Source organism: Geotrypetes seraphini, chromosome 15 (genome assembly GCF_902459505.1).
Source record: "Geotrypetes seraphini chromosome 15, aGeoSer1.1, whole genome shotgun sequence".
In the NCBI taxonomy this organism is placed as follows: domain Eukaryota; kingdom Metazoa; phylum Chordata; class Amphibia; order Gymnophiona; family Dermophiidae; genus Geotrypetes; species Geotrypetes seraphini.
In genome coordinates this window covers 24,973,918-25,198,506 of record NC_047098.1, presented here as the reverse complement: position 1 = coordinate 25,198,506, position 224,589 = coordinate 24,973,918, and the positions used below count along the sequence as shown (strand labels likewise).

The 224,589-nt window shown below is 43.1% G+C and overlaps 5 protein-coding genes across 11 annotated transcripts in view; all 5 read right to left on the bottom strand.

The window, feature by feature from the left end:
* Window positions 1–857, bottom strand: part of LOC117349224 (forkhead box protein L2-like) — a 1,510-nt gene extending 653 nt beyond the window's left edge. Inside the window, exon 1 of the mRNA XM_033922419.1 lies at window positions 1–857. This exon is cut by the window's left edge and continues 653 nt beyond it. Within this exon, the coding sequence (XP_033778310.1) occupies window positions 18–599 (582 nt within the window). The 5' untranslated portion in view covers window positions 600–857 and the 3' untranslated portion in view covers window positions 1–17.
* Window positions 858–6,823: 5,966 nt separating this feature from the next.
* Window positions 6,824–40,949, bottom strand: TMEM201 (transmembrane protein 201). 2 transcript variants are annotated; one of them, XM_033922450.1, is made up of 12 exons: window positions 40,788–40,949; window positions 39,159–39,276; window positions 38,519–38,713; window positions 29,007–29,183; window positions 27,717–28,075; window positions 20,745–20,948; window positions 12,298–12,515; window positions 12,015–12,086; window positions 11,267–11,338; window positions 10,163–10,432; window positions 9,221–9,358; window positions 6,824–8,777 (listed from the first exon to the last, which is right to left on the bottom strand). In XM_033922450.1, the coding sequence occupies exons 1-12, from the start codon at window positions 40,871–40,873 to the stop codon at window positions 8,671–8,673; spliced, it is 2,016 nt and encodes a 671-aa protein (XP_033778341.1). In that variant the 5' UTR covers window positions 40,874–40,949; the 3' UTR covers window positions 6,824–8,670. The 2 variants fall into 2 exon arrangements, with proteins under 2 accessions (XP_033778341.1, XP_033778342.1); XM_033922451.1 differs by lacking the exon at window positions 12,015–12,086 and having other exon boundaries at window positions 40,788–40,944.
* Window positions 40,950–51,276: 10,327 nt separating this feature from the next.
* SLC25A33 (solute carrier family 25 member 33) lies at window positions 51,277–114,131 on the bottom strand. Its single transcript, XM_033922533.1, has 7 exons — window positions 113,752–114,131; window positions 79,598–79,780; window positions 74,220–74,297; window positions 72,355–72,455; window positions 67,889–67,955; window positions 60,606–60,889; window positions 51,277–54,005 (listed from the first exon to the last, which is right to left on the bottom strand). Exons 1-7 carry the CDS (start codon window positions 113,793–113,795, stop codon window positions 53,803–53,805), a joined length of 960 nt encoding a protein of 319 aa, XP_033778424.1. The 5' UTR covers window positions 113,796–114,131; the 3' UTR covers window positions 51,277–53,802.
* Window positions 114,132–130,714: 16,583 nt separating this feature from the next.
* On the bottom strand, window positions 130,715–143,945 carry SPSB1 (splA/ryanodine receptor domain and SOCS box containing 1). 3 transcript variants are annotated; one of them, XM_033922861.1, is made up of 3 exons: window positions 143,801–143,945; window positions 134,631–135,448; window positions 130,715–132,521 (listed from the first exon to the last, which is right to left on the bottom strand). In XM_033922861.1, exons 2-3 carry the CDS (start codon window positions 135,322–135,324, stop codon window positions 132,391–132,393), a joined length of 825 nt encoding a protein of 274 aa, XP_033778752.1. In that variant the 5' UTR covers window positions 135,325–135,448; window positions 143,801–143,945; the 3' UTR covers window positions 130,715–132,390. The 3 variants fall into 3 exon arrangements, with proteins under 3 accessions (XP_033778752.1, XP_033778755.1, XP_033778754.1); XM_033922864.1 differs by lacking the exon at window positions 143,801–143,945 and adding an exon at window positions 143,741–143,784; XM_033922863.1 differs by lacking the exon at window positions 143,801–143,945 and adding an exon at window positions 143,593–143,724.
* Window positions 143,946–152,271: 8,326 nt separating this feature from the next.
* H6PD (hexose-6-phosphate dehydrogenase/glucose 1-dehydrogenase) lies at window positions 152,272–177,075 on the bottom strand. Of its 4 annotated transcripts, none has more exons than XM_033922139.1 (5): window positions 176,534–177,075; window positions 171,488–172,135; window positions 164,989–165,106; window positions 161,164–161,433; window positions 152,272–155,837 (listed from the first exon to the last, which is right to left on the bottom strand). In XM_033922139.1, exons 2-5 carry the CDS (start codon window positions 172,112–172,114, stop codon window positions 154,477–154,479), a joined length of 2,376 nt encoding a protein of 791 aa, XP_033778030.1. In that variant the 5' UTR covers window positions 172,115–172,135; window positions 176,534–177,075; the 3' UTR covers window positions 152,272–154,476. The 4 variants fall into 4 exon arrangements, with proteins under 4 accessions (XP_033778030.1, XP_033778032.1, XP_033778031.1 ...); XM_033922141.1 differs by lacking the exon at window positions 176,534–177,075 and adding an exon at window positions 175,184–175,573; XM_033922140.1 differs by lacking the exon at window positions 176,534–177,075 and adding an exon at window positions 172,288–172,493.
* Between the last annotated feature and the right edge of the window lie 47,514 nt (window positions 177,076–224,589).

Here is a 224,589-nt window from a genome sequence, read left to right as displayed (position 1 = left end):
CCGCTTCCTCTCCGCTCCTAGTAATACAGCAGGGACGGCTCCATCTGGTAACCGCTGACCGGGCTCAGCTGCTGCGGCTGGGGCCAGGCTCCGTAGGGCGAGCCAAGGTAGTGCGGCTGCCCCAGGCCGGCCGGGTAGCCACATGGCGAGCAGGGGCAGCCCGGGGGCCAGGCGTAGGCCGGCAGGCGGTGATAGGTGCAGCCGCATTCGGGGGTCTGGGGAGGGGCCGGGCAGCAGGGCCGCTTGATCCGCCGCCTGCGCCGGTAGTTGCCCTGCTCGAACATGTCGTGGGAGGCGGGGTCGAGCGCCCAGAAGTTGCCCTTCCTGCCATCCCCCGCCACCTTGACGAAGCACTGGTTGAGGCTGAGGTTGTGGCGGATGCTGTTCTGCCAGCTCTTGTGGCGACCCCGGTAGTAGGGGAAGCGGCGGGAGATGGACTCGTAGATGCCGCTGAGAGGCAGCCGCTGCTCCGGGCTCTCCTGGATGGCCATGGCGATCAGCGCCACGTACGAGTAAGGCGGCTTCTGCTCAGCCTCCGCGGGGGCGGGGGTGGTGCCTGTCCCGCGCTCCAGCGGTTCTACGCTGCAAGGGGCCGCCATCCTGCCTCCGCGGTACCTTCAGCCAATTCTGCTTCGCTGCAGCGCACACGTACCACCGGCCCCAACGCCTTCCAGGCCCCGCCCACCCCCCCAAGGCACAACCACGCCTACTCCATGCTTGCTGCCAATAGTCATTTTCCTTTCCCCTGCGAGGTAACGCCTCAGCCAAAAAAAGCCCCGCCCAACTATATTATACCTTGGCTCGTTCCCAACTTCACGTTCTTCCTCACAGTCTGGGGGGGGGGGGGGGGAACGACCCTAAAGTAACTTACTAAAAAACAGGTGCACCTCTGTGACCCTTTCCTCACCCCTCATTTGCACGTGCCAAACCCTCGCTTAATCTTCCTTAAGAAGTACGACACCTACTGGCTAGCTCATATTGCAGCCCTGCTTCTCTGTGCTGCCACAGCGATATTTTAGTCCCCTGGGATAGGAGAGGCTAGAGTCTAGACAGAGCAGCTTAGATTCATACCAAGGACCACAACAACTATTACATACATATTAACAAATTAATAAAATCATAGATTCTTGAATGCTGATAACGTTCGCAACGAAAACAATCAGCAAATTGTGGGATTATAAAGACCTCAGAACATGTTTCCCACAATTTTTATATGGTTTTCATGTGAAACTTTTTTCACCACACAATTTATTTATTCTTTTTTTCCCCCCCAAATACAGCAAGTAGTACACATTTTTTTAAATTTTTCAGTTATTGCTTCCCTTTGTAATTTTTTTTAATCTCTACCAAGGCCCCCCATTTACTCCCCACCAATAGAGTAATATTCATTCTGTCCCGAGATAACTTGAGGGGGGGGGGGGGTTTCAAAGTTCTGAGTGTGGCAGTAATAGCAGCTTGTGAATGAGCTTGGGGGTTATGCAAGCATAGTTAACATCTCTTTCCGAGACGCACAGGAAAAAGAGTGGAAGTAATATTAGGCCAGTTTTCAAAGGAATTTGCCCAAGTAAGCAGGGCTGGAGCAAGCTATGTGTGGGCAGTGCAGCCGCAAAGGGCCCAAGGGAGATGGGGACTCAAAATTATGTTCTATCCATCGCCTTCCCTGCTTGGTTGTGAAACTGAGCACAATAGGCGCTCTAGGAGTTGTGTCACACAGGGCACTTTTCTGGCTCAGAACTAAAGATCTGATTAATTTCTTGGATGGGTGGAAACTTCCCTCCACATCGTATGGCTACAGCTACAACAGTGAACCGCTTCAGGCCATAGTTTAAAAAGAGAATAGGTAGGCAAGCATTGTATTTTACCACTTTGTATTGCTTCCTTGCATTGGATACCTCTGTAGTGGTTCAGTGATGGATTGTTGCATGTTGTTCATGGTATGCTTTTTTGCTGTTGCCTAATAAAAAGATTATTTTTAAAAAAGAAGAGGGAAATGGGATTTGATATACTATACTGCTTTTCTGTGGTTACAATCAAAGTGGTTTACATATTATATCCAGACAGTGGTATAGTGTGTGTGTGGGGGGGGAGGGATGTCTACCCCAGGCACCTGTCCTCCTCTCCACCCACCTCTTCCCTTCCCTCAACGTTGGTGGCACAAGCAGCAACACTAACCTGCTGCTCACACCAGCATCGGCTCTTCCTCTGACATCACTTCCTGGACCTGCACCTAGGAAGAGCCAATGCTGGCCCAAGCAGCAGGTTGGGTTGCTGTTTATGCTGGAAACATTAAAGAGGTACAGGGGAAAAGGGTGCAGGTGCATGGCATGAGGGGGCGGGGAAGGCATGGATAGGGTGGGGGGTGGAGGAGAGGGGAGGGGCACCACCACCACAGACACCTCTTATCCTTGCTATGCCACTCTATAGAGATAATCCTTCTCCCCTGGTACAATATAAGTAAGTGACTAGAGTTACAGGGTGCTGCAGTGGAATTTGAAGCCATGTCCCCTGGTTCTCAGGCCATTAGGCTACTCCTCAAAAACTATTTATGGCATTGGCCCCTCCACCAAAAGAAACACACACCATACAAACCTTTCATATCCGGGAAACCTGCTACAATCACATATAGCTGTTGTCTGATCACAAATTTTAATCACAATTAAGCACCTGATAAAATTGTAATAAACTGCAATCGACATTTTTAAATGGCAGCATAGTACGATACCAGACACGGCAAGACCTAGAAACCTGTTACAATTATGAAGCCAGCCGCAGAAGCCTAAGAGAACAACAACTATACTTTTCTACCTTTCCACCCACAGGGGTCTTTGCAGTATAGGTGTCTGGCTTTGCTTATCTCTCTTTCTAGATTTATCCCCATTTTTAATTTGACTTTTCTCATCAAATAAGTTTCATCCAGGCAGGGGCAGGAAGGACCCATGCCAAAGAAAAGGTAATTTTAGGCACAGGAGAATCCCCAGGCTTATATTGTAATAGCAGGGGTGTTATCAAACTCGAGGGGGAGACTGGAGCAGCTCTCCCTAACTTAAGCAGCTGCTCTGTCCTACCATGAACAGCTTCTAATTAAACCACCCACCTCTAAACCTGCTTATTACTACAACCTTTAAAGACCACTGCTTGGAACATATCATTTATTGCACAGAAATCTCTTTCAAAAGTATTTAGGCTTGCTTCTGGTTTCTTTGAAGACACAGCAGTAAGGATTAAGAAAACCTCTGGGGGGAGGCATGCTCAGATATATATACTGTATATATAAATACAGTATAAGAAATAGCTAGTCATGCTGTAGGCCTCCCTCCCTTCTTGTGAATGAATAGTAACATGTGCAGAACTTATTTTGAATCCCATGCTTGTTTATTGGGCAGCAGACATGGTGCAGATAGGACAGCTGGTATGATTCGTGGCTTATCCAGCATTGAAAGACAAGGCCAAGGGCTCCACAAGTCAGCAATATGGGCAGTAATGCAGGTGGTGAATCAAATGATTGGGTCCCCGAGGCTCGAGTGTAGCTGATTGGCAGTGGATGACCTAGGTGGAGAGAAGACCAGTGGAACCAAGCTGATCTAGACTAATACAGACCAGCTAGGACTATTCAAGATGCAAAGGTGAATTTAACAAATTGAAATTCAAAAGGGAGGGAAGGAGTGACATATGAAGGGCCTAGGAGCTAAGGGAACAAAAAGAAAGGATCAGGGTTTCCAAGTGCAAAGTGTGAGAAATATTGTTTGTTTATGGTAGAAGCCAATGAGTGCACCCCATCTTCCTACTTTGAGCCTTGTTGTATGGGCATTTGGCACACAAGTGTAATTCAGGATTGATAGGGTGCTGATGGGCCAGAGGCTGGAATTGGCACTTGTCCGAATGTTAGTAGGCTACATCAGCAGCTAGATTCCTATGCCCTCACTGGACACCCATCACAACCTCTGCAGTTTAACTATGGGGTGGCCATGAAAGGAGGTCACAGCTACTGCCATAATGCCCAAGGCTAGAGTCTCAAACCACCTTTTAGAAAACCTTATCCACTCTGCAGGCCTGTGGATCCTTTAATAGTACGCCTCCCTCACTTGGCAAGGAAGTGCATGTAGTCACCTGGGCCACCAGTGAGTCCACTTTGGACAGTACAAACATTTGGATAGAATTCTTGATCCATAGGATATAACTTAAATCATGATTTTGGCCCCTTTCAGGGAGCCTGCCCAGGAGGGGGCGGGGTGTAGTCTCCCAAGGCTCTGTAACCAGGATCTTCGTGTCACAGAAATAAAAGGGTAGGCTTAGCCCATACTTCACTCAGAAGGGAACAATAAGAGGGCAGGGTCAGATTACTTGGATTTAATTCTCAAAAGGACTCAATGATTGCCAGTAATGCCGAGTACTTGTCAACACAGTGAGGGATCCTTTCCCTAGTCTAGGACTGACCCTGGTTCCTGCCCTCCAACTGAAACCACTCACTTTGGGACACTAGGGCAGTAATTGACCCCCCCCCCCCTCATCCTCCAGGTCTGTTTGATATAGCATTGGACTCCAAAAAAAATGATGGCTCAGACCTGCTTGTACACTGGCCCACTCTGCAGCAGTCCTCTTGTGTGTAAGCCTGCCACAAGAGATTAAGTTCTAGAGTAAAAAGGTTGAGAAGGAAACTTTCCCCTTGGGACACACAAGCCACGTTGTTTGGGTTGGGGAATTTCTATGCCCTTACCATGCAGAAGCATTGTCCCAGGGATCTGGAGGACATATTTTCTCCCCTAAACAGGATTCCTGATCTATCTCCATCACATGCCACAAAGGTGCTCTTCAGCTACCCATCCACCACATATAAAGGCATGATAGAAGGGTTTTAGGGTCTAAAGACAACATCCTTGTCACCTTTGAGGCATGAGACATTTTGAAAAGGTTTGAGCACTTTTTTTTTTTTTTTTTGGGGGGGGGCATAATCAGGAAATAAAAGAGCCACTGTGAGAGCATTTTGGGGCAAGAAAACAGCCCCAAACTACTTCAGGGACACTGAAAAGACAAACACATTTTGAGGTAAGGGACCATGACTCTAAACAAAAGAAACAATGGAAAGAGTGGTAGATGTGTGGAATAGTTGCCTGGTAAAGGTAGTAGACACAAAGACTACTTGCATTCAAGCAAGAATGGGACAGGAACATGCAGTCTATTGCGGAGAAAGCAGATGAAGCAGAGTAGATGGGCCTTTATCTGCTGCCACATTTGTTTTCTAAGAGGTGAATTATTTGCACACAACATAATATAGTTTACAGAGAATGCACAAGCATGATAGTCCTCATGATAAGCATATGCATTAGTCTTGCCCTGTTCCTTAGCTTAAAAGCTAAAATTACACCTAGTCTACTGCTAGTTAGCTCCAGCCCTTAGCCTCCCTCCCAGTATGAGCAGAGCTTATTGTACCAATTGGATCAACACTTGTCTGTGTCTAGCCCCAGATGGGTACACTGAATGCAAAAGCCATGCCATGGAGGGAGAGTTAAGAACCAGCCTCATCGGAGTAGGTGTATATACATATTATTCAGTGTTACTCGTAATGCCCTATGATGTAGAAGTATGAGTGGTAAAGCCACCACTTTCTCTTAGCAATATAGCAATGCTATCTCCTGCTCAAATCTCTGCTACAGTACATTAAGCTCCCTAATTTACCACTCTTACTCCACCCCTTCTTGAAAAGACATTGACTCCTGTTTTCTTTCACATAGAATTCAAGCTTCTTGTACTTACCTGAATGCATTTATGTTGCAGCTCTTCACTCCAAAACAAAATACATCTCGACACCTCCTGAGTTAATGTTCATTAGGCAAGCCCTTGCAAACAGCCGAGAGACCATGTTCATCAGCTTGCTACATCATATACTTGTAAATACTGAGTTAATACATACTATTTTGGCTTTATACAAATGTCATCTAGAATCCCCAAAATGGCTGCTTTTACTAAAAACCTACGTACATTAAAAACACATTTCTAGACCGTCATACCTTCTAGAGCAATACGGTTTACATCAAGAGACTGTACATCACAGTGAAATAGAAGAAAATTATTATCTTCCTTTCCTAAGAATTTTACAAAAAAGAGATGTCTAATAGATTTCAGAAATGCATATATGAAAATCAAAGCAGCAAGCAAAATACAGTTCCGAATCCCAACTAGCAGCCTGCTAAGCAATTGTTCGATGCAAAAATTTCTTGCAAACACATCCTCATACTAGAGGGAACACAAACAATAAAGTTACCCTTAGTGGTTGAACCACCTTAAATGTAAATTGTTCTAGTAAATAACCAGATGCCTGACCATTACCTACTCATCCGTAGGTAATTTTAGCCTAAAAAGTTATACAAATATGGCCAATATGAGGAGCTGCTGGAAAGATCTCAGCCCAGCCAAAGTTGAAGGGCAGCTTCCATTGAAACCTACACAATTAGTCCAGCGATTTTCCACTATTTTCATTCTGTATTTTTCCAATGGAATGAAAAAAAAGGGGGGGGGGGGAATTCGCTAGACTAAGTGTGTAGCCCTCGATGGAGACTGCCCCAACTTTGGTGGTTGGGGTGAGAAAACTTTTCAGTAGCCCCTCGTAGTGTGTAGGACAAATTAAATTCACTAACATTATGAAATCCTTTACTATGCAAAATGTAATCGACTTGAATTTTTACTCAATTCAGTAATTAACCAAGGAAAAATGTTCATGAGCCATCTACTCAAAATATGAACTAGCAAAGATCAGATCTTCAGCACAGCTTCCTTTTATATATTTAAAAGAAAAGCGAGTTTAAGCATCAAAATGTAAAGGTACATCTTATGTTGAATCTGTTTTATTAGTGTTCAACAAACATTCAAATACAGTATCTCCATGGTTTTTATAGTTTTCTAAACAGCTTCAACTCTCAATTTATCCTTTCCCTACCCAACCTTATCACCCCATGACCTTTTAATTCAAAACAATTGGCGATGACCTTACATGCAATGCCATAGAGTTCAACTTATGCTGCAAAAAAGTGTGTTCACTAAATGCTCAAGAATAACCAAAGATCACCTTTACAAGAAGTCATTCCATCCCACCCCTTCACAACCACCCACCCACCCTTCCACAGTGAAAGTACATCTTAAGTCTGCTTGCTTTGCACGTGGAGCAGCAAATACTCCATCCCAGAGCACCAGAAAGCAATTGCACTAGGTTCCAAATACGAGATAAAAATAATCAAGATTCTAATAAAAAAATTTGCATTTGTTGCTTAAACGTTCTCCAGTTCAAATATTCCATTTTATATAGTTTTACTGTAAACCTACTCATTGACAGTCACCATAAAAAAGTTCCTTTCTAGTGCTCCGTCAGTTCAGATGAAAAATCCACTTGCTTGAGCAGTTAATCATGGAATAGAGGCAACAGTGTAATAAGTACACAATTTGTTCTTTCCTAAATTAAAGTAAAAAATTTATGAAATAAAGGGGCATGCAAAAATTCAAGATAATTTTTTAAAAAGGGTAAGTGGTAAAGGGGATGGGACTATATACCACTTTGTGTGGTTACATATTTTAGAAAGGTACTTATTTTGTTCCTGGAGCAATGAAGTATTAAGTGACTTTACTAAAAAGTCACAAGGAGCTGAAGTGGGAATTGAACTCAATCTCAGGGTACTGAGGCAGCTTCTCCAAGCACTAGGCCACTCATGTTTGTGCAGTAAAGGATTTCATAGGATACTTTTATATTTAATAAAAAATAAACTTGTTAGAACATTTGTTTTTGAATAACTCCATTTTCTGGGGACAGCCTCAAAATTTTTGCTAGTACTTTATACAGTAGGGATCTCAAAGTCCCTCCTTGAGGGCCGCAATCCAGTCGGGTTTTCAGGATTTCCCCAATGAATGAATATGCATTGAAAGCAGTGCATGCACATAGATCTCATGCATATTCATTGGGGAAATCCTGAAAACCCGACTGGATTGCGGCCCTCAAGGAGGGACCTGAGACCCCTGGTATACAGGGTTAAGCCTGACCTGCATTTTTGGGGTTCTCAAGATACCCACAACGAATATGATTGATAAAATTAGTGTGAACTGCCTGCATTCTATGCAAATCTACCTCGTGCCTATTCATTGTGAATATCTTGAAGCGCCCAGACTAGCTTGGTGTGTCCTGAGGATTGGGTTAAGAACACCTGCTATATACTATAATTTACAAAGCAGACCCACATCTCTACAGCTCACAGCAAGAATATTACTGGCACATAGGAAGGACCCTACACAGAATCACCCATGTTCAGATATGATCCTTAGCCACATGCAACAGGCTCTCCTGGGCCACATGAGACAGTTAATCACACCCACCCAGCTCTGGGGAAGGTTTATTTTATATTTGTCCTTATTTTCCAGACAGAGGCCTGGAGTTCAACAAGAATGCATATTAGAGGGTAGAGTCAAAAGGAGACATCCCCACAGCACCAGTCAATTCAGAAGTTAATTCTTTAGTCCAACAAAGGGAGTGGGGGGGACCCTCCTTATCTGCCCCCACCCTCTCTTGTTCAAGCAGCTATAGAGTTCAGTTCCACATCTGGAAATGAGTCTAGAATAGTCCTAAAGCACCAAATGTTTGTATAGTACAGAGTTGGTATGGAGGTTGTCCAAATATTTTACTGAAGTCATGGGTCAGTGCAGAGTCTGATAGAGGTAGGCAGATGTGAACAGAACATTCACAGCAAAGCTGACTGCCAGAAGACACCACAGGAACTTGTGTCCACAATAGCCTTTGAAAACTAAAAAATAAAAATAAAGTTATAGAAATTAAAAGTACCATATCAGGTCAACTCCAAAAACCTTACAATACAAAGGAGGCAGAGGGACTGAAGTGACAAGTACAAGGGTATAAAATTTCCTCCACAGAATCTACATAGGAAGGACAGATTCTTTATGGATAAGAAAGGGCACCCATGCAGATGAGGTTAACATGTTAGATGCTCATGCGATACCTTGCGGAGAAAAACAACTTGCCTCAGTACCCGTCCCCAGAGTACTCTTAAGTCAAGCACAAGACTCTTGCTGCAGAGGTCCCAGCTCAAACTTGTGCCTATATGTCATTAGCATCCCAACCCTCAATTACAATTTTCCCCTTCCTTTTATTATATAAAAAACAAAATAAAGGCCAAATGCCCCATCCATCCGCATATTGTCACACACCAATCACAGTGTAGGTACTTACCATGCCAGCCTGCAGAATCCAGATAACCTTCTGTGGTGGTATCCACTTGACATGTTGAGGAGTGGGAGGAATTTTTCTCTTTATGGATGGAAGCTTCACTGTAAAAGCTCTCTTCACTGGTGTGAGACCTAATTTTTGCTAGGGGGGAAAAAAAAGGGGGTGCTAAGAACCTAGCATTGCCAAAGTTCAACTGCTTTATACAACTGGGGCATTGCAGCCTGCTGTGAAAGGGATGGAGAATGACAAAGTAAGAAGAACAGGAGTGGCTAGGTGGACAGTCAATAAGCTACAAGGAAAAACAAGGAATAAGCTCCTTGCCAAAATAGCTATTGGCCTACAGTGAAAATCTGAAGCCCGAGACACTGAAGGAGGATGTGTTCACCTCCTGATTAATCTCAAACCAGTCAGGCCAGCCAATCATTAGGCAGCTACTTCCATTTAAAAAGCTTTTCAATGAGTTGGACTAAAGCATGGCAAGATGCGTTTCAGCCTCACTAGTTTGGGGGCTGTTTAGACTACTACAAAGATTAATAAGAAATGCTGACCACTGGATTAGACATGAGAATTATAAAGGTACCAAAATATTATAATATTTGGAATTGTCTAGAAGTAGGTGTGGTAGAATTCAGTTGGTGCTGGCCACCAACATGCTTTGGGGCACACAGAAGGTAGTTGTCTAGTCTAAGCAGATTCACATAGTTAAAAATGGCAGAAAACAGAAAATCTGTTGGGTGGATTAGATGCGCCAATTGTCCATCTGCTTTCCTCTACAATGCTAGTAAGTTTGCAGCATCTACATTTGGGAGCGGTTTCATCTTAATTCTGATGTTTCAGTGCAGCAAAGTCCAGAAGAGATGTGCTATTTCTAGATTCTGACCTCATAGTTGATAGCAGAACAGCTGCCTGGTATACTATACAGCCACAGGGTTTTGGCCCACTCACCACGGTTCTTCACTGGGAATGGTGGGAGTTCTATTGAACACACGCTGTGTGGAGGACAGGTTTCCTCGGAGCTGCTGGGGGTAGGTAGCACGTCACTCTGGGATGGGAAGAGCTGCAGCTTCTGTCCCTGCAGGTTCAGGCGAGCAGGGCAGATAAGAGGACGGCGATAGCGAAGGGAGCCTGAGCTGGAAGTGACTGATCCCGTCACAGAAGGAGCTGGAGAAGGGATAGGAGAAGAGGCACAGCTACCTGACAGGAGTGAAAAATAATCTGAGGAGGAAGATGGAAGGATTAGATGTCTGATAAACTTGCAGGATGAAGTCTCAAAAAAATCCCATACCTAGATATCAAGAGGGGTATTGGAACAGAAAATGGTTTTAAGTCTAGCACTTACCAATACTTTTAACTAACTTTTATATATATATATTTTTTTTATTTTTATTTTTTTTTTTTGGGGGGGGGGGAAATACAGCCAAGACAAATGGGAATTGTTTAAATTCCATGCAAAAATATAACAGCCAGGGGTAAATTTGCACTTGGTAACAGTCTCTCAAAATCACCGAGTCTTAAAAGGCTAAAGGAGACAAGAACAGTCTCAAAAAATTTGCTATTCAGCCACTACAATCACCAAAAATGTTTTCTGGCACTTAACATTTTAGCATAGATAACAGGAATCCCAAATGCCGTGGAGTTTGAGTGTATATCCTCTGTGCTGGGGAAATGCCTCCAGAGCAGCAATGACTGCAGAAGATCAAAGAACCTTGTCATTAACCGTCTGACCCCATGACACTAGTTAAGGGAGCAGGTGCACAGCATTACCTTGTTTCTATGTCTGTCAAATTAGTAACAGATTATTAAACTGCACATCCCACATGGCAGGCAACAGAATGTTAAGACGGGTTCCAAGTCCTTTATACTTGTTTGAGTCGGATTAAGGGTGTTTAGAAAGCATTAATACAGCACAGCATGAACCTGGGAAAGATCTCAAACTTACAACTGACATATGTGGTTTTTCAATAAAATTCTTTGCTTGCTAAGACTTAGGGAGTATGCGTAAAACATGACAGTGTTTTGTCCCTCTACCCCCACCCCATGGTAACTTACCAGAAGCTTGTGAGCTTTTGTACTGCGAGGCCCGAGATGCTGGGCGACTTCCACTGAACAGATAACCAGAATCTAAAAGCAAAAAAACCCAACAGCATTCAATGCATACCCAGAAAGGAACAAGAGGATGAGGGCATTAAGATAGGCCAGACCTTCATTACCAGGAGTCGGAACTAGAGCATCAAGGCAGCTGCAACGTGACAAGATAATTCCTGCATTAAAGTATTACAAACAGGCATGTAGTGCATAAAGCTCTCATTTTGGGGCTGCACTAGTTATTCAGGCTCAGGATATCTGCAATGAGTATACATGAACAGATTTCCACACACTACCTCTATTTCCCATACAATGTGTTTCATGCATATTCACTGGCCGGCATTCAAGATAGATTTGGAACCCACTGCTCCAAAGATTCACAAGATGAGAAAGGTCCTTAAAGGGGAGGAAACCTAAGAGTTCCTGCTATATACCACAACCCTTCGTGCAGTTCTGCTTGAACCAGGTCCACTTGAGACCCCATCTCCCCCCCCCTCCCCCCGGATAGGGCCCTTCTGATAAATTGCATCAATTGTGCACCGTTATGTAGCTTAGGTGAGCACAAGTCTTAGCACAGAGCCACATTTTCACACATTGTTCTAGTCCACACAGAACTAGCTTAAACGGGGGCCTGGCTGGGACACATTGAGGAGGGCAGGATGATATTTTTCACGCAGACAAAAACAAAATATATATATATATATATACATACACACACTTGAAAAGTTATGCATAGCAGATATTTTCAGGGATGGCAATGTAGAGATTTTCCTTTGTATACCCACTGTTGAAGTAAGATGGCATGGTTAGTCTCCGAAGCAAAAGTGACTAGCATCGGGTGGATGGAATATTCCTAAATATTTTCACACAAGGTTAACCAGTACATGGAAGTACAAATGAGTGACTCCTATTTGAGAAGATTATGCTTCTTCCACTCATTCCCATTCTGAAACACACTTGTGGGTCACGTTTTGACACTGAAGTTGGCTTCTTACCTGCCCTGACCAGAGAAGGGCTAGTGCCAAGTGACAGTGCCCTACTCAGACGTCCTGGGAGAGATGATGGCGATACCCGGCGTGGGGTGCGGTAAAATTGCAGATTCGTCAGCTGCAGAATGTTGGGAGGTGTTGGAACAAAGGTCTGTGGTAATGTGGACAATGCAATGCCATTACCAGTAGCATTCTGAAACAGGGACAAGTCTCCAGAAAGATACCTGAGGGAAAAAAGAAATATTCAACAGCAGCCCCAGCTCTGCATGAAGCCAAGTGTTCATTACTTCAGAGCTGTGGTGGAAACGGTCAGCGATCTCAATTTTTTCCACTCAGATTTGCTCACTACTACTGGTTTGCCAGACCAAGTGCTAGAAAAGGAGATAGACCCGAGATTTTCCTTTTCCAATTCACATTCAACTTTAATTTCCCCTCCTCACATACTATAAAGCAGAGGTGTCAAAGTTGGTCCATGAGGGCTGCAATCCAGTCGGATTTTCAGGATTTCCCCAATGAATATGCATGAGATCTATTAGCATACAATGAAAGCAGTGCATGCCAATAGATCTCATGCATATTCATTGGGGAAATCCTGAAAACCCAACTGGATTGTGGCCTTTGACACCCCTGCTATAGAGGAACATTCTAGAAATAGCTGCATATACTGAATTTTTTTAAAAACATTTATTTATTTATCAATTTTCAAAAACATATCAAGTATATACTGAATTTTATATGTAAATGTGGGCAAAATTTGGGAGACTGATCTTCGTGTGAACTATGTCTTTATTCTTGGGGACTCTGGGATAGGAGGGAGAATAAGTTAGGATGAAAGATTGGTGTGATGACATGGATGAAAGGTAAAATAGGCAAGACCCACTAGATTAAAAAAAAAAAAAAGTCCATCAACAGGTTGCAGGACAGCAGCAAACATGTGCTATAATAAGGTTATATACATCGTTATATTTTATTTTTATTTTTTAGTGGATTTATAATGTAATCAGATCTATTTGCTGGCTAGATTACAAGTGGTTGTGTTATGATCAGGTTTATTTTAGATTCTGTATTATGTCTCCCACCTTGACAAAAAAGTTAAAAAAATTTTTAAAAAAGCTGCAGGTTGACAGTTGATTGTGCCAAGACAGCATTCTTTCTTATACAGGATAGTGTGCTCAGCATCCTTTATCTTTGTATGTTTAGTACTTTCGATTATAACTAAGCAGTAGTGACCTGAGCTGACAGAAGAAAAAATTTTTTTTTTTTAAAAAAGGGCCTCGCTTGCTAATTTTCTTTCCTCGAGTCCAACCAGACCAGTTCAGAACAGATGAGTTATCTTCCACAGGCAGCAGATGGAGCTCCCAGTTCAGTCTATCCTATAAAAGCTCTATTCAGCTCCCTTAGCATTATATCCCTTAACCCGTAGCATTATATTCCTGACCATCCCCAGACACCTAAAAAAGGTAGCAGGTGGTGGCATCCATGTCCCACAGGAACAAGCCACCTCCAGAAAAAGCCAAAAGGACCTCCATGATATTCTCCACATATCCTGTCATACTTAATATCAATAGGGAAAGTTTAGATCTGCATCAGACAAGCTGCTTCCTTTGGATCACAACCACCCAAAGCAGCGTCCTTTTTGGTGTCAATACAAGCATGCTGTCGGTCACATGGCTCTCCTTTCAACTGCGATGGTTGTCCTCTTAGTAGCTGCAAGTCAACCACATCCACTTCAGGGAATAAAAGCTTCTCCCTCCAGAACAAGTATGTATAACCTACTCATGGCTTTGCCCACACTGACTGGCCTCGGCCATCTTCTATTCTGGCACAATCATAGCTTGATCACCAGGTGGACTGGAAAGGCCTTAGGTTTGCATATGCTCTCCAAAAATCTAATCTTACAGGCCCGGCTCCTTTGCCTGGGACTCTGATGTAGAGCTTGGGATACCATGCCAGCTAACACTTCCTTCCAGAACAGCATGGCTATCAAGTCTTGCTCTTCACCTACAGAAGATCTCCCTCTTCTGGGGCCTCTTCTAAAGATGAATCCTTCTACTACTACTTTCCATAGTACTGCCAGATGCATGCTGTGCATTATCATCCCTGCTTTTGACAGAGCTTACAACCTAATCAGACAAAAACAGGACAATTGGGGTAGGGAATTAGGAGTGACAAATAGACATGGGTATTTTACAGGTAGATACTAAAATAATTAACCCCCGTACTAATCAAAATTACAAAAGTACACAAAATGTATGCGTAAGCTCCGATTCTGAGGCCTATGTAATGTGTTACACTTCTCCGGTGGAATAATGTGGTATACATTTTGTGTATTTTACAGGTAAGACAGAGTTAGGAGTTAAAAACAGCTTTGAAAAGTAGGATTTAAGCCGTTTTGGGGGGGAGCTAGCAAATTCTTTCTGAGGCCAGCAACTACATTCCTCAATCTTCCCAATAGGACTGCTCAGACTGAAAGGGCCCCTCAGACCTGCAAAAGTTAAGGACCACGTGTTCTACACTGCTTTGCATTTGTCTACAAAAAAAAAAAAAAAGTGCCTTATGCAGAAGTAAAATTCTAGGGAAAACCCTCCAATTTATATCCTGTGCCCTGTTCAAAAGGCACTGGAACCAGTCTGCCTAGAACTTTGCCCCACTAATTCCCCTGTTGGAGTTAGCAAGGAGGGGGAGGAAAAGGCATGTCATTCTCCAAATCTAGGGAAAACATGGAGGCATCTCCTACTCCCCCTTCCCCTATGTCTCACGTAGCTTCAAGCTGCAGAAGCATTCCTAGCCCCTTAGAGTTCCAACTCTAGCCTGCTTTGACAATTTGTCTGTCTGACCTGACAAGCAAATTTAAGTGCTGCGTTGCTTCTCACAGCAGCCCTGCTTTACTTGCTCAGGAAGTATGGAAGAGGAAATTTCATGATCAATGCCTCATTCTGGGCTGATTATGGGGAGCAGTGCAAAGACTTGCCTCTAGGTCCTATTACCACAAGGACATGCGAGAAGCAGGCCTAGCACAGATCCCTGGACTTTCCTGCTAGGCTGCTCCCAGTGCACCTGCACTTTAGGCCAAAGGAAAAAAAAAAAAATTGCTCACTCCTGCCATTGCCATAAAACCTTGTGTTTTGCTCCCAGTGCCCTTACTAAGAATGCATCCATGCTTCCAAGGACCTCGGAGGAGGGGTCCAGGCAGAGTTAGGAGCTCCCTCCTGTCATCTAGTCACTGACCTGAGAGAAGGAGCTGGCATACGCTCACTTTTATATCTATGTAACGAGACAGACGTGGAGATAGAGACCGACACCAAAACCTTCTCAGCTGATATGGGAGAAAGGGAAGAGAAAGTCAAATGTTCCTTGTGCAGATTCCACCAGGCAGATCTGGACCCCCACCCCTTTGTGAAACTGGGTGACCAGTTTTCCCAACCAGGCCTAGACACCACCTCACTGTCTACTAGAGATGAAAAGAATTTGAGTCAAGGGAGCCACATGGTGCCTTAAATGGGCAGAGCTCACAGCTCAGTCTCCATCTGCTGGCTGGGTAAAATAACCCATCAAGTTCTGGGCTGGTTTGTTGGATGTAAAAAGCATTGAAATTACTTCATATCATGATAAACACCAAGCTTCTAGGGAAAGTATCAATTGCGTCTCTCTCAGGATTGCAGTACAAGTTAAAAATTAGAGTCACTTACCTGCTGAAACAGACCTAGAGAACAGGTGTACCTCTGCCTTAAGAGTACCTAGGTACAGTGGCTAAAGGGGCAAAACTTGGAAATGCCAGAGCCTGCTGTCAAGACTTCTGCATCTGAGGCAGACGAATTGTTATAGTCATTTTGAGTGTTCAGCTAGTCTTGGAAATGGCAGTACAATACTAATGTGCAAGAAATGAAGACTAGCTGAACACTCAAAATGACTATAACAATTTGTCTGCCTCAGATGCAGAAGTCTTGACAGCAGGCTCTGGTGTGATCAAGGGGAATGCCAAGGAGGCTAGCCAGCAGTAATTCTATTACAGGACAGAGCTACCAATGCCTTTGATTCCCCAAAAGTCACTCATTGTGATCTTGTGTAAAATCTGCTCCCTATGTTCACAGCTACTTCTAGTAGACAGGACACTAGCCAGATATTCATGATGTTATATGGAAGGAATAACCTGAATGTAAGAATCCTATCTTCTTATTCCTGTCCAATCCTCTACAAGTTTCTTATACTCCGTTTCTGTGCAAGCTGATTTCAGCAAACCAGGGGAAACGGCAGCTTTTCTAACCACTGCCCTTGGCAGGATGACAGATGAGCAAAGAGGTACTTCTACCCCCACCCCCCCTCCAAGGCACCAAGTCATCCATGCTGAGAGCCAAAGCACCTCTTCTCTTGTGCTTGAAGCAGCTCAGGTCTATAAACGTCATTGGGATGGAGTTCAGTTAAGTTGTATTCAATGTTTAAACACTAAAGTGGCCAGGGAAGATGGTCTCCCATACTTCGGGTACCATTTTCATCTGAAAGTGTCTTTGCCTCCCCAACTTAATACATATATTAAGGATAGACTTATAACACTAGGATTGTTCTCACTTGAGAAAAGGAGACTGCGTGGGGATATGATCGAGACCTTCAAAATACTGAAAGGAATCGACAAAATAGAGCAGAGAAGATTATTTACATTGTCCAATTTGACACGGACTAGAGGACATGTAATGAAGCTAAGGGGGGACAGGTTCAGGACTAATGCCAGGAAGTTCTGCTTCACTCAGAGAGTGGTTGACACCTGGAATGCCCTCCCAGAGGAGATTATTGCGGAATCGACCATCCTAGGCTTCAAGAGCAAACTAGATGCATGTCTCCTTAAGAGAGGCATAAAAAGATATGGTGGACTATAAATTATGCCAGGTGTACACCTGGCAGGGCCTCCGCGTGTGCGGATCGCCGGACCGAAGGTCTGATCCGGAGATGGCAGTTCTTATATGAAAGCATACAAATAAGGAGCTATGCAAAATAAATTTCAGCTCACTTATTGTGAAATGATCAACAGTGCAGAAAAAAAATCAGACAAGCTGCTAAAGAGCACAAGCACGAAGAGTACAAAAATGATTTGTCATAAGATCTGTAAATAGAAAAATACCCCAGACATACCACATGTCAACAACGCCCCTCCTTGTGAGCATGTTTCTTCCTGGACAAGTCACTTAATCCTCCAATGCCCCAAGTACAAAAGTACCTGTATATATGCAGCCCGCTTGAAATATGTAACCACAAAATGGCAGTATTAAGTCCCATCCTCCTTTCCCTATTCTGACTTCCACCTTTATGAGCAGTTTATTGGTGACATTTTCTTCAGTTACTTTATAGCAGAGATCTCAAAGTCCCTCCTTGAGGGCCGCAATCCAGTCAGGTTTTCAGGATTTCCCCAATGAATATGCATTGAAAGCAGTGCATGCACTTAGATCTCATGCATATTCATTGGGGAAATCCTGAAAACCCGACTGGATTGCGGCCCTCAAGGAGGGACTTTGAGACCCCTGCTTTATAGCAAGATTAATTCAAATATATACCTTGACTAACAGTGGGAACTATCCTACTGCATGCAAAGAAAATTATGAATGTTGTGACTGAATGTACACAGAGCAGGCAGATGGGTGTCCTAAACCAGCCAAGTGGGGCCACACAGGGAACCCACCACCCTGCTTCTGTTTCAGACTAGAGAATGACATGAGGGACAAAATTTTCCCCATCCCCATGAGGTCTGTTCCTGTCCCATTCCTGCAAGCTCTGTCCTCATAAGCGTTCGAGGCTTGTGCGGTTAAGGCAGAGCTTATAGGAATAGGGACAGGACAGGGAATTGAGTTCCTGTGGTGATGGGGACAAATTTGTCTCTATTTCAGACTAATTTTCTTGTAAGGCATAAGCAGAAAATGAGCAGCAACTACAGTGAAGCACTGGACTAGAGACACATTCGAGACCTGGTGCCATTTATTTAAATAAGTTTGCTGCTGCCAGGAAGAGCAGTTACAAAGCATAAAATCCAATCCTAGCATGCAAACAGAAAAAAAAAAGTTAAAATTTAATGATCAGGACAGATGTACACAAGGGAGGCACTGCAAAAGATACATACAACCTCCGAGAGGCAACTTGCTTGAATTAGACTTATGGACAAGGATATGGGTGGGTCATTCAGATTTTAAGATCATTTAAGACACTGGTTCTTATTAGTGCGAGATACCCAGTTCTTCTGATCTGCAAAATATCTACAATGACCATCATATTTGTTTTCAGAATGAAAAGTGTGAACTGCATGTGCTGTCTCTCAAATTAAAAGACTTAAGCATCCTAAAGACAGGGCTGACCATTTACTATGAATGGCCAAATGGGCTGCTGGCTAAGGGTGCCATGGTAGGAAAGGGTCTAAGTTAACAAAAAAAACAAAAAAAACCACAACCCACTTATGATCTTCTACTAAACTATAAAACAAGGAGGCTCCCTCTTACTGGACCCCTGCAGAAGAAACACAAGTCTTGTACCAAGATTAAAAGAAGAGGGATTGGGTAAGGACACCCCATGCAATGAAACCAAAGTTCAACACTTGAAGAACTTGCCAGGTCAGCCATGTAATTTACATCCACTCGCCTCCATTTTAAAGAATCTGAATAGAGGCTCGCATTACAGTGCATCCCAGGTCCTCTACCTTTTAAGGTATAAGAGGGGTGGGGGGTGATTTATTAAAACATGTTGGCAGATACTAAGAGTAGCACACAAAAAAAAGTGACCCTATGCTACCAACAGCATCTGTAAGGGTCCTCAATTACTTCTCCATATAAAGGAACCATTACTGTATAAATAATTCTGCTACATACAAGGTAAAAACACATCAAAACTAGTCTAGGCAAGAGTAAAAAAGGTTAAATTTATCAAGCGAAGGAACACCAATGTTTTAAATAAAGTGTTATCACGTTTTTCTTGCCCCTGTGGAAGGGTGTTCTTCAGGACCTGCAGAGCACATAGTAAAGGAACTTTTTCTACATACCACCTAAAAAGCCCTCTGGAAAGTCTGCCCAAAAGAATTCAGCCCAGCAGAAGCGAGAACCAACAAGTCTGAGCAGAGCTCAAAATGCTAAGAAAAGGATAGTTACATTAGTAGAGAGCTTCCTGTACCCAATATAAGTAAGAGACTTGGGATACTGGCTTGGGCATCTTTAAGCCCCCCCATCCCCTGCCTCCACAGGATGTGGGCTCTTAATTTATACACTTCTCACTTGGTATTCGCAGGAGTTAGGAGCAGAGCCGGACCTCGAAGTGTGAAAAATCACAAATAACTTTGTCGGCTCTGACCCACCCCCAGACCTTATCTGGTGGTCATTGCCTCTGATCGCCTCCTTCCATGCATGTTGCGTGTTTGCAGGGGCCAGGACGGGTGCTTCGGTCTCCTCTTTCCCCGCTTCGTTGCTGGGCTGGGCAGAGTGAAGATCGTTCCTCTCTGGGCTGGGCAGCCTGTGCCGGCCTTACCTGGTAGTCTAGCGGGCTTTCGGGGCAGGAGCGATCTTCCTACGCTCCTGCCCCGTGCACATCGCCATGAAGAAATGGCTGCCGTGAGCTCCTGTAGTCTCTCGAGACTACGATGGGAGCTCATGACAGCCATTTCCTAATGGCGATCTGCACCGGGCAGGAGCGTAGGAAGATCGCTCCTGCCCCGAAAGCCTGCTAGACCACCAGGTAAGGCCGGGATGCCGGGGGGAAGGTCCAACTCCTTCTCCCCCCCCCCCCAAAAAAAAAATAAAATCACAAACCACCGAATCCGGATGCTGAAGTTCTGGTGGCGTAGAATAACCCCCTCCCCCCCAATGGTGGTGCTCATCACCAGTGCTTGTTATTGACAGCTCCCTCTTATGGAGGTCCCATCTCTTTACCCCATGACTAATCCTGCAGTTGCAACTTCACTAGCCAAACAAGAGGGTCAGGATAAGAATCTAATGCTCCTGGCTCACTCATCTTGAGTAGCACCAAATTTGGTAAAAAGCAATATTACAAAAGGTTAGAGACCGGTAAAAGGCTTCAATCCCTCTGAGAATAAAATGTGGGGGGGGGGGGGGGGGGGGGGAGACTACATCCAAGATATAATCTGACCTCTCTACCACATAACTGTACTTATTAAATCCAAACCTCTTTCCTTCCTCGATTCATTCTCTGAAATGTAACTAGTTTTGTTTTACACTTGCCCTGGTAGCTGCAGCACTGCAGAGCAGGAAGCATTGAATGAACAGGACAGATTTAGCATGTACCACAGAGATCACATGCCTGCAGACCAGCTGACAGTGTGAAAAGTGAACACTTTTTGAACATGGAGCAAGAAATTAAATGCAGAAAACAGCACTCAAGGACAGAAGCAGCGGCAGCAGCAGCTAAGTACAAGAGTTCAAGCACCATTTGCATTGATTTTTCTGGCCCAGGATCACTGCTTGGGCTCTGACCTTCGGGGCCGGTACCTCTGCTGGCCCAATGATTTCCGAGTGGCAATAGCGGCTGTGAAGCCCACCAAGCAGCAGAGTGATGTGGCACTAAATTTCACGGTGTCCATCCAGGCAGGGACATCTGTCCTCAGGTACCGCTCAGTCAGGTGCAAGCCCATAACTAGCATCCAGAGCCCAGAGGCAAAAGCATCAATTCTGCGCAACCTGGAGGGGGAGGGGAGGAAAAGAAAAAAAAAAAAAAAGTTGAAAGATGCAGTTTAAAGTACTTCATAAGTGAGCAACAACTTCGTCCAATGTGTAATTGGGTCCACTACACTGTTGCAGAAGGTGCTACTACTGAACTGGCTGCCCTTCCACCATTTGTGATGTGCTGCCTATCTCTGGACCCTCAAATTAAAGAACCCCCCCCCCCCCCCATGTAGAGTTAAGTCCTTCTCTAAGCCATAGCCTGACTGTCTGACTGTAGCCCTTCCAAAGCAAGCACTCAGGTGACCTCACTAGCCTTGCTATCTATTTAATCTGAACCCTCTTGGGGCTGTGCAACACATGTGACGAAGGAGCGTGAACAAGGAGCACATGCTCCTTAGTGAAACCTCCCTATTCTTACTACCTCTTCCCTTTCTCTGTTCCTCTCCTTACGGCTCCAATTTTGTTTTCTGCTTCTCATATTTTCCCCAATCTTATTCCCTTTCCCTCTCCACACCACATCCTCACTATCCTTTTCCTATCTCCTCACCAGCTATCTTGTCATCTAACCTTATTCACTGAAACCAAGCATCCTCTTCCATTCATCCATCTGCTTTCTCTTTGAGCCCCACCCATCTTAGTCATTGCCATCATTACTCCCCTTTGCTTCGGCACACTCTTACTCCTTCTGCTCACTGCCAGGGATGTCACCTGTGTAACTGCCCTAAACCTTATACCTATTCCTCTCCTTCAGTCCTCCTCTCTCATGTGCCCTGTAGAATGCTCATTCTGCCGCCAACAAACTACCCTACATTGATGACGTGCATCTCCCAGTCCCTCAACCTGCTTGTGCTAACTGAAACATGTATTTTCCCCGAGGACTCCACTGCAGCTGCTGCCTTCCCATAGTGGCTACCACTTCTCCCTTGCACCTCATCCTACTGGTCAAGGTGAAGGTGTTGGGCTTCTCTCCCCTTCGTGCAGATTCCAACCTCTTCTCCCTCCTCAATCCCACAGCCTTTCCTCATTTGAAGTCTACTCTGTCCGCCTATTCACTGTGCGGATAGAGGTCATTAATCATCCCCCTCCCCCCCAAGTCCTCTTCCTCCTCTCACTGAATTTGACTCCTGGCTTGATTAATCTTCTCCCTCATTCTTGGGGATTTTAACTTTCACCCTGATAATACCACCGACACGTATGCTTCTAAGTTTCTTGCCTTTTCTCCAACTTGCTCTCTCTCAACTTCTCTACCTCATCTCTGATCTAACCTTCACAATTACTCACCCTGCCCTTCAGTCACACCCAGTCACCTCCAACAGGTTTTAAAATCTTTAAGTCCTAGATCATTACACGCTCTCAACCACTGTTTCACCTCTCCTTGCCTCCACTATGTTATCCAAATCTGTCCATGAGACCGTCTCATTGTACAACTCTATTCTCTCCTCTGGACATCCTTGCTCCCCGTTCCCCGCTCATCAGGTGTACCAAACCTCAACCTTGGCACACTCCCAGAATCACTTACTTATATTCCTGTACCTGCTGTGCTGAGCACCTTTGGCTCAAATCTCACACATGCTGACATACTTTAATTCTGTGCTTACACAGGTCAAGCAATACTACTACATCCAACTAACTCCCTTTCTTCCAACCTGGTGTCTCTGCCACGCTGAACTTCCTCCCCAAAGAGCACCCACCTCTTGCCCCCCAAACTATGGCTGATTACTTCCATGACAAGGTCCACAAGATCGTCACATCCTTCTCCCCTACCCACCATCTCTTCTCCTGAACTTTAAACTCATACCACCTCTTTATCCTTCACACAAACTCAGGAAGTTCCACTTGCCTGGTCCTACCCTCTGCCAACTACTGCTGACTTTTCTTCCTTCTCTGAAGTCAGAGGAAGAAACTGCACAACTTCTGTCTTCCGCCAAGCTTACTACATGCCCGGACCCTATTCCCACCCCTCTACTTGCCCCCATATCACACACTGTTATTCCTCCCATCTGCCATATTCTCAACCTAGCCATTTTCACTGCAATTGTCCCTGCTGCCTTCAAACATGCGTGGTTAAGCTGCTTCTCAAAAAGCCCTCACTGGACCTTCCATCTATCACTGTCTCCCTTCTTTTGTTGCTATCTAAGCTACCAGAGCATGCTGTTCCATCGCTGCCTGGACTTCCTTTCAACTTGACAGATTCTTGATCCTCTACAACCTGGCTTTCGCCCACAACACTCCAGAGGCTGCCCTCACCAAAGTCTGCAGCGACTTGTTAATGGCCAGCTCTAAGGGCCTTTACTCGATCCTTATCCTTCTTGACCTGTCTGCTGCCTTGATGCACTGTCCTTGCTTGGATTTCATGAATCTGTCCTCTTCTGGTTTGCCTCCTACTTTTCCCATTGCACCTTTTAGTGTACGTGTTGGTGTATCCTCTTCTGCTGCTACCCTGCTAGCGGTTGGGGTACCCAGGGTTCTGTCTTAGGACATCCTCTCTACACCTTTTCACTCGGTACCCTGATCTTCTATGGCTTCCAGTATCACCTATATGCTGATGACTCTCAGATCTACCTCGACACCTGAAATTTCCCCCTAAAGTCCAAGAAAAAGTCTCTTGCGTAAGGTCGTGCTTGTCATCTGAAACTAAAACATGTTCAAGACTGAGCTGCTCCTCTTTCATCCTAAACCCTCTGCTCCTCCCTCTCAGTAAATACTATCATTCCAGTCTCTTCTGTTCACAACCTTGGAGTCATCGTCAATTCAGACCTCATTTTTTACACACATCCAAACTGCTAAGATCTGTCGCTTCTCTCTTTACTTCACCAAAATTCACCCTTCCTCTAAGCACACTACCCGGACCTCATGCTTAGATTACTGCAATCTACTTCTAACTGGTCTCCTGCAGTGCCGCCTCTCCCCCCTGCAATCTATGCAAAAAAACTCTGCTGCACAACTCATCTTCTACCAACCTTGCTACACTCATGTCGCCCCCCTTCTCCTTAAAATCACTTCACTGGATCCCTATCCACCTTCACACACTGTTCAAGCTCCTATTGCTGACCTACAAGTGTGTTCATTCTGCTTCCCCTCAGTTTTTCTCCTTATACATCTCCCAGCAAACTCATTTTCTTAGATAAGCCACTCTTAGCTATACCCTTCATTGCCAATTCCAGACTTTGTTCTTTTCATCTAGCTGCCCCCTATGCTTGGAATAAGTTACCCAAGAATGTCTGCCAAGCCCCTTCCTTGTTTAAAAGACTGAAAACCCACCTTTTTGATATAGCCTTCATTCCATAACACTACTCCCCACCAATCCAGCCTGCAGATTAACAATTCCCCTTAACTGTATCCAGACATCCTGTTTTGTCTATTTTGTAAGCAGGGACTGTCTTTGCGCCTCTGTACAGCGCTGTGTACATATGGTAGCACTATACAAGTAGTAGCATTTGCACCACCATCAGGTTCCACCACGTTATTCAGAATCCATCCTTCCAGTTCAGGAACTTACTACCAAAGTGAGCAATAAATTCACCTACATCTGGGTACAGTGACCCCCAGTTTTGAATACAAGAGCTACTAATTTAAGAGCACAATCATTTATACCACAACCCAGAATCACTGAAATAGGAGTTAGTTTGCATAACATATGCACAAGGGTCCCTAGATGGCCATTGCAGAAGTGTTTAAACACTGAATCTTGGTAAAAAGAACATGATAATTCTATAGTTTTTTGGGTTACAAGAAAAATTGTCCTAGTACACAAACCAAAATATTAAAACTAAGAAACTTTTCCTAGTCTCCTAATTCCCATAGATCAGTACAGTATCAGCTCAACCTCAAAAACCTCTAAATAGACTCAAGTTAACTTGGAGGTGTGAAATTCAATTATATCTACTTCAGTTCAAACGGATGCAGATGGAGTACCAAATTTGTAATTCTACAAATATTGGATAGGCCATATGATTTTCATCTGCCATCATTTTCTACGTTTGTGTGCTGAGGACAGAAAGCCTCAGTTTTAAAATCCCTTCTCTACCATAAGGGCTAGGAAATAGCAACCCTTCCCCACCATCTTTCTTCTTGAAGCTCTATGTACAGTGATGCACAAAGGAAACCAAGTCTACATCTTTGTGACTTAGATAGCTATCAATATTAAAATATGGTCGTTACCCGAAACATACCTCTTCGGTCAAAGTGATTTTTAGTAGCCCACTACTATCAACATCTTTTATGTAACTCAAATACCCTCATAAAGGAAATACAGTGATTAGAGAGACTATACCCCTTGTAAGGATGCACTAAGACTAATGCATCTCCTTTTAAAGCAAGAAAAGCTTTTCTTTGTTTCTGTGTAGTTTTAGCGACAGTTAGATAAATCCATATTCTGGCCGTAGAATAAAGTTTGAGGATTACAAAAATAATTTCATAACAGCATTCAAGTCTTGTTTGAATACAAACGAACAAAGTTTTCTTATAGCTGACTCGGTTATGGATTCCTCCAGTACTGCAGATAAATTCCCAAGATCAATTTATTCTTGTATTTGTCCCAAATTATCTAAGCCCTGCAATATTTTTAGAAACAGCTGAAATATACTTTGTTAAAGGGGGAACAACTTCAGGGGGAAACTTCAAAGTTTCTACCGAATATTTCTTAAATGTTTCTGAGGTAGATATCGCTGTGGATCTGGGAAAATTCAAATCCTAAAAATTTAAACGTCAGAGTTCTCAATCTGCTCAATTCTCCTCTGGAGAGAATCTAACTAAAGTATTTCTAAAGTCCTGGAGATTCTTAATGTCACCTTCCAAGCATTGGATCTGGCAGGAGATATCAGTTTTAATCGTGTCTATAGCCTTCGACAGTATCAAAATGTCAAACAAAGCAGCTACCTCCATCGATTTCTTGACTATAGCTTTCCAAATTGATACTAATGAAACCGCCACGGCAACTGATTTGAAAAGTTTAAAAACTTATTTTTTTTTACTTGCCTTTTCAAATTTGGTTGTTTTGCAATCTTGTAATTGCTTGGCTTATTTTAAGGCAGGTGTAAGTTGTTTATTGTATGCTGTTATTTTAATAATCTGCTATGTTCTGCTTTATAATGCATGTAATGTTTTGTTTTAATTATGTATGTATTGTTGGTTATCCGCATAGATGGTAGATATGCAGGCTACAAGTGTTTTAAATAAAGTTTTCATCTGTTCCAAGAGTCAATTCCACAAGGATTGCCTTCTGGCTCAAAGCCCACGCCTAGAACATATTCTTAACTGGAGCTAGTCTGGCTCAAGGCCCACGCCTAGAACATATTCTTAACTGGAGCTAGTCTGGCTCAAGGCCCACGCCTAGAACATATTCTTAACTGGAGCTAGCCGGGCAAGGCAGCAGATTGTAATCGGGGGGGGGGGGGGGGGGAAGGAGATGACATCATACCCCAAAGCAGCATGCTCACGCATGCGCCCAACGAAAATTCAGTCGCTGAACTTGGTAGTGTGTAGTCCTTGCTCTCCACTCGATAAGACAGTTGTGCAATTATTGTTCACCGAGACTTGAATGCTATTTAAATATATTTTCTTGAGGAATGTTTGACTTATCTGTTATGTGTGCTCATATTTCCAGCATCCTTTTCCTCTTGAGAAACCTGGTTGAAACACACAATCTGTGTATAGGAAACAGTTTGGATTTACTATATACCTTTACTGACTTGGATTTTACATTGTGTTTTTTTTGCCACCTGGTTGAGGACTTCACTGCTTGTTACAACTTCCGTGCTCCCTGACTAGAGGGCTGTAAGAGTCTTCAAGAATTGAGATAAGTGATCTTTTACCTAAATGTTTTAGACCTCTTTAGACATATTATATCAGAGATATCTTTAATAATGGAGGCAGGTAGGGCATGTGCAATGATGTTACGAGTTGAACTTTCTCCAGCCTCCCTGTGGCTATCCGATTTGTTCACGTCACTGAGCACATTTATATATTTTTATCTATTGTATCTTTATGAAATTCTCTGGTATTGAATTATATATTCCTTGTGAGAATTTTGTTCAATATTATATTCTCTGATTGATTTTTTGAATGACTGGGATATTGTCACACATTTTGACTGGTCTTGGCCATAGAAATCTGACAGATCTTTTCAAAGTTGCCATTGGCCCTACCTCCCAGATCAGTCTCCTTCTTACTTAAGTATTCAGTTTGGAAGGATGACCTGTTCTAACCAAATTCTTGGTAGCACAATCCACCTTCCACTTAATTGCCCTGACCATGTTCCAAGAGGTATTACAAGTCTTCTGCAATTTTTTTTTTAATACCCATCCTCTAAATTTGTACCTTTTCAAAGTCCTCCCCAACTCCTTGGTGCTCATGGTTTGGTCTTTGCTTTGAAATATTACTACCTAGAAGAAGGGACCAGGTTGGACAAAAAAGTGCTTTGGCACCATCTCTTCTCTTCCCTCACCTCCATATTTCATGTGTTAAAAGTACCCAAGATTGCTGTGGAAGTAACCATGTGCCTTAAAAAGTACAATGTTATCTACTTCATTTGGTTGAGGGTGGAAGGGAATAGGATGTAGATACATAACTGTTTTAATGTATTTTATTTTTAGGCTATGCAAAAGGTAATATTTTGGAAGGCAGAGGGTACAAAGTAGCTACGTAATTACATATTTATTTATACAAGTGTCAGAATTACTACTCTTCCACAGTTTAAGCCTAGAAGATTACTAGAACTATACAGCCTTCAAGGAAGACTTAACCCCCCCCCCCATAAAGACTGAAATTGCTTTTCACACCTACCTGACTCGTCCAGCCAGCAACATCGCCAACAAGCAGGCCAGTAGCCCCAGGCACATCACCCCCATCTGGTGGTTCTGTCCATAGGTCCAGGCAATTCTCAAGTTGTTCACTACTTCTTCTGGTAAGAGGTGCAACAAGTTCTGCCAGCAAGACAGAGCGCTACCATCAGTGTTCAGTGTCTTTGTTTCCGAGTTATTAACAGATGGAGTGGGTGAGAGTGGCAAAAGGATCACAAAAGCGGATAATGGGTTTTCTGATCCAGACAGCATTGTAGCAACTAGGATTGCACAACTGAGAAAAGCCAGAATTCGCAGCAGTATTACCCGAGCAGGAGTGGTCAGGGTGGGTGAACAGAAACTCTGCAACAAAAAGCAGAACATGAAAGGCCCAAATCCCCAGCAAGAATTCTACAGTAGTATCTCTTTGATATACCTGCAAGTTCTCTGATTCCCATTTGGAAGTCATACCCTGTGTGCAAGTACTAAGTTGCAAGTGACTACTGAGAAACTCAAACAAATGGCAGCAGACTGCTGGGCAGGGTGGTCGAGACTGCCTTCGCTAGTCATCTTTACCCTCCTGGCTAAATCCAGGTCCTCATTTACTAATCAGTGAATGGATACATTAGCTGGCCAAACGCCAGCTACCCAACAGAAAACCCATTGATCTGAACTCAGGTCATGGGCACAGTAGATGAGTGACCTTACCATCTGTACCAAGAAGCCTCATTTAAAGCACTAAAGTGAATTAACACTTAGCTAGCCACTTCTAGGATGCCAAATCACAAATTAACTATACAACACTTCTGTAAATTAGGTTGTCAGTTGACTATGAAGTGTTGATATAGTTCTAATGATAACTTATTTTCAAAGGAAGTCGCTTGATACACTAACCATTGTATTAACATTTACAAAATGTTGTGAGTTCCTCTTGCACTGTAATTTTCTAAGCGCCATCATGAGACACTATAGAAAGTGGGTAAGTATTCAGAGTTCTTATTCAAAAGTTCTTACAGCCCAAGACAAATGAAAAGATCTGCCCAAGAATACAAGTCCAATCTTTCGGTTTATATACCAGATCATCCTCCACACAACAGAGGCTCGACTCGGTTTACACAATAAGAGGTTGTAATAGTTTCTTCAAATAGAATTACTTATGCAACAATTTTTTTGAAAAAAAAAAAAAAAAAGTCTTCAGATATTTTCTAAAGAGAAAAAGTAGATCTGATCTCAACTGAATCCTTGCTCTTAACTACTAGGCTTTACAGTACCCACTTATTGCTCTGAAGTGTACCTGGCTGTAACTCTTGTCTGTCTCACGGCGTTTGAGCTGATGGCTAAGCAGCAGGGCTCGCAACTGCCGGTTTTGGTGTTTGATATAATACTCCACAGCAGCTTGGCATGGACGGCACAATTTGTACGTCTGTTCTAGATGATGTTTATAAAGCTCAATCTCTTCCTCATAGTGAGTCTGTAAAGAAAACAAGACCTTCAACAGTTTCCACAAGTAATGAACTAAGCAACCATGCCTACCTCCAATCCTTGAAAGCATGAAAAGGCAGATAAGCAGCAAAAAGCTTTGTTTCCAGAAAACTCGAGTAAGAAGCCTTTTGAAGTGTATCGTCAGCTGGCAGGGTACGAGGGTGCTTCCAACTGATCTCTTATGCATGCACATATATGTGAAATGACTTGTTTCAGGCTGCTAGCTATTGGAAAGATCTCTAGGATATTTCAGTCCTCTCATTCATACTTATCTTTCAGGAATATTGAAACTCTGCTCTTCCAATTTATATTACAAAATGGTTGAGTTTTCATTCTAATTTTAGCTCTTTTCTCCCAGAGGTTTGCTCTTGTAACCTGCTTTGAACTTCAACGTATTAACAGGCTATATGAACAGATGTTCTGTTAAATTGAATGCATATAATGCATGGGTTACAGGGGTTGCCTACATGGCTTGTCTATTCCAGGGCACCGGGAATATACAGTTGTACACTGGATGTTAGTACTCTGGTATATGAAAATATATATTTATCTATGAGAGCATATCAAAAAAGTAAACAGCAAATTGTCAGTATTTCATGAAACTAACACCCCTGGCATATCAAGCTCCTGCACAGGGAAGATACATTTAGAGCAGCGGTCTCAAACATGTGGCCCCCCCAGGGACTATTTTGCAGCCCGCGATCTGTCCTCTCCAATTCACAAGTTTTCCAATTGTGGAGAGGACAATCGCGTACAGACCGTGACTGCGGCTCGCCTAAAGCAGGGGTCCCCAATCTGCTTCCCTTCCCTTCTCACTGCCCTCCCTCAAGCCACCGCACTCAGGAAACAGGCCAGTGCCAAGGTCTTAGCTCTCCCTGCTTATCTTCCCCAGCTCGGAGCTGACCAATTCTCGCCACCTGATGTCAATTGGGGAGGAAGTTCCGGGCCAGCCAATCATTGTCTGGCTGGCCCGGAACTTCCTCCTCGATGGTAGAATTGATGTTGAGTGGTGAGAATTGGTCAGCCCCGCACTGGGGAAGATAAGCAGGGAGAGCTAAGACCTCAGCGCTGGCCTGTTCCCCGATTGCGGCGGTGGTGGCCTGTTCCCCAGTGCTGGTGGCTTGGTGGAGGGCAGGAAGAAATAAAGAGAGGGGGGAGGACAGGGAGACAGAAAGAACGAAGGGACACAGACAGAAAGGGGGCACGGAGAGAGAGAAAGACAGACATATAGAAAGAAGGGGGCAAGGTGAAAGAAATAAAAAGTTGGGGGAGGGAAGGAGACAGATGCCAGACCAGGGGAAAGGAAGGAGGGAGAGAAAGGAAAGAAAGATGTCAGACCACGGAAATAGGGATGGAAGAAGAGAGAGATAGAAGGGAAGGTAAGATATGGAAACGTAGATTTTGAAAAGAAAGCAGAAAAATTTAATATTAAGTTAATGCCAAAGATGGATGCAAGGCAGAAAGTGAAGACAGAGAGAAAAACAGTCAAAAGACGTCCTGCGTGCTTGTACGTGGTGAGTGTGTTGTCGGGGCAGCGTCTGACTTAGGAGAGGAGAGAGGTGAAGTCGCGCATGCTCATTCAGGATGGCGGCCGGTTTAGATGGGAGCCGGGAGAGCGCTGACGGACGGCAGAGGCATCGCCGAAGTAGGAGGGCAGCCGCATGGGGACCCCGAGGTAAGGAAGGCACCACTTTCGAATCACTGTGAAGCATCCACAGGCAGGTACTCACCCCTGGGCCACCATTGCTGAGTGCTCGTTTATCAGGGCAGTGCTCGGTTTACGAGACAAAAGTTTGCTGAGTGTTTTGCTCGTCTTGCAAAACATTCTCAAACCGGTGCACTCGTAAACCGAGGTACCACTGTATTTCTGTTTCAATTATGAGCCCCATAGTTTTAGAACAATAAGGTTAGTATTAGTAGAGCAAAGGATATGTGCAGGTGTATAGGGATGGAAAAATAATGCAGATAGAGCAGTTCATATACTATACATATGGCGTATTCACTTCATGGATCCTCAGAGATCCAGTATTTACCTTATATCCATAATGTCCAAATTCTTTTACATAACAATCAAAATTCTAGGGGTTACCATAGACAACTACCTTAAATTTTTCATCTCTACAGTCATTCAGAATTCATTCTATGTATTTGTCAAATACCTACTGCAAGTTCTCTTCTTGATCATTTCATGTTTTAGTTATCTCAAGGCTCAATTGTCATTCCATATCAACTGCATGGATTATAAGCTATTTAAAGTACTACAGTTGAATTTATACAAAACCCAAGGAACATGAAGATGTCTGACCTGATTAAAGAGCACTGGCTTAATTTAATCACATTCTGGCTGATATTCAATGCTATTTGGCTGGCCAGGAATGGCTCCTTGCAAGCCAAAAAGCATATAGCCGGCTGCCTCCTGCTGAATATCCTGTTTGGCAAGTTGGCCAGTGAGTGGCTATGTTGCAAGACATAGCCAGTCATGGCTAATGTTCAGTGGTTGGCCGGCTAAGGCTAGCTGCAGCACAGTGAGGGGAAGGGAAGCCAGTCATCCCCCCACTGCACCCAGACAACATCTTTGCTTGAGATGATTTTCTTCAGCAGGAAGCCTTGCCCCCTTCTTCCCAGGAGCAAAGCCTCTTCATTCAGCCCTTTAAAAAGGACTGCTGAGCAGGTGGGCATCTCCCGCCTGTGGGCCACACCAAAAGGCCCTTTGTGTCGACCAAGTCATAAAATTCCACAACGGCAAACACACCACAATAATTCCCACGAAAAAATAAAACCCATACACCACTAAAATCACTAGAGAAATCTCTAAGGTACACAACGCACTCTAAACCCACCGCGCGCACACACCACCCAGCCCATGCCTCCTACTATGCACAAGGAAGCCAACAAAACAAACAAATGCTCATTGTCCTATTGCTCCTCTTGATCCTAACAAACTGGAAAGCAACAGGAAACATCTCCCCAATCCCAGTTATTATAACAGCCAACAGAAATCACCCCCCATATGGGAGAAATCATAAAGACAGAAAGCTGGTCAACTACTCGGCTTACATGCAAGCATAGCATTTCATTGACATGGGGAAGAAGATCAGCACACACCCCACGAAACACCCCCAGGATCAATCCCATTCCCCAAGCTCCCTCATCTACCCCAAAATGACTCATAACACTAAAACAGAATTTACCTCAATAAAATGTGCATACATGAACATCAGATCCCTAGGCCCAAAAACTGATAAGTTAGGATGCCTCTCACTGAAACATGGCTAACCTCGGACACAGACCCACGGATAACTGAAGTCTGTCCGCAGAGCTACAAAATACAAAAAAACCCTTTGCAGACACAAAAAAAGTGGAGGAGGTCTAGCCATCATAGCAAAACACACTAAATATAAAAACATATTGGACAAAACCTCCACCCCCCACATGGACTTGCTTGCCTGTATTATCAAGCTCCACACTAAAGGGATCCATGGCCCGTCTCCTAAGCTACATAACCCCAGGGAAATGGAACACAGCAAATCCGGAATTTGAAGAATTTATCTTCAGAAACTCTCTCACATAAGCATACACCTAATCTTGGGAGATTTAAACCTTCACCTTGAAGAAAAATCTTCCAATCAAACTGAGCCTTCTATCTTTCCTTAAAGTCCTATCCACCAAGATTCTAGACCCCCAAACTACACGTGAGAGACCACCAACTTGACATAGCGGTCTCTATGTCCCAATAAACCACCCCACCAGAAATTTACACCACGAATGGAGCCTGGTCACGATCCCTCTGGTCAGAGCATTACATATACACCTTCAAAATAAACTGGCCATGGGGCAAACCTAAACAAAATAACCAAAGCTTAGCCTACGAATCACGTCACAAGATCGACCCACCCAAATTTGGGAACAAAGACACCATGTTCCAAGATGGTAACCTCAAAGACTTCATCATCCACTGCTGCACACTAAGTAAAACCCTCCGAGGATATGACCCAACTACAAACAAAACACAATATGCAGACGCTCAGACAAATGGTTTGACAACGAACTACAGGTACTCCAATTCAAATGGCAATGCAGACTAGAAAGAGAATGGAGAAAAACTGGAGAACACTAAATACAAAAAAAACATTTTTTTAAGAAAAAAAAGAAATACTACACCAACCAGATGGATCCAAGAAACCAAGAGACTTCAATTGACTAAGGGAACTCAGAGTAGACACCAAATCCTACTTGGCCACAAAAGACTACTTCCCCCGCCATCTTTACCCCTCCCCACTATCTCTACATAGCCACACTCTGTACTTGCTTGGACAAACTAGGCATAACCCCATACAGTTATGCAGACATCACCATCCTCCTTCCTTTCAACCACATACCTCCAACACAACAAACATACTACACAACACTAGAAAACAGTGACAAAATGGATGAAAGACCACAAACTAAAGCTGAACTAAATTCCTACTCCAAAAAAAATAACACAAAAACAAACAACCCCCCCCCCCAAAAAAAAAAAAAAACCACACACCCACAACAAGCCTTGAAATAAACTCCATCACATACCCCTTGCAACCCAATCTAAAACTGCTCGGAATAGTGATAGACTGCACCATGCAACTCCAAATCAACAAAACAATCCAGAAAGCCTTCACAGTCATGCACAACTTAAGACTAATCCGAAAATACTGCGACAAAACAATTCAGGCTCCTGGTTCAGTCCCTAGTTCCAGGACTCCTAGAGAACATCCTAATACTTGTCATGCCCTGCCAGCATGATAAAACAATTATAAACTACAAAATACAGCCCTCAGACTAATATACTCATTGCAAAACACACAATCACATTACCACTGCCTTCCAAGACTCACACTGGCTCCCTACACAAGCATGCATACTCTACAAATTCTACTGCACGCTATTCAAAGCTCTGAATGGCAATGGACCAACCTAATAATCGCCTAACCATGAACAGATTCAGATCAAGGAGAACAGGCACCCTTCACTCACCCCCTCCCCCAAATCATACAACATAAGAAAATGCATGATGGCCTACTAGCCACCCAAGCAGTGAAACTAGACCACCACATTTCCAACCTGCTGATCACAACGTCCAACTACAAAACCTTCAGGAGAAAAGTAAAAACCAAGTTATTCAGAAAATTTGTCAAGTCAAATTAACCTTCTCAATATATCCCTGGATTCTAATGCTTTTTCTAATTATCTTGTAAATCTCACTGGGTATGCCCAGACCAATTCTTTTGCAATCTGCCTAGAACCAAAAGGTACTGGCGGAATAGAAGACACTAATGTAATAGACAGGTCTATCTTTGGCCGTTATTTTTAGCTGACTGACCAGCTAAGGCCTAACTGCTTGGCTGGCTAAATCTACAATGGCGAACCTTGACCTGGATATTCCATGCCTTTGGCCAACATCTGGGGATCGCTGCACTGTGGGAGGTAGCTGGGCTGCTTCCTATGGATCGCTGCATTATGGGAGGTACAGCTGGGTTGCTTCCTGTGGTTTCAACCTCAGGTCCATTATGTTTAAAATTGTAATTCTTACCTACTAAATACTCTATTCTGGAACTCTTGTCTTTCCTGTCTAGGTTTCTATTACCACATAAACCATCAAGGAATTTATGCTCCATTTCTCAGGGCTGACGTCTGACTCATCTTCAAAGTCACACATTTAGCCAGAGCTACTTTGTTTTAGCATCACTTTTACATTATGGAACTCTAACACTGGACCTTTAGGAGCACTCTTAAAAATGTATTGTTTCAAACAAGCTAGCATTTCCTGCCATTAAATGTTAGCTAAATGATTATAAATTATTAGCCACCTTTGGTGTGGTCCTGATGAGAGTTCAATTTCACCATGTCCGATATCTTTATTGCACTCTCCCAGCCTAAATGTATCTTAGTTAAGTTAAGTTTACTCTCAAACTAAACACCTACCCTTATAAATTATAACCTGAGCTACCTTGTGTTCCACAAAATGTAGGAGTTTTGATGTTTTGCAGAGCACACACAAAAATCCATATCAAGCATGCCCATTTTCAAAACTGCAAAAGCATATATTTTTTTAATAGCCACTTTACAGATGTGTAACCAGAAAAGCAAAAATTTCTCTGCACAGTCTATCCACAGAAGCAAAACAGCGGAGAAGACGGTCCACCAATGGCACAAAGACAAGAGGAACCAACCATTGAATGAATACAAATCTTTAATTATTGGTGGACCGTCTTCTCTTCTGTTTTGCTTCCACATATCTTTTTAAACTATTTTTTGGGAAGAACCTCCCCCCCCCCAATAAACCACATCCAAAAGAAACACAAAACAAGCCATTGGGATGTTGGAGAGGCCAGCATTTTTAGCAGACTGGCCAGACACCCCAGCAAAGCAGTAGAGCACCTTAGAGGGCACTGCAGTGAATTTCACATAAAAAGGCCTAGGTACACAATTCACCATAGCTCCCTTATAGTGTATGGGGAGCCCTCCAAAACCTACTGAAACCAACTAACCACCACACTAATAGCTCACTTATATGTAGGTACTGTGTGATTTGGATGGGTTTTGGAAGGCTCAGATTCTACCATAAGCGTAGTAGTTAGAATGGGATACAGGGCCGAGTCCCCATCTCTATTGTTGGCTACACCCACCAGTCTACTCAAGAGACATGCTTGCTGCCTACTAGGATTGGCCAAAATATCTGAAGCCATCATACAGGCACATATATACTGTTTAAGTCACATCTTTGGGGGCTGGGAGGGTCAGTGACCACTGAGAGAATGTGGGGGGGGGGGAGTCATGCTTACACCTCTCCAGTGGTCATCGGGTCAGTTTAAGCATTACTAGCCCCAAATGCTCAAATTGAGAGCTGGACATACTCTTAAAATGTTTAATTATAGCAGAAAAACATCCAAGTCATAAGCCTGCCCTAGTCCTGTCCACACCACACCACCAACACCCTCCCCCTTAAGATTACATGCACTGTGGACAAGCACCATAGAAATCTGTTTAGAAAATAGAACTGCTGAAAGTACTGAAAGGAGGATTTTTTTAGGTTATTGATTTCTATGATATTGGAGATGGTTGAGACCAGTAGAGTCCTTAATCCAAGTACTATCATCTCATACCTTGTCTTCAAATTATCACCTAAACATGGTGAGCATTAGGCAAACATGAATGTCTTCTGAGATCTAATACTGTACTCAGAGCCAAGCTATATGTTATACAATAGCAGCAGCTGCATCTTAAGATACTGGTTCATCTGCATTGTAGGAGGATCTTAAAAAGATGTACAACCATCTTTATATGTACAATTGCTCAAAACAGGGAAGGCAATTATGTATGATGGACCACAACCTTCATATTTTGTGCTCTGGTTGCCAATAGAAGCGAGAGTCATCTTCAAATTCGCCTGCCTCTGCTTCAAGACCTTAACTGGCTTGGCCTCGATATATCTGTCTCACCACTTTGCGTTCCCAGGCACCAATCGCACGCACAATGCCTATCTGTTTACCTACCCATTCCCAAAGGGATGCACCTACAAAAGATTCCTTAATAGAACTCTCTCATTCCAAGCTGGCAGATGGACAGATTGCCTGACCACTCTCATCTCATCTGCCCCATCTTACTCATCCTTCAGGAAATCTCTCAAATCTTATCTCTATGATAAATTTCTCTAACCCCTTTCCTCCAATTAACCAAACTCTACCACCTCTCCCCCCCCCCGATCTCTCCTTTCCTCCCCCTCAATCCAATACTCCCATCCTCCTTACTTACCCCATCTCTCTCGGCACCCTCCCGTAATTGATACTGGTTGCATTTTCTTGTCATTTACCACTCTGTATCCTCGCTACATATGTACAACTATCTTTGCATAGTAAACCGCTTCAACCGCATTATATAGTCTCTTGCATTGTATCTTGCTCCAAAGTCTCTCGCACTGTATTTTCACTGTATAAATATCTTTGCTGTATATATACAGTCTCTTGCATTGTAAATTTGCATTGTATTTTCGCTGTATAAACACCTTTGCTGAATATGTACAGTCCCCTCCATTGTAAACTGCATAGTACATTCCCTTACATTGTATCTTCGCTGTATATGTACAGTCTCTTGCATTGTAAGCCGCTCTGAACTGTTTGTGGTACTGCGGTATACAAAAATTAAGTTATTATAATTATTAATACAATAATTTCCTCTAAATGCTGTATTTGACTTTTTTTCTTTGCTTATGGAGACCTCTTGGTACAATTAAAAACAAACTGATCATCATGTTAAAATCCCATATAAACAATTCACATGTGTCTAAGGACTTTTCCTTGCAGTCAAGGCCGTATTTAGAACCTAGTTTTTCTGACATTTTAGAGATAATACCGACTAAATAAAACACACAAATTCCTGACAAAATGGAGTGAAATCTAACCAACTGATTTCTTTCAAATCTGAGCACTACAAGAGAGATGTCCCAACTAGCTCCATCCTGCATGGTTATAGTTATGGAAACAATTAAAAACAAAAACACACACAACAGTTCAAATGGAGAAAAACTGTGGACACACTGCCACCTTTATGTATGTAAGTATATTGGGAAACTTGCATTTCACCAAATGGAAGAGGTCATTAAAATTATAAGATCTTAAGACTTTTTTTTTAGCCCCCACACACATATAGAGGTTGATACGCGGCACTATTTAGCTGACCAGCTAAACAGCACAGAAGACTAACAATTATCTCCTGAACTGGATTGGCTGGTGACCAGCTATGTTGTGTACGATATAGTTATCACTGCCAATATTCTGCAGCTTGCTGACTAAGTTTGCAGGCCAGAGAGCCACTAAAAGAGTGGTCTATCTTTGGCCATTAGGATTTAGCTGGCTAGTCACTGAATACTGGCCTAGCCAGCTATGTCTCAGCCAGCTGAAAGAAAAAAAGGGACCAGAAATTCAATGCTGATCGCTGATATGACACCAACATTGAATTTCCAGGTTTGCTGGCACATCTCCTGTTGTCTGAATATTTAAGGGGAGGGGGGCGGGAAGGAGAGAGACTAGGTATAGTAAAGTAACTGGAGCTTGTTTTTCCTAGCTGGCTAGTCACTGAATATTGACCTAGCCAGCTGAAAAAAAAGGACTGAAAATTCAATGCTGACAAGCATTGAATTTTCAGGTTTGCTGGCACATCTCCTGTGGTCTGAATATTTAAGTGGGGGGGAGGGAGGGTCTAGGTATAGTAAAATAACTGAGGCTTGTTTTTCCTTCTTCAATTTTATTTACTTAACTTTGTCAGCCTTTAATGCAACACAGCTGTACTTACCTCTTCTCGGGGCAGAAAGGATGCCAACTGCTTCACTTTGGTGCTCTGATTGTTGTTACATTTCTTACAAAGCAGAATCTGACTGTTAACCCATTGCTGGGGTTTAGTGATATTACAGAAGCTTGTACCCCCCGATACCACATGATTCAGATGTTCCATGTATTGGGCTGGAATTGGCTTGTTATAGTCACCATTCTGCAACATGCATTAAACATACAGTTAGCACAGCTATTCTTGCCAGTCATATACCCATCCCCTCTAGCAATATTTGACCCACCACTCTTAAATCCCTTACACCTCCGTAGGCCCTAGTGGCATAGTAAGGGTGATGGGAGCCTGAGTCAGTGGCACCCCCTCTGCCATGGGAGCACCCCTTTGCCTTTCCCTTACCTTTTTGGTGCACTCTAATGTATTTCCTAGGCGCAGGTCCCAGAAGTGACGTCAAAGAGTACCAAAAAGGTACGAGGAAGGCAAGGGGCATGTGCAGCAAGGAGAGGAGCAGGTGAGTGTGGGTAGAGAGAAGGAGGGGTGCTGCTGTACCCTTAGGAAAGCTGCACCTGGGGTAGACTGCACCCCCTTACTATGCCACTGGTAATCCCTACCAGTAAGGGTGATAATTGCTCCACTAGCCACCTCTCACCTCTTGGAAGCCATTGTACTGCTCACAGTTGGGGCAGTCCCAGCAGTTGCGGTTGCCATAAGGCACTACTGTATCTTGGTTACAGAACCAGCAGTTCACCCGTAGATAGGTTGGTTTCCTATAAAGCAAAAAGTTAAAGAATACACCAATTTTCTAAACAAAGGATGAACGAGGCACAAAACTATTTTAATGCAAGGCTTTTGCATCACCAAAACAAATATAAATTCATATTCTTGCCAGATATGATTGTTTGAATACAGAAGCTTTTCTCCTGCATACTGCCTAAAGGTGTGGAATCCAGCTATCTGAGGATATGATCAAGGTAGTTAACATAACAGTTCAAAAGAGGTTTGTACAAGTTCCTAGAATAAAGTCCATAAACAACTATCCTAGTTGACTTGGACAGACATTGCTCATCCCTGGAGCTCCAAGAATAAAGCTATTTCTTGGTACCTGCCAAGTACTTGTGACCAAAGCTGATAACTATCAGAGAGACAGGATGATGGGTTACCTGCTTGACTCAGCATAGCATAGCATAAGCTCAAATTAGCTAATCATAATTGTTTGTTACTACTTTTTATAGGGTCTGACTCACCTTGATTGAAGATGCATTGTGAATTTAAATCCTAATGTTTTGTCAGTCTCTTTGTATTGTTTTAAGCAATATGTATTTTTGATTTTATAGGATTAGACAGTATAGAATTTTTTAAAAAGTATATCTAAATCTATCTCTATCTATAGTCCAGGCCATAAAATAAGTGATGCTAAAAATCCTCCACCTTGGAGAGCTCCAGGCACCACCCCAAAAGTACTTCTTTTTTTTTAATGCTTCCCAAAGGAACCAGACTTAAAAGTGGAATAGAACAGGGATTCATCCAAACAAAAACAAGTGTCTGAAAATTTACCAGAAAGAGTTTAATTAGACTATAAAGGCATCCCACAGCAAGCCACTTCCAACAGGTTTTAGTTTCCAATGGGACTGTTTGAAACTCCCTTTTGAAAGTAACATTTCCATTTTGTTAAAAAAAACAAACACAAACCAAACAATTTATACAGAAGAGCCACGCAGGGCTCTTACGTCTTAAGTCACAGCTGACACCGAGCACAAGGAGCAGCTGTAACGCTCCAAGAACAAAGCCAAGAAGAATGAGAGAAGAACCAATGGAGAGGAAGAGCGAGACACGGAACGACCAATCAGCGCGCTAGATCAGCAGATACTGATACAGCCAGGGTCTGCCGCGCTACTCCCCCGACAATGAACAGACTAGAGCCGCTGCATCTGACAGGCGGCCACAGCTGACCCGATTCGAGCAAGGAGCAATAATTAAACAGTTTATTCACTTAAGACCCAACAGCAACGAGCCACAAAGAAAAGGGAGTCATCGTCGCTCCTGCCCGATAGCGCTCCGGGGCACGTGCGCTCTACAGCCACCCTGGAAACACAGGCTTTTAGCCTTAAGGTTTCTCTGCGCGCCGGGAGCCAGCGGCCTGGAAACAGGAAATCGCCCGCTGAAGCGCAGCCTTCCAATCACCGCGTCCCGGGCTCGGGAAAGGAGTCAGCCTGAAGGAAACGAGAGGAAGGCCAATCCTCCACGTGGGGAGCGCTCGCCTTCCGCCACCGGGACTCACCTCCACGCCAATCTATACAGCAGGAGACAGCCAGCGGTAGCGGTCAGGCCGGCAGCTGTGGGCAGAAGCACTCTCACGCCCTCCATGCTGCAGCCCGCCGTCTTCAGTCGGCGCTGCTCTCGCGCTAGCCAATCTCCGTCGCGCTTTGTAACTTCCACGCGCCAGCCGCACAGCCAATCACGGGCCGAGGTGCGCGCGCGCAGAGACGGGGGGTGGAGGAAGAGGGCGGCTGGGACTGGCGCGTGAAAGGTCGATGTCGTGAGGGGAGTTGGGTCGAGCTGAGTCAGAGTGTGGGGGCGTGTGACACTGCGGGAGCACGGAATGACCCTCACACCCCCTTCTTCGTGTCCTCTGCTCACGCGCTCGCCGGCGTCTGCATCCTATCTTATATAGAGGATTTCCTTCCTAACGTACCCACTAGTGCGTCCACCCAGCCCGAGAAGCACCGAATCCTCCTCAGTTCATACGGGCGATATATCGTATCCGTGACTGGTGATCCTGATGTCTGAGCAAACATCCCCCCCCCCAAGAATCTCTCTCCAATCTCCCTTGCCTAAGAATACAGAATCCGGAGGGGTAAAACGAGGATCGCGCGGTAAAGCCAACCGTGGCTGCATAACATAAACGCCTTTTAAACCTGCCCTCACAAAGATGGCCGCCTTGGCATTACCCCACTTTGAAATCATTGGGGGGGAGGGGTGTACAACGGAAATTAGCCCCTCCATTTGCTGAATATTGGGTGTGTTTGAAGCACGCACAGCACCGGCTTCTATGCAATCTCAAAATCCCGCATCCAGTACCTTTCATTGATCTGAGCTGTGCAAGCAAGCCCGTTCTTCGAGCCTTCCTAACATACATCTTTGGCCATGGGATCCGCAGGCTCCCCAATCTTTCCAGAGGCTAATGAGTGATAAATAGCATTACTAGTACCGGTAGATGCTAGTAGTGTATTGAGCAAGCTCATATCCATGGGGGTTACATTCCAAAAATGAGTTTATAAGGATTTTATTACATTGAGTTTGTAGCTCCGATTACATGACGCCTAGAATATTTTCTCTCTCAAATTCATGTAGTGGCTGACGTTCTGGAAGTGGTGGTGCAGAGATCTGCAATTCCCGGAACAAGACTGAAGCTATCAGAAGATGACCAAATAGTAGTGGATAATAGCGGTAGCCAAGGTCATCCTCAGTGGCGTACCTAGCTTAAGTGATCCCCCCCCCATCTATATGAAAAATATGATTTTTAGTAACCATCCACATATCGCACAAGAGTGTACCTAGGAAAAGGCAGCATTTTAAACACTGCAGTGAGCACTAGAATACCAACACATACATTGTAAAACTAAACAAGCCAGATCCTGCACAGATAATTGATCCTGTACAGTCGATGCTATCAGAAAGCCATGTCCCTTTCATACACAGACAGATACACCATCTCCCAATATGGAATAATCACAAACTAAAAATAGAAATATGTAGACAAAAGTTAAACTGAACTGCCAAGAAACTAGATTCTGCATAATATGCAACACCACAAAAACAGTAATACAGGGACAGTAGATGTAAATTTGAAAAAACTGATACATAACAATCACCACTTTACAAATTAACAAATAATGAGAAATAAGAAAATACCATTTTATTGGACTAATCTCCGTAAATTCGGTCCCCACCCCCACAAACCACCTGATTCCATCCACACAAGCCTTGAAACAATATTCTGTGAAATTCTCAATTTATAAATCAGCGTCTTCTCCCCACTCTCTCTTCCCCATTTCCCTTCAGGGTCCTTAGCCCACTCTCTCTCCACTTTCCTTCAGCGCACGCACATAAAAACAAGCAAGTAATTTTATATCATTTACATTCTATTCATTCATAGAAATTAAAGTCTAAATAATGCCAGTCACATAACAAAACATGATTTTACAAAAATAATTTCCTGTACAGTCAAGCCTGCAAGGATTACTAGATGTCTTTCAGCAGCTCCCCTCCCTCCCCTTTACCTTCGTGGCCAAGTCAAAATGATCTACCAACAATAAAATTTTAAAAATACAAACCACACTGTACACAGAGAAAATGTTAATTATCATTTATATTCCACAGGTTTTCAAAGAGGTCAAGGCAGATGACTTTATGCAATATCACCTCAGTAACAACTATACAAAAATAGACAAATATAACCCCCTCCCTTTTTACTAAATTGCGATAGCGTTTTTTAGCGTAGGGAGCTGCGGAATGCCCCACGCTGCTCTCGACGCTCATAGGTTCCCTGTGCTAAAAACCGCTATTGCGGTTTAATAAAAGGGGGCCATAGTGCAAAATATAGACAGCATATATAAATTCTCAAAACAGACACATTTTGATCACTAAATTGAAAATAAAATCATTTTTCCTACCTTTGTTTGGTAATTTCATCAGTCTATGGTTGCACTTTATTCTTCTGACTGTGCATCCAATATTTCTTCCCTTTCAGCCTCCTGTATGCTTCCTCTCCTCCAGACCTCATTCCCTCCCCCAACTCTTTCTTTGTTTCATCCTGTCCCCTTCTTTCTTTCTCTGTTTGTCCGTGCCCCATTTCTTTCTTTCACCCTGCCCCCTTTCTTTCTGTCTGTCTTTCTCTCTCCATGCCCCATTTCTTTCTTTCTTTCATCCTACCCCCTTCTTTCTCTCTCCCCATGCCCCCTTTCTTTCTCTGTTTGTCTTTCTCTCTCTCCGTGCCCCATTTTTCTTTCTTTCACCCTGCCCCTTTTCTTTCTCTGTCTGTCTCCATGCCCCATTTCTTTCTTTCTCCTGCCCCCTTCTTTCTCTCTCCCCATGCCCCCTTTCTTTCTGTTTGTCTTTCTCTCTCTCTCCGTGCCCCATTTCTTTCTTTCTTTCACTCTGCCCCCTTTCTTTCTCTCTCCGTGCCCCATTTCTTTTTTTCTTTCACCCTGCCCCTTTCTTTTTTTCTCTCTCCCCATGCCCCATTTTTTTTTTCTTTGTTTCACCCTGCCCCCTTTCTTTCTTTCTGGCCCCCTGTCCCTCCCCTTTCTTTCTTTCTTTCTGGCTCCCTGTCTCCCCCCCTTTCTTTCTTTTTTCCTGCCCTCCCCCATGCCACCGCCGCCAAGGAAAGGCTGCCACTGGGAACATTGGGAACAGGCCAATGCCAAGTTCGCCCTGCTTCTCTTCCCCACTGGGCCGCCCAACTTTTGCCGCCCAATGTCAATTCTAATATTGGAAAGGACGTTCCAGGCCAGCAACACAGTGATTGGCTGGCACAGAACGTCCTCTCCGCCAGAATTGACGTAGGGCGGCAAGAGTTGGTCGGCTCATGGGGAAGAGAAGCAGGGATGGAGAACTCGGCGCCGGCCTATTCCCAATGGCAGCAGTGGAAGTCTTTCCCTGGCGGCAGCCTATTCCCCGGTGGGTGGCCAGCTGTGCACCCCCCTTGGTATGCCACTGGTTATCCTTGCATTCTTTTCAGTACAGTAACATTCCTTAAGAGGCATAAAAAAAAAACCCAGCTCTGAAAGCAGGGGCTTTGTCTGGACTCGGAGTCACTAAGCTAATTTCATTGTCATCCTGGCGGTAATATGCATGATGTGTGTTGTTAGCTAGAGAGATGCTTCCCATAAGGTAACTGGTTCAAATCATTCATAAAAGTAGATTACCACAGGTGCCTTTTAATTGCCATTTTTCTATCATTTTATTATTGTGGGCCTCACAAGACTAGGACATAAGCAGACCCTGCTACCATGCTGCAATCTACAAGAATATCTTTTTTTTCCCCCTCCATTTTAGCAATTAGATTAATTCCTTTTTGCAATCAAGGCAGACATCCATTAGGCACAATGTTTTAGAAACAAAAATGTTTTAATTTTTTGAATCAGAAAGAATAATTATGAAGTAGAAGTTATTTATTTTGATGCCATTCCTTTCAGTTTGAAAATATACACAATAAATAGAATACAAATACATACAATATATATTGTATAAAGTACAAGTTTAAAAAATTCAGACTCTTGGGGAAATGTTAAAAACAGGAAAATTAACAAAACAAAACAAATTTTTACAGTAGAATACTTATGTTTTCTACAACTCTTCTAATATGGTCTAATTAAATGGACATGATACTGTATTTAAGATTTTTGGATGTTTCCGTTAAATACACCAGGTCTGATATTCAGAACCATTTAAGTGGGCCAGAGAGGTCAAGCAGCCATTTTGAAAAGGTGCCACAAGGGGGCTGCACTCCTACCACAAAGACCCCTGCTGGGCCACTAGGTATATGAGTAGGCTCAGGGGGACCTACTTACAAATTGGGAGGGGGTAATCAGGTGGGGGAGAGAGAGGAGACATTCGCGAGGGGAGGATTTTTGTTTTAAAAAGCAAAGAAAAATACTTAGATGGGCCCTGGCCCAGCGCAGGATTCAGCCATGGCATGCATAAGCTGTAGGTGGCCAGGCCGCCCAGAATTATTCCCCAATATTCAGTGTCCTTACCTGGACATGACCTGGCACTGAATACTGGAGCATAATTTAGCTAGTGACACTAAGCATTTTAAAAAACACCACCTGCCGCCTGCTGAATATCAGGGGCTGGAGACACATTTTGATAAATGAAGCAGTCTATATTTGTTAGCCCTGTATCTCTTTTAAAAGAATAAGGAAGTTAGTGTAAGCATTTGAGCACCATCCATCAGCCCTGCTTGTCTAATTCTGTACTGAAATATTCAGATTCCTACAACTAGTTAAAAGTTACATACGGTTCAGCAATTGAAACCATTTTTAGATTAAACAAATGTGGTGAAGGTAATGCATGCCCTTATTTCCAGTAAATTGGATTATTGTTACTTCATTATTCCAGGGCATAACTCGAACTGGTATAAAGCATCTACAGTTAATTCAGAATACTGCCGCACTACTCAAGAATATAAGAAGAGCCATGATGGATCAGACCAATGGGCCATCAAGCCCAGTATCCTGTTTCCACAGTGGCTAATCCAGGTCATAAGTACTTGGCAAAAACTCAAACAACAGCAACAGTCCATGATACCGATCCCAGGGTAAGCAGTTGCTTCCCCCATGTCTATCTCGATAGCAGACTTTGGACTTTTCCTCCAGGAACTTGTCCAAACCATTTTAAAACCAGCTAGGTTAACCAGTTACCACATCCTCTGGCAATACATTTCAGAGCTTAACTATTCTGAGTGAAAAAATATTTCCTCCTATTGGTTTTAAAAGTATTTCACTGTAACTTCATCGTGTCCCCCTAGCCTTTGCAATTTTTGATGGCGTAACAAATCAATTCACTTGTTCCTGTTCTGCACCACTCAGGATTGTGTAGACTTCAATCATATGTCCCCTCAGTTGTCTCTTTTCCAAGCTGAAGAGCTCTAACCGCTTTAGCCTTTCCTCATATGAGAGGCGTTCCATCCCTTTTAACATCTTGGTTGCTCTTCTTTGAACCTTTTCTAATTCATTTCTGGAAAAAATGAAGACTGACCACATTTTATCTATACAATCTGAATTGTATTGGTTATCCACTTCTGTAAGAATTACTTTTAATATTTTATGCCTTGTGTTCAAGGCTTTAAGAGTGGGCTTTCCAAAATATCCCCCGTCGCCCTCCTCTCCCCCCTACTTCTCTCCTTGCTGTTTGCAACTCCATGATATAATTGATATGTAACCACTTGTACCTACTCTCTCCTTGCTGTTTGCAACTCTATGATCAATTTGATATGTAACCACTTGTAATCTCTGTCTAACTAATGTGAACCGCCTAGAACTCTTCGGGGTATGGCGGTATACAAAAATAAAGTTATTATTATTATTAAAGTATGTGTCCCAACATCTTTTATGATCCTCTCCGCAATTTTTTTTACAACTTCTTTCATTAGAGCTGGTCAAATTGATGTCAAATTGAAAATGGGTATTTGTTATGCTGGACCTTCTATATGAAACACTCTTCTCAAAGAAATAACTGAAATAAACTAATTGAGGCCCTCTTTTACTAAGCCGTGGTAGAGGTTTCTACCATAGGAATTCTAGGAGCATTGGAGCATTTAGCACTCCAGGCTGCGGTATAAAATCTGTGCCGTGGCTTCGTAATTGGGGGGCAGGGGGGTACGTTTTCATAAGGCTGTAAAACCTGGTTATTCATGGAATCCTTTAATACATTGTGATCTTTTGGACTGAGTCGTATGACCATCAGTGAGATCTTTTTGATTTAGGCAATTTTTTTTTTTTTTGCAATATTATCTTTTTTTAATATTGTCATTTAGAGTGTATGGTTTAATTTTTATTGTAAACTGTTTTTATTCTACATTGCTTTATTATTTTTTTGTAAACTGCTTTAATACATTTTTGTGCTAAGTGGTATATCAAAATCAATTAATCCCTAAGTGTTCTCCAAGATATGGGACATAGATCTGAAAAAGCTTTGGCATTTGTAACAGTGCCTGAACTGGGTCTGATGTGGGTGTTCTGCTTTTGCCTTTCTAGTAATTATTTGTATACATTCATTTTCTGGATCTCAGCCATTGTGAGTATTCTGACCCTCACTGTCATAAAGGACAGGAGGAATAGCCTATTGTTTTAGCATTAGGTTGAGAACCTGCAGAGCCAGAGTTCAAATTTCACTGTGGCTCTGTTTGATCCTGGGTACGTCACTTAGGGCTTCTTTAACAAAGCCAGCATTAACCATCTGTTACCTCAGGTATAAAAAGCTTAGGACCTCCTTAATGAAGCTGCGCTAGCGAGTATCATGCAGGAAAAGTCCCAACGCTCTTTAAATCCCTTTGGGTTTTGGGTAGTTACCACAGCGACCTCATGTACCTGAAAGTAACATACTTTGAGAACCAGTACTGAAAAGGTATAAACTAAACTATATAAACCTCCCCCTCCCTTCAAAATCTCTGATAGCAAAACAAGGAATTCCATTGTAAGGCCTTCCTTACCTTATTTCCTAATACAGTAAAATCTTGTATTGCAAGTAACTTGGTTTGCAAGTGTTTTGCAAGACAAGCAAAACATTTGATTAAATTTTAACTTAATATACAAGCGATGTCTTGCAATACAAGTACTTACAGTATACACACATCACAACTGAGCCGATGGTTCTCTCTCTGACGCTGCAAGAGTGTAGTGACTGTTCTAAACAAGCAAAGTCTTGCGATATGAGCACATACAGTATACACGTGTCACATCATCACAACTGAGCCGATGGTTCTTCTCTCTCTGATGCTGCGGGAGTGTGGTGACTGTTCTAAACGAGCGAGGTCTTGCAATACAAGTACGTATAGTATTTTGTATTAAAGGTTTTGGGTTGTGGAACGAATCGTCTGAGTTTCCATTATTTCCTATGGGGAAATTTGCTTTGATATACGAGTGCTTTGGATTACAAACATGCTTCTGGAACAAATTATGCTCGCAAACCAAGGTTTTACTGTAATTCCTAGCATTGTTTGCTTTTGTGGCCACCAGCAGAAAATTTCAGCATAACATGTAGATCTTTTTCTTGGGTGGTGACTCCTAATGTGGAACCTATAATAAATTAACTACTGTATTTGAATTATTTATCCCCAAAGTACATCACTTTGCTTTTTTCCACATTAAAATTTCATCTCTGATTTGGATGCTGAGTCTTCCTGCAATTTTTCACAGTCCACATGCGTTTTGACAACTTTGAAAATAGCTTTGTGTTATCTGCAAATTTAATCACATCGCTCATCATTCCCATTTCCAGCTCATTTATAAATATGTTGGAAAGGCAGATAGCATGAAGCAGAAGCAGCCCACAAGGAGTATTGCTGCCGAGAAGGAGATTCTCCAGCAACCCTGTTGTATTGTATTACATGCAGAACCTTGTTTCTTGGGGTTTCCAGTTCAGTTTTGATCTGCACATTTATGTTTCTAATATGTGGCCATGTGCTCTGTATTTGCTTGTACCAAATAGTGACGCGGCTCTAATACTGCAGCCAGAGAACCTTTCCCCAGCCTCTGGTGCATATGCATCACCTGACCCGCAAAGTAAGCTACATTCTGTAGTACCTGAAGAATGGAGGGTAGCCAACATAATACCGATTTTTAAATAGGGTTCCAGGGTGATCTGGGAAATTACAGATTGGTAGGCCTGACTTCAGCTCCGGGTAAGATAGTGGAGACTATTATAAAGAATAAAGTTACAGAACATGTAAACAAATATGGTTTATGTTACATTACATTAGTGATTTTTATTCCGCCATTACCTAGCGGTTCAAAGCGGATTACAGAAGAGGATTTCTGGACATGTCCAGAGGTGTTACAGAGTAGAGCAGGTTGCTTCAGAGGGAGAAGGGGGTAAAACACGGACCTCGCGGATCTAAACCCGTTCGACCTTAAAAATCTGAGGTCCGTGTCGGTCCTGTCCCTGCCGCTTGTAGTTTCTGTCGCTGACAGACCTTGATGAGATTTTAGCACTGACGGATCCGTCTCAGCATAGGGAGTGAAAAGTGTTAGGATCCGTCAGCGCTAAAAATCTCTTCGAGGTCTGTCAGAGACTAGTGCTGGAGTTCGGAGATTTCTTTTCCATAACGCACGTCCAAAACCTATGTCCCCGCTCTCTTGGCTTCTGCTCTGCCGCTCCAGCACTAGTCTCTAGCTCTGACAGACCTCGAAGAGATTTTTAGCGCTGACGGATCCTAACACTTTTCTCTCCCTATGCTGAGACGGACCCGTCAGCGCTCAAATCTCAATCAAGGTCTGTCAGCGACAGAAACTACAAGCGGCAGGGACACGGACCTCAGATTTTTAAGGCCGTACGCGTTTAGATCCGCGAGGTCCGTCAGGTCCGCGTTTTACCCCTTCCCCTTCAGAGGATTGAAATGTTTCATACGGTGTTAGTTTAATGGGTCAGAGTCAGCAAGAGTTCAGCCAAAGGAAGTCTTGCCTCACCAACTTGCTTCATTTCTTTGAAGGTGTGAACGAACATGTGGATAAAAGTGAGCCATTTGACATAGTATATCTAAATTGACATAGTATATCAAGATTTTCAGAAAACTTTTGATAAGTTTCCATGCCTCACTTCTCTGTTGGACTTATGGTGTTTACAGACTGGCTCAAAAGACAGCTTACCAAGCAGATGGCCTGCTTGCCTACACCTTGCAACAGTCCTAAGTAGCTTTTCCAAAAGAAGCCACCATAGTCTTGCAATACCTGACAGAACCAAATCCTTCTACAGCAGGTCCCTGTGGGTGGAGGAAAGAGGCTGGCTGTACCAAGGGGATGATAAAGACTCCTAACAAATGAAAAAGCAGCTTGGCAAGGTTCGCTAAAAGGCAGACGAGCACATATTGATGTAACCTCTCAGGTCATTTACATCAGTGCTACACAGCTACATTCAGATACAATATTTAACAATTTTCACACTTTAAAACAGGATAATGACAAATGAATTTCAATTAACAAGGCTAACATTTGACTTGACCACGGTAGTGCTTTTCAGATATACCACATCTTAATCTTCTAAATTTCAGTATGAATGGTGTTTCACTTTCATTTAAAACTACTACTAAAATTCTGGGAGTAACATTAGATAATACCTTATCTTTTCATCTCATATTTCTAAAGTTGTTTCATCATCATTTTTGCTCTATGACAAATTTGTTCTGTTTGTTCATTTCTTCAAAGTTCCCTTCCTATATTGATTCATTCTCTACTTTTATCTAAACTTGATTACTGTAACTCAATTTTGATTGGCCTGCCAAATTATCAGTTACATTGTTTATAGTTGGTACAAAACACTCCGGTTAGGTTATTATATGGATATTAAAAATTTGACCATGTGACTCCACTTCTTAAAGCAGAACATATTCTTCATATAGTCTACCAAATCCCCTACAAATATAATATCACTTTTTTAGTTATGTCCTCTGGATTCCCTTCTTTCTTACACAGTTTTTTTGGTTCCTTATACTGCATAGAGATCTCTTCGTTCATCAATCCAACATTTTTTGTGTGTTCCTTCTTTTAGGCAGTTATTTCTTGATGTACACAGAAATTGTTCATTCTAGGTTATGGCATCTACTCTTTGGAACTCTCTTCCCATTTATCTCTGTGAAGAAAAATTGTTCCCTACAGTCAAAGCTCAATTAAAGGCATTCTACTTCTCTCAAGCATTTTGCTCATAGTTTGTTTTTTTTCATACACTCAATTCTTTTACTTTTTATTTTTTAAGTAGGTTATATTATGGTTTCCCCTTTCCCTCACAAATTTTATTGTAATCTAACCTTATTGGTTTTTTCTTTAATGGAGTTTGTTTTTGTATTGTTTTACCTCCCCAATTTATATTCATTGTAAACTGCTTAGATTTTAACTTTGGTTTTTTATTTGCGGTATATTAAATATATTGAACTTGAACTTTAGCCAGTATTTCCCAAGCTAAGATTCCTGTTCCCAGCAGGAAGGTTCAGCAGCCTTAGCTTGAGCGTAATTTAAGGAATATATTTATCAATATCAAGTAGATGCAGTCAGCATAGTAGAAACTTGTTTATTAGTCCTTTCCTTCACAAAACATTTGAACATCACTAGTGCTTAAAAGAGAAACAAAAAATCCCAAAGTGGCACTGTGTCTAGATGAAAGAGAATGAAACATCCACAATATGACAAGCTTTGATTACTCAATACCTGCCTGATGATTTTGAAGACAAGCTATATAAGTATTGGCAGTTAAGAGGCTATATGTTTTCCTTTTCTAGCATTTCAATCTGAATGTCTACATATAGCATTGCTCCCTTTTATGCATTGGAAACAGGAATAAATAAATTGCATAGAAATCCATTTTTCATATGTATGCATTGCTCAACAAATTAGATTTTCCAGGAAGAAAACATTTTTTATGCTTTCAGCGTGAATGTACGCCTCATTCTTGACATTTTGAATGTAAAATGCTTACAATATTTAAGGACTTCTATAATACTTTTCATGAGACAATAACTGTCAAGAGACAAATGCTTTACATTGCCAAATCTACCTTGTGTTGAACACTGTACACTGGACTCTTCTGCTGACTAGATAGGAGCAGTCATTTACTCAGATTATCAAAAATATGTATAAGACCCAGGCACAGGTGGTTCTAGTGCAGAGTACTCAAACACAAAAAAAGATGAATATTGACAGTAGAGGTTCTGTCAAATAACCTGTCAGAAGGGGACATGCATTACCATATTGGTGGAGGCAAGTAGGTAGGTCCTCCCTCCCCTCACACACACATACATACACACACACACAAGAAATGCCCCAGTACCAGTAAATGAGGGGTTAGTTGACCACCTTTTTAGTCAAGTGCAAAATAATTAATTTTAGCAGATAAGCTCTAATAGTCTCTTACTTTGTTCCATGAAGAAGAGACATGCTTGGTACCTCTTAGGCCCCCTAATCAACACGAAAGGAATGAGACGGAAAGGACAATAAGAGCAAATACTGGCAATGCTATTATTAGTGGCTAAAGGGGCAGCAGCTGCATTGTCTGCTGAGTGTTTGTTTCACTCTTCCAATATTTCTACATATCGATGGTAACTCTAAAGATAAGGATCTCTATAGTGTAACAGCTTAGATAAAGCTAGAGAGGAAGATTTGGTACTTACCTCAGTAATTTTCTTTCTAGTAAATAAGCACATCATTCTTGAACACTTGGGTAGTCAATCCCTTCTCACAAGATCCCCAGAACTGAAGAAAATACAATTTTAAAGATTCCCCCCTCTGCCCGATTTGGGTTGTCAGGCTGTCAGTCTATTAACTCACTGTGCCATGCTGTGTGCTGGGAGCTGCACACAACTTACAGGGAGAACCTCTGCCTCAACAAGCCTGGAATCCGGACTGCTTCTCAAGCTCAATGAACCAGCTGGAGGCCTCAACCCCTAGTGGATCAATTGTACGCTAAACGGGGATAAGAATGCAGTCAACCCCAATCCTTGAAAAACTGCCAGTCTGTACTCAAGCCCACTGCGGATGAACCTGGGGTGAACCTTGTTCCCAAAGGATCGGTTTCTGAGCTCCCGAACTGTTAGTGCAGGTTATCCAAGTGGGTACACTGTAAAGAAGTTTGTCCCTTGGAAGCAGACTCTCGACCTCAGAGTCTGCATTCTCCAGCAGCCAAAGCTGTCCCACAAGATTTGTATATAATAGAGGTGACAGACATGCAAATCTGCCTCCTGCATATTCATTAGGGATATCTTGAAAACCCGACTGGCTGTGGGTCCCCTAGGACAGGTTTAAGAACCACTGTTCTAGATGCATTTAGAGAGAATTCATATGGTAATTAAGTATCCTGTTCCCAGGAATAGTGAGAGAACGAGTGAGGTCCCTATGAGGAGAAAGATCAAAGTATATAGATATCTCCAGGGATATGCTGTTGGCAGAATTGGTTTGTGCCTGTAACTTTCATTTTGTATGAGGGCGATGTCTGTTTGCTTGCAGAAGTCTACATTATACAGCTTTGGGATCACAGATATAAAACTGGGGCAAATGCCTGCAGAATCAATCGACAACTTGTAAACATATCAATTTCTCTTCTTAATCCACCACTAAGAAGAAAAAAATAAAACCAAAATAGTATCACCAACTGACAGGAAGTTAAATTAGAGGAGGGGAAACAATCTCAGACAATACAGAAGCAGTTCAAGGTGGGCCCCATCCTTCCCTGAGCAGACTACAACATAGGGGCTGCTTGGATAGAATTTACACCATAAGCCCCTCAGAAAACCCCCCCATAACTGTTAGACATCACCAATTCGAAGGTATGGGTGGAATTAAGACTGAACACACATACAACCCAACAGATACAAACATTAAACAGCATGATTTAATTTACTAGCAGCTTAATAAACAGGTGTCAGTAACTTTGAAAATAAAACCCCAAAACATTACTAACGTTGAAGATAGACCTTTGAGAAAGATGCCAACCAGAAGGCATTGTCCAGCAGGTCAAAAGCCCCCTCCTAGCCAGGAGCTGCCAGAGTCTCTAGTCTCTCAGTAGTTGGGCAATATGTACTGCCTCTGTCATTTTGCATGGTCATCCAACAAATATACTATGAGCTCATAGGTAGATAACACAATAGCAGTGTTTGGTATCTGTCTGAAAAGCTGGGCTAAGAGTCCTCTATAGAAGGCAGTGTATCCTTCCTCACAGGCTACCAGCCGTGCTGTCTGACAGAATTTCTTGTACTTGGTACCTTCCTCACGCAGTCTTGTTCGGATCACTTCTGCAAGAAAAAAAGAACAGTTTCAGTTTCTATGACTAGTACAGGGTACTGGGCAGAAGTCCAAAGATTTTAAAGGCTTACAACACTGTAGCATGCAAACCACACAAGGACACCTTCCACATAGTGAACCTTCAGCAAAATGAGAGCTTATATTGAAACTCTGAGTTTATTCTAATGATTAGTTGTAAACCAGACCTGGATTACTTTTTAAAAAATATATATATATCTACACTGAATATAAGAATAGCCATACTGGGTCAGACCAACGGTCCATCTAACTTTTCAATATTCACCGGCCTATTAGCAATTTTGATCCAGAGCTTCAATGTTAAATTTTTATCTATGATGATGATATTTTGCTGGTTTATCCATGTTCTCCTTTCTAACCAGATTTACTTCTGTCTATATGCTATTTTATCATGGCTTTCCGATAATTGGTTTGTCCTAAATCCAAACCAGACAGTGGCTTGCTGGGTTACGGAGCTTTTACTTGCACCTTCCATTACTCTGATCCTATTTAAATGACCAATATAGCCAGTTTCCTCATTCCGTTATTTAGGAGCCATTTTTGATTCTCAGTTATTTCAAGAGGAAATCACTGCTACCATTCGTTCAAGTTTCTACTCTTTATGCCAGTTGTTATCAGTAAGATCCTTTCTTGACTTTAAATCCCTCCACACCCTTATCCATGCTCTTGTTATATCAAAAACTGATTACTGCAACAAATATGAATCTTAGTTCTGTTTTACTATAAACAAGTGTATTTGCTTATGCGTAAAGTTTCAAATGATATAAATAAATAAATAGATTACTGCAATTCTATAGTATTTATGCTGGCATAACTTCGGCCCAATTTAAATATTTACAAACACTGCAAAATACAGCGCTCCGCATTCCTGCACTCAGGTCAACCATAGTATCTTTGCTGTTTAGTTATTCGATATATTCCTTCTTGCCTTTTGAGATCTATTGATGCAAATCGACTAGTTCTTCCAGCTCCACGGCAAGCTCATTTTGAGTCTACAAGAAAATCTGCATTTTTCTTTCTAGTATTTAAATCTTGGAATGACCTTTCCTTTTCAATCCAACTGGAGTCTAGCTTTCCTAAGTTTAGGTCTCTATTGAAGACATTTTTTTACGAGCAAGCTTTCAACCTTAATTCATCTTAAATAATATTCAGGGCCATTCTTCCTTTTTTTACTTTCCATTTTGACTTCTGATTCTAATTTTCAGCCTTGGGAGATCAGAAGTTTCATAAGTTCTACGCCTATTATAATTATAATTTGTCGGGGAGTCGCCCGTTGGACCCTGCGGTGTGGAGTGACGCTGAACCGGAAGTCCCAGGGCTGGATACTATGCTGAGCCCCGACCAGAGGAATCCACCTCCCCCACCGCTGAGTGCGAGCTCCCCACGCGAATGGAGTGGGCCAGAAGCAGCAGAACTCCCTGACCGAGAGGCTGTAACACCAGGGAGCCAGCAAGGAGAAGTCTCTATGGCTTTTTTAAGCCCAGAGATAGTTCCAGTGGATAGACCAGAGGGAGGAGAAAACCCGGACCAGCAGACAGAAGGCAGTCAAGGTGAGCCTTTCTTAACTTTACATGAGACTTCCTTTAAACATGAAAAACCAGCTGAAGTGACTCTTGACTCAATTTGGGATTTGGTTTCCAAACTGGGAGACTCACTAACTAAACAAATTAAAGAAGGAGAAAAGAACATAAAAATTCAAAAACAAACAATAGAGGAAAATAAACAGGAAATTTCCAACATTAAAGAAAAAGTAGGAGAAATTGAAAATGAAGTAACAATGATTAAACAAGTTCAATCTACAATAATAAAAGATAATCAAATTATTAGAAGAAAATTGGAAACTATGGAAAATAATTGTCGGACTAATAACCTGCGATTACTGAACTTTCCAAAAATCTCATCTATAAACCCGAGGGAGATGATAAAAAGGTACTTTATTGAGATACTTAATATTCCTGAGGAATCATTGCCTCCTCTCACTCGAGTATATTATTTGCCTATTAAAGTAAGGGATCAGCAATCGGAGGATAAGAAACAGGAAACACAAGACCTTCAACAAGATTTGACAGCAATTCTGGAAACATCAGATAAAGATTTAGCTAAACCAGCAACTCTTTTACTATCTGTGGTGTTGTTGCCAGATAAGGATTGGATATTAAAAATGTTTTTTAAGAACAAGAATAAAGAATTTCTGGGTTTGAAAATTCAAATGTTTCCAGATGTCAGTAGAGAAACTCAGAATCGTAGGCGTCAATTTCTTCTGATGAAAGCAGGAGTTACACAGCTGGGTGGTATTTTCTTTTTACGTTTTCCATGTAAATGTATAATAAGGTATCGAGATAATAAATATGTGTTTTTTGAACCGGCTCAACTTACAGCTTTCTTGACGCTGAAACGTTTGGAAAAAGAAGGAACAACATAATAGTAACAACAAATGGACTTGATTAATAGAATAAGCTCCTTAATCCAGTCATTAGATACCTTTTTCTTGTATAGAATTTATTAATTGATTTCCTTAACGTTCACTCATAATATTTCTTGGATCATTTCATTAAGGACTTGAGATTGTAAGATTAGAGATTTTCAGCATTATGGAAATTATTTCTTATTATTTGTGTATGATCTGACAATCTTTCTGTACAAAATGTTTGATTTTGTTAAAAATCTTAAAATGATAAATAAAGAATTAAAAAAAAAAATAATTATAATTTAATATGACCTCTCTTAGTGTGACTGTGTGCTTTGCTGGGTTTTTTTTATTGGAGTTCTTTTCTTGGATATTTCCTTCTTTTTTTATTTATGTAAACCGCTTTGACCCATGCATTAGATTAGGGGCAGAATATCAAGGAGCAATTTCTACAGTGGCCAATCCAGGTCACACGTACCTTCCAGAAACCCAAATAACAGCAACACTCCATGCTAACACAGGGCAAGCAGTGGTAGGTGGTAGAGTGCCCATCTATTACTGCTGAGAATGTATACATGCAATACCATTATAAGATAAATGGCCATTTTCATATTGACTTACAGAATACTTTACAGCATGCCCTTTTCAAAATCCTAATCTTCTATGCTGTGGTTGCTGTATTTATTATACATTGATATTGCCATCTAAAGCTGTTATGTTGTACAATTTGGGGCAAGGGTAGCATTGCAGTTACCTTGTGTTAGAGCCATGCACTAAAGCTCAGTGCACAGTTGCCTAACATAAAGCGGAACAAAAAAACCTTTGCTCTCAAATGCAGTACACAAAAAGCATGCAAAATATTGCTGCATTAAAAAGCCTGCATTGTCAGAAAAAAATGCACAAATCACTGTAGTAAAATGCAGCCTTTTGCTCTGTTGCTGACTGTGAATTCATGCACTGACAAGAAGGCAGATATTAAAAGAAGCTGAAATCCTTAGACACCCCCCAGCAAAATTTCTCTAAAGGCCCAATGTCTTCTGGTTTCCATTCCCCTCCCTCCTAGATACTGGGTGGTTTGAGGGTCCCTTTCTTCCTCCACTAAAATTACCCTGTGAGCCCAAGTGGAATCCATCCCAATATCTCTCCTGCCACCCCATAAGTGCACCTTTTCAGTCAAAAGGCTAAAGCAATATCCAATCACTCGTGCCTCCGAGCCACCATCCTGAAAAACAGCAGCATCCGACTTGTGTGGTGCACAGAGGCAGAGCTATGCGGGCAGCAGAGGGAGAAGTTGCTCTTCCAAACAGATTTTTCAAAGAAAATGGCACCCCATAATATTTTCTCCTGCTGCCACCATGCCACACTCTTTTAAGAACATAAGAATAGCCTTACTGGGTCATACAAATGGTCCATCAAGCCCAGTAGCACGTTCTCATGGTGGCCAATCCAGATCACTGATACCTGGCCAAAACCCAAGGAGTAGCAACATTTCATGCTACCGATACAGGACAAGCAGTGGCTTCCCCCATGTCTTTCTCAATAACAGACTATGGACTTTTCCTCCAGGAACTTGTCCAAATCTTTCTTAAAACCAGCTACGCTATCCGCTCTTACCACATCCTCTGGCAACGCTTTCCAGAGCTTATATTCTGAGTGGAAAAAAATTTCCTCCTATTGGTTTTAAAAGTATTTTCCTGTAACTTCATTGAGTGTCCTCTAGTCTATGTAACTTTTGACGGAGTGAAAAATCGATCCACTTGTACCTTCTACTCTACTCAGGATTTTGTAGACTTCAATCATATCTCCCCTCAGCCGTCTCTTTTCCAAGCTGAAGAGCCCTAACCAATTTAGTCTTTCCTCATACGAGAGGAGTTCCATCCCCTTTATCATCTTGGTTGCTCTTCTTTGAGCTTCTGAACTTGCAGGCCACCTGTGTTTGTGTAAGAATCCTTAACAACCTACTTTGTTCCAGTTTCCCAATAGTTCACATTTCAAGTTTATTAAAGGATTTGATATACTGCTCAGGCCTGAATCTGTCAGAGTGGTTGGTATATTGGTGCTCTAGTGCAGTGTTTCTCAACTTCTTCAAGCCAAGTACCCACTAAGTCTAACAAATATCAACCGAGTACTCCCACCCAAGCTCCACCCCAGACCCCACCCCAATAATAATAGTACTAATAGTAATGCAATTTTTTCCATTAATTTATCATATACACACAATATAATCTTATTAACAATACATAATGGTAACCACAAAATTAAACTACACAAAGCATGCTCTACACAGAGAAAATGTTTATTATCATTTATATTCTGTTTTTTTACAAAGAGGTCAAGGCAGATGACTTTAAAATATGCTATGTCACTTCAGTAACTGCTACAGAAAAATAAACAAATTCTCAAAACTGACACATTTCGATCATTAAATTGAAAATAAAATCATTTTCCCTAACTTTCTTGTCTGGTGATTTTATTTTTCTAATCATCCTTTCCCAGTCTCTGGTTGCACTTTCTTCTTACTGTGCTCTTATCTGTGTTTCCAAGGCCTTCTTATCCATTGACTGTTTTTCTCTCCTTCATTTCTGCCCTGCATCCATTTTTGGTATTAACATTCAACATTTTTCTGTTTTCTTCTCAAAATCTACTTTTCCATATCTTCCCTTCCTATTTTTCTCCTCTTCCATGTTCTGGCATCTCTCTCCCCTTCCCTCCCCTTTTCCATGGTCTGACATCTTTCTCCTTCCATCCCTCCTTCCCCCAGTCTGGCATCTCTCTCCCCTCCTTCCATTCCCTGGTCTGGCTTCTCTCTCTCCTTCCCTCCCCTTCCACTGGTCTAAAATCTCTCTTCCCCCCAACCCCTCGCAGGTCTCTGCACCTCTCATCCCTCCCTGTTTATGTTGTTGAAGTTTCTATGGGGACAGTGAGGGTGACAATGTAAGAATGCAACTGTTTCTGAGAATGGTCAATGTTTATTTTGAAAACTTGCATAAATAAAATAAAAAAGAACATATGTTTACTAGAGATACCAGGATAAAATGAGAGATATTATAGATTCTGCAATATTGCAACCGGAAGAGAAAATGGGCCCTAGAATCATCTGAAGAAACAAAGCAGCCAAAAACAGGAGGCCATCCCCACAAATGTAAAGTAAAATCAGAAAGAATAAGGATAGACCTGTAGCATCTAACCTTTGTTCAAAAGAGAACTAGAGAGTCTTTATTGGCATGTATCAATTAGACCCGACATGGTCTGTGTTTCGGCTCACACAAGTCTACATCAGGGGACATTAAATCAATTTCTACAAAACATATGCATAAAAACAATTAATGAGTGCACACATGCTGGGACTGTCTGCCAAGTCTCTTCCCTGAAGAAGCCCTTTCTGGAAACGTCAATCGCTCCTCCTAAACTTACTTGCTCCACTTCATCACTGACGCTGAAACCGTGGATTGAAGACAAAGTTTTATTTTATTTTTCTTTCCAGCTTATGATTTATCTTTAACCTTATCTATTGTTTTGCCTTTTGTCTTTGTTTTGTTCTATTTCTATCATTTAAATTTCTCCAGAATTCTACTGTTCAACGGCTCCCCCTTCTGCTTCTATTCCTTTCTCTCCTCTCTTCTACCTTCCAAAGTATTTAGATCAATGCTGTCTTGTTAAAATGTTTATTTTATTTTTATTTTTCCTCTAACTCTACTTTTCACTTCTCTATTACCCTCCAGGTACTTTAGTTAGATTGTGAGCCTTCGGGACAGTAAGGGAATTTTTCAAGTACCTTTCTTATTTCTAATCTTAATGTATATTTTCTGTAAACCGCTTAGAACCTAACGGATGTAGCGGTATATAAGAAATAAATTACATTACATTACAAATGTATACATAAAGGAAACAAGATTATAAACATAAACAGTAGATATATGCCAATAAAGACACTTGAAGAATTCATCCTTCTATTTCGTCCTCTTTTGAACAAACCCTCGGTTGGATGCTACAGACCTATCCCAACCCTTACAAGTCATCTGCCACCACCCCACTCTCCATTTGAGTTATTTGCTCATGGACGATTGATCTTTTATAAACATTCACCTAGTAATACAGGCATTAGCTGGAAGTATGACACAGGCCTTGCTCTTCTTCAAAAGGATGAAATAATGACAGCACTTACCATGTGGGTAAGCAATGCAGGAGGCGCAGCCTTTCGAGAATGCTGCTGCAAACATCAGCCCCAAAATGTTTGTGGGACCTTTCTCACAGCCAGCTGAAGGCGAGGAAGGCAACTGTCCATCTTTCAGGTATTTTTTTAAAGCCTCGTAAATGACAAAGCAAATAATAGTCTCTGAAATGCCAGCGTAGGATGCAGTTAAGCCCCTGTAAAATCCACGCATTCCTTCTGTTCGATACACATATCTAGCACACTGCAGGGCATTCTTCTGCTTGGAATCTTTCACTCTACAAAACAAGAGAGGTATATATTACTGAGAATCGCAGAATCCACTGTAAAGTGCTACAGTCAGGCACTCTGCTTTGTAACGCCTTGTCCTGTTAGTCAGAACAGCACATACATACATGGTGAACTGCAAACTACAGCCTGTTCTTTCCATATCTTAAAGGTGGTCATTTTATAATACCAGCTATGTACATGTTACAACAAAACAGGTGCTCACTTTCCATTTTAAAATTATCATATGGGAAATACACACACATACAAACTTACACCTACCTATATGTGCCTAAATGTAAACCCATTTCCAAGAATGACTCCAACTAGTTTGGACAAACTATGCATACACAGATTGTATATTCTTAAGTTTAGGCTATTTTTAAAAGGCTATTTCTACCTGTAAAGTGTTTTCTTTTTAAAGAAGCCTTTAACTAAAAGTTTATTTTTCGGTTCATTCCTAATTTTATCGTTTTGTATTAAACTCTGAGTATATACCCCTTTTTTTTTTTTTTTTCCCTCTTTGATTTTCAAGATTGTAAATCCTTTTCTCTTAGATTTCAAGATTGTAAATCCTTTTCTCACATTATCCTTATGTTCTAACCCAACCTGATTAACTCATCTTGTTTTTTTTATTTTTTTATTGTATTTTTTCTTTTCCCTCCTTTCCTACTGTTCCATGTGTTTGTTACCCCAGTTCGTTTTTTAATTTTTTAAGTAACAATTTTTATTTACGATGTATTTGTAATTTTAATATATCCAATTTTATTTCTTTGTAAAACGCTTTGTATCCTGAAAAGCGTTCAATCAAATATTTTAATAAACTTGAAACTTGAAACTTGATGTCTTCTAAAATTACTCCTGAATAGGCAAATTAATAAGCTTGGTGGTCGTTATCTGCCATCTTTTCCTGTTTCAAATAATACAATATTCCTTGCCCAATAAATTATTTTACTGGGTGACCAGAGCATTAGATTGAGGAAGTACACTAGATATAATTTACTTAGATTTCAGCAAACTTGATTGACTGAAGTTAAGACCAAAAGTGGTGAACAGGATTAGAAACTGGTTGATGGACAGATGTCAGAAGGTGGTGGTTAATGGAATTTGCTCGGAGAAAGGAATGGTAAGTAGTGGAGTGCCTCAAGGATCGGTGATGTTATTGAGAAAAAGACATGGGGGAAGCCACTGCTTGCACTGGATTGGCAGCATGGAATGTTGCTACTGCTTGGGTTTTGACCAGGTACTAGGGACCTGGATTGGCCACCGTGAGAACGGGCTGCTGGGCTTGATGGACCATTGGTCTGACCCAGTAAGGCTATTCTTATATTCTTATGTTTGTGAGTGATATTGCCAAAGGGTTAGAAGAAAAGTTTTGCCTTTTTGCAGAGAATACCAAGATTGGTACAGAGTGGACAGCTCGGAGAGTGTGGAAATCATGAAAAAGGATCTACAAAAATTGGAAGAATGGTCTAATGTCTAGCAAGTAAAATTCAATGCAAAGAAGTGCAGAGTGATGCATTTGAGGAGTAGAAACCTGAGGGGGATGTATGTGCTGGGAGACCAGAGGCTGATATACACAGAGAGGGACCTTGGGGTGATAGTATCTGAATGTGACAAAGCAGTGTACTAGGCTGTATAGAGAGAGGCGTAACTACCAGAAGAAAGGAGGTACTGGTCATTGGTGAGGCTCATTTTGGAGTACTATGTTCAGTTTTGGAGACCGTATCTGGCCAAGGATATAAGAAGATTTGAAGCAGTCCAGAAGAAAGTGACAAAAATGGTAGAGAGTTTGTGCCAAAGGAAGTACAAGAAAAGACTAGAAGACCTCAACATGTATACTCTGGAGGAGAGGAGGGATAGGGGTGATATGATACAGCCATTTCAATATTTGAACGGTACTAATATAGGACCAAATCTTTTCCAGATTAGAGAAATTGGTAAAACTAGAGGACATAAATTGAGGTTGAGGGGTGGTAGATTTAAGAATAAAATTAGGAAATTCTTTTTCCCGGAAAGAGTGGTGGATGTCTGGAATGCCCTCCCGAGGGAGGTGATAGAGAGGAAAATGGTGATGGAATTCAAAAAAGCATGAGATGAACACAGAGGCTCTCTAATTAGAATATGAATAAGCAAGCTTTCACGGTCTGAATCCCACAAAGTAGATGATTTTGACAGGCTGGAGTAAGTTTCATCGGCAACTCCAGCAGTTGGAACCTAAGAACAGTACTGGGTGGCCTTCTAAGGTCTATGGCCCAGAAATGACAAAGAAAAAAGACATTTAATTTAATCATGAAACTGTAATGCATGCAATTACATGACAGACTGGATGGACTGTTCAGGTCTTTTATCTGCTGTTATTTACTGTTACAGTAGAATCCCGATTAACCGGCACTCTTGCCCAACCAGCAAAAAAAAATTGCTGGGAAAAAAAATTGTCCTCCCTCCAGCCCCTGAAGCAGCAGCGGCACTGATCTGCCATCCCATCTTCTCTCCAGCCCCGAAGTAGCAACGGCAGCAGTTCTGACCCGCTAACTCCCCCCCCCCCCAGTCCTTCTCTCCAGCCCCAAAGCAGAATTGGCAGAGGTCTTAACCTGCCAAACCCCCCCCTCACTTAACAAAAGCAGCAACGGCTGCCAGTCAGCAGAGACAGTGCTGTAAACAGGCTGCTTGCAGCCAGCCTTGGAAGGGCCTTTCCTCTGCCACGTCATTTCTGAAGCAGCAGAGGAAATGCCCTGCCAGGGCTGGCTTTGAGCAGCCTGTTTACAGCACTGCCTCTGCTGATTGGCTGCTGCTTCAGGTAAGTGAGGGGGGGGTTCAGGAGGCCACATCTGTGTGGAGGGAAGGAAGGCAGACCGGGGGGATAGGGAGGTGGACCAGAAGTGCCCTTCAACTGCAAACCGCAAAGTGACGGTCCTACTCCCACTTCATACTGAGTCACTGGAATCGACTGCCCCTGCAGATCAGATCACTTGAAGGACTCCTCAGATTTAGAAAAGAAAAGCATACCTCTTCACCTAAACCCCTACCCTTGACCGATAGACTACAAAAAGATGTATATTGGTACCAGAACCAGTACATGCACATAAGGATAACTTTCTGTGTGTCAAATTAGATATAACTTGTACTGGAAAGCTTGCATTGTAAGAACAACCATAGCAATTTATAACCAGTAAACTGTATATTAACATTAGCCCCTAGCATGAATCAAGTTAGGATAAAAACTTGTATCATAAACTATGTATGTTAAACCTGTAACCCATTTGGAGCTCTTTGGGGACAAAGGGCTAGAAAACAAATTAAATAAATAAGTAAAGTGTGTGTGGGAGGAGGGTCCAGCTGGGTGAAAGGAGGGGAGATGGATGGATGCTGGACCCATAAGTAGAGGGGGCGGGGAGATAAAGTGACCCGGATCAGAAAGGAGGGTGAGAAGGGAGGAATAGATGCTGGGCCTACAAGTGGGGATGGGGGATTATAGAGACAGAGAGTGAGGTGGGGAGAGAAAACTATTTTTAGAATAACTCTCAAGTAATTAGAAACTACAGTTATCCAGCATCTACCAATCCCCATGGGTGCCGGATAACTGAAAGTCTACTGTACTATGTTACAATAACATGAATGGAAGAAAGAAACCATCACCAGAAGGAAATAAAAACTATACTTATGCATGAATTTTCTAATGATTTTGATTTCCTAGCACATTGGCAGTAGGTATATAGGGATGGGTTGGGATTTGTATACTTTTTTGGAAATAGAAATTGGGAAAAAGGGGAGGGATTTAACATATGATATGATGTATTGATTGTAGTTACAAATGTCATGTAATTATTAATTATATTATGTTTGATTCAATTGCTGTAAGAATGAAAAATTAATAAATAAAATTAAAAAAAAAAAAGATTTTGAACTTTGATCATATTGTTGGACTAAGGTCATTTCAGTGCCAGGCCCTTATTTCACATTTCTCTTGTTTGGATCCAATCACTGAATTTTCACAGAAGTGATCCCATCTTTGGAAAGAACCATCCATTAAGTCAGAGTTCAACACATCCTGGGCGCCAGATCAGTATGGTACCTAGAAATGTAGCCATGGTAACCTATATTTGTCAAGTCCCAGAGCAACATACACTGTAACTGATGCTTGCTTTCTTCAGCCTAGCTTTGTACAACTCAGTGAGTTGAACAGCATGGTATCCAAACGCCTATGGTACTCTCAAAGGCTAAAGAAAACAGCTGTTTTGGCAGCAGCAGCCAGAAGGTGAGGTATAATTAGCCAGTCTAGGGAGGTCTCTGGCTGAAACAGGGGGTGAGTAACTGACTGCAGCTGACTAGTTGGGAATGGGAGTGGGGACTGGCCTGCTTTGGGACGCTCAGAATGGCAGTCCTCTGTCTAAAGATCAGATTGTTGTTTGGCAGCCTCTGGAGGTGGCAGTCAAAGCTCAGTCAAGTCCAGTATTTATTGTTAGACCGTGACCCAATTGGCTGTTCCTTTAAGCATTGTGGGAGAGGGGGGTGAAGAAAGACATAGCACAGCAATGTTTCCAGTTGCCTGTACTTCTCTCTCCCCTCAGCTACAATCAGCTAGCTACTCCTGCAAATAGCTGATCTTACTTTTATTTTGTTTAATCATACTGCCACAGACTCAAATTCCAGATTCATGGCAATAAAAGTAAGATCAGCTGTTCACAGCTATGAGGAAGGAGGCACACTGTCCAAATACATGGAGTTTGGTGGGGGGGAAGAAGAGTCAAAAGAAAGATGCTTTTATCACATTCTCTGCAACAAATTCCAGAGTTCAACACATTGAGTGAAGCAATATTTTCTTCAATTTGTTTAAAATTTACTACTTAGTAGTTGCATGCTCCCTATCTGTTCCACTCCACTCAGTATTTTATAGACCTCTATCATATCTCCAAGCTGAAGAACCCTAGTCGCTTTAGCCTTTCCTCATAGGGAATCATCCCATCCCCTTTATCATTTTCATCACTCATCTCTATGTAACTTTTTCTAATTCCACTATATCTTTTTTGAGATGCGGTGACCAGAATGGCACACAGTATTTGAGGTGCAGTTGTACCATGGAGCAATACAAAGGCATTATAAATATTCTCATTTTTGTTTTCCATTGCTTTTCTAATAATTCCTATTACCGTATATACTCAAATATAAACCAAGGTATCCCTTTACCCCTCCAAAAAGGGAGAAAAGAGGTTGACTCAAAAATAAACTGAGATTAGAAATTTGGGTTTTCATGGTGAGCCAATCTATAAAGACTGTTCACTCTCCCTCCCCATCAGCTATCTCGTAAGTCAGTAAACATAATACAAATATCTGTGATACATTTATCACAAGGCCCCTACATAGGAAAACAAAACTACAAAAGCAACCACAAACTTAAATAAATGTAATCAAAAATCATAATTAAACCTCACGTTTGGTAAGATATGCATTCAACACCAGAAAAACAGCACTCTACACTTTGGAATATAAAAAGAAAGCAGTGCAAATTTACAGTAAAACTGCATTTTCTGTTCATGAAATTAAAAATAAAATTATTTTTTTCTACCTTTGTTGTTTGGCCATTTTTGTCATGTTTATCCCAGTTACTGCTTTCTTCTGTCTTTTCTTAATTTTCTTTCCAGGTTCTGCAGTCTATCTGCCTCTTCTCTCATTCCTGTCTTCACTTCCTCTCCTACATTCAGCTCTGACTTTAACCTTTTCCTTTCAGTTTTCCTCCATTTAGTTTTCTGCATCTCTATCTGCTGCTGTTTACAGCTTTCCATCTCCCTCATCCTATTAATATCCAGGTTTTTTGCTAACTCTTCCCTCTCTCCCCCCTTCCATCATCTTCTCTCTCTTTCTCCCTTTATTTTCACTCTTCTAACCAGTATTTACTGTCTGGCCCCTTCCATCCAGCATATCCTCTCCCCTCCAACAACTCATCTCTCTCTCCCTCCACACCTCCATCCAAGATCTCTCCCCATCACCTTTTATCATTTGCTTCTTCCAACACCACCTACCTGGGGCTCTGGGGAATGGAGTCGAGGGGCAAGGGCAGGTCATGTAGACAGGCAGCTAATTCCTCCCGGCAGCTGGCAAACAGCATAGAGAACTACCGCCATGGCTGCCGGAAGGAATCAGCTGCCTGCCTGCATGACCTGCCCTTGCCCCTCGAGTCCATTCCCCAGACCCCCAGTAGGTTTAAATTTTGATATATTTTTTTTAAACTACAGTAGTTAGAAAATTAAACTCATAATGAAAGCTAAGAAATTCGACTATGTGACACCTCTCCTTAAGAAAGCGCATTGCTCCCAGTTGCTCACCGCATAACTTATAAATTAAGTCTGCTGACTCTCAAATCTCTTCTTTATAAATCTCCCGCCTTCATTCATAGATTATTGATTCCCCATACTTCTACAAGATTACTCAGGTCTAACAACCAACATCTGTTAATAGTTCCCTCACTCAAAAACATTAATACACGGCGGCAATTCATCTTTTCTGTCACAGCCCCCCAAATATGGAATTCCCTCCCTATTTACGTACGGGAAGAACACAATTTAGACAGAGTCAAGAGCAAGTTAAAATGCTTTCTTTTTAAAGATGCATTTAACAGCTAGAAAGCTAGATTAGGAGCCTCAATTGAATCTTATTTCCTAACTTTTTTGAAGCCCACTGCTCTGCCCCCTCTTGTTTTTTCCCTTACTCGGCTTATTTACTATCAATAATTTGTATTTCTTTCCCCATTTTTTCCTTTTGTATTATATGTTCTGTCAGGTTAGTTGTATTTATTTGGTTTGTTTCCCCCAGAAATTTGTAATTTTACTGTTTTGTACATTGCTTAGAATTTTGAATAAGCGATTAATCAAATCTATAATAAACTTGAAACTTACTCAAGTGTAGACTCAAATATAAACCAGACCCTATTTTGGGGCCATTTTTTGACCCCAGAATCTCAATTTATATTCAAGTATATACAGTATAGGCTGTTTTTAGCTTAGAGGTTTTACCTTCGTTCCAGTTGCATTCGAGTTTTTACCATCCATATGGGATTCATCAAGGAGTTTGTAATGAATGCTACAAGAGACAAAGACGATTTATAAATTACACTCTAAATCATGTGCAACTTTCTTTAAAATTAGTCCCCTCATTTTCTAACTCCATTTTGTCCATCTATACGTTCCACATCTGCTTACATTCTTATGCTAGCTATTAACGCCCCACCCCTTTTATGAAGCTGCGTTAGGCTTTTTTATTACCGGCTACGGCAGTAAAAGCTCTGACGCCAATACCGCTGTGACCGGCAATAAAAAAGCCTAATGTGGCTTCATAAAGGGTGCCAAAATGTTTTTATTACATATGGTGTTAACAATACAAGATATGACATAATATACTTTTTTTTTTTTAATTCTTTATTCAGTTTTAACTCTTGCAACAAGTGTACAAAATTCAATCAAATAATTCGTACAAATCACTTGACATTCTAACAATTATTGTCAAATGCATATAAAAAAGACCCCTCCCCCACCCATCCCATTCATCAGGAATAAACCCATTAAATCACATAACATACCTCCCCATCCCCACATTAAATATAGTCCTATGTAATTAAAAGGTGTCCAAGGTGTCTAATCATTAGAATACACTAATTACACTGTCATTTGAATTGTTTTTATTGCTGTAATTGTCTATTGTGTATGGTTTGACTTATTCTTGCTGTACACTGCCTCAAGTGAATTCCATTAAAAAGGCAGTAAATAAATCATAATGAATAAACAGAAATGTTCCTGTGCACTAACTTTAGCAGACTAGGCCCTATACTTCATGGAGTCATCTAGAGGATTTGCTGCCCTCAATCCTAGACAGGAGTTTCTGAAGTAGGAGTTATTTATTGTAAGGAACTTGGCAGATTAATGTGGTCATGAAGAAATGGCTGCTTCAAATCGACGGCATTAAATAGAAACATAAAAGATGACGGCAGAAAAGGGCTACAGCCCATCAAGTCTGCCCATTCTGCTTACCCACCCCCTGTCTATGCCCTAATGACCCAATTTCCTTATTTTGACCCTCGTAGGGATCCCATATGGGTATCCCATTTATTCTTAAAGTCTGGCACGCTGTCTGCCTCGATCACCTGCACTGGAAGCTTGTTCCAATGATCAACCACTCTCTCTGTGAAGAAATACTTTCTGGTGTCGCCATGAAATTTTCCGCCCCTGAGTTTGAGCGGGTGCCCTCTTGTGGCCGAGGGTCCCTTGAGAAAGAAAATATCATCTTCCACTTCGACATGTCCCGTGAGGTACTTAAATGTTTCGATCATGTCTCCCCTCTCCCTACGTTCCTTGAGAGTGTAGAGCTGCAATTTGTTCAGTCTCTCTTCGTACGAGAGACCCTTGAGCCCCGAGATCATCCTGGTGGCCGTCCGCTGAAACGATTCAATTCTGCGCACATCTTTACTGTAATGTGGCCTCCAGAATTGCACACAGTACTCCAGATGAGGTCTCACCATGGCCCTGTACAACGGCATTATGACTTTAGGCTTTCGGCTGACGAAACTTCTATTGATACAACCCAAGATCTGCCTTGCCTTAGATGAAGCCTTCTCCACTTGATTGGCAGTTTTCATGTCTGCACTGATGATTACTCCTAAATCTCGTTCTGCTGAAATCCTAGTTAAAGTTTCTCCGTTCAAGGTTGGGTAGTGCCAGGTTACAGAAGTCAAAGAAAAAGCTTTGGAGTTTGGTGAGCCTGTCAGCAATAATACTTCTCAGATACCAACTACAGCTGTCATGGCTCATTTGAAATGAACTTCTGAGCATTCTCCCTGCTTTTTCATACAATCGTTTCAGACTCATAGGGCTCCTTTTACTAAGGTTCGCTAGGGCTTTAACACACGGAATAGCGCACTCTACAATGCCCCGCACGCTAAACCTTAATGCCAGCATTGAGCTGGCATTAGTTCTAGAAGCGTAGTGCATGGTAATTTCTTGCGTGCATTAAAAATGCTAGCGCACCTTAATAAAAGGAGCCCATAGTGTTTCCAAATGGCATAAATGAAATGCACTCTTAAGCCAGGATATACCCAAATATTAACTAAATTTTAACACTCAGTGTCTGGATCTCTCAGTTACCAGTAAGAATGGCACAAAGAGGAGTTTCTCGAGGAGATGCTTCTCAGAAATACAATTTTGCATAGATAACGAAAGGAGTGCAATTCCAGACATAGGAGTTGAATGCCAGTCAAATAATATAATGACATGGATTCAGCTGATTTTTTTTAAAATTTTTTATTCATTTTTCATACTACAAGTGTATCATAGAAATTTAAACGATCTCATAAAATATACACTTGATTTTCTTTCATGTACCACTGTAAATACAATAGTAACTGAAAATGTATGTATTACATAATATGTATAACAATTGTTACTAAAATTTTAAACCCTCCCTTCCCTCCCAATACAAATAACAATTATAATAAAAATATTGACAAATACATATATATTATGAGATAAATAAAATAAAATAATACCCACCCACCTCCCCTCCTAACAAATAATTTATTATGGGAAAATAATATCATTCATTACAGAAGTCTGCTAATGGTCCCCAGATCTTCTGAAACTTACCAAAGTAACCTCTCTGTGTTGCTAATGCACGCTCCATTTTATATATATGGCATACGGAATTCCACCAGAAGTTATAATTTAACCTATCATAATTTTTCCAATTATATGTTATTTGTTGTACTGCTACCCCAGTCAATATAAATAAAAGTTTGTTATTGTTTGAAGAAATTTAAAATTAACTCAACATTTACAAGATGCATGAAGAAGCCTTTTGGCTGCATAGCTTAGCATAAAGTTGCAATGTATTTAGTTACATCAGGAATTTAAAGCTGTCAAAACATTGTTGGGATAATTTAAAATGTCTTGCAATATGCTTGTTTGTTTAAAAAGAGTAGAAATAATATCTAGCATAACAGCACTGAGTTCTCTCTATTCTCTTCCTCTTTGAATGTTTAACCACAAAAAGGTGGTTTTCAAGTCCCATCCTCTTTCCCTTTCTATCTACTGTCCCTCCACATTTCCTGTTCCCACATGAATATACTCTTCCTTTGTGTGTGGCTGATGCAAACTAGTACCTAACAGTGTTGACTGTATCTGTGCATGCAGACATCTCTCCCCATCTTGCAGGAATTTCTCCAGTGTAGGAGACTAGATATGTAACATTTAACACAGTGGTCTCAAACTCAAACCCTTTACCGGGCCACATTTTGGATTTGTAGGTACTGGAGGGCCTCAGAAAAAAATAGTTAATGTCTTATTAAAGAAATGACAATTTTGCATGAGGCAAAACTCTTTATAGTTTATAAATCTTTCCTTTTGGCTAAGTCTTAATAGTAATATTGTAATTTATAGCTAAAGAGACATATGATCAAGAAACTGTTTTATTTTACTTTTGTGATTGTGATAAACATACCGAGGGCCTCAAAATAGTACCTGGCGGGCCGCATGTGGCTCCCGGGCCGCGAGTTTGAGACCACTGATTCAACAGGACTTTCCCAACACAAGGAACTTTTGAAATAATGGCTTCATCTTCCCAACTGAAGAAATGCCTATTTGTAATGAGTTTATAAAACAAGTTTAATAGTTTGCTAAGAGGCCTCTGCAGAGATCCGGTTTGAGGAACTCCTTGTTCCTTGGAAAGGTACTTGCAGTTTCTGCTCAGGTCACTAGTTACATCAATTGCACTGTCTACATGTACATCATGGTTAATTATCAACACCACCACCAGGAGAGAGCCATGAAACCAAATGTACTTCATTTGATAGCAAGGGTAAATAGAGAGCTCCACAGAACAGTGTTCACCCCAGAAATGTTTGCCAGGTAGTATGAAGGAGGACCAGGTGGAGGTGAGGGAATACCAAGGAAGTATGATAGAATAGTTAAGCAATTTACTGCTGAGATTATAATCTATCAGAGAAGAGAATGTTTTTACAAGATAAGTGCTAGCTTCCTATTCTTATAAGAAAATATATATGAATGTACATAATCATTTTTTCATTTTGAAGAATTGACATAAGATATGGAGTTTTTCTAGACCGGGGATGCATTTTCCTATGGCAGCTTTGTAGCTATCAGAGAGTTTTCCAGGTGACAACTATCCCTGGAAATACTGAGCTCTTTTCTCCATTATCATTTTGTCACTGGGAGACTATCTGTTGATTAATCTCTGGATTAGACTGTTGTTGCTTATCTTTTTGGTGGTTATATAAAATAAATGTAAACCATTTTGGTCGTACCACAGAAACATGGAAGATCAAATCCAAGACCCCCCTCTTTGTTCCTGGATGCAACAGGGAAAAGCTTCCTCTAAACAGTAAACTGACAAGCTGTTTGGCTCTAAACATATCATGTGGCTTAACAATACCTTTCTCTTTAATGGAAAAACATAACAGCCAGGAGTCTCTTACCTGCAGTCCCAGCTGAGCACATGTGCACCACATTACTGTTGGGAGCAAAAACAGCATTGAACTGCTCCTTGGCTTTTGAATAGAAAGCAAAGTAAATAGCCCTGTGTGTAAAAGATGACAAATTAAATGTAAATGGAACATTAAAATTCACAGCAAGCAACACTGCTGCCATCCAGAGCTGGCAGAAAGAACCCCCCCCCCAAGTCCAACACAGACTGTGTATTAGCATCAGTACCTACAGATCTTACTCAATATGCAATCTTCTCCCACTGCGTATTACTAAGGTTCCTTTGTGTTTGTCTCAAATGTTTTAATTCTGCCACTGTTTTGAAACCAGGAACCTTCCATATCAGAAAGTCTGTTCCACAATTCTCAAAGAAAAAACATTTTTTCATATTCCTTTTGAACACTACTCTCTTCAGCTACATATGTTGCTTCCTTGGTTTTTTTTTTAAATCTAAGGAAAATGCTTTGCTGGTAAGTTATTAAATCTTCTAGATCAGTGGTTCCCAACCCTGTCCTGGAGGACCACCAGGCCAATTAGGTTTTCAGGATAGCCCTAATGAATATGCATGGAGCAGATTTGCATGCCTCTCATTTCCATTATATGCAAATCTCTCTCATGCATATTCATTAGGGCTAGCCTGAAAATCTGATTGGCTTGGTGGTCCTCCAGGACACGGTTGGGAACCACTGCTCTAGATATTTAAATATTTGCACCCTAATTCCATTTTTTTCTATTTCTTCTAAAGCATTTTTAGGGCCTTAGGTTTCTTTTATGTGTGGCCATAGTGCAGGCTATACACTATTTTGATAGCCCTCTCTCAACTACTTGTACCATATTAATGATTTTTGAAGATGTGGTCTTTAAATTGCATACAATACTCACCAGAGCCAGAGAGAGACAAGATAACTTCCCTCTTTCTATTAGTGATACCTGCACTATGCACAGGGCCAATGCTAGGCATGATGGGGCCCCAAAGCTTGCTTGCAGGCTGCCCCTCTTTCAATTTCACAGGGGCCAAGGGCAACTGTCCTGTTTGCCCACCCCCTAATACTAGGCTCTGCCTTTGCATCCCAGTAAGCTTGTTGTTTATTAGTTTCCAGCTGCTCTGTCACACATCGGGGAGACATGGAAGGGATAATACTTGTGGCTAACTGCTGCCTGGTTCAGAGAGGGATCTCAGAATACTAAACTGCTGCAGTTTCAGAATTTACTGACAGGATAGTTCAATATGCACTGGTGTGGCAAAAGAGAAAACCTTGAAGGAATCTGCTCACAGAGAAAGACCAACTTGTCCGCCCACTTACTCCTGTTCTCACTGCTAAGGATATATCCCAGCTGCCACTCGAGTGTAACTTCTTGTAAATTATCATTTGTTACCCAAGTGGTATTTTTTTTGCCATCTTCCTATTCCCCTCTATTTCATTTTGGACAAGTCACACCTTTGGATAGGTCACACTTGACACCCCTTCCATTGCATTTCTTACCACATAGCTTTCTAATAATCTAAATAACTACCAAAATTACCATATATATTCGAATATAAACCGAGATTATTGAGCCTAAAGCTTTAAAAAGCAGGGTCTGGAAATATGTAATGTAATGTAATGTAATGTAATGTAATGTAATTTATTTCTTATATACCGCTACATCCGTTAGGTGGCCTCTGAACAAACCATTCAACACATTCTAGATATAAGAGGATGAATTGAAAGGGCCAGGCAGCGGCATGTGAGTGCTGGGAGATTAAAGCCCAGAACAGTGAGCAGATACATCATTTCAAGTCACACAGGACTTGCACAAACTACACTCACGCTACAGTAAGTGTCTGGAAATAAACAGTTAACTGAAGCACCTTTACCTTGATGGAGCAACTCCAACTAGGTTTGGACCCAACCCTCGAAACAGTGACCTTGGTCCTTCCTTTTCCAAGATTGACCTAGGAGAAGAAAACCAAAACCCCCAAAATGATGAAATTGTACAAACTGTTTCACACTAGAAGTAGTGGAGGAAAGTTCAGACAAAAAGAGGCAGATGAAAACAGCAGTAAGTTCAGGCCTGCACTGTGTTCTTTTATGATTAACCATAACCAGCTTTTCTTGGAAGACAGCAATTTGCAGTTCAAATACTGGTTACAATATAACCAGGTACAGAGAAAGACAGTGGGGCAAGTCATTGCTCCTTTAGACCAAAGGAAGTGACCTAACTAGGCATTTCTCGGCATGGAATGGTAAAAACGGCATGCAAAACACAAGAGAGCAAGTAATCACAAAAATCTTAGAGGTCTGGGGCTTTAAGGTTTAATGATTTTTATTATGATCACATCCTCAGAGAAGCCAAAAAGTATTTTTTTTAAACCCCAAAAAACAAACACACACACATAATATATAAAGCCAAAACATACATTTGTAGACAATATTTGGTTCAGTAATAGCAATAGTGTGATCTCCAACATAAAGAACAACCCTCACCCAACCCACATACCTAAATGTGATTATCAAATATCGGGTTAATCTCACCTCTGCAGGATTGAACAAACGATCAATTATATATATACTGAGAACTTCTCATCCGCACAGAATAACGTCTAAGATTGTTTTTAGTTCTTAATCCACGAGATTCTTTATCAGGACCTTTAGGGACCCCTGATGAAGACAGCATCGTCGAAACACAAACCATGTTGGGTCCATAGCTCCCAACGGTTTGGGTCCTTGATATATTTTTATATGGATTATTAAACTGTGATTTTAATAAAGCCTGCACCTTGAACATTTCCTTCCCCACAGTTTTTTGTCCTTGTCCTAGGAAGCTATTCACCCTTGATATCAAAGTCAGACAGACTACAAGACTGCGCTTCTGGGTCTACCTTAACTCCCTCCTCCCCCAAAAAAGAGGAGGAACTAAAAGCCTCCCCACCAGAACTGTGTTCATGTGAAGCATAAGAACCTCTACCTCAAAGGACAGCATCAATCAAAATGAATTAAGAACAAGACATCTACATTTATGAGATAGCGATTGAATGTACTCTCCCCAAACCTTGAAAAAATAACTGTTTCCCTCCTATATGGCAATTTGGCCCGTCTTTGATGCCACAGCATGAGTGCATGAAGGTGATTATGCAACGCCCAGAAAGAGGCAGCCCCTTCACTGACTCATACACTAAAAGATAGCCTTTTTACCCAAAATCCCAGATTTTCTTATAAAAAGACAGTGATTACGATTACGGAAATAAAAAATCCTCAATTATCCAAAATCATGGCCACTAGTGTAAAAAGGAATTAGGTGTCCCAAGTAAAGCACCACCTGATGCCAAAATTTTTTAAATTTTCAGACAGTTCCAAAAAGCATGAAATCATGAACTCCTTGGACACATGAGGTCTGGGGCTTCAACATGCAATTTTTTAAAAAAACTATTTTTTTTTCCTTTAAGCCTATCTACATAGGACTGCTGAGCCCAAGTCTATAACTGAGACCTCAAGGACTGGGGATATAGAGAAAAATCATAGCACCCCAGGAGAACTCGTGGTTTTTTCCTGGGCATGGATTGGAAGAACACTGCCGAGTAATATTATCTTTATCAATACCAATCTGAGGATGCTGAGGGATCAAGAGAAGTCAGCCAAACATATAGAAAGATGGGAGTAGGACCTTAGCAAAGTCTTGGATACGAGGCAAAGGGACAAGATATTTAAGGACTAAGCCAGACAATGATATTCAGTATAATCAAAGAAGAAGGGTATAAAGGACTTTGTCGATTGTAGCTGATGCCCATTCAGCTGAAGAGAATTTCTATGCATGTGCAGGAAGGGATGGAAACAAGTAGGGGACTTTTATCCTCTGTGGTGGAAATGGCTAAGACCTATGCTACTGGTGTAAAGTGCAGGGACTTTGCAGGAGATGGTGGATAAGAAAACTGAACTGAAGCTTAAATTATTTTGCTGGGGTGGGCAAATTGATAAAACTGTGATAACTGCAGCTAGATGAAATAGCACCTAGGTGGAAGGACACACAGCTGCCCAGGCTGGACCACTGGGTGCTGAAAATGAATAAGGTACATTTGATGAAGAAATTGACAAGATTCAGAAATGACAAACTGGGCAATTTTGAAGATATGTGGGCACCATAATCTCAACACTAGACTTAGCACTGGTTTGCCACCAAATTGGATAGAGCAAACATTAAAGGAAAATACAACCCAGGTGCTGAAGAGGAGGCATTGGGGGTGCAATGGGAAAATAGCTACTAAATTCATTGTGTTTGTCTATGTTTAGGACATTATCAATGGTTTATGTTCAGCTCTAAATCAGAGAGAGATTGTAATAAATACCTCCTTACTGATTCTCTTAGTGCTCTAGGCCATAGTTTTTTTTCCTTCCATGGTTTTAAACACAGAATCAAATAAAGCAAATAAGAAGTTCTATGCAAATGAGCCTCAAAACTCAACCTAATGGTGACTTCCGTATCAAAACCCAAGGATCCAAAGCCAGCTTGCTCTTTCTGGTGGAGTAGTATTTATCCTTCTCTCCAAACTAATTAACAAAATGTCTGCTTGTACATTTATGTGCTGCACTACTCAAAGCAAAATTCCTAATCATTTCTTGCCCCTCAGACAAAACAGATCAATAATGCCCTTTTGTGGTCTCAGGCTCTTGCACAGTCTATAACAGTCCAAATTTATCCAAAGGGAGACAGAATAAGACTTAATCAGATTGCTAAGCAAGGTGCTGAGGAGCTCAGAAAATCCAAGATAGCAAATAAAGACCAAAATGGAAAGATAGTCTGGTGATTAAAGCAGTAGAAGCAGGGAAGCCAGTGTTCAAATCCCAATGATGCTCCTAGGGGAAGTCACTTCAGGTACACTTATAAGCCCTTCAAGGATAGGGAAATACTGCACCCAGATATAACTCACCTAGAGCTACATACAAATAAAACCACAACAAATTGGTCCATCTATCTGCCCAAATGAGATGTTTCCTTTTCCTATAAGTTTCCATATGCAGCCCAACATTAACTCCACCCTCTCTCTCCCCACCTACACACAAATCTTGTCTTTATCTTGACCTTTCAACCCTTTTGCTTCCAGCAACTGCCATTTCCACACACGACACCTGCTATTTTAGATTTCACTTTCCATCATTATCTCAAGTCTCAAACGCTATGTGCATCATCCTATGACTGACCATGCCATGTTTCTTCCACATTCTTTGTCCTACTATACGCCATATTTACCATACTGTGTTTTGCCATACTATGCCTGCCATGCTACAATTTCTCATGCCATGTTGTCCACATGTTTGCCGCTCCATATCTTCCATGCTATGTTGCATCATGCACACTTGTCTTGCCATTTTTGCCAAATCGTGTCATACTATGTTAACCATTATTTGTAATATTATGTTTGTCTTGCTATGTTTTGCCATGCTTTGCTTGCCATGCTATGTCCCACTATGCCATGTTTTGTCATGTTATGTTTTTACCATGCTTTGTTAACTATGTTTTGCCATCTCTGTCAGACAATGTTTGCCATGCTATCCTCTACCACAGGGGTGCCCAATACGTCGATCGCAATCGAGCGGTAGCTCAGGAAGGCAACGTGAGTCGATCGCTAGACTCGTTTTGCCGTCCTGATCTACCGGACCGATCGGCCTTCCTCTGTGTTCTCCCTAGGGCCTTTTAGCTGGGCGGTCCACCCAGCTGTCATCTGCTGCTGCCGCCGCTGCTGAACATTTTTTTAAAAAACCCGGCATGGAGCTTTCAGCCCGTAGCGAACTTATGCTACAGGCTCTAATGTGTGCGTGCCGGCTTTTCTTCTCTTCCCTCCGAAACCGGAAGTTATGTCCGGGGGGGGGGAGAAGGGAAGCCAGCATGCACATGTTGAGAGCCCTGAAGCAAGCGTTTGCTATGGGCTAAGGCGGGAGACAGGTTAGTGAAGCATTTCCTCTTCTTGCTGCCGGGTCCTGCCTACTTTCTGTTTCCGCAAAGGCAGGACCCGGCAGCATTTCCCCCAATAGGTCGATCGCGATGCTGGTCGGTCGAAGCAGGGAGAGCTTGGGACGGCGGCGGCTTTCGGGCCTGTTATTGGTGGTGGTTTGGGTCCTGGTCCCCGATGGCAGTGGCAGTGGCTTGGGGGAGGGCAGGGAAAAAGAAAGAAAAAGGGCAGGCAGGGAGACAGAAGGAAAGAAGAGAAACAGAAAAAAAAAAGAAAGGGAGGCAGAGAGAAAGAAAGGGCAGGGAGAGAGGAAGGAAAAGTTGGGGGAGGGAATGAGGTCTGGAGGAGAGGAAGCATACAGGCTAAAAGAAGGGAAGAAAGATTGGATGCACAGTCAGAAGAAGAAAGTGCAACCAGAGACTCATGAAATCACCAGACAAGGTAGGAAAAATTATTTTATTTTAAATTTAGTGATCAAAATGTGTCTGAATTTATATCTGCTGTCTATATTTTACACTAAGGTCCCCTTTTACTAAACCGCAATAGAGGTTTTTAGCGCAGGGAGCCTATGAGCGTCGAGAGCAGCGCTGGGCATTCAGCGCAGCTCCCTGCGCTAAAAACTGCTATCGTGGTTTAGTAAAAAGGGAGGGGGGTATATTTGTCTATTTTTGTATGGTTGCTACTGAGGTGATAGTGCATAGAGTCATCTGCTTTGACCTCTTTGAAAAACCCTGGAATAGGAATGATAATTAACATTTTCTATGCGTACAGTGTGCTTTGTGTTTTGTAAAAATTTTATTGTTGGTAGATCATTTTGACTTGGTCATTTTAAAAGTAGCTCGCAAGCCCAAAAAGTGTGGGTACCCCTGCTCTACCATAATATATCCAAGAGTGTGGTGCAGGATTTAGAGCTAAAGCCTCAGTACCCTGAGGTTGAGGGGTGGGTGTCAAACCTATACTGCTCCTTGTGACTATGGGCAAATCACTTGGTCCCCCATTGCCCCAGGTATATTAGATAGATTGTGAGCCCACAGGGACAGGCAGGGAAAAATGCTTGAATACCTGAATAAATCCATGTAAACCATTCTGAGCTCCCCTGGGAGAACTGTATAGAAAATTGAGTAAATCAATCAATCCATAAATAGAACCTCAGGCTCTGCTTCCAGTTGTTAACACTACAAAAACCTAAGCACAACCGGAACACAAACGCCATTCCTCTTTTTGCCTAAGGAAATTCTACTACAGTTTGCAATGAATGTCTCCAAACATGAATACATTAGAAGGAACAAAGACGGCTAAATTCTACTTACTTTAGAACCTGGAAAAGCCCAGGAGACACAGATCCTGCTGGTCGGACCACCCCTTCCCCGTTGATGGTGCCCAGCTGCACCTGAGGAAAGTACACTGTGCGGAGGGCGAGCCCAGAGGACTGCAGCCTTGTCTTAATTACTTCCAGAGGGCAGGTGAGGATGGCGCCCATTGTGCCTCCACATCTGTAGAACATAAATCAAAGAGAATTTAGTTAACCAAAGATTTCATAGCAGAACTCACAAAAAAAAGATTGCTGTGTATAAAGTACTATTTGACCAAGGCTTCTATCCACCAATCAATGAAAAGTATCTGATCCAAAGTTTCTATTATAATCACTGAGAAGGCTTGGTCTAACAAGAAATTTAGGTATCTACTTCCACTTGCTTTCTATAACAATGGCAATTTGTACTTCCTATAATGGAATTCACAAAAGAATGGAACAGAGAGGAGTTATGGAAGTAGAGATCCACCTGGTGACTTTGAGGTAGGATTCATGCAGAGAACTGGGTCTAATTCTTCTAGATCATTCTCTCCCCAGGCCAGACAGCACTGAGGATGCTGCAAAGACAACTTTCATAGGCTTTGGTAAAGGAAAAGTTTGGATCACAGCCAATACACAACAGTGATGCTTTGTGGACAGGATTTAGGAGTCCACAATTTCAAGTTGCAAAATGAGCACCACATTTACTAGGCTGAGTGAGTGGAGAGGGGATATGCAATGGAGAAAAATTTTCAGGCATTTGTGAATGAAAGTTCATGGCACCAGTTCCCAGCCCTGATTACCAATTCAGCTAGAAGTCCAAAGAAACAAGAAGAAACCTGACGGGTTCCCTCAGAATTAGAAATTCAGTGGGGTCTAGAGGGAAACTGGGAAGAATGGACAGATCTAGTTTTTTACTGCCATCATATTGCCATATTCTTATACCCCCTATCCCCCAGTTCTTTAAGGATTTGTGGAGTTGCAGGTTGATTCAGTTAAGTTTTACCTTTTCTTTAAGGATTCAGCAGTTTGGCTAATGTGTAGATAAAGCAGTTAGCATATGAACTTAAAGTCCTCTAATATTAATAGGCTGCTGGACACAGGACAGAATGAAAAAGAACTGGGCAGAAGTACACCTTAGCAAAGAAATGAAATGCCTTCGCTCAACATAACCCCAGATTTTATTACTCCAGAACTTCAGTCGCAAATCTGGCTCAATAAATTCATAGCCTTAAGCTTTGTGTGTCATCTCCTCATCGGCTTGATTTCAAATTTTATGAACAGTCATATAAATACTTATTTTAAATTTTAACACTTAGCTTGTGCTCATAAAAACCGGGAAGCAAGCCAACATGTTTCACTTCCTGCTTTTACAAGGCTTTCCCCAATAACCAAACAGCAAACAATAAGCAATATATAACAACAGTTCATAATTTCTCCACCATTTTATAACATAATTTATAAACTACCTGTGTACCACCGACAGCTATCCTGACCACTTTCTCAATCAAGATGGCGTTGGCGTCTAAAACCTTTTTAAACCCCATGCTACAGCAGCCAGCCACTATGTCATCTTAAAGTGTCAGCCGACTGCAACGTCAGGATTTGCTATTCCTTTAAACAATACTTTTATTTAAACTAACAATACTTTTATTTATGAAGACTCATCCATAAACAAACCCCCTAGATCAGTGGTCTCAAACTCAAACCCTTTGCAGGGCCACATTTTAGATTTGTAGGTACTTGGAGGGCCTCAGAAAAAAATAGTTAATGTCGTATAAAAAAAATGACAATTTTGCATGAGGTAAAACTCTTTTATAGTTTATAAATCTTTCCTTTAAGCTAAGTCTTAATAATAATATTGTAATTTATAGCTAAAGAGACATATCAAGAAACTGTTTTATTTTACTTTTGTGATTATGATAAACATACCGAGGGCCTCAAAATAGTACCTGGTGGGCCACATAGCAAATCCCAATGTTGCAGTCAGCTTACACCTTAAGATGATGTAGGGGCCAGCTGCTGTAGCGTGAGGTTTAAAATGGGAGAATTTAGATGCCACCGCCATCTTAATTGAGGAAGTAGTGGTCAGGTTAGATGGCAGTAGTAGACAGGTAAAATGATATAAAATGGTGGAGAAATTACATTACATTATATTAATGACTTCTATTCCGCCTGTACCTTGCAGTTCTAGGCGGATTACAAAAGAGCTAACTGGACATTTCCAGAAAAGTTACAATTTTGGGTTACAAATGTGATGAGATAGTTGGATATTTTCAGGAGATATTGCAAATTAGATAACAAGTAAGACAACTGGACATTTCTAGGCAATATTACAAATAAGATAACAAATATGATAGCTGGACATTTCCAGGAGCATTACATTTTAGGGTACTATATTCTTGGTTGATATTTTGGAGTGGAAAAGAATACCAGAGGAGAGGTGGAATTGAGAAGGGTTTTATCAGGGAGGGGAGGGAAGATGGGTGGAGTTAAGGTGTCCAGATACATTTTTTGAATAGCAGGGTTTTGATTTCTTTTCCAAATGTTTTGAGGTCGCACATTGTCAGCAGGTTGGAGATAGAGAGGTCGAGTTTTGCTGCTTGCGTCACAAGTAAGTTGTCAAACATCTTCTTGCGTTGAGTACCTTTGAGCGGAGGGTAGGTAAATGGGGTCAGAGATCTTTTTTGTCTGGTGGTGCGGATCTGATTTAGGCAGTTGTTTAGGTAGGAGAGGGCAGAGCCATTTAATGCTTTGAATAATAGACAGTAAAGTTTGAATTGAATTTGTGCTTGTATTGGTAACCAGTGTGAGTCTAGGTAGGCAGAGGTGATGTGGTCGTATTTTCTCAGAGCAGTGTTTTGTATAGTCTGTAGTTGTTTTAGCATGTTGGCAGGGCATGGCAGGTAGAGGGAGTTGCAGTAGTCCAGTAGACCTAAGACTAGGGATTGGACAATGAGCCTGTATGTTCATAAAATTTGAAATCAAGCAGATGATATCACAACACATAAAGCTTAGGGCTATGAATTTATTGAGTCCGGAGTTGTCTCTCTGAGGTTCTGGAGTAATAGAATCTGGGGTTATGTTAAATGACTTTGCTGACGAACACCTTGGATAAATATAATATTGTCAGAATGCAAGAAGTAGTTCACTCAGATCCAAAACATCATATACTCAAGGACAGGCAATTTGTAATTTATTAGGCACCAGCCCTTATTATATCTGCACCACCCAAGTCTTACAAACAGAGGCGGTTCCATTTATTTTGGCTAGAGAAAGTACATTTATAATGCAATCACTATTACCTCCCAAAGCTATGCTTTTTTGTTCAGCATAGTTGCCCCACCTATAGTGGGTATTATTCAAGGACTACATGCAGATATTCTCACATGTTCTCACATGTAGGTGATGTCATCCAGAGTCCAGTACAGTCAAAAAGTGTACTGTCACTTTAGTCTTTTGAGATTGCCCCTACTGCGCATGAGCCAATGACTTCCCGCCAGACACTGGCTCGCAGGACCATCAGTTCAGTAATAAAGCTAAGAAGTCAACTAGGGGGAGGTGGGAGGGTTGTTAGAATATCTGCCTGCTGTCCTCGAATAGCACCTGCTACAGATGAATAACTATGTTTTATTAAAGGACAAGCAGGCAGTATATTCTCACATGTGGGACTCCCTAGCTGCCAAGATCATGCATCTGAGAAGAAGGTTTATTAGTAACTACCATGAGCCTGGCTAAACCAAAAGGGTTGGAGAGAAGTTGGCATCTAGGTAGAGAATAAATTTTGTATTCATAGAACTGAATGGCCGAACCAACTGTCCTGTCTGGAATGATTCTCCAAATAATAGTGGGATATGAATGTATGAAGTGAGGACCAGGTGGCTGCTTTACAGATATCATCAATGGAAGTGAACGTAGATGAGCTACTAAAGTTACCATTGCTCAAACTTTATGTGCGGTGACATGGCCTTCTCTTTGTGACAGGAGCTCCAAGTCTATTAGGATCAAATGACAGGAACAGTATGTGGCTTGGTCCAATGCAAATAGTAATCCAAAGCACAGTACAATGTATGGAGTACAGCTTCACCAGTGGTCTTGGGGGGAAAAAAAAAAAAGACAGGAAACACTATAGCCTGGTTGTGATGAAATTTGGAGACAAATTTCAGAAGGAATTTGGGATTAGTGCAAAGAACCACTCTTATCGTGGTGAAATGTGGTATAAGGTGGATCCAACACAAGTGCTTAAAGCTTGGCAAGTAGATGCGATAGATATGACAAATATTACTTTCCAAGTAAGATATTTGAGAGATGCAGATGCCGTTGGTTGAAAGGGAGGCTTCATTACAGTTGAGATCTCAAGCAAATAGAGGAGGTCTGATTGGTGGTTTGGTATGAAAAAGGCCTTTCATGAATCTGGAAACCAAAGGATGTATCGACAATGGCTTCTTATCCAGAAGTGTATGGAAAGCACTTATAGCACTCAGATGAACACTGACTGAAGTAATTTTAAGACCAGAGTTAGAGAGGTGTAGAAGAAGACCAGAACCGATGGTAGTGGGCAGTAGTGTTGCCCGATTCATGGAAAAAATTTTCAATTTGGCCAACTGAATTGATTTTTCAATTCGATTCACTTTTCCTGCCCAATAGGGCATTTTTTTTTTTTTCAAACATCCTGGCAGGTTCATTTTGTAGCCTCTTCACCCATCCCAGCCTCCTTTGCCCTCTCCAGTCCCATGCCGGTGCTGTAGTATAAACAAAATAAACAAAAAAGACTTTTCCTCGCTCTGTTAGGATCTAGCTCACGCTCTCTGTCTAAAACCAGCTCTGGCAGGACACACATTTCAAATCTGACATATAATCATAAAATAGAAAAATACAATTAATTTTTCTACCTTTTGTTGTCTAGTCATTTTATTATTCAAACCATGTTGGTCCTAGGCTCTGGTTTCTGTTTGCATTCTGTTAACTCACTCATCAGGGTCTCCTGCCCATTTAATGTTTTCTTCTTTCTCTGTGCTCACCATTCATCTTCCATCACTTTGCCTTCCCTTCCACTGCCATATACAACATTTCTTTCCTACTGTCTACCATCTCTCTCTCACTGCCTTGTGCCCTGGGTCAAACTAGAGAAATTTTTCCCCGTCCCCACCCCATTCCTGCGAGCTCCATCCTCATCTGCACAAGCCTCTAAAATCACATGTTTGAGGCTTGTGCAGTTAATGCAGAACTTACAGGAATGGGACAAGGTCAGGGATACCCATAAAACTCACGGGGACGGGATGGTGAATTTGAGTTCCTGACAGGACAGGGGACAAATTTGTCTCCATGTCATTCTCTAGGTCAAACCTCTATTCCCCTCAATGCAGCATCTCCCTTCCTCCCTTCCATTATCATGTGTATCATTTGTTTCTCCCCATGCACCATCTCTCCCTGCCCTCTACCCTATGTCCAACATTTCTCCCTCTCTCTTCTCCATGCATGTCTCCCTCCCTTCCAACATATGCAGGATATCTCCCTCTCACCCCTTTCTAACTCTGTTGCATCTTTTCTTTCCTCTCCTCCAACCCATCTCCATCAATTCTTCCTCCCTCTTCTCCTCCTATGTGCAGCACCTTTTCATCCATCCCTCCTATCACCTGGTTCAGCAGCTTTCCATCCTTCCTATTCCCCTGTGCAGCAGCTCCTAACCAACCCTCCCTTGGGCCTCCTAAAGTAACAGCAGCGGTGGCGTTGACTGGCTTGGCAGAGGTAGCGCGATGAACAGGCTTCTCACAGCCTGCCCACCAGGAATTCCCTCTGCTACATCATCAGTGACATCATCATTGATGCGGCAGAGGAAAGGCCCTGGTGGGGCTGGCGAGGAGAAGCCTGTTCATTGCGCTGTCTCTGCCAAGCTGATCACCACCACCACTGCTGCTACTTTAGGAAACCCAGAAGTATGTCAGGACTCACTGAATAAGTAAGTCTGATTTTTTTTAGAAAGTGAATCAATTTGAATCAGCAAATCGAGCAGCACTAGTGGGCAGGCAGTCGGATGCAGTGAGTTGAAATGATAGCAGCACTGAGTAGAGGGTTTTCTAGATACATCTATGATGGATGACACTGATGCAGATAGCATAAAAGTATCTACTGGCTCATAGAGATATATCACACTGTGAGAACTAATGAACGTAGACTAGGATGTAGAAGAAAGCCCTCGTTCTGCGCGAGCAGTGTTGGGAAGACTTGAAGTGTGATGGGTTCCTTACACTGAATTGTAGAAGAAGAGGGAACCATGGTTGTCGAGGCCACTGAGGTGTTATGAGAATCATGGTGGCCTTTTCTTGCCGAAGTTTGAGTAGAGCTTTTTCCAAGTCGAGGTATTAAGATGGAAAGCATAGAGAAACCTGTCCCTTCACTTGAGAAGAAAAGCATCCAAGTCTAGATGATTGGATGTGTAGAGTCTGAAGTGGAAGACTGGAAGCTTGTGATTGTGGGAAGAAGTCTTCCAGTCATTGAATATTTGACATAACAGTTACATGACCACTCGTGAGTTTGTAGGAGTCTGCTCAACTTGTCAGCCAGGACATTCTATTTTCCTGCTAGGTACACTGCTTTCAGGAAAATGTTGCGAGGAATCACCCAGGACCAAATCTGGATTCTTGGCAAAGAGAATGAGACCCTGTGCCTCCTTGTCTGTTCATGTAGTACATTGCTACTTGGTTGGCTGTTCGAATAAATACTACTTGACTGAAAAGGCGATCCTGGAACATGCATAAATCATTTTAGATTGCTCAAAGCTCGAGGAGATTAATGTGGAGAATTTACTTGTGAGGACTCCAGCTGCCCTGAGTTTGGAGGCCATCAAGGTGGGCTCCCCATTGTAGCATGGAAGCATCTGTGATTAATAGTTTTTGATATGGTGGAGTATGTAAGAGGAGGCCTCTGGAGAGACTGGCCGGCAATAGCCACCACAGAAGGGACTGATGAAGATCTGAGGTTATTTGTATTTGTTGGGACAGCTTTCTAGTGGACTGAGACTATTGCATTGAGAAAGTCCATTGAGGCTGCCTGAGATGTAGATGGGCAAATGGAGTTACATGAACTGTAGATGCTATGTGGCCCAGCATGTATATCATTTAACATACAATGATGCGTTGAAGATGAGATTTTCTGGCAGATCTGTATCAGAGCATCGAGCCTCTGTCGAGGTAGAAAGGCACAAGCTTGAATCATGTCTAGAAGTACTCTAATGAACTCTAAAGTTTGTGTGGGTTATAAATAAGATTTCTTGTAACTGACTGCAAAACTGAGAAGTTTGAGAAGACGTACAGTTGAATCCATGGCTAGATGAGCTCTTTGATCAACCAATCATCCAGATAAGGGAATACATAAAAGTTACAAGAGTGGAGTGTTGCAATCACTACCACTAAACATTTTATGAACACTCTGGGTGCTGGCGCTAGACCAAATGGAAGCACCTTGTATTGGAAGTAGTGTGCTCCTACTCAACAATGAAGATATTTCCTATGGGCTGGGTGGATGGGAATGTGTGTATAGGCTTCTTTGAGGTCCCAAGAGAAAAGCTTTGTCCAAGAGTGGTACTAGGGTTCCCACAGAGATCATTCAAAATTTATCCTAAGAATTTGTCTAGACGAAGACAGGTATTTGTGCTTCTTAGCCTTTTTACAAATTTCCCTCGAAGGATGCAGCATCGATGAATCAGAAGCAGCCCATTCTGTTGATGCCAGCAGTACCGGTATCGATGCTGGAAGCATAGGACATTGAAAGACAATGTTGGAGTCAGCAGACATCCTCGATGTACCTGCAGAACCGAAAGGTTTTTCATATTGTAAATGTCTGGCCTTCAAGCGACCTCTTTTGCAGCTTAGAGCAGAGTTGACATGAGGTATCATGGTGCGTAGGACCAATGCACTGGACACATCAGTTATGTGGGTCTGTAGCCGAAATGGTCTGCTGGCAATGAGTGCACCATTTGAAGCCACCTGACGCAAGATTGAAGGACTCTATAGTCCAGGGAGGTCAAGTAGATCACAACTCAAAATAGGTTTGATGCTCCCGGTCTGAAAACAGGTTAAGGAGAGCTCGAAGCCCCCCGCACCCCCCAAACCCCCCCCCCCAAAACAGTTGTTCAAAAATTCAAAATTTTTCCCCTAAACTGAGGAAAAAATAATAAAATACAAAGAAAAGATGAAGAAAATGGAACAGAAGGCACAAAAATGTGACTGTCCATACCAGGCTCTGTGGATGACAACACCTACATATGAGGACATACTGCCTGTTTGTCCTTGGATAATGTAGTCTACTTTTTACCTATTTCATTTTCCTTTTTGTTCCTATGGCTTTCTCCTTTGGATAAAAGTGTACAGTGGTACCAGGGTTTGAATATCCTTACGTTCTACTGCCCTCGGTTGTACAATTGCTGGCCTCATTATATAATGAAACTGCTCCCTACTGTGAGCTAATAGGAAGCAAAAGCAGGATTGCCTGTTTATCACAGCTGTCAGGGAAAGAATTATGACACAGCACCACAAAGAACAGAAAATTAGACTGCTCATTTCCTTCATCTGCTCCTTCCCTAGTATTCAGTTCTTACTTCATTTCTCAGAAACAGCAAGTTCATAAGGGGTGAACTGAAGCAATCAGTATACTACTGTTTGAGAAACAACTATTAGGCAAACCAGAATTTGCCTCTAGCATTTTATATCAGTTGACGTGACCTTGGTGGAAAAAAGCAGAGCAATGTAATTGGCTTCTGCAAACAGGCCTCTAACAGCTACACAGAAGCTGACATCTGCTACTTTTACAATAGCTGTCAGCAGTCCAGGCTTCTTCACGCTTTGCATAGGCCAGCCAAAAACATGAGATTTTGTTGATACATTTTGCATTGATACTCAAAGCGACTTACAGGGTAGAAAAAACATTTAATGTACTTGCCATATTTTTGTTACACAATATGAATGCATTTACATTACATTACATTAGGGATTTCTATTCCGCCATTACCTTGCGGTTCAAGGCAGATTACAAAATTATCATCAAGGATGTATTACAAAAAGATCTTACCAAAAAGATATCTGGTCATTTTCAAAGATAGTAAGAAATGAGTATGGCTAGTTGTTTTGGGTAGGTGGCTTTAGTGAGAGGCGGTATTTGAAACTTGCGGTTTTATTTCTTTTTCAGGGATTTCTTGAAGAGTATGGTCTTTATTTCTTTTCTAAAAGTTTTGTAGTCTAGTGATGCCGTCAGTAGATTGGCAATTTGGTTGTCTAGTTTGGTTGCTTGAGTGGCTAGGAGGCCATCATATAGTTTTTTCCGTTTGACCTCCTTAATTGGGGGGGGGGGTATATGAATGGGGTGTGAGTTTTCCTATGTCTGGTTGAGGTTTTGTGGATGAGGCAGTTGTTCAGGTAGTTTGGGCTGTCTCTGTATAAAGATTTAAATAGTAGACAATAGAATTTAAATTGCTGGGATTGGAAGCCAATGCGATTTGAGATATGCTTCTGTAATGTGGTCATGTTTCTTCAATGAGTAGATGAGTCTCAGTGCAGTGTTCTGGATTGTTTGTAGTTGTTTTGTTATTGTTGCAGGGGAGATAGAGGATATTACAGTAGTCTAGTAGGCCTAGTATTAAGGACTGTACTATGAGCTGGAATTGTGTTTTCTCGAAGAATTTCCTAACTTGTCTTAAGTTTCTCATGACTGAGAATGATTTTTGTATTGTTTTATTGATTTGCAGCTGCATGGTGCAGCATCTGTCGATTGTTATTCCTAGTAATTTTAGAGTGGGTTGTATGGGGTAGTTGATTGCGTTGATTTCAATGTTGGTTATGGTTGGTATTTTGTTGTTTTTGAGGAGGATGAATTTAGTTTTGTCTGGGTTCAATTTCAGTTTGTGATCTTTCATCCAAGTCGCTACTGATTTTAGTATTTGGTGTCTGTCATGGAGAGTTTTGGTTGATCGAAAGATACGAGAATGGTGATGTCATCTGCATAGCTGTAGGAGGTTATGCCTTGTTTGTCCAGGTGGGTGCTGAGGGAGGCCATAGAGGTTGAAGAATGTGGGAGATAGAGGGGATCCTTGGGGAATGCCGCAGGGGTTTGACCAAGGTTCAGATTTTTCTTTGTCTGATTTTACTCTATAGGTTCTTGATTTTAGGAATCCTTCAAATCACGAGTATACTTTATCTATGATACCTATTGTATCTAGGATTTGTAGTAGGATGTTATGATCCTCCAGGTCGAATGCAGAGGTCAGGTCTTCTGGTATGAGCATTATTTTTTTTTTCCTGTGCTAAGATGTTGTCTGGCTGTGTCCAAGAGGGATCCTAGTAGTGTTTTCCTGCTGAAGTTGGTTCTGAAGCCGGACTGCGTGGGATGGAGTATGTTTTGGTTTTCTAGGTAATTGGTGAGGAATTTGGCAACTAGTCCTTATATTATTTTGACATAGAGTGGAATAGAAGCAATGGGTCTGCAATTGGATGTTTGGACTATTGGTCCTTTAGAGTCTTTGAGGATCGGGGCGATGATGATTTCGCTGAGATTGGTTGGGTAGTGGCTGCTTATGAGCGTGATTTGTATCCATTTTAGAAGAAGAGCACAGGCCTGGTATGAACTGGACCTTGCCAGTTTACCAGATTAGGTCTAAATGGCACATCTGTACTTTACTTTCCAAAAGCCTTTTCCTCTCTTTGTAGACCTTCTCAAAGTTCATCTCCTTTATCTCCGAGAATAAGCCATGTTTCCTCAAGTGAAAAACTTACTTTTATCAACCCTACTTGCCAATTATAAAACTCTAGGTTACATTTTTATATATAGTGCACTCTCGCTATTCGCCAGGGTTAGGTTCCTAGAAACCCCCATGAATACTGACAACATGAATACAGAACTATTGATCCTATGGGGAAAAGGGAGTTAGGTTCCTGTGCGACACTGCTTATTGTACATTTTTGCTGCCTAACTCCATAAAGTCATCATTTCGTGTACCCTTCTTGTAAAGAACAGCTTATTATATTCTGCATTTTATACACTTTTTTGTAAAAACAAGCTTTTGGTGCAACGATATTCATGCACAGCTCTACAAATATCTTCATTTTCATGGGATGACACTCTGCATGACCATGAATAAATGAAAATGCTTGTGAATAACAAAAATGGGTTACACTTTATTTTGCGCAAATAAGCCTATTCATGAATACAGAACACACAGATAACGAGAATGCATTGTATCTATGAACTTCCCCTAAAATCTCAGGTCAGGAGTATTACTATAGACCCAACCACATAGCCAGACTGCAATTTTTGAGAGAACCGAAGCCCTCCGTGAGGGGGCACAAAATTTTGCACCATGCCTTGTTCTCTGTACTCATCAACCATCCCACCCCACCCCACAGAAACCTCAAATACCTGTAGCTGCCCAAAGAGGTTCTCTGCCAGCATTCTGTCTTCCAGCAGCATTTTCTATGGGAATCACCACCAATACCCCTTTCTTCCTCCCCGTGCATACATGAAAACTGAGCATGTGTGTGGCAGCCTTTCCCCTCACTCTCCCGTGCATGCTCATTTTTGTAACAAAAAAAAGAGCATTCATAGGGGAGGAAAACGTTCCAGCCAGCAGTGGTGGCAGACCCTATAGAAAATACTACTAACAAGATGTGAAGCTGATGGAGAACTTGTTCAGTTGGCGAGGTTTGGGGATTCCCGCCAGCTATAGAAACAGTTGCCTGCTTCCAGTCCCTTCACCGTGTGGCACTCAACTTGAGGACTCCCCTGTGGCTACACCTCTGGTTAGACCAGGGGTGAGCAACTCCAGTCCTCAAGAACCTTGGCTACCTGTCCCTGCTAGACTCATCACTTATTTTGATCCCATTAAACTTTAAACCTGTTGTACGTACATATATCAAAAAGATTAATATCACAGAGGTCCATGCTGAGGTTGCACACAAGAAAAAATCCTTGTTCAAGAGCTTTTGTCTGTTTGGAGAAATGGAACCACTTAAGCTGATAGAATTTTCATGCTGCAGGAACTCAAATTTCCCCGCCCCGTCCCCATGAGTTTGTCACTATCCCTGTTCCATTCCTTAAGCTCTGCCTTAACCGCACAAGCCTCAAACACTTATGATTTTGAAGTATTTGAGGCTTGTGCAGATGAGGACAGAGCTTGCCGGAATGGTGCAGAGACAGGAAAAGAACGCGCTGGGAAGGGACAGGAAAATGAGTTCCCGCGGGGACGGAGAAAAATTTGTCCCCGTGTCATTCTCTATAGCAGATCTCCTGAAGGTAACAAAATTTTTTTTCACTCCTATGATAGGAAGCAATCAATCATATTTTGCTCAGTTACCAAGCAGTGAGGGATAAGCTCTTCAGGCTGGGATGCAAGAGGAGACCTTGATGCTGCATCAGAAGTGGAGGATCACTTGAAAGAGCAAATAGTCAAAAGAAACCATATCTGCCTTGGCCACTGTACGGCGATGAAAATGACTTGAACACTTGTTCCTGCTTATTTTCTGTAGAACCCTTCGAATTAAGGGAAATGGTAGAAAGGCATGCAAAAGCAGAAAAAAAAAAAAAAAGAGTACATTTTACATTTTCCGCAGACGCAAAAAGAATCTATATCTGGAGTTCCCCAGCTTCTGAAGAAATGTTGTGCTACTTGTGGGTCGGAGTGTCCATTAACGAGGTTCCAGTTTACAACTTAGATGGTCTGTTATTTGGTTTTCCTTTAAGTTTTGTATTCACTTATGTTATTAGGCAGTTTCCTCTCTGTCTCTATTACTTTTTTATTTGGAGGTGATTTGCTTACGAGAGAGGAGAGCTGTTCACACTTGTAGCAACATGGGAACCCTATGCAGGCTCACAGTATTTCAAAAGACTTCTCCGTTGGAGCAGAACTCCAGCATACAGGTTCTGTCAATGACATTACCGTGTAGTGTGCCTGCATCCTCCCACCTATCTGCAGAGAACAGTTTCATAGTTTATTCAAATTTGATTAAATGATTTACATAAAATTCAAAGAGTTATACAATAAAAGTTGTTTAAAACATAATCAGGGAACAAACTACAAATAATAAACATAGTCCTACAAGACAAACCAGTTTGAAGGGCAGGAGGATAGGATGGCTTTCAGGAAAATCAATGTATACAAATTGGCCTGGGTTTTTTTTTCTTTTTCGTTGAATTAGGCACTTATGCATACAACCTCAATATTCTCAAAACGAAACCTGTTTAGAATATTCAGGAACTAAGCAGGTCATGACTTCTCTAGCAACTGGACAAGTCAAAATCAAATAGTGTTATTAAAGCTACATATATACACAGATTATATTCAGATGTGGTCCGAGTAGAAGAATGTGATTAAAAAATTGGTAAGCAGCTACTAAATACAGTTATACAATGTAACATAACTTAATTCTTCTATACCGCCATAATCAAACAAATTATACAGAAGAAGGCTAGACAATCAACGAAATACAAATAGTTAAAATTCAACAAGTTTCTTAAATATGTTCAATGTAAAATTATGTGAACAATATTCACATTTAAGAAATGAATTTATCAAACAAAGCTGACTTAATTACTTTTCGAAATGCACTATAAGACAGCATAACTCCACCAATACAATTACCCCACCAGGACTTGCTTGAAATGCAAGAGTCCTATCCAAAAAGTCTTGTATCTGCAGCCAGTAATTTTTGGATAAGCAAATAGATTGGGATTCCTAGTTGTCTTAGGCTGTATAACACGAAATGAGATAAAAGGTAGGTTGGGGCAAATCCGCAAACCAAGTCTGCTCAAGTCCCTTTTATATATTAAACACCTTAGAAAACCAAAACTATGAAGTAGAAAGTTCAACACTAAGTTTTCACATCAGTATAGTGTTAGTCGCCAACTCTCTTGAAAAAGCAAGTGGATTAATTAACCAGAGAAGCTAACACTCATATTTCAGCCCCGTTTCGTCTGCCATTACTCTGAAAATTGTTGACTATGCTTTTAGACAATTTATTCCCAAGGCTGAATCTCACATGTAATGTAATGTAATGTAATTTATTTCTTATATACCGCTACATCCGTTAGGTTCTAAACGGTTTGAAGAAAATATACATTAAGATTATAAATGAGAAGTAAGAAGGTACTTAAAAAAATTCCCTTACTGTCCCGAAGGCTCACAATCTAACTAAAGTACCTGGAAATTAATAAAGAGGAGAAAATAAAGATGGTTGAAAAAAGAAAAATTCTATGTGAACTTATAGGATGGAAATTAAACTGACAGTGAAGAACTGTATGAAAAATACATATGTCCCTATTATTTAAAAAGGTACAGTAAATATACTGTTTCAAAGCTATGTACCATTCTGCTTTATAAATCTTTACCTGCAGCAGTTGAAGCATGCTCCCAAATTAGTTAGAAGAGGTGTGCTATTTAAGGGGCCATTTTTTAAACTATCTAGGGAGCTTTTGTTAGCAAATCTATTCTTTAATTTTCAGAAGGAAAACCCAGACTATTTAGGCCTGGCAATAACAAAAGTATCCACAGGCACTGTATACACAGAAATTTCAAAATGAAATCCCTATGCACAGTTTACCTTTCCATGTACACAAAATACCTTCTGCTGTTACATAAGCCTCTAAATAAAGCAGCCAATGCACAGAAAAAAAAGCTCTCTTGGCTTCCTCTGACTGAATGAAACATAGGAATGCAAACATGATGTCCTTTTAGCATGAATGCTGCAAGGTTTGCCCACCACAGCAAAAACAAACACTGCACTTACTGCCACCCACAATTGTTTCATATGAAATCAGACTGGTCTCTGACTTGTGGCAAAGTTCCACTCTTCCTGCCAAATTTAGACGAATGAGTTACCAGTCTTGTGTATTAAATGCCAATCAGAGATACATGAGTTGGTGTGTTGGGAGGCCCGGCTGGCTTGTTCCTCTTGTCGTAAGAGCAGTGATTTTATTCGCACTTGGTCTCCTTACTTGGACTGTCTGCCACCACGCAGTCGTAGTCAAATTGTGAATAGATTGCAATTGTACTCTGCACCACCTGTCTGACCTGGGACATTTTCTGTTGGGGAGGGGGAAGGAGGGGGTTGGGGGGGAATAGGGGGGGGTTTGGGCTAGTTGGGGGGCATTTGGGCCTCTTTGTTCCCTGAGAGGACATCAGAGTCCAGTCCTCTTTGGGGAGGGGGCCCTCTTTTGCTCGTTCTTGGAAATGTTTATAATCCTTATCTGTATTCTATGCTTGTGAGTTGTTATTCCATTTGCCAATAAAAACAGTTTCATAATAAAAATGCCAATCAGAGACATCAAATGAAAAAAACTGTACGATGGCCTTCTAGCCACACAAGTAACAAAACTCTCCAATTTGCTGATCACGGCCCCAGACTACAAAACTTTCATAAAAGAAATAAAAACCATGCTATTCAAGAAATCCTTAAAGCCAAACTAACACCGCAAGAATCATCTCAATCCCCTGTAGCAATCCGCTCCACTCTGTAATACCTCTGGAAATATCTAGATAACTTCTTCTGTAATCCGCCTTGAACCACAAGGTAATGGCGGAATAGAAATCACTAATGTAATGTAATGTTCTCACAGGTACCAAACACAACAGGGCAGATATTCAGTCGCAGCAGGTAGCATATTTTGGCCGCTGATGGCCTTATGCCTGGATATTCAAAGCCAGGCTATGTCTGGACACCAGCACTGAATATAAAGGGATACACAACCAGAAAAAATGTAGCCAGTGAAGTGCGATAGTCAGCATTTAACTGGCTTAGGTGAACCACAAAGATAGAAACCTGAGAGTAGGATTAAATGGTCAGTAGTCTCAATGGAAAAGGGTAGATAGTGGAGTTTCCCAGGGTCTGTGCTAGGACGGCTGCTTTTTAACATATTTATCAATGATCTAGAGATGGGAATACTAGTGAGGTAATTAAATTTGCCGATGACACAAAGTCGCGAGAGGATTGTGGAAAAACTGCAAGAATACCTTACGAGACTAGGCATCAAAATGGCAGATGAAATTTCATATGAACAAATACAGAGTGATGCATGTAGGAAAGAAGACCCAAATTATAGCTATGTGATGCCACATTAGGAATCACCGCCCAGGAAAAGGATCTAGGCGTCATTATTGATGATACATTGAAACCTTCTCCTCAGTGTGCAGTGGCAGCTAAGAGAGAAAATAGAATGTTAAGAACGAAATGGAAAACAAAAATATTATATATTACTTTGTATAGCTCCATGGTGTGATTGCACCTTGAATCCTGTGTGCAATTCTGGTCACCATATCTCATAAAAACTTTAGCAGAATTAGAAAAGGCCCAGAGGACAACAAAAATGATAATGGGGATGGGACAACTTCCCTGTGAGGAAAGACTAAAGCGGCAAGGGCTCTTCAGTTTTGAGAAGAGGCGGCTGAGGGAAGATAGGAAGATGTTTATAAAATACCGAGTGGAATGAAAAGGGTAGATGTGAATCACTTGTTTACTCTTTCTAAAAATACAAGGACTAGGGGGTATGCAACAAAGCTAATAAGTAGTACATTTAAAGCATATTGTAGAAAATGTTTCTTCAGTCAACATGTAAATTAAACTCTGGAATTCACTGCCAGATAATGTGGTAAAAAAACAGTTAGTTAGCAGGTTTTAAAAAAATATTTGGATAAATTCCTAAAAGAAAAGTCTATAAGCCATTCTGAAGATGGACTTGGGGAAATTCATTGCTTATTTTTAGGATAAGCAGCATAAAATATGTTCTGCTTTTTTGGGATCTTGTCAGGTACTTGTGACCTGCATTGGCCATTGTTAGAAACAGGATACTGAGCTTGATGGACCTTTGGTCCATCTCAACATGACAACTTTTATGTTCTTAAGATAGGACTATGCTTTATGTGGTCACCTTAGCCAGTTAAGTGCTGACTCCACCACTGGAATGACCCCAATGAAAATGAAGACACTTTTGAGATTTGGACCATTTCTTATGAAACATGAATGGGTTTCTTTACAAGCAAAAGACAAAACTACAATGTTTCATACATTACTACTACTTATTTCCATAGTGCTACTAGACTTATGCAGTGCTGTACACCAAACATATGAGAGCCCATGCTTGACAATCTATCTAAGGCAAATATGGACCACTGTAATTGTTATAGTGGATCTCTGGTTTTTGCAATGAAGCTCTTCGAGTTGGAGTGCACCAATGAACACACCAGTCAAGTGCTAGGAGCTGGCTCTCCAAAGCTGAAGGATTCAGAGTCAGACTCAAAGCTAACTAAATCCTAGCTATTAGCCTAAATGTTTTTCTGCAAGATCATGAATCAATATTTCAGCAATGTTGCATCAGTCAGAGTCAGAAAAAAAAAAAAAATCCCAAGTTTGCCTGTGTGGCAGAGGCTAAAGCAGGAGTGTCAAAGTCCCTCCTCGAGGGTCGCAATCCAGTCGGATTTTCAGGATTTCCCCAATGAATATGCATAAGAACATAAGCAATGCCTCTGCTGGGTCAGACCTGAGGTCCATCGTGCCCAGCAGTCTGCTCACGTGGCGGCCCAACAGGTCCAGGACCTGTGCAGTAATCCTCTATCTATACCTCTCTATCCCCTTTTCCAGCAGGAAATTGTCCAATCCTTTCTTGAACCCCAGTACCGTACTCTGCCCTATTACTCTCTCTGGAAGCGCATTCCAGGTTGGGTAAAGAAGAACTTCCTAGCATTCGTTTTGAATCTGTCCCCTTTCAACTTTTCTGAATGCCCTCTTGTTCTTTTATTATTTGAAAGTTTGAAGAATATGTCCCTCTTCACTCTCTCTATGCCCTTCATGATTTTATAAGTCTCTATCATATCCCCTCTAAGTCTCCTCTTCTCCAGGGAAAAGAGACCCAGTTTCTCCAATCTTTCATTGTATGAAAGGTTTTCCATCCCCTTTATCAGACGCGTCGCCTCTGAACCCTTTCGAGTAACACCATGTCCTTCTCAAGGTAAGGCGACCAATATTGGACGCAGTACTCCAGATGCGGACGCACCATCGCCCGATACAATGGCAGGATAACTTCTTTCATTCTGGTTGTAATACCCTTCTTGATTATGCCTAGCATTCTGTTTGCCTTCTTAGCGGCCGTTGCGCACTGTGCCGTCAGCTTCATTGTCATGTCCACCATTACCACCGAGTCCCTTTCTTGGGTACTCTCATTTAATAACATTCCTCCCATCGTATAGTTGTACCTCGGGTTTGTTTCCCACATGTAATACTTTACATTTCTCAACGTTGAACTTCATCTGCCATCTCGTCGTCCATTCCCCTAGTTTGTTCAAGTCCCTTTGCAATTCTTCGCAGTCCTCTTTAGTCCGAGCTCCACTAAATAGTTTGGTGTCATCCGCAAATTTTATTATCTCACACTTCGTCCCTGTTTCTAGATCATTTATGAATATATTAAAAAGCAGCAGCCCGAGCACTGAGCCCTGCGGGACCCCACTCGTGACCCTCCTCCAGTCCGAGTAGTGGCCCTTCACTCCTACCCTCTGTTTCCTACCCGCCAACCAGTTTCTGATCCATCTATTTATGAGATCTATTTGCATGCACTGCTTTCATCGCATGCTAATATATCTCATGCATATTCATTGGGGAAATCCTGAAAACCCGACTGGATTGCGGCCCTTGAGAAGGGACTTTGACACCCCTGGGCTAAAGGGAGAAGATCCAAACGCTTTCATAAGTACCGCTACTAGTAGTCTGGGTTACGGCAAAACGGCCATCAGCGGTGTCCAAAAAGGAGCAGCAACACAAGGTACTACTTAAAAATATAAATGTAAGACATAAGAAGACCTTTAAACTTGTCTCTTTACATTTCTGTTCGTACTTAAATGCTTTTATATAAATCTCTATCTTCAGATAAGTTTTGCAAAACCAGAAGTTACATCAGAAGCAAGGACTCAGGTGGCAGAGGGAAAGCCCGAATGGGTCTCTGCATGCAGATTGGCGGCAGCAAGGCTTTCTCCTTCCCGGCCGGAAGTATTTCTCCTCTCTGGCCAGGCAAAAGCGGCAGTAGCGAATGCAATTCACTACCATGCTGCTACTCCGGGCATATTCTCTCCATTCGGCCCCGAAGCAGAAACAGGAAGTTTTCACTGAGGGCGAGCCGCAGTGGAGGGAAGATGCAAGGAGTTTTGGCAGGAGTGGATTGCTAAATAACTACCACCACCGGCAACATGTTGTAATGTCAAAATTAAGGTAGATGGGGGGAGAGGGGAAATAGACTTGGGGGAGTTGGTGGACTGGAGTAGAGATGGGGAGAAGATGGATGGAAGAGATGAACTTGGTGGAGGGGGAAGATAGATGGTGGAGGGGGGAGATGGACTTGAGGGAGATCATGGAGGGGAGATGGACTTGGGAGAGAGGAAGAGATGGACTTGGGGAAGTTGGTGCACTGGAGAGGGAGAGATGGGGAGAAGATGGATGGGAGAGGTGAACTTGGTGGAGGGGGGAAGATGAATGGCAGAGGGGGAAGATGGACTTGGGGGAGATCATGAAGAGGAGGAGATGGGGAGGGATAGAAGAAATAGTGGATCTAAAAACAGGAGAGGGAGAGAGATGGTGGACAATGGGATTTAGGGAGGGAAGGAACAGAAAGGGAGAGAATTTGGACACAAGGGATAGTGTAGGGGGGATATAGATCTTGGATAGGAAGGTAGTTAGAAAGAGAAAGGGAGAGTGGTGGGGAAGGAGTGAGAGATGCTAGATGAAAGGATAGTTGAGAAAAGGAGAGATGGTGAATCTGGGGATGGTGGTGTCCATCGCTGCCTGGGACCAACATGATTTTTAAAATGACCAGACAACAAGAGGTAGAAAAAATAATTTTATTTTCTGTTTTGTGATTACAATGTGTCAGATTTGAAACTTGTATCCTGCCAGAGCTGGTATTAGACCACAAACGTGAGCTAGGATTTAACAGAGAGAGGAAAAGTATTTTTTGTTTGTTTATTTTATTTACACCACAGCACCAGTGTGGGTAGGAGAGGACAAAGGGGGTGACAAGGCTATAAAATAAAACCACCAGGATGTTTGGGAAAAAAAACACCCAATTGAGCAGGAAAATCGAATCAAAAAAATCAATTCAATAGGCTGAATCGAATCGAATTTTTTTTCCCCTAAATCGGGCAGCACTACTCCACAGTAATGTTATATGCTACTACGCAGGAGACCCGAGTTCGATTTCTGAATCAAGTTTCTGCTCCAAAGTCAGCCAGCACCGAGGATGATCCAGACGCAACATTCACAGTCACTGGGGAAAAGAAGGCAACAACCAGTGTCGGACTAATTGTACACACATAGGGGACAATTCTAGTATCGGATGCCTCCACTTAGGTGACCTGAGGTTGTGCGGTAGGAGCCTATTCTCTAATGCAGGGGTGCTCAGTGTTGGTCCTTGAGGTCCGCAGCCCAGTCCAATTTTCAGGATTTCCCCAATGAATATGCATGCGATTTATTTGAATGCACTGCCTCTAGTACATGCAAATAAATCTCATGCATATTCATTGGGGAAATATTGAAAACCCGAGTGGATTGCAGACCTTGAGTACCGACATTGAGCACCCCTGCTATAATGGAATTAAATATGGCAGGGATGCATTTGACTTATAGCACTGTGTATTGCATAACTGGGAGCTCCACCTATGCATACACCCCCTTGCAAATACACAATATGCAAATTAAGTGGATATTTGTAGAATAGAACTTAGGCGTCCTGCTAGCACTTAAGAGGGTAAGTGTACACACATAAACATAATGGCTAGTATTCTAGAGACTTTTAGAAGCACAAGAGGCAAGTGGGGTCTGAAATAAGCCATAGGTTTTAGCCCTTGGTTAAGAGTTCAGATGGGAAAACCTCACAGGCAGCTGTGAGTGAAGGCTTATGGCACTGTAGGCCAGCAGAGGTTGGTTTCACTAGATCTGAACATGTCAGAAGAGCAAGAGGAAACTGCCAAACCGAAAGATTAAAAGGACTCAACGGACAGCAAGAAGCCTTTCAACACAAACACACACAGTTTGTTGAAGCAAATATATGAGCCTGGTTTCAAGGCTAACCAACTCTAGCTGCAAAGTGATGACACAGCGATAAGCAATGCAAGGGTGTTTGGGAGGGTCTGAGCAGGTGAATTCTCATTTGGTTTCTGCGAAGGTTTAGTAGAACAGTTTAGACTTGCCACTGGCAGATGGAGCAAGATCACAGTACCACGGAATCCTAACAGTGGGTGCCTCCTCCTGCAACATGCTATTTCAGCCTGCTAAAACTTGACTCCTCATGATGTCTTTGTCCCTTATTTATGTTCTCTTAAAAACAAGACTATATGCATTTCTCAGAATGAGACAATGCCTGGTCCTCCCTTCCCTTGATGACACGCAAAAGCAACTGCAGCTACATATAAACAGGCTGACACTTGCTCCAAAATATAAGCAAATCATAAATTTCAGAGGTGGAGCCTGGAGCAAGCTAAAGTTGAAATCTCAGAATTACATAATGATGTGCATTGCATTGTGGGTATCTGTTCATAGTACCACAAACCAAATTAAACATCTTTACCAGCATTTGAAATTCTTTTGAGGAGGGGCAATGCTACTTTGTGAGGTTCTTGTTTACTGTTTTTAGGTGTACTAGAGCATGTCAATTTTAGGAGATAAACATTTTTTTTTTCAAACTTTACAAGCTACTAGTAACCCAAGTTATGCAGTTTTGCATATTGAATCTCAAGATATCTTCAGAAGCTACGTAAAGTGAGTCTTGCCTACATCAAATCACATCTGAAATATGTAGAAGTTAAGTAATATTTATTTGCATGTACAAACAATCTGAATTACATCTGTAACCACATAATTGCTTTTAAAATATTATTTATGCAGTTAATGTTATTTAACAAATCCAGCAAAGTGGCCATATCTTGTTTGTTATGGCTCATGAGCTCCCTGCTGATTCCTTCTCCAGATTGTACACATGATCAGCAGCCTCAGTTATCATTTTTATATGTGATGGCCAGTCTGAAACCACTATGGGCTTGCTCAGAAATGCCTTGATCTCTGCTATTGTCATGGTACAGATAAGAGGAGGCTCAGAGATTCTGGCGTTCCAGTCAAGTAATTGGGCGAGGGTAGTTGCCTCAGTGTTGATGGATAGTGTTTTCCTGTCTCCAAACTGTGTCATCTCATCTCCTTCACTTCTGATCTTCAAAATCTTCTCCACTGTTCCTCTTCACTGCAGAACAGACTCGTTGTAACTGTACCAAGCTGACCTTCTCACTGTAGGCTAGAGGTCTGCACGGGAACTGGGATCGCAGGGGTCCCGCGGGAATCCCCCCTAACCCACGGGACTCCCACGGGGACCCCCTTCTGGCCCACGGGACTCCCACGGGGACCCCCCGGGGATGGAAGGCTTTGGAAGCAGGGTTCGTCCATATAATATAATGGACACGTCAGCCTTAGTAAAAGAGGGGGTTTATAAGTTAATTACCTGAACAGAAAACAAAAAAAGGGTTCCACCAAAGAGATTCCACAAGGAAAACTGCAGCGCAAACACAAAAGAAACTGTGGAATTGATGATCCTGTCAAGAAGTAATTGCTGCTTTTTATGGGGACGGGCGGGGATGGAGGTAATTCCTTGCGGGGATGGGTGGGGACGGAGAGGATCCTGGTGGGGACGGAGAGGATCCTGGCGGGGATGGAGAGGATCCTGGTGGGGACAGGTGGGATTTCTGTCCCCGTGCAACTCTCTACTGTAGGCATGACCGTCTTCCTTACCACTTCATCCTGTTCTTTCAACAGTTGCAACTGGAAGAGCAGATGCACAGAACCTTGAGTCCAATTGCTATTTATTTTTACATTGAACCGGTTTACCCTGTAAACCCCAACACAAAACTCTACAATTATGCTTAAGCTTTTCAGATTCTTTCCATTCAGATTATGCTTTGAAATCAATATGCAATGTAAAGACATAAAAACTATCATGATCAGAGCGATTTAACATATTTCAGTAATTTGTGTATTTTTGCATAATTTCCTACAAGTTCCAGGTAGGCAAATAACATTACACAAAATGTAAAACTAATTGTTGATTTTCCACATGAAATTGTACCATTTTTTCACTAGTGCTTTTTAAAATTATGACATCTTCAAAATTGACACACCCTCATGTGTACATGTATTTGGTCCATTCAAGGTGGCGTACAAACAATCATTTTACATTTGCTAAGGAAGTATATTAAGTTCTATAAATACAATTTTAAAAATATTCTTAACCTGGTTGCTTATTGCTCCCTACAGTACTATACTGAAATGCCCTTTAAAATGAGAACAGATTTTACAAAGATTTGAACACAATGATTCAGTATAATTCAAAATTTGTTGTGCTTTTCGAACTAACAGGAAGATTCAGATCCTCCACACATTCCATAGTTCTGTCCCTAAGAATGGAATCTGTTTCACTATTCTGTCCTGGTATTCAAAGCAAAGCAACATATATTCCCAGACTTGTTTTGCTTTTTTGCAAACTCAGCTTTCTGAAAACCTACTTTCATATAGCAAGCCAAAGGCTATAAGCTGCCAGCAAGGACTGCAGAATTCCATCATTCTATATTAATTACCTCTATTTTTCATGATCTCCTAAAATCTCTCATACAAAACCTCCATCATGTCCCTTCTACACATAAGTCTGTTCTTTGCTTAAATTCTACCATTCTTCTGGCAGAAATTTAAAGGGAGTATGGTTTGGGCATGTTCCAAAAACAAACATGTACATCCTGTTTAATGTGTAAATCATTTTTATTGCCAATATTTAAGATATCCCATCAAAATATCAATCTTACTTCCACTGAAGTAAATTTACATCACAGATGAAAGGGCAAGAAAGGCTTGTTTGACCATTTACCTCCCCAATAAGAACCAGCATAAAAATTTCTATTCACCTAATCCCCAACAGTTCTTTGTTCCACTCTGACCAAAATCCCTTTTCAGCCTCCTCCCCTCCTCTCCATAACTGGTCTCATCAGTCCTTCAACTTCTTAAGGAATGTGGTATTAAGTTAAGAAGATGTTTGTGAACAGCGTCCATACTTTCAAAAATTGACGTTTCCTTCAGGCCATCAGCTTCACCATTTGCGACAACATATACCGTACATTTGTTCCTTCCATTGGTCTGTGGAGAATGAAACATTCCCAATCTCTCTCAGCATTATATACTTCTTAGTCACCAAGCAGGCCTTCTGATCAAAATGAAATGAAGTTTTGCTCCATTCCCCCAAAGACACTTCATCCACCCTATCCAACAAACACACTTCCATATTCTTCTCCATTCGCTCCCCTAGCATCCATTACCCCTGACTAAAATAAAGGCTTTGGGCAAGACCAGACCCTGTGTACAAATGAACACTTATTCATTTCACACCTAAGACATATCTTCTTTCCAGCAATTTTGTTCTAGAAGCCTATTTGAAGTGCATGTATGACTGATGTAGCTCTCGCCAAACCATATACCCCATACATAATCGTTGAAAAGTCATCATGGTCCAATTCAACATTTAAATTGCTATTCCACTTTCATACTGACAAGATAAGGCTCCCCAAACATATTGTATAAGTAATTTTGCCTCCCTTTTTGGGCTTTTCAATTCATATTTGCTTAACACAGTAAAATGGCAGCAGAAAAACACCCTCATGGTCCATCCAGTCTACCCAATTAGATGATCAGAGCCAAGTCTGCCACTTTCTGCAGACTCCAGTTACCCATGTTCAAGGAAAGATTAGGTTCTTACCTTGATAATCTTCTTTCCAGTATAAGAGTACAGTATATTTGACCAGTGGATTCCTTTCCCCCAATCATGAGGATTGAAGAAGGTATCATCTATATTTTTCAACTCCGCCTCCTTGGGCAGTGTCTCAGTTCATACCAAAGCAATGGATAACCCCTAAAAAAGGAGAAATAACAACGAGGGTATGGAGAATTCCCCAACCAATTGTGTCTTTTCTGCTCTGCAATAAGAACAATTAATTAAAATAATGGACAGTTTTCAGAAACAAAGATTTAACCAAAGCCACCTACTTGAGAGCAACTAACATTAACATTTATTTAGCTCCTATAGCCTCTCACAAAAGATTTCACTATAGAGCTACCTGATAACTCTTCTTACTTGTATAACAGAAGAATATTAAGCATCTTCGTTCTTTCTTGGTTGATCACAGACAAATATCTGGAGATACCCACATATGCCTGAGGCAGACTAACTTAACATCTGACAGGGAGGGCCATCAAGCCTACTGTAACCTTGTACTAGAAAGAAGACTATCAAGGTAAGAACCTAATTTTTCCTTCCAGTGCAAAGGATACAATAAGCTTGACTAGTGGGATGTATCAAAGCAGTCCCCCAAGTCTAGGGCAGGGCAGATGAGCCTGCTGCGAGCACCTAGGATCCAAACATGGTATCCATTTGTGCCACAACATCCACTCTGTAAACCTAGTATGGAGAGTGGATCAGGTAGCTACTCTACAACCCTCCTCGGGTGGAAATGACCAGGATTCTGCCCAAGAAGAGGCTACAACTCTGGTGGAATACGTTCCCAAAGAAATCGGTGACTGTTTACCACAGCCAGTTGTACACAGCCACAATAGCCATGTGAATCCATCTGGAAATGGACACCTTCAAGGCAGGTTTGCTCCAACTTGCTAAAGATGATTAACATAAAAAGTTGATCTGAAAAATGAAAAGACATTTGTCCCCTCGAAATAACAGAGAATAACTCTCATGTCCAGTAACACCTCTGAATATACTTTCTGTGCCAAGGCTGCCAATCCGAAATACCAAAGCATTCTGGATTCTCCAGGGCAATTGAGCTCTTTGACAAAAATGTTGGCCATAAGAGCAGCCTGAGACATCTGTCCCATTGTAGCCAATCCAGCGCCTCTAGAATCACTAACCTGAGATGGGTTGCTTTTCTTTGAATGATCTGACTTACCATTGGCTATGGGGGAAACACTCTCCCTGGTCTAGGGCTGCAGACTCTTGGCTGTTATCACCCACCTGAGACCCAGAAACCTCTAGACTTGAGGATTCACACTGAAGGAGAAAAGGCAGTAACCCTGACCCCCAGTCCTTTTCCAATTGGACCTCTGTTCCTGTGGTAAAGCTGTCTGCTGGGGAACTGCGCAGTATGAAAGTAAATCCCCATGCGCCACTATCAGCAAACTCCAGACTGTGCAGATGCTTTAAACTTTATAAAAGCTTCACCCATCCAACTTACAAATTCAGAGTCAAAACTCTGTCCGGATTTAAGGATCTCTGCAGGGGAAACTTCTGGTGCCCTCATGGGTTCTGAAGCCTCTCTGCACTTGCATTATGCCACTGATGCAGAGTCATCACTTGAGTGCAATAGGGGGAATTTAAGCCCCGACAAATGAGCTTCCTGTGACTCTAAAACCCTGGATAGACCAGGGGAGGCTAAGCCCATTACTCCTGCCCCCCCCCTACCATGCGCCCCACAGCATATGGTGTGTGAATGCTCCTCATCCGACCATCCAGCATAAAGCTGGCATGATACAGGGGTAGAAAGGCCTGGGGAGTCAAAATGAATTGATTATTAACAAAATCAAGGTGTTTTGAGGCAGATAAAGGCTTTTAAAATAAAAATTGGGAATTCCAAGATGGCCACATTGGCAGTATTTTAACACCAAAAAAAACAGCCCAGGAGAGCTGAATTCCAAAAATTTAGAGAAAGGGCTTTCGGAGGTGGGAGACCTTAAAGGAAGCCCTAGATCCCCTCAAAGTTTTTAAGCCCTCTCCAATTTCTCTCACTCATAGACACTAATGCACTGTACTCATAAACTAAAAGGTGCTGTGCCTCTATCAACTCTCACTGCAGCTGGAGAATGAAGATTTCTGCCTCAAACGAGCTTGTAGATTCCTCCAGGGGCTTGTAGATTCAGGCTGCCCTTTTAGTCAGACCCTGAGTGTCTGAAACCCTCAACTCCACTAGCTCATCATGTGTCTTTGAGGTGAGGGGGTACACAGCCGGCACCCGGTACAGTCCTAATCTCTCTAATGGTTGCATGTGCAGGGCACGTGCTAGTGAACAGGAGCTGGAAGTTCAGCTGTTGCTGCCTGTTTCTGTACACACTGGAGTGACCCCAACACAATCCACAGCATGCTTCATCAATCATACAGTTGTAGATAAGGAAAGCCCAGTCCTCCAACCAATATCTTCCACTGCCACAACTGTAACCTGATTCCAGGCTTCTGGCACTTTCACAAAAACTTTGAAGCCATCTGCCTCCATTAATAAGTAGCAAAGGCAAACTCTGCAAATCAAAGAGCCAATGCAGCAATACTGTCATTTTCACTGCCTGGAACCACCCATTAATAATAGCAAAAGGGACCTAGGGGAAGATTCTCAAATGTTTGCAGTAAAATCCGACGGCTATTACAACATTTTCAAAAAGGCGAGTGGTTCTTTAAAAAAAAAAATGCACATGCAAATGAGGTTCACGGAGAGTCACAGAAGGTCGCTAAATCTGCATGTGCCGATATCTGGAGATAGCGATCAGCACATGTGCAGAATAAAAGCACACACACCAAAAAAAAAAAGACTCCAAATCGAAGATCAGCAGGAGGGATGCCTACAACGTTTCTACTACAATTTTCAATTCCAGTTGCTGCTCTTGTACCGAGGGCACAACACTCTGACACCATGGTAAAAATACCACAGTGAGACCGATTTTTCCTTACTGGATGATGCTCAGCACAATAAAAGGTAAAAGGGGGAGGAACTGTGCCAGATGCCTGTTCAAAAGAGCAAAGCATAGACAAAGCTCTTCCCCCCACGCCCCCAATCCCTCCTGTCAAAATTCTTGTCCTGCTGCTGGTCTCCCTGCCTGCTCATCTGATTGTAGCACAGGAATCCCCGATTAGCTGAGCCGGGAGGCTTCCTCTGACAGCTCTACCACTAGAAGCTGAGCTGACAGGGGAAGCCCCAAACAGTTGAGTGGCAGGGATACACCAGGCAGGGACAGAGCCACCATTTTGAAGAGATGGGCCTTAAGGCAGGAGGAAGTGGGCATCCCTCCTGCCAATCTTCAACATAAAGGTAAGGGGATGTTGGGGGGGGGGGGCAGCCCATACGGTCAGGTAGAGAGGAGGGTCTACAAGCTAGGGGTTCTGACCTAACCCAGCTCACTGGACCACAAGATATTTTTGGGTGGGGAGGGCTCAGTGGGAGGGGGACTATCTTTAGAGGGCTAGGGTGGATCAGTGGGATGGAGGGCTTGAGGGGTCCCTGCTCTCCCTGCCAGCTCAACAGAAGGGTAATCCCCAAACAACTGAGAAGCAGGGGAAGCCCCAAAGCCGCCAGCAAGGACAGCTCAGCTGCAAAGGAATTTGGGGGGGGGGTTAATGGGTACAGCTGTTGTGCATGTGTTGTGTTCATTCCCATTCGTGCATTGCAAGGAAAGCTCATTAGAATACTAATGAGCTCCTTGCATTTGCATAGAGGTGGCTGCTACGAAGATCATTAGAACCACAGAGAACCCTTTTCTGCATTAGGAGGAGAGTTTTCCATGCCAATAAGACTGCTTTAACGAGTCTCACTGCCACGGAAAACTTTTGAGCATAAGAGTCAGAGTTCCAGCTCCACATCTGCCTTCATGGCTCAGTTCCTGCCCTGCCTAAACTTCCACTCCAAATTCCAACTAAGACTAGTTTCTGCTCAGAGTTCCAGGTTTACTCAACCACATACTCCTACTTGTGAGTACCTGGTCACTAGGCAACCTATTAGTTCCAAATCTGCCCTATCTTTCATCAAGTTTCTCATAAAAAATGCTATAGAAAGTTGTAACATTAGAGTTCTCTGTCTGTGCCTCCCAGACCATCTGCAGAATCCTCTAGTACAGTATTAATAATTAACTTATCATGCACAAACCACAAGACTCCAGAAACTACAAACACACCGATAAACTAGGAGCCTTTATGTATGCTAGAAAAATTCAAATAGAATGGTCAGTTTCCCTCAGCTATGAGGAGAAAGCTTGATATCATGAAATGTAATATAAATTCCAATTAAAATTAGCTTTATTCACTTAGCTGGACCAAGTTAAAAACAATATGTAATAAAATAAGCCAAAAGACTGAACATGAGTTAGTGAGATTCTGCCATTTCCAAACTAATCAATGTAGAAAAGCTATTCACTCAACATATAGAAATATGAAGATAAAGGCCAAATGGCCCATCCGAAGCATCACATCTCCTCCTCTCCCTAAGGAATTCCACATACCTATCCCTTGCTTTCTTGAATTCAGACACAACCTTTGTCTCTACTACCTCTACCAGGAGACTTCTCCAAGCATCTACCACCCTTTCTGTAAAAATGTATTTCCTTAGATTACTCTTGAGCCTATCACCTCTTAAACTCATTCTATGCCTTCTCACTCTGGAGTTTCCTTTCAGTTGAAAGAAACTCACCTCATGTGTATTTGTGCCTCATAGATAGTTAAACATCTCTATCTTATCTCCCCTCTCCTACCTTTCCAAAGTATATACATTGAGATCTCCAAGTCTGTCCCCTTACACCTTATGATGAAGACCACCAACCATTATACCGTGTTTCCCCCAAAATAAGACAGTGTCATATTAATTTTGGGTCCACAAAACACACTAGGACTTATTTTTTTCATGTACAACAATCATCTTTCTCTTCCTCTCCTCCACCCCAATTCTTCCTTCTTCCTTTCTCTCCCCACACAATGTGCAACATCTTTCTTCTCCTCTCACCCATCCCCTTTTGCAACATCTTTCTATCCCTCCCATCCCCCTGTGCAGTAGAACTTCGCCGACCCTCCCACCATGAGATTGATATACCTCCGCTCCAAGGCCTCCAAAAACAACAGTGGTAGCAGTGTCTGAACAGGCTGCTTCACAGCATTCCTCTGCCGCATCACTGATAACATCATCAGTGATGCAGCAGAGGGAAGGCCACAAAGCAGCTCGTTCAGAGCGGTGCTGCCGCTGCTGTTTTTGGAGGCCTTGGAGGGGAGGTATGTCAGTCTCACAGTGGGAAGGTCACTGGTGTTCTGCTGCAAAGGGGGATGGGAGGGAGGGATAGAAAGATGCTGCAGAGGGAAAGCCCGGCCCCGGTGGGGAAGACCACAAAGCAGCCCATGTGTCGTATTTGGGAGGAGCTTTGGAGGTTGACCTTAACTAGGGCTTATTTTTGGGGTAGGACTTATATTAGGAGTACCTTTAAAAATCATGTTAAGGCTTATTTTTGCGATAGGTCTAATTATCGGGGAAACACGGTAGTAGTCTTCCTCTGGACCAACTTCATCCTTTTTATATCTTTTTGAAGGTGTGGTCTCCAGAATTGTATACAATATTCTAAATGAGGTCTCACTACAGCAGGGCTGCCCAAGTCTGGTCCTCGAGATCTACTGGCAGGCCAGGTTTTCTGGATATCCACAATGAGAGAGATTTGCCTGCACTGCCTTCTTGGTATGCAAATCTCTCTCATGCATGTTCATTGTGGATATCCAGAAAACCTGATCTGCCAGTAGATCTCGAGGACCGGACTTGGGCAGCCCTGCCCTAGAGTCTTATACATGGGCATCAATATCTCCTTTTTTCTATGGCCATACTTCTCCCTATGCACGCTAACATCTGTAAGGTTTAGCCCCCCAAATGTAAGGTTTGGTGGGGTAATGTTGAGGCAGCCTTACAATCTGCCAGGTTCCAGATTCGATACCCTCGTTGAAGATTCAGGAGGAAGTAAAATTACTGACAAAGACCACTAAGAGTGCTTGCGTAAAGAATATATATATTGTGCAGAAATAAGCTTAATATTACAGAAAGGCAAGATTTATAAAGATACATCAAGCATTACAATTGTAGAAATAAGTTTTACAAATACAGAGACTGCTTCTGTGCTCTTGTGAATGGGAGAGAAAAAAAAAACAGCTTCCTGAATAGGTGCTGTGAGGACAAAGAAAGAGAGGTAGAGAGAAAAAGGGGGGGGGGTGATGTTCCAATCTTCGGGTTCCAGAGAGAGAGAGGGGTGTTGCAGAGAGGAGGCTTTTATAAATTGGAATAAATAGAAACTATTGTATTTCCCAGTATCTTTCTGTTTATAATTTGTAAACTGTTTGAAACAATGGTTAGTTTCATTCATAAGGAAGGTGAGTGAGGTTTGAGAGACTGGAGAATAGAGGGAGAACCTGTCCTTTACAGACTGGAGTCAAATGTAATTTCCAGTATGCATCTGACAATGGTTTCTGATTAATCTTAGCTATCTGTGCCTAAGCACCAGACATTAACACTTCTTAGCACATCTTAGCTGTCTTTAGCACCTCTTCTGCAAGATCCTTTGTTACCTTTAAGCACTGATTTAACTTAGGCTGGCTAAGGCGGTTTTCAATGACATGCCCTAAGGTCAGACATGAATGATATGATCTCCCATAGGCCTTTGCTGACATTGGTTAGGCTAACCGAAAATGCTAAGGCTGACAACATCCTTCTAGTTTTCACCGTCGTCTTTTCAACCTGTTCAGCCACCTTTAAATCATCACATACAATCACACCTAAGTCTCGCTCCTCTTTCATGCACAAAAGTTCTTCACCCTCTAAACTGCTCGTTCCCTCAGTTTTTTGCAGCCCAAATGCACGACCTTGCATTTCTTAGCATTAAATCTTAGCTGCCAAATTTCAGACCATTCCTCATGCTTCACTAAAACCAAAACAGACTTAATACCTTATTCAATACAAATTTTTTTTCCACATAGACACAGAAGTTAGTTACTGGACGCGCTGACTGATCTTTATCTACTGTCATTTACTATATTGTTATGTAACCCTGGTCTCGATCTCAATCAGTCTCAGGGCACCTGCTAGCTCTTTGGATCAGGCACCCATGACCAGGGCTAGCATGTAAAAAGAAATGTGTCTTTTGAATAAGGCCATAACACAATACTGAATGCTCTTGCTCCTGCAAACAAAGCTGGAAAATGTGACATCCGAATAATCGTACCAATAAAAGCAGCCTCTCTTTGCACCTGAGGGCCATGTAGTTCAGTAGTGATTTAACAAAACAAGAGGAGGGAGAGAGTATTACTGATCTGCTGTTTACGGTGAACAATTTCTTGGCCCTTTCTAAACATTATGCTGCTGCTCTCTCTCCCACCTTGCCTACAGCTTTTCCATACTCAGCAGAAAATGCACACTCTATCACAGTGCTTTGATGTGTATTTTAGCTGAGTACACGCCAGCTTCTCCATATCTTTCATTCTCTTTTAACACCAATCTGTAATTCTGTTGCTTTTAAATCTTGTCTTCTCTAGCTTATTTTCTCAGCTTGAATATTTTATATCTTCCAGTAACATGGATGCTTCTACCAATTTCACCCAGAGCAGTTTCTGATGGTCCAAGGGTTTCCCTAGAAGTGACAACACTCAATTGTTCTCAGGTGTTACCTCCTGCCCAGATTCACTGCCCATCCCCAGAAGTAATCAATTCTCTTCTTCAAGCAGTAAGAAGAACTCAAAATGAATATAGCAGTCATGGTACCAAGGTTCCTTGTCAAGCAAATGCGGAGGAATGCAGCTGCAGGTAGGAACCACAACAGTACATTTCTTAAAGTCTACTCTACACAATAATACTTTGGTTCTGGTAAGCAACAAATGTTCCTATGATCCCTGGCCTACTTCAATCAATGCTTCTATGATTATAGAAAGTGGGAGTAGAAATATAGGGAAAGCTCATGCCCTTACACTATGGGGATCAGATTAAGAAATGTATATGTATTGGGGAGTGAAGGATGGAGTTTCTGCCACACCTTGTGACGAGTGGAAAAGGCCAGAAAGTGGGGAAGGGAGGGGGGAACCATTAAACCAAACTGTCCACTTAGATAGAAGGGTTGTGACTGTAATTTTGATGTTAGGGATGGAGGGGGGAGGGGATGCAACTGTGATTACAGAATACTAGAGGACATAATATGAGGTTGCGGAGGCTTAGGAGTAACGTCAGGAAAATACTTTTTCACGAAGAGGGTGGTGGATGCCTGGAATGCCCTCACTGTAGAAGTGGTGAAGGCAAAAACAGTGACAGAGTTAAAAAATGCATGGGATAGAAACAGAGGATCCTTAAATAGAAAAAGGACAGTATCAATCCAAAAACTCAACAGATCAAGAACTGTGACTTAATTTATTATGTGCAGGAGCAGTGGGGAAGCAAAACCAACACTGGACCGACATACGGTCTGTGTCTAGTATATAGCAAGACAGATCACAATGGGATAGAGATAGCTTTGACGGCGACTCCAGCAATGGGGCAGTGTAACTGATGCCACACGGACTTCTATGATCCGTTTCCATATGAAGCAAGGCAGATCAGGAGCAAGTATGCATATTTTACACCACCTACGTATCATCTGAGCACAGGTCTTGCCTATCTCGGGGAGAGGGTAAAACATCTTAAAGGGGAACCTAGCAAGTAAAATGAATAAGTACTAGATTGTTGTTTTGACACTGCATTATTAAGGAACGTGACTACTGGGCAGACTGGATGAACCATTCAGATCTTTACCTTTACTATGTTACTATGTTAAAGCACCACACCTGTGTTATGGTGTAAGTAGTGTTAGAGGACTCTGTTGTACATGCCAGCGGGTGCTGAGGTGAGGAGGACCCTGGCGTTGAGCACGCTCCTTCACTGAATCCAGGCAGGAGGAATCTGTGTTTGGTTTAGCACCTGAAATTATTCTGAAATTCAGGATTGGCACCTATGTTACAGGGTCCCCCATGTTTATCGTGTGTTTGGGGGGGGGAGAGTATGAGCTAGAGCAGGGATCTCAAAGTCCCACCTTGAGGGCCACAATCAAGTCGGGTTTTCAGGATTTCCCCAATTAATATACATTGAAAGCAGCACATAGATCTCATGCATATTCATTGGGGAAAACCCGACTGGACTGCGGCCCTCAAGGAGGGACTTTGAGACCCCTGAGCTAGAGGGCTCCTGCATATAGTATGTTTTGAAGTTTTAAGGAACCCCCCCCCCCCCTTGAATTTGCGTTGAGGAAGGAGTTTAAGAGATCCCGCGGGATTTTAGGGGTTGGGGGGGGGTCACCTATGTTAAGATGCCCTCCCTGACGGGCTTCTTACCCCCCAGCGAAGAGGTGCAGCAACGTGTCCTTTTTCTCGGCCATGGCGCTCGTCTCGGCGTCGGTTGATACTTCCTCGCAAAGTCTTCTCAAAGTCCGACAGCCATTCGGCTGCTTCGCGCCTGGAAAACTCCTGCTCGTCTAGGCCTTTCCCCCCCCCACCGTCCCCACGCTTACGGGCTCGGCTCTGCGCCGTCCCCGACCGCAATTCGGCTCGAATGCAGGCGCGCGCTGCCTCTCTCGCTCTCTCTCTCTAGCCGGCAGAAGCCGGTTCCTCTCTCGCCATGATCCGGTGACTGGGCCGACGTCACACGTTGGGGCGGGGCGTGTGACGCACGGAGGTGTGAGGCGGAGAAAGAGTGGCGCGAGCGCGTCTGCAGGAGGAGGCGTGTAGGGGGCGCTGGCCGTGACGTCGACAGAGGCTCCGGTGTCAGCCTTGAGCGTCGAGGAATGCGAGGTGCAGCGTGACTTGCTGAGAATAGCCTCCGGCGGCCCCGAGCCTCAGAGCGCACCCACACAAGGCAGGATGCGTGCAAGTGGCTAATTAAGTCCTAAAATACACTATACTGGCAGAGCTGGTGCAAGGGTGATGGATGCAAAGATTTTGATAATTAAACTCAGCAATCATGATTAACCTGCAATCTTATTTTTATTTGAGTGCTTAAGTATGCACTGATGGCTGTCAGGATCTATCCAGTGACCTACCTAGGGTATGACACCCGGGCTGATCATTTTTTAACAACAACAAACCCCCCACCACCACCACCACCACCGCTGCCAAAATATAAAAAGGGATCGAAGGAGCAACCCCTAGGAGCTGCATCTGGGACAGACTACTCTCCCCCCCCCCCCAACACACTTAGGGGATTTTGGCCTCCAAAGGTTATTTTAAAAATGATATTAAAATTAGTCCAGTATAAAGATTACCTTATTTCCATTCTCTATAAATGTTTATCAATACAGCTACAATACTACTTTATTCTAAACCAGCAAAAAAAAAAAAAAATCTTTTTCTATTTTTTGTCATCTCTGGTTTCTGCTTTCCTCATCTCTTCACTCTCCATTCCATCCAGTGTCCTCCCTCTTTCTCTGCCCTTTCCATTTTTCTCTTTCTGTCTCCACTCCCTCCCCCATGCTCTGACATTTCTCCCTTCTCCTTTCCTTCCCTCATTCCCACCCCATGGTCTGGCATCTGCTTCCCTTCCTCTATGCCAAGGGTGTCAAAGTCCCTCCTTGAGAGCCGCAATCCAGTCGGGTTTTCAGGATTTCCCCAATGAATTTGCATGAGATCTATTTGCATGCACTGCTTTCATTGTATGCTAATAGATCTCATACATATTAATTGAGGAAATCCTGAAAACCCAACTGGATTGCGACCCTTGGTTTGTGATGGAGGGATTATTTTTGAGACTTTGGTAATTAGCTGAAGTCATATTATAGTTGCTGCTTTATATTCTTCTCAGGAAATCTTAGTATTGTAACAATATATATATTGTATGGTGTTAATTATATTTACTGATTAGTAATTGTTTACATATATACACAGTTGAGTCACATTATTATGACCACTGCTAGTATCCAGAATAACCACCTCTGGCAGCATTGATGGCAGCCAGACGCCAAAGGAGTGATTCAATAAGATGCTGGGTGGTTGCTAGAGGTATCTGGAGTCATGCAGACTGCAGTGCGTTCGACAGTTGCTGACAGATGTGTGGTGGTGGATTTAGTCATCGAACATGTCGACTGAGGTGGTCCCAATTGTGCTCGATTGGGTTAAGGTTTGGGGAATTCAGAGGCCAGGGAAGTAGCTGGATATCTTGGTCATGCTCTGCGAACCACTAGCGAACAATTCTGGTGGTATGATATGTCGCATTGTCCTGTTGAGAGATCCCATTGGCCATAGGGAAGACCATCAACATGTACGGGTGTACTTGATTGGCAAAGACGAAGAGATCGGTTGAGAGTGTCTTCCAGAAGTATCAAGGGACCCAGATTATACCAAGAAAACATTTCCCAGACCATAACACTGCTGCCACCAACTTTTGTACATCCCACAATGGTTGCTGGGTGTTCTCAGTGGTTTCACTCTTGACATGCCAACGTCCCTCCATTTGATGGAGCTCACAGTGTGACTCAGCGGAGAAGGCATCCCTCTGCCTGTTGGTGCAAGTCCAATGTCGGTACTAGAGAGTTGCACGGGGACAGAAATCCCACCCATCCCCGCCCGTCCCTGCCAGGATCCTCTCCATCCCCACCCGTTCCCGCCAGTATCCTCTCCATCCCCACCCATCCCCATCAGGATCCTCTCCGTCCCCACCCATCCCCGCAAGGAATTACCTCCATCCCCACCCATCCTCATAAAAAGCAGCAATTACTTCTGACAGGATCATCAATTCCACAGTTTCTTTTGTGTTTGCGCTGTTGTTTTCCTTGTGGAATCTCTTTGGTAGAACCCTATTTTTTTTTCTGTTCAGGTAATTAACTTATAAACCCCCTCTTTTACTAAGGCTGACGTGTCCATTATATTATGTGGACGAACCCTGCTTCCAAAGCCTTCCATCCCCGTGGGAGTCCCATTGGCTAGAGGGGGGTCCCCGTGGGAGTCCCGTGAGCCAGAGGGGGGTCCCCATGGGAGTCCCATGGGTTAGGGGGGATTCCCGCGGGACACCCGCAGGACCCGCCGGATTCCCGCGATCCCCGTTTCCGTGCAGACCTCTAGTTGGTACTCCTGTGCAAATTACAGCCATTTTTTGTGATGAACCCTTGTGAGCAGGATGCAGTCATCAGCTGTCTGCTCCGGAGCTCCATTCGCAACAGAGTTTGCTGCACACTTGTTTTGAACATACATCTGGAAGCCCCCTGGTTCATTTGGACAGTGAGTTGCTCCATAGTGGCATGCTGATCAGCCCGCACCAACCCGCGCAGCCAACATTCATCTCTCGCATTAATGGCTTATGTTGCCCCACAGTTCCCGCATTGGGTTGTCGAAAAGATTCCATTCGTCCACTCACAATATACTTTGACCACGAAAGCTTGTGAACAGTTCATAAACTCTGCTACCCTTGGCCTGGCAGCCGATGATCAAGCCTTTTTCAATGTCCAATAAACTGTGCTTTTCCCCTCTTGACAGCCACGGTTGCTATATTGGCAACTTGTTGACATCCCACGAAGTCTGCACGCAACATGCGCATTCGCTCATTGGCTGTGCGTCTCTGATGTCAGAGGTAGGCGCTGGCTATAATTATGTGACTCGACCACGTGTATACCAATTGTTTGCATATTTATAATCATTAGTATATTTTTGTACTGCTTGCAATATTTTTCTAAGACATTTGTTTATTCTTCTAATAAATAAGATTCATTCGTACTCTGGCATTAGTCTTCCAATAAGTTAGCAGTGGTAGAATTTCCTGGGAAGTATAAGGTACTATTCCCTAGCTACAGGATAATTACTACTGTGATTGTCTGTGTAAACATACATTTATTGCACCTTGTAGTACAGAGGGTCATGCCTTAATCCCTCTATTGGTCAGCTGGTCAGATAAGACACCTTTTTGTAACTTAGGGCAGGATGCACAAAGCTCTGGCAACCCGGTAAAAAACACACTGGGTTGGGAGTGATTTTGATTTGCTGGGCTTTGCTCAGCACAAATAGCATGCAAATTATATGCACACTATTTGTTCTGAGTATCCCGGTGAAAGGGGGAGTAACTGTGCCTGGCGCCCGCGCAAGAAAGCTAAGCAGTAGGCACAGTTCTTGTGTGCAGGCCCAGAACAGTTCCTGTGATTGCTGGAGCTCTTGAGCAAGTTTGTTGTTTTTTTTTGTCTCACACATGATATAGATGCAGCTGTTGTGCATGTTTTGTATGAGTGTGTATCCCGCGCCTAACAGATGCATTCTGACCATAGGCGCGGATGGAACACACACACAAAATATGCACAAACAGCTACTGGAAACTCCAGACTTGCTGGAAAAATGTGCACAGTAAGAGGTGAGAATTCCCTGCTGTGTATTACAAAGAATGCTAATTTTAATACTAATGAGCTCCATGTAGATTTTGTAGAACAAATTATTTTCCAAAGAAAGGAATGGGCAGACTTGCACGATCTGTGTCTGTATATGGCCGTTTGGGTGAGGATGGACTAGAGATGGGCTTTGATGGCTGGGATGGTGTAGAAGGGCTGGAGTGAGCTTTGACGGAGACTTCAGGAGTTGGAATCTAAGCACAGTACTGGGCAGAGATTTGGATTCTTGCCCAGAAATAGCTATGAAAAAAAAAATGGAACTGAATCAGGTTGGGCAGACTGGATGGGCCATTTGGGTCTTTATCTGCCGTCATCTACTATGTTACTATGTAATGCATTTGCATAGGGTTCTCGGTGGCTGCTACTGTGATTAGTAAAAGTCCCCAAGAACCCTTTTGTGCATCAGAGGCTGAGCTGCTTTGCAAGTAAGACTGTATTACAAAGAGTGGCTACAACCAGTCTTACATCCACGACAAGCTTTTGAGCATCAGGGCCTTGGTCAAGATTGAAACAGGCCCAGACAAAAAGTCCCATATTTTGCCCTATTTATTTATTTACCCCTCCCCCCCCCAACCACCACTCCCTTTTACTAAGCTGCAGTAGAAGTTTGTACTGCGACCCAAGGTGCAAAATGTTCTGAAACTCATAGGAATTCTTTGAGCCTCAGAGCAGTTAGCACTCCAGGCCACAGTAGAACCATCTACAGTGGCGTAGTAAAAGGGGGGTTTACCACCCCCCCTTTTACAAAACCATAGCATGGATTTTAGCACCGGCCATGGCAGTAACAGTTCTGATACTCTTAGGAGCAGCAGAGCTGATACCGCCGCGACCGACGCTAAAAGACACACTATGGTTTCGTAAAAGGGGGGACTTATTTATTGAGATTTATTAAGCATTTTTATGAAGAGATTCACCCAAGATGGTGTACAATAGGTACAGTTTAACGTAAAACTTACAATATAAACGCAAATACAATAAATGAGGTAAACTTGAGATCAGCAAACTCAAACCTAATAATGGGACATCCATGAAATAGTATCAAAACTGTACATATTTAACAGCATTCAAATTCAGATAACAGATATAATATGATGTCAGCATACCGCTGAAACACATAATAAGCATGCATTAGAACATTCGGCAAACTCCCCACCAGCAGAAGAGGGAATAACCATCCCGATGTCTCACAAATTGACGATCCTGCTGCAAAAGGTATGAAGAATGTTCACTGCTGTTGAGGCCGTTAGCCCGTAGAACCAACAGGCATACACAGGAAAATGAGAAGGGAATTAAACAAAATAAATCAATTTTATGACCCAAAATTCCAATCAGATCAGAAACAAAAGGAAAAATTAAAAGATGATGAAAAATCAAATTAAGATGTAGGGGGAAACTTAAAAATAAATTCAAAACAAAAATAGGAAGGGAGACGGCACAGTTGATGACTTAGCTGGCCGCCATCTTGGAAAAGCCCCCCCCAAAAAGTAAGTCATTCTCCAAAAAACGCTCATGCAAATGAGGTTGGTGGAGAGTAGCGAAGAGTCACTAAATTTGCATTGCTGGTGATAGTGATGGGCACAGTGCCGGGTTTTGAAAAGCCGTCCGAATCCCCGGACATGTCCAGGAAAATCCGGACGTCTGATAACCCTATATCAGTGTTTTTCAACCTTTTTACACCTATGGACGGGCAGAAATAAAAGAATTATTCTGTGGACTGGCATCAGTCCGTGGACCGGCTGTTGAAGAGCACTTGGCTAAGTCGTGGGCCAGACCCCGCCCATCTCTACCCAATCTCCACCCCAGACCCCGCCCCCATAATAGTACTAATTGCACCATGCACGTCCCGTGCCTCATCTGGAAGCCTTCCCTCTGACGTTGCAATGTCAGAGCGAAGGCTTCCTGTTCAGGCACAGGATGCCTGTAGGAGCCACGGCCTGTGGCTTTGTGCACTGAATCAGTTAGGAAGAGGGAGCTGACTCGAAGATAACCCTGCATCGATCACACCGTGGACCGGCGGTTGAAGAACACTGTTTTGGGCCTGATGCACATGCTGGCCCTGTGGACCGGCAGGAAATTTCTGTGGACCGGCACTGGTCCGTGGACCGGTGGTTGAAGAACACTGCCCTATACTTTGTGCCTTTTTTAGCTACAGCCTGGCTGCCCTGAGTAAGCCCACTTTTACTATGGGAAGCTAAGCAGGGTTAGGCCTAGCTAATATCTGGATAGGAGACCACCTGGGCATACCAGGTGCTGTAGAGTAGGCCAAGGAGCTCTATATTGGGCTGCAGCAACATAGTAGAGCCACACATTGCATGGGAAAAGCAATGGCAAACCACTCCTGCACTCTGTCATGAAACACAACAGGGTGGATTCCTCACTGTGCATGTTGCCGTGACTCAGTGGCATCATCCATCCATCCTGCCTTTTCAGTAGTAAATCAAGATATGTTACACTCAGGCCTAGTGGGTATATTCAGCCATCTTCAGAGGGCTTTGAATCTAAGGGCCTCATTTATTCATTTTTGTTAACACACTTTAATCCAGGTCAATTGTAGAGTTAGTACTGTAAATAGCTCTCATTGAGAATAATGAAGGGCTTCAATGGCTGGGAGGGTGTGGATGGACTGGAGTGAGCTTTGACGGAGACTTCAGTAGTTGGAACCTAAGAACAGTACCGGGCAGAGCTTTGGATTCTTGCCCAGAAATAGCTAAGAAGAAGGGAAAAAAAACGGCAACAAATTTTTAGATTGAATCAGGTTGAGCAGACTAGATAGACCATTTGGGTCGTTATCTGCCATCATCTACTATGTTACTATGTTACATGATTTAAGTAAAGCTTTAAGTTTGTACCTGAAGCAACAGAGAGTGAGACGACTGGTCCAAGGTAATAGTAATGGGCTTTGAACCCCAGCTCCCCTGGGTCTCAGCCTACTGCTCTAATCTCTAAGCTACTCATCCATGACAGACAGTTGCTAAGTAAGATTTCAGATGTGTGCTCTTGCAACCTGGCTCTCCATGTCATTTAATATCCCTTCTTTGATGCTTTATGACAGTAAGTTCAAAGTTCAAGGTTTACTTTATTATTATACCACCTATCAGATTTCCAGCTAAACTGTTTACAATAATATATACTCTTATATATACTTTTATTTTCTCTATCTCATATGCTTTAATAATAATAATAATAACAACTTTATTTTGTATACCGCAGTACCACAAACAGTTCAGAGCGGTTTACAGTGTAAGAGACTGTACATTTACAGCGAAGATACAGTGAGGACTGTACATATTCAGTAAAGGTGTTATACAGCGAGGAACAATGTAGATTTACCATGCAGGAGACTGTACATATACAGCAGAGATATTTATATAGTGGAGAAAGCAGTGCGAGAGACTTATAGAGCCAAATGCAATGTAAGGGACAGAATAATGCGGTGAAGCGATTTACTATGCAATAGTTGTTACATATCCCTAAGTCCTACAGTTCCTTTCGTTACAATCAAGAGCAAATTATTATTGTAAACCCCAAACTATTGCACACATTCTTTTAAATCCCAAGTTCTTTAACACACAAACACTCCAAAACACTTAGGATTTAATAACGTCCTTCTTAACTCCTACTTTTAAATTTTTAACTTTTCATCCCCACTCGGGCTTCAGCTCGAGCTCTCACAGCTCTAAGATTTACTTACCCATCTTGTCATTAGCCCTTTCTTAACAATTTATATTTCTTAATGTAAAACCATCTCCTATATATAAATAAATGGCAGTGTAATAACACATCTAAAATATGGTCCCAGTCCATCGGCCAGGAAACATAGGGCTCCTTTTACAAAGGTACGCTAGCGTTTTTAGTGCATGCACTGGATTAGCGCGCACTATAGTAAAACTACCACCTGCTTAAGAGGAGGCGGTAGTGGCTAGCATGCATGGCATTTTAGCGTGCGCTAGTCCACGCGTTAAGGCCCTAACGCACCTTTGTAAAAGGAGCCCATAATCAAACGTTTTGCCTAAAAAGGTATTTTTCAAGGATAACCCCTGCAGAAATAAGGAAACCATTATTTCCTATCCTTAAAATACTTTAAATTCTAAAGTTTAACTTATATTGCCAAGAACCCATTTGGCCCAGCTCTTTCCAGATCAAAATGGCCATGGCATTCATACTACCTTCTTAAAACTCCTCCTACTGAAGTGTAGAGGATACGGACTGTAATAGTGCCCAAGTAGTATATATAATAAAATGCCCAAATAAATTGTTCCATGTCGAATGAACTAGCCACCCTATAAAATTAGGCTTAAAGAACATAGGGCTCATATAGGTATGGAGGTGCATTGAGCTCCCTGGTTCAGCATTGGAGGGATATTCAGCATTGGGTTGATGAGATTAAATGCAGTTATAGATAGGGTTAGAGAATAGAAGGAGGGGGTGTAATCTTTGTATCACAAGTCCTGTATTGCTAACTATGAGAAATCTATCTCTGCCTTTCTTGTCTGATAAAATCTAAATAACAAAAAGACCAGGAAGTGGATGTGGACCAATGAAATTCCAGCCAAAGTATGTGTAGAAATATTTTATTTACAGGATACTAACAGCTGTGAACAAAAAGAGCATCTACATACACTTTGGCTGGCATTTCATTGGCCCACCCTTACTTTCTGGTCTTTTTGATTGTCTTTGTAGGGAGTCTCCATCCTTCCTTTTTGGTTTGGTTTAGCTAAAATCTAAATAACTGCAAATAACCTTATAGCAACAGTGTGCAGTGAGGAGGGTACATGTGAAAACGATTTTATGACAGAACTAAAAGACAGCAAGTCTTCTCCAGAACATATCCAGTGGTCTGCAGCCTGGTGCAGCAAAAAATAAAACATCAGTTAAAAAAATGGTAATGCTGAAAGTGTGGAGAGCAGCCTCTGTGCAGGGCACTATGTGAGTGAGACTCTCTAGCTGTGACAGGCTGTCTCTGAGCTTTGCCATGTAGAGGAACCTAGCCTAACCCCAGATTTGCAAGAAGAGATGATCACAGGTCAGTAACAAAGGTGAGTACATCCTGCGGGGGTTGTGTAGGAGTGGGTTGAAGTAAGTGGTAGTAGTGTAACAACAGAATGTTCTAGTTTAAAAACATAATAAGTGCTTTGCAGGGTCAGAAAAATGATCCATGAAGACCAGCATCCAATCTCTACAAGTGGTCAGCCTGGGTCACCTGGAAGAACAGGGCAGAGCCTAAAAGGACAGTTCACTCTCCCATTGCTCTCTCTCTGGAAGTACAAAGTACAAACACCCACGGCTGTCTGGCTAATAATTATTTATATTCCAATCCTCCATAAATCTATCCAAACCTTATTTTAAAAATCCCAATAAATACTTAAAAGCAGAGAAACATGACAGCAGATAAAGGCCAAATGGCCCATCCAGTCTGCCCATCTGCAGCATCCACTTTAAAATCATAAGTGTTTGAGGCTTGTGCAGATGAGGACAGAGCTGGCAGGGATGGGGCAGGGACAACGATGGAGCTGGATCCTGTTGGGACGGGATAAATTTGTCCCTAGGTCATTCTCTAGCCCAGTCATAGCCTGACATTTAATATCCTGGCTGCTTTCAACTCCAAACTCCCACTCATTATATGATACCTATTCTCTCTGCAAGAAACTCCCCAGAATGTCCCATTTGTTCTGTCTGTACTAATTACACTGTAAGCTCTTCTAAGAAGGGACTGTAAAGTACATGTTGAATGTACAGTGCCGAGTATGCCTTTCAGTGCTGTAAATGTCTTAAGAGCTGCTGAACACCCCGGGCTGAATATCTACCTTTTTATGTATAACTATGGCAACATGTGTAAAAATGGCAGGATAATACAGTTTTCCAAATCCAGAGTCATGCTCACAACCAGCATTAATAATACAGTTTATTGGACTGAGATAGTTTTGCTTATGCGCCCTCTGCTGGAATATTACTGTAGCAGCACACAAGTTCTTCCAAGGGACATTGGTTTTGGAAAGTCTTAGGATCAATTTTCAAGAAATATTCAGGGCCTAAATTAGATCCCTAAATTTAGGAACCTATGTTTTCAGCTGAACATTCTCTTATATCTTAGAAGCTTACATTAGCTTCATTTGCTTAGTCTGAGGAACAAGAGTACTATGCATCTACCTTTTTGTTCTATAGTTCTCCAGGTTTTAGAGTTCTAAATATAGGGGCTCAGCATTCGTTTTCAAAGGGACAAATGTGAGCACCTAAACTATTTGGAAGTGACTCCTCACTGAACAAAGCTGAACTGAAATGGGGAAATGTTGAAATGGAACAGGTAATTATTGCTACTGTGAAAATCACTAAAACTATATGTATGACACAGTATGACGAAAAATTAGTCTGAAGTTTTTGCTGTCAGCCTTTTGGTGTCTGGGATTGGGTTTTACAGACTAATAAGGTGTATGTAATTGCCTCATTAAAGGCATTGCTGGATATCCTCCACTCTTCTGAATCAAGGCTAGGAAGAGTATGACCATGTTCAATGTTGCACACACAGCTGGATTTACACAGAAGCTAGGGCCTCATAAGTATTATTGTAATACTATTGAATACAAAATGCTTGTATGTAATTTAGCATCTTGTGCAAACTCTTTGGGCAGACTGCATGGACCATGGAGGTCTTTAACTGCTGTCATTTACTAGGTTACAGCATGGAAAGTTATCAAACCTAAAACTTACTTCCTACTTGATTGGGAGGGGGGTCTCTTAAATGTTATAGTTTAGGTTGCCACAATACGTATAAATCAGGAATCTCAAAGTCCCTCCTGAGGACCACAATCCAGTCGGGTTTTCAGGATTTCCCCAATGAATATGCATGAGATCTATTTGCAAGCACTGCTTTCAATGCATATTCATTGGGGAAATCCTGAAAACCCGACTGGATTGTGGCCCTCAAGGAGGGACTTTGAGATCCCTGGTATAAATCCAGCCCTGGTTACACATGACAAACAGGCTTGTCAACTGGCTCCATATTCAGCAAGCAGGGTGATCCAGTCCTGTGTTTACCCCAGTGCATGCAGGAAAGCAAATACCTCAAAGAACTGAGGAAGCAGGAAAATGCAGCAGAAAGATACAGAACTAGTCCCGGTTGTATTGGGCACCGAGAGCTTAAGATCTTGACCAGTGGTTCCCAACCCTGTCCTGGAGGACCAGAAGGCCAGTCAGGTTTTGGGGATAGCCCTAATGAATATGCATGAGAGAGATTTGCATATGTTTAAATATATTTATTGATTTTCAAATCATATAATCAAGAATACCTTGTACAGAAAGCAAATTAGCAATTCTAGATAAAGCAAGAAACATTCCAATAACATTAAATCATATATTAACTAAAATGCTCAAGTCCTCTAAATTGGATCCAAGATTCTTATAAATAAAGCCAAAATTGAAGAATTGAACTTAATGTACACTCTTTCATAAAGTTAGCTGGAAGGCTGATTGCTGGGATTAACCTATAGTCATAGAGCTTATGATTTTTCTACCTCCAATCGGGAGAGCGCTAAAAAAGAAGTCAACTGATTAGGCTCAAAGAAAACATATTTAACTGATCGGTGATGGACTATACATTTACAAGGGTGTCGCAAATAAAAAGTAGCACCCAAAGATATAACACCTGGTTTCAACAAAAGAAATTCACGACGACGCCTTTGCGTCTCTCGTGATAAATCAGGAAATACCTGGACTTTACAACCCATAAATTCTTTCTGTCTATTTTTAAAGAACAGTTTTAACAACCATACTTTATCAATAGAGAGAGCTACTGTTATAATCAAAGTGCTCGGTTCTACAACCTCTTTATCTGATTTTTCCAATAACTCTGATACATCCAATAGTCCTTGATCCGACGGCTTTTTTGGTAATTTAGTCTTATTAGGTAAATAATAGACTCGTGATAAAGGAGGTAATGAATCTTCTGAGGCCCCCAAAACTTCAAGACAATATCTTTTAAACATTTCTCTAGGAGGTGTCAATGGAAGCTTAGGAAAATTAATAATTCTTAAGTTATTGTATCTAGAGTTATTTTCTAAGTTCTCCATTTTTCTTCTAAGATTGATATTGTCTTTCATTAAAGATTCCTGTAATTGTTTGGATGATTTAATGTCCTGTTCAAGCTTTTGAACCGAGAAATTAGAGGCAGTCATATCCTTTTTCAATTCTTTAAGTTCAGTAGAATGTTGAGATAATTTCTCCTCAATTAACTGAAGTTTGGGACTTATGGTCTTCACTAGTCCGGCCATAAGATCCCATAGTGAGTCCAGAGTTACTTCTGAGGGTTTTTCCAAAGAAATTACAGGAAAAGAAAAGTCATAGTGCTCACCGTCCAGTTGAATAACTTTACGCTGTCCCTGAAGGTTAACTCGCCTCTCAGATGATTCCCCCTCAGCTTCTTCAAAGGAGCTCATATCCATAGGAGCTCCTGTCAGCAGGCTCTGTGATGGACTACTTGCCTCAGGGGAAGACAAGACCCCGACCTCCGGGGTTACCTTACCCCTTGGAGAGCTGCTTAGCTGAGGTTGCGGGGGCGGCGCCCTAACGTCGGGGCTCAACGATGTCTCCAATCCCGGAGGAATCTCCACGGCCTCACTGACGCCGCTACTCCTCTGCGGGCCTCCCTCCGACGCCGAAAAAATACCCTGCATCCGCCTGATGAGTTCCCCGATGTCACCAGCCGCGGGGGTGGCCGTGGGCCGCGAGGCACCAGCGGTGCTACGGCCCCTCCGTTTAGGCATCGGGTAAGTAAAAGAACCACTTGAGAATTGTTTGAAAATGTTTTAAGGAAAATCCTCAGAGCGGCATCTCAGCACGTCCAGCCAAACGCCATCTTGGCCTCAGGAAATTTATTAGTAACAATATACCGAGAGAGATTTGCATATAATGGAGGTGACAGGCATACAAATCTGCTCCATGCATATTAATTTAGGGCTATCCCCAAAACCCAACTGGCCTGGTGGTCCTTCAGGACAGGGTTGGGAACCACTGATCTTGACTTTAATTCTAAAAGTTTTACATGAGGTTGTTCCCCCCCCCCCCCCCCCACACACACACTCCTTCCTTTGGAAGCATTCCTGAGAATGTATCACCCCTCTTATGTTTACCACTCACCGGAGAAATTTATATTGGGTGTTTCCTCTTTTACACAAGTTTGATTGGATGATTAGAGGCCTTGATCATGTGACATATAAATATTGTAAATAAATAAATATGATGTTTTATGTGGAGAGTTTCAGCAAGCCTTTCACTAAGATGAAAAAAGGCTTTTTACAGGGTGAGATAACAGATGGAGCTAAGGATTTGGAGATTGCCGCCCCCCATTTATGAAGCTGTGTTAGGGTTGTTGTTTTTTTTATTGACGGCTGATTTTACTGCTGCAGCTGGTGATAAACAACCTAGTACTATAGATAGTGCAATACTGTATATACGTTTTGGAAATAAATACATTTAAATAAAGACCTTTCAGGCTCACCGTAATACATTGCTGGGAAATCTTTCACTGTAGCTCTGGTAGGAAGCTCTCTTTGGCAGCCATACAAATGTTAAGAGCATTAACAGTAAATCTGAGAGGCTGAGAGCTTTCCAAAAATACCATGGCTTAAGAGTGCATTTATTTTTGTGGCATTCAGTATTGCACTCATGAATGTTCACCCACCAAAACTTCAACAGAGCAGAACTAGGATATTTCCCCATACACCATTTAAAAATATTAAATTCTTGTGTCATCGCAGAACAAAACTCATTCAGCATGTGTTTAGCAAACCTGCCATACCCTAACTCTATTATCTCCCAGGACTCAACCACAACAACCCTGCAAATAAGAGTATTACACCAGATCCAGGCACCTTCTGGTTTTGTCCTATGGCATGCATAGATGTAGCTCTGATTGTTCCAAGGGGGTTCCAAAGAAAATCAAAAATACCCTTGCCATTGAGCAGGCTTCCTGTTTTCTTTTCACTGTGTCATACCTTGACACTGCAATGTGTGTGTGCTTAGAGCACAAGTCAAGAAAATAAGACAGAAAAATGATTTGTGAGTGAACCCAGCTGTGTAGCTATCACTACAGGTGACTAAAATGCTACTGTCAGGAAGCAGTACTCATACAGTTCTGGCTATGGAGATTCACCACTGGCTCCAATAAAGTTGACCCAGTCCTCGGTTTACACCACTGCATGCAGGGACTTATAGTTCTGATTTTTTTGCCATTGCATTCCCTAAGGAAAGCAGGACATACTTCCCCCCCAAAAAAAAAACATACCCTCCTTATCACAGCTCAATAAACTGGTGCTCATACCCCCAGCATACTGACACACACTGTAGCTGATGGGAAACCAGAGTGCCTCTAGTCCAGGGTTCTCAAAGTCCCTCTTTGAGGGCCGCAATCCAGTTGGGTTTTCAGGATTTCCCCAATGAATATGCATTGAAGCAGTGCATGCACATAGATCTTATGCATATTCATTGGGGAAATCCTGAAAACCCAACTGGATTGAAGCCCTCAAAGAGGGACTTTGAGACCCCTGCTCTAGTCCAACTCATTACTGATCCTCATGAACTTGGTAGACATCCACCCACTGCCTCCCTTAGTGAGAGGGACTTAGAAAGACCTGTAATGTGCTATAAGGAAGAATGCAAAAATGTAATTTTATGAATTCATGAAGAAAGGACAAAAAGAAAATCCAACCACTCTACACTAAAAATACAGTGAATTGAAGACAAAGAAAGATACTGCAGACAGATTGTTGCATATAAAATGAACCACTTTATATAAAATATGGAACCCAACACTGCTTCAATTGTTTTGCAGGTTATCATTATCGCCTATGTACACAACATATTGTGCGTCCTTTATTACCACCACTTTTTGGGACCCCTGAGGAAGACTGTTTGTTCGAAACACGGACCATGTTGGGTCCCATATTTTATATAAAGTGGTTCATTTATACTCAACAATCTGTCTGCAGTATCTTTCTTTGTCTTCAGTTTACTAAGAATTCATGAAAGCATGGGGCAGGCCTGTGGGAGTTCCCATGGAGATGAGTAGATAGCAGATGGGCACAATGAATGGGCCATTTGGCCTATGTTTCTATAAAAAGGACACTTTCTTTCACTTCTGGTTTTCAAAAAATCTTTATTACAGCTGGACAAAGCATGATGTGAAAGTAAAGCTATAATTCCAGTAGCCAGGGCAATCTCTGCAAGAACCCTTCCCTTCTAATTCTTGTTTTGACTGGTTCTGAGAGAAGGAACAGTTTTTCATAAGTTTGTACACTGTTATGTAAACTTAGCACTATAAAAATGATTAATGGCAGCAAGAGTTGGTGCATGCAAGTCACTGCCTTTGACCATCCCTAGAGTGAATGCTCAGAACTGCAAGTTTTAGTGATATAGCAAGGCCAGATGATCTCAAAACATCATCTGGGACCATAACCAAGACCCAAAAGGTTCAGGCCTGCGTTTGCAGCATGCTGTACATCAGCAGACTCTATATCAGTGGTTCCCAACCCTGTCCTGGAGGACCCCCAGGCCAGTCAGGTTTTGAGGATAGCCCTAATGAATATGAATGAGAGAGATCTGCATACAATGGAGGTGACAGGCATGTAAATCTGCTCCATGCATATTCATTAGGGCTATCCTGAAAACCCGACTGGCCTGGGGGTCCACCAGGACAAGGTTGGGAACCACTGCTCTATATCATTTAGTAAAATGGGAACATACCTGAAGGAAGAGCTGGTTAGTGGGTGGAAGTAAGGTACTGGGCTAAACAGAAAGGATCTATTAAAAATAGTGGGTGCGTGGGAGGCGAGGTGGTAGGAGCTATAAATTTGTGTAACCGAAGGTTCATATGGCAAACAAATGGAAAGGCTAGATATGTCCTTCAAACAAGGTCTCCACTCCCTGTTTGTTCTACATAATAATTTTTTTTTTCCAAATAAGTTTTTATTAACATTTTAGAACAAGAAGACACAATCAATAAATATTTCAAATAAAATAAGAAAAAAAAAATCATAATACAGAGAATACCCTCAGGAAACCTTGGTGTAACAAAATGGAACCAACCCCTAATATGCGATTCTTACTGCCAAGTAAACACCAAACAACCCATAAAATAAAGATGAAGAAGATAGCTAATACTTAAAAAAAATAAAAAATGCACCACTGGTCTATCAACTATGTCATCTTATAACCCAAAAGGGAGAAAAAAACATTAAAAACAAAAATCCCCCTCCCACCCTAAACCCATTACGCCCTGTTCCACATAATCTTAATTGCCACTGTGGCAAAACTACAGAAAGCCTCGGGGCAGCAGTAGTTGGGAACTTTTTTTAAAAATAATTCTTGTTAAAGTCACTGAAGGTTGAGAAACCATTTGTCAGATTCTACTCTGACTTTCCTGCTGTCAATAAGAAAAAGCAGGAAAAAAAACCCTACCAGAGCAGAGCATGCTGTACTCTTCATTATAGAATCCAACTGGCATCTGGCAACCTTTGCTGCAACTGGATGTGAAAGGATATAAATCAATATCCCTATTCATCCTCGGTGCCCAAGTCTTGCACTTCCCCTCCCCAGTTTTAAAGGCACTGTACTTGCCACCCTCCACTACTAGTGTCTGTAATAGAAACTGCAGTAATCCCAACACTCCATGTTTTTTTAATGTAAAAGACACCAAACAAAAGACAATTCAAGATAGCATGGGACAAGCAGAGGAGATCTTTGGGAAGTGGTGAAGGGAATTCAAACAGACTGGGATTGATGGGCATTGTACCAAATAGTAAAGCACATGTTTATAAGTATTCTGTCCATTCCTGTATCCAGTAACTATCTTCCCTTCTGGACTCTACCCAGACCTCCCCCTACCAAAAGAGGCTCTGTTCCCAGGCATCAGAGTGGTCAAACACAAGAAAAATATTCTGCACACCATGCAAGATAGAATAAACTTTATTTGTCAAGAAGTACGAGCATTAACACAAAAGGACATTTTAAAAAGGACATTCAAGTAACAGGTGGAAGAGGGGAAATTAAGGAAGAGAGAGTGGCTAGATGTTACTAGCAATTTAAGATATGCTCTCTTCCTCAGATAGGTGGAAGACTCTATATGCAGTTTCAAGGTAACAAGTTAAAATATACTGTGTAAAATTCTAAAATGTCCTGTACCATTCTCAAAGCGTCTCAGCTAAAGTGAAACCCGGCATAACTCTCAGATTATGAGCAGGGATGGGCAACTACAGTACTCAAGGGTCACAACCTGGTCATTTTCAAGATTCTCACAATGAATTTGCATGAGATTTCTATTTGCATATAATGGAAGTCATGCATGCAAATCACTTGTTCATATTCATTGTGGGAATCTTGAAAATCTGACTGGGTTGTGGCTCTCGAGGACCCTGGTTGCCCACATGGGGCTCTGAAAAAACCTAGACATTTAAAATCAAACAAGTACCCCACACAGCTGCCTATAAACAAATTACAGGTCTGCACATTTGCACATGAAAAGATGATCACTCATTACCCCAGATCCATCCATCCACTGTGCTTAACAGATTATAAAGCACTGCTTGCTCCCAAGAGTAAGAGCCCAAAAAATGTGTGGCTAGACCTTGCGAACAGGTTGCTGTGAAGGACAAGAGCTCTGGCACAGCTCACTCCCAACCCTGAGCTAGGTAATCTGCCCTTATTCTGCTAAGAAATCCAGCTCCTAAATCTGATGCATATAATGTATACTGTCCTATGACATTTCAACACCAAATTACACAAACACTTAGTGGACCCGATGCTGTCAGGTGCATCTCATCCACATCAAGGAATTAAAAAGGTGTCCAAATAGACCAGGATTTACACCCCCTCCCTCCAACTAGCATACAGAAGTGGTACAAGCAGCACACATAGATGGATAAAACACGTTCATACATGATTATTGTCTTTGAAGAGCTTTAGGCTGAAGTGCTCTCACCCTTTATTTCCCCCCCCCCCTTATTTATTCAGATAACCCTTTCTTAGAATAGGCTTTGTTATAGGAATTCTGTATCCAGCTTCCCTCCCCCACCTCACAGTTGTTCCAGCCAGTTTCATCATCTGTTACTCATCTACTCAACCAACTCTTCAAAATTGTGCCATTACCTAGAGATACAAAGGGATTCAGCAATTCTAAATTCACAGCTGGGCTGAAACTATCATCCTTTCCCAAAATCCAGAAATCTCTGCAGCGACAAATAATTATCTTTCAAGAGGAAACCTGGGGAGTGGTGAAAGGCTTCTTATGGGCCCTTGTCACAAAGAAAATGGTCTTGGATCAGTCAAGAGCAATGGTATCCCAGCACCAATGAAACAGGCAACATTAAATCTAGTTCTGGAAGGGAGTTTTAAAAATCAACCCCTAGGATAAAAGGCAGATAGAGCAGGTATCTACGAACAGTCACTTGGATAAGACTGAAAGTCAACTTCCTCAGCCTCTGGCAACCGTCATGTGAACTGCAAAATGCAGGTACACAAAAGTGAGCAGAAGGTCCAGTTTTATCCAGCTGCACGACATGTGCCATTAGCCTGGAGATTAAAGATGGTGCCCAATGGATGGCCAACAGTTCAGCCTGGTTCCTGTGAATTATAACTGATACAGAAGATAGCTCTTGAGGGACATTGGCAGAGGAAGTGCACAAATGTCATTCAGTCTCTCTTTGCCCAATGCCTGTCTCACAGACCGCCGGCACAGATCCATGAGGGGTAGCGGTTCCGCTGTAAGAAATGAAAAAACAGCTTTAGCACACAGAAAAGAGAAAAGACCACACTACGAACAGAAACCCAATGCCACTAGCTACAACCAAGAAATGTGTGCATAAAAGTCCATACCATTAACAGTTTTCCCCTACGGCACACCTAAACTTACCAAGCCTCCTCCCTCCTCTCCAAATACACTGCACCCTAGCTCCCAGGACCCTCCGCCAATATTGAGACCTTTCCCTCCCCAAACAGGTCTGTTCAAGCACCTTACTTCTGACCTGGGATTTATCCGTTGCATAACACATTTTGAACAAAAGCAAATGCATTCCTTCTCCAGCCTCACCAATCTCTCTTCCCTTGTTTGTCCCTATCGCAGTCCTACCACTCTTTTCTTGCTACCCCCTGCCCCTCCCTTCCTTAGACTCTCCTCCAAACCCAACTGATTCAGTTAACTTTATTGGCCAACTTCATCAGTGTTGCCAAAGTAAATTAGAACGACAATGTGTCTCTCTTGAGGCACATTGCTTGCAATCTCAGACTTGTATCTTGCAGGTCCCCTGTAATGACCTCATGGAGCACGGGTTAGAAGTTACTATTTTTGAACAAGGTATGAGGCTGATTCAGGGAGAAAGCCATGACCTTTCTTCACAAAAAAAAGGGTGGTGGGTACACGAAGAACCCGCAAACCAAACAATTGCTTTCTAACAGGTAATAGGTGTCAATTTAAAATGAGAGGAAAAAGGATCTCAGAAACTGATGAAATAACAAGGATTTAAGTCTGAGACTTATCAGTTCCAGATTTCAATTATATCTATTTGTTGGCTTTTCATGCCATCTCGTGTATTGGGTTAGTGTTGTTACATGAAGAACTCTCCCATCCTGTGCAGAGACAAACAAACTTAAGCACAGAGGCTTTGTAGTTCTGAGAATGGAAAATGAGAGTTGGAGGTGAAGTGGAGTGGAAACAGATTGGAGGAGCCTTGTGGTTTGTATTTTCTGTTTCCCTGCAACAAATGGAGTGTATGTATGTATGTGGCGGGGGTGGGGATAAAACCTTTGCTTCTTTACAACAGAATAGAAACTAAATGTCTATAAAGCTAACACTCATTTGGGATAAAACAAATGAATAGCCACATTTCTCATTGACTTTCTATGGACAGTAACAATGCAACAAGATGTACAGGTAGCACAGAACAAGGGAGAAATGGACACCACATGAGGCATCAAGTGGTATACAGCAGGATTGCGTGTTTTCTTCCCTCATGCCTATAACAGGGCCTAATTCCATGTCAAGTTATTCATTAATCACGGCCACCTTATGCTTGGTAGCAAAGGCTTGAAAGGCTGTTTGTTGCCAAGATGGAATTTGGATATACAGTATACCCCCGCGAATCGCAGACTCAGTCTTTCGTGGTATTTTCTGACCGCCTCTTCCTGGTATTAAAGTCAGGCTACACCAGTCAGGAGCCACTTTGACACGCCAGATAGCGTGTCAAAGCAGCTCCTGATCGGTGTAGCCTGGCTTTAGTTCCCGGAAGAGGCAGTTGGAAAATACTAAAAATGATCCCGCACCCGATTTCCAGCACCCACCGGCGCCCCGGCTGCCCTCTCCTGCCTCCGAACCGCTTCTAAACCGCATTTGCAGTTTTTCAAAATCCAGGAACCCCCGCAAATTTCAGGGGAGTACTGTACATCTACCCAGATGGTGGGGAACCTAAAGGACAACACCAAAACTGGACTTCGGTAAGGAGCTCAAGCTTCTACAGCTGCGTTATACCCTGCCTTGTGGTGAGGGCAGACTGGACAGGTCAGCTGATCTTTTTTGTACCATCACTGCCATGCAGACACCATTTCTGAACCCCGCTCCTGGTCAGTCAGGTTTTCAGGCTTGCCAATGATCATGCATGAGAAGTTTGCATACACTAGAGACCCAGCACATATTTATTACAGAAATCCTGAAAAATCAGTGGATTAGGTGTGCCTCCTGGATAGGATGAGAAGCAAAGCAACTTTGGGGAAAAATGTTTCTGGCAGATGAAGAAATAAGCAACAAGTTTCCAAATTCTATCTGAACAGCTTGTACTGAACAGCACAACCACTCAAGTCACCAGAACAGCTACTTACGGTCAAGTCCGTTCACATATCGCATTTGGATCTCACAGTGACCCCACACGGCACTCACAACTGGGTATAGTTTCTTCCCCTTGAGTCCATGAAAAGCCACACCCATATACTGACCATCCACAATGAAACTCAGTGTTCCCTCATCCATGTCCAGCACCACCAGGAAGGAATCTGGCACAATAAAGCTTTCATCCACCTCTAGGAATGCAGGGTACGTTCTGCTGGGCTGGTTCTTTTTGTCGTGGTACAGTTTGTTTCGCCCCAGGTCCCAGCCCCAGGACTCACTATTATTTCCTATCAGGGTTGTGTATCCCAGAGAATACAAAGGTGCCTCTGCCGTGGCCACACCCACAACCGCATGGGTACCTCGTTCGCGCATTACCCAGGAGATTTCCCAGACATGCAGACCATGCGTGAAGCCCACCCTGCCACGGATAGCATCTGTGCTCTGTGCTACAGGATGCCTGTGGAAGATAAGCTGGTTGTCATTCTTCACAAAGACGTTGGGTGAACGGTCATTGTTGTTCCACGAGTGCTGCAATTGGACCTCCAGAGATGCAGGCGGCATGTCCAACAGCAGTTCCAGCCTTGGTGGCCTGCAGTAATCCAGCTTCTGTAACACCTCCTTAAACGGCCTGTATGCAGGATCCCTCAAGTCCACTGTTTTAATTCCACCTGGCACTTTCTGACCCATGTTCTGCTGCAATGTCCTTTATATAGTTCCTGGGGAAAACTGTTGCCAATCCAGTCCTTCCAACGGTAAGCAGGGCTCCTGCAGCTGTTCAGAAACCCTTAGGATGTGGGCAAGTCAGGGTTGCCTAATGGAGACAAAGAGAAAGCATTAGCCCCAAACCTTGTACAACATGAAGCCTGCTTACAGGAGACCAAGGCATGAGGGCAGCTGCACACAACTGCGCCAATCATCTCCAAATGGATGGGTCAGGCAAGAACATACATGTCACAATAGCCTCCTCTCTATAACCAAATGCCAGAGGTCTTACAAACAGCAAGCAAAGGTGGGTTATTTGATCATTTCCAAAAAATATTTCTAGCTGCTATACTTATAGGGCCTATCGTTTGCCATGCTACTGGGCTCAGCTCGTATTCATTCCTCCATGCAGTCCATGAGAATCATCCCTCTGTTGCTATCCTTCCCTTTAATCTGTTCTATTCATCTTATATGTGAATTTTCATCCTTGTTGCCCATCATTTGCCATGCCATGCTCAGTACCCAAAACATGTACATAGGAATTTTTACTCTTGCTTTTCCTCCTTAAATTTGTTGTTCTGTATATCTGCTGTATGTGAAGTTGTAACCTTTTTGCTAAACCTCTACTGTGTATATAAACTGTTCTGGGCTCTTCTGGGAAGACAGGCTAGAAATTTGACTCAATAAAATAAACATGAAAAGGAAAGGAGATAGAGGTTTAATGCACTGCCATTCTGTGGTTACAATCCAAAGTGGTTTACATTTACATCATACAGATAAGTTATATCGTACCTGGGGCAATGAAGGGTTAAGCGACTTGCCCAGGGTCACAAGAAGCTGCAGTAGGAATTGAACCTTGTTCCCTCCACTCCATCTGCAAATACCTTTACAAGCCTGCCTGTCTCTGTAGACCACAACATGGGTCACTCAGACCTCAGAAAGGGACAATTCATCATGACTGTGATAAAACGGCCACATTGAATTGCCCTCTTCCATTGTTGCCACCGACACAGGAGCAGGGAGAAGTGCTGGCAGATTGTGGCTAGGGAGGAGACCGTGATGAAGTGTCCCCTTTAAGGAGCAGGGAGAAGTGCCGGCAGGCTGGATACAGGGAGGCGAGAGGGAGGGCATTGCCTGAGAGGTCCCGAATCATAAGTCATCCCCTTCTGGGAGAGGTGCTGGCAGATTGAGGCATCATGGCCATTTCATAGCAGGACAACGGCTCATTGCTGAAATGGCCCCGATGAATTGTCCTAGACCTCTCGGACCTAGGGCCAGCCTAAGGATACCCAATGCCTTGGGGAATTTTCAGCCTGTGTTCCCCCTTTCCTGAGGCAGCCCAAGACCCTAACTGCCTTATACTCCAGTATCTCACATGCACGGCTCTGTAAACTTTATCAAGTGCCGATCCCTCTGTGCACTGCTCTCCTTAGAGCCATTTGATGCCCAATCTATAACAGTCAAACTAAACTCCCCCCTCCACCCAATGGATTCAACCCAGAGCAGAATTACACCACTAGCTGAAAGCTGTTGAATCTAATTGAGCACAAACAAAAAAAGGTCACACTTGAAATCACCCAGAGGCTAACAGCCTACAGAAAGGTCTTCACAAGAGTATCCGTCCTGGAAAGCATTGATCCATTCACAGTCCTCCTACTTTCAGAAGGGCCTGGGAATGGGGTTGAGCGAGTTTAACCCAGTGTGAGGACGTTCTTTGAAAGGCTCCCAGAGAGCAGTTGATGAGCAATGAATAAAACCCATACAGAACCTGTGGGCCAGATGTGCTCTATTCCAGAGACAGCAGGTGTGTCCTGGTGATGTTGGTAATGCCAAAAGCTTGTGTTGGTAGTGTTTAAGCATTCTGGGCCAGGGCCAGAGTTGCTAAAATCCCTGTTACGTGGGCTACAATGGGTGACAGTGATTACTATGACACAAAGTCTTTGTATGTGTATGCAATATTATTGGCCACTGCAGTATTTTTCTCCTGCTCTTCTCCTGGGACCTTTGAAGTAGCCTGATTTTAACTTCTCTACTATGGCATCAGTCTTTCATGGTGCATTGTGGCTTAATGGAAGCAGCTGGGCCATGGCACAGAATGGGATGGGACTTGATATACAATTCAAGTTTATGCCATTTTGTGGCCAGTGTTAGAGGGTCTGCTGCAGCCACACAAGCGCTGTGCAGTGTGACTGGTTGTTCTGGGCTGTGGGGGAGGCCCTGACAGTTTGTTGGCTTTCTCTATTTGAAAGAGTTGTGCTTGTGTTCTTGCCAGCTCAGGAAAACCACTGAGCCCAGAGCAACACAACCATGACCAAACCTTTCCAAGGGAATCCCAATGCATCGACAGGCCTCTTCCAGCAAAAACAAGAAACTGGATCATGATCTACTCTCTTCAGAACCCATCTACAAGTGGTCATATGGACTTCTCCAAGGGTACAATTCAGGATCTGAATAATTTCTTTATAGGTCTTTTGTAGGCCGCTTTCATGTCTCACTTCTAGGAAGAAGGGGTCAGACTGTAGCCCACTGTGCAGGAAACATTAAACATGGGGTTAGAGCTGTAGTACTGCAAGGGGCCACAGATACAGGTGTCAGAACGGTTACCCAGAAAAAAAAGCCAGGGCAAGGACAGGCCAGAATTCAAGAAAAGGCAAGAGTTCCCAATGGAAGTGAGAAGTCATCCCTAGAATCACAGCAAAGGCCCAACAGTTTCCCAAGAGCCATGCTTTAACCTGGAAACTGATGCAAGCCTGGCTGGTCTTTCCTAAATTTCTAGGCAAGGCCTAAACCCATAATGTATCAAACACCAGCATTAGAGAATTCTGAAGACTATAGTGCGACAGCGGAGAACAGGTTGAAATCTTATGTCAGGTACCACGAGGCCATTCCACACTGGGTGAGAGGGAAGGATTGACTGGGGAAATTCAAATATTAGTTAACCAAGTAAAAACCTGATGTGTGCTTTCCTTGAACTAATTAAAAAAGTTATGTACTGTAAATCTCTTGCCAATGCTTCTCCTCTCTCTCCTGAGAGACCAGGAAGCCAAAGCCCTGGGTCTCAGAAACCAAGGCAGGTAAGCAGCAGTCAGTGGAAGAAATATATTATCTATATACTTTTCACTCCTGAAAAAAGTAAAGGATTTTAAGCTCTTCCTACAGTGAGATATCAGCATAGACAGCTAAAGAGCAGAGCAGAGCCCCAGGCAGGCATTAGACCACAGGTGTCAAAGTCGGTCCTCGAGGGCCAGAATCCAGTCGGGTTTTCAGGATTTCCCCAATGAATCTGCATGAGATCTATTTGCATGCACTGCTTTCAATGCATATTCATTGGGGAAATCCTGAAAACCCAACTGGATTCCGGCCCTCGAGGAGGGACTTTGACACCCCTGCATTAGACCATACACGCAGGGCCCTTGCATGAATATACAGCACAAACGTGAAAAGTTTTAAAAAACTTTTATTTTGCATCATTTTTATTTTTCCTTACATTCCGCTTCCCATTCTAATTATCTTTTATTGTGCTCTAATATGGTTTCTTCCCCCCCCTCCTCACCATTCTTGGAATTTTGTTATATCTTTTTTTTTCTTTATCTTAATAATTGTTTACTCAGGTACTTTAGCTAGATTGTGAGCCTTCGGGACAGATAGGGAAGTCTTAAGTACCTGTATTTTATTGTAACTGATTAGATCTGTAATATGCTTAAACCGTATATCAAATATTAATAAAACAAACTTAGAAATATGGACTTTTTATCATTAAAAAAATGAAAGATGTAGGTCTAATATTCGGGACGGGGAAAAAACCCCATTTTAAAATAGAAAAAAAAAATAATTGGGACCAAAACCTAGAGATCTCATGCATATTCACTGTGGAAATCTTGAAAACATGCCTGGGATGTGGCCCACAAGGACTCTGGTTGTCCATCCGTGTCTTAGGGCTAGGCTAGTGGAGGCAACAGAGCAGGACTGAAGAATAAGGTCTGGAAAGCTGAAGAAAAGGTATTCCAAGATAATGTTATCAGTATTTGCCTTTGGAGTGTAGCACTGATACCCCAGAGGACCTCTACAGATTCCCCATTCTTCTCTATCTTGCTTCTGATAAAATAATACAGAATCAGCCAAGGCTTTAGGAGAGTCAATATAATAAGCTGGAGAGTGAAGGAATCTCTTAGTTGTGATCTATTTAAACAGCGCCTGATACTCAAAACTCTGGTGCTACAGGCAAGAGCACAAATGCCATAGCACATGAAAAACACTGAAAACCAGCCCCCCACCATGCCCAAAGCGAATTGATGCAAACTTTATGCACACTAGTCACTAGTAAAATGAAAACAAGGGGGAGGGGGGGAGGAACGTGCGACGCTTACGTACAAGAGTTTCACTTCCCACAAACCTCCTATGTGCTGGTATCAGACAAAACAGGAAATGCAGGAGCACATCAACACCCTTTCCTTGCATCATGAACTATAATGTCCCCCAAAATTTTTGTAGTTTAAATCCCCCTCACAAAATTATACAATTACAAAGAGTAACACTAAAAGTTTAACATGGTGTTATAACTACAAAGTCTTCAGCCGCTGTAGAGGTTTCTACTGTGGCCCGGAGCGCTAAATGCTTCAACTCATAGAATTCCTAACCTTCGGAGCATTTAGCGCCTTGGCCCATGGTACAAACCTCTACCATGGCTTAGTAAAAGGGGACCATAGTGAATTCCACCAGAAGCAGATGTTCAAATATGTAGGTTGCTTCCAATATTTTGTAATAGTTTGACAAGCCATTGCTATCATGTAATTATAGAGTCTTTGTCGAGCTCGTCCTTCTCTATTTTCCTTAAAATCAGAAGGAAAAATAAAGTAGCATATGTTAAAGGGAGACTTTAAATGCTAATTATCAGATTTTTTTTTGGGGGGGAGGGGTTGAGAAAGTATACAAATAGTGTTGTTGCAGGCCCCAAAACCCCCCAGAAGCCTTTTCTTGGAAGGGCTGGTGGACAACTGGGGTATATCAAACACTAGGCAGGTTTGGACAGTACAGAGCACACCATGAAGAACAAGAACCAGAGTCAGATGAAGCCTGTGTTCTTTCCTGTAGTGTGGAAGCCTCTCTGACAAAATAGCTCAGGGTGGTTTTCCCTAGTAGAGTTGCTAGCAAAGAAAATGCAGTAACAGGAAGCCCTCATATATGTGAGGAGGCTTCGGGTTTTCTGTTTGCTGAAGCTTCTTTGCTGCTGTCAAGAAGGGCCTTAGTGGCTCCCTAGCACAAGACAGATACTGGCACAGATTCCAGATCTGGAATAGTCTTACCTAGCAATGACCCTGATTTTCCACCTTCCTACAGCAGGGGTGTCCAATGTCGGTCCTCGAGGGCCGCAATCCAGTCGGGTTTTCAGGATTTCCCCAATGAATATGCATGAGATCTATTAGCATACAATGAAAGCAGTGCATGCAAATAGACCTCATGTATATTCATTGGGGAAATCCTGAAAATCCGACTGGACTGCGGCCCTTGAGGACCGACATTGGACACCCCTGTCCTACAGGAAACCTGCTCATACAGGATACCTTAACCAATAATGTAGGCCTCCTAGACTTGCCCTTCCACAGCAGTTCCACCCTTGCATCCATGTGCTTGATGTAGTCACTTGAAACTTGTATATACAGTAGGAGGGAACCTGGCTCAACATAAAACCTGCTCCCATACCGAGTTAGGCACTATGAATCAACAATAACAAAAAAAGCCCTTGCTTTTTTTTAGGCGAGCTGGAAGTGCTTTTAAGCAGCTCACCTGAGTTTTAGTATCGGTTAAGTTTAGTCTCAGTTAAGACCTCACTGAATGAGAAGAATGCAGAAGGCTCCCTTTAGAAAAAAAACCCAATTCAGCAGTATATATGAATACCTAAATGAATGGATTTTTATTGGGGAGGGGCGACACTAGTACACATTACTGCTTCTGCACTAGCAGAGAGCCCTTTACTCTGACTTTAAGCCAGAATCCTTCAATCCCAGGTTACATTAGGCTAAGCAAGGCACAGGTTCTCAACCCAGTCCTCAGGACACCCAGCCAGTCAGATTTTTGGGATACCCACAATGAACGTGTTTGTTTATTCACTTACATCCCACCCTTGCCCAGGCCGGGTTACAAACTTACATACGGAACTATAACACTGCATCAAACATTACATATACCATCAACAATGCATACTTCCATAATGCAAAACCAAAAGGTACAAACCCTAAAATACATAGGAGACCAGCACATTATCTTATTCTCCTTTTCATCTGGCAGAAAATATGCCATTTCAACAGGTTTTTTTTTTGAAGTTTTGTATATTCTGCTGCCGTTGAATATGAACGCAAATCAGTCACATGCAGCAAATGTAGTGCATGAAAATTTCTCATGAATATTCATTACAAATGTCCTGAAATGCTGACTGGCTAGGTGTGTCCCAAGGATCACCAATAGCTTCACCAGGTATTTTATAATCCACCAAATTGCCATGGATCAAGGCAGGGTACGAACAAGCATTTGCAATAAACAAAAACATAACTGGAAATCATCTCTGTTGTCTGTGCTAGATGAAGTCCAGTGCTCATTTCTGCTGATTGCACTAGTTGAAAGCTAGCATTTAGCATCTTCTATGCTAGGTAAATGTCGGCATGTATCTAGACTGTGACAGGTAGATGAGAACTAGCACTCAAACTAGGTGGCATCATGCTAAGGCCAGTGCTGCTCCTAGAAAAAGCATTACTGCTAGCTATACTGGTAGTAGGCCAAGACCTCATTATAATAGTTCAAATTAATTATACCAACTAAGCAACCTAATTTTTCTGATATTATGAGAAATTATTTTAGATTATCATTCAGAAGCAGATTATCATTTTCCAGACATCCCCTCTCATAACATGCACAATAACCAACACCCTCGTGCTAATCAGCCCAAGCAAACCTCCAGGACCACAGTCAGTCTCTCTCCTCCACCTCCTGCCTTTTGTTCTAAGTCTCGACTCCCCATCGCATATATGACCTTAACACTATACACTTTGCAAAAGGGAAAGAAACTCATCTTCTTGGTTTTGACTGGCCAGGAGGTAAAGTATTTGGCTATCATTTCTGGTCCCATTACTGTTCCAGCTTTGTGAAGCTATTCAACAGCCCCATCAGTGTGGGATTCCTACTCCTCTAGAGCCCAGGGCATTTCTGCTATTTTGACTGTTCAGATTAAACAGATTAGACATGGTATCATCAGCCCTTTTGGCACACAGGAATCTCTTCTTAGGGTCTTCTGAACCTGGGCATTCTTCCTCAAAGACAAGGAGGGTAACTGCAATCAGTCTCTAGGGTTGTATGATCTCTAAGGCCTATCCTTTTTGGCAGCTTTAATAAACAAGTGCTGGCTGGAATGAAAAACCACCACAGTATTCTTTGCACAGGGTAAAGGGCTGAAAAAGCTGTGGCTTGATCACATCATTTTAAATCCTGTTGATTGTTTTCCCAGTATAGCTTTACTACATAAGGTCAGGCAGAGTGACAAAGACCTTGGAATGTAGGGCCTAATGAGCTCTCTCTTGCCATCTTGGTTAGGTCCCTCGATTGTGGCTTTAGACTGAGCAATGGCCATTTTGGGATCAGCAAGTCTGGCTCTCTGAGGCACATGGAAAGGAAGGCTGAAAGAAAATGCTGAGGCCACCTGGCCCTTCTCAGAGCTAGTTCTGTGTCACTTCAGGTAACTAGTCTTGCTCCTCACTGTGAAGGAGCAGGGGCTGCTACACAGGATAGCCTCCATAAGCTCCAGGCCATGCAGGGGCTCCTTGCACTTCTTGATACTTCAGAACAAATAAATTATGTTGGAAGCTTCCATTTTCAAACCTACTTTGGTAATACTGGCCCAGTACCAAATAACTAAAGGTCAATAAGCAATAGGAAACTGCCAAAAAAGAAACACCTGGGCTTACATATCCGATTATGGCCTTCTCCCACTTGACTTGGTTATTAGGTAAGGCATTGCTGTACTTCTTTTTTGTCCTCACCAAATCTCCAGCTGGACCACAGGTTCTCCCCAAATTATTATTTTGAGTACTAACAAAAACTAGCCCACCATCCCTCCCAAACATGTCAGACAGAGGGAGAACATGAACTTCTAAAACATCAACTGTATTTTCATCACAGAAATGTAGTCGAAATAATATATTATATCAATGAGTTTTCAAATTACAGGAAGGACACTTTAGCAGCAATACTGACAAGCAGATTTACCGGTGGGGAGGAAAAGCAAATCCCACTGGTCTATCAGGACTCAGGGAACCAGATCGACCCTGAATTTGGAACCACGCGGCACCAAATCTCAAAAAGCGAGACCAGAGAGCTGTCATTAAATTCACATGACTAACGCCAAAGGACATACCCGGAGATCCTGAGTCACCCCCACCCCGTGATCTACCAACTCCGCCTTCCCCCATCCTACCTTTCAAACTCACGCCCGAGATCCTCACCATCGGCCCCGCCGATTTCCTTCTCGACGCCCCGCCCTCTCACAGCCCAATTCTCTCCCTCGGCCGCGCCCCGCCCTGTTAGAAAGAGGAAGTTGCGTCGGGAGGGGGGGGCGGAGCTAGACGCCGACGATTTCAAAGACAAGTTCGGGGAAGGTGGGACGCGGGGGCGGGAAGACGGAGAATTGGTCACATTCATAATGAGAGAGTCTCCTCCACCCCCCCATAGATGTTGCGTGTGTCCGGTAAAGCGCATTTAGGAGCGTGCGAAGCGTCTGCTAGACTCCTGCAATGACACTCGTTTAGCCGCGCTTCCATAGACATGTGCGTCGCGTACGCAAGAGTCCGTCAACGTTATGAACGTCTGTGCGCGTTAAGGATACAACCGTTATTACAATTACCTATGCACCGTTTAAAGAACTTTAAATTAATTTTTTTTTGTTTTTTGCAATTTTATCTTTTGAGTTATAATGTGCCAAGAAAAACATCTGCTCCTTTTAGTGTGCCGGAGCTTAAAAAAAAAAAAACCCACAAAAACGTTTGAAAGACACTGTATACATACTCCCTCTCTTACTGCCTTTGACTTTGTGGTGCAAGAAAGACCTCTCTGTGCCTTGTCGTTTTATTTTACTGTGGGATTTTGAAAAGGGATTTTTTCAGATCTTTTCCAGATAAGCCCTGCCAAAAAGTTAACCCCCACCACAGTTTTAGCTAACACCATGCTAAGTGAATACTTGGGGAAAGTGATATACAAGGGGGGGCGGAGCCCCCCCTTGAACCATCCCCCGAGTCATTATTCAAATCATGTGAATAATTTCCTTGGAGGGCTTCAATAGTTTAATAATTTATAAGGTGGCGTGGCTTAAGTTTTCGCCCGTGCACTTTTTGCATTAGTGGTGGCGGGGCTTAAGTTTTCGCCCGTGCACTTTTTGCATTAGTGGTGGCGGGGCTTAAGTTTTCGCCCGTGCACTTTTTGCATTAGTGGCGGGGCTTATCTGGAAAAGACCCGATTTCACCTTTAAACCGCTTTGAATGCAATTTCATAGTGTTTTCTGGGCAAAGTCACGTCCTACATGTGGAGATGGTACATGTGGGAATGTATATACATGTGTACTTCTAAGGTCTGCCTGTACAGTAGTCATGGGAGCCAACTTTTCAAAATGTTTGAGGTGCTCAAAAGCCCTGCCCCACCCCCATAATAATAATAATTGTAATGTTGTTTTTTCCATTCATTTTTCATATATACACACACAATATAATCTTATTAACAATTCAAGTTTATTTTTGTTTTGACATACCGCCTATCAAACCGTCTAGGCAGTGTACATCAAACGTTAGACAGAGACTTTGTACAAAATTAAACTACACTGTATGTGTCTCAACATTCATTCCTACCAGAACACCTGGCCTTGGTCACACATGCAGAACACAGATAAACTCTATGCAAATACGGGACCACAAACTAAAAGTACAATATTCACATTCGAAACCCTAAGATGCCAGACTCTACATGCAGTATAACAACAGAGAAATAGAAATAAATTAAGGTCTTCCTGAACAGTGCAAAATATAGATAGAAGATATAAATTCTCAAAACTGACACATTTCAATCATCTTTACCCAATCTCTGATTGAACTTCCTTTTTGTCTGTGCTCTTAACTGTGTTTCCAGGGCCTTCTTATCCATTTGCTGTTTTTCTCTCGTTCACTTTCTGCCCTACATCAATCTTTCAAAATAGAACAAAACACAAAAGACCCCCCTCTCTCAACAATACTCGGCAAGTTTCTCAAATAATATCATCATATAACATTTAAAGGCAGTGGTCTCAAACTTGCAGCCCGCCAGGTACTGGTTTGAGGTCCTCGGTAAGTTTGTTATAATCACAAAAGTAAAATAAAACAGTTTCTTGATCATATGTCTCTTTAGCTACAAATGACAATATTATTATTAAGACTTAGCCAAAAGGAAAGATTTATAAACTATAAAGAGGTTTTTTTTACCTCATGCAAAATTGTCATTTCTTTAATAAGACATTAACTATTTTTTTTTTCGGAGGCCCTCCAAGTGCCTACAAATCCAAAATGTGGCCCTGCAAAGGGTTTGAGTTTGACACCACTGGTTTAAGGTGACTTACAATAGAAATAATTACAATTTATATAGTGCAGTGAGAGTCTAGAATAGGATAAATGCTATGTAGAAAAACTTGTTAGATAAAGGTATCAATTTTGGAAGATATGAAACAGTCATTAGATATACAGTGTGTCGGATTAAGGTACAGTCAATTGAATAGGTAGAAGAGGATGATTTAAACTTTATGGTATCTGGGGTAAGGAGTTTTATGGTAATTGGAAAATGTATTGTTGAGAGGTAGACCATAGTTCTTGGTTGTTGACAGCGTATATGCTTTCAAAGAAGGGTGACTTTAGTTTCTTTCAAAAATTTGAGGTACAGTAGTCTGGTTCTGTCTTGATGAACATTGGGAGATTTGTTCTAAATCTTTGTGCCAAAGTAGGTGAATAGAGAGTTAAATATGTGCTTGTATTTGATTCCTTTAGGGAGGGAAGTATCAGAAGCAAAGACTTTGGGCTAGATGCACTAAAGTCAGTTGGTAATACCGACTAGATCGCTGTTGGCCGATTCTCTGGACGATTGTGGAACAGTGATCGATGCGATACTAAGTTTGCATGCAAACCCGACAGATCAATCGCTCAGTGAGCGATTGACACATGCGCAGAGCACTAACAGCAGTGACAGGGGAAGCAGCCTCCTGTCACTGCTTTTAGGGCTTCCGTTTGTTTTAATGGTACAGATGTTGTGCTAACCAGTAGTAAGTTTACCATATGGCTAAAAAAAAAAAAAAAAAAAAGGACAGATTGAGATATTTGGGTTTTATTTCCATTGAAAGCAATAGAAGAAAGGAGGATGGATTGAGACATCTGGGCAACCCTAACCATTAGGCTACTTTTCCACTCCCTGAAATGGAAGTTGTCGATTTAATACAACTAGGCAAAATGTCTGAGTGAGCCTTAAAGTACTGACCACAAATGAATTTAATGAAACCTGAAAATGTTGTTTTGTAAAAGATATTCCTTATTTTCTCACTAGACCAGTCCGCACAATGGGTCATATCCCTTCTTGATCAGCAGATAGAAGTAGATAATCTGAACTCTTCCAGTGACATCACCTGGGGATGGGCTGTGAGCCATTTCGTTCTACCAAGGCCACACCAGTGGAGCCAGGAGTACTGCTTAGTCTCTTGGCCCTAGCTTCAGCTCACAGGCTTGGGACATCAAACATTTAGAAGGCAATGACCTAGGGAGCGGGACATTTAAGCAATTGATCAGTTTAATCTGTCGTAACATTGCTGAATTTGCATAGCTTCTTCCTGACATGGCATTCTTCTGGTCCAGTAAAATACAGTCCCACATGCAGGCTCTTGGCAGGGATCTGAACCATGAAGGACAAAAGTATATTAGATCCCTGCAAAAAAACAGCCATTGGAGAAGAATTAAGTTTTGTAGGGGGTTGGAATGGACACTGGGTTGGCTCTGCACACATGGCAGTTATCCTTACTGCAAGAGTAAGAAACGAAAGACAGTATTAAGCTCTGCCAGAGAAAATTGATGATACCACGCTAGTCTTGTGGCAGGCCTGAGAGAATATATGTCTGTGAATAACTACCTATTTTTTTTCTAGCCTTTTTCACTTAACCCATAAATATATTACTTTGGTGACCTGTAACATCATTATACTAATAAGGTTAGTTGAATCTCATACTATGACTCCAGTTATGGTTCAAATTTGAACTTCTTAATAGAAGCTGCAGCTGTCGGTTGAATTGTGAGAGGAAAAGCTGCCTCAATTTGCCTTCCTTATAAAACAGATACTGAAGGCATTTGTCAGGTCTGCTATTACATTATCTGAAGCTAGCTTTTATAATCTTTCTGCAACTGTATTTCAAGACAAAGAGATTGTTTGAAAAACCTTCACACTTCCAGGACAAACAATTTCTGCAACTTTAATTAGACATTCCTTGATGAAATCACCTTCGGTAAAAAGTTTTGCGTGTTTTGCTATCAACTCCGACAAGGCGTAGTTTGCATGCGCTGCCGCTTCACTTTCTTGTGATACTTTAGTAAACATGAACTGTTGTTTTTTCAGTCCCAACTTGAGTTCTTTCAACTTTTCTTGTCTCATTAATCCTTTGTAATTGTCATATTTTGATTTATGCTGTTTATAGTGCCGTTTAATGTTATGTAATAATGCTATTAATGTGCCAAAGTTATATATGAAGCAAATTATTTTTATCTTTTACTTCACAGCAAAAATACTCCAATTCCCACTTTTCTTGGAAATTTCAATGTTCATCAGCAATTTTTTGTTTTGTTTTACTACCACTTAGTTTTGATAAAGACAGTCTGAATACAAAGAGCTAAAATAAATGAGTAATCGTTAACACAAAAAATAAAACATTTCAATAAAAATCAATATATTTTCTTAAATATTAACTTACTGGGCATCCCTCCTGCAGGGGATATGTCAGGGGGGGGGTTTCTGGCAGGAGGGACTGGGCATCCCTCCTGCCAGTGGATGTTTTGGGGAGTGGGGGGTTTCCAGAAGGAGGGACTGGGCATCCCTCCTGCTGGGGGATGTCTTGGGGTGGTGGTGACAGGAGGAATTGGGCACGCCTCCTGCCATGGACATTTTGGGGTAGGGGGCGGTTCACGGGTTCCAGTAGGAGGGATTGGGCATCCCTCCTGCTGGTAGTCTTGGGGGGGGGTTCCCTGCCGCTAAACTGATTGCGACATGGAGATTTCCTTGCTGCGATCAGCTCAGCTCAGCGGCAACCCGATTCTCTAATCAGCATCTGTGACATGGATGCTGGTTAGAGAATCATTGTGTTAGGTGGGCTTAGGTATCTGTCCGTGAGGACAAACGCGATTCTATATATGATGCCCATGTGTGATTCTCAAATGCTGCTTAGGCGGCTTTCGAGACCCGGTGTCCTATACAGAATCTGGCCCATTGTATGAAGGGGACAGGATATGGAAGGAGTGAGATGCTAGACACCATGTGGGCAGCTTGGGGAGATGCTAGATGAGAAGAGGAGGAGAGCCCATATCTGAAGGTATCATATACCCTTGGATTGGCCCTATATGTTATGTTAATCAGGTGGTACTGAAATCAGACATCAGCATTTAACTTAAGACTGTAACTGTTCTTGTAGTATGATCCACACAGGGGTAAATTTTCAGTCAGATTATTTATTTATTGGGATTTATTAATCACTTTTTCATGAAGAGATTCACCCAAAGTTATTTACAATACATTGAATAGTAATCAGGTACTGTTAAGTATTTTAGCCTAAACATTGGATCAAGAAAGCAAAAAATTGTCTCAGGGTTCCACTACACCTAGAGCCAGCCTTGCATCCAGAAGAGGACAGGTGCAAAATGCAGAATGGCAGCACTTGATAATATCGCAAACTCATTCTATTCTTTCAGTTCTTTTTATATCTCACCATGGGGTAGGATAAACCTCAAAAACAGGGACAGATATTAACAGGTGTTACACAACACTCTTCTGCGTCCCATGCTTCAATCATATGTTTAAAAACCTCCCCTGTTTGTTTTTTATTATTTTGTCAAATGGTCCAAAAATATAACAGAAGTCCAAATTTTTTTTTTCTTTTATAGTACTTCGCTTGAAAATTGATCCATATGTTCTCAAAGCAGACAGCAACAGAGTATTGTATTCTTATGGCCTCATGGTATTAAATCTAATTTGACACTTATTCCCTAGCAGGTTGAAGGTTGGAAGATTTTAATGTTATGCTGGATATAATTGCCTAAATGTTCTGGGTTGAGAAAATCCTGTATCTGTGTTCTGCTCACCTCTGTAATAAAGTGAGCTTAAAGATTTGGCTTGCCATTTGACCATTTGAATGGTTGCCTTGAACCTGTATCTGGCTAGAAGGGGCCATTTCCTGAGGTACTTTCATTGCCTGAGACAAAGCCTTGGTAGGAATACATGTCCTTTTAGCACAGCAACTCTAAGAGCTAAGTAAACCTGAATTGTATATCTTTGATTTTGCTTTAGGGAATTGAATCTTATATCTTCCCTTCAGTATTTTGCACTACTTTCAGCTAGTAATTTTTTTAATCCCCTTTTCCGTGAGCTTGATGAGAGTATGCTGCATGCAGGCAATAACCCGGTTGCCTCTCCTGACTTTGGAGGGTCTTTCCCAGATATTACATCTTCGGCTCCGCTGCGCTGTCTACTGGGAGCATGGTGAGAGTATCTTGCATTCATGCTGGTGGAAGAGTGCCATCTAGTGTCAAACACCACATTCACAGAAGGATCAACAAATAAGTTGCATATATTTTTTTTTTTTTTTATTAGACCAAACCAGGGCCTGGTTCACTCAGATTTTGTTGCATAGACTGAATGAGCACAAGTCTGTGTCTGAATTCAAGAAGTCCTGGGATAGGCACATGGAATCTCTCAGAGAGAAAGAGATAATGGTTACTGCAGATGGACAAACTGTATGGGCCATTTGGCCTTTATGTTTCTATGTTTGTTAAGAGATGGTAACATTAACCGCATTTAATAATACATATAATAAACATAGCCTGCATCTTGTATGTTCTGTCTGCAGTTTTTTCTTGTTTTTCGTGTGTTGAAACTGCCCACAGACACAAAGGAGAAGAGCTTAGAGGTCATTTTAAACCAAGGTGCTAGGCTACCAAAGTTCAAAGGTTCAGCTGCTGTGCTTATTTGCAAACAGAGGTTTCAATTATAATGTCCAACATAGGATACAGCTGTAACAAAACATGATTATATACAAAACCAACTAATATATTGTAAAAGACTACACACAAAAACTAGTACAGTACCTTATTTCCACTAACATCTGGTTTGAATATCTTTATGATACCAATCATCGCTGGAGAAATTAAAATCTGATCTAAAACCAGTCCTTTTTAAAGATGCATTCCAATGACTTACTCTCGACTCCCATCTCAGGCTTGGAAGCATACTGGGAGGTTTAATGTGTTCCCTTGTACCCTACCCACTTTACTGTCAATTTTTGTAGTTCACCCCCTAACCTCACTGTCATGTTGTCGTGTAATTTTTCATGAATTTCCCCCCCATTTTAGAACTGTAAGCCGTCTATGTCTCACTGATTGAGTGGGATAGTAAATTTCAATAAACTTGAAACTTTGAATACTGGACCTAGTATCTCATCATATTATATAATGGCCCATATTGGTTCACCTGGCTGCCTTGAAGGAGAAGCAAGTACTGGAATTGTAGAGCTTAAGAACTAACATCACTGTGTCCAAGGAATGTAGTTCACGTTTTATTTATTCATTAGGATTTATTTACTGCCTTTTTGAAGGAGCTCACTCAAGGTGGTGTACAGCAAGAATAAGTCAAACATAAGCAATAGACAATTACAGCAGTTAAAGAAAATATTACAATACAAAGTATGGCATAGTATGGGGTTATAGGATATCGTTTCATTTACTTTTCATTATTTAGAATTAGTCACGAATGTACTTAAAAATTCCTTTTACCTTTTAGAATATGATTGAACTATTATTCATTTATCATTTTTACAAAAAATCTTTTTCTAGTCATTAGAACCTCAAATAATCTACTAAGAGGATGGTATATCATATGATATAAACAGATTTCAGTTCATAGGTCCTCCCATAACATATGTTATCCCAAGTCCGTATTCTGTTCAATTTTGAATAATCATTTATACCAAAACCTCCTTCCCTTAATTTATTACCAACTATTTTATTTTGTTTTGTAATAATTTATTTACTCTTTATTAAAAACTATAGTAAATTAATTGATGGGACTTTCTCTTAATTAATTTAGTGCAATATCATCATTAATCAAATCTTCAATTCATTATAATTTTTTAACATTTGATTATATCACTTTAAAAGTTATTATTCAATTGTATATCAGCAACACTTATCTTTAAAGGCTAATGCTGATCCAACGTTGGTTTGTTAGAATACAACTGCCCGACACTCTACCTTTACATGAGCGTTTCAGTCAACAGACCTTCATCGGGGGAGGTTGTGGTTGATGCGATTTATGTTACAATGTCAACGCAATGTACGATAAAACATTTTGATAGCATAGGATGTAAGCAAAGAAGGAGTATATACGAGGGACCTTCAAAAAGTTTCCTCACTTTTACTTTTTTTACACATTATTTATTAATTATCTCAAAAGCAAATTACATCACTACCTGCAATGTGAGCCGGTTTGCCTGACTGGTCACTTGACATTCTATGATACGGCCTCTTACCACTTCTGCCCCAACCATTTCCCGTGAAAATATGAAAGTGTGGAAACTTTTTGAAGAACCCTCGTAGATACAGGAGACAGAGTAACAGAGGTTAGAAAATAAGAGACAAATTACGTACAAACAATTTTTATTGATGACTAAGCACAAAAAAGGCCAGAACAATGAATACAACAAAATTACAGTAAAAACTCTTCAAAGATTATACAGCACACGAAAGCCAACATCTCCATCACCAATATTTTCCATAATAACATAGGAGACCAATAACTCTGTACCATTACTTCCCCCCCCCCCTTTGTTACCATGAAACCCCCCTCCGGGACCCCCCTGTAATAACCACCCCAGGCAAGCCAATCAAGCTAACTTATCTCTGAGACCTTGTGTTCTGATAGGTCTCAGAAATCCAATAAGAAAACCCCAAGTAATGCTACTGCTACTCTAAACAAAAACAAAAAAACTCCAACCCCCACCACCACATCTGACTGACTGAAAGGTACAATCAGTCCCTCATACCGGGATAAGGAGAGCAATCATATGTAAATTAACAGTATTAAGTACTAAACTGCGAGCCCGTGTCGGAAGAGCCAGTATGTATGCCTTCCAAACAGACCAAAATTTATTCCGCCTCTTATATGTAAGAGAGGCGTCTCAGGCTTCCCATATTAATAGTTGATGTAATAAGTTTTTCCATTGCCAAAAAGAGGGAGGGATAGAATGAACCCACTGTTGTAAAATACATTTCTTCCCAACAATATAAGCCTTTTGTAGTAAACATTGCCCAGAAGAGAGCAAGGTATGAGAAAAATGATGAAATATTACTTCCAGAGGTTCCGGGGACACGCTGACATGCAGTATTTGGCCAAGAATGCATTGATAGCCTTCCAAAAATCCAAAATAGATACACAACCCCAAAATGCAGGTGTAAAGATATTCCTATATAGTCCACATTTACCACACAAATCCATTGCTATGCCCCCCATATGATATAATTGAGCCTGAGAAACACATGCCTGAAAAACCACCCTATAATGGCATTCTCTATCATTTACATCATGTACTATATTAGGAAAATGACAAAGTATCCCCAATATGCCAGTCTGACTTCACGGTCTCAGCATCCAACAAAAAAGGTGGTTGAAGGCACAAAGTCCCTTATAAAAAAAAAGTCCCGTATAAAATTACCTCTTAAGTGACTCAGGACTTTACTACATTTCTGATTAGCTTTTGAGAGCTCTATTCCTTTCATCAGACAAAACGAAAACAATAAACATTTGTGAAAATTATAGCCCTGAGATCTAAGTGTAACTTCTGCAGTTATCACACATCATCTGGAAAAGCTAAAAACATCTGTCTTATTGCCTTATAAAAATAATTCCCTAATGTGCAGTTTAAAATTCACACAGGATTATAAAGACAAAGAATATTAATTTCCACATAGAAAATTGTACTCTCCTTCATTCTACAGCTTGGTTCCTACTATTATTCATCAAGTGCATGCATAGTTTTTAGAAGTATAGCATTAATTGGCATTAATGCAAATGGTAGATGCTATTTTATGAAATACGCCTAAGTTAATTAGGAAATGTCATTTGCAATGGCAAGCAACGTCAAATTAAAGCACCTAAAAGACATTGGAATCACACCTAATGCCACTACAGGCATGGCTAATGCCAGAAGTGGCATTAGGCACCATAAAGCACCTATATAGGCACAATTCAAGGTAAAGATAGGCGCTGAAAATTTAGGTCTTGAAAACCCTGGCTTGCATTTTTGATGCCTGGAGGTGCGATTCTCTAAACAGCGCCATTGCGTGATTGACGGTCACCAATATCAGCACTGTTTAAATAATCCAGGTCTTAGCACATAACTGCAAGGGGGTACACACATGAGCAGAGTATGGGCATGTCATCAAGCACAACTTATAGAATACTATCAGTTATGCACACTGCACTTACACCAGCCACTGAGCTGCCGTAAATGTGCACACCTGTAGTTTGGCACATCAATGCAGCTTTGCACTAGTATTCTATAACAGCTTAAGTACACCTAAGTGCCATGACAGAACTGGTGCTAAGTATGCCCATTTGACACCCACATCTTGGTGCCAAGTTAGAGAATTCCTCCCTATATGCCTCTCCCAACAACATCAACAATCATCATAACATTAAACGCTTACCAACATGATAAAAAAAAAACAATTCTTGCTTTTAAGTTCCTGAGCTACAGCAGACACGGAGACACAAAGTCAATTGTTTGGACACATTAAGTCTATGCTCCCAGAAATTTAAAATGGCAGATGTGAAAACAGTCCAAGGTTACCGAAATAAAGCTTCATAATCTATGTACCAAACCAGTTGGCCAGTGTTGGGGTTCACCCCTGTGATGGGCCACTTCTGGGGTTCCTGCTTCACTCTGCTGATCAGTGTTACAATGTCATTCTTCCTCTTCCCAAGGACCAAAACAACTACCTTCTGAGCCTTGTTAATGAGATGGAGGCTGAAGCTCATCCTCAAGTGGGGTTTCACAGGACTTTCTGTTAAAAGCACTAACTGTTCTCTTTCCATGGCCTCTGGTGTGTGAGAAAATATGGAGGCTGTGTGTCCATCAGTACCCATACCCAGCAAGATCAGATCAAAGCTGGTATTCTTGACCAGCAGGGAAATCTCCTTGGAATAGAATTCTGTGCCATGATCCTCCTCTGCACATAGCCTTTGGTTCATGTGCACTGGCATTGGATGGATATGCAGGTACGGTACTCGTATATGTTGTAACAGGTTCTCTTGCAGGCTGACAAAGTTTGATTCATCATCTGTCAGTGGCACACAGCGCTCATCTACCATCCACAGGTGAGTGTGCTTCCAGGGAAAAGTGTAGTGATGTGTTGCCAGTCTTTGCAGTAAGGCTGTGGGGCTGGAACCACCTGATAGAGCAAGGTGGAACACCCCAGAATGCTTCACAGCCTCTTCCGCAGTCACTTCAATATCTTGCGCCAGCAAGGATACTAGTGTGTCAGACCAAGCAGTCACTAGCTGGCTACCCCGAAATATTGGTGGCATAGTCTTGTAGCTATCTGTCTGGCTATATTGGTCACTGGTCATAAACTCCAAATGCTGCTCCAGTACAAATGATACAGCCCGCCCTGAGATGACAAAGTCAAGGAGGTTTCTGTTCTCTGTGCCTCCAGGGTAGAAACGGGGCACCTCTTGGGCTAAGCTTTCCAGCAGTGGAGTCCAGAAGTGCCAGGATGCCATCAGGTTTTGGGTAGTGATAAAGGCATCCTTTTTACCCTGGTAGATGTTGGTTATGATGGTGGCATAAGCATCTTTCTCTTCCATTGGGCGATACACATAGTAATCGGACAAAGGCTGCCCATACAGGTGATGTGATGAAAGATCTGCTACCTCCTTCCAGCTCCCTTCTGGAAGTATGGGCTTGAACAGGTTCTGACTGACCAGGACAGCAGGGAATTTAAGTTCTCCATGACCAATGTGAAAGACTATCTGCCGGGGTTTACACTGGCTGCTCCTGGAGTCTCTCTGAGATTCACTCTGCACACAGAAAACTCGGTGCTTGAACAGGACACGCACATAACTTACCCTCTCATCCAAGACCTTTCCTGAAGTGAGGATAAAGGGCACCCCGTCCCAGCGCAGACTGTCAATAAAGACTACTACACCTGGAAAAAGAAAATGCATGAATAAGCAGTTTGCTTTGAATAACTATATGGACAAGATTCATACCCCCTCAGCCCTTTCTTCTATCTCTTAAGGAGACCAAGAAATAACTACCAGACATATTTTGTAGTTTAAACATTCAAGGCCTTGGGAGTTGTTGGCGATCTACTAATTGGTAGAATACCAACCAAGAATCTCCCCGAATTACAAGTGGCTGGCAATTTTATTAGGTTTATGACATCATCACATCATTCATTATTAAACATATGTAAGTTAGTACATCTTCCAATTATAACACAATTATTTCATTAAGATCCATAAATAAATTAAATACTCTTATTTTGGTTAGTTTCGATCACATGATTTCTTGTCACTTATTTCATTAGTAATTTTCCCTAGCAACTATATAATAACTTAGTTATCACATGCTATTGGTTTCGCTCTTGTCAGCATTTACATTTAGACTACCTAAGATCAGATGAGTGGTCCGCTATTTGGAGCTTTTGTTAGGCCGTACTCCAGTGGGGTTTCTTTTAGATAAATATGAAGCTTTTTGATTTCCCCTTGGTGTTGGCCAGCTATTTTTGCACAAGGCAGGGTTGGTAGCTAAGAAAATTATATTGGGGGAGTGGGTTTCGGATTGGGCTTGGCGCAACCGTCTGCATGCTTTGATATTGCTTGAGAGGGGTTGGGCGCGTCATTACTTGCAACAATCTAAGTTTTTTTTGCAGGTCTGGGGTCCTTATATATACTCCCTGCCTCATAGAACCAGTAGTGTGATCCTTAATACCTTGCCTGTTTAATTTGCCTTGAGCAGTGAGGGGTTGGCGGTCTTGGGGCGGCCCTTCCCTGGCTTAGTCTGTCCTTCTTTTTTAGTGTGTGTGTTTAAAAAAAAAAATTCTCTCTTGGGGGGGAGGGGGGGAGCAGAGGCCCTATGCATTGTCTCTTGGAGCTCAGCAGAGTCCAGGGCCCTGAGTGTCCAGCTTTCGCTTTGGTCGTATTCAGGCCTCTTTCCTCATGCCTGCAGCATTTTTCTTCTTCGGTTTACCCAGAGCAGAAAAGCAGCAGACTCCACTCTACACCGCACCAAAAAGATAGATGTTTAAGAATGCTCAGCCCATCATTACCAAGAATGATTTGCCCACCCAGCAAGAAAACAGCCTATAACACTAAATGCTATTCATCAATTTCTGCTCTGGCTGGTCAAAGAAATCAAAACACATTCTATTCCTTGAGATGGGACTAATTTTCCATTTCTTAACCCTACCTATTATAATGGTCACACAGCTCAACTCTGTAAAGAGCCAGCCATTACACTTACACATTACCCAAGATATTCACACACGCTAGACATTCCTAACACACATCTGAGCTCGGGAATTCCCAATACTTCTCTCTGAAAATATTTTATTTCCAGAAGCGTAAACATATCTCACACACATACAAAGGGAGAAAATATCATGAAAAAATACACAAGCAAGGTAAACATAATCCAGTTTATGTATTACAAACTAGAACCACACATTACAGAATAAAGGTGAAAGATGCTTGCACAAGTAAAATAAAAGTGAGACTTTTTCTCTCTAACAATTCAAAAGCTTTCTAATGGCTGTCCCTAATTCACAGTATGCTGCACTAGAGGGAGAGTAATCTGAATAATCTGAAGCTCTAAGTACAAACAGAAACTCCGGACTCAGAACAGATAGTATTAACAGTTAGAATAGGCTAGAAAAGAGAGCAGTATATCACAGAGGCATGAGAGGGGAGAGATAAGCAGAAAGGGAAGGCAGGCAAAAGTCTCACAAATGTTAATTATTGCTAAGAGGTACAAACCAACAGATTAAAACCACACTGTACAGAAAAGAAGTTGATAGAGATCATTTTTTACATTTTTCTAGTTTTCACCCATTTTTTCTGAAATTCAATATTCTGGTTAGCCAATTTTTGTGAGTTCGGAAGCTCTGTTCATCTCAGGGGGAGTTTGAAAAGCAGGCTAAGATATTGAGTGGTCGTTTCTATGAGAGGGGGTACTCTCAAAAATCAGTCCGCAGGGTGTATCTGCGGGCTAAGTATGCCCAACGTCCTCTATTGCTTCAAGAAAAGGGTGAAGAAATACAAGATGATTGTCTCATTACTGTATTGCCTTTTACGATTATAAGCACCTCTTTTTTGATATAATTGAAAGACACTGGACGATACTGCAGCTGAGTTTCAAAATTACCCTATAGTTTCGTATAGGAGAGGAAGAACAATGGGGAAACTTTTGTCTACCCATCGTTTTGAGATCAAGAAAAGAGAGAATGAAGTGATTTACAATCATCTGGCTTGTAGCCAGTGTCAATGGTGTGAACAAACTTTAACAGGTCTGACGTGGAGTCATCCGCGGACGGGGAAAATCTATCAGGCTATTTTGAACACTTCCTGTCAGAGCTCCCTAGTAATCTATATGATCCAATGTCCGTGCCAACTTCTGTACATAGGGAAGACGAGCTGAAAAATCAGTGTTCGTCTGACAGAACATAAATCTCGCTTTAATATGGGCAATATGGAAGCTCCTCTGGTACAGCACTGAAGGGAGAAAAACCATAAAATTGCCGATTTAAAGTGGAGGGTCATAAATCAGGTTCCTGTAGGGTGGGAGGGTGGTGATATAAAAGAGAGATTAAATTTTAAAGAACAAAGGTGGATTTACACGTTGAACTCTGTGAATCCTATGGGTTTAAATGCAGAAATCGAATGGACAACGCTAATATGAGGAGGCTTTTTTTTGGCCGGCATAATATGAAGGGGGGCATGTTTAACGCTACGTTTGACATCATCACGTTTTTCAAAAAGGGTTGTGTTTTTAATGCTTGAACGCCGCGGCCATGTTTCCTGGATTAAATCTATAACGCGGGGAGCATGAGCCGTTGGATTTAAGATATTGCTAGAGAGTTATGTATTGTTCTAAGCATTTTTCTAAGTTTTTTCTAAAGATTTATCTAATACTGAAGGTGATTGCTATTTATTATATACTTGCAGGGGGATTTCCTTGATACAGCCCTTTGGGGCGAAACCTAGATCTATGTCGGAGTGCCTACCCCCACCCGTGTAGATGAAGATGAGTATTTATATTTATATTGATTTATACTAAAGTATTTAAAATATTTAAAACTATTTAAAAAGTCACTATAGTGGCCGATGACAACTATGAGTACCAATATTCTGTATGATCTAAAAGTTTAGTGGCATACAGGAGGTACCACTGAGGTCAGTAAGCCTAAGAAGCCTAAATCAGATAAATTAATTAAGACTCCTCGTATGGAGATATATATATATATTCTGATTTGGTAAAGGGGAGTTCTGAAAAATAACTGAGCTGGTTGTCTGACTTTTACCTAAGTGCAGGCAAAAGCTACAGAACAAGGAAGAAAAAGTGTATCACAGACTCACAATAGAAGGAAAATTCCAAGACATCTGGGAAAACTGTAAGAATAAACTGTTAGGAATACTTACAGCAGACTGGAAAAAAGTAAATACACTTCCCCCTCCCCATTCGCGGTTTCGGCAATCGCAATTTCACATATTCGCAATTTTTTGGGGAGGGGGAAAAAAAGAAAAAAAATCCCCACAGTTTAGCCTTCCCCCCGGCGTCTCGGCCTTACCTGGTGGTCTAGCGGGCTTTCGGGGCAGGAGCGATCTTCCTACACTCCTGCCCCATGTAGATCACCAACAGGAAATGACTGTGGGGAGTTCCCGTCATAATCTCAAGAGACTACGGGAACTCATGGCAGCTATTTCCTATTGGCGATCTGCACAGGGCAGGAGCGTAGGAAGATCACTCCTGCCCCAAAAGCCCGCTAGGCCATCAGGTAAGGCCGGGATGCCAGGGGGAAGGCAGGAGGGAGGCGGGGGTGAGTCAGAGCCGGACCAGAAGATATTCACGGTATTTCACCATTCGCGGTCCGGCTCTGCCCCTATCCCCCGCGAATCCGGAGGGAGAAGGGTATTCGTATCAGTATATAAAGTAGAAATAAGCAAGGATAGGAAGAAAAGATCTCCTTTAGTGTCTCAGGCTCAAAGACATCCACAGGCACAAAGAGATTAGGACCTTATAGTGAGCATGAGAGAGATAAAAAACACAGAGCTAAGGAATAATTAAATGAAGGTAGATGCACATTACCTAAAGACAACTAACATGCTATACAGTATACATCATAGAACTATCAGCAAGCACATACACACACAGAAGAGATGTTTCATCAGTCACAAGCATTCAGAATTGTATACACACAGTAAAGGAATCCATACTTAGGGAGTTCCATTGAGGTGGCAAGAACTCATGCAGACCCCAATGGAAGTCCACCATACACACAGAAAGATGAGGATTTTAGTCAAGCCAGCAGGGGCTCCCGCTGACACTGACCAAAATCCCCCAAACATGAGAAATAACACACCTTTTATATCCTTTTCCCTCCATAATCTACAATGGAAAATGCCAATCAGCCCTTCCTGACCTTCAGGGTCAAGGAAATAACATTTTCCCAATGTAATGTAATTTATTTCTTATATACCGCTATATCCTTTAGGTTCTAAGCGGTTTGAAGAAAATATACATTAAGATTATAAATGAGAAGTAAGAAGGTACTTAAAAAATTCTTTGAAGTGACAGTATTCATAACTATACTTTTGCAAAAGCAATGAACTAAAGATAACACTTGCTTGATATAATGAAATCACACACAGGTGTTTGTTGCTCCTTGTCCAAAAATAAGTTTCAATGAGACAAGCCCGGATGTTTGAGATTGGGGCAAAAAGCATCAAACTATCCAGCATTTTGGCAGACTAGGCCACATGCCCCAAAAAACTGCTCAGTACAGTTATACCTTATCTGAGGGGACAAAGCAATCTAATTAAACAACTTTGGGCCTAAACTTCATGACCCGATCAAAGAGAATGGCCTATACTAAAAGAACATGATAACTGACAAAAGGCAGAACAAAAGTCATATAAGACAGTTCAAGGAGAATGAGGCCTGCAGGCCTTGTCTAGCTGACAAATATTCTTGTGCACAATTTCTGTGAATATTTCCATTCATCTCCCTTGGGATTAACTCTTTGTCTGTCTGTTTGCTCACCGATGCTTCAGCTAGCCAGGCCTAGTGCATGTGTCAAAAAATGAAAAAATTAAGGCTGTCTATACTGTTTGTTAAACTCCATGTTCTCCATGCGCTTACAACTCCTGGGACATAGTTTGACAGAGGTAGTCAGCTTCCTGATGTGCAGAAGAGAGGAGAGGGAAGGGATTCTGGATCAGGAGCTAGAAAGCTAAGGCTAACTTGTAACTTACCTGCAAAAGTAGGAGTTGTACTAAAATGATGTTCATCTTTCTGGAGCTCTTCCCTCAACTGGCCGTTATACTCCTGGTACTGGCCAATGACGGCACTTGCTTTCTCCAGAGGCTGCAATGACTTTATCAAGGCAAGTTTGTTTCTCAGAACTTCCTCTGAGTTGCTGGCATTTTTAGGTATCTCCATTGCAATGCATGTAAGGATCTCAGTCAGGTGGTTCTGGATGACATCACGGATGACACCATATTGTTCATAAAAGCTAGTGCGACCTGGACAGTTGCAAGAACACAAAGAGGAATAAACGATGTAACAGCTTCATTATATTAATAAGTCAATGCCACAGAAGAAATATATACTACAATGTGAAGCATCTAACCCAAGAAGTGATATTACTATTGATCAATTATGAGCCAGCCACTATCCATTCAACAACAGTGAGGGCACACTCTAGGCCAGTAGTCTTCGTTAATTTTTAAATTGGGGCCAACTTTGGCTTCCAATGGGCTGAAGGAGAGCTGCCAAATATCTTCCCATGTGGAGTCACCATACTGCTAACCTGTGTGTTAGTCTACCTTCAAACTTCATTGGGATATACCCTCAATGGTTGTGAGCATTTCCAAATGCATTCTTTTTTGTCTATTGAGAAATGCCTTGTTCTTCAAGCATGCACTCCTCCCCCATCTCCTTCTGTCCTGAGCCTGGGTAGAGAGGCTGAGAAGCAGGAAAAAAAAATCCCAGTAAGACAATGAGGGCTGCCAAAGAGGTCTCTGGGGGCTGCCATTGGCCCCTGGGCCTTGCATTGAAGAACACTGCTCTAGGCATTAAGATCACTGTCCATTCCAGTGACTATGACCTATAATGCTAAGCTCACTGTCTATATAACCATAAATCGATAAATTAAGGGCTTTATTGTTCATTATTTAATGAATCTGAATAGGTATGATAATATATCAGAAAAAGGTAGTAGGAAGGGGAATCCTCTTTAGAAGATTTCAGGGACTGTTTGTTCCTTTACCAGACACATGACAGTTCCCTTATCAGCATGTTGAGGCTTTTGATTAATTATCTTCCATCACTGTTTGCATAGATGGAAGCAGCAGAAAGCTTCAGAATCACCACAGTATAGGCACAGCAATAACAGCAGCGCACACACATACGGCCAGCTCAAGAAATGTTGGTGCTTTGAAATATTTGCTTTTGCATTCATTCAGCCTCCCCCTCCCCTTCTGGCCAGTCTTGCAGTATGAGCTGTGCAAATAGAGACAAATTTTTCAACTGGGTTGGCCACTAGCTTGAGTTAACCAAAGCACTATTAAAACTTAATCCACATATCCATGCAGGGAACAGTGCGCAATCTATAGCAACCACATTCATATAACTTATCTGGATAGTGGCTGAACATTGCTTCTAGCTGAATAATTTTCTGGCCTGCTCTTGCTCCTCCCCTAACATGGACTCCCCAAATATATGGATAATATCTGGTCAATTAACAAGTCAAATGGCCCAATATTATTCACATATTTTTTGAAAATACATAGGCTAATTATGTATTAGCATAATTGCCTTTGAATATCATTCTGATAATTAATTATTCATTCATTTGGATCTTTCCCAGTGTAACGTGGTAGTTTGAGCTGTGGTTAGAGTGGTAGTGTGGCAGAGTGGTTAGAGCTGCAACCTCAGCACCCTGAGGTTGTGGGTTCAAAGCCCACACTGCTCCTTGTGACCCTGGGCAAGTCACTTAATGCTCCACTGCCCCAGGTACATTAGATAGACTGGGAGCCCGCTGGGACAGATAGGGAAAGTGTTTGAGTACCACTTAATACACCTTGTCCAAGCATAGGGTTACTAGATGTCCAGGAAAACCCTGACATGTCCTCTTTTTATAGGACTGTCCTGGCTCCCGGACAGACTTTCCAAAACCCGGCGGTTGTCATCAGCAAATGTTAAGTATCTCACTAGTTATTCCCATCTATAGATCTCTTGAAAAATGTGTTCCATACATATGAAATAAAGTACAAAAACCCAACTTCCATTCCTAAATTAACCTCCCTTCATTTCTTTCCCTAATATTTATTGGTCCTGTCTTTCCTTCTCTTTACTCAGCATCTATCCTTAGACTGCTCCCTCTTCGCCCTCCACTGCATGAACCATTTTTCCTCCTCAACCCCCCTTTCTCCTCTCAATTCACACTCCCAAGCATGTGCCAGCTCTGGCCCTCATTCAACCCCAGCCCCTTCCTCCCAGCATCAGCTCTGGCTCTCCTTCCAGCACAAGAACCCCCACTAAGCTTCAGCCCCATTCCAGTCTCAGACCTTCCATCCAGCTTCAGCTGTCCCTCCTCACCCCCTGCCATCATGGTAACTCCTTTGCACAGCAGAGGAAGCGCCTACCTTCCCTCCCGCTCTGCTGTCTCAATCCATCTTGTGTCTTATCACCAGCACTGCATAGATTTTAGAAGTGCATTTCCTGTTTCTTGTGAGCATACAGAAGTACCCGTTTCTCGTGTCTAAACTGTGTTATGCTGGTAACAACACCTGAGATGAACTAAGGAAAAGCAATGCAATGGGAGTGAAGGAAGGAGCTCCTGCTGCTTTAAAAGGCGGAGTCAGTGGTGTAGTAAGGGGAGGGTGGGGCGGGGTCTGCCTCAGGCACTATCTTGGTGAGGGCACAGGAGCCCATCCTCTTTGCCCCAAGCTACCGCATGCGTGCGTCGCTTCCCCTCCCTCGTACCTCTGTAACATTCCTGGCATGATCAGCAACTGCAACCCCCAACCTGCTGTCACGCCAGCAGTTCTTCCTCCGACGTCACTTCCTGGACCCATGCCTGGGAATTGACGTCAGAGGAAGAGCCGATGCTGGTGCAGGTTGAGGATGTGCCAGGAACATTACAGAGGTACGGAGGAAGGGAAGTGGCACACGCAACATGAGGGGTTGGGGAAGGAGTGTGTGGAAGCGGAGGGGGAACGGAGAAGAGGGTGGGGGAGGGGTGCCCCTCACCCTCACTCCGATACTGGGTGGAGTCAGTGAGGCAGGCTTTAGGTGCCCACACAGCCTCACCCCAGAAGAGGTATGGCAGTGGTAGCAGCAGTGCAAGCACACATACCCATATTGCTCCATCAGTGTCTCTACAAGCAGTCCCTGAGTTACAGACGCCCGACTTAAGTACGACTCATTCTAAAGAACGCCGTTGTGGCACAGACTCCTTCCTACACTTCTCCTGTAGCAGATTCAGGAATTATGCATGGTCACATTAAGAACAGTGTGTGGTTGTGCATGCTGTACCTTAGAGGGAACACTGGACAGTTGGTCCTTTTTGTCAGCTGGGAGCAGAGGTGAGCAGAATCTTAAAATCTACAAGTTCTGACTTACATACAATTCTGACTTAAGAACAGCTTTAAAAACATAACTCGTTCTTCTGAAATATTAATTTGAAAAAATTCAATCATTTTTAATTTAAATTATTCAAGGAAAATTGAATCCGCAATCAATGTATTATCAAATCTCCATACAGACCTGCTATGATCTTGTTCATCAAACTGAAATTCTATCCATATACCCCCATGATCAGATAAAATGATAGGATCAATGGCGGCTTTTGTTACTTCTTGTACAATTTGATTTGAAACAAAAATATAATCAGTTCTTAACCCGGGGACTGCCTGTACTGTGCTCTGAAGGGAGCACCTTTAAGAGAGAGAAATTTGATATTCTGCTCATTTTATTTTTAACCTTTTTGCTGAGATGCTGAACTTGCTATGTGGGGATGTCTAAACTGAACCGAGATCATTTATAGCTTACCACCATCAAAGCTGCTTTCCTACCTTTAGCATCTAATGTTTCTTTCAGAACTATTTCTACTCTCTCCACATTGTGCCGGTTCCAAATAGGGTCCAAAATCTGTTGGTTTCGCTGTCGGAAAGGCAAGATCTCAGCCACAATCTGCAAAGAAAGATGACAGATTGCAATAAGCTGCAGCACAGAACATGAGCCAGTATCTACACAAGCAGCAAGCCCTTTACCCAGGACTTCCCAAGTTTTTATCCAATATGATCCTGTTTCAACACAGAAAAATTCTTGTGACTCATTCACTTTATTTGTTATAAACTGCTTATTCAATGAAAAAAACATATAAGTCAAAAATGCAGACAACTTGAATGTTTACAAAGAGAATATCCAGGGTAAACAAACAAAGAAAAAGGCAAAGGTAGATCTTATGACCCAGATTTAGGCCCACAAGTGACTGACTCATTCACTTTCTCCTCCCTCTACTTATTCAAAGCATGAAGGCAGCTGCAGTCAGCACAGGGCCATATGCACTCACAAACCCCAGTACTCTGCATAAGTTTCAAGGTTAACAGTAAGTCCACAAGTGAGGAGGGAGCAGGACTTCATTGACTCACAGGCCCCATGCCAACTGCCAGTACCAGGAATGAGTTAAGAGTGGAGATACAGAGGAACCGGGACAGCCCTCTTTCTGTGACCCTGTCCTCTGACATGACTTCATTTGGGTTCTGTCAGTCTAGTATTGCTAGCAGTCAGCATTTTCGGTTGGCCTAACCAATGTCAGCGGAGGTCTTTGGGACATTATATCAATCTGACTCTGGAATGTTGATGCAGATAGACCCTAAGGCAGTGATGGCTAACCTTTTTGAGCCTGAGTGCCCAAACTGCCGCACAAAACCAAAGAATTTCCTCAAAGTGCCAGCACGTCAATTAAACCTTAATAACAAGATTTTAGTATCTAAAAACTCTTTATAAAGTTGCCTGAACTATGTAACATCATTTTTAAAGGTTGGAATCTTTGTATTGTCAGAGAATCAATTTGATTCACAATCCTTTGGTTTTCATTTCAATTTATTGGCAATTTATAATGTTTTAATGATTTCATTCATGGGCCGAATACACACATACTTTTCTCTGTCGCCGCACTCTTTGACCAAAAGATTTGTAAGCCTACAACCACGTCAAGGTAGACTCTTTCAGCAGCTCCCCTCCCTCCCCCTTACCTTTGTGGCCAAGTCAAAATGATCTACCAACAATAAAATTTTAAAAACACAAAGCACGCTGTACGCAGAGAAAATGTTAATTATCATTTATATTCCGCGGGTTTTCAAAGAGGTCAAGGCAGATGACTTTATGCAATGTCACCTCAGTAACAACTATACAAAAATAGACAAATATTCCCCCTCCCTTTTTACTAAACCGCGATAGCGGTTTTTAGCGTAGGGACCTGCGCTGAATGCCCCACGCTGCTCTTGAAGCTCATAGGCTCCCTGCGCTAAAAAACGCTATTGCGGTTTAGTAAAAGGGGGCCATAGTGCAAAATATAGACAGCATATATAAATTCTCAAAACGGACACATTTTGATCACTAAATTGAAAATAAAATCATTTTCCTACCTTTGGTAATTTCATCAGTCTCTGGTTGCATTTTATTCTTCTGACTGTGCATCCAATATTTCTTCCCTTTTTTCAGCCTCCTGTATGCTTTCTCTCCTCCAGACCCCATTCCCTCCCCAAACTTTTTCTTTGTTTCACCCTGCCCCCTTCTTTCTTTTTCTCTCTCTTCATACCCCCTTTCATTCTGTATGTCTGTCTTTCTCTCTCTCTCCGTGCCCCATTTTTCTTTGTTTCACCCAGCCCTCTTTCTTTTTTTTTTTTGGCTCCCTGTCCCCCCCTTTCTTTCTTTCTCCTTGCCCTCCCCTATGCCACACCATTGGGAAAATGCTGCCACCGCCACTGGGGAATAGGGCTGCCACTGCCGCTATCGGGAACAGGCCGGCGCCGAGTTCGCCCTGCTTCTCTTCCCCACGGGGCCGACCAACTCTCGCCACTCGACGTCAATTCTAACATCGGAGAGGACGTTCAGAATTGACGCGGGGTGGCGAGAGTTGGTCGGCCCCACAGGGAAAAGCAGGGAGAACTTGGCACCGGCCTGTTCCCAATGGTGGCGGTGGCACTCAAGTGGCTAAAGAGACGCAGTTTGCCAGCCTACGGAGAACACTGGAGGGTGGCCAGCTGTGCACCCCCTTGGGGCGTAAAACCGGGGCAGACCGCCCCCACCCCCACCTTGGTATGCCACTGTCTGTACCTCACTCCCTCCCTATGACCAAAAATTCTCCTTTCTTCTATTCCCCGTGTACACAACCATCTCTTTCCCACCTTCCTCTCTCCCAAGTCCTTGCCTTCTGTGTCCAAAAACCCATTCCCTCCCCCACCTCAGCATCTCTTTCCCTCCCTTCCTCTCTCCCAAGTCCATGCCTTCTGTGTCCAAAAACACATTCCCTCCCCACCTCAGCATCTCTTTCCCTCCTTTCCTCTCTCTCTCAAGTTCATGCCTTGTGTCCAAAAACCCATTCCCTCTCCCACCTCAGCATCTCTTTCCCTCCCTTCCTCTCTCCCAAGTTCATGCCTTCTGTGTCCAAAAACCCATTCCCTCCCCCACCTCAGCATCTCTTTCCCTCCCTTCCTCTCTCCCAAGTTCATGCCTTGTGTCCAAAAACCCATTCCCTCCCCCACCTCAGCATCTCTTTCCCTCCCTTCCTCTCTCCCAAGTCCATGCCTTCTGTGTCCAAAAACACATTCCCTCCCCACCTCAGCATCTCTTTCCCTCCCTCCCTTCCTCTCTCTCTCAAGTTCATGCCTTGTGTCCAAAAACCCATTCCCTCTCCCACCTCAGCATCTCTTTCCCTCCCTTCCTCTCTCCCAACTTCATGCCTTCTGTGTCCAAAAACCCATTCCCTCCCCCACATCAGCATCTCTTTCCCTCCCTTCCTCTCTCCCAAGTTCATGCCTTGTGTCCAAAAACTCATTCCTCCCCCACTCAGCAATCTATTTCCCTCCCTTCCTCTCTCCCAAGTCCATGCCTTCTGTGTCCAAAAACCCATTCCTCCCCCACCTCAGCATCTCTTTCCCTCCCTTCCTCTCTCCCAAGTTCATGCTTTCTGTGTCCAAAAACCCATTCCATCCCCCACCTCAGCATCTCTTTCCCTCCCTTCCTCTCTCCCAAGTTCATGCCTTCTGTGTCCAACAACCCCCTCCCCCCCCCCCCCTCCGCATCTCTTTCCCTCCCTTCCTTTCTCCAAGTTCATGCCTGTGTCCAAAACGCACTCCCTCCCCCTTTTGTGTTCCCCATTTGTCTCCCAGCCCATCTTAGCAACTTTCTCAGCAAAATGAAGCTCGAGCCGCGTAGGCTTGTCTTCTATTTCCTGCCTGTCCCGCCGCGCACACATAGCCGATCGGAAATCTTCCCCGACTTCAGCGCTGACGTTGGAGGGCGGGCTTTGCTTAAGCCCTCCCTCCGACGTCAGCACTGACGTCAGGGAAGATTTCCGATCGGCTGTGTGAGCAGCAGGGCAGTCGGAGTAGAAGGCGAGCCTCGCGGCTCAAGTTATATTTAACCCTGCGGGTCCCCCATTGTCCCCGTTCAGCACCCCCTGGTAGCACTGCCCTGATGGCGGCCCTGCGCGTGCCAGCTGCAAGGCTTTCGTGTGCCACAGTTGGCACGCGTGCCATAGGTTCGCCATCGCTGCCCTAAGGGCTAGATTCACTAATCTTTTTTCCGTGGTCGATTTCACAACACGAACAAATTCAAATTAGGGCGATTGGAGGAACACCCCTCTCCGACCGCACGGATCGTGAGTGTGCAATCCTGACGTATGCGCAGACCATCTGCTTTCCCTGCAGATGGTCTGCGCATGCGTTTTGTGTCCGGGGTTTTTTTTTATTGCTGGTTTGTTGGTTTCTTTAACGCACGCCAACTCTCCTGCTCTCCCCTTCCAGCCAAACCCTGCTCTTGCTGCCCAAACTCTTCTGCTCTCTGCCGCCCTTCCCCGCAGTGCAGCCCCGCTTTAAAACCATGGGCTCGCACTGTGGGGAAGGGTGGCAGAGAGCAGGAGAGTCGGGGCAGCATTTTTCCCTACAGACTCAGCAGGCTTGCTGCTTGAACACAGGAGGCAGGCAGGGCGGCAGAGAGTACAGTTTTTTCAGGGCTGAACCTTAAGCTCTTTTTTTTTTTTTTTTCAGGCCCCGACTCTCCTGCTCTCCCCACCCCGGTGACAGCAGCCTCTTCCCTTTCACCGACACTGTCAGCTGGTCATGCCCTGCTCTCTGCTGCCTTCCCTGCATTGTAAGCCCGCGGGTTTAAAGCGGGGCTGCTCTGCAACCCCACTTTAAACCCGTGGGCTCGCACTGCAGAGATCCAAGGCTCGGAGCAGAGAGGACATGGGGGAGAAAGCAGGGACTGGACAGGCTTCAGGAAAAAAAACTCCAAGACTGAAGATCGGGGCAGAGTGCAGAGCGGCAATGGGGCAGGAGAGTCAGCAGAGACATGTGCGGCTGGTCCCCAGCAGTCGCTTCTTCTCTTGATCGGCCAGCCCAATCAGTGTCCCAAACTTGTTTGGTGACTCGCGTCCTTGCCTACTTTGCATGCGTTTCCCCTCATTTGCATGCACAGATTTGGATCGCAGGAGAGGTTAGTGAATCAAGCCGGAGGGAAATCTGGTCACAAAGGGGATCTGGTCACAAACCGATCGCGGGATCGGTTTGCTTAGTGAATCTAGCCCTAAATGCTTCTGCACAAAATTCACATACATTAAGCATCCAGCCAGACTGGATTGTTTATCAAGAAGATAGGCTATTTAAATGGGACAAAGAAGCCATCTGGAGACTAATCCCATCGACCATTCCTTTAAGTGTTACACCTCCCTTATCAATAAACTAACCATTGTTTCAAACATTTTTTATGTACCGTATTTTCACCCATATACTGCGCACCCGTGTAAAACGCGCACACGAGTATAGCGCGCGGGGAACACAAATTTATGTAAAAAAATTTAATATAGCGCGCACACGCATATACCGCGCATGCTAAAACCTCCTCCCGCCTACTCCGAACCGGCATCCCCCCCCTCCCTGCGATCCTACATCCTGCCCAGCACCGCAAAACATCTCTACCCGATTGGGCACCGGCACCAGCACCAATGCACAGGATGTACCAGTGCCAGTGCCAGTGCCCAAAGATCCTCCCTCATTGGGTTGGGCTGGGCTGGGCTGGGCGGTGCGGTGCGAGAGAGATCCTCCTTCTTCCTGCGCTGGGCTGGACTAGGCTTTGAGCATTTGCGCATGCTCAAAGCCTTCTGGTCTCGCTCTCTCTCCGGAGACGCTCTCTCTCTGCCGGTTCGCAGGGGGGATGCCAGATCGGATTGAAAAAAAAAAGTTGTAAAACGCGCTCACATGTATAACGCGCACGGTTATACACGGTTTGTAAAAATTGTGTATAACGTGCGCGTTATATGCGTGAAAATACGGTATATCTTTTTCATGAGTAAATCAAGGAAAATTTTTGTTGTTTACCTGCAATTACATCACTTTCTTTTCCAGAGATACATAAATTAAAAAAAAAAGATTTGACATTGATATGTGAACATTTCTTAAGAAAGAACTGAATATTTCATGAGGTGTCCTAATTTTTTCACTTGACAGACAGGTTTCCCTTCCTCAGCCCCTTCCAGCAAACAAACTCCTTTCACTTTCAAGCCGTCCCTTTCATATTCCTGCATCGTTTCTCCATGAGCTCAGTAGATAAAAGCTTTGCAGGGAAAAGCAGATCTACCACAAAAGATTAACAGTAGACCCCCTGATAACCCTACAGGTTTCCAAACCATTCCTAAAGCATTTGAACAACTTCCTTTGCTCTCCTGAGTGCCATGATGCACAGTGCCAGCATCTGCTGCAAATAGTGCTCCCTGCTGCAATCTGCAGCTTCCACCACTGCTTTCTCTCCAATAGCAAAGTGATCTGCTCAAGGTCACTTAAGAAGCAAAACACCCCCCCTCCCTTTAATTTTCTATCTCGATGTAATTTTATTCCCAGGTGTCCTTCACCTATTGGTCGTGTTAAGTCTTTAAATCCCTGCTTATTATTTGATTGTATCTTATTTAGCTTTTATTTCCTTTTAAGCTATATTTTACCATAAAACTTATTGTAAACCGTTTAGTTATTACATGATAGACGGTATATCAAATAACAAATAAACTTGGAAATTTGGATGACAAATTCTTTGATACCATAATCCCCCTTGCAGATCTTGAAAGAGGGATCATTTCTAGCTAAATTACAATGAAAGGTCTGCAGAGTACATTAAAAACTGTCCCTGCTTGCCTTTTAGGCTCAGATTGAGAATTTGCATAGTAACGATGAGGGAGCGAATTTTGCCACTCGGCTTTGTTGGTGACACAATTACATTTCAACTTCTGCCAAAACAGGAAGATTTTTTTTAAAAAGTCTCAAAAAGAAGGTACAATAGAAAACCATGACTTACCTGCTTGCCCAGGTAGTGGTCCACCCGGTACATCTCCTCCTCCAGAAAATATGTGTGCAGCTCCTTGGCTAGTTGCTGAGCAGATGTGTGGTCATGTCCAAATGGTTTCTCTAGTACGACCCGTAACCAGGCTCCTGGCTTTGGCCTGCAACTGCTATTAATGTGGCGGGCAATGTCTACATATGCAAAGGCAGGTACAGACAGGTAGAAGAGTCTGCCAGCTTCCTGTATCCCCTCCTTTCTGACAGAACTCTCAATGTCCCGGCTCAAGGATATGTAGTCCTCAGCAGTCTTTAGCTGCCAGTAGCGAGTCCGTTTCAAGAACTGGTCTTTCAGCAGAGTACACCTGCCTGGGAAGATGTCCGGAGAGCAGCTCAGCCTTTTCAGTGCATCAAACATTAAAGTTTGACCCTGCTCTTGTGGTGTTAGTGCAGCTCCCTGGAAGCTAAAGCTGTGACCATTATCTATTTGATCCACGTAGAGCTGAAAGAGACCCTGCCACAAGTACTTTTTTGCCAAGTCTCCTGTTGCCCCAAGTAAAACTACAGAAATGTGGCCTTGGGATCCTGCCACCAATGATGAAAAGACTCTGAAGAGAACAATGACTCTGAGAAGTTTTGCCAGCATCTTCTGGAATCAGAGAAGTTTCTAGGGGGAGGAAAGAAAAGTTCAGACAATACTAACCTTGCATTAATTCAGCTACAACTAACCAACCAGCAACAGAGAGGGCAAAGCAATGAGGATAAGAGCTTCCTCACACAAGCTCCCTTTGCAGCAGGGGCCTTAGAAGTAAAACCCACCAAAAAGTCGCTTTTTCTGCAAAAGGTCCCTTATTAGAATAGTCTCTACAACCTCTCCTGCCACAGAAAGTCTGAACTGCTTCAGATAAAAAGGGAGCTCAGAGCTCTCCCCATAAATCATTAGACAAAGCAGAAAGTTTGCGCAAAGAACATTTCCCGGCTATGGACCCCCTTCCTAGTCCTATTCCCAGCAAAAGGAACAAAATTTACACTCTAGCTACCACTATTGGTCGTCACTGTAGGCAACCAATCATCCACCTGTTTGCTTTCCACTGTTTAAAGATTTCGCAAGACGTTGTTTAAAAAAATGCCGAGGGAGTGTCTGATATCTGAAACATTACTCCTGTTCTCTGGAAAAGAGTCACTGGAGGCTCTTTCCAAACTCTATTCACAAATGCATTCTGCCTGCATATGGAGCTCGCCCTGGTGAATGTTTTTCTTCTGGGTTCTGCTCTTTTGCCAGTCTTGTCTTCATAGTAATATCGTTCTCCTGCAAATCCCAGGAAGCTCATTCCATAACAGGACACCTAGGCACTGAGGGCAACTAAATCATCAGCGTCTTACAAAAATGGACGCCGGCCCAGTGTCAGTCACGCTTAGGTGTCGTTAACAGAATCACGGCTAACGCCTAAGAAAAAAACTTAAGACCACTGCAATGTAGGCCAGCGTTTCACAGGCATACGTTGCAGGTGGCCAAGTGCCATGCCTAACGGCGCCCAAGTCCCACTCCACCCCTAACCATGCCCACTTAGATGTACCAAGGCCTGAACTTGCGCTAACTATCAAACTGCTTATCGGCCATACTGCAACGCCGCCGTAAGGCACCATTAGGCATCCTGCTGTAGATGTGTTAAAAGGTGCCTACACCGTAGACACCACCCAGCGCCTTCTTTTTTTAAAAACAAGTTTTTAATTGGTTTTAAACTGTGCGGTCCATTACCGTGCCGATTAAAGCCAATTAAAGCCAGGACACTGACTGCCGCCTTACAACGTCATTTAAGGACTATGGCCCCGAATGCACCCATTTTATAACAACAAACATATGTACTCAGGTGCTTTTATAGAATTAACTCCCCTGAAAGATCCTGCGCGCTTATGCCCGTTCCAAGGCAGGAGCAACTTTGGGTATGTATTAGCCAATAAGAATTGCCATTTGCTCATTCTCCATCTTCAGGAACGTCTATGCCCATCTCACACAACAGTAGATGCAATGTTTTCCAAGCACTCACTTTTATGCCCTCTCCCCGCCCCCCCCCCAACATATAAATGTGTAACACTGTTCTGTACACTTAAGCTGTTTACAACATTATTCCCTAATAGGAATAATGTTTTTAAGAGGCTTTACCCAAACTGTTTGGAAAGTAGCTCCTGCCCTCACTTCCTCATGCTTGCATCTAAATTACACATACTTTATTTTTAGCTGTACCAGAAGAGTGCAGCACACAAAATATTTCTTTTTTAAATCTCTACTAGTACTTTATTTCATGTACTTTGGATGTGCAAAGTATGTGGGTAAACAAGCACTTGCGTTCCCAACGTTTCAAAGGGAAACTGTGCAGTTTTCCATTTACCTTCCAATCTGTGTCACATGACACTCTACATTGTAACAGACGCTCACTAAAGAAATGAAAACTAACTTACAACAGGACGAGGAAAACGGCCAAGTCATTGCCAAATGTAAGAAGCAACATTTATAACAAGTGCCTCGGCCAAAACAGTGCAATACTCCTCTATCACTAGATGTGTGAATCAAAGCTTTAATGCTAGGCAGGGGTGCAGTTAGGAGTGGACCCCAGGCATTGAGGATCCCCTAGCCACATATCCAACATACAGTATTATTACTAGTTATTACTGGTTAGAAGATAATGAGCTCTCTAATGCTGTGTACTGCTGTATTGACAGGTAGGTCAGTCTACCCCTGGGTGTAATCCCTAGTGGGCCAAGATCCTACCTCTTTGGAGTCAGGCCCGCCCAATCAGTAGTACATAGCCTAAGTCACAGCAAGGAAAACCAGAGGCAGAGTTGACATTTGTACTGCCCAGTGCCCCTTCACACCAACTTCAGGCCTCACCAAAAATCAATCCTGTCTACTACACTATTGAAACTAGGAACTGGAGACATTCCATTAAACCAGGGGTAGGCAATTCCAGTCCTCAAGAGCAGGAGCTAGGTCAGGTTTTCAGGATATCCACCATGAATAGGTATGAGATGGATTTGCATGCACTGCCTCGAGATGCAAATCTATCTCATGCATATTTATTGTGGATATCCAGAAAATCTGACCTGGCTCCGGCTCTCGCATTAAACTACCTAGTAGAAATTATTTTTTTTAAGCAACATATAGTTAAAGTATAGAATTTGCTGCCAGGAAAATGTGATCAAGGCTAGTTAAAAAGAGTTTGGGAAATATCTAGAGCAGTGATTCCCAACCCTGTCCTGGAGGAACACCAGGCCAATCGGGTTTTCAGGCTAGCCCTAATGAATATGCATGAGAAAGATTTGCATATGATGGAAGTGATAAGCATGCAAATTTGCTTCATGCATATTCATTAGGGCTAGCCTGAAAACCCAATTGGCCTGGTGTTCCTCCAGGACAGGGTTGGGAACCACTGATCTAGAGAGCAGGTCTCAATAGAACAGGGATCTCAAATTCCCTCCTTGAGGGCCGCAATCCAGTCGGGTTTTCAGGATTTCCCCAATGAAAATGCATTGAAAGCAGTGCATGCACATAGATCTCATGCATATTCATTGGGAAAATCCTGAAAACCTGACTGGATTGCAGCCCTCAAGGAGGGTCTTTGAGACCCCTGCAATAGAATAACCATTACTTAAGCTGGATAACCCCGGCACCTTTATCTTCTACTTCTGGGAATGAGCAACATGGAACGGGCCTTACTTTTTGGGATCTCACTCTTCCTTTCAAATATCTTGGACCGGTCACTATTAGAACCAGGACGCTGGGCTCAATGGACAATTGATCTGTTCCAGCTTGATACTTCTTGTGTTCCTATAAAGAGCAATAGCAATGCCTATTGGGCGAGTCCCCTCCTAGGGAAGGAATAGTAAATCACAGTGCAAACAGGATGTCCTGAAACCTGCTGTCCAGGTTGCCCACCCTGTTTGTGTATCGTTCAATCGAAACTTATTTAAATCCAATTCAAAGACTCATCTTTTCCATAGTTGCTAGTTTTAACCACTTTCTCAATAAATGAAATTATACATGACAAAAAGACTAATGCTGGCTTTTACAAAGCTGAAGTAGAGATTTCTACCATGGGCCGACGCTCACAGAATTCCTATGAGTGATGGAGCATTTACCTCGCCAGCCCATGGTGCAAACATCTACTGTGGCTTTGTAAAAGGAGCCATAAGAATATTACTATAGATCAGTGTTCTTCAATTGCAAGAGAGAAGGTGAAAAATGCAAGGAATCACTAATAGTGTCATAAAATAAATATGATAAAACCATAATTTTTCTCACTACAGATTTGTTCTCACACCATACATGCCTTATTAAATGAAGATACCCTGATTATTCCTCGTACCCCAAAAATGTCTATCCAATTCATTAGACACTCCTAACCTTAGGCTACTTGCCCTGGATCGGTAGCATGGAATGTTGCTACTCTTTGGGTTTTGGTCAGGTACTAGTAACCTGGATTGGCTACCGTAGAGAACGGGCTACTGGGCTTTGATGGACTATTGGTCTGACCCAGTAAGGCTATTCTTATGTTCTTTACTTCCCTGTACTATGTCAAGTTGCAGTTTCTTTTCCTTCACCTATATCCTATGAATGGCAGCCTCTTATCCCCTGCCCTGCTTTCTGTCTTTTTTTTCCTCTAGTCTCTGGATTACTCCCCCTCTCCTTCCTTCTTAATGTTCTCCATCCAAGTCCCTCTCATTTGCCTTGCATCCAGATTTCTATATCTCCCTGGCCTAACATAAATTTCATCCAAGCATCATGTAAGATGTTTCTGTATCTGCTCAGTTCTGAGATAGCCTCCCTCGACTCTGGCAGCTCTTTCCAATATTTTGCTCAAATCAAGGACCTTTAAAATTTGAATTTCTGCCACTACACACTAGGCCTTCCCCCTTTATTTCTGATTGCCCTCCTTGTCCTTTTCTTCTCTCAAAACTCCTTATCTTTTTTTCCTTCCACTCACTCCTTAGCCCTCCTTTTTTTTACTCCCTTGGTCACTCCACCTCTCACCCTCTCACACAGACAAATAAACCATCACGATACCACCTGCTAGCGTCACTTCCGACTTCTAGGAATTCGTATTCCCGATAGGCCTCAATGGGGCCCAACCACCTTGACTAATCCACTTCCAACTTAACTTGCTGTACGATTCTCCAGGTCTTCCTGGTTCTTGCAGCCAATCAACAGAGCCTGAGTGAAGTCCTCAATGCTTCAGCCAATCGGGTGAGCCTGAACGTGCTTTCTGCTGCCGATTCTGGGAGAGCTCGCTAGTGGGTTTTCTGCGCCTTACGTGCGAACTATTTTTGCGGTAGATGGCGGAAGTCGGAGTCGAACTTGCTGTTGAATTCTTCGTTTCCTCTTACTGCAACCGTATTAAGGGAGAGTGCCTGCTTATTTTTAAGATACAAGTGGGTTTCTTTCTGCCAAAATAAAAATTAATCAAATAATAGTTCGGGGGTCGTACTTCCGTGGGTGAGAAGGACGGCTGACCTGGGAGAAAAGCATTTTGGGGGCAAAAACAAGATTCGAATGCAAAGCGTGGGCCAACTTCAAACGAGAAGCTAGGCAGAATACATTTTCCCTATCATCCAGTTTTAGGGCAGGAAGATGTATTAGCATGCGTGAGTTTCGGGGGCCGGCAAAAGGTAATGTACGGAAGTGCGGTACCCTCTGGACGGGGGCATCTAGCTGCTAAAATTTAGCTATAGCTGTGTTAACTGCCATATGACCATGACTTGCAGCATTAATTGTGTACCATTTACCCCACTCCACAAGTCCCCATTTATGCAATAATAGAGATCGCCAAATTACCCAGTTCCAGGCTGGAGGTTTTGGAGCAGTCCTGGATCTAGTGCAGGGTTGCCCAAGTCCGGTCCTCGAGAAATACTAGCAGGCCAGGTTTTCAGGATATCCACAATGAATATGCATGAGAAAGATTTGCCTGTACTGCCTTTTTGGTATGTAAATCTCTCTCATGTATATTCATTGTGCATATCCTAAAACCCTGGCCTGCCAGTAGATCTCGAGGGCCGGACTTGGGCAGCCCTGATCTAGTGTATCATGCAGTGGCGTACCTAGGGTATGTGGCACCCGGGGCCCATCAATTTTTGACATCCCCCCATGTAAAAAAATATTTTTTGTAATGACCATGAAACAGAATAAATGGTCAGAATAGAAACAGGCAGTGAAAATTTTCTTATATTCCAAACATAACATAACATAAATTATGTCTGAATTGTCATGATATCAGAAGTACATATGGAGTAGTTGCAGGTGATGCTTGGGACAGTTCTGATTGTGTTAGTTCGGTTTTATGTGTTTTTTGAATAGAAGGGTTTTTATTTATTTTTGAAGGTTTTGCAGTCTGTGGTCGATGTCAATTGGTTGTAGAGTTGGGGGTTGAGTGTTGCAGCTCGAATGGCTAGGAGGTTGTCGAACAGTTTTTTTCTTTTGACGTTTTTGGTTGGAGGGTGTGTGAATGGTGCGTGAGTTCTCCTATGTCTGTTTGAAGTGGATTGAATTATTTAGCTGAAAAATTAGTTACCCCCTCATCCCACACACATTAATTCTCTTCCATTTTTGTTCCCATTATAAAAAAACACTGATAAGTTCCCAGAAAAAAAATATATTAAAATAAGAAGTGAAAACAAAGGCCCCTACAGATGAGAACATAACATAAGAATAGCCTAACTGGGCCAGACCAATGGTCCATCATGCCCAGTAGCCCATTCTCATGGTAGCCAATCCAGGACACTAATACCTAGTCAAAACCCAAAGAGTAGCAACATTCCATGCTACCGATCCAGGGCAAGCAGACACTTCCCCCATGTCTTAATAACAGATTATGGACTTTTCCTCCAGGAATTTGTCCAAATCTTTCTTAAAACCAGCTACACTATCTGATTTTACCATAACTTCTGGCCACTTCATTTTTAAGTTTAGATCTTTCCTTTCAAACAGAGACCTTGCTAGATGTCAAATACAGCACAAGGTAACTTCACATGGACTTAGCTGTGCAGGAAATGTGAATCTCCTCATACACCCACCATATAGTGCAAAAATGTGCAAAGGTCTGTTTTTTTCTTTCGATCACTACATAGCCTAATGCCACACAAGCAGCGCTGTTACAAACATATTCTGTAGGTCAATGCTAAGGATAACAAAGTTTCCTTCCTTGGACCAGAAGGAGATACTGATAAACCACTGGAAGAGATCCCAAAACAACACCCAAAGACCCACTCAGTGTGTGAACCAGTTGAGTGGAGTGGACTAACTGGGGGGTGGAAATGGGGCCCGGAGTTTGCTCAGCAGAATTTCCCAGACCACCTCTTCCTCTCAACACATTGACACGCTGCCACCACCACCACTAGGAACACCTCACTGGGTAGGCCAGCTATGCTATAAACTTTATAAAACACATTATTATATTTTCTTATAAAGCACATATTTTAACTGAACTCTCTGACATCCTCAGCCTTTCCATTCACAAAAATAGAAGGAAGGAAGAAAAGTTCCCATTTCCTGCTGTCTCATGTCCCCGGCCTATACAATATTTTTTTTCTGCAGACCCTTCAAAAAGTCTGACCAAATCCTCGTTTCACTTGCATTTATAAAGTACTGCAGGATGCCATCTCTCCCCCATCCAGGTCCTAAAGTCTAAGACAGTAGCGCAAACCTAATTTCAATTCGATCATGCCTATTGAATGGTTTTTCAATTCGATTTTCCTGCCCAGATGGGTGATTTTTTTTCAAAACTCCTGGTGGGTTTTATTGCTTTTTCACCCCCCTTTGGCTTCTCCTAACACACTGGCGCTGTGGTGCTAAATAAAATAAAGAAACCAAAGGACTTTTCCTCTCTCTGTTAAATCCTAGCTCACGTTTGCAGTCCAACACCAGCTCTGGCAGGATACACATTTCAAATCTGACATATTATAATCACAAAACAGAAATAAAATTAATTTTTCTACCTTTTATTGTCTGGTTATATTTCAAATCTTGTTGCTCTGGTTTTCTTCTGATAACTTGCTTGCCAGAGTCTCCTTCTTTCTTTCTATTCTGAATGCTAACATCCATCTGCCAACTCTGTCCTCCCTTTCCATTTCCCTTCCCTCCCCAGGAAGTATGGTATCTTTCCTTTTTTTCATCTCCCTCCACAGATCCACCTTTTCTTAACTACCCTTCTCATCCGGCATCTCTCCCTCCTTCCCCACACACCCGGAGTCCCCATCTCTCCCTTTCTTTTCCCAATTACCCTCCTATCCAGTATCTCTATTCCTCTCTCCACACCATCCCTTGTGGTCCAATTTCTCTCCCTTTCTGTTCCTTCCCTCCCTAAATCCCATGGTCCATCATCTCTCTCCCTCTCCTCTATTTTCAGACCCATTATTTCTTACCCCCACCCCCAAAGTTTGGCATATGCAGTCTCTTTGAACACCCCCCTTCCCTCCGTGTACTTCTAAACCAGGGTCCCCCCCAAAGGACTGTCCCCCCTTAAAGTTCTTGCCTGTCCCCCCTTGAAGGCCTGCACCCCCCTTGAAGGCCTGTCCCACCCCCTTGTAGGCCTGTCCCCCCCTTGAAGGCCTGTCCCCCCCCTTGTAGGCCTGTCCCCCCCTTGTAGGCCTGCCTGCCTGCCTGCCCCCCCCTTGAAGGCCTGCCTGCTGTCCCCCCTTTGATGGTCTGCACCCCCCCCAAGGCCTGTCCCCCCCCTTGAAGGCCTGTCCCACCCCCTTGTAGGCCTGTCCCCCCTTGTAGGCCTCTCCCCCCCCTTGAAGGCCTGCCTGCCTGTCCCCCCCTTGAAGGCCTGCACCCCCCCGAAGGCCTGCACCCCCCCCAGGCCTGTCCCCCCCTTGAAGGCCTGTCCCACCCCTTTGTAGGCCTGTCCCCCCCTTGAAGGCCTGCCTGCCCCCCCCTTGAAGGCCTGTCCCTCCCCCTTGAAGGCCTGCACCCCTTGAAAGTCTGCACCCCTCCCCTTGAAGGCCTGTCCCTCCCCTTGAAGGCCTGCCTCCCCCTTGAAGGCCTGCCTGCCTGTCACCCCCCCCCCCCTTGAAAGCCTGCCTGCCCACCCGCTCCACCCTGAAGGCCTGATGCCCCGACCCACCCCGAAGGACCGCTTACCCCCCTGGTCCTCCCCGCACCACCTATGAAGCAGCCGCAGCAGGATCGCGATGTCAGCGATCCGTGTGCTGCTTCCTGCGCCGCGGTCCCACCCCTCCTCTGATGTCAGAGGAGGGGCGGGACCGCGGCGCAGGAAGCAGCACCCAAGCAGCTCAGGGATCGCTGACGTCGCGATCCTGCTGCGGGCTGCTTCACAGGTGGTGCAGGAAGGTCAGTGGGGCGAGCGGTCCTTCGGGGGTGGGGGGGGGCCTGAACAGCAAGGCCGGGAGCACCCCCTCAGGGCTGGAACCCGGGGCGGACCTCCCCCCTGCCCCACCCTTGGTACGCCACTGGTATCATGGTACCTGCAGCACGGAGTTCAATGGCAAGGATCGGTCACTACAAATCCCACACTGCTTTGGGATGCAAGTTTAAACCCAGGATTGCCTGGGAATCTCCAGCCTGGAACTGGTGTCTCTGCAATAAGAGCTACAAAGAAAAAAAGCCCTCATATGGGTACTAACCTATCTAAGCCACTGATGGTGATAGAAGAGTAAGTCTATATTCAAATAGAGATTGAAGCAATCAGAGAAGACAGATAAAAAGGAGTTTCTGTATAGAGAACCTTAGGAACAAGAACTTCAATTTTAAACTGAATGGGAAGCCAGTGATAGTGCATGAGTAGAGGTGACACTGAATCAAATTGGGCATGGCAAAGAAGATGGATAGCTAATTTTGTAGAGTTTGAAGTCATTTTTTATTATTCAAAATTACTCCTGCATAGATGGAATTGCAGTAAGCAAGCCATGATATAAGTAAAACTTGGAGTAATTATGGAAGGATGCAACATCTAAGTAATGTCTGATATGATTCATGATTGTCATTGCTTCAGAATGGAAAAAAAAAATCCCTTTTTCACCAGTAAAGAAATATGGGTTGAGAAAGATAGTTGATAATCTGTGATCATGCCCAGTTATTTAAAAGAGTCAATGACTGCAATTTGCCAAAAAGAAAAGAAACTAACAGTGGACATTCTGAGTGTTCTGTGATTCAACATACTGTGGTTTTGTCTGGATTAAGGGCAAAGTGATGTGAATGAACCCAGTCAGCCTAACTACTGAATCAGGGTCAGAAAAGTCAGTGCAATGTACTAATAAAATGTCATTTGTATAATTGAAAGCTCTAATCCCTAAGTCTTGGTATAATAACCTAGGGTCATGCACCAGACCTCTTTGTGGAACCCAGCAATCAGAGGTTCCAAATTCAGTCACTGGGTGTCACTATTTTGAGTGCCTGCTCTATTGCTTTATTAAACTAAGTAGAGAATGACAAGGGGACAAATTTTTCTCCATCCCCGCGGGAACTCATTTTCCCATCTCATCCCGGCGAGTTCTTTTCCTGCCTCTGTCCTCATCTGCACTAGCCTCAAACACTTTAAAATCATAAGTAGCAAAATTCTAGAGCTCAGATTGTGATGTCATAATGTCTCATTCCACCTATGCCTAAGCTCCGTCCTCATCTGCACAAGCCTCAAACACTTTAAAATCATAAGTGTTTGAGGCTTTTGCAGTTAAGGCCGACCTTACAGGGATGGGGCAGAGACCAACAAATCTTGTGGGGCGGGGAAAAAGTTGTCCCCGTGTCATTCTCTAAAACCAAGCAGCAACCTTCAGATCATTTCTGATCATTATTCCCATGTTGCTTTTTTTTTTTTAGCAGTTTCCAGTTCTTGTCTTGAGGAAGCACGGATTTTTGTACCCCGTGTACAATATAAACCAAGGCATCAAAGCCCTGGATCCTTCCTCTAGTTTTAATCAAGCCCTTTTCATTTTTTTTCAGTCTTACGGATTTTTATGTCTTCTGTAAGTCATTATATTTTTCCTCCAATCCTTCTGTTGTGTTGCTAATAAAGACATTGACAAAATGTGGACTTGAAAGCCTGAAACATCCCATTGGTCACTTTATCCTCACCAGAGTTCACTCCACTGACCACCCTCAGAAATAAATTTATTTTTTTTTAAACTATAGAATTGCTGCAGCCATCAATGTTTATCAGATGGACAGAAAAGCGGTACTTTCACATATGACCTAATTAGTAATATCTACTTATCGGGGTCTTGAGAATTCATTTTTTGGACAAAAGAAGGCTGTCTGTTTAATTCTAGACCAAATCACTGAGACAAAAACATTTATGAGGACTGCATTGCTGAGACCTTCTTCCTTCCTGATAGAGTTATCCGGCTTTTCTGATGCATCTGATATATTCCATCTGCATCCAAGAGTCCTGGACTATTTGATATTGAAGAGTACTAGCAGGCAGTGAGGGGGAGAGTCATAATTTGTCTCTGACAGCACAGCACTGCAGGTAGAGCTGCATTCAACTGCAAGACTAAGTTACCATCCCTGGGGAATTCAAATGGTGCACTGACATACTGAAGACAGCACGAGGCACTCTGCCCTGCAACAACAGTTCAGGAGATACCAAGTAGAGAATGACACGGTGACAAAATTCATCACCGTCCCCGTTCCTTAGTCCTTCTACCCCAGCATTCTTCAAAGCAAAGCTTGCGGGTCAGTGGCTGTGGCCATTCATACTCTGATTCTTATGGGAGCCAAGGATAATGAAGCCATTGTGACATCACTGATGTGATTGGCTCTTAGGCACTGGTGGGATGAGGCAATATGACATCACAATATCTGCTCTGGATACCAGAGACTGTCATTCTGTAGTGTCTATTTCAACCTCAGTCCTTCTACACCAGCATTCTTCAAAGCAAAGCTTGCGGGTCAGTGGCTGTGGCCATTCATACTCTGATTCTTATGGGAGCCAAGGATAATGAAGCCATTGTGACATCACTGATGTGATTGGCTCTTAGGCACTGGTGGAATGAGGCATTATGACATCACAATATCTGCTCTGGATACCAGAGACTGTCATTCTGTAGTGTCTGTTTCAACCTCAGTCCTTCTACACCAGCATTCTTCAAAGCAAAGCTTGCGGGTCAGTGGTTATGGCCATTCATACTCTGATTCTTCCTTCTCTCCTTAAAGAATGACATGAAGATGGTTTCCCGCGGTTATCCGCGGGGACGGTGATGAATTTTGTCACTGTGTCATTCTTTCCCTTGGTATTACCAAGGGAAAGAATTCTTGGACTATGCTCTGCTTGACCAATACAAACAGAGGAAATATTCTGTATCCCTTAAATCTGGGTTCCACTCCTTTTCTCCCAATATTTATTTATTTATTTATTTAATTGATGTATGTACAGTAGGTTGGCCTTGCCACAAAGCCTATGGTAGCTCATTATAATTTATTTATTTGGTTTTATATCCCGTCCTCCCAGAAAAGCGCCGAACAGGTTACAAGTTTACATACATAAAGCATGGTATAATATAACACGACAAAACATAGGATGGCAGCTTAGCATGATGAACATAGTATTACAAGCATGGCAAACATAGCATTATATATACGAGCATAGCATGGCGAACAAAGTATTATACAGGTATATTTACAAACATAGCCTGGCAAACAGTGTACAAACGTGGCTAACCTAGTATGACATGACATAAAATAAGAGAAAAACAACAATGGTTCAAGACAACATACACTGCAGTAAAAATGTATAGCAAAACAGCCAGGCTACACCTCCCCAACTCCAGATATGTTTGTTTGTTTTAATTATTTATAATTTCTAACAGTTTTACAAGAAAATAAACCTCTTGTCAGAGAAATACAGCATGAATTTTTGTCACTTATACATTCAAAACGAAAACAGTGGCATAATTGATTACCCCTCCTTAGACCACAACAAATGGGGGAGATGAGCCTGAAAAATAAGAGGCTTATTGTTAATCACTAAAACAAAAGTAGAAAATGTTTCAAGAAAGGCTATAATGCAATATTTAACTTGCTATCTCTCTTTTACACTTGGTCAACTTTTTCAGCTTCAGGAAGGATTTTAGCTGATCAGGGAGGAAGAATACATATTTGACTTGAAAATACTTTATAATGCACTTATAATGCATGCTAATAGGAAAGAGGTCCCCAAAGCTATTGTTTCTTGCCTTAAAAACAAAGGCTCAGATTCACTAAGGCCATGGATCGGATCCAATCCGTGGCCAGGGGGCTGATTCATGAATCGTTCTCATGCAAATGAGGGCGATTGGAATCATGTCCCCAACCGACTGCCCGGATCGCTCTACAGTGATCCCGACGCATGTACAGACCATCTGTAGATGGTCTGCGCATGTGCTGGCCCTCCATGTCTGGCAGAGCAGGAAACTTTTTTTTATTTCTTCACAAGCCCATGGTTTTAACCCACTTTAAACCCGTGGGTTAAAATCATGGGCTTGCACTGTGAAGAAGGGCAGGAGATCGGGGCAGGGCAGCAGAAGGCAGGGCAGTTGGAAAGGACCTGAGCGACTGGTCCTCAGCAGTCGCTTATTTTTGGATTGGTCAGTCCAGTTGGTGTCCCTCATTGTTTTTAGTGAATTGCTGCTTGCCTACATTTGAATGCTGTTCCCTCATTTGCATGCACGGATCGGAGGATGATCCAGACAGGGTTAGTGAATTGGGTCGGAGGGAAATTGGATTGCAAAGGGGTCGCTAAGTGGTCGGAACTTGATCGGTGGGCTTAGTGAGCCTAGCCCAAAAATGGTTTCCTTCTTTCCTGAGTGGTCTTTGCCCATATTCTTTTCCCATAGAACAAAGATTTTGAAAACCTAAAATGCAACTTCATGAATAAGTCCAAGTCCTGTTGGAAAACAAAGGAAATCAATAGTGTAGTTCTCTCCGCCGAGTCAAAGATGGATTCTTCTAAAATTGCAGATATATTGTTTAAATCAATTTGCGGAGCTTGTATCTTTTCTCCTTCCATAAGCTCCTGGGAGGTCTTAGTTGGCGGTGGAAGATAGTAAATTTTATTTAATGGTGGAATATGCTCAGAAGAATATCCAGATATGTTTTCAAATATAAAAAAAAAGAAAACTAACTATAAGCTAGGAAAGAGGCAGGGTCAGCTTAACTATTAAACAGATAAACTGGCTACTTAGAGCTGGAACTTCAATTGTTTTGTTTTGGGTTTTTTTTTTTTTGGGGGGGGCAACAATTAGCATCTACATAGAGAATGACACGGGGAAAAATTCTGTCCCTGTCATCGTCCCGTCCCCGGTCCACCATCCTCTGCACCGCCCTGTCCCCGCTGGTCCATTCACCACCCCGTCCCTGTCTCTGCCGTCCCCTTCACCGCCCCATCACCGTCCCCGCTGTCTCACCGCCCCATCACCGTCCCCGTCTTCAGTGTCTTCTCCTCTCCATCCCCCCATTCCCAGCACCCTTCACGCGGTCTAGCAGCTCCCTCCCGCCGGCCAGCTGTGCATTTCCCTCCTTCCCTCCTTTTCCCTTTTCTTCTTGAAACTGGCGATTTCTATAAGGCTACGAGCTGTATTACCGCTGGAGGCTTGAAGTCTCGTCGGGTTGCCTGCTAGAAAAGTCTCCTCTGATGCAACTGGAAACAGGAAGTTGCGTCAGAGGAGATTTTTCCAGCAGGCAACGCGACGCGACTTCAAGGCTCCGGCTGTAATATAGCTCGTAGCCTTATAGAAATTGCCAGTTTCAAGAAGAAAAGGTAAGGGAAAAGGAGAGAGGGAGCTGCATAGACGGCCGGCAGGAGAAAGTGGGCTGCCGGATTGAACGCTCGATCACCAAGTGCTTACTACTTGTTCACCGCCCCGTGCTACCATTCACCGCTCCATGGGGTGGTGAATGGCCTTGTCCCCAAACTCACGGTGACCTTTTTTTTTGGTCACTGTTTTGGCGGGTTACCCACAGCTAGTCGCGAGTAACAACCACCGTGTCATTCTCTACAGCTACATACAATCAAAGCACAAGAGAGTATCTCTTGGTAGCCACATAAACTCAACTACCAGTACATACTATTACATGCAGAGAGCATAGGCAGTTCTCAAATCTCTATTTACCTGGATAAATGACTTTTGAAAAATACATTTATTATTCATACCGTATATCTATATTATTATTGTGAAATGTAATAATCTTTGGGGGAGGGGATGCTGAAATTTTATTGGAGATGCAAGGGTCACCTATTTATATATTTGTTTGATTTTTTAGCCCATCCTCCCAAAAGAGCTCAGAACTGGTTACAAATCAGGTACTCAAGCATTTTCCCTATCTGTCCCAGTGGGCTCACAGTATATCTAATGTACCTGGGGTGGTGGAGAATTAAGTGACTTGCCCAAGGTCACATGGAGCAACGTGGGGTTTAAACCTACAAACTCAGGGTGCTGAGGCTATAGCTTTAACCACTAGGCTACACTCTCCTCCAAGGCATGGTAAATAAGACTGAAATTATTATAATGTCTCAGAAACACTTGAGAAAAACTCATGCATTGTTTGCCTTTCTACCAGTTAATGGCTGTAAATATATAACAACTCTCTTTTCAAGCTGCTCTGCACGATAGCGATTTTAGGCATTTGTGCTCCTTGTCTCACTCTTACCTTCAGTTTAGAAGGCAATTGAAGATCCATCTCTTTAACAAATTCATAGGCAATTAGATTTCTTCATTCAGATTATGTTCAAATATATTTTATTGAGCTCAAGAAAAACAGCAAACAATGAGACAAAGCAAACTTCAGATACGCTCACTTTTTGATATAATCAATCCAAAGTCCCCCCCAACCAAACCATCCCACTCAACCCCCCACCCCAACTCCCCAACCCCCCCCCCCCTTTGGGTCCTCCTTCAAAGTGTAACAATAGCAAAGAGAGAAGTATCTAAGAAAACAGGCATACCAGGTACATTAGAGGAGACAAAAACAAAGAGTCAACAGTTGAACCACAGGAGTCATAGTATTCCAAAATGGTTCCCAGACACATTGAAATGTACGGCCTGGGAGGGAGGAAAAGTCCTGCACATCACGCTCTTCATTCAGATTATTTCTGTATCCTTATTACTCTTTTGTGAACCGCATAGGCATAGAACTACAGTGGTGCCTCACACAACGAACTTAATCCGTTCCAGGAGCAAGTTTGTTATGTGAAACGTTCGTTGTGTGAAACGCGTTTTCCCATAAGAATACATGTAAAACAAAATAATTCGTTCTGCAGCCCTGTTTTCCCATAAGAATACATATAAAAGAAAATAATTCATTCTGCAGCCCTACATTTCCCTCCCTCCACTTCACCTTATATGCAGAGTTTGCCAGCTTTCTTTTTCACCCAGCCGCACGCTTTCAAAAAGCTGTGCACGCGCAGCTGCTGGAGTTGATCAATGTTCTCCTCTCCTGCAACTTCCGGTTTCCGGTTGCGTCAGAGGAGAAGATTGAACAACAGAGCATGCGCGCATGTGCTGCTCTTTGAAAGTGTGTGGCTGGCCGAAAAAGAAAGCCGGAAAACTCGGCATCTAAGGTAAGGTGGAGGGAGATGATGGAACACTGCATTCAGACAGGAGGGTGCTGCTGTTCCCGGCTTCGGCGAGAGTAGTTCCGCCCCCCCCCCCCCCGGGCCCCTCGGGCGACTTCGTTGTGTGAAACGAAGTTCGTTATAGGGAGCAAGACAAAAAGTTCGTTATGCGCAGCGTTCGCTGTACGAGGCGTCCGTTATGCGAGGCACCACTGTATTTGGTTATACGGTCTAGAAATTGATTTATTGTATTGTATTGCCTCTGCATCACTCCATGGTGCAACCTCACCTTGAGTACTGTGTTCCATTCTGGTCACTGTATCTCAAAAAAAGATGTAGCAGAATTAGAAAAGGTTCAAAGAAGAGCGACCAAGATGATAAAGGGGATAGAGCTCCTCTCTTATAAGGAAAGACTAAAGAGGTTAGGGCTCTTCAGTTTGGAAAAGAGACAGCTGAGGGGAGATATGATTGAAGTCTACAAAATCCTGAGTGGTGTAGAACGGGTACAAGTGAATCAATTTTTTTTTTTACTCCATCAAAAATTCAAAGACTAGGAGACACTCCAAGTTACAGGAAAATATTTTTTTAAACCAATAGGAGGAAGTATTTTTTCACTCAGAGACTAGTTAAGCTCTGGAACGTGTTTGCACAGGATGTGGTAACAGTGTTAACTTAGCTGGGTTAAAAAAAAAGTTTGGACAAGTTCCTGGAGGAAAAGTCCTTAATCTGCTATTGAGACAGACATGGGGAAAATACCTAATACCCTTGTACTAGCCCTGGTAAAGGATTTCCTTTGTGAGACTGTATTAACATGGGCTCTGAACTTGTTCTGTGTAGCGTTCTGCATTTGAGTCATTAATCTGTTTTGTTACAAAACTATTAAATTCAAAATAGTGTGGTTGCTGTTTCATCAGTCTTTAAATTGAAATAGACTACATCCCTGGCACCTTCCAGCAGAGGGCGTCAGCAATACTTAGAACTCAGCTCACACAGCAGAGGCGGGGAAAACTGAAAAATCTGGTCTGAAAGTTCAAAGCAGAATACAGCCTCAGTAATATCTCTAGTGGTAACAGTGTGTGAGATTATGTCGGGGGGGAGGGAAGTTTGTAAGCAACTGTGTACTGCAAATACTGTACTGTATAATCAAGAAAATTATATATAAGCATCGTTTTCACACAAAGGGAGCTCTTTATTCTCATATTAACTATTTTTGGAAATGATCTGATTTAGACTCCTGATGAAGGCATGTAAGCTGAAACACAGCTTGTGTTGAGTCCTATACATGAATTACATTAAGAAAGAGCATTCAAGTATTGGCCTACATTGTCACTCTCCATTGTGCAGGGTGTTGTAGAGCAGTGGTTCCCAACCCTCACCAGGCCAGTCGGGTTTTCAGGATAGCCCTAATGAATATGCATGAGAGAAATCTGCATAGAATGGAGGTGCCAGGCATGCAAATCTGCTCCATACATATTCATTAGGGCTATCCTGAAAACCCGACTGGCCTGGTGGTCCTCCAGGACAGAGTTGGGAACCACTGTTGTAGAGCACCACTTTACAGCAGATCAAGACCATTTGATGGCTTAAGCATAGCCCAACAGTGCTGCCCCTTGGCCCTTCCATTGTTTAACTGACAAAACATAAAAGCTTCATAAGTGCTGAGAAATGTCATTATTGTATGAAACAAAACATTATATACATAGGGTTTCCAAACGTCCGGATATCCCCAGACATGTCTTCCTTTTGAGGATACGTCCGGGGGTCTGGATGGCTTTTGAAAACCCAGCACTTTGTCTGGATTTTGTAAAGCATGGAACAAATCACCGTGGGGCAGGAGGGTATCCGTGCATGCTTGGATGCCATGCAATGACATCACACGGGCGTGCGCATGATATCATTGCGTTGCATTCGCGCATGTGCAAATGCCCTCCTGCCCAAAGAGAGCAGGTAGTGGGAGGGGTGGAGATAGGTGGAACTGGGTGGGCCTGGGAGCGGGTCTAGAGGTCCATATTTTCAAAACGGAAAATCTGGTAACTCTATATATACAAAACATCTAATATAATAAAAGCCTAAGCCACGCATTCGCACTCCCACCGCGTGTTCCGTTTTTCGTGCGCTGTAGGGCACCGCAGGTAGGAGTGCGCATGCGTGCGAATCTCTCTCTCTCTTTCTCTCTTCAAGGTGGATGTTGGCCGCCGCGGCTGTCGGTGGCTGCAGGCCGCGGCAGCTGTAGGCCGCGGTGGCTGTTGGTGGCTGCAGGCTGCGGCGGCCGAGCACGGAGTCGGGCCAAAGTTTCTTTTTTAACTTCAAAGACGCTGCAGCGGCTCCTCTCACGAGCCGCTCCTGCGTCGGAGAAGGCGGCGATCGTGAGAGGAGCCGCTGGGAAGTTACACTGCTGGGGGCTCGGGCTGTTAGGTCCGTGCAGGCTCCTCTTGCGGTAAATGGAGGGAGAGGGAATGCTGCGGCTGCTGGACAGGGAAGTAGGGAAGGAGATAGGAAGAAAGATACAGGGACAGGGGCAGGGAGAGAGACAGAAAGACAGACAGACAAAGGGGGCAGGGAGAGAGAAAAACAGAAAGAAAGACAGACATATATTCTACCACCAGCGGGAAGAAGGGAGACAGAAAGAAAAGAAGAAAGACACAGGGACAGGGAGAGACACAGAGAGACAGACAAAGGGGGCCAGGGAGAGAGACAGACAGAAAGAAAGACAGCAGGACAGAGAGAGAGAGACGGAAATAAAGACAAACAGACATATATTCTAGCACCCGTTAATGTAATGGGCTAAAATACTAGTTATATATATAATGATTACAAAAACACTGATATTCAAGTTAGATAAAGGGTGTGACAGGCAGTAATAAAACAGTGAGGGCATGATAGCTAGGGGGAAAATGTTGTGGTGCCTTCTTCCATTGGTGTAACAGGCAGTACATTAGTGTAAAGCCATGGCACAGCCAGACTGGCAATCATCCGTACCAATTTATAGGAAAGAGAGCATTGCAACCATGTTACTATGCTGGCAGAAAGGGGGGTGCTGTAGTTTTAACACTTAGCTAGCATAGAGAGGACAGTATAATTGTGCTCCTTCCCTCTGATAATGCAGTAGCACATCAGCTGGGATATTACACTGACAAAGATCACTGTATTAGGTAGAGAGGCAGGTGCTGCAGCTGTGGTACTGAGCTGGCAGAGAGAGGCGTACTGCAGCATGGTACTGCACTGGGAGAGAGGGGATACTATAGCTCTGGCAGTTAATCAATGTGCTGGCAGATGATCATTGCAGTTATGGGACTGCACTGGCGGGACAGGAGAGGCTGTAGCTGTGAGCCTGCGCCAGCAAAGAGAGGGGGCACTGCAGGATCAAGGGTCTGAACAGTAGATTTTTCAAGATCCATGCTTAAAAATCAAACAAAAAGTGAAAAGAAATGCATCACATGGAATAACAGAGATTTTTACAACCCCAGTTTACCAGCTTTTATCACAGCGGAATGACAGGGCACTCTTGTAAAGGTGGCTACTAGAGAATGATACAGGGACAAATTTTTCCCCATCCCCATGGGAACTCATTTTCCCGTCCTGTCCCGTCGAGTTCTTTTCCTGTCCCTGCCTCATTCCTGCAAGCTCAATCCTCAACTGCACAAGCCTCAAGCACTTTAAAATCATAAGTAGCAAATTTTAGAGCTCAGATTGTGATGTCATAATGCCTCATTCCACCAATGCCTAAGCTCCGTCCTCATCTGCACAAGCCTCAAGCACTTTAAAATCATAAGTAACAACATTCTAGAGCTCAGATTGTGATGTCATAATGCCTCATTCCACCAATGCCTAAGCTCCGTCCTCATCTGCACAAGCCTCAAACACTTTAAAATCCTAAGTAGCAACATTCTAGAGCTCAGATTGTGATGTCATATTGCCTCATTCCACCAATGCCTAAGCTCCGTCCTCATCTGCACAAGCCTCAAACACTTTAAAATCCTAAGTAGCAACATTCTAGAGCTCAGATTGTGATGTCATATTGCCTCATTCCACCAATGCCTAAGCTCCGTCCTCATCTGCACAAGCCTCAAGCACTTTAAAAGCATAAGTGCTCGAGGCTTGTACGGTTAAGGAAGAGCTTAGGAATGGGGTAGGAACAAGGACAGTGACAAAATTCATGGTGACAGGATGGGGAAATTGAGTTCCTATGGGGACAAATTTGTCCCCATGTCATTCTCTAGTGGCTACCTTATTAAGATACCAATTATATGTTATTTACTATTGCTGCCAAAAATGCCTACAAAATAGCTGTGGCTAAATACAGGATGTCTTTGGCAGTGTCCTTTCCTTTATTTAACACTCCTCCCCCTTTTACAAAACAGTAGTGCGGTTTTTAGCGCCACCCGTGGTGGTAACAGCTCCGATGCTTAGGTCCATCAAGTCCGGCGATCCGCACACGCTGTGTACCTGGCATAGTTTTAGTCCCCATATTGCTCTAAGCTTCTCGTAAAGAGAAGTGCATCTAGCTTACCCTTAGCCATGTCACTTCATGCCACTCATAAGGAGATGTACATCTAGCTTACCCTTAAATCCTAGAACGGTGGATTCCGCAATTACTTCTTCTGGGAGAACATTCCAGGTGTCCACCACACATTGCATGAAACAGAACTTCCTGTTATTTGTCCTGAACTTGTCCCCCTCAGTTCATGGCAAGTCTCCAGGAATCTTGTCGGGCAGACCATCTATGCCTTATATAACTTATCTGCTGTCATATTCTATGTTTCTTTTTTGTTTCAGGACACAACATGGTGCAAAGAACATGAGAAACAGCCTATTTGCTAAAGATCACAGTGGGAGTGTGCGTGAAAAGAATTTTCACTTTGGTTTCAGTTCATGTGTGGATATTTTGCCAGACTTTTGGACTTTCTTCTTTGTCTCAGAAGTTAGTTCATGTGAAACTTGATTTGCATGTGTTAAAAATGATTATGTTTGTTAATCTAACAATATTTGAAGCCTATGAAGAGTTAGGTGAATCACGGGCAGAGTGGCTCGTGTAAAACTAGTCACCAGTGAGGTTTCTGAAGATTTCATCCTGCATGAAGATTGTAGCTGTGCTTTTTGAAAAGATGTAGCGATGCTGTTCCTCATTACACATTGAGCACTGAGCATGTACAAAATTTTGTTAATTCAGAGTAGAGAGTTGCACGGGGACAGAAATCCCACTCATCCCTGCCCATCTCCGTCCCCACCTGTCCCCGTCAGGATCCTCTCCGTCCCCATCAGGATCCTCTCCGTCCCCACCCGTCCCCGTCAGGATCCTCTCCGTCCCCACGCATCCCCGCAAGGAATTACCTCCATCTCCGCCCGTCCCCATAAAAAGCAGCAATTACTTCTGACAGGATCATCAATTCCGCAGTTTCTTTTGTGTTTGCGCTGCTGTTTTCCTTGTGGAATCTCTTTGGTGGAACCCTTTTTTTGTTTTCTGTTCAGGTAATTAACTTATAAACCCCCCTTTTTTACTAAGGCTGACATGTCCATTATATTATATGGACAAACCCTGCTTCCAAAGCCTTCCATCCCCGTTGGCTAGAGGGGGGTCCCCGTGGGAGTCCCGTGGGTTAGGGGGGATTCCCGTGGGACCCCCACAGGACCCGCGGGATTCCCGCGATCCCCGTTCCCATGCAGACCTCTAATTCAGAGGTTTTATATATGTAAGTTTGATTTTTAGGGTACATTCTTTATGCATAACATTTTTCCTAGTCATAAACCGAGAGAACAAATGCACATTCCTAGATCATAAAGAGACATTAAAGCTCTCAGAGAATAAGGGAATGATATGCCTCCAAATAACTTGACTAGATGTGAAAAGCTGTTTCCTGCGCTCGGCTGACTGAAGACACAGTTACTTATGGGTTACGTACCACTGATAACAAGTAGGGGAAAGCATGTGGAGCATGGCTATACCAATTCTGACTAATCCTCTGTGTGTGTATGTGTGCACCTATGTGGAGATTTATAAGTATATGTGCCTATGTGTATATCTATGTTGTTTCTGTGTGTGTCTCTGATCTGAAGGGGAGTGAGTGGGGTGGCTTAAATTGAGCAGTTTCCATTCAATTTGGTTGGAAAGAATAAAAAAAACAACCCCAGTGTCATATTTCTAAGCGACAACGCCTGATAAAAGGTATGGAAAACCTTTCATACACTGAGAGATTGGAGAAATTGGGACTTTTTTTCCCTGGAGAAGAGGAGACTTAGAGGGGATATGATAGAGACTTACAAGATCATGAAGAGCATAGAGATAGTAGAGAGGGACAGATTCTTCATAACTTTTGAAAAATAAAAGAACAAGAGGGCATTCAGAAAAGTTGAAAGGGGACAGATTCAAACGAATGCTAGGAAGTTCTTCTTTACCCAATGTGTGCTGGACACCTGGAATGCGCTTCCAGAGGACGTAATTAGGGCAGAGTACGGTACTGGGTTTAAGAAAGGATTGGACAATTTCCTGCTGGAAAAGGGGATAGAGGGGTATAGATGGAGGATTACTGCACAGGACCTGCACCTGTTGGGCCGCTGCGTGAGCGGACTGCTGGGCACGATGGACCTCAGGTCTGACCCAGCGGAGGCATTGCTTATGTTCTTATGATCAAAAGACACATTTTTATCTAAACCACAGGGTGTCACTACATCAAGGCAATAGATACTACTGAGCTTCACCGCTAGGAAACCATAGCAACCAGTTGCAAACTACTTGGTTCAGTCACTAGGTGTCACTATGCATAACAACCGTTAAGGAAGGTGCAGATTTCCCACTGGTAAATGTAAATGAGAACGGATTACTTCTCCTGATGTCACAACAGGCCAAACATTTGGTTAAAGCAGTGTCTCTCAAACTGTGTGCCACAGCACAGTTGTGTGCCCCGAAGAGATTCCAGAATTTTACTTTCTTTTTAAAAATTCCTTTCACTAGAATAGATGACATGTACATCGTGTATGCAAGAGTCTGTCAATGTTATGAGCATCTGTGTGCATACGGATACAACCGCCCAAACTAGCATCATTCTTTGACGTTACTGGTCTTTGAAACTAATGGCAAGTAATTTTATTTTTAATGCAGTAGTTATCCTAACTTGAGCATCTAAGGCTTTGCTACTATTTAGATCTTCTTATCCTTAAGAACTGGGATATTCAGCTCTGACAGAAATTAATTTTTTTTAAAAGAGAGAGAATGACTGCAGATGATGGATGATGAAATGCGTGTTTGCTTGTCAACTATCGAGCCGCGTTTTGAGTTAATTTGCACTAAAAAACAAGCACATCCATCACATTGATTAGCAAGTCTATTCTATCTACTTTAGTGTCACCATTGTTACAATTACCCATTCATACAGTAGCTTAAAGAACTTTAAATAAATAAATAAATAACTCTCACATTTAATTTTTGATTTTGCAATTTTCCAATTTCAATTATAACGTGCTGCAAAAAACATTTGCTCCATTAAAGTGTGCCGCAATGAGCATTTGCTCTGTTTAGTGCGCCGGAGTTAAAAAAAAGTTTAAGAGACACTGGGTTAAAGGAATAGTAGTGAATAGTATTGGCCCTTTATAAGAAACTGTTGCCTTTAAGCCCGTTACATTAACGGGTGCTAGAATAGATGTGTGTGTCTGTCTGTCTTTCTTTCTCTCTCCTTGGTTGCTGTCTGTCTGTCTTTTTTTATTTGTCTCTCTCTCCTTGGCTGCTGTCTGTCTGTCTTTTTTTTATTTGTCTCTCTCTCCTTGGACGCTGTCTATCTGTCTTCCTTTCCTTTCACCAGAGCAAAGCATGATTGCTGTCTCCCCCCAAAGCAGCCCCCTTTCCCTCTTCCCCTGGCCCCTCTGTTGTGCCATGCCTGCCTGCTCTGTGGCCCCCTTCTGTTTCCCTCATCCCAGAGCAAAGCATGATTGCTTTCTGGCCCCCAAGCACACCCCTCCCCCCCCAAGCAGCCCCCTTTCCCTCTCGCTCTGGCCCCTGCCTGCCTGTATTGCTCCCTCTTCTGGCCCACCGGCACGAACCGCCCGCTGTTGCTGCTCCTCTTCAAAGCAGCCTGCTGAGGATCGCTGGCCAGCTCTAGCGAACCTCGCAGGCCGCTCTCCACCTTGGTAGCACGTTCCCTCTGACGCACGGCACAGTGGTTTGTTGTCTGGGTGAGTGAGGGTGGGAGGGGGGAGTCGCCGGCATGTTCCCTGCTTCCGTGTTTGAAAATGGAATTCGGCACGGAGGGACACATCACACTGTCAGGGAACATGCCATCCTAAGTGCGCATGCGTGCTTAGGGTTTTATTATAGAAGGATCTTTCAAGATTTGGGGTTGCTCTGTATCAGATGATCAGCTGCACAGCCCTTTAAATTAAGAACAATTAAGAACTTATGTTATTACAAAGAAACTAGAAAAGTATTGAACAATTATCAGCCACATGCTTTATTTTAGTTGATCAATGTATTACTTCTCATGTGGTTACCCTTTAAAGGCATTTATTCGGAACTAGTAAACCTGCATTTATAACTATAGTGAGTTAAATTAATCAAAAACTATTCAACCTTCTCCACCGACCTAACAAGTAACCAACCCTAAACTCTTCTTCCTACTAGTTTTCCTTAATTCTCCTCCCTTCCACATCCTCTCCCCTCTGCTTCTTCTATTAAACCTTCTATTGTGTAAGCGTCCCCCAAATTGTAACTTTCTGGAAAAGCCCAGCTATCTTATTACTTTAACCCAATTAGAACTGTAAGCATCCCCTAAATTGTAACTTCTTGGAAATGTCCAGTTATCTTATACTGTAATCCACTTAGAACTGCAAGGTACAGGCAGAATATAAGTCACTAATGTAATGTAAATGTTTTAGAAAATTATTTTTTCTAAAAAGTATCGCTTCCTTTTGGGACTGCCTCCTGGTGAGGACTTTCTGGTTTGGCTATCTTCTCCAGAGTTGGCTGTATGTGGCATAACCTAGATGGCACTTGAAATAGTTATAGCCTGTTTTGGCTCTTTGACCTACAACGTCCTGTACCTAGGGGTCTTAAAGGTTTTCTTTGAAGGGCTATTCTCTCGGGTATGAAAGTTCTTCTTTTTCACTGGAGGGAAGGGGTAAAACACGGACCTGACGGACCTCGCGGATCTAAAACCGCATGTCCTTAAAAATCTGAGGTCATTGCCACTTGTAGTTCGTTTCTGGCTCTGACAGACCTCAATGACAATTTAACGCTGACGGATCCGTCTCAGCATAGGGAGGGAAAAGTATTAGGATCCGTCAGCGCTAAAATGTCATCGAGGCCTGTCAGAGTCGCGGACCTCAGATTTTTAAATTTACTGGGGCTGCAGGAAACCGGTTTAAAGGATTCGTTTTAGAGCCGCTCCAGCACTAGTCTTTGGCTCTGACGGACCTCGATGACATTTTAGCGCTGACGGATCCTAATACTTTTCCCTCCCTATGCTGAGACGGATCCGTCAGCGCTAAATTGTCATCGAGGTCCGTCAGAGCCAGAAACTAACCACAAGTGGCACGGACCTCAGATTTTTAAGGACGTGCGGTTTTAGATCCGCGAGGTCCGTCAGGTCCGCATTTTACCTCTTCCCTTCGCTCGGTGGGTCCCCTATGTCCTACTTATAGCTATTGGCGTCCCCCTATGCTACAGTTTCTGACTATGGAAACTATGCATTTGTCTGATTGGGATACTAAACAGGGACGAGTGTTGTTACCACTTGGAAGCCCTTTTTGGACACCCTGACTCCATGTGCATGCAGCCGTGTCTTCCTTGGTTGCCCCCGACTTGAGCTTTTATGGGTTTTTCTCTCACATTCCTGGGGTGGGGGGGTTGGGTGAAGGGATGGAAAGCTACTCCACTTGTTGACAACTGTGACATTATTTTTGCCTAGAATTTCTGAATATGGCGACTTTTCTTCTGTGTTGCATTGTTATATTTGACTATTTTCCTGAAATTTAATAAACATGATTGGAAAAAAAAAAAGGTATTGCTTCCTTAGATCAGTAGTAATGTGAAAAGCGCTGTTCTTTTAAAGAGGAAATCACTAAGTTTCAGAAGAGAAAACAAAATTAGCTTAGCATCACCAAGATCCAGCCCATCAAGGATATGACTGTGGCACTTGGCAATAGGGAAGGGCTGCATGGTTTATGGAATCTTTTGTTTCCAGAGCCTCATAGATTTTGCCATGCATCTGATGGACTCTGGTCTTGGAAAGCTCCTGCCTCAATAAATTGGTCGGTCTGCTTCTGTTATTCCCACTGTATGCTCTAATACTTGGCTGCATGGATTAAGGGCTTTTCCCATTTTGTGCCCATAGGGGGAATGCTTTGTAAATTGCTCAGTGGGAAGAAATAGTTTGCCCTTAGGTGGATGTATAGAAATAAAACAAAATATAAATGAAATAAGGTGATACCTTTTTTTTTTATTGGACTAACAATGCATTTTTTTTTTTTTTTAATTAGCTTTGGACGGTAACTCTTCAGATCAGAAATAATAAAATGTTGACAAATATTTTTATTACCTTTGAAAGTGGACTCCTAATAGGGTACCACAGCGTTTCACTTAGTGGATGGAAAGATCCTCTTTCTGCCTTCTGCCGGCTGCATGGTTTTTTATTTTTTTGTTTTTATTGAAGTTAATCTGCTCATCTTTAGGTCGGACCCCTCAAAGGCATCATGCTGCAGCTAATTCCTTGCTGAATGTCACCGCGACGATTTCTTCCCCCCTCCCCTCCTAGTTTGGGGGCGGGGGCGGGGGAGGTCCAGCGTCCTTGTCTTTGCGACGATCGGGTGAGTCGGGAGTTTTTGGAGTCAAGTGCCCCATCCCCCACCCCCTCCTTAAAGTGCCGGTGCAGCCTGCTCAGGCTCAGATGCGGCTGCGGCAGCGGGGCAGCTGCTGAGCTCGGCACTTTCGGCTCCTTGCCCACGTCCTTCCCGGAGGGGGTACTGCAGCACTCGGCGCCGGCGGCCGGGGGAACAGGTAAGGGGGGGCTCGCGACGCTCCACTTTCGGCACCCTGCGCCGCTGCCCTCCCCCCCCCCCCAACTTCTCGGGGCCGGCAAGGAGCCCAGATGTGGCGAGCAAGTCGCTGGGGCTGTGCTTGGTGGGAGCCGATGTGCTGCGTCTGGATGGGGGTCTGGCTGCACCGGGTTCGGCTTTGCCGTGTTTCGGTACAGCCGAACTGTAGTGGCAGATGTGATGTTTTTGGCATGTTCAATCCGTTTAGTAGTGCCAAGGTGGCGCGTGTCATTGCAGTGGCTAGCACATGGCTCCGAACCTGCCGGGGGGGGGGGAAGGGGAGGGGAGGGGGGGCTCGGGACCAGTAGTGAGGTGAGCCCTCCCCGTCTGGCATTTCTTGCAGTGGAAGCCCCTGCGGAGAAAAGTGTTAAGGGAAGCGCAACTCTTGCTTCGTCTTCTCAAGCTTGGGCAGGGGGGGGGGGGAGAGACTGGACTTGCCCGGGCTTGTCCCGGCCTGGCACTGCCCGTCTTCATCTGGGCTGAATGTAGGACCCGGAACAACGGATTGGAGGGTGGGGAGGGATTTAATTGCAGATTCCTTCTGGATCATAAATTATAGAAAGTTTTTTTTTTTTGGGGGGGGAGCACTGAACAATGATAATATAAATGGGTCTGACAACAGAAGAGGGTTAGAAATAGCTAGATATCTATTATGTCTTTCCTCTCGTGGATGTCTGAAAAGAGACGGATAGGCATAATGAGGTCTCTGGGTTAAAGGTTTAAAAAATAATGGATTGATAAATTTAGTTCAAGACTAGAGGCTGCTTATTAAATCCAATCTGCATTTGGCAAGGTACATCGAGGGGTTAAAAGCCTTGAGAGAGAGAGAGAGATTACTAAAATAGCGGACAGACAACACAGGGGTGTCAAAGTCCCTCCTCGAGGGCTGACAATCCAGTCGGTTTCAGGTTTTCCCAATGAATCTGCATGAGCTCTATTAGCATCCAATGAAAGCAGTGCAGGCCAATAGGTCTCATGCATAGTCATTGGGGAAATCCTGAAAACCCGACTGGGATTGCGGCCCTTCAGAGGGGACTTTGACCATTCCTTCCCTACAGAGTGGTTCTTAGAGCAGGCCTTGTTCAATCTTTTTTTTTTTATGGGGGCACACATTTAATATTTCATAACATTGGAGGGCCAATGACACATGCACACGCCCACTCATGCGCTCTCTTTCTCTCTCATGTCCCCCTCCTGTCTTCCCCTAGGTAGTATTGCCTCCTGTGTCTCTCCCCCCCTTGCCATCCAGTATCTCTCTCTTAACTATCCAGCATTGCCTGTATCTCTAAACCCCCCCCCCCCCCCCACTGCACCATTCAGCATTGCCCTGTCTAGATTTCTTTCCTATCCCAGCCTCTCCCTTCCTCCTAAGCTGTCTCCCCTCTCTGCTGTCTCTCCAGCCCATCAGCATCACCTGTTCTCTTCCCACCCACTCACCTATTCACTATTTGCCCCCCCCCCTCTCTCTCCTAAACTAGCATTGGTCTCTTGTTCTGTGTTGCTCTTTCTCCCCTCACATCCAGTATTGTCCCATTTTTCTCTTCCTTTCATACTGTTTCTCTCTGTTTCCCATCCCATCCAACCTCTATGCTGCACAATGTTCCTCTGTCATGTTGCCAAATCTACCAGGTCCATGGTAATGAACAAATGAGGAAGTAGCAAGGGACCATGGCTCTGTGCACGCCACTACCGAGTCCTATGCTGGTCCTGTCTCCTCTGACATCAATGGAAACCAGCACAGGCTACAGAGACGTACCATTTTCCACTCCTTCCTTGGCTCTTATTAGTGCAGACCCAAGGGAGAAGAGGCTGCAAGGTCTGAGGGCTGGGAAGATTGTGGTTGGGGCTACGGAGGCTTAACCTCTCCACCGGAGACATAGCCAGCCACTCTGATATGGGGGGGGTCCTGGAGGTGGACTGGTGGTGGCGATAACATATTTGCTCACTCCCCCTGTGCATTAAAATGAGTACCTTTGCTGGCTGCGATGTCAAAGGCCCACCAACCAAAGAAATTCTGCTGAGCTAACCCCTCCTTCTGGTGCTCCTGCATAACCCAGGATCAGCAACCTGGAGCCAACCTGCCAACAACTTTCAGGTTACTGCAGCAGCGCCAGGAAGAGGCTTCAGCAGGGAATTTCTAGTGACTGATTGAGGCCCTCCTGGGGCTTTGCCAATATTCCCCCACTATGTCAGTAACATCAGAGGCAGTTTCAACATTAAACTCCATTGCTTTCTTCTGTTCCTCTGATCCTTCACCTTTCCCAGATCTTAAAAAAAATTTTTGCCTGAATTTCTCTGTCTCCCCATTTATCCTTTTTTCCCATTATCTTATTTTTCATCTTTTTTTTACTCTCTCCCTCCTTCAACCTTCACCAGTTCTCTCTTCTCTCATATGTCCCCCCCCCCCACACACACACATTCACCCTTTCTTGTTCCCCTTACCTGATTGTGAAGTGGTCAACAAAGCCCCATGAAGTTTTCCGATGAGATTCCTGCTTCTCTGCCCCTGACTGGTTTTCAACATGAGGTCGAGCCCATGCTGCACCATAAGTTATAAAGTTAGTCTTACCTGTACACTTCTCCCTCCGTCATTCCCGGTTTCAGCACTCGCAGTTTCGCTTATTCGCAATTTTTCTACATGCTGATTCCTCCCCCCCAAATCTCCATCATGAGTAAAAGTTGGTGCTTCCCAGCTTTCACAATCCATCGCTATTATTCGCAATTTTTAATTATATTAAAGGATCTTACAAAAAAAAAATGTGACATAACATATAAAACGTTAATTTGTGGTTTTTCACTTATTCGTGGTCTGTTCCGCCCTAACCACCACGGATATCGGAGGGAGGAGTGTATTAAGTCTTGCGAGACTTGATACCGCGGAACCCAGCCTCACCTTCTGGCATCATGCAGCTCAAGCTCCCAGTTAGACCAGTCGGGTGTATTAGCAGCAGGAATCTCACCACAGAACTTAAGGGGATTTCAAAGACCACTCGCGGCAAGGAAGGAGGATCATCGAGGATTTTGCAGAGCTTCTATGGGCCAAAAAGCTGAGGCTGGCAGGCCAAGTTGTGGGTCTAGGTAAAAACCGGATCTGCCAGATCCTCAGAGCCTGACCTTAAAAATAGATCACTGCCTTTAAAAAAAATTTATTTATTTTTTTACTGCCACTGATGCTTTTTATATGTAGTGCACCTCAGTGCTGAAGTGCTCAGATCTTCTATGGTGGGTCCTGCTCCCTCTCACCTCTTGTTCTCTTCCTATGAAGGTGGGACCCAGTGCTGGGGTACACCACATACAGAAAGCATCAACAGCAGTAAAATAAAACAGTGATCCAGCAGAAAGGGACTGAACTAGTCGGCACAGGGACTTACCACCTAGGAAAGCATCAGCAGTAATCAAAACAGTGTAGCATTTGTGCCTTACTTGTTTATTGAGGAAGGAAATCTAAAGGCCTTTGGGAATGTGGAGGAGGGGCGGTGGAAGCAAATGAGAGAGGGCATAAGCTGGATAAAATTTAGCCTCCATGGAAGAGGAAATAGACATTTAAAAACTGTGTGTTTGTGTGTGTGTGTGTGTGGGGGGGGGGGGGGGTTGGAACAGAGGAAGAAGATTGATGATGTATAAAATGTTGAAAAGGAAGTAAACATATTATAGAGATGATTAGGGCAGAAGGTGAAAGCCACTGTTTGATCCAAGCCAAAGGGCTGGATCCACTCAGATCCAGCACTTATTCTTCCTCTAATGGCTGCATTGTCCTGGATTAGAGAATGACACGGTGACAAAATTCATCACCGTTCCTGTCCCTGCAGATAACCGCGAGAAACCATCTTCATGTCATTCTTTAAGGAGAGAGGAAAGAATCAGAGTATGAATGGCCACAACCACTGACCCGCAAGCTTTGCTTTGAAGAATGCTGGTGTAGAAGGACTTATGTTGAGATAGACACTACAGAATGACAGTCTGGTATCCAGAGCAGATATTGTGATGTCATAATGCCTCATTCCACCAGTGCCTAAGAGCCAATCACATCAGTGATATCACAATGGCTTCATTATCCTTGGCTCACATAAGAATCAGAGTATGAATGGCCACAACCACTGACCCGCAAGCTTTGCTTTGAAGAATGCTGGTGTAGAAGGACTGAGGTTGAAATAGACACTAGAAAATGACATGGGATTATTTCCCGCGATTATCCGCGGGGACGGGAACAGTGATAAATTTTGTCACCGTGTCATTCTCTAATATTGAGGCTCATTTTCAAAGCACGTAGGCCTAGATTCACTAAACTCACCGATCTGGGAGATCCATGGCCGAGTCTTGCTGGGTGACCGATTCACTACGAGTCCTCATGCAAATGAATGTGATTGGATCGGATGCATACCCCATGGATCGCTGCAGAGCGATCACGACGCATGCACAGACCATCCTGGTTGGCTCTAGGTGCAATCCGCGCATGGTCTTCAAGGTCAAAACAAAGGGGGAGGGGTAGCTGCAGTTCTCGCCGGCCCAAAGGAATCAAGGAATCATTACAAATCATTTCAAATTGTGCAGCCAGATATGGAACAGAACAAACCGCGGGTTAAAACCACAGGCTCACAGAGAGCAGGGCGTCAGTGAGCAGGAAGATTTGATTACTATTCCATTCCATTTCTTCATACTGTATAAGGAAAATTAAAGGCAACATCCTTTACATTAATAATTATAATAATTTTATTCTTATATACCGCCAAAGCCATAATAGTTCGAGGCGGTTTACAACAAGAAGTGCTGGACAATTGGAATAAAACACAATATAAAATCATCAGTACGTACATACAATGTGAAAGTAAAAACAGTAAAACCTTAACTTACAAATCGATTAAATAATTTTGTTCTTACTAATTTTCTAAAACTGAAGTAGGATGAGGAGTTCATAGTCAAAAGCGCACGCCGACAAAGGCGCGCCGAGACAACTGAGCGCAAGGCGGAAGCCCGCGCCGAAGAAAAACAGTGTTTTAAGGGGCTCCGACGGGGGGTGTTGGTGGGGACCCCCCCTTTACTGAATACAGATTGCGCCGGCGTTTGGAGGGTTTGTGGGGTTGTAACCCTCCTCATTATACTGGAAACTTAACTTTTTCCCTGTTTTTTAGGGAAAAAGTGACGTTTTCAGTATAATGTGGGGGATTACAACCCCCCCAAACCCCCCACAATGCCGGCGTGATCTGTATTTAGTAAAGTGGGGGGATTCTCCCCAACCCCCCCCGTCGGAGCTCCTTAAAACACTATTTTTCTTCGGCACGGGCTTCCGCCTTGCGCTCAGTTGTCTCAGCGCGCCTTTGTCGGCGTGCATTTTTGACCTGCCACCGGATGAGGAATGCATAATACCCAACCATTCATTCAATTTACCTTCTTGGAAAGCAAGAGTTCTATCCAAGAATCTTTTATATCGACAGGCCTTTATTGTAGGATAAGTGAACATGTGAATTCCACGAGTAGGCCTGTTAGAACAGTTCAGTCTAAAATGAGAGGCCAGATATGTAGGGGCCATCCCAAATATTGATTTAAAACAAAGACAAGATAATTTGAACAGAACTCTTGCTTCCAGGGGCAACCAGTGCAATTTTTGATAATAGGGACGTATATGATCCCATTTTTTCAAACCAAAGATAAATCTAACATCTAGAGTGTTGAATAACTCGAAGTCGTTAAAGGGTTTTCTTAAAAGTTCCCAAGTAAATGATATTAGAAAATGTTGGGTTTTATTCAGTAAAGTTTCTTCCATATATGCAGGATTTCAGAGAGCAGGAGAGTCGGCAGGGACAGTAAGCGCCTGGCTCTCGGCAGTTGCTTCTTTTCTGATCGGTATTCCTTCTTCAGTTTAGTGAATCGCTGCCTTCCTGCTTATGCATGCCATTTCCCCTCATTTGCATGTGCGGATTGAATTGGAGATTGATCACACAGCCATTTAGTGAATCGGGTCGGGGAGCAATCAGGTCGGGGGAACGATCACAAAACCATCGGTACACGATTGGTAAGCTTAATGAATCTAGCCCTTAGACCAGGGGGGTGGGCAACTCCGGTCCTCGAGGGCGGAATCCAATCGGGTTGTCAGGATTGCCCCAATGAATATGCATTGAAAGCAGTGCATGCAAATAGATCTCATACATATTTATTGGGGAAATCCTGAAAACCCAATTGGATTCCGGCCCTCGAGGACCAGAGTTGCCCATGTCTTCCTTAGACCCACAAAGTACCATAGAAACCTATTATCTAGCTTACTCCCTCTCGCTCTCTTCCCTTCCTTTCCCTGCTTCCTGTGCAGCAGTTTCCCCTGTTCCTCCCTTCCTATTGCCCAGAGCACAATAGACAGTTTTTAAGGTAGCCCTAACATGTTCTGGAAGATCCCTAGGATCCATCTTTTATCTTTTTCTGGCTTTTCATAAAGCACAAGAAAGTGACATACTCCACAGGCCAAGGAGTAGGAGGCATGAGGATGTATTATTTCATATTTTTTTAAATGATACCCCTTTTTGATTAATGCTTTCAAAAGGGGATACAAATCTGATTATCTATTTATTTTTTAAATTTATACACCACCTAGAACCAAGGCGGTTTCCAGACAAACATACATAACATAAAACAGGCCTTTTAAAATTCTACCATACATAAAACACTTTTTCCTTTAAAATAAGTCTGTCTATCTGGCATCCAAATAATTTACGCAAGTGCTGTTACAAATAGCTGAGTTTTCAATAATTCCTTGAAATTACTCCACTCTGCACATAAATGTATCTAACTCAGAAGGGCATTCCAAAGACTTATACCTGCAATAGAGAACCTTAGAGCCTAAGCGGTTTACATTCAGGTACTCAAGTATTTCTTCCTATCTGTCCCGGTGGACTCACAATAATGTCCCTGGCGCAATGGAGGGTTAAGTGACTTGCCCAGGGTCACAAGCAGCGGTGCTGGACTTGAACCTGCAACCTTGGGGCCGCAGCCCTAACCACTAGGGCCATTCCTTCGCTCCAATACAGGGAGGAAGAGTCAGAGGAAACCAGGATGTGTTTACTGTACTGAAAGAGGTGGTGCTAACAATATCTGTGACAAAATTTAAACCTGCTTGGGGCAACTGCCAATCACTGTGATAACGGCAAACGGTGAGGCAAGGGGTACCGGAAATGAAGGAAGGCGCTTAGAGCATTTGCTGAGTCATACAGAACGTTAGAGGGCAGAAACCTGCATTGAGTGACCAGGATTGCAACTCGAATGGCATTCAGCTTCCATGAAGGCTGAGCTAAGGAGCAGCCAGAACAAAAAGGGTAGTTAACCCTTTCAGGACCATAAGGATCGTAGGCCAATTTTTGTGGTTTTGACGACATTTTTATGGTAAAAAGGGCTTGCAGATGCCAAAAAATTGATTTTTTTTTGTGAAATATCATTATTTTTATTTAAAAAAATCACACTTCTGGCTTATGGACAGTGTGGCAAGTGAATCTTCTCGTCAATCTGGCAACGACGCTAATGAATGAATGTCGGAACCAGTTTGTTTACATAAAGGCAGTATCATATGGAATCCGTACATATCAAATTTAGAACTGTAGACTATCCCAATCAAAATTGATAGGATTTTAAAGTTATGGGACAAATAGGTCCCTTGGTCCTGAAAGGGTTAAGTCAGGCACCTGCCTAGGACACAGCACACTTTGGAATTAAGTGAGCGACAATCTGGATTTCTCCACGTCAAAAATGAACTATTCTTTTGAGAGACAAAGTTGCGTCCTGTACGCTTTAATGGGGGTAGGCCAGCCCTGGATTTATGACAACCCTAATATGGTGCATTACGGAAACCGCAACGCCGATTTCAGTGAGCGGAAGAAGCAAGGAATACAAATATAAGTTAAAAACCAGGACTGGCCAGAAATAGAGAATGACACAGGGACAAATTTGCCCCCGTCCACGGAGGAACTCAATTTCCCTGTCCTGTCCCCTTGAGTTTTTTCAATGTCCCTGCCGCATTCCTGCAAGCTGTGTCTTGACCGCACAATCCTCTAACACTTATGATTTTCAAGTGTGTGAGGCTTGTGCAGATGAGGATGGAGCTAGTAGGAATGGGGCAGGGACAGGAAAAGAACTCGACGGGATGGGAAAATGAGTTCCCGCAGGGACGGGGGGAAAATGTGTCCCCCATGTCATTCTCTAGCCAGAAAGTCTCCCTTTCAGAACTGGGTAACTTGGCAACTCTTCTCTACCAGCAGGAAGTGGCCATAATTATAACTTTAATTGCAATGAGTATGTTTGGGATAGATATATAGAGTAGTAGTGGTAACAGGGCTGAGAGGTTGGACGATATTCGTTTAAGTATAGGAATTTATTTGCTCGCTCACCCAAATTGAAAAGGAAGACTCTCAACTGGGCAGACTGGACATGTCAATTGGTCATTCTCTGCTAACATGTACTAAGGTTAGATCAGGGATCTCAAAGTCCCTCCTGGAGGGCTGCAATCCCAGTCGGGGTTTCAGGATTTACCCAATGAATATGCATGAGATCTATTAGCCGTACCATGAAAGCAGTGCATGCAAATAGATCTCTTGCATATTCATTGGGGAATCCTCAAAACCCGACTGGATTGCGGCCCTCCAGGAGGGACTTTGACAACCCCTGGGTTAGATGCTATGCTTACCTCCTGAATCTATTGTCCCTCTCCTCTGCCCATGTATGCTTATATTAGATCCCCTCCACTTCTATGTATTACTGAAGGCTGATTGTTCCTCCACATACATTAGGGTCATTAATTGACCTTCCATGTCCTCTACTAGCTCTAAATCCACCTTTTCCCTCTCACACACATAAACACGCTCTGCCAATGCACCTCACTCCTATCTGCAGCACCCATGATATACAGTACTGAGACCCTCACTCTTGCACAGTTCTGCTCATGCACTTAATACTCTTGCTCTGCACGTACCTTCCCCCCCTCTCCCTCCCCCCCCTATGAGAAATAGAATCCCCAGGTCTCTTTGAAGCTCAGGGGAACCCATTATTGCCATTTTTCCATGCGATCCTAGGCCCACTGCACGCTCACTCATTTCCTCCTTCAGGCTTCAGTGATTTCCAGCTGACTTCCTTCTGTTTCTTTTCCATCTCAGTGGTCCCCACCAGCTGGCTCAGGCCTTTGTGCTGCCACTCTCACAGGTAAAATCCACAGCAACGCTTTCAGCTCGCTATTGATTGGATTCTGATGAAGGGAGACTTTTGACTGCAGTGGATTTTATTTGTAGAAGTGCAGTGTTGGCAGGATGTTGCTGCAGAGATCAGTTATCAGAGGGAGGTAAGGGCTGGGGGGGGTGAGACTGGATTAAGGGAGGAATAGAGGCATGCAGCATGTTACGGCTTTCTTTGGAATAAGATTGAGAATTATATATGGTTTTTTTCCCCCCATTCCCCCCAAGCCAAAGGACCTTCTCTTCCCAATTTCTCTCCTGTCTATATCAGTTCAGCATGTCTGTGGAACTCTGTCTAATATCAATGTGTCATATGTTTCAGAGTGATATCGCAGGGAATCTGTACCACAAATCTGCCACACACAGGGGGACATAGAGCTAGTGAAGGCTTCAAATTGTCCCATGGCCACTGGTCAAGCATTGACATACCATATGAAAGATCCTTTACACTGAATTCTAATTTGTGTGGTAAGTATTGTACCTAGAGCTGATATTAAACTTCTATTCACTTGGCACATTGTTATTTTCTCCTACTACTGTTCATATCTAGAAAATTTGTGTGTAACAGAAGCTTGATATAGGCACCTGTCTCCTCCCTCTACTGTTGCAACACAATATATGTATACAGTGTTCCCCCAGTCATTCGCGGTATTTTCCGACAGCAAACCGCCGACCAGGAGAGGACAGCTGGAGAGGCAGGAGAGAGCAGCCGGAAGCACGCGCGCGAGTGAAGGAAATCACTTGCTGTATGCTCAGACCGCCTCTTCCTGCACTAAAGTCGGGCATCTACCAATCAGGAGCTGCTTTGACACGCGGTAACAGCCACCGTGGCATTCTCTAATCCAGATGTCTCCAATTCATCCTCCCTTATTTCCATTGCTTTTAGTGGAAGTAAACCTGGATGTCTCTCAATCCGTCCTCCTTTTTCTGTAGCCATATGGTTATCCACTATTTATAAACGCAGCTAGGACAGTGTTTCTACACTCAGTCCTGGAGTAGCCCCTTGCCCGTCAGGTTTTCAGGATTTCCACATTGAATTTGCATTACACACTGCTCCATTATATGCAAATGTCTTTCTTGCTATTCATTGTGGATATCTCTGAAAACCTGATGGCAAGGGGGTACGCCAGGACCAAGTGAGAAAACACTGTGCTAGGACTCTGGAGGTGAATGGGACCAGTCCTCTTTCCCACCCCCTTCTCAATTGATCCACAGATTAGAAAAAAGGAAAAAGGCAATGCCCATGACTGTCACTGCCTGCCCTCTCTCTCTCTCTCTTCTGATAGACACGAAGAAAAGAGCTCCTGCCTCCTGCATTGCCCTGCCCCTCCCATTGATAGTGTGTGTGGGGGGGGGGTCTAAGAAGAGAAGCACCTATATCCGCTGTGTCCCTCCCCCCTCCAAAATGGGGACCAATGGCTCAAAACTACCACCATTGTTAACACGCAGCTAACCAATGGGTTTGTGTTCACGTTATACAGCAATCCAAATGCTCAGAGGGCTTTGTAGCGCAATTTTAAATGAGCACGCTCAAGATGGCTGCAAATTGTATTTACATGGATGTCTTATGCAGTCAGTAAGTATCCACAGAAGGAAATGACTCTAATGCTGAACATTCGCCTCCCAGATTAGGGGTGGCGTAGAAGGCTTTTTCAAGAGAAATATTTATTGGCAATTTTCCACATTGAACTGTAAGTTTTGCCTTTATTTTGCTAGTGGCAAGGTAAGCGCCAGTAGTGAGAAACCCAGTAGTGAGAAACAAACCCGTCTGTGATCGTCCGAGCAAAACCTAAGTGAAGCACCACATTGATGCCTGTTTTGTGGCGCTCTAAATTATGAGCATGTCATAAAATTTTATAAGTGCAAACAAAGTTTTGAAAGGTTCATATTTAAAAGGGGAGGAGAGCAGCGCGATGTGGGCTTGCCGCGTCTGGATTTCATCGGACATGCGCACAAGAGCCATGCTTGCTGCAAAACCTTGTTGGGTATGTGTCAGGACGTTACACCTCTTTGTTTGTGAAGCAAATTAAACACACATATTTATTTACATATCATTTCCTTTAAGTATTGCTTAACTATCTTTTTTTTGCACTGTTATTGTTCTATGGGGTTTTGTGTTGTGGGCTTTAGTGTCTGGCTTTGAGTATCGACCCCAGGGTTTGGGTCGGTTGTCAGGTCAAAAGTGCGCCGGGACAAAGGCACGCCCAGACAATTGAGCGCAGCGCGGAGGCGCGCGCCGCTCTAATTACTGTTTTTAGGGCTCTGACGGGGGGGCATGGGGGGACCCCCCCCCCAGTTTACTTATAGACATTGCGCGCGTTGTGGGGGCTTCTGTGGAGGGTTGTAACCCCCCACATTTTTACTGAAAACTTAACTTATTTCCCTGTTCTTAGGGAAAAAGTTCAGTTTACAGTAAAATGTGGTAGGGTTACAACCCCCCAAACCCCATAATGCCGGCGCGATGTCTATTAAGTAAACTGGGGGGGCTCCCCAACAAAAACCCCGTCGAACCCCTAAAAACTGTAATTTTGTGCGGTGCGCACCTCCGCGCTGCGCTCAATTGTCGGGCGCACGCTTTTGTCTTTCGCGCGCGTTGTCTATGAACCGTTTGGGTCTGCAGCCACAGATGAAACTTACTTATTACCTTCTCTCTTTCCTCTTCCATGGCCCTGAGCCGAAGGAAAAAAGTGGCAGTTGCCCCCCATATCTGAACCTCACCCCCCTCCCAGCCAGCAAGAAAATAGGATTCAGTGCTTCTAAACTGCTTCTGCTGTTTTCTACTATTGTCTCTTTTCCATTTGTGCAGTTCAAACTGCTAATTCTAAATCACCCAGTAAAGAGATGAGATGCTGGGTGGCAGGTGGCTGGCTCATTTTCCTAGCCCAGCCAATGAGGGGTATGGAAGTAAGCCAAATGCCAGTGAGCACCTAGAAATTAATTCAAATTGGAGAAGAAGCACTGATGGTAAGGACTAGAATGTTGCGTTAGAGGTGAAATGATGGGACCTCAGGGATTGGGTTTAGGGCAGGGGAGCAAGGACTCAAGGAAGTGAAAAATTAGGGCATTGTAGAAGAGGAGAAGAGCAGAGACTGGTGGATGGAGTAGGGATGAGATAGTGGGAATTCAGGGGTGGGGAGAGTGGAAACCTGGGAATGAGAGGACAGTGAAGGACTCAGAGATTGGGAGGGACGAGAGCAGAGACATGGAGACAGATGGTAGAGCAGTTTGAGGCATGAGAGTGAAAAAGACTTGGCTGAGGTTGTGAGATTGGGATAAAAGATGGAGAGTAAGAGAGGGATCAAGATTCAAGGTTATATTTTATGTGTGAAATGTGATAGATGTTCATAAGTGATTTTTGTATTGAAGTTGTGAATATATTATTGCAAACTGACTTTGGTTAGTATAAGTGGAATAGAATTTTTGAATTAAAGTGTGGGAAGGGATTATAAGTACACTCTCCCCCTCCATATCTTGCGAATTCCTATATCTACCGATCTCGCTTATTTGCGATTTTTAAAGCAAAAAAGTCATTTTAATTTTTAGGCTTATTTTAAGCCCTGTAAGCCCCCCCTTAAGCCTTACCCTGGTGGTCTAGCGGTTTTTGGGGGCGCAACGATCTTTCCACGCTCCTGCCCGTGCAGATTGCTCATAGGAATGGCTCGAGAGACTACGGGAGCTCAAGGCAAGCCATTTCCTGTAAGCGATCTGTACGGGGCAGGAGCTTGGGGAGATCACTCCTGCCCTGAAAACCCGCTAGACCACACAGGTAAGGCTTAAAGGGAGGCTTTTCAGGGCTTAAAATTAGCCGGGGAGAGTGGGAGTTAGGGGCAGAACCTGGCCCAAATATTATTCACAGTTTTTTTAATATTCCGGGCCGGCTCTGCCCCTAGCCCCCCATGAATATGGAGGGAGAAGTGTAGATAGAAAAAGTAAAAAGAGACTCAGGTTGAAAGTTAAAATCGATGTTAGAGAGAAATGTAGAGGAGGAGAGTACAAAGACTATGGAAAAGGAGATAGAAGACTGAAATGAGAACAAGAGAGTACCAGGACCAATGGAATTAGAATAAAGATTGGGGGGGGTGAGTATTTTAATTTTAATTGGAATATGTCAGTTTGGGGAATGTGTTTCTTATATCTTTGTATTTTGCACAGTACAAGAAGAAATGCATTTCTGCTTTTCTTTTTCCAGTGTTGCACTGCAGTAGAGTCCGGCTTCATGAGGTTTCCAACTCATACTCTGTCTGAACATTTCTATTTGTAATGTCTAGTCCATCATTCTGTATTAAGCAAGTGTCTGTGTGTGATTGAGGTGAGGATTTATGTTAGAATATAATTTCTGTGTAGGAATCTGAAGCAGTTTATCTTGTTTTGATTTTCCTGGAGGACGAATATCGGTGTTCTCTGGCACGGTTAATATTTTCAGAGCTGTATTTTCCTTGAAGTTTGTTTGAGTCCTAGGAGTCAAGGCAGTGGTTGGGATTGCCAAACAAATCAACTTTATCCCTTGCCCTTGGGCAAAAAGTTAATTTGATCATGGTCCCAGTGGCTTATCTCAATCTATTGCTATGCTGGAAGCAGTGCTGTTAGGTACAGTTTGCTACATACTTCATCTCTGAGTGTGTTTTTGAAGGGTTTTCAATATATATATATTTTTTTTATTATTATTTTTTTTATTATTTTTTTTTGGGGGGGGGGTTGGCACTTTATCAGGGTAGGTCACTATAGTCCTTTCTGATTTCTCCCTTTCCTTCTTTGGGTACATCCAGTTAGACATGTCAATTCTTTCTCTATAACTTCTCCAATATCTGTCTGAACATATTATTTGCTTATTTAATTTTCCATACTGTTCTCCCAAGGGAACTCTGAACAGTTTACATGAATTTATTCAGGTACTCAAGCATTTTTCCCTTTCTGTCCTGGTGAGCTCACAATCTATCTAATGTACCTGGCGGCAATGGGGGGATTTAAGTGACTTGCCCAGGGTCACAAGGAGCAGCCTGGGTTTTGAACCCACAACCTCAGGGTTGTTGAGGCTGTTAGCTTTAACCACTGCGCCACTCTAGAAATCAAATGTAGCAAAAGTGAGCCAAGTATAGGACAATCAAGCCATTGTGACATCATTGATGATGTTTGGCCTCTTAGGCATTGGTGGATTGAGGCATTGTGACATCACAATACCATGCTCTGGTTATCAGAGAATGAAACTTTTCACACCTATTTATTTATTCAATTTTCTATACCATTCTCCCCTCAGAAGCTCAGAATGTGTTACCTTCATTTATTCATGGTTACTCAAGCATTTTTTCCGTCTGTCCCTGCAGGCCTCACTATCTATGTACCCGAGGCAATGGGGGATTAAGTGGCTTGCCAGGGTCACAAGGAGCAGTGTGGGTTTTATACCTACAACCCCAGGGTGTTGAGGCTGTTAGTTTTAAACCACTGCCGCCCACACACTCTTTTTTATTCTGCCTCTCATCTCACCTTTTGCTTAGATGTCTGTACCTATTTCTTGCATGTCTGCCGCTAATGACTCAATCTCTCTCTCCCCTCTGTTGTAGTCTGTTGAGAATTTCAACACATTTTTTAACTCTTTTGATGATGGGTATAATGCAACTTCTCTTCTCGAATTGCTACTTTGGCCCAGATAAAATCCAAACTGCATGCTTTTGCCTTAAGTGTGCTCACTCCTGCAGCAACCTCTCTCATTTCGCCATTCAAAGGGCAGGCTACTCTTCTTTAAGCCCCTTCTCCCCTCACTAATTCTTGAGTCATCAGCTCCTGAAATAACCTTCCTGAACTGGAACTCTACTCCTGCTACATTTCAGATCTAGCCTAAAATCTATATCTCTTCATGGCTGCTTCTAAAACCTGAACCTTAATCATTCCTGCAAACAGCCTCTTTGCCTTTACCATCTGCTCTTTCCTCGGATTGTACTCTTATTAGAAACATAGAAACATAATGGCAGATATAGGCAAAATGGCCCATCCTGTCTGCCATCCACAGTATCCCTTATCTCTTTCTCTCTCTGAGAGATCCACGTGCCTATTAACCTCATTCCCTTGTGGCAGGCCCCAGTGCTGTAATTTGAATGTGTCTGTAAAGTTCTGCATACTGCTGGTAGCACCAGACAAATAATACAGTTACAATATTTACCTAATTACTAAGGGCTGCTTCTTCAATATCTAGTTATCGTAAAGGGTGGGCAACCACAGTCCTCGTGGGTCACAATTTATTTGGGTTTTTCTACATTTCCACAGAGATATGCATGAGATCGATTTGCATACAATGGAAGCGGGTACATGCAAATCAATCTTATGCATATTCATTGTGGAAATAACCTGAGTTGTCACAATGTCCTTTTTCATGCAAATAAATCCATGTATAAATGCAGAATTTTTATTCACTTTCAAAAGTGTGTGTTTGGTGGCTGCGTAGAAGAGTATAGAGTGGGAAAGGACAGACGGTTTTGGCGGTTCGGTGGGCAAAACTCAGTCCTCAAGAGTAGAGAATGAACCTCTGGGACAATTTTTTCCCCATTCATTTTCCCTGTCCTGTCCCCATGAGTTTTGTCACTGTCCCTGCCCCATTCCTGCATTCCTGTAAGCCATGCCTTTATCTGCTACAAGCCTCATAACACTTGTGATTTTAAAGTTGTTTGAGGCTTGTGCAGATGAGGACGGAGCTTAGGCATTGGTGGAATGAGGCATTATGACATCACAATCTGAGCTCTAGAATGTTGCTGCTCTATGATTTGAAAGTGTTTGAGGCTTGTGCAGATGAGGACGGAGCTTGCAGGAATGGGCCAGGGACAGGAAAAGAAACTCACATGGATGGGAAAATGAGTTCTTGCGGGGATGGGTAAAAATTTATCCCCATGTCATTCTCTACTAAAGAGCCACAACCCAGTCAGTTCTTCGGATTTCTGGACATGAACTATACTTGGGATCTATTTGCATATAATGAAGGCAGTGAAAGAAAATAGATTTCATGCATATTCATTGGGGAAATCCTGAAAACCTGACTGGACTGTGGCCTTGAGAACCAAGGTTGCCCACCAAGACAAGCATCATTTTTTGACTTGATTAGTCCTTTAAAACTATGGCAAGTAATTATATTTTTTATGCAGTGGTTATCCTAACTTGAGCAACAAAGCAATCAAGGCTTTGTTACTGTTTGGATCTTTTTTTTATTTTTTATTATTATTCTTTATTCGTTTTTGACATCAAATACATAGTGCAAACATATGAACAATCAATATAACTTACTGCACTCTATTCCAACAAATAATATAAAATTGTTTAACCCCCCTCCCCAACCTAACCCTCCCCCCTCCCCTCCTGGATGTGTATAACAATCTTTCATGACTAAATTTGTAAAATTATAATAATGTATATTTATCTTATCTTTCCTTTTGTTCATTTACCTTTACACATCCATGGGGGTGGGGGGTTGGAGGGAGGGGAATAAATATTGATGGGGACATTTGGGTAACTTTATTCTTTATTTATACTATATATTATGTCATTATTATATGTAGGATAACTGAAAATCTTGAATGATATATATGTTACCTGTACAGATATTAGTGTAATGTATGTAATACCAACTGTTTGTTCATTTGTATGACACTGTTTTAGATTAAAAATCAATAAAGAATTAAAAAAAATATAATGTTAATAAGTCACATTCATAACTTACAATAATTTGTTATCGGGCCCCAAATTTCCTTGAATTTGCTATAGTATCCCCTCTGCAAAGAATTAATGTTTTCAAAATTATAAATCTGGCATAATGATTCCCACCAGAAACTATAATTATCCCAGGACAAGCAGGCAGGTATTCTCACTAGTGGGTGATGTCATCAGACAGAGCCCCGGTACGGACGTCTCACAAGCACGTGTTGCTTGTAGTAAACTTAAAGTTTCTAGATGCCCGCACCGCGCATGCGCCGGTGCCTTCCTGCCCGGAGATCCGGGCGTGTCTCCTCAGTTCTTTCTTTTCCGCGGAGCTGAGAAGTTCAACTTCTTCATGCGCTAGCTGAATTCAGTTAAATTTGCCTTTCTTGTCCGCGTTTTCGTTTTCTTTTAATTACAGTTAACAGTTCTTTTCTTTTTCAGTAAAAAAAAAAAAACAAAAAGAAGATTATTTCCTCCGGCAGGTCGAACGGGCCGGCCACGTGGCTCAGGCCCACTGGCTTCGACCTAGCGGCGGAGATTTTCCGGCCTATGTCCCGGCCAATCACCGGGTTTAAAAAGTGCAGCAAGTGCCAACGCGCGATTTCACTCACGGACCCTCACTGGCGCTGTTTGCAGTGTTTGGGCCCTGACCACATCCCGAAATCGTGCGGGCCTTGCTCTACCCTTACGGCACGCTCATTCAAGCGGCGTTGCCTATTGTGGGAATCGATGTTCAAGATGGACGCAGCTAAGGATCCCTCAGCCTCCACTTCATCTGATACCTCCCCGGTTCGGGCGAAACCGGCATCGACCACTCCTGCATCGAATGTGGTGATAACCGGCATCGCTCACCCCGACACCATCCACGAGCTCGACGTCGGTGCCTGCCCCGGTCTCCTCGGTTCAGGTACCTCTTCCTTCCACAGTGCCACCAATGGTCATCAAAGTGCCGAAAGCTACTAAGCAGAAGCACTCGGCCTCGAAGGAGCGCGATGTCCGTGCAGGAGGACCCCCTTTCGGTGCGGATCCCTCCTTATCGGCTTCGCTACGGTCCGTGCTGGAAGCTCAATTCGTTGAGCTCATGCAGACCATCGGACCCGGGCTCATCGCTGCCATACAGGGTGACCTCCCGGTACCGGTCCAAAGGGGCGGTCCGCCCCCCTCCCCCTCCCCCACACCGTTCGACCTCGACAACCGATCGAGGACGAACGGGGGAGGGCGGCGATGCCCACGCGGCAAGCCTCGCTTTACCGATATGCCGCCATTAGAACCCATTTACGCCTCCGCGCCAACATGGGACCAGACCTCCGATCGATACTCGAAGCCCTGGGCATAGTCAGGAAGAGTTCTTCCGTACTCCTTACCAGACTTGGGTAGCATCGCAAGAACCCGCATCGCAAACCCAGTTGCGATCCACTGCTTCCAGCCCTATCCACTTGGGGGCCTCGGGAGACCATGCGATGCACAGACGATCCCGATCCCCGTCCCGCCACCGAGACGGGCACCGATCGAGGACACTCATCCTGGCACTCCTCACGCCATTCGGAGGTGTCACCGCAGAAAAACTGCAACGTAGGGGATACTCCTCATCAGAGGTGTCCCCCCCGAGGGGCCCGGAGTACGAGGAGACACTGGTGCCCGATTCTCCTTGTCACTCCCTGATGTCCACGGACCTGGAGGCCTCCTCCTCCTCCAGCCCGTCCCACAGACCGACGCTGGCGGAACAATTGTCCTTCTCATCATTCCTCCGACAAATGGCGGAGGATCTGGATGTGACCCTTGACACGGGCTCCCGATACTCCAAAGAGTATCTGGACACCATGCATTTACCTAACCCTCCAACGGAGTCGCTTCGGCTCCCCTTGCATAAATTACTGGACCAGACCTTCATGCAGTGCTTCGAAACGCCGTATTCCATACCGGCGATCCCCAGCAAACTCGATGCTCGATACCGCATCGTGCACCATAAAGGGTTCGAGGGCCCTCAACTCTCCCACCAATCCCTACTGGTCGAGTCCTCCCTTAAACGCTCTCATCCCTCCCAGGTCTACGCCTCTGTACCGCCGGGCCGACGAGGGGAGAACGATGGACAAATTTGGTAGAAAATTCTACCAAAACTCCATGATGGCGTCACGGGTGCTAAACTACAACTTCTTTTTCTCTTCCTATCTGGAGTTCTTCTTGCCGGTGCTCCGCAAGTTCACTCCGTTCATACACAACCAAGCTCGATTCGAGTTCGAGGAAGTGGTAGCCTCCCTCTCCCAATTACGCCTCCAGCTGATGCAATCCTCCTTCGATGCATTCGAACTCTCGGCACGCGCCGCCGCAAGCGCGGGTAGCTATGCGTCGCCTGGCATGGCTCCGTACTATCGATATGGATCCCAACCTACAGGACAGACTCGCCAACGTACCATGTGCTGGAGCTGACCTGTTCGATGAGTCTATCGAAACTGTTACCAAGAAGCTGTCGGATCATGAAAAATCCTTTCAATCCATCTGCGGCCCAAACCCAAACCTCAACAGTCTCGACCTTCCAGGCCACCCCTGATTTACCAGCGGCGTTACATGCCCAGACAAACGCCTGCTGCGAGACAGCCTGCGAAGAGACAACCTCCCCAGAAGTCTCAGCAAAAACCCTCAGCCACCGGCGGTACCTAAGGCTCCCCAGCCCTTTTGACGCCCCCCCCCCGGGAGCATAACCTCGGCCCTCTCCCATAGGGGGCCGCCTCCATCTTTTTTTACCATCGATGGGAGGCCATAACCACGGACCTATGGGTCCTCACCATCATAAGAGAAGGATACTCTCTTCAATTCCACCGGGTCCCCCCGGACCACCCTCCAAGAGAGTATCCTTCAAGCTCGACGCAGACCGCCCTGCTTCTTCAGGAAGTCCAAACCTTACTTCAGCTTCGGGCTGTCGAGCCGGTCCCGTCAGACCAATTGAACCGAGGGTTTTACTCCCGGTACTTCCTCGTCCCGAAGAAAACGGGCGACCTGCGACCCATTTTAGACCTTCGAGCCCTCAACAAGTTCCTGGTCAAAGAGAAGTTTCGCATGTTGACTTTGGCTTCTCTATACCCCCTCCTCGAGCAGAACGACTGGTTATGCTCCCTGGATCTCAAGGAGGCCTACACTCACATCCCCATTCACCCGGCCCCTCCCGAAAGTTCCTCAGATTTCGGGTGGGAAATCTGCACCTACAGTATCGAGTGCTACCATTCGGCCTATCTTCGTCCCCCAGAGTCTTCACAAAGTGCCTGGTGGTAGTGGCCGCAGCACTCCGGGACAGGGGTCTACAGGTATTCCCATACCTCGACGACTGGCTCATCAAGGCCCCGTCAGCCCCAGAGGTCACTTCGGCGGCCTTGGCTACAACCTACTTCCTCCAGAATTTGGGCTTCGAGATCAACTTCTCCAAGTCTCATCTACAACCCACCCAGTCCCTCCCCTTCATCGGAGCGGTCCTGGACACCACCCGACTCCGAGCATTCCTGCCTCGGCAACGCATGGAGTCTCTTCTTCATCTCAGCCAATCGGTGTCTACTCGCCAAACCCTACCGGCGAGACAACTGATGGTGCTCCTGGGCCATATGGCCTCCACAGTACATGTGACACCCTTTGCCAGACTCCACCTCAGGATCCCCAGTGGACCCTGGCATCACAGTGGAATCAAACGTCCGATCCACTATCCAAACGCATCTTAGTCACACCTGCTCTTCGGCAGTCTCTACTTTGGTGGATGACCTCTTCGAATCTATCCAGAGGTTTGCTGATGCACTCTCCCCCCCATCAGAAAGTTCTCACAACCGATTCGTCGAACTACGCATGGGGGGCCCACCTGGAGGGTCTCCGCACCCAAGGATTCTGGACCAGTGCGGAAAGACTACACCAAATCAATCTACTGGAACTCAGAGCCATCTTCAATGCGCTCCAAGCTTTCCAACACCTACTCCACGACATGGTAATCCTCATTCGCACAGACAATCAGGCCGCCATGTATTATATCAACAAGCAAGGAGGCACGGGTTCGGCCCTCCTTTGCCAGGAAGCTCTACGAGTCTGGGACTGGGCGGTGCGCCACAACACCCTACTCAGAGCAGTATACATCCATGGGGGAGAACAACGTCTTAGCAGACAAACTAAGCCGTCTGCTACAACCGCACGAATGGACTCTCCATTCCAGCCCCCCTTCACCAAATCTTCACGCAATGGGGGACGCCTCAGATAGACCCTCTTTGCGGCTCCCCACAACGCCAAACTGCCTCAGTTTTGCTCCAGGATCTACACTCCTCATCGCCTCGAGGCAGATGCTTTTCTACTGAACGGGGGGGAAACAATTTCTATATGCGTTCCCACCATTCCCGCTGATCCAGAAGACTCTGGTCAAGCTGAAACTCGAAACGGGCCACCATGATTCTAATAGCTCCTCGGTGGCCCAGACAACCTTGGTTCTCCCTCCTACTTCAACTCAGCAGCAGGGAACCAGTACCACTTCCAGTGTTTCCTTCACTGCTTACTCAACATCAAGGATCACTACTTCATCCCAACCTGCAGGCTCTCCACCTGACAGCTTGGTTCCTCTCAACGTAACCCCTCACCAATTCTCACAAGAAGTGAGGGAGGTCTTGGAAGCTTCAGGAAGCCCGCCACTCGACAATGCTACTCCCAAAAATGGACCAGATTCTCCTCATGGTGTGTTTCTAAGTCAACGGAACCTCAGCGAGCTTCCTTATCCTCCGTGCTGGACTATTCTCCTACACCTATCTCAATCTGGGCTCAAGTCCACATCCATACGAGTCCACCTGAGCGCTATTGCGGCGTTCCACCAGCCCCTACAAGGGAAACCCCTCTAGGCCCATCCGGTGGTCGCCAGATTTATGAAAGGACTCTTCCATGTTAACCCTCCTCTCAAACCACCCCCAATAGTTTGGGACCTCAATGTAGTCCTTTCCCACCTCATGAAGCCCCCGTTTGAACCACTCAACAGGGCCCCTCTGAAGTATCTCACCTGGAAAGTGCTTTTTCCTTGTAGCCCTTACGTCCGCTCGCAGAGTCAGCGAACTCCAGGCATTGATGGCGGACCCACCATTCACAGTATTCCACCATGACAAGGTGGTCCTCCGCACTCACCCGAAATTCCTGCCTAAGGTGGTCTCCGAATTTCATCTCAACCAATCCATTGTACTTCCAGTATTCTTCCCTAAGCCTCATTCTCACCACGGAGAATCGGCCCTTCACACTCTAGACTGCAAACGTGCCTTGGCTTTCTACCTGGATCGCACCAAGCCACACAGAACCACTCCTCAACTTTTTGTCTCCTTCGACCCTAACAAGTTGGGAAGACCCGTATCAAAGCGCACCATCTCTAATTGGATGGCGGCTTGTATCTCTTCCTGCTATGCCCAGGCTGGATTATCACTTCCTTGTAAGGTCACAGCCCATAAGGTCAGAGCAATGGCAGCCTCAGTAGCATTCCTCAGATCAACACCAATCGAGGAAATTTGCAAGGCTGCCACCTGGTCCTCGGTTCACACATTCACCTCACATTATTGTCTGGATACCCTCTCCAGACGGGATGGACAGTTTGGCCAAACAGTATTGAAAAATTTATTCTCTTAAGTCGCCAACTCCCCCTCCATCCCACTGAGGTTAGCTTGGAGGTCACCCACTAGTGAGAATACCTGCCTGCTTGTCCTGGGATAAAGCAATGTTACTTACCGTAACAGTTGTTATCCAGGGACAGCATGACAGCTATTCTCACGTCCCACCCACCTCCCCTGGGTTGGCTTCTCAGGCTAGCTACCTGAAACTGAGGAGACACGCCCGGATCTCCGGGCAGGAAGGCACCGGCGCATGCGCGGTGCGGGCATCTAGAAACTTTAAGTTTCTACAAGCAACACGTGCTTGTGAGACGTCCGTACCGGGGCTCTGTCTGATGACATCACCCACTAGTGAGAATAGCTGCCTGCTGTCCCTGGATAACAACTGTTACGGTAAGTAACATTGCTTTTAAGTTATTTCCAGCTTTTCCAATTTTTCATTATCAGCTGCATGGCTACTCCTGTCATGATGAGGAGCAATTTATTCTGGTTTGCATTAATTGGTTTCTTAGGTAATAGTAATCAGTTCCAAACAATATTATGTCTATATGATAACGAAAGTAATAATTTTGACCCCAAATGGATTTCCAGAATTTGAGTATCAGGGGGACAATAATATAGCAAATGCAGTAGTTATCATACTTGAGCACCAAGGCACTCAGGCTTTGTTACTGTTTTGGATCTTCTTATCTTTACGAACGTGGATTTTCAGCTCTGATAGAAATTAAATAGATAAAAAGAGAATGAAGTGTATGTTTGCTTGTTGACTATTGAGCCACGTTTTGAGTTAATTTGTATTCAAAAACAAGCACATCCATTGCATTGATTAGCAAGTCTATCTCCTTTAGTGTCACCATTGTTATGATTACCCATACATAGCTTAAAGAACTTGAAATAAATAACTCTCAAATTTACCCTCTCCTTTACAAAGCTGCTCTAGCATTTTTAGCGCTGGCCGCCGCGGTAACAGCTCCGACACTCATAGTAATTCCTATGAGTGTTTGAGCTGTTGCCACTGCAGCCGGCGCTAAAAACTCTAGCATGGCTTTGTAAAGGAGGGGGGTTAATTTTTTGTTGGTTTTGCAATTTTATAATTTCAATTTTATTCATATATTTATTTATTTCAATTTTCTATCCCCAAAGAGCCCAGAACGGGTGACAGGTTTAACATACATAGTATATAGTTAACAAGTTACAATTTACACTAGATTAGCCATATATTGTGCCGTGAAAAACATTTGCTCCATTTAGTGTGCCGAAGCTAAAAAAAAGTTTGAGACACACTGCTCTAATTCTTTGACACAGGGTGTGTGTGACAGAAAGGTTCTTATGAAAAGTGACTGGTCTTATGCTGTCATAATGCTATATGTAAAACACAAACTTAAGAACATAACATTCTGGGACAGACTGAAGGGCTATCAAGTCCAGTATCCTGTTTCCAACAGTGACCAACCCAGGCCACATGTATCTGGCAAGATCCCAAAGAGTAAAACAGATTTTATGCTTTGTGTCCTAGGAATAAGCAGTGGATTTCCCAAGCCATCTTAATAATGGCTTATGGACTTTTGTTTTAGGAAATTATCCAAACCCTTTTTAAACCCTGCTAAGCTAATTTCACCACATTCCCCAGCAACAAATTCCAGAGTTTAATTACATGTATGAAGAAATATTTTCTCAGGTTTGTTTTAAATCTACTACTTAAGCTTCATCACATTCCTCCTAGTCCTAGTATTTTTGGAAAGAGTAAACAAGCGATTCACATCTGCTTTCCACTCCACTCAATATTTTATAGACCTCTATCATATCTCCCCTGGGCCATCTCTTCTCCAGGCTGAAGAGCCCTAGCCGCTTTAACATTTCCTCATAGGGAAGTCATCCCATTCCTTTTATCATTTTCATCGTCCTTCTCTCTACCTTTTCTAATTCCACTATATCTTTTTTGAGTTGTAGCAACCAGAATCGCAAACAGTATTTGAGATGCGGCTGCACTATAGAGAGATACAAAGGCATTATAACATTTTCATCTTTGTTTTCCATTCCTGATAATTCCTAACATTCTATTTGCTTGCTTTTTTTATTATTTATTTATTCAATTTTAATTAACATCTGTAATAATAAAATGCTAAGCGCGCATGCGCACTCTCACCGCATCTGTCGGGATGTGGCCGGTAGGAGTGCGCATGCGCGCCAGAAAGCCTCCCTGCTCTCCACCTTGCTCCGCTGCAAGGATTCCGAGGAAGGCGGCGATGGTGAGGGGAGCTGCCATGGCAAATTCAAAATAAACTTCTGCACCACACTCGCACCAGGCGGGGATCGACAAGAGCTGCGGCGTCTGCCGCCGCTGCACCTTTTCAAACCTCCCAAGCACTGCCGCCATCATTGGTAAGTTTTTAAAGTCCTGAAAAGCCGTCAGCCGTGAAGTATGCAGGCAGCATACTTCACGGCCGATGGCTTTTCAAACCCCCCCCAGCACTGCCGCCGCTGTACCTTTTCAAACCCTCCACCCCCCCAGCACTGCCGCCATCGTTGGTAAGGTTTTTTTTTAAAAAAAACCTGGTGGTCCAGCGGTATCCCTACCTTGCTGGAAGGCTCTCGCGGCTGCCAATGCTGGAGGGAGCTTTGTTGTTAAGGCCTGGCTTCTTCGGGCAGCAGCAGCTTTTAAAATTTGCTGCTGTTGCTGGCTTCAGGCCTTCCTCTCTGGCGGGTCCTGCCTACTTCCTGTTTTCATGAAGACAGGACCCGCCAGAGAGGAAGACCTGAAGCCGGCAATTAATTGTGAATGCTGCTGCTGCCCGATGAAGTTCAAGGAGGAAAGGGAGCAGCGGGGGAGAGAATGGTAGAGCATGGAGGTAAGGAGGAAGGTATGCCAGAACAAGGGAAAAGGAAGGGGGAAAGGAAGGAGTACATGCCATTTAGAACAGAGAGAGAGAGAGGGTGGACACTGGATGGAAAGAGAAGAGAGGGCAGTGAATGGAAGGGGCAAGACAGAGGGTGAACAGTAGTTAAAAGGGGTCGAGAGAGGGAGACAGACACTGAATGGAAGTGTGGGGGAGAGGAGGGACAGCTGCTGAATGGAAGTCTGAGGGA

What these genes read in the sequence shown, in the direction of transcription:
- SLC25A33 (XM_033922533.1), bottom strand. Translation starts at nt 113,795, where the DNA reads ATGGCCGAGAAAAAGGACACGTTGCTGCACCTCTTCGCTGGGGG. An exon ending in CTGCACCTCTTCGCTGGGGG is followed by an intron (nt 79,781 to 113,751) that starts GTAAGAAGCCCG and finishes TATGTTCTACAG; the next exon opens with ATGTGGAGGCACAATGGGCG. An exon ending in CGAATGCAACTGGAACGAAG is followed by an intron (nt 60,890 to 67,888) that starts GTAAAACCTCTA and finishes CTTGTTTTGTAG; the next exon opens with AGTGAAAGATTCCAAGCAGA.
- H6PD (XM_033922139.1), bottom strand. Translation starts at nt 172,114, where the DNA reads ATGCTGGCAAAACTTCTCAGAGTCATTGTTCTCTTCAGAGTCTTTTCA. An exon ending in ACCACTACCTGGGCAAGCAG is followed by an intron (nt 165,107 to 171,487) that starts GTAAGTCATGGT and finishes CTTTCTTTGCAG; the next exon opens with ATTGTGGCTGAGATCTTGCC. An exon ending in TACAACTCCTACTTTTGCAG is followed by an intron (nt 155,838 to 161,163) that starts GTAAGTTACAAG and finishes TTCTTTTTCCAG; the next exon opens with GTGTAGTAGTCTTTATTGAC.
- SPSB1 (XM_033922861.1), bottom strand. Translation starts at nt 135,324, where the DNA reads ATGGGTCAGAAAGTGCCAGGTGGAATTAAAACAGTGGACTTGAGGGAT. An exon ending in ATATGTGAACGGACTTGACC is followed by an intron (nt 132,522 to 134,630) that starts GTAAGTAGCTGT and finishes CATTTCTTACAG; the next exon opens with CGGAACCGCTACCCCTCATG.
- TMEM201 (XM_033922450.1), bottom strand. Translation starts at nt 40,873, where the DNA reads ATGGAGGGCGTGAGAGTGCTTCTGCCCACAGCTGCCGGCCTGACCGCT. An exon ending in CCTTTCTGCCCCGAGAAGAG is followed by an intron (nt 29,184 to 38,518) that starts GTAAGTACAGCT and finishes TTTTCTTTACAG; the next exon opens with ACTCACTATGAGGAAGAGAT. An exon ending in CAGAGGTACCGGCCCCGAAG is followed by an intron (nt 12,516 to 20,744) that starts GTCAGAGCCCAA and finishes TTTTTCCCTCAG; the next exon opens with GTATCTTTCTGGAGACTTGT.